The sequence below is a fragment of the Chionomys nivalis genome, chromosome 4 (assembly GCF_950005125.1).
Source record: "Chionomys nivalis chromosome 4, mChiNiv1.1, whole genome shotgun sequence".
NCBI classification, from domain to species: Eukaryota; Metazoa; Chordata; class Mammalia; order Rodentia; family Cricetidae; genus Chionomys; species Chionomys nivalis.
In genome coordinates this window covers 74,180,285-74,438,823 of record NC_080089.1, presented here as the reverse complement: position 1 = coordinate 74,438,823, position 258,539 = coordinate 74,180,285, and the positions used below count along the sequence as shown (strand labels likewise).

General features: G+C 42.6%; 3 protein-coding genes across 6 annotated transcripts; 1 reads left to right on the top strand and 2 right to left on the bottom strand.

The window, feature by feature from the left end:
- Nucleotides 1–7,898: 7,898 nt before the first annotated feature.
- Myo5c (myosin VC) lies at nt 7,899–86,080 on the bottom strand. Of its 2 annotated transcripts, XM_057767867.1 has the most exons (41): nt 85,996–86,080; nt 78,469–78,579; nt 74,632–74,797; nt 72,902–73,046; nt 69,918–70,074; nt 68,357–68,500; nt 67,253–67,334; nt 65,839–65,946; nt 62,258–62,364; nt 60,183–60,448; nt 53,717–53,798; nt 52,911–53,051; nt 50,516–50,641; nt 49,545–49,628; nt 46,857–46,991; nt 46,264–46,361; nt 45,016–45,102; nt 43,567–43,678; nt 42,851–43,062; nt 40,664–40,829; nt 40,258–40,404; nt 39,184–39,348; nt 37,972–38,065; nt 36,631–36,694; nt 33,763–33,943; nt 30,188–30,281; nt 29,344–29,407; nt 28,741–28,821; nt 26,537–26,717; nt 25,644–25,737; nt 25,127–25,190; nt 24,232–24,382; nt 23,150–23,237; nt 21,265–21,363; nt 19,033–19,187; nt 17,148–17,237; nt 16,265–16,415; nt 14,761–15,043; nt 11,806–11,980; nt 11,309–11,389; nt 7,899–9,477 (listed from the first exon to the last, which is right to left on the bottom strand). In XM_057767867.1, exons 1-41 carry the CDS (start codon nt 86,020–86,022, stop codon nt 9,325–9,327), a joined length of 5,211 nt encoding a protein of 1,736 aa, XP_057623850.1. In that variant the 5' UTR covers nt 86,023–86,080; the 3' UTR covers nt 7,899–9,324. The 2 variants fall into 2 exon arrangements, with proteins under 2 accessions (XP_057623850.1, XP_057623851.1); XM_057767868.1 differs by lacking the exon at nt 21,265–21,363.
- A 7,707-nt stretch (nt 86,081–93,787) lies between these two features.
- Nucleotides 93,788–254,334, bottom strand: Myo5a (myosin VA). Of its 3 annotated transcripts, XM_057768937.1 has the most exons (41): nt 253,873–254,334; nt 212,808–212,918; nt 204,509–204,680; nt 202,450–202,594; nt 195,933–196,089; nt 184,231–184,374; nt 179,263–179,344; nt 178,642–178,749; nt 175,465–175,571; nt 171,859–172,124; nt 171,043–171,124; nt 167,881–168,021; nt 166,302–166,427; nt 164,041–164,124; nt 158,728–158,889; nt 157,776–157,873; nt 155,234–155,320; nt 155,040–155,148; nt 151,429–151,640; nt 150,662–150,818; nt 147,775–148,014; nt 145,134–145,382; nt 141,494–141,587; nt 138,989–139,137; nt 137,435–137,548; nt 135,551–135,694; nt 135,287–135,340; nt 133,629–133,856; nt 127,981–128,081; nt 124,979–125,059; nt 123,353–123,551; nt 120,873–120,947; nt 119,336–119,429; nt 114,219–114,365; nt 111,237–111,391; nt 105,969–106,058; nt 104,874–105,024; nt 103,588–103,870; nt 101,373–101,547; nt 99,549–99,629; nt 93,788–99,281 (listed from the first exon to the last, which is right to left on the bottom strand). In XM_057768937.1, exons 1-41 carry the CDS (start codon nt 253,897–253,899, stop codon nt 99,129–99,131), a joined length of 5,634 nt encoding a protein of 1,877 aa, XP_057624920.1. In that variant the 5' UTR covers nt 253,900–254,334; the 3' UTR covers nt 93,788–99,128. The 3 variants fall into 3 exon arrangements, with proteins under 3 accessions (XP_057624920.1, XP_057624918.1, XP_057624919.1); XM_057768935.1 differs by lacking the exon at nt 120,873–120,947 and having other exon boundaries at nt 253,873–254,332; XM_057768936.1 differs by lacking the exons at nt 120,873–120,947; nt 124,979–125,059 and having other exon boundaries at nt 253,873–254,330.
- On the top strand, nt 152,146–153,304 carry LOC130872617 (histone deacetylase 8-like). Its single transcript, XM_057766786.1, has 2 exons — nt 152,146–152,154; nt 152,906–153,304. The coding sequence occupies exons 1-2, from the start codon at nt 152,146–152,148 to the stop codon at nt 153,302–153,304; spliced, it is 408 nt and encodes a 135-aa protein (XP_057622769.1).
- Nucleotides 254,335–258,539: the final 4,205 nt, after the last annotated feature.

Here is a 258,539-nt window from a genome sequence, read left to right as displayed (position 1 = left end):
TCAAATGTCCAGAAAGAGGGGAAGGTAGGATTTGGACCCAGCGGTTTGACTCGCCAACAGGCTCTGGGCTTAGGCCTTCTTCCTTTTCCTCTGTGACCTTTAGGTTGGGAAGGAAGATCAAGTTTGAGAATTCTGGATGGAACAGTGCCAAAGCAGTCTTCGATGTTGTCCTTCCTTCAGTCTGGGGCCTTCTCATCCCGAGAAGGAATTTATGTTAATTTTATAAATTATATTAATGATATTGCTATCTTTTAGGCAAGATTCTGGAAGCCTTCATTTTCTTATCTGGAAAACCTGTTTCCTAGCTTCTACATCCCAGGCTTTTATGAGCATTAGATACTGTGGAGGAAACTCTAGGCGACTTCTCAATATGTGACTAACAGCCCCCTTCTCCTCCTTCAGTACAGGGTATCCACCGTCCATATTTATTCTCCCTGTCTCTGTGTCTGTCTGTCTCTTTCTTTGTCTCTCTCTGTAGCCCTGGCTGTCCTGGAACTCGCTCTGTAGAGTAGGCTGGTCCAGACATATTGCTCTACCTCCTTCTGCCTCTCGAGTGCTGGGATTGAACATGTGTACTGCCATGCTCAGCAGTAGTTTAGAGTTTAATAGAACACAGGCATATAGAAATAGCTCAGTTAAAGCTAGCTTATTAAATGGGTGTATAAAAAAAGACTACGTAAGTGTACGTGTATAGAGAGTGAGGGGCCGGGGTGATGGCTCAGTGGTTAAGAACACTTGATGTTTTGCCAAAGGACCCAGGTTCGATTCCCAACACCCATATGGCAGCTTACAACCATCTGTAATGCCAGTTCTAAGGAACCCAATGCCCTATCCTGTCTTCACTGACCTCAGTTATGCCCCGTGGTGCACAGACATACATGCAGGCAAATCTCCAATACACATAAAATAAACACACCTCTTTAAATTAAAAATTTATAGATTTGTTTATTTTTATTTTATGTAGATGAGTGGTTTGTCTACATGTATGTCTGTAACCCACGCATGTGCAGCAGTCACCCCTGTTGGATCTGGAGATGGTAAATTACCACATGTTACCAGATGAGGGCTCTAGTGAGCCACAGCTTTGTGTGCAGCCTAGTGGATCTTCTGAGACCGGGACTGATTCCTAGGGCTGAGAACATTTATGGTGGTGATCTGAAGCCTGGAAATAGACACCTTTGGCAAGAACAAGATTCGATGCGCTTTGGAAAAAGAAGTCAGGATTTCTGTTCAGTTTTTCCCCGGGCCAGCATGCCTGAGCTCAGGAGCACTGGAGTTTAGTTTTGCTCTCTGTTTAGGCTGGGCAAGATCAGCCAAGCTGTCCAAGCAGTTAAGACAGGAAGCTTATATAGGTCCCCCGGGATTGTTTATCTACCAGAATTTCTTCTAGCTTACTGGCTTGCTAGGCAGACTAGGAGGGGACAGAAGCAGAAACCATCAGCGCCAGGAATAACAGCTTGTTAGTGTGCTGGAGACCTAGCTAGCACCTCATATGACCCTCGCAGAGCCGTAGGGTGCAAATCTGTTAGCATTCCTACTTCACAGGTGGGAAAATAGACCTCTGGGGGTGGGTGACAACTGGTGTCCCCACTACCTCGGACAGCAAGCAAGCCAGGACCCTAGGCAGACATCAGAGCTACACCGGCTTCCAGGAGCTTGGGGACACAGCCTATGACCCTACTCTAGGTAACTCGACTGTCACACGTGGGCTTGCGTTAGAACAAAATGGACCAGCAATGGCACTCACAATCTCGGCACACGTGGAACAGTAGCTGAGCTGCTGAGATTTCTTGAACACAGGCCTTAGGGCCCTTTGCTTGAAGCATTTGTCACAGGAGCCGAACACGTTAACCAGGAAGGTCTGATCGCACATCTTGTCGGAGATGAGGCTGAAGGACAGAAGAAATGAGCAGGGTGTGGGGATGTAGCGAGTGCTTCTGGGAACCCAAGCCTCTTCCTCAAGCCGCCTCACAGCGAGTGCGGTCTGCACCTCCGGGCAGAGCTCACAGTGAGTGCCGGCCTCTGGTTTACCGCAACATGCAGCTCATTTGATCAAGCAGAAAGTCAGACAGCCGTGCACACTGCTCACAGGTTGTTTGGGCAGCTTGCTCACACCTGACAACTGATCTTTGGAGCACAGTGAAAACATTGGGGTGCATAATACGGTTAATTTCTTAACATTATCTTTTTGTTTTTCATTTCTTATACATTTTTGTTGGTGTGTATATGCACATACTCTCATGTGACATGGCACAAAAGATGAAGGTCAGAGGACAACTCGAAGGAGTCGGGATAGATTTCAGGTCGTTAGGCTTGATGGCAGACATCCCTGATCGCTGAACAATCTTGCCAACTCTTTCTTATTTTTTAATATAAGGCTTCTTGGAGCCCAGGTTGGCCTTGAACTTGCTAAGTATCAGAGGATAACCTTGAACTTCTTAATCCTCTTTCCTCTGACTCCGGAATGTTGGGGTTACAGGTATGCACCATTACCCCTGGTTTATAAGGTGCTAAGCGTGTAACCCAGGGCTTCGTGGGAGCTAGGCAAGCACCCCCCCCCCCCCCCCGGTGAGCATCTTCATCTTGGAGAACCATTTGAAATTTTCACAAATGTTCCTCCCCTTGGTGTAAGATTTTGGACTAAAGGCAAGAGTCAGAAAATGGGCCTGAGCCAGAGGGAGGCCATTTGTGTGGTGTTGGCTTCCTTCAAAGTGGGCATTTATATTTGTTAAATGTGGCAGCCAAACACTCAGAGACCCAACCCGTGACTGCATGAACAGCCCGGCTTGGAAGTGGGAGGATGGAGGCTTTGGAAAACAAATCCACCAGGGGGGCCTATAGACCTGGGTTCCAGGCTGCCCAGGTTCTGGTCTCTTGTGAAGACCCGTCAGTAGACATGACTCCCTTGACATTTTGTTCACTGATATATCAAATAAACATCTTTAAACCAACTTTTGTAGGGTTGGCACAGTACTCATAAGAGACAGTACATGAAGGGACTCGGCTCAAGGAAGGAAGCTGTGAGCCTTTCAAAACCATTCTGACCTGAGGGTGGCAGCACTGGCAGGAGCAGTGACATCCTTAGAGGGAAGAGAAGAGCCAGAGGGGCTGTGGCCAGACACGGAGACTAACTAAGATGCCGGGGTAGCCTTGGACAGAGAATAGGGATGAGGAGGAACTGGGCTGGAAGGGGAGATGGCTAGGGTAAGGCCTCCGTTTCCTTTGGGAGGTTGTGGAGATGGAGGACTGGGAGGTCACAGGGAAGGGTGTAGGCAGCTCAGTCCTGCTGATCGATAGCTGTCCCAAAGAAATTACCCATGAGTATCTTATGGGGACACTGGACTGAACACACCAACAAAGGGGAGTTTGAGAGAGCTGTGTTTTGGATAGAGGTGACACTGGGGATATTTGGGAGGGAGAGTACCGTACAGAGTCACCACAGGGAGGGAAACCGAGAACTGTGGAGTTGGGCAAGGGTGTGGCCAACATAACTTGAAAATGGGGTGACAAGGGGGTAGAAGGCAAACCCTTAGGGACAGAGATCACAAGGGACCAGATACTGACAGCCACAAGCGGGCTTAGCTGACACCGCCCACTGCCTCTTCCCAGGAAGGCAGACATCCTGTGGTAGCCAAGTGAACAGAATGGTTTCAGTCAGAGAGAGAGGCTGAGCCTGAATTGTAGCATGGCTCACAGAGCCACCAAAGTCAAGCACCGAGGTTTGTCACAAAGCGTGAGTCATAGAAAACAGAAGGGAACTGGGATGATGGCTCCGTCATTAAGTGCTTCCTGTGTGAGCATGAAGACTTCACTCTCATCCCCAGAATCCAAACAAAGAGCCAGTGTGGTGGTATACACACGCTTGTGACCTCAGAGCCAGTGTGCTAACACACGCTTGGGACTTCAGAGCTGGGGAGGTGCTCACTGTCCAGTCAGCCTAGTCGAACGCCAGAGAGAGAGATCCTATTTCAAAAACAGATAGATGGTTTCTGAAAAAGGATGCCTAAGGATGTCCACATATATGCATATATATGTGTACCCATGAACATACATGAACACCCATGAACACACACACACACACACAGAGAACAGGCGCTTGGGGCTTGGAGAATGTCTCCTACTTCCCAGCCCAGCAGGGGCTCCTACCAGTCTCAAGGTCAAGCTGAGACTTCAGGTAATAACATTAGGAAGCAAAGTCACTTAAGAACATCATCCTGGGATTTGCTCACCCAGAAGTAGGTCAGGGAGAGAACTGCCGCCGGAGATGAGCCAGAGGAAGAGATTATGTTCTAAGGGGAAGTGACTCTCAAGGACTGAAAGCTGAGAGCGTCTGCAGGGAAAAAAGTCATATAGGAATAGGTGGGAGCGGGAAGTGGTTGTGGGATGATTTAGTCTAAATCCAAGTCAGAGGCGTTGTTTATAATGTTCATTATAAATGATTGGGATCAGAAGGACATGGAAACAACCACATCTCCGTCCTGTAATGGCAGGTCCTGGGCCCGTTCACACTTCCCATTCTCTTGCAGGGTCTTCCTAAGCACAAGCAGTTTAAACAATCGGGGTGTGCAAGAGCTGGCAAAATGACTTAGCAGACAGGTGGAGGCACCAAGCTTCACAGCCTGAGTTTGATTCCCAGAACCCACTCGGTGGAAGGAGAGAACTGACTCCCAAAAGCCGTCTTGTCCTCCACATGGGTGGCATGCTCATGTCCACACATGCACACACAAAATAAAAAGTAAATATCAGAAACAAATTGGGAGGGTAGGCTGGGGGTATAACTCCGTTGGTAGAGTGCTTGCCTAGTGCATGCAAGACGCAGAGTTCAATCCCCAGCACTACCAAAAAGTGCAGAACAAAAAGTCCTCTGCACTGAAAACATACATGTGTGTTTGAAGTAGCATTATTTTCAGGTAACTAATGCAAAGAATTCAAATGTCCACCAAGAGAAGAAGAGGCAAAGAAAACACGGTATGGCCGGGTGGTGGTGGAGCATGCCTTTAATCCCAGCACTTGGAAGGCAGAGACAGGCGGATCTCTGTGAGTTCGAGACTAGCCTGGTCTACAAGAGCTAGTTCCAGGACAGGCTCCAAAACTACAGAGAAACCCTGTCTCGAAAAATCAACAAAACAAAACAAAACAAAACAAAAAAATCCCACGGTTCCTGAGACAGTCATTGGCAGTAATAAAGGAGGCCCTGAACACTGTAAACATCTTGGTGTAAAAGAAGCTGGACAAGAAGTCCACATGAGACCATTACATGAGTGTCCAAGACACACAAGACTGTCAGAAGTCCATCTGTGGGTGATGGGACCATTACATGAGTGTCCAAGACACACAGGACCGTCAGAAGTTCATCTGTGGGTTATGGGAGTGGTGGTGAAGGGAGAAAGCCTTTGATAGCTCAGAGACTGTGGGATTGGGGGAACCGGGTTGCCTGGAGTTAAATTACAGCGAAGACAGCATTCACATCCTTGTACGCACATGAAAAGCCAACCAAACATTTTAAATGATGAATTTCATGTTGTGGGCATTACAAGCTCAACAAAAATTATTTTTAAAACGTGCAAGATATTTGTAGAGGTACTGCTCAAATAAGGCTAGTCAGGCAGGGCTCACGCAAAAATGTGTCACACAGAGTCATTTGTTAAAGAAAGACTAAAGCCACAATGTGACATTACTAGTTACACATGAGAAGTCCTAAAATTTACTATATTTAGTGTGTGTAGAGGTCAAAGGACAACTTTTGGTAGTCAGTTTCCTCCTTTTACCATGTGGGTCCTGAATATCAAACCCTGGTTCTCAGGTTTGGTGGCAGGTGTCTTTACCTGCTGAGCCATCTTGCTGACTGGGTTAGAATACCTAAAATCCAAAAAAATTGATATACTGGGGCTGGAAAGAAGACTTGGTAGTTAAGAGGGCTTGGTGCTCTTCCAGAGGACTTAAGTCCTGTTCCCGACACCCATATAGGGGACAGATGCTGCAACTCCTGCCCCAGGGGATCTAATGTCCTCTTCTGGTCTCTGCAGGCAACTGCACTATTTCCCCACCATTGGGCAGATGCCTAATTAAAAATAAATCTAAAACAAAACCCTTGATACACAAAGTGTGAGCAAGGATGTAGGAACTTGCTTTCGTTGCCAGCAAGGATAATACAACTATTTTAGTGAACTGGCTGGTAGGACCTCTTGATGGTAAACAAACATTGTGTGCATGTGTGTTTGCGTGTGCATGCATGTGAGACCCGGCAATTCTACTCCTGGGTATATGTTCAACAGAAATGTATACTTATTTCCTAAGAAAGAGTAAGACTGTCATAACAGCTTTGCTCACAAATAGCCCCAAGCTGAAGAATCCGATGTTCACCAGGAGCGGACTGGATTCAAGCAACAGAATATAATAAACGGGGGCTAAGGCAGGAGCAGGTGCATCTCATAGACCCATGTGGTGGCCTATCTGTTCCATCACCTGCACTCGAGGGCTTTGATTGTTATACTACTGCAGCTGGACCAATTTTGAAAACCAATTAGATTATTTTAAAGATGCTTAATTTGTTACTGATGCCAACACTAATCTGCCTTTTAAAATCTCTTTTTGATTTTGAAATAAAGTCATGAAGGTTGTAGAAAACAGACTAGACATATACAGAGTAACCAGAACACAAACTCTCCTGGCTGGGCCCTCTCCACAGAGAAATCCCTGTGACCTTGGAGTCCAGACATTGCTGCGTAATACAAAGCTCAAGTTCCCCAAGGTGAATGAGTACGTACCTTACAGAGCAAGGATCGCCTGGGATGGTTGGCAGAAAGCGGGGAGGTTACTGCAGCACTGTGAAGGTTTGAGCCACTGGTCACCTAATCTCTTTATCCGACATTGCAGCTCAGGGACTGCTCCTCCCCATCTGCACACCCAGGTTCACTATGGGCCACTCACTAATGTACTCACACTCATGGGCCACTCACTAGCATGCACTCACACTCATGGGCCACTCACTAGCATGCACTCACTCATGGGCCACTCACTAGAATGCACTCACCTCGAGAACCCTCTGCCTCTCCACCTGGTTTGGACCCCTCTTAACTCCGCTAAATTCCTTCCTGGGCCCATTTCTCTGCTCCCTGCAGGAGACAGAATTGAATTCATTTGATCTTGTGAAACTTACCAACATCCCTAAGTCTTATCCTCAAACAAGGCCCCAAACTGACTTCTCCTACACTCGAACCCTTGCCATCTCCACGGGACTTTGCCAATTCAGTTGTCTCCCAGCACCCTAGCATTCTACATTTTTTTTTTTTTTTGGTTTTTCGAGACAGGGTTTCTCTGTGGTTTTGGAGCCTGTCCTGGAACTAGCTCTTGTAGACCAGGCTGGTCTCGAACTCACAGAGATCCGCCTGCCTCTGCCTCCCAAGTGCTGGGATTAAAGGCGTGCGCCACCACCGCCCGGCTCTACATTTTATATTTAGAATAAGATGGGGTCCAGTCCTCCTGGAACACGCAGGCCAGCGGAAAGCATGGCAAGGTTTCTGGTGTACCACCCAGGAAAATGCTAGAGAGTGGCTGAGAGCCCGAGGCTGAGAGCCAGAATGTGAGTGTGACTCCTCATGGGGCAGAGGGGGACAGGAGTGGGCACTAAGGTCACGCGAGAGGAGCAGAAACGCAGCCAGCTCCATTCTGCTTCCTCTCATTTGATAGCTAGGGAGTCCCAGACACAGCCAGCACTCATGACATATCCCGCCCTGTGTTTACTGATGTCAGGGGGCACACTGTGACTTGTAGGATCCTAACATCTTCCTGTTTAAAGGAAGGATACAGAACCGTGCAGTAAGAAGATATGTAATTTGCAGTGGTGGAAATAACTGCATGCGATTTGCTCGATAATTTACTTTATTAAAGCATTATCAAGTTCTATTTTCATCGCCGGGGTACTGTTTGAAAAGGCACCGCACATCAGTAGGATGGCACACATTTGTAGGTGGCTCTGCTTCATAATCACCCAGAGATGACCATGCACTCTGTGGTGTCACAGTCGCTGCCCGAGACCATCAGACGAAAGGGCGGTCAGGTGGCTTGAGGTGCATAGAAGCCTTGGGTCTCGGCTATGGGGCAGGGTGCCCATCAAAGGGCTGTATTCTGAAGGGAAGGGAAATAGTTTGGGGAAAAGAGTACCTGGTTCTCACGAAACGATGGGAAATTAGATTTCTCAAAAGGGAGAGCCTGCCCAAATCTTCAGCTTCTTCCATGAAGATATTTAAAAAGCATATTAGAATACCGATTAAAGAAAAGAACCCAGAGGTTGCATGCAAATGCTTGTGTGCAAATGAATGTGTGCACATGTGTACATGCGGTACTGGGGTCAAAACCAGGGCCAACTGCTCTATCACAGAGCTCTGACCCCACAACTAAATCTAGTTTTTAAAAAAGTAATTGTATTTAAAAAATTAAATGGGATTATAAAAATTATGTTGGCAGGATGGTGACCATACAGTTACTGACACAGGTCTTTCATCCCAGCACTTGGGAAGCAGAGGTAGGTGGATCTCAGTGAGTTCAAGGCCAACCTGGTCTACAGAGCGAGTTCCAGGACAGCCAGGGATGGTATACAGAAAAACCCTGTCTTGAAACCACAACCCTTAATGTTGGTTGGTACATTTAAAAAAAAATTTAGAGATCATTAATGGCATAAAAGTAGCCTTGCTAGTAAATTTGTTTTAAATAGATATATACATGAAACACTCTTTTTTTTCTTCTGAGATGGATTCTTACTCTGTAACCCAGGATGACACTGAACTCGAGGTAATCCTCCTGTCTCATCCTCCTGAGTACCAGGATTATAGGTGTGTGCTACCATGCCCATCTCTCAGACTCTCTTAAACATTAGATCGCTTAAAGTGAAGAGTTTTCTAATCCAGGGTCTCTTTGGTAAGAAGAGCTAACGAGCCTTTCCTGCCAGCAGTGATGGGGCAAGAAGACTTTGTTCCAGTGGCCAAGGGTGATTCTTTCCTGGAAGGTGTAGGCATGGGACTCGCCTGTGGCTTCATAAATATCTCTTGACTTCAAGGGAACCTGAGAAACCTGGGGAGCCCCCAGATTTCACTCATGTATATGCAGGTGGGGGTAGGTCTCCACCACAAAGTGGAGTAAAGAAAGGCATTGGGAACAAAACTGAGTCTTCAGGAGTTGTAGCAATAGCCACCGAGATCAGAAGCGAGAGCCTTTCCCAGCCCAGTCGACTGCATGACATCTCGGAAGATAGGTGAGGTGTGGGCTTTCCTCCTTAAACTGCAGTCCATTCCAGGCTCCAGGGGACCGTGTCCATCTCTTCTCCTGCTACAGTCTCCGGAGAAAGCCGAGCTTGAAGCTGCTGGGGATCTGGGTCATCTCCAGGGCATGCGGAGAAGCCGTGAAAGGAAAGGTGACTTGAAAAAGATACTTGGTGTCCAGCATCAGCTGGGAAGAGTCACCCCGGTTATTCAGAAGAGCCTGTAGTCAGAACCAAGGGGAGGGAGTCAGAATGGGTGCATTCTGGTTCACCACTACTCGGAGGTCAAGAGCCCGGGAAATTCAACAGTTCTGCCTCCTCCAGAGAGCTCACACAATCAGAAGAGAAGGCAGCCCAGGGTGGTTGAGTCCACAGCTCCAGGGAGACAAGCCTATTAGAATCTCCTGTCCACCCAGCTTCCGGGAAGTCACTCATTGTCACACTCCAAAAGCCATTCCTCACAGGACAGGCTGACTGGAACTGTTCTTAGCCTTTTTTAAAAAATTACATTTATTTGCACGTGTGCGTGCATGTGTGTGTGTGTGTGTGTGTGTGTCTCGATTACAGAATAACTTGGGGAAGGAAGTCTGATCTCTCCTACCGTAAAGATTTGGGGATCAAATTCAGGTCTTTAGTCTTGGCAGCAAGCACCTTTGCGTGCTGAGCCATTTGGTTGGTCCATTTTATTCTTCTGTATTTATGTATATACCAAGGTTTAATTCTAAGCTCAGACATGACTGGATCTCAAGTTTTACATTTTTAAAAATTCATTTACATCTTTATTATTTGAAAAGTTCTTTGGTGTCAGGATTGCTTTCTACTCTTTAAATTTTTAAAATTTCTGGGAGCATTGGCCCATGCCTTTAGCCAGAGGCGGTTGGGTCTCTGTGAGTTTGAGGCCAGCTTGGTCTACAGAATGAGACAGCCAGGGCTACACAGAGAAACCCTGACTTGAGATAAACAAATAAATGAATTTTTAAAAATTAAAAGTTTATATGATTATATATGTGTCTACGTGTGTATGCCCCATGTGTGCAGTGCCCACAGAGGCCAAAAGGGGGCATCAGATTCCCTGGAACTGGAGTTCCAGGCAATTATGAGACTCACGACATGGGTGCTGGGAACTGAACTTGTGTCCTTGGTAAGAGCGGCAAGTGCTCGTCCTGATCCAGCACTCTAGCCTTCTGCTACACTGATAACCATGAGGACTCCAAAGGGCTTGTACATGTGGGTATAACTAGTGATGTTTACCATAGTAGCAATTAAAATAGTATTTAATATTAATAAATCCATTAAATTGAACATAACATTTTTGTTGAAACACAGTTAAAATTTCAGAATGAAAAACAAAACCAAAAAAAGAAACACAGTAAGAAGCGGAAAGTTTTCTGTTCTGTGGACCTCTTAACGTCTGAGCTGGTGGGAGACGAGTGTGCAACGCCTGCTTCTGTATTCAGTGACCAAGTTGGTCTGGATGAAGTACGAGGAAACGCTAACTCCTATAGGCACAGCTCTGAAAAAAGCAAGGGTTTTGCAGACTCCTAAAAGGGTTTACAGGATCCCTAAGATTCCCCTACTTCACCGGGAGAGAAACTTTGGGGATGGTCATAGAAAAGTGGGTCTGCAGGTCTGTTTCCACCGGGCTCTGCTCATTGGCACTAGTTCTCAAAACAAGCTGATAGGTGAGGGGCGCCAGGGGTAAAGGTGCTTGCTGCCAAGCCTGACAACCTGAGTTCAACCCCAGGAACCCACAGACGGATGAAGATAACTGTTGCCTTTAATTTGCCCTCTGACCTCTATTCACACATTGTGGGATGCATGCACACACGCTGTGGCATATTTGTACACACACACAATGATCTTTTTTTTTTTCTGGGTCCTGGTTTATGTTTCCATTCTCATCAGGATGGGATCGAGTCAAAAGCCACCAGCTGGGGTTCCACATGCTTGACAACCATGTTTTAATACTGGACCACATCATTTTACCCGAATATCAGTGTCTTATAGAGTGTAACAGGGTCAGGTTAACCTGGGCGCCCATAAGAAGCTCACCTGTACTTTGCGAACGAAGGATGGAGCAACTCTTTTCTCAAAGTCATCTATAGGTGTGTATGAATTAAGGATCTTTATGATCTGTGAACATTACAGAACATGGAATCAGACCGAGGAAAAGAGCAAACAGTTCTGGACAGTTAGGAACCCTCAAGAAACACAGGTGGTTCTTTTAGACTATAATTTGTCTCTGGAGCCATGTTCTGTCTATTCCAAGAGAACAGGAAACAACACAAGCAGAATACAGAGTGCACAGAGACCAACCACAGTCAGATGGCAGCGAGGGACTCTCCCCTTCCAGCCTCCCAGCTCCCACTCGGATTAGTGCACAAGGAAAGAGCACACACACATTTATGCCGTGAAGCCTGCAATCACTACCCGCCAAATAGTTAGCAGGTGACTTAGGGTCAGGTGCTACACAGCCAGCTATGGCGGGAAATGCCTCAGAATCTCTCCTTCAAGGTCCAGAGAGAAGCTGGAGTAGCCCGTCCACTCACCTGCACAGCAGACAGGCAGGTGCAGCACTCCGAGATCTCCTTGGCATCGCTGTCTGTGGTCTTCTTGACCTGGAGCAGCCAGGCTGCCTGAGAGAGGGGCTCCAGCGTCTCCTTGGCTGAACTGTTCTGCAAGTTCTTATCTTTAAGCCATTCTTCTAAGTAGCTGATGTTGCACCTGGAGAAAGCCAGCAGACACTTGAGGACAGAGGGCTAAATCCCTCGGCATGGCCTAGAGGCTGCTAAGCTCACTGCATGCATGCTCAGCAGCCAAGTCCAGTGGTCACACTTATAACAGGAGGGGATGGACTGGGAGATGGCTCTCTAGATTGCCACCATCATCTGTACGACAGCTACGACATAATGGGGCAGCGTCCAGAGCCCTGTGTGGTGGGAAGACGCTGAGCACACCGCTTGGCATGGTGACGTTGACTCCATTCAGAGTTAGAGTTAAATATTTAGGTTGTTAAAAACGTAAGTATGTACATGTTGGTTCCCAGAGCAACCACTACAAAACAACACAATTAATAAATTACAAAGATACCAGAATATTCTAGGGACACTGAAAAGGCAGAAAAAGGGGAAGGAAGAAAAGAATACGGCAGGGGCCGGAGAGATGGCCAAGGATTCTGCTCTTGCAGAGTTCCCCATGCATGGTGGGAGTTCCCAGAATATTGGGAGGCTCACAACAATCTGTAACTCCAACTCCAGGGGCATCATTGCCTCTGACCTCTGTGGGCACTACACTTTCATACATGTACCTCAACACAGACACACACACATACATGTAATTAAAAAAAACAATAAAAATAAATTGTAAGGAAGAAAATAACACGGCAGATAGAACTAAATATTTAATTATATTAAATTAAGGTAGTCTAAATTTCCCAATTAAGGAGCACACATGCTCAGACTGGGTTAAAAAAAGAAAATATGACCAGGGCTAGAAAAACTGCTCAGCAGTTAAGAGTGATCACCACTCCTACAGAAAAATCCATGTTTGGTTTCCAGCATCCACACCAAGCAGCTCACAATTGCCTGTAACTCCAGCTCTAGAGAAGCTGCTCTCAGCTGTCCTAACACTGTGACATTTAATGCAATTCCTCATGTTGCAGTGACCCCATCATAAAGGTACTTTGTAACTGTGATTTTTCTATGGTTATGAATCATAATGTAAATATCTAATATGCAGGATATCTGATATGTGACTCAAAGGGTTGAGTCCACATATTGAGAACCACTACTCTAGAGGAATATGATGCCCTCTTCTGGCTTCTGTGGGTACTGCACTCACAGGTACATACACGCTCACCCCATAGATATAATTTAAAAACCAAGTCTTACAAACACCAAGACATTTGCGTGTGCTAACTACAAGAAACTCACCTCAAATATGATGTAGGCATGTTAAAAGAAATGGATATAAAAAGATATTTTCAGAAAATACTAATCAAATAAATAAAATAAATCTGGAGTGGCTTTAACCATTTTAAAGAAGACTTCAAAGAACAGAAAATTACCAGGAAAGGATATCATACCAGGACATTACATAATGACAGAGGGCCACTTCACCCAGATCTCTAGTGTTGTAAGCCATTCCCTTAGTCCCCAGGAATCACCATTCGAATTCCTGTTCCTAGGCATTTAACCAACAAAGCCTTATCTATGACCGCAATGGAATTAAACTAAAGCAACCGAAGGCAACCAGCAAGTGTAGAGTCACAGGTGTGCACAAGGCTTACGCGGTACTGGAAAGGAACCTGGGGCTTTGTATATGCCAGGCCACCACTAGACCAGCTCAGCCACATCCCCAGCCCCTCTGCCTCGTCTTTCGGTAGAAGCTTGTTCAGGCTCACAGCCATCTACCTACATGGGACATGGTAAGAGCTTTTCCCCTTTCTCAATGAAGAGTAAAATATCTGCAAAGGCTGGTCCCTTTGAGTACCCCTTTGTATCTAAAAACTACAATATGGCACCATGGGATTGTGTCCATGTGGTTTATGGGAAATCCAACTCCAACTTTCATGAGTGCTAAGAAGACATGATGGATTCTTTGCAGGTATTTCTCAGTATAAGAAACTTTGTCTCCTCCCTCAAATCACAGCACACACCTATGGTCACCTCCCCAGTCCCTCACAGCACACAGGTGTCAATCACCTCAACACACATACATATCTTTTTTTTTTTTGGATTTTCGAGACAGTGTTTCTCCGTAGCTTTTTGGTACACATACATATCTTAAACATCTCTTCTGCGCTGCGTGTTTCCTAATCACAGGCTCCATGGCGCCTCAATTTAAGATAGGATCTATGGTCCTTAAAACTGTGTTCTGTCTTCAAGATGAACTCCAAATGCTTTCACTGCATTTGGGACACTCCTGGTCCAGATCTGACCCACCTCTCCATGGCGGTCCTACCGGGTTCTGCCAAACAGACAGCTGCTGCTTACTCCAGGCAGAGCCAGACACAGACCACGCCTTTGCTTTCATCCATCTCGTGTTTGGAATGTTCCTCTTTCTCAACCTCGTCACTCAACACTCTTCTCTCCTGTTTCCTCAGTGCATCGATTTGTCCTCAGTCTCATTTATCCCTGAGCATCCCCCTACCACCTGCTTGTGAGCCTCTCAACATGGTGCCAGGCTCTCTACCTGACTGGGCTAGTCACCACTTAACAGGTGACTGGTGGAATAACCTTGGGAAATCAGAATCTACGACACAAATGCCGTTCTCACAGGCCAGAGCATCAAGTTGGTGGTATAATATGAGAGGGTTGGTGTGGAGCCACCAGCAAGTCAACCAATACTCAGGAGGCTCAGGGGCCTTGCACGTGTCCAAGGGACAGTAGTGAGGGTCCAGCACCAGTGAACTGGCCTTTGGGAGCATTCCTTCCTGCTGGCCTCTGTGGCCTGTGGGTTGTACCTGATTTGCATCCTTCGGGAGGTGTGGCACGGGACTTTACCTGATCTGCATCCCTTTCCTGCAAGAGCACATGTCCTTCCTCAGGAGGAGGCTGTTGAGGGTCACTGCCCCGATCAGGTAGAATAGCTGCTTCACCACCTGCCTCACGAGCTCGGGGTCCAGGCCGTTCTGACACATGGTGGTGTAGAAGTAGCTCAGCTGCTGCAGGACAGATGTCATGGTGTAGGCGTCTGTGTCATCAATACTGGAGGAGCGCTTCCGGAAACCAGTGGGCTTCAGACCGGAAATGCCCTGCAAGCTCTCATACTCCAGCATTCCTGGCACTGCGGGAAGGGTGGAAGGCTCTTTACATAGGGATCACATGAGGGTGCACATCCTTAACCGCATTATCTGTTATTTACAGCCAATGGCTATGGGTGTGATAGGGTACAGTGGTTAATCTTGGCTGTCAGCTCAATGAGATTTAGGAGACAAACTTCTGGGCCTGTCTGTGAGAGATTTTCTAGAATTTGGTAAATGGTGGTGGGAAAACCCACCCTAAGAGTAGTCAGTGGCATCACACACTGGGATCCTGAACCAAATAAAAGGGAGAGAGAAACCTGAGGCCCTGTTATCATCTCTATTTCCTCACTGTGGATGCAATACAGCCAGTTGTCTCATGGTCCAGCCAAGGACCACCTTCGCCTTGGTGGACTGTGTTCTCTTAAACTGTGAGCCAAAATAAACTTGTCCTTATGTTGCTTTTGGCATAGAAATAAACAAACAAACCAAAAAGTACTAATATTAAAAAAAGAAAGAACTGAGTATATTGGAATACCATAGTAAGCCAGGGCATGGGCCGTGGCTTACAGAATGGCAGGAGCATCTCCTGGAGGCTTGAAACAGTTTTTCCCTATGGGAAAGAGATCAGTAAGTAGCTCAGAGCCTGGAATCACCAAAGCCTGAAGTATTTACATTTTAGAAAGCTGAGTAAAGCACACACAAATGTGAGTGGGACCCAAGGACCTCAGAAATACTTGGTCCAGCCACACGAGAACCCAAAGCAGTGCATCAAATAAATAGTGTAAATTTTCTGCAGGGTTCCCCTTGTGAAAAGGCATCCTCACTCAAAGGAAATGGTCAACTGTGTGCTACTATACATGGAGTCACTTTAAACAAGCTAAGAATTAAAAGGTAGACACATGGTGATTATGTTTCTTAGTTTTCCAAGCTATGTTATTCATAATCACATATACCACACACAGAGTTTCTATTTTAAAGAGTCTCTTAGGCTGGGATTGTAGCTCACTTGATAGAATGTTTGCCTAATAAGCATGAAGTCTTGGTTTGATTCTCAGTACTAAGCAAAACCAAGCACAGTGGCACATACCTATAATCCCAGCACTCAGGAGATACAGGCAGAAGAATTATGAATTCAAGACCTGCCTTAACTTTCATTACATATCAAGCTCAAGACCAGCCTGGGTTACGGGAGACTGTCCCAAAGCAAACAAAGAGCTTCTATATTGCTGTAAGTACCTCTCAGCCATTCATTCTCTTCTTACCTATTATGGGCTGGATGTTGTTCTCCAATACGAGGATGAACTGATAGTAAATCCGAATAGCCACATCACTCAGAATCTGTCTGTATTCTGTAAGATCAAAATTGTTCAAGCAGTTCTTATTCTGCTGTGGGCTGTTATACTTCATGAATTCCTGAAAACAATTTGATATAAACATGAGAGCGCTGTAGACACTGATGGAAATGGAAATACTGCCCCTGCTAAGGATGCTATAGTCAACACCTAGGGTAGCTTTTACAGCTTGAAGCTGAAGGTCTGCTTTTAAATGAGTTCTTCAAGTTTATTTTATATGACAAAAAATAGCAATTTATTGTATAATCTCAGTCAGTGGCAGCTGTCATCACAGCACTGCCCCTGAAGCGGAGAGCTACAGAGGAAGACACTGCATGTGGAGAACAACATCCTAAATGCCACTTTGTTGTTCCAGTTCAGTGAAAAATGCCCCAGTGAGGCTTGAAGAACACCTTCATGACATCACTTCCTGGAAGCAGAGTTGGAGTGAAGAGGTCAATAATCAGAGTCCTCTAGAGAGAACAGTTAGCAAAATAAACCAGAGGTTCTATTTTGGGTCATCATGCTGAAACTCACAGCACGGCCCCATCAGGAGGAAACACCACCACCACACCTTCTATTGACTGGAAAAGCGAGGAAAGCAATGCTTCACACTGAACCCAAGGTCTGAACTCTCTGGAATCGCACCCATGCACATACAGGTGATACACGAACTAGCCTCCTGGGTGAAGAGGAGGCCGGCAAGCTAGCTGGCAGAGGCTGAGTGGAGTAGTGAGTTCCTAATGAAGGCCTCCTTGAGCCAGATTGTGAGGTGGTCCGGGAGGCCATCAGCAGGACAGACACGCATCCTTACCTCCTCCCCACTGTACTGCTTCAGGCAGTTGAGGAAGTGACAAGTGTTGGACAGCCAGAAGGACAGCATCTCCAAATCTTCCAGATGTTCCTTAGACAAGAGAAGACAATGAAGGCATGGAGGCACACACCTTTAATCCCAGCACTCGGGAGGCTGAGGCCTGTAGATCTCCAAGAATGAGGTCAGTCTGGGCTACACAGTAGAGCCCTGTCTCAATAAAAAAACAAAAACAAACATTAAAAACAAGCTTAGCTTGTAACCTCCAATCATCTGTGTGCCACACGCATGTGGGTCTCTACCCATAGAGTGGACAACCGTGGGTTGTCTAGCTGCCAGCCATTCTGATGAGCACAGCAAGGGAGGGACATTCAGCAGGCTGAGCAGAGCCACCCTTCAACCTGGAGGAGTCATTGCAGTAAGGTTAGGAGCACAGGAGTGCACTCCATCTTCTTCAACACACTGCATGGGAGTGGGGGAGGGGCACCGTACAGTCACTGACCTAATGAACACCTGGTCCTTCTTTTCTAGACCAGGAAAAACAACAACAATAGGTGTTCATACAAATAAAACACCCATATGCATAAAATAAAATTCTAAATGAAAACCTATTGTTGCTGTTTTTCCTGGTCTAGAAAAGAAGGACCAGGCGTTCATTAGGTCAGTGACTTTGTTTTATTTGCATGTGTGTCTATGCACCGTGTGCATGGAGGTCAAAAGAGGGCATTGGATCCCCTGGAAATGGAGTTATGGAGGGTTGTAACTACCATAGCTACCATATGGGGTCTGGGAATCAAACCCAGGTCCTCTGCAAGAGCCCTCAATGCTCTTAACCACTGAGCCATCTCTCCAGTGCCAATAATAATGTTTTAGGAAGGAGACTCATATGCTTGTCACCAGAGAGATGGATAATCTTTCAGTTTCCCATTTCCTTACTGCTACACTAGTGCGGCACACATCTCTCACTCATGAGGAGACGGAGGGGTGAGGCTGGGAGCACAGATCTCTCACTCATGAGGAGACGGAGGGGTGAGGCTGGGCACACAGATCTCTCACTCATGAGGAGACGGAGGGGTGAGGCTGGGAGTACAGATCTCTCACTCATGAGGAGACGGAGGGGTGAGGCTGGGCACACAGATCTCTCACACATGAGGGGATGGAGGGGTGAGGCTGGGCACACAGATCTCTCACTCATGAGGAGACGGAGGGGTGAGGCTGGGAGCACAGATCTCTCACACATGAGGGGATGGAGGGGTGAGGCTGGGCACACAGATCTCTCACTCATGAGGAGACGGAGGGGTGAGGCTGAGAGCACAGATCTCTCACACATGAGGGGATGGAGGGGTGAGGCTGGGCACACAGATCTCTCACTCATGAGGAGACGGAGGGGTGAGGCTGGGAGCACAGATCTCTCACACATGAGGGGATGGAGGGGTGAGACTGGGAGCACAGATTCCTCACACCTGAGGGTGTGGAGGGGTGAGGTGGGACCACAGATCCCTCACACCTGAGGAGATGGAGGAGTGAGGCTGGACACACAGATCCTTCACTCATGAGCGGATGGAGGGGTGAGGCTGGGCGCACAGATCCCTCATACATGAGGGGATAGAGGGGTGAGGCTGGGAGCACAGATCTCTCATACATGAGGGGACAGAGGGGTGAGGCTGGGAGCACAGATCTCTCACTCATGAGGGGATGGAGGGTGAGGCTGGTGGCTACCAAGTTGTAGCCTCTCCACGAGTCTTTGAGGCTCACTGGCAGAACCTTGGCCATTTGTCTTTCCTTAGTAGCTTTGTTACTTTGGGGAAAGGTCAGAGGCCAATAGTAGACAAAGACTGGATCACTTCCCAGAGCCCTTCCCAAATCAGACACTATGCTGAGATCTTACCTTAACCACATGCTTGATGCCATTAATGGCACTGTTCATGAGGGACTTGAGCATGTCAGCATCATTCAGGGAGTCTGCATACCGCACACACATGAACAGGATGTGAGCTGGCAGCCCGGGAATCATGTTCACTACCACGCCTCGGGGCTTCAGGTCTGTAGGGGAAAGAAACCCGCTCTCAACTGCTGGTGGGAGGGGGTGGCTCCCAGCTGCTGGTGAGCGCTCCTCCCATGATAGGAGGGGATAAGGTGGGACTCCTGGCCTTTCTGTGCTTGGGTAGAGCCTGAGAGCACAGTGTCTCTTCTCTCAATCTGAGAAACTCCAACTTTTACTTAGTGAAAGTACATGACCATCGCTCATCCCACACCTCATTGGTAAAGGGCTCACTCTCTGTTAAAAGGCCAGATGGGAGAAAGAATTTGTAATTTTCTCTGGCAAGGAGGCTCTAGATATTGAAACTCCAGCATAAGAAAGGAACCCAAGTCCCAGGTACCTCACCCCAATCGCTTTGGTAAGGATGGGAGCCATCTCAAGTCACAGGAAGCTGTCTCCAACAGAGACACTCACTAGTGACCAGCAGTACAGCAAAGGAGACAAGCTATCAAGCTAGTCTCAGGGTCAGAGACTTCAGAGAGGGTAGCACTTTAATCCCAGCACTCAGAAGGCAGAGGCAGGCAGATCTCTGTGAGTCAAGGTCAGCCTGGTCTACAGAGTGAATGCCAGGACAGGCTCCAAAGCTATACAGAGAAACCCTATCTCGAAAAACAAAAACAAAAAAAGAGATGCCAGAGAGGGGCTGGAGAGAGGCTCAGAGGTTAAGAGCACTGGATGCTCTTGCAGAGGATCCGGTTCAACTCCCAGCATTCATGTGGTGGCTCACAACCATCTATTAACTCCTGTCCACAGGAGCTGACGTCCTTTTCTGTTGTCCATGAACACCAAGAATGTTCATGGTGCACATACATACATACATACATGCATGCATGCAAGTAGACACTCATACACATTAAATAAATGATTAGTCTTTTAAAGAGAGAGATGTCAGAGAGGCAGAGCAGGGATGAAGAGAGAAACCTTGTAGGGAAGCTTATGACAGGAAAACAGGAGCTTCCAGTGGCCGAGTTAAGATAACTACAGAGAAGACGTCCCTTGGTGTTAACACAGGTAGGGCTGTGTTAGGGTTTGAATCTTAAAAGTTTACACTTTGAACACTTGTTTCCCAGCTAGTGGTGCTATCTGGGGAGGCTGTTACCTAGCCTGTAAAATTAGGTCATTAAGGGTGGGTCATCAAAGAAGGCCCCTGATCCCTGCCATTGTCTGTTTCCCGCAGTTGTGCTGTGAACAGGCTTCACCTCCACACTCTCTTACTACCATGAACTCAGCGAGCCCGCCATGCCAAGGTAAATCTTTCTTCCAGTTGTTTCCAGCAGGCGTTTTGTTAGCAGTGATTGAAAAGCAATCAACAGCCTGATGCTCTTGTTCTGTTTCTGTCTCTCTCTCTTTCTGTATGTGTGTGTGTGTGTGTGTGTGTGTGCGTGTGCACGTGCGCACACGCACACACAGTCATTGCGAAGCAGAGGAATCAAGGCAGCATCTTTTTCTTGAAAGGTCTTGGGGAAGATGGAGAGATGGCACTGCAGTCAAGAGCATATACTTCTTTTTCAGAAGAGCAGAGTTTTACTCCCAGTACCCACACTGGACAGCCAACAATTCCCTGTAACTCAGTCCTTTGACATGCAACATGAGTGTCCCACCACTGAACACATTGGCTTTGTATGATGACATTTCCTATGTAGTTCAGGCTGGTCTGGGACTCACAGTATTTCTGCCTTTCTGCCCGTAAGTGCTGGGATTACAGGCATGCCCCATCAGGCCCAGGAGTTATATCTTCCATTCTGAACCTATGATTAGACTTGGGAGGAGGTTGGGGCAATGGTTCTCAGCTGAGGACTGTTTTGGTTCCCCAGAGGACACTGTGAGTGAACTCTGGATCTTGACACCAGCTTCTAGAATAGGCAGAAGCTAGTGATATGGTGCTGTAGTTCATAGTGCATAGCCTCTTCTCTCAATCAAGGACCACCTGGTCAGCACTGAAGCTGGGAAGCTTCAAGCAAGGGAAGAAAGCATGAAGGAAGAGAGAGATAAAGAAGAGCCCTCGTCCAGGACTTTGGAGCTGACTGATATTCAAGTTCTCAAAGAGAAAGCATGACCCAGAGATATGGGTTTGACTACCAAGAATGAGGTTTTGAATGATCTTGGCCTCATCTTCTTTCTTGTATTCCAGCATTCCAAGGTACTCCTTGGGTCCTGAGGGCAGGTGCACTTCATTGGCTGTAGACAAAGGCAAATTGTCAGCTACATACATGAAAGCCACACTCTCTGGTTCATAGTGAGGATATTGTCCAAGTCTACCCTGGTCATGAACCGCTACAGCTTGCAGCTCTTGTGGGGCTGTTGGATGCCCTATAGGGATTTCTGTCTGTGAGTATGGCCACTGCCGAAAAGACAAAGATGTACTTGAATGAATCCCAGAGTGCCTCATTCGTCTCCAGTATGGCGGGGAAGGAGAGAAACCCAAGACACTGCCCTGATAATATCTATAGGGAAGGTACAAGACTCAGGAAACAAAATGCTGAGATATACATCTTGACCATAGGGGTGGGGCTGCACTTTCCTATAGCTCCTGTGAGAAATAACCACATACTTAAGGGTAACAATGTTAGGTTGCTAAGTTGGGGTAATGTGTTACATTATAATGGGTAACTCATATAGGCATAAAGGAGTCCTGACTTAGATGTGTTGAGCTGAAAGGAAGTAGTGAAAGAGACAAAATGGATCTAGGACTTAAGAAAAGAAGTGACAATTAGGTATGAGGTTTGGTAGACATTATATAGAGAATGTAGCTCATTATTTTATTCATCTACTCCTTTTTATCTATCATCATCCATCCTCCATTCATAAATACATCCACCCATCATCCACTGTTATCTACCCATTCACCTGCCATCCATCCTTCCACCCATCATCCACTGTCACCTACCCATTCACCTGTCATCCATCCTTCCACCCATCATCCACTGTCATCTACCCATTCACCTGCCATCCATCCATCCACCCATCATCCACTGTCACCTACCCATTCATCTGCCATCCATCCATCCATCCATCCATCCATCCATCCACCAATTACCCATCTGTTATCTACCCATCCATCCATCCATCCATCCATCCATCCACCAATTCTAATAGTAGAGACATAAAGGACAGGACATCTAGACCTGTCCCTTGTTTCCAGAGGCAGATTGGCACATAACATCTCTTACTGGCTGGGCAGTGGTGGCGCACACCTTTAGTCCCAGCACTTGGGAGGCAGTGGCAGGTGGATCTCTGAGTTTGGAGCCAACCAGGTCTACATAGAGAGTTCCAGGACAGCCAGGACTATATAGAGAAACCCTGTCTTGAAAACAAAAACAAAACAAACATCTATTACTGAAGAGGAAAGAGCCTGAAGATATTGCAAACTTAAGATAAAAGTGTAGTACGTAGGAATAAAGGAGGTCTTCAAAAGAATGAGCACAGCAAAAGAAAGGTGGCTATAGGTACAGCCTGTGCAAGCAAAGATGGGAAAGAGAAGACCATGAAGAAGGAAAGTATGAAGAACGTGGCAAGAGGGGAAGACTGGCATGGACATGGGCTCCAAAGCTAAGGGAAGAAAGGTAGTGGTCCTTCCCTCAGGCCTCTGGGGACAGGCTGCAAATGCCACTCAGCTGAGGTCAGGATGTCTTGTCTGTCTTCTCTGTTTCTCTCTATGGCCTTCAAAATTATTAATTGGATACTCACTCACAATTTCATCTTGACAAAGAGGAGCTAACAGAGGAAGGGGATAACGTATTTGTTTTAGGGGGTTCCTTGAAACAACAGGAGTGTTCTTGCTGTCTGGTACAATGAGCTTCTTTATACCCTTAAAGACTCTTTAGCCTAGCCCTAGGCCCTAAACCTGAGCAGTTGAGCATCATTCCCTTAGGCTCTGCATACTTTGAACATGGTCATGATCACACACCTCAGAACACAGTGCCTTCCCCGAAAGCTGCAAAGAATAAGGCCATACCCCTCCTACCTTTTTCAATTGTCTTGGTTAAAGTCTTGACTTGATCCTGTAGCTTTTTAATGACTCTGTCCTTCATGTCTAACTCTTCCTCAAGATCCTTCAGAAACCCAGAAAACAAGGAATTTTCTCAGAAGCATCTCCTTTGACTTTGATTTTGTTAATGCCTTTATGGATCTGTAGTTCACATTCCATAAAATTCACTCGCACACATGATTTGCACAGCGGCTGCTTTCCATATTATATAGTTCCTGATATTTTCAAGGCTCCTCTAGTGAACACTACATCTGGGCTGGATCACACCTGATGCTCAGAGCTCAATCCCCAATATCACACGGTGGATTCTGCATGTTGTGTTCACACACACACACACACACACACACACACACTGTCCTAGTCAGTTTAGTTTTTTGCTAATGTACCATGATCTAGAATCACTGGGAGGAGCAAACCTCAATTCAGACAATGTCCCCACCAAGTTGGCCTGTGGAGAATTTTCTTGATTAATGATTGCTGTTGAAGGACCCACCTTCAGACCTTTCAGTCTGTCCAATACAGACTGAAAATTAGAGCTGGGGAAATGGGATCTTTGAATGTCAGAAGAGGGCACCAGAGAGACTTCTGAGGTTTGGACAGGGCTTTCCCTTTCCTTCTGGGTGAAGAGGTGGCCTTGCCCAGGCTGTTTGGCTTAAACACTAGGAGGGTCCTAGGTGCCCAGAAACATCTCTCACAAAGGGCAGAGAGCCTTCCAGTTCTTCTAAAAGTGACTACCTGTTATTTTTTTCCTTTCTCTTATGACTGGGTCTCGTATATGGCAAGCTGTTCTCAAACTCCCTTCAAGGACGACCTTTAGCTCCTCATGCTCCTGGGATTACAGGCGCTCACTACCATGTCCGGACTGTGCAGTGCTGCAGACAGCATGTGCTCCACCGCTGAGTTTTATCATCACACAACCACCAGTCTTTAGATAAGGACCCAGAGTGCCCTCACAGAAGGCCTTTCGGTCTACAGCTGTTATCCTTATTTGACAGGTGGACACTTAGTTCCCTGCTCAGCAACACCGCCACACAGAGCCAACCATCCATACTCCTTACCCTGTTTTCCAAAGACAGTTGAGAGGCCTCCTGTTGGAGAATATGCTTGGCTTCCCCTTCAGCTTCTGGTTGCTTCTCCAGGAACTCAATGGCCTCCTGCAGTTCTTGGATCTTATCAATGGGCCCCTCATTTCCTTTGATTTCCACTGTTCTGAGGAAGGGACAAGATGCTCTGGGCATCGTGTGACCACCCTAGTGTTGATAACTGCACAGATGGAAGTGCTCCTGCCAGTTCCCACCAGAACACTCACTTGCCCTGTGCCCCCAGTTCCCACCAGAACACTCACTTGCCCTGTGCCCCCCAGTTTCTACCAGAACACTCACTTGCCCTGTGCCCCAAGTTCCCACCAGAGCACTCAATTGTCCTGTATCCCCAGTTCTCACCAAAACACTCAATTGCACTGCTCCCCCAGTTCCCACCAGAACACTCACTTGCCCTGTGCCCCTAGTTCCCAACAGAACACTCACTTGCCCTGCTGCCCAGTTCCCACCAGAACACTCACTTGCCTTGCACTCCCAGTTCCCACCGGAACACTCACTTGCCCTGTGCCCCTAGTTCCCAACAGAACACTCACTTGCCCTGCTGCCCAGTTCCCACCAGAACACTCACTTGCCTTGCACTCCCAGTTCCCACCAGAACACTCACTTGCCCTGCACCCCCAGTTCCCACCAGAACACTCACTTGCCCTGCACCCCCAGTTCCCACCAGAGCACTCACTTGCCTTGCACTCCCAGTTCCCACCAGAGCACTCACTTGCCCTGCATGCTCAGTTCCCACCAGAACACTCACTTGCCCTGCTGCCCAGTTCCCACCAGAACACTCACTTGCCCTGCTGCCCAGTTCCCACCAGAACACTCACTTGCCCTGCTGCCCAGTTCCCACCAGAACACTTACTTGCCCCACACTCCTTCCTCGTCTCTGGCTCGACTTAGGTGACTGAACGACTCTTCTGGTTTTCCTATCATGAGAAACCTGTCACTGCTGTGGTCAGCCAAGCCACTGAGGTCTAATTCGGGGTCGCCATTATTTTCCCAGATCTAAGGCTCTAATCCATATCTATTCAGAAATTATTAGGTTTAGTTTGGTCTGAACAAGATTTAGTTTGTTTGCTTGCTTTGTAAAGCATTACTTAAGAATGACATTTGATATGAATCTAGATTTCTAGATTCTCTTTAAAAATAGTGATAGCAGAACCAGGGGCTACATTCCCATTGTGCCAGATGCCCATGGAACTTGAAGGAAGCTGCCCCTTTAATACCATACTTTCTTGCCCTCCAGGCAGCTATCCTTTTACCCCTGTGCTTCCTGCCTGTCCCTGGAGACCACAGCTTAATGCCCCCAATGCCGTGGCTTCCCATGAATTTCCTGGATGCTGGTATCTCTAAGAGTAGGACCAGGATGGTTCTGTTACCTTCCATCTTCTCAGTCTGCTCCTTCAGGCGGGACTCAAGATCCTGCTTCTGCCTCTCCAGCTCTGAAATCTGCTGCTTGAAGTCTGGGATCATCTTCAGAGAACAGTTAACAACTATTAGAATAGTCAGTGTTTGAGTCTGGACTTACTCTCCATAATGAACATTCATCCGTCTCCCGTTCGGCTTGTAGAAGACACAGCTGTGTAAAAGGTCAGCTGAGGCACTGGATTTGCTGACATTCTATCCCCTCCTCTAAAGACGTATACAGTGGTCTCCAAAAATCCCCGCATGCTCAGAGAGCGCAGTTCGCACACGACTGCCACTGTGGGAAGGGAGATTGCCCTGTGCTGAACTGTGCCCATGCCTAGAATACCATCTCAGCCTGGAACAGGACACACTATCTCAGAACATCCTGTAGCTGGGATTGTCCAGGGCTCTCCATAAGCACCTCTCCTTTGGTGTGTACCTTTGTATGTCCATCCCTTCACCCACAGCCAGGTACAAACAGTTTGTTCTCTAAGTTTATACAGACACCCAGGCCGCTGAAGCCCAAACATATCTTTTTTTTTAAAAAATATTTATTTATTTATTATGTATACAATATTCTGTCTGTGTGTATACCTGCTGGCCAGAAGAGGGCACTAGACCCCATTACAGATGGTTGTGAGCCACCATGTGGTTGCTGGGAATTGAACTCAGGACCTTTGGTAGAGCAGGCAATGCTCTTAACCTCTGAGCCATCTCTCCAGCCCCCCAAACATATCTTAAAAGCACCATGTGTTTCTGTATCTTGAAAGCATTCTGTGTGGGGGTGGGGTGGGGGTGAGAGAGAGAGAGAGAGAGAGAGAGAGAGAGAGAGAGAGAGCGCCTGTAGATCTGTGGCAAGGCCTACCATGTTTTCTGATGTCAGCCTGGTGACTTCGTGACGGATACTTTCATTGATGCCTGTCTCTTCTCGGAAGAGTTTCTGCAGGTGGTTGATCTCTTGGCTCAGGTGCACTACTTTGAAGTTCAGACCTTCAATCTCTTTTTCATAGCAATCCTTCTGAGACTGGAAATGGCTTTCCAGAACACTGTTAAAAGAAGGGGAGAGGAATGAGCCCATGGTCTCCACATTGCTGGGCTGACCACAGAGGGGACATCGTGCTATAGTTGAGAAAGCTAGGGTCAGCATTTCCCTTTCAGGACTAAAGCTGACAATGCATTCACAGAAACAGGGAGGGAATTAGGAGCTGAAACCAAAGGACCCTGGTCACTGTTAGAAAACAGTGTGTGTGGTTAACATGCAGTTTATGACAAAGGCATTTCATTTTAGAAGTAATTCAGTTATGGTTTTACAGTTAATAGTTTGAAACCTCTGTTCTGCGTGATACAGCTATGATGATGTGTTATATACACTTGTGAGGGTTCCCTGAGTGTACAACATGAGGGGGACCCTGCTGTGTCACCAGGCTGTCATAGGAGCTGGTGGCAGTAGGAAGTCCACACATGACAGTGGAGGTATAAATGAGGACTCCTCTGCTCTTTCTCTTTCTCTCTTTCACTCTCTCTCTCTCCTTTGGGTCCCTCTATGTAGCTTTGGGTGTCCTGAAACTCCATATCTAGATCAGACTGGCCTTGAACTCACAGAGATCCAACTGCCTCTGCCTCCCGATTAAAGGCATGTACCATCATGCCCAGTGAGAAATCTATTTTCAACTCAGTTTGCTGTGGACCTAAAACTTCTACAAGACAATGAAGTTTATTAATTTAAAGAAGCGCAAAAACTTCCTCAGTCCAACCACACCACAGTAGCTGCTTATATAATGTAACTATGTCTTGCTTTTACTTTTTTTTTTTTTTTTTTTGGTTTTTCGAGACAGGGTTTCTTTGTGGCTTTTTTTTGGAGCCTGTCCTGGAACTAGCTCTGTAGACCAGGCTGGTCTCGAACTCACAGAGATCCGCCTACCTCTGCCTCCCGAGTGCTGGGATTAAAGGCGTGCGCCACCATCGCCCGGCTTCTTGCTCTACTTTTAAAGCATTCATGCATTTTTACTTTATGTGTGTTTGCCTGCATGTATGCATACATGTATACCATGGGTGTGCATTGCCTGTGGAGAGCAGAAGAGGGCATCAGATCCCTTGGGACTAGAGTTATAGACATTTGTAAGCTACCAAGTGGTTGCTGGGAATCTAGTGGACCTGGGCCCTTGGCAAGAGCAGTCAATGTTCTTAACTGCTGACCCATCTCTCCAGTACAGATTTTATTTGTTTTTTTGAGATAGGGTCTCTAGCCCGGGCCAGTCCCAAACATCTTTGGTAGTTAACAATGACCTTGGAGTTCTCCATCATCTTGATTTCCAAGTGCTGGGGTTACAGAAGAGCCCATCACACCCCATTTATTCAGTGCAAGGGATGGAAATAGAGTTGTTTTCTTTTTGGGGGGGGGACATGGTTTGAAACAAGGTTTCTCTGTGTAGCTTTGGAGACTATTCTGGAACTCTCTCTGTAGACCAGGCTGGTCTCAGACTCATAGAGATCCAGCTGCCTCTGCCTCCCAAGTGCTGGGATTAAAGGTGTGCACCATCACTGCCTGGCTGGAAACCAGAGTTTTATGCAGGCCAGGCAAGCACTCCACTGATTGAGCTACATCCCCAACCCTGTAACCAGTTTTGAGGAAACAGGTTACAGGTTTTCTCACTAGGTCTCCTCTTACTAGGCAAATGGCTGAATTCTCAGAGAAGTCTTTCTAGGGGCTATTAGATAATTTTACCATAAGAATATACTTCACGCCGGGCGATGGTGGCGCACGCCTTTAATCCCAGCACTTGGGAGGCAGAGGCAGGCGGATCTCTGTGAGTTCGAGACCAGCCTGGTCTACAGAGCTAGTTCCAGGACAGGCTCCAAAAAAAAGCCACAGAGAAACCCTGTCTCGAAAAACCAAAAAAAAAAAAAAAAAAAAAAAAAAAAAAAAAAAAAAAAAGAATATACTTCGCATGTCAAATCTAGGTGAGATGAACTTCCCAACATTGTACTGTCTCTGGAAAAAAATAAAACAAAAACCAAAAACCAAAACCAAACAAACAAAAAAACCAGAACCCCAAGGGAATACCTCACCGAGTTGCCTTTTTGAGTCCTTCATAGGCAAACCAAAGTTCTCCATCCTCATTTAAGTGTTCCAGATCCTCCACAGAGAGCCTGGGAAATAAAACAAAGAAGGCACAAATGTCCAGCCTCCTTACTTACGGGTCACACGGTTTGTGTGTGTGTCATTCCTACAGTACGGCTCACCTTGCTTTCTAAAAGATTGTGTGTATGTGTGCATGCATGTATGTCTGTGTTCAGGAGCTGGTAGAGACCAGAAGAGGGCATCACATCCTCCATGGAGTTGGAGTTTCTGCTGGTACTAGGAACCGATCCCTGGTCCTCTGCAGGAGCAACAAGCACTCTTAACTTCCAACCCCAGTTTTATTTTTTTTGAGGCAGGGTTTTTCACTGGCCTGGTGCTCACTGATTGAACTAGACTATCTGGTCAGTAAGCCCTCTGGTCAGGGATCCTCTGTCTCTGCTGCCCCAGTGGTTGGTCATAAGCATGTAAGGCCATGCTTAGCTCCCCCCCCCCTTTTTAAAGAAAAGCATAGGTTGTAGGGATCAAACTTACACGCTACCACTTCACTCAGTGTAAATGCTTGTAAATGTCTGAAGACGTAAGACTGATACCTGCTTCTCACGTCTTCTATGTCATAGCTCTCCAGAAGCTGTTTGGTGACCTCTGACATCCGTTCTGGAAGGAAAGGGGGAGCAGCATAAATCAAAGTCGAGCATAGCTTTCTTCCCTGGGGTCTCTCCAGAATGGTTTCTTTTTTTTTTTTTATTTTTATTCTTTTTTAATTAAAATTTCCAACTGCTCCCCGTTTCCCATTTCCCTCCCCTCCTCCCACACATTGCCCCCTCCCCCCCACTCCCCTCCCCCATCCCCACTCCTCTTCTCCTCCCCCCAGTCCATTCCCCCTCCCTCTCGATACTGAAGAGCAGTCCAAATTCCCTGCCCTACAGGGAGAGATGGCTCAGTGGTTAAGAGCATTGCCTGCTCTTCCAAAGGTCCGGAGTTCAATTCCCGGCAACCACATGGTGGCTCACAACCATCTGTAAAGAGGTCTGGTGCCCTCTTCTGGCCAGAATGGTTTCTTACAATCTGCAGCTGAATAACCAAATAGTTGGCTACCAACACACAAACCACTGTCTTGGGTATCCAACTAGCAAGGTGTCCAGACTACCCACTAACCAGCCCATGAGCCACTACTTCTCACCAACCCACTAACCAGTCCATGCTCTTGTACCTCTCACCTACCCACTAACCAGCCCACGTCTCCAGGACTTCTTTCCTACTCACTAACTAGCCCATGCCCCAGTACCTTTTACCTACCCACAAACCAGCCCACGCCCCAGTACTTCTTACCTACCCACTAACCAGCCTACGACCCAGTACTTCTTACCTACCCACTAACCAGCCCATGACCCAGTACTTCTTACCTACCCACAAACCAGCCCACGCCCCTGGTACCTCTCATCTCCCGTTTCTGTGACTGCACGTGTTTTTCCACATCTATCTTCTGTGCCTGCAGCAGCTCTATCTCCTTCTCAAACTCAGAGATGGTCTAAATCAGAGCCATGAACAAACCAAGGGCAAAGAAAACAGTCGTTACACTTTCTATCAGACAAGGACACAGATTTGTCACAGAGCACATGGAGCCCAGCGGCCGCCATGCCGTTTCCTAGCTGGAACCGTATCCAGCTCTCACAGCCTCACAGCTTGCCCTGAAGCAGCTCAACTGCTCAAAATGCTGCTGTTTTCCACATTGACTTGGGGGCAGAAATTAGCTTCCCCACTGCAAAGGAAGAAAACATTTACAAGTTTGCCATGAGGTGGGTGAGGGGCAAGCTAAGGTGGACCAGGTACTAGAACCTAAACAGTAAGCCTGAAGAGGTGGGGATGGGGGAAGACAAAGCTGACTTCCTTCCAAGGAAGCTTTCCTCTTCAGCTAGGCTGAGAGAGGGAGCAACTGTGGAGGCTAGGCACCCTGGGAGGGCCTCTTGGGGAGAGTTTCCTACAAGCATTTCTGCTGGTCAAAAGGTTGCACCCACTGCTGTTCACACTACAAGCTCAGCTCAAGGAAGTCCATGGGTTTGTGTGTTGTTACTGTTTGTTTTTGTTTTGTTTTATTTATTTATTTATTATTATTATTTTTTGTAGCTTAGCAGATAGAAACATTCTCAGGGATAGCAGAAGTGAAAAGCCCTCCTGGAATACTCTGGTCCTGAGTATTGATAGACCCCAGCTCCTGACTCCACAGAGGAAGGGGATCAAACATAGACTCCTAACGGTCCTAACTGTCCTTGAGGTGAGTAAAAGCTGAGCCCCTGTTGGATAGAAAAATGAATCTACCCTGAATCATGTGACATGTTCTGGATCATGTGCCTGGAAGCCGTAACCGTCCAGTCTGAAGCCTTGGCTCCTTTGTGATTCGTTGCATATTTCAGATAACGTTCGCATTCACTTTTAATCTTCAGACACACAGAGCTTGTCAGTGATGGCTAAGATCTTTGTAAGCCAGACCTTAAGAGGCATCAGAAGTGAGTGACATCTACTGGCATCTCACTCCAAGTGCAGGCTCACAATTCCTCCAATTTAAGGTTAACGTGGAGAGATGGCTCAGAGGTCAAAAGCACTGGCCACTCTCCCAAAGGACCTGAGTTTAATTCTCAGCACCCACATGGCAGCTCACAACTGTCTGTAACTCCAGTTCCAGGGGATCCAATGCCCCTCAGGCAAGAACACCAATGCACATACAATAAAAATTAATAAATCATTTTTTAAGAAAGGATTAGCCAGTTGGTATGACACGCAACAGACACAGAATCGACTTCCTGGAACGGACAAGTCAAAGGAATATGATCACGTGATCCAGTCTCCCCAAGTCTTCCACATCACAACAACAGGAGGCCAGTTGACAAGGGAGCCAGTAGAGCACTGGTTAGCACAGAGTGCTTATAGGAAAGGTGGACAGTTTTCCTGGAACGCAGACCGACAGTTCTGAAGGGGGAAGCTCTTACAGAGCACACACGGTTGTTCACAGCCACACAGAACATCTGCAGAGCTTTCTAACATGTGTTTTACATGTTTAGTGGAAGCTCAACAGCTTTCTGACTTCACAATGAAATGCTTTGCATTTGAGAACAGGCTGCAGCCACGCATGGCTTTAGGTCCATTCCCTGGAAAGCAAGGATACTCTTCCTGCACTCTGCATCTGCCAGAGGTCTGCATTCTAAAACAATACATGCACTGAAGGATCAGATGGATGCTACCACTAGCACCTGGGAGGCTGAGGCAGCAGCATCCTGAGTTCACGGACAGCCAGGGTGACATATTGAGAACTCGTTTCAAGATAAACAAATCCTCAAGTCTGTAGGGATGCATAGGATTACGATTTCCAGTAAGGACTCATTGTCCATGCACAGTTCAAACCTTACTTATTGTTCTTTTAAATTTATTTTTCTCAAGAACTTTTTATTAAATTTCTATGAATATTTATATATTTTATAAAATATGATAATGCTGGTATTTTATTTATTTTTTCAAAACTTTTTAAAGATTTATTTGTTATATATACAGTATTCTGCCTGCATACCAGAAGAGGGCATCATATCTCATTACAGATGGTTGTGAGCCACTAGGTGGTTGCTGGGAACTGAACTTGGGACCTCTGGAAGAGCAGCCAGAGCCCTTACCCTCTGAGCCATCTCTCCAACCCAGCTCTGGTATTTTAACGCTTGCTTAAGCAATGAAAATATTTTTCTATGTGATTTTTCCTGCTCTACTTGTAAATTTCATTTTTTTAAACTTTTATTATAGATTGACAAAGTATAATCACATATGTTTGTGGGTGACAAAGTAAGGTTATGATTTATGAATGCAATGTGGAAAATCAAATCAAGATAGCAAACACACAACTCTCTCAAAAACCTGCTATTTTTGCAGTTGAGAATGTTGAAATTTATTCTCTTAACAATTTAAAATGTGTAATACTTCATCATTAACTGTATTCACTGCTCTGGAATGGATTTCTGGAGACAGGGTCTCATAGTCTAGTCTGGCCTCTAGCTCCTGCGCCCTGAGGAGGGCTTGAGCTTCCTCCTGGCTCTCCTGCCTCCATCTCCCCAGTGCTGGGATTACAGGAGTGCACAATACACCTGAATTCTACTGACTGGGTGGCCTCTCCAGGCATGGACCATCACTCGTGAATTTTCTGATAAAGTGGAAGATTATAACAATTTCACTTCAGTACAGGTATTCTTAAGTTGATAACATGATAAGTGATAAGGGTTTTCCGGAATTTATAATTTAAATTGGAAATATTCTTTTATTCAATCTGTTTAAATAACTGTATAATTACAACCTGGCAATGTTAGAAGCTATCAGAAACATGAAATACAGTTTCAGACAGCGCAGTGTCTTGGACTTGAACTTGGGGGGACAGAGCACTGAGGTGCTGTGTGCTGTCAGTCTGTACGGCTACACCTGCTGTTTGATGTCTTGGGAACACAGAGATGCTCTGGCTGGGCTAGCAGCTGCTAGGGCCACACTCAACCTGCATCTGCCCTTTTCTATTTCACCCTCTCAGCTGCTCTGAGAAGCAAGCACCCCGCTGTGACTCTGATCCTCACTTCCCCAAAGGATGTTCCCAAGCATCCTAAGCAAGCAGAGGCTACAGGGGGCACCTCCTGTATGGTGGGCACACCTTACTTAGCTAAAGGACTGGATCCTTGCTGCTGCCCCTGCCACCCAGGAATCCAGGATAACCTGACTACCAGCATATAGTACTGACCACTCGTCAAACACATAGCAAGGAACCTCCTCATTCTGCCTGAATCCATACAAAGGTCCCCTCATATACACAATGCTTCATTTGAGTTCTCTTCAAAATCCCTACCATGCTGATAATGGTATTATTAAATATCTTACCAAAAAGAACAGCCCACCTGAGCTGTCCCCAAACTGAACCCCAAATCTGAGACCTTTCCGCTATCTCTGTGCAGATCAAGAGCATTACCAGAGGACCTAAAAGCCATCACACCTACCTTTGCTTGCTTGGTCAGACGAGCCACCTCCCCTTTCAGGCTGTCAGAGGTGACCTGGCCCTCCTCCAGCTGATGATGGAGCTGCGTCCTCTCGTCCTTGAGGGCTTTAATTTCTTCTCTCAGAGACGCTATCTGTTTCTCATAGGCCTGTGTTTTCAGCTCAAAACTTTTTTCAAGAAGTCTAAACAGCAAAAAAAAAAAAAAAAAGAAAAGAAAAGATAAACTTAGATTTGTTTTTATAGTCTTTGAACAAAATATACAATATTCTGAAAATATAGAGAGGAGACACCTCCATGCCAAAGGAGGAGACAGGGTTGTCGTGACCTATGCCGCCCTTGTAGTAGCCCATGGTCCTGTGTTTTAGCATGTACCCTGTTCTCATAGTCTGAAACAAATGCTTTAGAGCTCCTGGTGTGAGAAACTCTCTCAAGATCACAGGGAACACAGGACGGAGAGGCTAGACTTCAAGTCACACTGGGTGCTGGGGCACTGTGATCTCAAAGTCATCCCTGGGTTCCACGCTGTCCTCTGAATGGGGTGCCCATCCCTCAGCAAAGACCTGGCATATTCTGCCAAGTTCTAGTCCTTTCCCAGGACCCCCCAGGGGTCTTATTTAGTCCTCAACAAATATGGCTTAGCACCCCAAATTTCCAAAACTGAACAAGAAATGCTAAAATCCAAAACTGCACCACTAGTGTGCTAATGAAAGGTTTCCACCTCTGAAATTATTTAAGATTTGGGACTATGGAAGGAGGGGTGCTCTCTTGGTGAAGTCTGTGTCGATGGAAAATTTTGAAAGCAAAACCATTCTGGTCACAAGCTTCTCAAGTAAGAACAAAAGCAGAGGCCATAATACAGGCCATCTCTGTATTCAGGGGTCTTGGTTTCTGAGAAATTTGAAAATTATTTATTTTACTTGTGTGTGTGTGTGTGTGTAAGCAGGTGTCTGCATGTCTGTGATTGCATGCACAGTGTGTACCCTGATGTTTGCACCTTTGCACATGGAGGCCAGAAGAGGGCATCACGCCCCTCAGAGCTGGAAATGTAGGTGTCTTGGGACACCCAGCCTATATGAGTGCTGAGCTTCGAACTCTGGTTGTTCAGCAAGCACTCTTAACTATTGATCCATCTGTCCAGCCCATTTAAAAGAATTTCGAATATATTTCAGCAAAGCCAAGTGCTCCAAAGTGTGTTGAAACCCAATTCCTTGTAAACGGATCACTGAGTTCAACAGGCGACAACGAACTAAGAAAACCACAGAAAGGAGTCATGTGACCTAGACCAGCTTTGTCTAGTCCACAGAGTCCAGTCGGAACTAAGGCAGCCCCAAGAGCTCTGTTAACTTCCTGCAGCCCTCAGGCTGGTGGGATGCTGCGAAACCTTGCACCCAGAGCCTCCCACCAGGAGCTTCCCACCTGGAGCCTCCCACTGCTGGGATGTCAACCCACACCCTTTTTTTTTTTTTTTTTTTTTTTTTTTTTTTGATTTTCCAAGACAGGGTTTCTCTGTAGCTTTTGGTTCCTGTCCTGGAACTACCTCTTGTAGACCAGGCTGGCCTCGAACTCATAGAGATCCACCTGCCTCTGCCTCTCGAGTGCTGGGATTAAAGGCGTGCGCCACCACCGCCCGGCTCAACCCACACTCTTGACCGATTTACTGTGTTAGCACCAAGGAAAAGACTCTGAGGAAGTCTTTGTGGCTTCCTCAAAGTCTGGCTCCACAAAGATTTTTATCTCCTTTTGTAGATATTAATAAATCTTTAAACTTTGTAACACCTCCCCCCCACCAAAAAACAAACCCAATCCACTACAGTATTCTCAAGAGACCAGAAAACAAACAAAAAAGAAAACCCTGGAGCCTGGGGTACAACGAACCTCAGACCTACAGCCTGAACCTGCTGGGTCTGTAATAGTATGTGCCTCTGAGGGCTGTGACAGGGCCAAGCATGCACAGGTAGATGACCAGGGACCAAATGGAGCTGCAAGGAGGGCTAAGAGTGTTGCTCACTTGACAGGCCAGCACAGCCCCGTCCAGGCAGACAGCAGGGAGCTCAGCTGTGCAGCTGGCTCCTCAGCCTTTGGGAGTCTCCTTACCCACCTCCTTACCGAGGCCATGGTTTTCGGCTAACTGCACGGCAAAGTAGAACCTCATCCCAGGCTTCCCTGAGATTTTGTCTCCCAAGGAACATGACAAGAATATTCCACATCTCCCATCATTCCATCATGCCCCCCACTTAGATCTAGAAACTACTGACTCCATCAGAGAAGGGGGATCCAGACTGGAATCTCTGGGAGTTAGCAGATGGTTTATAACTGAGACAGGAAGAGGGCTGGTCCAACCCAGGGTCATGGGGACCAGTGAGGGTCCATCAGCAGGAAGAGTATCAACAACCCTGGACCATGGGCATCATTAGAGGCGGTACACTATAGAACTGCGCCCTTGAGACTAAAATCCTCACCCTGCATACCTGGATCTGGATTATGCTAGCTACAAGCTGAGAAGCAAAACAGAAAACAGAGCAGATGGGGATGTAGCTGTGGGCACCCTAGGTTCCATTCCCTGCAATGCAGAAACCAGCAGTGCTGGTGCACAGCTGTAATCACAGCACTGGGGAGGGAGAGGCAAGAGGATCAGAGGTTCAAAGACATCCTTGGCTAATGGAGGAGGTTCGAGGACCAAGCCAGAAAAGGAGGAAGGGAGGGAGGGAGGGAGGGAGGGAGGGAGGGAGGGAGGGAGGGAGGGAGGGAGGGAGGGAGGGAAGGAAGGAAGGAAGGAAGGAAGGAAGGAAGGAAGGAAGGAAGGAAGGAAGGAAGGAAGGGGAGGCTAGCTGAGTGAGCGGGTGCTGGCTTTGAGGCCAGGGTCTCTTACAGTCTTTGCTGTTCCTCTTTTTGCACGTCATCAAACAGCTGCCTGGTGAGCTTGTCCATTTGTTCTGTGGACAGAGAACACTCTGAAACAAATCCGCCATGACAACGTCTGAATTATCTCCCACTTCCCAATCGCCGTGGAGGGTTCATTCAGCTGGGACGTAAGGAGACACGTGCACCCTTCATAACTAGATATGTAGGCGAGGGGGCTGTGAAACAGCAGTTCTATTAAAAGTATCCATCCAAACAGGCAATTTTCTCACTACATTTCTTAGAACTTCAATATTCCTGTGGCAACCTTCACAGCAAGAAGTTATAAAACCCCTGAAGCCGTGTAATAAAAAGAGTGCAGGGGGTGCTCCTTGCTCAGGCTCCAGATGACTTCTCAACCTCTCTGCTCCTCACTGACTCTGTGGGCTCCAAGGCCCGGGCCACCGTCAGGGTGCACCTTCTTGCTGGAACCCCAGCTGTCTCACACCCTAGGCCTGGTGCCCTTTAGTCCACACGCTGGGCAGAATGTGTGCAAGGTCCCTTAGGCCACTCACAAGGTGCCTACACTTATATACACTCACATGTTCACAGACACTCTTAAATACATGCTCATCCATACATCTCCATACACACACTCATGAATACTCTTTCATACACACACTCTTACACACACATCCACTCACACTCATACACACTCATACATTCATGGATATTCTTAAACATACGCACTCTAACACCCCAAACTATACACTCATATTTGTACACACTCAACACTCTTACCACACATGTGTCACCACACTTACATTCATACACTATTACACACTCTTACACACTTACACATGTTCATATTCTCACACTTCCCCACACTCATACAGCACTGTACACTCTAAATGCATACATACTCCACACACTTACACACTCATGAACACCCATAAACTCTGATGGGGAATCTTTGCCAACCAATTATCTTTAAGAGGTGGGACCAAGTTAGGGTGTGGCTTTCTGGGACCCAGAGAAAAAGGGCGTGTGCAGCCCAGGTGCCCTCTCTCTGTGTGGTTCCCTCGCAGCACAGCTGAGCTTGGACTTCTTGCTCCTGTTTCGTGAGTCTTCCCCTTATAATAAATAAAAATATAATTGGTTTATCTTTTAGCTAGCCTGGTTGTTTCCTGACTCGAGTTAACTTGAACAAAACTCTTGCACATGCACTCTCTCACAAGCGTGTACACATACTTTTTTACTCACACGTTTCTGCACGCTATTATACTCTCATCCATTCATACTCTTACTTATCCCCTTGATGTGTGATGGCCGGCTACACCCACACTGCTGAGTGACGCCCAGTGCTGGCTACCTTTCAGCTCCTCGGTCTTCTCTTGCAGCGTCAGCTCTGCTTGTTCTTTCTGCAACTCCAGCTCTGCATTGTGCTTCTGCAGCTTCGACAACCTCTAGTGAAAGGAAGGGACATGAGGAGACCTTGGTGAAGTCTCTGCCACTGGCCCTTGTGACGAGCCCTGTGCTCTTCAATCACATGCTCTTGCTCAGCTTAGGCCAGAGTAACAACCGCACCAGCCACAGAATCAGACACCGCTCCCACCCACCTCCCCAGCCATGACTGACAGCTGACACCTGGGAGAAAAGCCCAAGGCCAAGGACTGTCTCAGGCCTCTCCTGAGCTCTGGGTACCCGGGGCAGCTTATTAGTTAACTGTGGTAATAGCTGCTTAGGTCAGAACACACACTGGCTTCCCATTTTCACACTGCTGTGGTGTAGAAAGCAGGGAAGCAGGGCAGAATCCGTTACTTCAGCTTCTCTTGACGAGAGAGGCCTGCGGGGCTGGAAGTGTAGACCCAGTGATGGTGATGGCCATGACGGGCAGAGCCAGAAAGGGCAGCAGCAGCATTGTGGGCACCCCGAGTACTAGGTCACAGGCAGGGCAAAGGGAAGCCCCCAGGGTGCCTATGGCTACGAATGTGGGAACTTCAAGCCTTTGGAAGGCACAGGAAAATGGGCGGTAATGAAAGAGACTTTGTTAGAATATGCTAGATTCACCTTCTCATGACTCTGTGGGGCCCACGGTGGGCACTGACTAAATTATTTCTCTGGAAAACGTTACCCTTAAATCTTTTTCTAGCCTCCCTTTGTCATTTCTATTTTAAATACAAGGAAGCTAAAGTTCAGAGGGTCGGTGACTTGGCCAAGCTGCACTTTAGCCAGCAGCAAAGTCAAGATTCGAATCTAGGATGTTGGGATTTCTCACTCGACCACAGTGATAAACTCTTTCCCAGGTTCTGCAGCACAGGTCAGAGACAGGTGCCTCCAGGGCCCATGCAGGTGGACAAGAAGAAGGAAGCAGTCAGCAGTGTCCCTTGGGCCTTGTGTCCACTTGTAAAGGACGGCAGGGAGAGCAGCTGGTCCCTTCCCTAAGCACACGATTCCCCCCAGAGTCCAGGCCGCTGGGCTCCCTCTGTCAGGGCTGTGAAGTCCCTGCGTTATTGCCACAGGCAACATTTGCCTCCCTCTGCAGAGACGGGAGTGTGGACTCCCCACGTGGGACCCTTCTGACCTCCTCCACTGTGTCCCTGTATCTCCTGCCCTTCTCTTCATAGCTGTGTCGGTGGGTGGCCGCTCGTTCTAGCTCTGCTTCCAGCTTCTGAATCTTTTCCAGGTCACCAGCCCGCAGAGCAGCCAGGCTGGTCAGTTTCTCCACCAGCCCATGGTTCTCTCTGCTCTGAAGAAAGACTCAGGCGTCAGGGGTTTGTTCAGAGCGAAGCAGCCGCTGCATTCATGCCTCACACAGCATCTATCTACCACAGCTGCATTTCCCACAAGTGACATTTGTTAGCCTCTTCCCACAGAACTGAGTGAGGTGGAGTCTTTCTGAGCTGGTGATGCGTGTCATGGGCGGTCCATCTGCTTCTGGGACTCCACAACAATTTTAATACTAGAGGCTAAATTGTGTTTACCTCAAAAATCATATGCTGTGCCGGGCGGTGGTGGCGCACGCCTTTAATCCCAGCACTCGGGAGGCAGAGGCAGGCGGATCTCTGTGAGTTCGAGACCAGCCTGGTCTACAAGAGCTAGTTCCAGGACAGGAACCAAAAAGCTACCGAGAAACCCTGTCTCGAAAATCAAAAAAAAAAAAAAAAAAAAAAAAATCATATGCTGTGCTTTCATCCATCGACCTGAGGTAGGACTATTTGATAAAAAAAGGACTTCTAAAGAGGGAATTTGGGCATCTCTGGCGACCATGGGGTGCGCAACACAGACGGCGCACTCCACGGGTCAGAAAAGACGGGCGGGCAGTAGAGGGCTGGGGAGGTGGCTCCAAGATTAAAATGCTTGCCTCCAAAGTTAAAGTGCTAGGGTTTGGGTTCCCAGAATCCGTAAAAATAATGTCAGGTGGTCATGGGGGCCTGCTTGTGACTCTAGTCTTAGAAGGTAGAAACAGGGGATTCCCAAAGAAAATTGGCTAGTCGGTACCACTGGCCATGCAGGCAAGCTCTGGGTTTGACTGACAGCCCTTGCTTCAAAAAGAATAAGGCAGAGAGTGATCAAACATACACACACGTACATTTACACACATGAACATGCACATGCATACACACATGTGCACACGCATACACACACACACACTTACCTGATCCTCCAGTTTCTTCTGCAAACGCTGGACCCTGTAAGTCAGTTGAATATTGAGCACGAACCTGCGGATGTTCTGGAATCTACGCCGGGCCAGCCATGCCCGCGCGTACTTCTGAAGGATCACAGCCTTGTGCTCCTGCAGCAACTGGAGAGGGAACCTTGTAAGATGTCAGCCAGAACTCCTGTTTCTCTCTCTCCAGGTCCATCATTACCCGAAGAGTCAGCTCAGGACATCCACAGTGCAGGGCAGGAGTCTCCCATCACTGACCCACTGAGCCCTTCACCCCAGACTTCTGAAGCAACCCCTCAGGCAACCCCTCAGGGCAGTGTGGATGCCTCTCTCACTGGAACCCTTGCACTGAGGAAGGAACAGTGAGGAACAGCAGCCTGAGTCTACTCCGTACCTTCCGGTACTGCCTCCTGGCTAGGAAGCCACGGGTGTAGGCCTGGATGGTGATGGTGGCCACGCGGATCAGCTGGTACAGATTGCGGACCAGGTACCCTCGGCAATGCTTCTGGAGGATGATGGCTGCCCAGGCCTCCTTCAAAGCGGTGGCAGTGATGGCCTTCCTTGGGTGAAGAGATGGCAATGTGAGTGGGTGGCCAGAGTTTCACCCTTCACCGTGAACCACGAGTGTGGGCAGCACCTTTCAGTGAGGGAAGTCTCAGGTATGTCTGTACCATTAAGTGGCTTATCCTGATGCAACTTCAGGCCTGCCTGTGCCTACCCTGACCTCAGTGTGGGTCACTCGGTCATGGAGGAACCACATGGGATCTCCTCAAGCCAGTTAATCTACAGGCATGGTGTGGGAGGTCCTTCTGTCTGTGTGTTGTGTTTATTGGTTAATGAAGAAAGAACTGCTTGGAGCCTATGGCAGGGAAGAACAGAACTAGGCGAGGAAAACTAGCCTGTATGCTGGGAGAAAGAAGGGCGGAGTTAGAGAGATGCCATGAAGCTGCTGCCAGAGTCAGACATGCCAAAACTTTGCAGGTAAGCCACTGTCACATGGAAATACACAGATTAATGGAGATGGGTTAAGTTAATCTGTAAGAGTTAGCTAATAGGAAGCTAGAGCTAATGGGCCAAGCAGTGATTTAAATAATACAGTTTCCGTGTGATTATTTCAGGGTTAAGTGGCCAAGAACCAACAAGCAGCCTCCTCTAACACAGGCACACACGTACACATGTGCACAGCTCACATCCAGACTATGAGGATGACAGTGTCCTGAAACCCCACTTGCTCATGCACCCATTCGTGAAGAGCTGGGTTGGGAGTTGCCGATCTGGAGCTGGCAGACTACAACAAAGGGTCACATCTGCTGAGACCATCAAGGCTCGGTGGACACACCTGTGGCTGCTCTACACACACTGCTGACAGCAGCTGCTGTAGTCGTAGCTGCCCTTCAGTGAGTCCTCCTAGAGTTCATAGGTGGACACCTGGTCCTAGTTGTGATGTAAGGGGTGGCCCGGCAGAAGGTAGGTCACTGGAGATGGGGCCTCTGAATGGCTCACTATGAGTCAGAGCTAAGGGGAGTAAGTTTTTATCCCTTTTATTTTGGAATTTATTTTGTTTCTGTGTATGTGCGTTTGAGTGTGATACAGATGCACAGGTGTGTGGCCATGCCCAGATGTTCCCATATGGATAACTTAATTGTTATTCTCTGAAGGAAATACCATCTCTCCAGCTCTTATTTATGGAAAGACAGGGTGTTGCTATAAAATCTTGAATGGCCTTGTACTCATAATGCAGCCGAGTCTGGCCTCAAACCCACAGCATTCTCCTGACTCAGTGTCTTGAGTGCTGGGATTATGGGGACACAGCACCACACTTAATAGAGGGGGTTTATATAGAGGGAGCTCCATGAACTTGGCCCCTTTCCCACGTGGTTCTTTCTGTCTACTTTCTCTGTCGCACTGTGTCACAGCAATGGAGGCCATTATCAGAAGCCAAAACCAATTTGTACTCCAAAATTATAAGCTGAACAACCCTTAAGGTATCAAGCCTCAGGCCCTTTCTTACAGCACTTTCCTGTCTTGCCACCATGCACTTGGCCGCCTGAGAGCACCGTATTTAATAAAATGATGGGCATTTTAATTTGGTTTGATCTGACTTAATTGGATTTCTTTGTGCCAGCAGAGCCACCTGTCTAAGGATTTTTTTCCTAACTGGCTCTGTAGAGGAAAGTTTGTTAACATCAGCTTAAAGGTCTGGAGGTGAACACAGCCTCTTCCCTTCAGAACGTATAAGCCCATGGAGGAGGATTTGGGAATGGCCAAGAAATGTAAGTAAAACAACTATGAGATAATCCCTATATTAGATCATATGAAAAAGAACCGTCATTCTGCCTGGGAAGAGATAGCACACAGGACAGGTCCTTCTCCTATCCAGGCTCATGGTCACTGGTGGGGACCCCCCCCATACCTGTGTCCAAGGAGCAAGAGAAAGGTTCCTGTCCTCAGCTGCCCCTCCTCCTGGGCACATCAGCAGCGACTGCCCTATGGTCTAGCTGCTCTCTATGGATCCAGCACGCCCCATTGTTGACCTGGAAGTAATTGGTATGACCCAGTGCCACCTTCCTTATCCTCTTACCTCACTGTTTGCTGACCCCGGAAATACTGCTGGATTGTCAGGGCGGCTTGTCTTTCTCGGAGAAACTTCCTCCTCTGCAGCCAGCCCCGCACATGCTTTTGAATCACAATACAACTCTGCCTCAGTTTATCCAAGCGGAGTTTCTCTAAATAAGCCACTTGTCCCGCTCTGAAAAAAATTTTGGTTCTACCAAACTGGTACTGGTTAGAATCCTGGAAGAGAAGAAAGATATTTGACACTGAGGGAGTCCAAAGGCTTTCAAACCATTGGTATGGCTTTGGCACAAGGCAGAAAAACCAGAATCACAATCTAGAAACTTCTACTTTGAGGTACATATTGTTTTCTGTCTTGGCTTTGGGTTCACGACCTATCCCATTTCCTGGCTGTCATGGCCTGCCATCTCTTTTCCACCCTAACTCATCACCTCCGCAATAACCTCAAGTCACACGGAGCGACACTAACATTCTGCTTTGTTACTGCCTCATCTGACCATGTCCTGTGACCCAGGTCCATGGAGGATGATATTGGATCATGAGAGAATGAGGCAGAGGGAGATGGCAGTGAAACCCAGTGTTTGGATCCCTAAAGGCAATGTCCACTGTTAAGGGATCTTGCCATGGTGAGCATGGCCGCTGCTGTCTTACTAGCATGTGAAGGGACACATTTAAGAGGCACGCTGTTGGAAAGAGCCCGAGATCCCAGCAGGCAAGACCGACCTGGATGAACCTGTGCAAAGCTACCTTGCACACCTCCTTCTTATCGCCGAGGGACAGCTCCTGCTGGGTCATAAGGATGCCGTAGCGGCTGTAGAACTCAAGGTATGTCCACCTGCAAAATCAGAGAGAACTGGGCAGGCGTAGCATGGAGGAGGCTCTTCATGCAGTGGACTGTGTTGCCCCCCCACCACCACCACGGGGAAGGTGGTAGAGCCTGCTCTGGTGACCCTCCTGTGTCAATGCCAAAAGCTCCCAGCCGGTGCACTTTCTATATGAACGGATTCAACCAACCCTCTGGCCCTCCTGCCCTCCTCAGCTCCTGTCCTGACGAGGAAACTGGGACCATCACCAGCACCTGAGACGGGGTCCTGGGTGCTTCTGAGATACCTACAGCACCTTTGCTACAGTTTGAGCATTACATGTTTCCCAAAGGCTCGGGTATGGAAGACTAGGTCCTTAACACATTGTTTGGAGGTGAGGCTCTGGAAAGAGATTGGATCCTGAGAGTTCTAGCCTGAATAATGAATTAACCCACAGACGTAGTCTATTGGAGGGCATGGAAACCAGAAAGGACATGGGACTAATTTGGAGGAAGTAACTCACTCTGGGCACAGCTTTGTCCCTGACCCCCTCTTGTCCCTCTCTCTGCCTCCTGTCTAGAGTGAGGTGAGCCACTGGGGTCCACATGTGCCCCTTGCCGTGATGCTGTGCCCAGAAACAATAAAGGCGAAGGGCCTTTGAAACCACAAGCCAAAATAACCCCGCCTCCCTTATCTCCTGGGGCATTCTGTCACAGTGACGAAAGAGGGGGATGTCTCCCCGGCCTTCCTCCAGGAAGGTGCACCTGACACTATCCCCTCTGTTCTCAGCAAACACCTGAATGAGGGTAACTGGTAGGCCCAAAGTGCACCCCCAAAAATGCAGGGCCTCTGAGAGTGTCTTAGGGTGTCATTCAGATGACAGCCTAGGCCAGCTCAGCCTGGACTATGATTGGGTAAAGAGAAGAGCCGCTATTGAGTAAACAAAAACCTAAACAGCCTTCCTCAGAAATCTTGTGAAGCAGGTTTCTCTTTGTCAGGAAAAAGCCATTGCTTCCTTTATCTGTTCTCTACAGGCAACCAACTCTGGCAAAGGGCATCCAGGTCCTGTTTAACCCAAACAAGTCTGCCACAGGTCAAAGTCCCCACCCTAATCCTTAGGCTAGACCCATGCTAACCCCAGGCTATACCCACCACACCCCACCTCCCCTGTACCTCTCCTCTACCTGCCTCCATAAAATTGACAGGGCTTTTCCCACTGTCCTGTTTTACACACACACACACACACACACACACACACACACACGCACGCATACACACCACACGCCAGTTTGATTCCCCAGATAAACTTTCTACCAATGGTATGGTCCCGTTTGATGGCTTAGCTGTGCTCTTGCTCACAACAACCTACCTGGAAGGGTAACTCTGGGCGCTGATGCGAATTGTTTCCAAAACACCACAGGCTCGCAGCTGCTGGACGATTCGTTTGGAGTCAAACCTTGAAGCAATTTTACAATGGGTTCAGGCCTTACAGCCACTGAACATCCCAGAACACGTGCGGCTGGGAGGCCTGGACTTCAGGATCCTGGACAGCAGGGTCCAGCCCGGTTGCCCCTTCACCCTCAACTCACCCACAGAGTGCAAGGCACACTGCAGATCGACAGAAATATCTACAGAATGTTCTGGAACAGCCTTGATGTGAAATAGTCTAGAAGCTGGGGATGTAGGTAGGTGTGGGAAGGAGCTCTGACTGAGGGAGGTGGGGGGGAGGCCACCTTGTGGGGGAAACTCCTGGATTGAACTTCAGTGACAACCAGGTGAAAAGAGATGCATGCATAGAATGGAGGAATGCCCTTTACAAAACACCCTACAGTGGCTTACTTAGGACGTAGGGCTAACATTGTTGGGACCCACGGATGCTCTTAGCACTTCCACTGACAGCCCACTCTAAGGGCTCCTCTTTTAGCTCCTGATCTACAGTCATTGGTTAGGGGCTCTTACTCCAGGACCCCTAAGAACACATCTGATGTCTCATGCTACATATCAGGGTGCCTCTGACTCTCACCCCACTCCTTCACATGCACAGATGCCCCCTTATACAAGCAGAGGGGTGTGGGTCCCAGTGTCTGATGAGACAATGATTTCAAACTCAGCCCCTTTGCTCAGGCCTGGAGTTTAGGTGGTTTAACCAGAGAGGTCCCGCTAGCATATATATAAAAGGCAACACTGTTTGAATCATTAAAGAACTCAGAAACAGTGTAAAGTCCATGAGGGATCTCAGCAAATTCCAAAATCACGGTCATTTGAGTGTGAAAAGATTGCCTCAGGCTCAGGTCTTTGAACACTTGGTTCCCAGCTGTAGCCTGTGTGGGAAGGTCATGGAATCTTTACAAGAGGGAACTTGGCGAGGGAGCTCGTGGGTGGGGGAGTACTTAGAGAGCTTATAGCTTTGGCCCATTTCCAGTTGCTCTCTCTGCTCCCAGCGTGTGAATAGAGCCATGAGATCTCATCTTCTTGCTCTGGCTGTCTGCTGCCATGCCTCCTTCACTGTTGGGGAGTCTCCCTGGGGAACCCTTAGCTCAAATGAACTCTTCCTTCCTTAAGCTGCCATTGGTCATGGTAGGATGCTGCTTTTGCAGGGCTTGATGAGAATACTTACTCAAAGGGCAACTTGCCATCATTCGGCTTGATGCACCGGACATAGTGGGGTGTGGTGGCATTGAGGGTCTCCATGAGCAAGGACAGAGAGCTGCGGAACTAGGGAGCAGGACCAGAGGTCAGAGGTCGCTCTGGGATGATTTAATACTTAGATCAAGACAAATGAAGCTGATGAGTGAGAGGTCATTTTAGGGCTGGAGAGATGGCTCAGTAGTTAAGAGCACTTGAGGCTCTATTGGAAGACTCGAGTTTTGTTCCCAGCAGCCCCATTGGGTGGTTCACAGATGCCTGTAACTCTAACTCCACAGGACCTAACATCCTGTTCTGGCTTCTGTGAGTACCTGGGTACACTGCCCTCCCCGCAATACACCCTGACCAGGTTCACTGCAGCAGAGAACTAATGAACCTTATGACCATGTACAGGCTGGGAAGGGCACTGGGATGCGCTGAATTGGAGTTGGGAGTTTTACAGATGGATTGTAAGAAGCCTGGTGTCGGCGGCCAGACCTGGACTGTGGGTCCCACAGGTGTCTTGACTCCCCAGAGTCTGGCCTACTGGCAACCAGTTCCCACCTCGTTCCCACTCCCGTGTACCTTGCTCCCTACTGTGGTCCGGAAGTGCTTGCTGTTTGGCTTGACGACCTGCTTTGCAGATTTAACTGTGATCATTGCCCCAAAGGGAGAAGACGCAACAGGGGTTTCTTGGAAAAAGGTGGCGCAGAGATGAAACTGTTAAGGAACGGAGAGGGATTTAATGTCCCCAAGTGTTGAATAACAGTCCTCACCAGCACTGACCAAATTCACAACCATAACGGCCATCTAAATGAGAGGGTCCAGAGTGATAGCCCCAGCTACCTCCATAGCCAGGGCTCCATTGACTAGGCAGAGCCTCCTTGCTGGTGACACCCATGGCTCCCTTCCTGGGACTGGGAGAGAGGGGCAGCTGTGCAAGTGTCTGCACGCATGCACTACTGCAGCTGACAGAAGAGACATCTACTCTCCCCACTGAGCTCCTTGGCTCAGCTAGACTCTTTTCTCAACCCATTCACCCTCCCTGCAGACCCAAACCCTACCCCAGAATCAAAGCTATGTCACTGTCTTCCAGCCACACCCTGCTTACAATGCTGAACCCACACCCCTACATCCATGTTTATATGTAGATGTGTTCTTATGTGTTCTTATTGTGTATTTATGTGTGTGACGGTGCATGTATGCAAGAATAGACATGCGTATGGAAGCCAAAGGACAACCTTAGGCTTGGAGCTTACCCAAATCGTGATATGGGAGGACCAGAAAACCCATTTCCATCTCCGCTGGGGTTACATACCTGTGTGTACCCCTGTCCCCGGCTGTTTGTACATGGGTTCTGGGGGCTCAGGCTCAGGTTCTCATTCTTGCATGGCAAGCACTTACCGAGTTAGCTCCTCAGACCCTTTTATGTTTTGAGGCAGGGTCTAACTACATAACCCAAGCTGACCTAGACCTTGTTATTAATGTATAGCCCAGGCTGTCCTTTGTCCTGCCTCTGTTCTCTTCTCTATTTGCTCCTCTTTTGAGGAGTCCACAGTCTGCTGTGCATCCCCACCTGTTAGCTCAGGAGACAGAGCCACTGCGTGTCTACAAGGCTTCTTCTAGACAAGACCTGGGGTAAGCCTGGGGCTGAGTAAATAACCCGCAAATTAAGACTAATTCTGTCACAAGATGCGGTGCCAACACTGAATGCACTTCTGGGAGACACTCTGATGAGTGTGGCCGTCCCCAGCTAGCATTTGTTTATGATCACCAGCACAAGTACCTGGGCTCATTTAGGAAACTGTCAAAAGCCTCGAGCATTTTAAACAGTGTATTGGATCTTCTAGAAGAGGGAAATAAATATAGATCACATTATTAGAAATCAAAGGCCTATCTATGAAATACCTTCTACTCAACATTTTATAAGGAAATGTTTGAGGGGGAAGAAATGGCCGCAGTCATTCATATGGAGATAGTGTTCATCACACAGAGCAGTGGGTTTAAGGACCAACTGCCCAGGCCACACTTCCTTCTGCCATCTCCACACTTGGTTTCATTTTCTTTCTTTTGGTGTGTGTGTGTGTGTGTGTGTGTGTGTGTGTGTGTCTGATGTTGGGTGCATTCTTCAGTCATCCTTTGGCTTATATTTTGGGACAAGATCTCTCTCTGAACCGGGAACTTACCAACTTGGCTATTCTGGCTGGTCAGCTAGCTCCAGAGATCTGCCTGTCTGCCTCCCGAGTGCTGGAAGCGGCTTTTCTAACATGGGTGCTGAGGATCAAACCTAAGTCCTCATGCTTGTGATGCAGACATTTTACTGACTTGTTTTGGTTTTCTTTGAATGCTGTGGGTACCTCACACTGCTTGTTTTTGTGCTAAGAGATATGGCTTCCTCTAGACTATGGAAGCTCCTGGAAATACTTGTTCATCAGGCACATTCACTGCCCTGTGCCCAGAAGTGAGAATGGGGCCTTACCCTTCCCTTTGTGTAAATGAAGGAGTCAAATGTGAGGTGTGCTTTCCCAAGCTGCTGTGTTTGTGGTTTTCCTTCTGTCATCTGCATGATGACCACATGTATATAATCTACAATGCTTTCAGATACAAAATGTGTAGAGGCCGGGTTAATACAGGTCATATCCCTACATGGTATGGCAGTCAAAATTCTGAGCGATCTGGCAAGGCACAATTTGCACCTTCCACACAGAAGGTGATCACCTAGTCTTTGATAGTGAGACAACCTGATGCCATCCATAGCAAGTGGTCAGGACATGCTAATGTCATTCTTCTCCTATTGTAATTTAGGAGGTCACCTAGGGAAGAAGTGTTTTTCAGTCTACATGACAGAGCAGGCATAGTTGTGGACGTGATCTAAGTCATTCTCCCTGCTACCTAGGAAAAAGAATGCTAATGAACTTCCCCCTCAGTTTACCTTTTGATATTAAAGCTGTTTGGATAATAAATGCGGGTGATCTTCAGGTTTTGAATGAACCCTGAGACTCCCTCCTGTTATTGCCGTGTGAACTGTGCCTCAATTATTCCCATACCTCCACTCTGGTATGAGAAATAATTTAGGTCTGGGCTGGTCCCGGGCCCTGATAAAAATGGACTTTACCTCCAGCTCTAAAACACATAAAAGGTGGTATGTGTATATTCAGCCATGAAAAAAAAAATGAAATAAAAACCAGCTGTAAGCAGCTGTGACCCAGCAGTCCCTCTCTCTCCAATCCCACCCCTTCTCGAATCAGCGACTCCTCTGGGGTCCCTGCTGACCTTGCTTGCTCTGAGGATTTCAACCAGCATGTCATAGACAGTGTCTCTGTTCTTCTCCAGGAAGCCTTCACACTGGTACTCCACCTGTGGAGAGAGAGGCCGGTCACCCCAGAGGCCAGCATGTGCTGTAGCATTGAGCTACACTCCAGGCCCCCTTTGTGTGTGTGTGTGTGTGTGTGTGTGTGTGTGTGCACGCACGCACACATGTGTGTTATAAGCAGCACATATATCCAGAAATGAGCTCAATCTGGACTATGGAAGGATTTCTAGTGGTTAGACAAAAGCCAGCAGTCCTCAGGGATTCGTGAAACATGTTCTGTCCCCTAACAGGAGCAATTTCCCTTGCTTCTGACAGAAGGGACACATGGCTCCATCTATCTATGGCAGCTGTCAGCATGTCAAGGCTCACGTTAGCCTCCAGGCTCCTTCGGTCTCTACTCACAAGTACTTGTAATTCCATGCTAGCATCCTGACCCTTCCCCCTTCATCCCACACCCCCAGGCCTGCTCCAGCTCGTGGGCTTCCCTCCCCCAGCTATTCTCTGCTATCCTGTCTCTTGTTCTCTTGCTGTTGTTCTCTTGTTATCTCCACCACTCTCTCCAGCTATTCTCCCTTCTCTTGATGTTATCCCGGGCCATGTCCTGTCTGTTCCTTTCACTCTCTGCTATGGACTCTGCCAGATACCCCTGAGCCCCAGAGATCAATCTGTCACTAATTCCCCAAGGATGATGGAATTACAGCTATGTGTCACATGAGTGATATTTTATTTCCTTCCTTCCTTCCTTCCTTCCTTCCTTCCTTCCTTCCTTCCTTCCTTCCTTCCTCTTATACAAAGGGTTCAGGAGGAGGTTGAACTTGTAGGGTGAACTTGTAGGGCAAGCACCTTACTAACTTATCTCCCCAGTTTCTGTCAGTGGAATCCAGCCACACCAGAGAAGTCCTGTCCTGGACACGCGCACTGGTCTCTGTACCTTGTCAGCGAAGTGCTGGATGATGAAGGATGTGTTTGACATTCTAGGCTTTTCGAATAAAGAGTTCTTGTTGACAAAATTGTTGTACAGCTTTTGAAGCCAGTTTTCATCGGTTCCATGAGGTAACTGGAAGAGAAGGCAAAGACAAATTCTAGTAAAGAAACGAGATGAAAAATGCCTAGCGGGAGGAAAGCGGCTGATGGGAGGGGGCTGTCTGCTGCCTCAGGGAGCCCCTCCAAGGCAGAGGCCCTTCTTCCTCTGAGCAGCTCTAAGTATTCATCTGCCTTTGACCTTAATCTTTATAGATATCTATCTTTTATTATGGACAGATAATAATTGTGGTAATATATGAAATATTTATTGCAATATTTAAATGGCTATGCCAGTGTCCCTTTAGACGGGAAACGGTCATGGCATGACTTGTGCAATGCAGAGTCGGCAATATTTTATTCCTCTTCTCACAGAAGCCTCACAGCTCAAGTCTGACTCCACTCTGAGTGACAGGAAAGACAGCACCAGGTGTATGTCTTCCCTACGCCATCTCAAGGAAAATAGATTTTGGTTTTTCTGCCTCCCAGAACCAAGATTCAGCTAAGCTCCTTGAAAAATCTGTTTTTAATGCTGGCATTTAAACACTACTGGGTAAATTAAACCCAAACAGAGTGAATTCAATACCCTATTGTGTCTCAATGACTTCCAGGTCACCTTAGGAAACACTTCAGTACTTACAAATACTCAGAGTCTACCTTGGCCTTATACCCTAGAACATTCCAGAACACTGGCAGGAAGCATGCAAGAGCTGGTGCACAGTACTGGGGAAAATGTTCAGGAAGAGTCATGAAACCAAGTATTCCAGGAAGGAACCACCAAGAAGTCCTCACTACTGTGTATAAAAATGACAACATGAGGGATCCAAGGTATGGTTGAGGTGAGGGTTTTTAATGGTAGATCTGAGGGGGAGTACAGCCAGAGGCAACTGGAGGAGTCCAGAGCAGGGAGAGAGAGTCAACTGAACACAGTCAGCAGACTGAACTGGGCCATGAGAGGAGAGAGAGAGAGAGGAGAGAGAGAGAGAGAGAGAGAGAGAGAGAGAGAGAGAGAGAGAGAGAGAGAGAGAGAGGAGAGAGAGAGGAGAGAGAGAGAGAAGAGAGGAGAGAAAAGGGGGGGAGAGGAGAGAGAGAGAGAGAGAGAGAGAGAGAGAGAGAGAGAGAGAGAGAGAGAGAGAGAGAGAGGAGAGGACCAAGTGAGGGGGCCAAAAGAGGGCATGGCCAAAATGGCAGGGTTATGTGGGAACGAGAAGCTGAGGGGAAGGGCAGCACATGAGCTGAAGAAGTTTAGGGAAGAGGACAGGAGGAGACAGCTGTGAGGAACCACAGGTACTGAGGGAGCCTGGAGGCCAGGGTGTGGATTGGCACACTGACAGGTACCACAGTTAGCCATTTTTTTTGGACCCAGCATATTGCATCATTATTTTTAAGCCAATAAATCTTTGGGGAGAAATGGCTGCTCAAGTGTCATAAGTAAGCCCCATTCACACTCTCCTGGGGATTATCTGTTCTTGGGGCACACGCTGGGCTGGCCCACCTTTAGGTTGCTCCTCCCCAAGGGGGAAAATAACAAGACGACTCCTAGAGATTCTCTGGAATCAGATGGTGTTGACTTTGGCTCCCTCTCCCAGCGACTCATGAGAACCAGGAAGAAGGAAGCTTTGTCGTTGTCGCTGTCCTTAGCAGTTAGCACAGGGTGGATCAGTCACTGCCTGCCCGTACATCTGTCTGGATGCCTGCTTGCTGGGTGTTGCCCTACAGATTGTGTGTGAGACCCTGGTAGGTGTTGAACTCAGGAAAAATGGTAACCGAGATGCTTATTTATGACGTCAAAGCAGACTCTGCTCTCCCTTAGTCCCTACTCACTAGTACCTGTGACAGGGTCACCCTCAACCTCTCCAGCTCCTGAGCTTCACTGCCTTTCCCCCAGTAGCTTTCTCCTATATAACCCAGACATTTTTGTTGCGTGCCCTGCCTCTCGGTCCTTGGCTCCTTCTTCACCCCACTCTCTCTTCTTTTCTCCTCTCTTGACCCCACTACCTCTCCTCCCATGGCCCAGTTCAGTCTGGACCCTTCCAGATGCCTCTGGCGGTTCTCTCTGTCACATTTACAATAAACTTCTCCACCATGTCTAGGAGGGTCATGTTCTCATTGATTTTAATTCACACTCAAGCACACTCAAGCATGAGCTAAGGGGGGCGAGGTCCTAGGCCTCAGGATTCCGGGTCTACATCAGTATCTCAGAGTTACCATCCGACCGAATGGGTAAGATGTCCTGACTTTACAGATATGGCTCCAAGAAGCCCGCTGTGTGGTGTGTGCGTGAAGCCAGCTACTTTGAAAGTTACCAAGCATTCTTCATCCAGCAACTCCAAAATGCCCATTTTTGCTTCAATGAGGTCAATAACAGGTTGATTGTCATAGAAGTCTATCAGAGTCCAAGGGATGTCTTCCTTCATGTACTCTTCTTGCTCAAGTTTAAAGACGTGCTGGAGATCCCAAAGATAAATCGAAATTAAATATCATCAAAGAGTGTATATGAAGGGCAGGATCAAGCCTGAGAGACGCAGAGAAGATCTGACTTGTGGTCAGGAAGACCCTGGAACACGGGCCGGCCCCTTCCCAGGGATAGAGTCATTGAGCCTCTCTCATGAGTCTGACTGTCACACAGAAACCAGCCTGAGTGGACTCACCACTCCTGGTGTTTCAGGAGTGAAACATGGACCACCATGTGTCTCCACCACCAACACAGCTCCCTGAGTCCTTTTTGCTGTGGCTGTGGGCCACTGGGGCTCTCTGGGGACAGAACCAGCCTCCTTAGTCTGGAGCAGCTCAGCCAGGGCAAGGTAGCCATGGAGCACACTGGCTATGCAGTCAGTGTGCAAATCCTAAAGTAGCATCCAGGGTGTCAAGTCGGCTTCCCTGGGACCTGGCTAGGTTCCTCCTGGAGGATGAAGGAACCAGGTGACAGATGGGGAGGAAAACTTCACAAGCTGGCTCAACAAAGAAGCTGAGGATGGATGGATAGGATTGCAGTTTCAAGATGCAGCCACAAAGTGGCACAGGAACTCCCTGTATAACTCATCCATCTGGCCACCCATGCATGCATCAGAACTGCCCCTCGCTGGCCCCGGGAAGCCAAAGCGCTACCTACCAGGTTAAACTGCTGCTGTAGCTTTTCATTAGCGTAATTGATGCAGAACTGTTCAAAGCTGTTGACATCAAAGGTCTCAAAACTGAAACACAGTTGGTTGAACAAATTAAAAAGAAAGCAGGCACCGGACCTAGATGTTCATTAGAGTTTAGTAGTCTAACGATTCCGAACGTTAAACTTAGCAGTTTAACGATAGCTTTAAGACGCTATGCTGTCGGCAAGTTTAAACTACTTCAAAGCGGCTGGTCCCAAATAAAATGGCAGCCAGTTGACGACTACCCTTTCCCCACCCTGGTTGTTCCCTGGAAGGAATCTGACTGTACATGATTCACCTTCCCCAAGCCAGGCATCACAGTAGGCCTGTCAAGTCTGTCACACTTGACGTATTGTCTAATCCATACACCAGGGGCGTCAGCATTATGGACCTTGCTCTACAGAATGGGAAATCACTCAGGCAGTGATGCCTGAGCTTCCAGTAGGAGGACACTTCTCTAACCATCCATCCAGGGGACAGGCAGGACAATCCTTCCTTCCCAAGGCTGTCTTTCAGAGTTCCTGGAACAAAACTCGGAGGTCACTTAACAACCCAGCCCAGCAGGAGGTCACACACACATCCCCCCCCCTTGTTTTTAGGCTTTAATGGCTGTCTCCAGGGTTACCTGGGAGTTGTAAACTCAAGAGCCTGGAGCTGCCAGGCAGGAGGCAGCAATGGGGACTGGCTGGTTACTGCCCAGCAGTGAGCCAGCCCCTCAGGTCCTGTGATAGACAGGATTGTCTTAGGAACAGCCTCTCTTAGCTCTTGCCAGCTGTGGCCACGCCTGAATCCAGGCCATTGAGCTGATCCCAAGAGGCTGCAGCAGCGGACACTTGGCTATGGTGTACACTAAGTCCTCCCCCTGGCCAGGTGAGCGCCCTGCTGAGAGGAAGCCTGAAGAGACGCCCACCTTTGCCTGCCCTGCCTCCCTTTGCTCTCACCCTGCCTCAGCGGGAGGATGTTACATGTGAGGGTCAGAGTACAAGGGGCTGCAGCAAATGGTGCTGAAAAGGCAGCTTGAGTCCCTATCCTCCACCCTCCTTGCCCTCTGCGACACACACAGACACACAGAGACATACACACAGACACACACACAGACACACACAGACACACACACAGACACACACAGATACATACACAGACACACACACAGACACACACAGATACTACACAGACACACACAGATACATACACAGACACACATAGAGACATACACAGACACACACACAGACACACAGAGATATACACACAGACAAACACACACAGACACACAGATACATAATGGCACAGACACACAGACAAACACACACACAGAAGCATAACAGCACAGACAGACATACACACACATAGACACACACAGACCACAGATACATCCCCGCACAGACACCCCCTCACACACACACACCTTTATTCCTCACAGAAGTCACCCTGACTCCTTCCTCGCCTCCTTCACCGGTAAAATGAGGTTGCAGAAGGCAAGGACCTTTCATTACACTGTGCCTGCAAGAACTCATTTGTTAGATAAAAGTATAAAATAAGGGGCTAGGAAGATGGCTTCGCAGGTAACACCGTGTACTGTCCTTGCAGGGGAACAGAGTTCAGCCCCCAGTACCCATGTTGGGTGGCTCACAACTGCCTGTTAGCTCCATGCCCGGGGACCTGATGCCCCCTTCTGGACTCTATGGCCATCATCACTCATACTTGCACCAACCTACATCTAGATACACACACATGCATAATTATAAAAAGAAAATAAATCTTTATAAAAATGAAGAATTGTACTCCTAAAGTAAAAAGTCTTATTTTTAATGACAAGTTCAAGAGAATACAACAATCACTTTCCACCTCAATGTAAGAATTTTGAATCAGGCTACTAATTCTTTCCAATTATCTTCAATTTTTTTTCTGGTTACTCATATGTTTCTCGGGATATGATGGTGTAAATAATTTACTAGCCTTTCCCAGCAGCGTATTACTGTTTTCACACTGCTGCTTTGTTTTAACTGTGAGCCATGAGTAGCCACTGAAGATCTACATTAAACAGTAAATCCCCTTAGTAACAGGCATAGGAACAGCTGGCTTTCTACCTGGGTGAAAGTTCAAGGACAGAGCACTGTCCCTTGTCCCTCCACTCTTTTTCTCTGTGGGCAGCAGCAGGAGTGTGAAGGCCCAGGCCCTTCCCTTTAGGTGGAGAAGAGCCCCCAGTTGGTGGAAACCACAATGCCTTTCATGGGACCAATCTTCCAGTGTTCCTCCAAGAAGTTAGGTGTGGTCCTGGGAGAGTGACAGAAACTGGGACCTGAGCAGCCAGCTGCTTGCTAGCAACAGGAAAGCTCCTTGGGTCCCTCTGCAGCAGTTCCCACCCTGCTTCCTATAAGCACCTTTGGCAGGGGCTGGACCCAATATTCAGAAAAGCAGGATGGGGCAGAGAGAAGGATGAGACCAAACTCCAAAGTGGCCCAAACATCATGTTGTTTGAAGAAGGGGTGGGGCGATTGCAGTAGGGGTGGAGTGACTGAAGAAGGGGTGGGGTGATTGAAGTAGGGGTGGAGTGACTGAAGAAGGGGTGGAGTGACTGAAGAAGGGGTGGAGTGACTGAAGAAGGGGTTGGGTGAGCCAGAGCTCTTATCACCCAGGGAAGGACAGGAATGTAGGTGTGTGAGGGCAGGAGACAGGAGGCCAGGCAGACTGGGAGGATGCCAGCCTGCCCTAACCTGCATTTCCCTGGGGTGTTGCAGAAGTATACATGACTCTGCAACTCGTTGGCCTCTAGGGGATGGAAGTAGACCACACCCTCCTGCCAAAGGGCCTAACCATGAACAGTTTAATTTTCCAAGCCTTGGTTGTTACATCTCTAAAGTAGGGGTGTGGTGTGGTAGGTCTTTCTGTACACTGTGAATATATGTTGCTCTCATTGGTTGATAATTAAAGCTGCTTTGACCTATGATAAGGCAGGATAGAGCCAAGTGGGAAGTCCAAGCAGAGATACAGGAGAAGAAGATGGAACCTGGGAGACACCATCCAGTCACCAAGATAGCAACATGCCAGCAGATTGGTAACACCACAGCAATATGGCAATACTTAGATAAATTGAAATGGGTTAAAAGTAAGAGCTAGCTAATAATAAGCCTGAGCCATCAGTCAAACATTTATAATTAATATTAAGCCTCTGAGTGATTATTTGGAAATGACTGTGGGACTGGACAGGATGAAAAGACTCCCATTACAAATGGTGTACCAATGTGAGGCTCTCGAATTACCATGGGGCCCAAGAAAGCTTACAAAAGGATTCTAGAACACATAACAGAGCCAAAACAGCTTTCTAGTTGTGCCTCTATTGCAGGCTGTGGTACAGAGATGCCATGGCATGTAGACTTGAGGATAGCATGGCGGATTCTCACCACGGTACACAGAGGTGTCTCTGGGCTGTGCAGCATGCAGTGTGGTGGATTTAGATTTTGCTCATATGGTCAAAAAAAGCTAAAAGATATGCAGTAAAAGAGGTCCAGATGTTAAAACTTCTAAACAGGTTCCAGTGTGTTTTACAATGTGCATAGGCTTAAGAAAGAAAGAAAATGGGTATAGGAAATTATCAAAATAAATAGTTTTAAAAAATAAAATAAAGTCTTTGAAGAGACAACAAAAATAATATAAAAAAGTCACATAAAGATGGCAAATATACAGGGAGTCTGGATCCTATAAATTATTATGTTGATTTTGAATTTTTTTATGGCTGATAGGCAAGAGACAGCTACTGAGAGTCATGGGATTAAAAGAGAGACTAATAAAATATACCATACTAAATATTTTTAAAACTCCTTAACTTTAAAACAGAAGTTTAAAAATTTATCTATGAAAAGGAACTTAAAAGATGCACTGCTATGGAGAAGTGGTTTGGCTTTTGTTTCCACAGAAAACAAGAAGGTGTGGACTTGTTCCAGGGTAAGAAGGACCAAATTTTATCAAGGGTGACCTCTAGAACCTTGACAGATAATATCTATCAACAAAGATTATAACTGGTCTCCCCAGGACTTGGCCATTACATCAAATTTTCTTAGGGTCCCCATAAGATTATTAGCATCCCCAGTCAACAGAAAGTAGTCTAGAGAACTACACCCAAATTCCCAAAATATTGCTTATAAATATTTATTTTCATTTAGGAGGGGTTGGTTATAAATTGTTACTGGTCACAGTCAATCCCTTTCTAAAGAAGAAAGGAGGATATGATATAGAAATTATGGGGGAAAGGATAGATTATTATGATAAAAGGGGGATAGATTATTGAATCTACTTTAATCTAAAAAACAACTGTTAATCTCAAAATACTTTACATTGGTATGGATTTTGGTTTATTGAAATAAATTTAAGGTCAATTTTATTATACTGTTTGTATATCTCTACTCTTATTTAAGGTATGTTTATTCAGGTCATTTAAAATGTAATATATAATTAAAAATACAGATTCATAGTTTGTCACCTATAATAGTCAAACTTATAGTCATATAGTTAGTTTTTTTTAGATCTAGAAAGATCTATTTCAATCAGATAGGTAATCTTCAAACACTTCAAAGGCCTACATAACATGGCATTTAAAATGTTTTAAGAACTTAGGCTTTTCTCAACAATGAGACATATCTGCTCCTAGCAGCACTAATTACTTCAAAGAGTAATTCATTATGGGAATTGAAGAAACTCATTACTGAGTTTGCCTTCAATGTGGCAAGGCTGGCCATTTGGGCAAGAAACTTGCTTGGACTGCTTGACAATATGCTCTATAAACTGGACATGCAGGACACAAAGGAAAATTATGGCTAAACTTTGCCAAAATAAGGCCAGATGGTCTTGCAGTTCCCTGTTTCACAGAAGAAACAGCCAGACATGCTGCAGGATACTGAGGAAAGCGACTGACAAACTCTGCCAATATAGATGGGAGAGTCCTTCAAATTTCTTGATTCACAAAAATCTGCCAGATACACTAGGCCTGTAGACTGAAGATGGATGCCCCAACATTGCAGAAGAACTTTAAATGACTGTCCAGGCAGTCAGTTGCTTCTGTCATTTCTAGAATTTTGAAAGTTGCTTGCTTGCACTTCCTATTTACTCAGGTAGTATTATATCCTTCTGAGGTCTTTTATGGCATTGAAGACTAGATAGAGTTTTCCTTAGTTATAATAAAACATAAATTCAATATCAAACTTTAGACTCACAAAGATAAAATAGATGATAGAGTATTTTCCTTAATTTTGACAAATACAAATAGACTAAATATTATATCTATAATTCTTGCTTGATAACTGTTTTGTTATATGTGATTTTACTATGTTAAAGTTAAAAATCTTCCTTTTTGATTAGACAGAAAAGGGGAAATGCTATGGGATATCTTTCTGTACACTGTGAATATGTGTTGCTCTCATTGGTTGATTAATAAAGATGCTTTGGGCCGGGCGGTGGTGGCGCACGCTTTTAATCCCAGCACTCAGGAGGCAGAGGCAGGCAGAGCTCTGTGAGTTCGAGGCCAGCCTGGTATACAAGAGCTAGTTCCAGGATCGGAACCAAAAAAGCTACAGAGAAACCCTGTCTCGAAAATTAAAAAAAAAAAAAGATGCTTTGAACTATGGCAAGGCAAAATAGAGCCAGGGAGGAAATCCAAGCAGAGATACAGGAGAAGAGCAGAGTCTGGAGATTCCATCCAGCCACCAAAGGAACGGCATGCTAGCAGACCAGTAATGCCATTGTCACGTGGTACTACTTAAAGTAATAGAAATGGGTTAATTTAGATGTAAGAGCTAGCTAATAATAAGCCTGAGTCATCGGGCAAACATTTATAATTAATATTAAGCCTCTGAGTGATTATTTGGAAACAACTGTGGGACCAGGCAGGACAAAAAGTCTCTGATTACAGAGGTGCTTCCAAGTGACTTGAGAAACCACTTATCACAGGAACTGTTGCCCAGTGAGGTTTGCTGGCCATTATTACTTTAGCATTTATTGTATGTGTATGTATGTACTCATCCATGTGCACACAGGGAGGGCAGAAGTTGATATTAGGAATCTTCCTCTAAAGCTCGCAGCCTTTTTTTTTCTTTTTTTGAGGCAGGGTCTTTATCCCATCAGCTCAGCTATGCTGGCCTTCCTCTGCCTTCCCCAGGCTCCACTGAGCCTGGCCTTTTACATGGGCCTTGGGATCGGAATGCATGTTTGTACAGCAAGCATTTTATCCGTTGAGAAAGCTCCCTAGCCCTTGTTTGTAATTTATTTAATGAACTCTACAGAAAGGACACCATGACCCAAGAGCTGTACTCATCTCTACATGCAACACAGAAAAAAAAATCATCTTCAAATCATGCAAAACAAGTGGAACGAAACAACCTAAAAATAACGGGCATTTGACATTTAAATGAGGAAAGGCAGACACACAGAAGAGAATCTTACCCATAAATGTCCAAAACACCAATAAAAGTGTGCTGCTTGCCTGAGAAGTGCAGTGCCTGGTTGATTCTCTCTACGATGAAGTCGAACAGGTGAGCGTAGATCTTTTTGGCCAGTGCATCCCTGGCATTGATGGCCTGAGGCCTGGTCATGGGCTTTACCACCGTCTCCGAGGCAGTCACGATTTTCCTATTGCATAGCCACTGAGCCACTTTGCCAGTCTCCAGGCCCAAGAGCTCACAGAACACCTTCAGGTGACTGTCATCCTCCTTCAAGAAGCAAACACAAGCCCCATCAGAGCAACCCAGCCATGCAAAGTGAACACTGCCTCATCTAGCCAAGGCCCCTGCACGAGAAGAGGAGCTGTGGGAGATATCCATGCCTTGTGAGTGACAGCAGGCCCCGAATAGGGCAGGAGGCTGTGCAGACTCTCCTGCTGCGGTGATGCCTGAAGACCTGGCTGCTTCACCTGCAGAGACACAGCTGTCCCCTCCCTTCTCCAGCCACACTCTGGTCCGCAGAGGATTGTGTACCAACCCAACACCACCTAATGTAGCCAGGATTCCCCTAGGAGATCTGCCCTGGAAGGTGCCTAGACATTTTCACCAGATGGACCTGGTGGGAGGTCCTAGCCTGAGCTAGCTTCTCAGCTGACACCAGGGCTGGTGGAGGATTCTCCTGATACACAAAATGACTTTTTCTCTTGAGTCTGGACATGAGAGAGGCCTTCTGGCCTGCAGACAGGGGCCAGGGGATGCTATTTACCGTTAGCCAGCATGCACTGCCCCCAGCTCTTGTCACTTGGGTAGGGAATGTGATTCCATGTGACTGAACACCACCCTTCCTCCCAAGGTGGGCAGTAACTCACATAGAGACTGCCCTTTAAATGCTCAGAAAGTGGAAAAAAAAATTCTAAGCCCCAAACGGTCCTTCTACCTCCTCATCACTCCTCGCCCACATCCTTCCGACTGCTACCACACCAACACAACACTTCCTTCCGGCCTTGCCTGACCTCATCTCTGGGTAAGGGATTGGCAGAGCCCTTGTCTAAGAAGAGACCAAACCCTTGATGTAAAAAGACTCTGTTAGAAGGGCTGCTGGGGAGGAGAGGTACAGAGGCAGCAGCCTGCTGACTTAGGAGGAGATAAACGAGTTTGTATGTGTGTACATAAAAGCCAGGACCAATAGTTATAAGACTCAGCGTTTCCAAAGTCTTAACTGGGGCTGGAGAGAAGGTGCAGTGATTAAGAGCACTGGTCGCTCTTCCAGGGAATCCAGTCTGAACCCCAACACCCACAGGACAACTCAGAACTGTCTGCAACTCTAGTTCCAGGGGATCTGACACCCTAGTGGCCTCCTGGGGCACCAAGCATGCATGGGGTGCACAGACACACATGCAGGCAAAGCACTCGTACACATAAAATAAAAATAAATAAACCCTTTGTTTGTTTAAGTCTTAGAATTCTTCTCTAAGATCCTGCCTCCATGGTAAACCCGGTGCGACAGAGCTCAGTGTGGCCATGTTTGTTGGGTGGGAACCATGTTTGCTCTATGGGAGCCATAACCACATTATATTCAGCTCTTCCAATATCCCAGTCATTTAGGACTGGAAAACTCTGTGAGGTCTGGACACTGGTGGAGGGAGGGACAGTGTATGTGAGAGGTGAAGGAGGGACAGAAGTACATCTGGATCATCTGGTCACCGAGAGAATGGGAGAGTCGTAAGGAGGAGGGAAACCCATTGCCTAGCCTCAGCCTAGGGTAGCTTCCCTACTCTCTCCACATCACCCCTCCCGTGAGGTCAGGGCTTCTTGTTTGGTTGATGCTGTTTCACATAGCTTATATCCTGACACATGGTAGGCTTCACAGATGGTTGTGGAATAAAAGAACACATTGAGTGCGCACGCACGCACTGCGCCAAGGGAGTAAGATAACCCCTGAAAAGCTTTCTTCCTCCTTCCTGCTAAACCAGTCTGCCTAGCAGGTCCGACCACGGCTGGTGCTCATCCATGAAGGCAAACGAACGCTGTGCCACTGACCTTCACACCCAGGAAGGGCAAAGTGAACATGACTCTTACACTGACTGAAGACCTCTCGTTGCTCATGGTGGTGACCTGCACATTACCCAGATGTAGGATGGCAGCGAGAATCTTGAAAACATCCATCTGAAAATCTTCCTTGAACCCTGAAAGCAATCATTTCCCCTGTCAGGTCACTGCCATTCTTCTATGCCCACAATACAGCACCTGGATTCTTCCCAGACACCCCAGTTCTGGTCCAAGAGCTGAGACAGGGGTGTGAAGTGGGCTGGTCATGGAGCAGGGGTGTGAAGTGGGCTGGTCATGGGGCAGGGGTGTGAAGTGGGCATAGAGACAAGCTGTTCCCAGTTCCTCCCCTATATTCAAATGCTGTAGCCAGTGGGGCTTCCTCTCTCCTGGGAATGCAATGTATTTCTGTGGCTGAGGGTAGAGTTCAGCTGGAAGAGTGTTTTTGCCTAGCATGCAGGGGGCCTGGGCTTGGTTCCCAGCATCACATAGACCAGATGTGGTGGAACAGTCCTGTAATTCAGGGGGTAGAGACAGGAGGCTTAGAAGTTCAAGACCACCCTACATAGCAAGTCTGAGGCCAGACTGGGTTACTAGAGACCCCATCTCAAAGAAAGACAACAAACCTCAGAACAAAACAGCAATGAAAATAAAACCAACTCCTATCTAAGGAGCTGTTTAAGTCAGGTTCCAAGGAGACTAGACTTTGGTGTATTTTATACATTTAATTTAAAAGATTTGCTTTTTTTTTTTTTTTTTTTTTGGTTTTTCGAGACAGGGTTTCTCTGTGGCTTTGGAGCCTGTCCTGGAACTAGCTCTGTAGACCAGGCTGGTCTCGAACTCACAGAGATCCGCCTGCCTCTGCCTCCCGAGTGCTGGGATTAAAGGCGTGCGCCACCATCGCCCGGCAAAAGATTTGCTTTTCTCTTTGCTCATGAATTCCCAGAATCCTCCTTAAGGTGAAACAATGGAAGGATTCCATTTGCCCCCAGTCCCCATAGACCAATCACTGTGGATCAAGGCAAAGGGCTCTTGTCTCTGGCTGGGTCTGCTTAAGAGAGAGCTTTAGAAGGAGATAAAGGAGGAGGAGGAAGGACAGGAAGAGGAACAGGAGAAGGAGGGGAAAGAGAAGCAAAGTTTGGTGGAGGATGCTCTGTGCATGGCTGTGTGACCTCACAGAGGTTTCTGTTCCTGGCCTGGCGCTGAGTTTCCCTTAGTCTCCTTCCAGGCTCATAGAACAACACTAAGTCTGGACAGGTAGATGCAAGGAACAGTTCTGCCACTCTTCCTACATCCCTGCTGTCCGTGGTGGTTTCCCAGACCTCATCCACATTCTCTGTGTTGGTCCTTTTAGACATGAACTCTCACTTTCTGGTCCTGTCTTGACATTGCCATATAACATCCCTGGGATCCTGACTGATTCATGTGGATATACATAGGGGGAACTGGCTCATTTCTTGGTGCCGAAAATAAACCAAGCCAGCTGCTAGGAGGATCATGTGTCTAGCTGCCAGTAGTAGAGTGGGCTGTGCTGGTCAGGATGCAGCCATGCGTGTTTGTGGCAATCTGTGAGCATGGGGAGATGCTGGGGCCCTCCCATCACTGTCCAAGACCCTGGTCCATGCCGGGGAGAGAGCAGAATGGAGACCAGCACCATCCCTGCTACCCGGCAGAACACTAGGCTGAATGCCAGAGAAGAGCAGCTGATGCCACCTAAGCTTTCTGTGGAAGAAACCTGGGGGTCTGGATCATCAAGGAGGTCAGATTCCTAAACAATCTCAAGACCCAGCAAATCTTCTCTACTTCGTCACCCAGGTGCAGAACGAGGCTATGAGTTGGCCCATCCTAAATCCACCCCATCTATGATCTGCTGGAGCTTGTGAAGGGACAGGTCGGGCAGACCCAAAGCTCCAGGATCTCCATGACACAGGACAACAACAGGAAATCTAAGAGGAGTCCCCGTGAGGGCCCAGTATCGATGGTGACGCAGAAACCAAAGGCCTCGAACCAGACCAATGATTCTTTGCAATGAACACTTGCAAGTAAAAGATTTATGAACTAAGGTGTATGGTGTGTGACTGACTCATTACACATTACAGCTGCATGAAGAGAATTTTCCTTTCTCTCTCTCTCTCTCTCTTTCTTTTCTCTTTCTTTTTTTCTTTTTTTCTTTCTTTCTTTCTTTCTTTCTTTCTTTCTTTCTTTCTTTCTTTCTTTCTTTCTTTCTTTTTCTGAGACAGGGTTTCTCTGTGCCCTGGCTGTCCTGGAACTAGCCTCGAACTCACAGAGATCCACCTGCCTCTGCTGGGATTAAAGTCATGCACCACCACTGCTCCCCCTCTTTATATTCGCCTAAATTTTATTTTGTTTTATTCTGAGGGGAGACTTCAGGGGCAGAGGGCAGATATGAAGAGACAGGGAGATGAATGGACCAAGATGCATGATGTGAAAGACACAAAGAATAAATAAAAAGAAAGTAAAATATACAAAAATTCTCTGCTTCAAAGATGAATGATACCAGACCATAAATACACAGAGGATTTCTGCTCACTGGGTCTGGGATTTGAATGACAGGTGAGCCTGGAAAACCTGCATGTGGTTGATGTGACAGATGAAGCATAAATGGCTGAGAAAAGCAGAGGAAATGACAGAGCCTGGAGCACACTGCTGGCATTTTGTCATCTTTAACCAAATCTCTTTGACCAGGCCTTTCAGAGACAAAAACGTGCAGCCTCACTAGCACGGCCAGTGAAGGAACTGTAAACCTCAGTAAGTCAGGATCTTTGCCGAGACAAAGTCACTCCAACATCAGACACCAGGGAGTGAGTGTGCCAGGTCCCGTCCCTGGAGCCTGAAGTGTGGGCTTGTTGCAGAGACCAAGGGCCACAACAACAGCCAGGGCAAGGATCTCTGCAGGAAAGGGAGGGAGGGTCTGCAGAATGGCAGAAATGGCGGCCACTATCTATATCTATATCTGTATGTTTGACAAGGCAGTGCCCAAGCAGTTTGAGGACAGAGCAACCAGTAGGCAGCAGCCCTGAGTAGCAAGCTTATTGGAAACAGCAGATTCCATCCCAGTCACTGGCGGAGGCTTTCGACGATGCCTCACAGTCCAGTGGTGGCCCTGGCCATTAGCAGCCCTAACAGGTGACAGATTAATGTTCTTCGCTTCTCTGTACAATGTTGGGAACCATGTCTATGACTCTAGGCCAATGTGCAGGGCTGGCAGTGGATAGAAGCAAGCCAGTGTCCCCCGACCATGTTCTTTCTTTTGAAATTTTATTTATTTTATGTGTGTGAGTGTTGGCCTCCATGGATGGAAGGGCACTCATATTTTTGGTTGTGAGCCTAGCCTTTAATGGCTGAGCCACCTCTCCAGTCCGGAAGTGCACTCTTGAGTGCCTTGCATCCTCAGAGTTCAGAAGGCAAATCTCATTCCTTGGAACTGGAGTTAGAGGTGGTTGTGAGCTGCCAACTGGGTGCTAGGAAGCAAACCTGGGTCTTCTGGAGGTGCAACCAGTGCTCTTAACCACTGAGCCATCTCTCCAGCTCCCCAGCTGTGTTCTTACATGCCCTGAGAGTGTGTACTTCTCGGCCAGCATGAAGTTCCTTACCCAGTAGTGTGAAGGTCTTCTGAGTCTCCACCATGTCTGCTCTGTCATTCACACCTTCAATGACAGTGTTCCCTCCCATTCCTGTGTAGTTGAACTCTTCGGCACTCCCTGGGACAGAAAAGGACAATTAATTCTACCCACAACTCAGAATTCTGGACATACATGGCTATCGGAAATAAGGAAAGGTCAGGCATGGTGGCTTTCCCCCACTTCGCAGAGCTAAGTCCAAGGCTGGCCTGGGCTACATCATAAAATCCTGTCTGAGAGAGGGAGAAAGATGGGAGTGGGGAGAAGGAAGGGACAGGAAAGGAAGTTCATACTTAATGGGCACTATCAAGCACTTTACGAGTCTGTTGTAAAAAACAGAAGCCGAGAATCAGGAAGATGAAGGCCTCATTCAGGGTCCCGCATTTCCAGCAAGGCAGGGGTATAAAAGCGGGGCCAAGTGTAAAACCCTTGTTTTAATCCCTAACTCTCCTGCTTCCATCTCTCCTGGGATTATAGACATATATATACCAGTCTGCTATAAGCTGGGGATTGGACCTGGGGCTCCATGCATGCTCGGAGGGCACTCGACTGAGAAACACTGGGTGCTCCTCCAGAGGACCCAGACTCAATTCCCAGCACCCATATGGCAGCTTACACCTGTCTGTAACTCCAGTTCCAAGGCTTCTGACAGCCTCAAGCAGACATACATGCAAACCACCAATGCACATTAAATAAAAAATAAATTATTAAAAAATAATATTATATATATCCTGAACCTTTTCTCTTTTCATTCTTCCTTTCCTTTTTTGGAGGGGTGGAGAAATATTTTATTATGTAGTCCTAGGTAGCCTATAAATTGCTATGTAGACCAGGTTAGTCTTGAACGTGTAGTAATCCTCCTGCCTCTGCTTTTTGAATGTTGAGACTATCAATGTATGGTGTCACATTTCCTTCCTTCCTTCCTTCCTTCCTTCCTTCCTTCCTTCCTTCCTTCCTTCCTTCCTTCCTTCCTCCCTCCCTCCCTCCCTCCCTCCCTCCCTCCCTTCCCTCCCCTCCCCACCCCTCCCCTCCCCTCCCTTCCCTTCCCTTTTGGTTCTTCCTTCCTTTCTTTCTTTTTTTTGTTTGTTTTTCGAGACAGGTTTTTTTTTTGTGTGTGTGTGTGTAGTCCTGGCTGTTCTGGAACTCACTATGAAGATCAGGTTGGCCTTGAACACACAGAGATCAGCCTGCCTCTGCCTCCCGAGTGCTGGGATTAAAGGCTTGTGCCACCACCGCCTGGCCCAACTGATTTTCTTAATACATTCATTTCAGCCCTAAAGCCCACCCTATGTTTGTAGAGAAAATGGTTTTTTAAGTTGTGTGCTAATAAACTAAGAATTTAAATGCCTTCAGAGATGAACCCTTTCTTCCGCCACCCGCCACATACTTAGCTTAAGATGCGCAAACTCCGGCTGCTGCGCACATGCACAGAGCTGATAGAAGATGTGGTAATTCCGTTCATTTTCTGCCTGCAAAAGAGAGAAGAGGTCCTGGATGTACTAACCCCGTAACTGACAAAAAATGCCAGGAAGGGTCCCAAATGCACCAACCCCTTCACTGCTGAAAACGCCAGGGAAGGTTCCAAATGCACCAACTCTTTAATTGACAAAAAAACAAAAAACAAACAAACAAAAAAAACCCACCAGGGAAGGTTCGGAATGCACCAATCCCTTAACTGACAAAAACGCCAGGGTTTTCACTTGTGGCCCCTAGATGCCAGGCTGGCTGGCTGATTCCCTGGGGATGGACACGGTTTCCTACGGCCAGCTCACAGCTGGCAGTCACTGAGTAAGAACTGGGGGCATGATCTTCAAGCTGATGGTCTGGAAAACATGGTTAAATGAAAATACCCCATGCTAAGGAACAGTGTGATTTTTATGAGCAGAAACTTCTGAGATGCCATTGGGCTGCTCAAGCTTCCTGTTGCTCTGGCCGATGTGTTTAAGAAGTTTCTCCATTTTACTCATAGAAAAGCCTTTCTCCCTCCCTGTCCCCACTTACAGCTCTAATCCTCTCTCTCACTAACAGCAAAGCCAGGCTGGCAGCTCTGCCTGCTTCAGTGTTTGTATTCGAGAAAGATACTCTTGCCTTTGAACTTTAAGGGTTTTCTTTTTTTCTCAAGTTTAAAAAAAAACCAGCACCTTTATTCTCAATTCTACAACTCACGAGATTCTATCTATGTATCAACGTTGCTTTTAAGAAAAAGAACAAGTTGGGCAGTGGCACACTCCTTTAATTCTCAGCACTTGCGAGGCAGAGGCAGGGGAATCTCTATGAGTTTAAGTCCAGACTGCTCTACAGAGCAAGTTCCAGGACAGCCAGGGCTGTACGGAGAAACCCTGTCTTGAAAACAAGAGAACAGATCAAGAACCCAAAGGGTAAAGGTACCAAACTTGTGTTTTCAGGTCGCACGTTTCACTGCTTGTCTGAGTCTATGCACGTAAGCAGTGTTTTTAGCTGGGAACAGGGGACTTAATACTTTTATTCTTACCTGAAAGACAACTCTGGACTTCTCCAGGAGGTATGTTCTCATGTTGGCACCAATGATCTGACTTCTCTCATCAAAGCTGATTTCCGTGTATTTCCCGAACCGACTGCTGTTGTCATTGCGGGTAGTCTTGGCATTTCCGACCGCCTAGAACAAGGGGTTCTAATTACAGGAGTGCTAATCACTGACAATCCTATCTCAAGCACGGAGACTGGTCAGGTTGTGGAGGGACCAGGGGCTGGGGAAGTCTGGAGGAATACGGATTCTGGGCTTCACCGTCCTGCGGTCCATTTCCACTTTCCATAGATGTCCATAAACGTTAGCTTCTTTCTCCATGTCTTCCTCTACTTGTGATATGGGAACTAATTGCTGTTGTGGACTGAATGTTTCCTCCCACATCCACATGATTCCTTGAAAAATTACTTTGTGTATGTGTGTGTGCACATGCACACACATGTGTGGAAGTCAGAGGACGTTCTCTACCATGTGCGTCCCGAGACTGAACTCATACATCTGCTGTGTACCTACTGTGAGTCAGGGGCTTGGTCAGCAAGAGGGAACTAGCTGATGTGGTCCCACCTTCATGGAGCTTCTAGTCTGGTGGGGATACAAACCTTAAATAGCTCTACAGTCATTCGCTGGGCAGTTCACAGGACCCTTCCTCTGGCCTGCCTTCCTGTTGCTGTTATAGATGGTGACTGATGTCTCCACGTGCCAGTCTGTGCCTCTAGCTGTGCACCTAAGGCTCGCTCAGTTCCCTCTCTCTCTCTCTCTAGGTAAGGTTCTTTCATTGAAAGACATGCTTCTATTAGCACAGAACCCTGATCTTAAAGGCCAGGCCTTACTTATTTCCATTATGTTGGATACTGCCCCACAATGGCTTAAACGAAGCAGGCAGTGGAAGTCCCTGAAGGTTCTGATTTGGAAGATAGGGAAGAGGGCTCTGGGAGGGTCGGGGGGTCACAGGTCGCATTGCCAGGGCCATTCTCTGCAATCCTGTTCTCACTTTGTAAGGTATACAGCGTTGGCCTTGGGGTCCCTTCCCCGTGCAATCTAGGTCTCTCTTCTCTCACAGGGCGGTCTGCTCATCCTGAGGTGCTCTGTGTGACTTTGCCCCACTGGAGAAGGGAGCAAGAGTCTGAACGTAGCTAGCATATGCCCAGGTGTAAGCCGTCAGGACTCTATGACCAACTTTAGACTTCCAAAGCGCAAACAGTTCCCTCCCAAGACTCTAGACGGAATAACAACCGCGTGAGAATGGATGGCTTGGCTGCTGACTGGAGGGCACTCAGAGCGCTGTGACCGGGGAGTGCCCCGGGATGTCAGCACGTGCTTGGGGTCTTCGGATCTGCTGACTCAATGCCCAGTGCTGCAGGCAGAGAGCACCTTGGCAGTCACCACTCTGCCTCACCTCCTCCACCCTTACCACAGAATCCGTATTCTGCTCCTTGCACACTCACTTCTTTGGTCTTTAGAGGCAGGGAGTTATATCAGTAAGCACAGCTCACTACAGAGCTACCCCCTACCCGAGCCTCCAGCCCTTAGTAACTCCTGCAGTGCCCACCTCAGTAATGGGGTTGGACGCCAGGACTTTGTCCTCCACGTGGGCGTTGCTGCTGGATTTACTGACAGTGGCAAAGTACCTCATGGCATAGCGGGCAGACACAGTCTTCCCAGCTCCCGACTCCCCACTCACGATTATGGATTGGTTTCTGTTGTTCCTAAAACCAACACACGAGAGATGCACTGAGATATGCTGAGAAACATTAATCTTTCTCTATTAAGAAGGCGGTATAGTTTAAGGCCAGTCTGGGCAACACAGCAAGATCTGTCTCTGAAAAAGAAGAGAGTAGGGGTGGAGACGGAGCTCAGCCAGGACTGCACTTGCCTAGCATGCAGGAAGCCCTGGGTTTGACCCTCAGCTCCCTATAAACCAGGGCAGGGTGCCATACTGAGGAAGCAGGAGCAGGAGAATTTCAAGTTCAAGGTCACCTTCAGCTATATAGGATGTTAGCGGCCAACCTGGGCTACAGGAGGTCTTGTCTCAAATAAAAGAAAACAGATAACAACAAAAACAAATCAATGCAAAATGAAAGGCCCTATCTGTCTGCCTGTCTACCTAATTTAGAAAAAGGTCTGGCAAACTGGAAGACAGGGAACTGTCTCACAGATTTAAATATTTAATGAACTTCCTTTTTCTTATATGTGGTCACAGAGAGCACCCACTGTTTCCTGGTATGTCCCTTGTCCCTTTGTCTTGAGGTCCCCAAGACCAAGGCCAAGTTCAGCAATCACTCGAAGGATAAGGCTAGGGTCCACGACACCAAAGAACTCAGGGAGGAGCCATGGTGTGAAGTAGGAAACCAGGGATAGACTTCCCAGAAGCTGTCCCACATTGGGCCACAATTGCCACATTCCTGCCTCGGGGAATGGATTTCCTGGGACCTGTGAAGTTCTGTTTACCTGGAACCCACCCATCAGGGGTTCTGTACTTCCCTGAGGACTGGGAGTTCAGTCTTCTAGGAGGAAAGCCGGTTCTCAGTATAGAACACGCTGCTTCTATAAAGCGTAAGCTTAGGTATAGAGAGCCATGTTTATATGAGGAAGAGTGAGCTGTCCCGAAATTAGCCAGGCTCAGACCAGCTTTCCAAGGGGCTCTAAGGACAGCTCTCTCAATCCCTGTTAGCAATTCCTACACATCCTACTGACATTATTTTAAGAACAATGACTCAAAATATATTTGGGGACATATGTGTTCTATAATCCTACACACTGTTATATAATGTAGATATTTTAAAAATAATACCTTGAGCTTTCAAGCCACAGGACTATGGTGGTATAACGCCGCGTGGTGTTAGCACCGCTTCTGTGGTAGACACTGGGTGGACTCCTGACATACATTCTCAGTTTCGCGTCACAAAAGGCATAATTATCCGTTTTACAGTTGTGTGAGACGGGAACTCAGGCCTCACAGGCGTTGACCTGGGGCATACTACACACACACCCTGTGGTGACATTAGAGTCCCTGGTCATTTCATTCCAAAAGAGAGGGGAGACTCTGGAAAGGTGCCAGACCTGTGTCTCTCAGGAAAGACAGGGCTGTGTCCAGCACCAAGCCAGTGTACCATGAACCTGCTTTATCTTAATTTGTTCCTGTGACACAGATTCAAGCTGTAATCTGGCACGGCCCTGCAGTTTCCTTGACCTCACTCTGTTGATGGCCAGACTGTAACCTCAGATGTTGGTCATGTGACTGGATTTCAGGGGCTTCTGGGAGGCCTTCGGCAGCCAGAAAGTTCCAGAGGCAGGGTGTGCTGTGGTTGGAAGCAACCTTGGTGTAGCACAGACTTCCATCCTTTCCTCCTTCCTGGGAACATGACCCCATTGTTAGAGGCTGAGCTACTGCCTAGTGAAAGGGTTTGCCAGCCTTCTCAGCCATGTGTGTATGCCCCATGAGCAGTGTTGCTCTGTGGGGCTCTGTCTCCTGGAGGACAATCCCGCCTCTTGATCCATGTGACTTAGAATAAGGAGGAGATGGCCAGGTACTAGATGGGCCCTGTTGTTAAGGGTCTCACTCAAGGGACAGGGGAGCTGGGGATCATTCAGTCTCTGATGATTTGAAAGAGGTGAAATTTAGCCTTAGATGGTCCACCAGGCTTCCCTGTGGGAGAGAAACATGACTTGTTGATGTCATGGCTTCCTTTGTCAGAAGCCTACTAGTGAGCCTGGTCCAGGAACGAGGACCATGCAGCTGCTATACCTGGAATTACGTGGTGCACAGTGAAGCCCACACCCCAGCTTCTAAAGCTAAACGGGGGCAACGACAACAGCACAATGGACTGCGCAGGAGTGTGGCAAACCTAAGGTCACTACGGGTGGAAATTCTGTAAAGTGTTTGACAAAGTCAGGAGGGTATTTTTATTCTCCAGTATCCTATAGTCAAGGGCAATAGAACCACACAAAGACAGTCATGGGAATCAAGAATATCTGGGCCCAAATCCCAGCTCTGCCTTTAACCCACCCAGAGGTAGACAGCATTCCAGGGCCAGGGGGAATCTGGCAGGCGGTCCCAAGGGTATGAAGATGATGCTGGAAATGTGAACCTGGTGTTCTTGTTACAGGAGGATTTATGTAAATGTTCAGTAGCAAAATCAGAATTCTGCAGGGTTATGAAAAGCAAAGTGATGAAATCAGGCTAAAAGTCAAGCCTGTGGCTCAAACCTGTGCCTATCTGGCAATGAATTCTGCCTCCTTAAGTAGATAAAAACCAAACCATAAACCATTAGTACCTTACAGTGCAGAGTCAGTTAGTCCTCCTCCGGCCAAACAGGCTGCAGGGAAACTGGGAGCCTGGACATGTTACCACCAAAGAATAAAACCAGAAAGTCCCTAGACAGGCCAGCCACCCTGTGATTGTCACCTGCTGTTCATTATAGGCATCTATCCAACAAAGCACCCCACCCCCAGCCTCACAGTCTCACTATGAGGGATGAGCCAATGCAGGGGATTCTGGGAGAGCTGAGGAAGGCCAGCCTGGAAGCACACTACCTGGCCATCTGCTTGTAGGCCTCCTCCGCGACAGCAAAGATGTGTGGGTCCATGTCACCCATGTTCTGTCCACTGTAGGCATGGATGATGGCATCCCCATATATTGGCAGCTGCTTGTAAGGATTCATGGCCACCAAGATGATTCCTGAGGAAAGAGGCACGGTCACCAGACTCTCACGGGGTTTACCCCATCTGCTCCTTGGTGGGAGACCCTGCTTGAATACACTTCTTTGTATGTCCGTCTCTTGATGCTTATGCAAACAGGCTATGAAACATAGTCAGGATGGTGGGCTTTTGCTTTTGGTGTCCTGCCCCATCCGCTGCTGTCCTCCCAGAAGTCAGTGGGTCAGAAACTTAACCCCTCTTCCCATGTGAGTAGCATCTGGAGATGGTCTTCAGAGAATCGTTAACATCATGAGGTCCCGAGGATGGGGACCCACAGCAGTCTCGATGGGCGAGATGCTGGAGTGTGCACACCTGCTCTGTCTCACACTGGGACACCCTCACCAGGTGCTCATAGGTGTTGGAAACCATGCTACTGGGCATTACAGCTCCAGAGCCATGAGCCAAACTTCTGCTTTCTGTAGGTAACCAGTCTCAGATACTCTATTTTTTTGTTTGTTTGTTTTGGTTTTGGTTTTTCGAGACAGGGTTTCTCTGTAGCTTTGGAGCCTGTCCTGGAACTCCCTTTGTAGACCAGGCTGGTCTCGAACTCACAGAGATCCGCCTGCCTCTGCCTCCCGAGTGCTGGGATTAAAGGCGTGCGCCACCACGGCCCGGCTCAGATACTCTATTATAGCAACAGAAAACAAAGACACCGTCCCCCTGGATGCCTTCCTGAAGGCCCGTCCTGCCACTTACTAAAGCCTTTGCTCGACCTGGGTCAGGTCACTGAATGCTCTGAATTTTGGTCACCTGACAGTCACTGCAGTTCGTTTTTTAGCTCTTTGCTCTTTGGGGGTCTCCCACCCAGCTCCCAGATATATACACAGAGACTTACTATTACTTACAAATGCCTGGCTTTAGCTTGGATTATTTTTAGCCAGCTTTTCTTAATTTAAATTATCCCATACATCATTTGCCCCTGGGCTTTACCTTTCTTTGTTCTATATACGTTTCTTTCCTTCTTACTTTGTGGCTGGCTATGTAGCTGTGTGGCCCCTGGGTCCTCCTGTTCTCGCTCCTCCCTCTTCTTTCCTCTCCTCCTATTTATCCTCTCTGCCTGGCAGCCCTGCCTAGCCCTCTTCTGCCTTGCTGTTGGCCATTCAGTTCTTTATTAGACCAATCAGGTGTTTTAGACAGGCAAAATAACAGTTTTACAGAGTTAAACAAATGCAATATAAAAGAATGCAACACATCTTTGCATTATTAAACAAATGTTCCACAGCATAAAAGAATGTAAAACATCTTTAACTAATATTTCACAAGTCACCTTCATCTATGGTCTGTTCTGATGGCTGAATGGGGTGACACATGGGAGATGAACTGTGTTTTTGCAATTCCCAATATAAATGCAATAATAACAATGTCCCAGCCTGTAATAAATGTGTGGGATCTGGTGAGAGACTCAAACACAAGCCCATGGTGTTTGCTTTCCTCATAGCCCATCTCTGTTCCCACGAGAGAGTCTCCCCACACAAATGCCTCTTTTCATACACACTCTGCATAAACACGGCAGCCAGCTTGCCTGGGACGCTCAGATAGCAGACCGCCGGGTTCAGACTCCTTACCGCTGTAGGTGTAGATGAGCTTAGATTCTGCAAAGCGGATTCTGAGGTTATGCAGCACTGCCGGCTCGTGGAGGTAGCTGAGGGCTGTGAGGTCATTCTCACCCACAAGGATGTCTGGGTTCCTAAGCGGAGGCAGTGACCCCGGGTCAACAGGGTAATCCAGCTCCTGTGAACAAAGACAGATCTAAACTCTTTGAAACAGAGGACCTTGGGTGCTTCCACTAGACAGTCTCCTTTCTCCTTCCAGCTCCCACAGAGGCGTTTCTCACACTAAAGCAACAACAACCAAACCAAAACAACATCCCACAACTTTTTAAGAGGTTATTATAGTTTGTGGAATTTAGGTGTTGTAGTGTTGAGCTTTAATGCTTTCTTTATTGGTGGCTGCTTTTAGGCCAACAATGGTCTGAGGGCTTTGATGTTTATTCGCTAATAAAAGGTTATTTCCATTCCTGAAGAGCCGTCCCTCTTGCGGCTAAAATTTAAGCTTACATTTTGGTTGTAGGTTCTTATGGTAAACTTAAAGCTGAACTGAATTCTTTATCCCCAAGCTCGGCAGGCTTTTCACCTCTACGCAGGACTCGCCCCACTGTTTTGCTACACAGATGGGTGCATTCTTTGTACTGCTCTTAAGTAGCTTGTTTGTTTTAGGGGTTCCTAGCTGGAGTTCTCTTAGTTAGGGGTTTTCTAGTTAACTCATTATGCAAAAGGTACAAGGTTTAATCTTTGCTTATTTTTACTTTTAATTGATCTTTTATGGGGGGTATATTGGGGGTGAATGTTTTGCCTGCTTGTGTGTATATGCATGACATTTATACAATGTCTGCAGAAGTCACAAGAGGGGGTTGGGTCCCCTGGAACTGGAGTTACAAATGGTTGTGAGCTGTCAATGTCAACCCGGGTCCTCTGTAAGAGCAGCAGGCGCTCTTGAGTTGTGGGAGCTGGAGAGGTGACTCAGTAGTTAAGGTCTCACTAGGTAATCCAAGCTGATCTCAAACCCTCTTATTCTCCTGCCTCAGCACTGCTGGAATTACAAGTGAGTGTCACCACACCTGTCTTAGAAATGTTTAGTAGAGGAGAAAGCAGATAACCCTCGTAGTTGACTCTGGGCAATGAAAAACTGCGACCAAAGTAAGGACTGTGTCTTAGAGCAAGTCTGACTGTGTGTCGTCTTAGAGCAAGTCTGACTGTGTGCCATACAGCAAGTCACCCCCCTCACCTGACTTCCCGCCTCTGTGAAGGGGTCCTCAGGGCTGAAGAGGCTGTAATGAAGGTGGATGAGAAGCCAATGAGCAGGTATCCAGCGGCCCCCACCCTGTGTCCACCACAGGGGCCATGGGAATGCACAATGAGAAAGATGCTGTCTCTGAGAAAGCCCAGGCTAAGGTGCCTCGTGGCTTTGAAGCTACCAAACGTCTCCTCAGTTGGCACACTGGGGGACGAGAAGTGTCTGAAGGAGGCCTTGTACGGGGCAGTCGGTGCCAGGGCTATCCCTGTCATCCTCAACTGTGGGTGAATGACCTCCCCAGTCTGGCCCTTCTTTCGTAGGAGCTAAGCCTTGAGTTCTCCAAGGCATCTGCTGAGCAGAGGAAGAGGATGTTGGGTCCCTCATGGCATCCAGACTGTGAAAGACTGGACTCCCCCTCAGGAATAACAGCCTCCCAATGCCTCCACTCCTGTTTTACTATTGGGGGATGCTCAGGCCAGAGAGGGGAAGGGCGTGGAGGCAGGCTAGCCATTCCCAAGCTTCCACTCTTGACGCCTGGTCCTGGACCAGCTGTGCCCTGGTAAATGCTAGGCCTTCATTCCTGGTGCTCAGTAGATGCTTCAGTCCCGCCTGCTGAGGAGGGCATGGCTGGCCAGGTGAACACTGAACAAGACAGGCTGGGAAGACAGTCACACTCCCTCAGCACCTCACGTCATCCACTGGGCTTGACCCTGTGTGTCTGTCAATTGTGCACCAGGAGCGAAGCTAGGGAAAGTTCAGGACACCGAACTTGAGTCCTTGGGCCAGATCCAGCTGACCCTCATCAAGGTCTCTGTGTAGTCAGCCCTGCCAGCACACGCCCTAATCCTTACATGCTGTGTTTGAGAACAATATCAACATGAGACCCTAACATGGAGTCTGTAGTTTCCGTGCTTCGATTTTTCTGTTTTAATGTGACAATCTCATTTTGAGATCAGCTGTAACATGGTGGGGGGGGGGGAGGGATCTATTTCTGGGGGAGGAGAAAACAGGAGATTGTCAAGTAGAGGCAGAGGTGACATTCTCTACACAAAGCCATCTTTGTCTTCAGGTATAAAGAAGGGTTAAGGTAAGAGGTGCTGGCTGCTTGCCATTCTCTCTGCCTCCCTGGCCAGGGGCCCTGGAGCTCGCTAATGCACAGACAGCTGCCGTCCCAAGGCTTCCCTCCCTGGGCCCAGCCACCTGTTCATGCCCAGTCGGCTGCCGGAGGTACTTAGAAGCCCTTGCAGCACTCAAGAAGAGCTACAGGGAGCCACTGAGTGGGACCTCTGCAGAGCACACCCCGACTGTGCGCTCTTATCTGTGTGTGCACACAAGGACGGTCCCTGGCCTTCAGGGCCTGCAGCTGTGCTCTTATCCTTCTGCACACACAGGGACCGTCCCTGGGCAGCACCCTGACTGTGCTCTTTTATCCCTACACACACACAAGGACAGTCTGGCCTTCAGGGCCTGAGGCAGCAACAGATGTCAGCTCCTTTCCTCTGTGTGGAAATTAAGGGGTTTAGACTCAGCAAGCAGTATGCCTGACCCCAGAGCATGACCCTTCCATCTCTGCAACTTCTGAGATCTCCGGAAATGCCTGTTATCCAGGACCAGATGCCTGAAGGAGCATGGGGTGTCTCTATGCATATTTTGTAAATTCCAGTATTTAATGTTTATAGGCAAATCCCAAACTACCACCCCTGATCCAACCGAGCACAAATGGTTGGTCCAGCTCTGCATCTAACACTTGAGTCTAAAAGCACAAAGTTGGGGCTGGAGAGATGGTTCAGTGGTTAAGAGCACTGACTGTTCCTCCAGAGGACCGGGTTCAATTCCCAGTACCCACATGGCAGCTTGCAGCTGTCTGTAACTCCAGTTCCAGAGAATCTGACATCGTTATACCAATGAGCATGAAATAAAGTTAAATTTAAAAAAAAAAAAAGCACAAAGTCAGCTTTGGCTGTGAACCCAGAGGGGTGACTTCTTAAAGCTGATACAAAATCTTCAGTAGCTGTACCATCAAAAGACTGGAGTGGCCCCTGGCAGTAACTCCACGGAAGCACATCCCACCGGAGTCTTGGCTGAAGTCTGAGCTGCCTTTTTCCCCACCATTGCAGACTCTGTCTCTGTACCATCCGCACAGCCTCCCGACCCTTACACTGTCTGTGCACCCTAGACTGACTTCCTAGCTCACCACTCTCCTCCCACACTTCCTACCTCTCCCCGAGATCTAGCTCCCTCTTGCCACTTGGATTGTGCCTTGGGGTCAAACTACTTCCCTCCAAGTCCCTTGCCTGTCCGTCTCTACTGAGTGAGACCCACGAACCGAAATGGCTGATGGGTTTCAGTAAACACGCTGAGCACTCTGAACACAGCAGAGACACGGATCTGTGACTGTCACGGAGCCCCTTGTAGATGGGCTGTTGGTGCGGGGCAGCAGGAGGGCACAGGAGGGCATCAGGAGGGCACAGGAGGGCATCAGGAGATCCTCAGCACGAGCTGGCCTCCCTGGATGTGGGGCTGCTGTGTCTTATTCTCCTTTGCCTGCACTGTCCCTCTGGGCTCTGTCCCCGAGTCACTCTGTATCGTGAGCAGAAGAGACCCCTCACCGTTCCATCCTCTAGCAGGAGTCGGAGGACTCGGTCACCAGCTCTGTAGTTCTTTGCGATTTCAGCCGACTTCCACACTTCTTCAGGATCAGGGATCCAAACCCTGTTGTACTGACCACAGGATGAGACAGGTTTAACCTCGATATTTGAGAACCCCAAACATGAACCATTAGATCCCCATTTATTCTGTCAACTGGGTCAATCCCCACATTAAGAAGACAGTCGGGGCTAGGGGATAGTCCGTGGGTAAAGTGCTTGCCATGATAACACACGGACCTGGTCAATCCCCAGCACCCCTGTGAGAAGCCAGGTGAGGTGTTTATAATTGAGGTCCATCAGTCTGCCATCCTAGTCAGTCGGTGAGCTCTGGTTCCTCCCAGTGAGACCCTGTCTCAATAAACAAGGTGATGGCTCCCAAGGAATGACAGGTAGACCTCTGACCTCTATACGGTGAGCACGTGCATGTGCACACACACACATACACACACACGCGCGCACACACACACACACACCTTCTCCTCAGAATACTTTCACCTCCTTTTTTGCTGTGAGGAGATAAATTCTAGGGTATCTACGATGCACAGCCAGGCTTACCGACCTGGTTTTGTAGGCGGCAGAACTCCAGAGCTTCATAAATACACCATGAAACTATAAGCTTGGGGGGGAGGGGGTGCGGGGACGACATCTTAGAGTTCCCTAGCTGAAGCTGGGAACTTTCTACAAGACTCGGACAGAGGAGTTTGTCATCTACCAATAGACTACTTATTTAATTTCTTGTACCCCCTCTTTTTACCCATAAAATGGTACAAAATCCACTCCACAGGGGTGCTAAGTAAGTATATGTACTGGAAAGCATTTGGGGGCTGGATATGTGGCTCAGTGGTAGAGTGCTTGCCTAGCATGAACGAAGCCTGGGTTCCATTCTCAGTACTGAATAAACAAGACATGAATAAACAACACTCAGGAGGTGAAAAGGGGGAAAAATGAGGAATTTAGGGTCATTTCTGGCTACATCGTGAGATCAAGGCCAGCCTGGGATACATGAGGCCTTGTTCCTAAAACAAAACAAGCAAGTAAATGAACTTTGTAAAATACTAAGGAAGATTGTTACAGCAGCAATATCTCGGACTGTTCTTATTTAGAGACAGGGTCTCAGCATGTTTCCCAGGCTGGCCTGAAACTGATAATCCTCCTGCCTCAGTCTTCTGGGGCAAGGATTACAGGCAGGACCACCACATTTGGCTATTGCTCAGATACCAGTGGTTTACATAACAGTAGCCAAGGATTCCCACCTCAGGAAAGGCAGAAGCCCAACTATTCCACTTGCTCTCTTCCCAGTAGGCTACTGGTGCGCTTGTCTCAGCTGCTGAGCGAATCCTACTGCATTACTGAACTGTGACATACAGAATTTGTGCATCAAAGTCTTGGTCCCTGATGTGACTGTTTGAAGACTGGAGCCTTAGAGGGTAAATGAAATCCTAAAGGAAGCCCTGATCTGATGGGACTGTAGGAATAGTGCCCCTATAAGAAGAGACAGAACAGGGCTGGCAAGATGGCTCAGCGGATAAAGGTGTTTCCCACCAGGCCTAACAACCTGAGTTTGATCCCCGGGATCCATGTGATAAAAGGAGGGAACCGAGTCTGAAATTTTCTTCTGATTTGCACGTATGCACCATAGCACGCATGTACCCCCAACAGTTAACTGAATGCAATATGGAGGGGGGAGAGAATGAATGAATGAATATGGGAATTGAGGACTACCCCAGAAACCATCAGGCAATGACCCAGCCCTGTAAGAGCCTGAAAGGAGCCTTGTGTACACATGGGCACGCCTCTTAGATATACCCACACCCACCCCACACACCTTTGTCACCATGACCACACATTTCCTACCTCAGATTGGCTCTTAGAGATGCTTTTTATAACCCAATAAACCACAAATTATTAAAGTACAATACCCCAACATATCAAGAATTGGCCATTATAAAACCTCAAGCCGTAAGTATCCTTGGAATGTTCCACTGCAAGGGTCTGCCAGAATCAGAGTTCCAGATGGTTTACTTCAGATGCTGTGGGAGGTGGGAGACAGTCGGGGTGTTCAGATGGGAGACCTGCTGAAGGATGAGGTCCCCGCGGTTTGAACTTCTAGAGGAGCTGCTGTGTGATCACTGTGCTGGCCAATTCTTTCATTTTACTAACTTGCCAACTCAAACCCAGACAGCCCAAGAGCACACCAGAAAGAACCTTAAAAGACCAACAGCAGGGCCTATGACTCCTGCCTGGACCTGTCTAATTAAATGGGTGTGGCCCTGAGGGTGACCCTGACAAGCTGTCCATCTGACTGTCCCACACTCTCTTAGTGACTTCTGGATTCATTTCCAGCTACGTCTCACTTGGTAGCAGGCAGCATTAAAATGCACATGACTACCTTCCTCTTCTTTGCCATACCGTGGTGTCCCAGGTAACCATACCTACTGGTCCTAGCGTCCCTATCAACACACTGTCTGAGGCCTAGAATCCTGCGCCGGAAACCCAGCCTGCTAAGCAAACACTATAGTTTACTCAGTCCCACAGACCATCTACCGTCCCTCCTTCCTCACATTCCTCTACCCACAAGGCAACGCTGTAAAGCACACTGGAGTGAAGTGAAGCATTTGGATAAACACGCACAAGCTGTGCAAACAGAGTGATCGGCTCTCACATGACTCCTGTGAGCTTCTGGCCTATGAGGCAGAGGGCTCCATCCTAGAATGGCCAGCCAAGCTTGCTGTGGGAACGAGAACCAAAAGGCTGCCTGTGGGCCTCTGGTGGGCTTTCTTACCAAGGGGCCTTGAGAATGAAGAGAAACCAGGACCAGAGAGATCGAGGAAGCAATATGGGCTCAAGAATATGCCAGGTCTTCCCATGTCCCAAGCTCAGGTGAGACACCTGGGAGGGGTCTTCTGGCATTTACCACGCAGGTAGCCGGAAGAATGACATGGGATGTGTAGTGACAGGGGCCATCCCATGCCTGTACTTCCTGGACTGGAATCTCCATGCTCAGGGCCCTGAAGCAAACAGATGATGTCATACTTCCTTTCTCTTCCTCCTCTCTCTCTTTGTGGCCCCTCCCTGGAGTCTCCTTCCCTCCATGTGACTACTCACAGGTGGGACGATGGTAGATGAATTTGACTTTCTAGACTAAATGAGAAACGGGAAGACTGAAAAGTCAAGCTGCTTTTGGAGAGTCCCAGCTACTTTCTCAATGGCCCCAGCACCTGCATCTTTGAGACTACAGTAAAGATCTTCTTGTTTTGTTTTGAGACAGGGTTTCTCTGTGTCACTTTGGCTGTACTGAAACTCACTCTGTAGACCAGGCTGGCCTCAATCTCATAGAGATTCACCTGCCTCTGCCTCCCGAGTGCGGGGATTAAAGGTGTGCTCACCACCACCCGGTCTCAGTCACATGATCTTATTGCATCTCTAGCACCTTCAGATACCAGACCTCAACATCCTTGGCAGCTCACATAGAGCAAGTGCTGCCATTGCTTGTCCCTCTGAGCACCCTTGCTCTTCAGCTGGAACTCAGAACTGTGGCGCCTCTGCCTGTCCCTGTCCAACACTCCCTAGGTGCTCTGAAGCCGAATGTTTAAGCAGCCCAGCACTCACCAGCCACGGACAACCGTCAGCATCCACCATCAGCATCTACCATCAGGTGAGCACACACAGACACCCTCGTCAGTATCAGCATCCATAGTAACCACAGCAAAAGGAAAAAGTGAAAGTCGTCCTCAAGATTTTGACCAACAGCCGGGGAGCCACTCTGCTAGCCCACTCCTCTACCATGTCTACAATGTCTGCAGTCACAACAAACCACCAGCACTTTCTAGAACACTCAGATCTCCCCTGACTCCCTGCCTGTCCTGATATTCCTCCCACCTCTAACCCCAGCCATGCACACCTATGAGCAGACAAACACACAGAGTCCCTAGTTGCGGACCCTTCCTTGGTCCCTCCCAACAGGTTTGACTGAAGCCTTTCAAAAGCTTCCGCCTCCTCAGCCAGCACCCAAGTGCCACCTGTGTATCACCTTGCCTTTGTGCTTGGGACCCTACAGCATGTGGCCTGCTTCACAAATGACTGGTCAAGAAAAATTCGAATGCCTCGCAGGTCCACCGTACCAGAAAAGAATGAAAGTCGGCACTTGGCTTGTTGACCCTTTCTCATTTTTAATGTTTTGAACTACTCACAGATCGGACAATGGTGGGTGAACTAACTGAAGGAGAAGAAGAAGGATGTTGGAACGGCCAAATGGGAATGTCACTAGCATGAGCATCGACCATGTATGAGACAGGGACCTGGACTGTGAGTTTTAGGTACTTCCCCTGACCTTGCTCCCTGGGTTCCAGTCGACTGTGAAAATACCCATGAGCTCCTCATGTATCTACAGCCACCCTGCCCTGGTGTTTGCAATCTCTCTTGTGAGTTCTTCACACACAGTCAAGACAAGCACACAACCAAATGATCGTACCTTTCTGGGGAAAGCACAGGCCAGCTCTGCCAAAAACCTAGCAGCAGGGGAGGTCAGATCTCAGAGCCCACAGGCTCCTGGCTGAGCAGCTGGTATAAGACAACAGCACCGTGAGGGTGGACACACTGAGGGTCAGCAGGGGAGGGACTGGCTGGAGAAGGCTCTGGAACAGCTCTCGGTTACTGCCTTTCTCAGCAGTGGTGGCTCCCTAGAGATGTTCTCCTTCCCCGGCATACCTCCCCACCTTCTGATCCTGGGCCGCAGCATCCCCACTCCTCACTGCGGTGTGTGCAATGGCTACTGTCTTCACTTCTGTGCATTGTGCTCACTCACGGCCCTTCCCCTCAGCCAAGTGAGAATCCCTTTCTTCCTATGGGTTCACTGGAAGACAACGCCATGGTCCTATGGGAGTGACATCTGAAAACCTTCCTCAGGGCCTTCCCCCTGATGTCTCTGGAGGCAGCAGAACTAATCTCCCAGTCTTAAGTCATTTGCTTACAAACTATCTGCATTTGTTGCTGCAGCATGTATAGGGTTTTGGGCTCTCATTCTTTGTTCCATGCTGCTGTGAATTCCCAGGCAGCATCCTTGTGCTTCTCTGTCCTTCATCGTGTGGGCGGGATTTTGTGACTAGCTTTTCTCTGTCTTGATGGATATTGGGGTTAGTTCCATATAGTTATTATAGAGAACAATAAGACAAATTAGCATGTGTGGGCAGGTAGCTAGACAACATGGACTTCCCAGGAGTCCTCTGTATGGGAAAAAGCTTAGGTTCCTTGGAGATGGTAAGGGTGGGGCCCAGGTCAGAGCATAGAGAGCCATTAGGATCTGACTCTGTCAGGTCTGTGTAACTAAGGAAACTTCCTTGATCTGAGCCACACAGAATGGGGTCTGAAGGTTTAACACATAGATAGTTTTCTTCAGATTATTTCAGATAGAGAGAAGGTTCTGAGAATGATGTCTGGTACTTAGAAACATTCCACTTTATCATGCAAGATAAAAATAACCATCCTGCCCATGGCTGTTGCTGTAAACAGAAACACCCACTCCTGAATGTGTGCACAGAGTCTGTATTTAGAGTGTACTCACCGCACCCTGGTCTTTACAAGCTAATGGTCAGCAGAGAGGACACATAGTTGGACATATTGACAGTGGACAGGGTGCTGGATGGAGGGCTGGCTGCGGGCGTCTCAGAGTCTGCCCAGATGGAATCTGAAGGGTGTGCTGAGCCAGTGGCGAACATGTAGGCCACGCTGGGAAGGATAGACAACATGCCTGGCAGAGCATAAGCCAGCTAGGAGCGGGAGAAGGGGTGGGGTAGAAGGGGAGGCTGGTAGAGGATGCAGAGGCAGGTCCTTGAGATAGGGTTGGGATCTAAGGTGACAAATGCTTCATGAAGGTTATAAGTAGGGATTCGTCAGACCAGTTTTCTCAAAGGGATTTCAAGTGATACTGCTTAGAATATTTCTCAGGCATGCTGCTGTGGGAGGTGGGTCATTTTACACCTCTTGCACCATGGCCTCTCTCGGGAACCCCTCTCCCTCTGGGAACCTCTCTTCTTGGGACCGCCCAGCCCTCCTGCATTCTCTGTGATGGTTCTTCCATTGGCAGCCAGCGGCTGCTTCTCTCTTGGAACTCAGGCAGTCCTCTGTCCTGGCCTTGGCCCTCTTGCAGTGGGGTGCTCCTGTCTTGGTTTCAGTGGCCACACCCGGGAGAGGGCACCCCAGTCCCTGACTAAGCCCACTCCCTAGAGACATCCCGGCTGTGCACCCTCCACTCAGTCCCCTGGAGTCCTCTCCCTGCTTCAACACCCTTGCTGGTTTAAAAAAAGAAAAAAGTGCTTCCTGACTTCTCACAGAAACACTTCCTTCTCCTAATGGCTCTAATGCCACCCACACACACCCTGCTCTCAGTCACACAGATGCCAGTGTCCATGTCATCCTTGGTGTGTCCCTTGTCTAAATATTCCCTGGGCAGTTCCTCCTTGTCTGTCTCCACCCCTCATGTCCAGGACTGCAGATCCATCGGGATCCCTGAAAGGCTGGGCCCCTTATGAGGCAGCTCTTCTAGCCTCCTAAGCCCCCACCTTTGTTGAGCGGGCCTTCTGCCTCAGTTTGGCCTCCCCCTGTACTCCCAAGGCCTCAGCAAATTCCCATTTGACGTTTCTCACTTCAGAGAACCAGGGATATAAAGCAAGCACCTGTCTCAAAAACAGGGTGGAGCCTGGAGGCCACACCTTTAATCTCAGAACTCCGGAGGCAGAGGCAGGCAAAACTCGGTGAGTTTGAAGCCAACCTGATCTACGTAGTGATTTCCAGGCTAGCTGGAGAGACCCAGCGAGACACTGTCTCAACAACAAAACCCAAACCGAAAATCAAACCATAACCCCCGCCCCACGGCCACCCTCCGCTAAATTAAGTTCACGTGTGTGGGAAAATGTTCCAACAGAATCCACACTAGTTCTGTCTTAAAGGGCTCTAAATGTCCCCTACGACAGTGTAGCAGGATCAGTTTCGTGGCTGTTCAATTTTTACACAAGCTTTCCTGGCCGCGAGTGAAGCTCTTAAGCCCTGGAAGTTTCCCAGAGTGCTCTCAGTGCTCAGTGCCAATCCTGTCGGAGGTGCTCTCTGAGCTAAGCACCTTAGAGGGGATAGTGAGTGCCTGACAGCACTCGTGTGCTCAGACCAGGCAGCTCCAGGGGGAATCCCCCTAGGAACCTCGCCGCCCAGGGAAGCGCACCCAGCATTCTAGAAAGCAAGGCCAATCTTGCTGAAATTCTCCAGGCTCCGGAGGCCTGGAAGGTTACAGAAGCCTGTCGTGCTGGATCGAAGCTCCACACCAGTGCGGAACCCAGATTCCATCAGTGGCAGGAGGAAGGGTCCAGGTGGTACGTGGGAACAGCGGCCCCCCATTGGGTGTGCCCACCCGCAAGGCGCCCGGCCGAGCTCGCAGCTGGTCCCGGCCTCTGCCCCTCCACGCGTCCGGGCAGGTGCACAGGTGCGTCCCCGCGCCCCTACCTGCGCGTAGAGCTCAGCCACCGCCATGGGCCTCCGCGCTGCTGCTGCAGGGGACCGTGCGCGCCCAGTCAGTCAGCGCCGGGCCATCTTGTCAAGTTTTCCCAAGGGCAACGGCTCCCTTTCCTCTAGGGTTTGGGCTCGGGGAGTGAGGAGTGGTGGCGGGGGTGGGGGGTGGGGGACAGCAGCGGGATTGGTGCTCACGGTCAGGCCCGCGCTGCTATTGGCCCGGCCCAGGTAACAGGTGAAAGAAACCTCCAGGGGTCCCGCCCAAGTTCCTGCTCCCTTCCTGTAGCGGGCAGAGAAACGAAATGCTTACACAGAAAACCCCTAAGAATCAGTGAGTTAACAGAACTTCTAAACTGAGAAAGGGGTGGGATTAAAACAAAAAGAAAAGAAGGAAGGAAGGAAGGAAAGAAGGAAGGAAGGAAGGAAGGAAGGAAGGAAGGAAGGAAGGAAGGAAGGAAGGAAGGAAGGGACAGGTCGTTGTCCTGCGAACTTTTTATACGCAATAGAAAATAAGATAAAAGATCAAGGAAAATGCACCATGAGATTACGATTATGGCAATAAAAACCTCGTTTGACCTTTAAGGAGAGCATGCTTTCATCTCTCTTAAAGGGCACACAAGGAGGGCTGAGTAAGTATGGGCACGCTATTTGGACAGATGGGGTTAATTTAACATTGGAAAGGTGTTGGTTCCACCCAATTTAACACCTGAGCCCAGTACACTGGTCTATTGACTTTACTTTTATATTTTATATGGGCTAGGTCCGTGGATAGCTAAGACTATTTTCACGACTAAGGGTAAAGAGCTCTGCTGTCCTTTCTCGGCGGCAGTGCACTTTCTCTTCTTCTTTATCTAAAGCTGGTGTCTCACTGAGATCTGGGGTTCACTGAGTAGGTTAAGTTGGCTGGTGGCCCTGGGGATCCTACTTGTTCCTGCATCCCTGGGTTTACAACATCTTCACATCTGGCTTTTAAAATGTGGGTTCTGGGGATTGAACTCAGGTCCTCAGGCTTGCGGTGCAAACACTTTATAGACTGAGCCATTGCCCCAGTTCTTTCCTACCACATATTCATAGGTATTCATAGGCACAACAAAGCTACAGCATTAAAACTCATATAAGAATGGACATGTGAGGGCTGGAGAGATGGCTCAGAGGTTAAGAGCATTGCCTGCTCTTCCAAAGGTCCTGAGTTCAATTCCCAGCAACCACATGGTGGCTCACAACCATCTGTAATGGGGTCTGGTGCCCTCTTCTGGCCTGCAGGCATACACAAAGACAGAATAATGTATACATAACAAATAAATAAATATTAAAAAAAAAAAGAATGTTCATGTGAATGATGGAGCCTAATGGCGTCCATTCACAGCGTCCCACATCGGCAGACATAGGAAAGAAAGCAGATCCATGGAAAACGCCGAATAAAAACAACATACAGATTCACGGTTAGAAATTATAAATAACCATCAGTGTAGGAGATGATGGTAATTCTAGCACTAAGGAGACTGAGGCAGGGGAGTCCGAGCTTGAGGCCAACCCAGTTGTGTTTTGTTCTTATTTGTTATGGTGTGTGGGAATAAAGATTTTTAAATAGGATAGTTTACTAATTTATGAATGGATATATATTGGGGATTGAGGACACACTAGGCTGCCCACTCTGTCCTCAAACTTGAAATTCTCCTGCCTCAGCCTTTCAAATATTTGAGGTTGCAGGTACATACCTATAGTGAATAGAATTGGCCCCCATAATCTCACAGTGGCACTACTAGGAGGTGTGGCTTTGTTAGTGGGCATGGCCTTGTTGGGGGAAGTGTGTCACTGTGGGGGGTGAGCATTGAGGTTTCCTATTCTTGGGGTACCACTCAGAGAGATAGCCGACTTCTTGTGATCTGTAAGACATAGCGCTCCCAGCTCCTGCATCACATCTGCCCTCACACGGCCAAGCAGCCATGCTCCCTGTCATGATGATAATGGCCTGGACTCTGAAACTGTAATTGAGTCACCCCAATTAAATGCTTCATTTATGAGTTGCTGTGGTCATGATGTCTCTTCATAGTAATAGAAACTCTAAGACAATAGCACAGAACCTGGTGGTTGATTTTTATTTTTTAAACATTCAACTATGTTTTCACTGCTGGGATAAGCCCCACTTGGCTGGGGTATGTGGTCCTCACTATTTGTTGCTGGTTTGGTGTGTGGGTTTTGTTAGGGGTTCTGTGACTGTCCTTGTAAGGGGTGCGGCAGCCTTTCCTGTGGTGTGTTTGACCTCTAGAGTCCGGAAGTGTTTGTGTCTATTTTATCAGTCTGTGAAATGTTTGTATTATTTCTTCTGGAAATATTTGATGAAACTTGATGTGCAGCCCCTAGATAATTCTTTATAGTGTCCTTATTCACCTCTTTACTTTCTTTACTTGGAAATCAATTCTGATTCCCTAGGTCTTAGGATTTTCATACTTTGTCTTCCTGGGAATTTGTCCACTTTATCTACTTTGCTGGAACAGACCTGTAGGTGGCGCTCTGCTCCACTCCTGATTCCAGATGAGGCCCTGAGGGGGCAAAGCCTAAGGTTGCCTGTTCACCCTCGGATCCTGTTCAGCATTGGGGCCTGAGTCTCCACACTCCAAGATTCTCATTTGCCTCCTCTCATCCTGGCTCTGCTGAGGAAGACGCTCCCTCTTTCATTCCTGGTTTTGGTAATTTACAACATTTCTCTTACTGTTTAGTCAACTTGATTAAAATTTTGTCAGTTGTGTTTATATACGCTCATTAGTTTTCTCTATAAAACTTTGCCTCTTCCTTACCAGTTCCTTCATTCTGTTTGCCTTGGGTTTGGTTTGCTCTTTCCCAGCAGGTTCTAAGGTGAATGAACATGTTATGTTATTGACTTGAGGCATGCTTCTTTTCTAATAAACCATTTAAAGCTGTCAGTTTTGGAGCAGTGAGGTGACTCCGTGGGTGAGGAACTCGCCACCAAGCCTGATGGCTAGAGCACCATCCCTGAAACCTCGCTGAGGCATGTTCTCTCTCTCTCTCTCTCTCTCTCTCTCTCTCTCTCTCTCTCCCTCCCTCCCTCCCTCCCTCCCTCCACTCTCTTCCCTCTCCCTCTCTCATAAATAATAATAATCTTTCTTTAAAAAATCATTTTGTGTGTATAGGTATTTTGCCTGCACATATATCTGTGCACCATTTATGTCCCTGGTACCCATGGAGGTCAGAAGAGGCTGTTGGATCCCCAGGAAATGGAGTTACAAATAGTTGTGAGCTGCCATGTGGGTGCTGGGAATTGAACCAAGGTCTCTTAACTACCAAGCCTTCTCTCCAGCCCTAATCTTATTTCTTGAATAACTGTTTTAGTTATTCTGATAGGGATTCAAATTTATATGCTCCACGGAGGCGCTGTCTCAAAAATAAACAAAAAACTGAATAAAATTAGAAGAATCTTGAGAACCAAGTACGACAGATAGCTCACACCTGTAATCCCAGCACCTGGGAGGCAGAGGCAGGCGGATACCAAGTGCTACCATATTTTCTCTATTTGTTGGCATTTCACCGTATTTTTGTCTCACACTCTTTTTCTGTCAGTTGTGGTTCCAATGGAGTGCTTTTTCTTAAAAAAAAAAAACGGGGCCTCTCTATGTAGCCCTTGCTGTCCTGGAACTCACTATGTAGACCAGGCTGCCCTTGAACTCACGGAGATCCACCTGCCTCTGCCTGTAACGGAGCATTTTAATATGTGTTGGTTTTACACTCTACAACAACTATCTAAATGAGGAGATTTGAATGGAAGAACGAATTACCTTGGCTCACAGGGTCAGTGGTTTCCACCTGCAGTTGATTGGCTCTGTTGCCCAAGAGGAGGCTGAACATCTCAGGGAAGCAGGAGCATGGGTAGGCGGAGCAAGCATCTTACCTCAGCGTGGGCAGGAAGCAGAAAGAGAGGGTGCAATTCGAACAATCGCACCCCTGTTGCGCTATTTCTTTAGCTAGGCCCCTGCCTCCTAAGGTTCCTCCCACTTCTTCTGGGAGCCCTGCTGAGGCTCAAGCCTGTAACAGAGGAGACGTTGTCTGCTCAGTGAGGTGGGCACCTGCAAGGGCAGATTCTTGTTAGAATACACCTTCAAAATGTCCTTTATTTTTAGATAAAACTTTGTGGTACGGGCTAACCAAGCTCAGACACATTCCCCCAGGCACATCCAACCTGCGATTAAGTTAGTTACAAAAAATGTAATGTATAATTTTATGATTTTGTGTTGGACTACATTTCAGCTCTCCTGGCAGGATACCGGTTGGACATGCCTGCTTCTTAATCTTAAACGGAGCATGCTCAGAGAAGTGTAGTCCTTAACTGAGCATGCTCAGGGATGGGCGGAGCCCTACATGAGAAAGGGCTTTGCAATACAGTCTTGATGCGTCCATCCTCAGAGAGGGTCCAGCCTTGGAAGTGAACGCTGCTTACTGGCTTGCTCAGTCTTCTATATAGTACCCAGGACCACTAGCCCAGGGGAGGCATGGTCCATAGTGAGCTGGGCCCTCCCACATCAATTATCAAGAAATAAAAAAAGCACCACTGCCTTGCCCACAGGCCAATCTGTTAGGGGCATTTTCTCTATTAAGACTCTCTCTTCCAAAGTGACTCTAGCCAGCAATACAGCAACTGGAAAAGTAGTTAATACAATAATATATACCACTCATCAAAATTTAGCATGTTTTCTTTCCTTCCTTTCTTCATCCATCCCTCTTTTATTTCTGTTTGTCTATTTTCTTTTTTCCTTTCTTTTCATTTTGTTTTGTGTTTTTCAAGATAGTTTCTCTGTGCAGTCCTGGCCTGTCCTGGAACTCACTTTGTAGACCAGGCTGGCCTCAAACTCAGATATCCACCTGCCTCTGCCTCCAGAGTGCTGGGATTAAAGGTGTGTGCCACCACTGCCCAATTCAGAAGGCCTGTTTTTTGTTTGTTTGGTTTTTAAAAAATTATTGTCACCAGTTTCCACAGGCAGGGGGTTCATAGAGCTCTTGATGCTGCCCGGCCAGAAGTATAACTCTTACAGTCTACTGTTGAGAAATATTTAGTGTTAAGAATGACTTGGCTTTGCATGGATAAGGTGGTCCGTCTTACTTCTTATCTCCTAATTCCTTCTCCACCCCTTTGCCTTTGTCTCTTCTGTTTGCCTGAGGCTGTGGGTGGGGAGATGGCTAAATCAGTAAAATGTCTTGTAGCTCAAGTAAGTGGACCCAAGTTCAGATCCCAGGACCCACATACACACTGATCCCAGGAGCTCACTGGGCAGCCAAACTATATGAATGAATAAATTCCTCCTCTCTCCTAAAGAAGGTAAGATGTGATTGAAGGAGACACCTGATGTTGTCCTCTGGCCTCTACCACACAGGCTTCTCTTCACACGGAGTCCCATCTTTATACAGTGTTTGCCAACCTAGCTCAGGCAATTCAACTTAGAATCCTGACTTTAACAACCAGGGGTGTATGTAAAAGAGGGCCTAGATCTTTACAAGTTCCTGGGCTAGAACCTGAATCTTCGCTATCACCCTCCTCTCCCCTCCCTTCCCCTCCTCTCCCCTCTCCTCCCCCCCCTCTGTTTTCCCAATAGGTTAACATGAGTTGAATTCTCACATTCATTAAAGTTTCTTGGTAATATAGACTTAGTAATACAGAATTCCATAACTTTACTATTTCTGAGATGAACTTGGTATTTTGTTTCCTCAGTGGTAACTTTGCTGATGTTTCAAAATACATTTGCTTACCACATACATAGTAAGCTCATACATACATACATAGCTCATGAGTAATTCATGCTCTCCTTATGGGTCTCAGCGCACTCATTCACCCCACCACCACCCTTTCCCCTAGTGCTGGGATGGAATCCCAGGCCTTCTGCACCGAGTGACATAACAAGTGCTGTTTTCCACACAAACTACACTCTCTACTGATCATGTAGCCCTGGCTAAACTCGGACTTGCTGCTCTCCTGCCTCAGGCCTCTGGAATATCTTAATCCTTGTTCCAGCCCCACTCCCTTCATTGGTCCCCAGGTCAGGGTGCCTCAGGACTTGAGTTCTCGTCTGACCCTCACCTCGCCTGTTTTCTTTGAACTCCAATGCCTGGTCCACCCAGAGAGGTTGGCATCATGCTAGAAGCTCACAAGGTAGGTTTCTATGTTTCTCCCACAATGCCCCTGCTATGGTTTCAGCAGCACAGCAGACTGTGCTGAGGGGACAACTGCATGGATTCCCAGGTCTTGCTCTGGGTGGTCAATGCCATGTCAGAATCCTCCAACCGCACAGCGCTGTACTTGCCCATTTCTATATGCTCAGTGGTAAGGTCATAAGCCCAGCAGCCCCAAGCTTTGAGGAAGGAAGCATACCTCCCGGGCCACATGTGGCCACTGCTCCCTTTTCTCCTGCGAGCAGATGCTATCACTTCTGGTTAGCTGTTTCCCATCCTTGCCTTGGCCCCACACTGCATTCACACTCACCCAGTTTCTGTGGTGACTCAAGGGTCAGTGCTGGGGTGTGGCTCAGGCTGGCTAGGCTCTATTCCCCTAGGCACAGTTAAGAATGGATGCAGAGTCAGGTGGTGGTGGCAAATACCTTTAATCCCAGAATTTGGGAGGCAGAAGCAGGCAGATCTCTGTGAGTTTGAGGCCAGCCTGGTCTACAGATGGAGTTCCAGGACAGCCAGGGTTACAGAGTGAAACCCTGTCTTAAAAATAAACAAACAAACAAACAACAACAACAACAAAAAACCAGAATTCAAACTGGTCAATGAGACTCCATTCTGACATGTTGCTGATAATGCTAACAAAGAGGCTTCTGGGAGCTCTGTCACCACTTGGAGAGACCCTGGCTAAGAATGAAGCCAAAATAAAGGAAAGTAATGTGTTTATCCCCAAGGTCAATGACTGGGCACCTAGATACATTCCAGCTCATTTATGTCAGGAAATGGATTCCCTTTGGGGTCAAGCTAGTTTGACTTCTATCCTGTATCCCTGAAAAGAATTCTAATGATCATAAAATACCATAGTGAGATGGTTTCACTTTGGAGAGAAAACCTTGATTGAGTTCTGAACTATTTAGAAAGAGAAACTGTTAGCACATGTCAACTTTTCATGTTTTCTTAACTCTTGAGGTACACAGAGCATGGTTTCTCCTGTGCTAGCGGATGAGTACGGTCCCTCTGCTGCATGCCTAGGGCCTGCTTGGCGCTCCCGACAGGAAAGTCCTCGCTAAAGGACCAACTTACTGCGATGTGACGGCGATGTGATGGGGATACCATCTGTTGTAGAACTTACTACTCATGCTTTCATATCGTGACTAAAGACAAGAACGAGCCAGTCACAGACTGTTCTCTCTCCAATGGAGTAGTCCACACACTCCCTTTGATTTCCATCCTACTCTGTGTATCTGTCTCTTCTACTCTATTAAAAGCTGAACTTTTAACACAAATCTTGTTTAGACTTTTGAAAACTCCATATCCATTCCCAAATGCCTAGGCTCTATTTTTCTGTCAGAGGATTCAAGGAAACTCAGGCATGCCTTTCCCTTGAAGAAAAGAGGCCACTGTTCCTCAGCTGGTTGATCTGCTCATGTGGTCTGGCAGTTCATACATCACTGTTTTCTAGTATAGACTCACCGACCTTTCCATTTCTAAGACCCTTTGAGATTCTCATTTGAAGAGATTATACATTTATTAATCTTCAGAATAACAGTTTGTTTTGTTGTTTTAAAATGTGAAGTGGATTTATAGACATGGACAAAACTTCTTTATATCCTTATCTTTATTTCAACATTTTTCTACAGCAGCTAGGAGAATACAGAGCTAACGACAGATACATACTAAGTACAACATTAGACAACTACAAATTCAGAGCAGAAAATGTCATTCTGATATTGTTTTGGCTTTCCTTTTAGCATTAGGTGATATCCAGTGAAAAACTCATGTTTCCAAGGCTTTGTTGATATGAGGTGAATTGTTAACATTCTAGAAGCTTTCCTGTGAGACTCTCTGGAGAGGCTTGGTAACGCCTCTCACTTTTCAGCATTTCTGCTTCCTCACCTAATCACTTTGCAGAGATTAACTGTGTAGATCAAGAAAATTCTTTCTCCAGATTTAAGGAAAAAACAGATTTGAAAACTGCAATGTCCCATTTCACTGTATTTCAAAGGCAGGTCCATTTCACAATAAGTTATAAACAGTTAAAATAAAAACGCAGTATGTTAAATATTGTCATGAATACTGCTGGAACAATTTAAACTTTCCAAGAACACAAGAAAATCAATACTACTTCAGAAATCCACAAAGGAACATAATTAGGGATTATAAACCACAACACATATCCACATTTAAAGGAAAAAATCACTGTTTGCAGGAAAAATAATGGCTCATGTGACTTAGGCTAAGATTTTATAGCACATAATAACAGCAAGTTATTGAAACTATGACTCTGGAAAATACACAGGAATGCATTAATTTTCCAAACATTAAATTATATATGACAATTTCAACCTTCAAAAGCAAACCCAAAACTTTCTCAACTATTCCAAGCAATATGACAATGCCAAGGATATGTTAATTGTTTACAGATATGAGTATAATCTATCCATTACATTAAGCTAATGAACATTTTCAGCTAGACCAAATTATAAAATAAAAAAATGTATAAAATGCATTTGGGAGATGTTTGACATGGCATCTTTCGGTTTTTGACCTATCGAGACCCCACGGATACTCTGACGTCTGTCCTGCTTCCTCCACGCGTGATCGTTTCCTTACTGTCGTGAGGAGCTGCACTAGCCCAGAAACACTCTGAAAGCTAACATTTTATTGGTTGCTTCATAAATTCCAATCTCTGTTTGGAAATGACAGGTGGCAGGAGATGCAGGAAGGAGAGAAAGGAATCAGTGGTAGGAAGCCACATCCAATCCAAATCCTCACAAAACCTCAAGAAACATGGCAAGATATCCCTCACTGAGGACAAGTTCTGGGGAACTTAAGGCAGCTCTAATAGGGACGGGGCAAGGGTTAAGGCGGCCCTCACAGCACAGTCTGAGAACAGTTATAAAGCACTAGCACAATGCTTGCGGCCTCCAGCACGCATGCCCACAGCACAGCTCCAGCGTCTCCTGGCAGCGTGCTGGGGGCACTTCCAAGCTTACAGTGACTTGCCAATGGTGGACAGCCCCAGGGAGGGAAGTCCTAAGCGTCCTGGGCTCCCCTAGACAGCAGACTGAAACTACAGGAGAGTTCTCTGTAGGCTGTGCCACTTAGTCAGGGGCTCTCCCAGGGAAACCTCAGGGTTGTGGAGAGTGGCCTGCCTTGTCTCTTCACATCTGAGGTTTTTACTGCTGCCTGCCCTCTTAGTTTGGACAGTCTCTAGTTTGAGAGCCCATACCCTGTCAAGTAGCACTGAGTATGTCAAAGGGCAAGCCTTGTCACAGTTGGCGCTACAAGTACTGTGCACCGGCCTCCACAGAAGCAAGCTGGTGCCCATCATTTGTCTCTTCCCATGTACCAGTAGAGAAGAAAAGGGCCCTCACTAGCCTAGGGCACCCCAGCAGCTGGAGGACAGTGCCACCCTAGGCAAGTCACTGAGCACATCGTTGTCCCGAATTGTCCCTCACATTGACTGTGGGAGCTGTCTCCTGTCGACGCTGTGAGGGAGTGAGGTAAGAGAGAAGAGTGCTGGCATGAAGCACATGCATATGGGTTCTAGCACACATGGACATTCGCTCTTTAACCCTCGACAAGACCTCCTGAAACCTCTCAGCTGGCGGCTGCGGGTGTGAGAGAAGGAACTCTGTGGAGCTCTCAGGATGGCAGTAGCTCCTCTTTCCTAGAATTGTCAGAAAAGTAATTTCTCACAACAATCAAGACACTGCTTTTCACAGCCTCCTGTATACACTCTGAAAGAATATGTGTATTGCACATGCTTGCTCACCCGTTAGGAGTCTACCTACTGAAATGAATCAGTAACAAAGCAAGTCCTCTAAACTGACTTCTATCACTTGGCTTTGGATTACAGTTCTGTATATTTGCTTTCAAAGCAGTGGCGGGTCACGAGGAATGTTCAAAGCTTCTAAAGGAACCATCAACTTGTCCTTTCTGCATCTTGTTTCATGCTTATCTTTCCTGCTTTGGAGTTACTTAAAGGCAGACTCAAGCCTTGGGCTAAGAAAAGCTGCAGGAAGGGAGAGGAAACTGCTTCTTCTCACCTTGGATCCCACGGGTGTAAGCTGCACGTGCAGCAGGGAAAGTGGGTGGTTCTGGCAGGGGCTACCAAGAGAAGAGGTGCTGTGCTGTTGTGCCTTCCAAGAGCTCCTTCTTTGGAGTCCAAGTGTGTCACAGAGGAATGATGGAAAAGCCAATTAGTGATAATGATAAGGAGTACAGAAACGAGAACAGAAAGGTGTGTGCACAGACACCAAAAGGTAAGTCCCATGCATGTCAGCCAGGGCCACAGAAAACCATCTGGCTGGTAAATTAGACCGAGGGAAGAAGCAGGAAAGTGTGACAGGCAGAGGAAAAGCTGGGTGTGTGTCTGAAGCTAGGTGAGGGTACAGAATGGAGGTTACCCTACCTAGTCGGCAGAAACCTGGTGCTTCCTTAACGAAGTGCACACAGTCACTTACCAGGTTTTGAGGTTCCCTGGTTATAAAGTATTCTTCTGAGGACTAAAAGCCTCCAGACAAACAAGAGGCGTTACTTCAGATCCCCATCTGGGGTTCTGAAGCAGCTTCAAAGAGCTGGAGCCTGGAATCATAGAAACTCTGAGCCATTATCACTGAAACAGGAGAAACTGCAGAGTAGGAATAGCTATGGAGCAGGAGTTTCAGTTCTTGACAGCAGAGAAAAAGTGCCAGAAACTGTAGGACACAATGTCTGCAGTAAGGAAAAAAAAGGGCTCCAGGGACAGCGGTAGCACGATCTTGAAGACAAAACTCAGGGTGTACAACAGTCGCGTCCTACACAGGATTAAGCTGGGAGCAGGGTGTGGGAGGACTGCCAGGGCTGAGGGAAGACAGCCTACACAGGGCTCTGTCTGCTGAGCAGCTCTTCCACCTGCCACCCCCTAGCTGTATGACACACGGCACGAATGAAGCTGCTTTAAGCATTAACTGCTCACTGAAATATAGAAAACCCACAAAAATTGAATCTGGTTGAATTAGTGTTTTAGGTTCTGCAAGTAAATAAATGTACTAGAACTGATGAAGGGCTGAGACTGCAGCTCAGTGACAGAGGACTTATTTAACATACATGGGGCCCTGGGTTCAATAAAATCCTTCAAATGACAAAGCAGTTCATCATGTAACAAAAATCACTAAACGACGTGACTTTCAAATAACACAAATACATTAGGATTTTCCTAAAGTACCTAAATGATGTACGTTAAGAAAAAGTTGTGGCTACATAAACTTGTTACTTACTGTGTTAACCCAGGGAACCGACAGGCACTAAACACTGGTCTTTACAACAGGATGGACTGAGTAACTGTGGCCCCTTGCCCTAGGAACCAAGCATGAGGGAACTGTAAATGGGGAAGTGGCTGGAACAACCAGTTACCCAACCCTCTTATTTTATAAACAAGGACATTCAGGCTCCAGTAAGATAATGGACAATAACTGCTGTTTAATACAGTATTTATCATTGACTTGAAACTGTTTAGTTCTCATCAATAATATTGCACATATTTAAATGTCATTTTTATCGACCATCTTACAGTTAAACTATATAAATTGATGATGTAACTAAGAACCAGAGGAATAAAAGCTAAGAATTTGTTCTTACATAACTCAAAGGATTTATTATATAAGACTTCCAGGAAAAAAAAATGGAGACTATGTTTAATTAGACTTTCATAATGAAGGTTTACAGAATCTAGGTCTTACTGAACCAAATCCTCTATAAAATTTAATAATCTTATATTTCTTACATAAATCTTCTTACTGTATTTATAACATGATGTTTTTTAAAGTATTTAGTGATATCTGAAAACATTTATAGAGGATGCAACACCTATACCCCCTGAATTATAATGATTTATTATATGTCTTTTTTGAATAACTTATAGGATAATCAAAGTTTCAAGATCTGAATCATAAATATTCTGATAGTCCTTTCAAGATAGTGACTGAGGCTAACACTTAATAAATTAAAAATAGGACCAGTTAATGTTGAATATATGCATGGCAAGAATAAGATTTGGGAACTAAAAATAAGTAATTTTACAGAACACTATACCATGATATGATATCCACACAGGTAAAATTAATTTGCATATCAATAATTGCATATGCAATCCTGATCAGCCAGGACATCCCAGCCACTCTAACACTATCTAAACATCAAACATCTTGTCCTATCACTACACAACTTCCAGTGTCTGCTCCTTGTGCACATGAACCTGTGGATAATTGTATATAACCCTGTTAAAACTGATCTGGTTGAATTGTAAACAGTGAAGAAAGAGAAGCTGGTTGTGCAGTGCCTAATAAGACTATCATCAGGAGACAGTACGTAGCAGTAATTTAAGATGCTTGGTAAGCTACAGTACAAAAAGCAACTATGCTACCTAGCAAGCCAGCATCTTTACTATCGCTGTACCATAATGACACAAACAAGGAAGTTACTTAGGCAATTACTTTACATATTGCCAGTTTATTTTTTGATCCAGTTTGACAATATCAACATGATTGGCTCCTAAGCTGATATGTATTCAGTAGTGATTTCTCTTTCAGTTCTTTGTTTGTGCCTTGCTAACAACAGTTCATCCGTATGGAATTGTATTTTTCTATGTCACTTAAATGCAGCACTAAAGGTTTAAAACAAACGCTGTCAGCGGAAGACACACACCTTATACCCTTCTTCTCATTCCTCCCTGACATCATCCATCTGTATGCAAACTCAACTGGTGAAGAATGAACGTTGCTTTAAAGGTAACACGGGACAAGGTGTCTCCTCCCAAGTGAAAGGATTCTAGGGAAATTTCCAGTTAATAACATCTTCTTTTAGAGATAATCAGTACTTTTTCTTTAAAAATGTATTTTCAGTAGCTCAATGGAAACAACTGTTCTTATTCAGAGGAGAAATGCGTTCTCTATGTTTGCCTGGACAGCACTTCAGACCCGTGCAATGAAGCCCAAGCCTAGGCTGGCTGGGATCTGGATGGTTTCTAGGGCCAGGGAGGATGGGTTAAAGGGAAATGTGACAGGAAAGATGTGTTTAGCATCCATGAGCAGCTGTGGAGAATCTTTCCTGTCTCGTAACCGCATCTAAGATTAAGAAAAAGGACAAGCAGGGTGTTAGTCCTTCCAATTTGTAAGATACTTTTCTACCAAAATTTCCATTAAAAAAACTTTAATAAAAATGTTAATCTTTGCTTAAAAATATTTATTGACTATAATCTTATATAAAAAGTCAATGTCCTGCAAAATAAGTAAAATGGAAAAGTAAAGATAAGAACACATTATCCCTCCAAAACATGGTAAATACTCCACTGGAGTGAGCCTGGGGTGAAACAGAAAGAACAAGCCCCTTACCTGTATAGTGCGGATGAATGAGACAGAGACCCTTTCTTCAAACTCATTAACAGGGGTGTACAGGTTCAACACCTTGACGATCTGGAGAGATAAAGGATAAAGCTTTTGGCATATTTCACAAACAGGCTGGTTCTTCATGATCTAATGAGTGGGAAGGACCTCTTAGTTTTGACTGGGGTGGGCTGGAGAGGGAAGGAGACATGTGTGCACGCGTGTGTGCGCACACAGATATAGATATATAATCATATCTCAAATGCAGCCTGAGCTGGACTTGAGTTTGTTATCCTCTTGTATCAGCTTCCAGGTGCTGGGATCAGAGACTGTACCACCATGCTGGCCTCACTTTCAAGTTGTTATTTAAAGCTGTGCTAACACACTAGTCATCACAGCCACATGTGGTTATTTACATTTAAATTAGTTAAACAGAAGGTTAAGTACAGGGCAATGCTGACCTATAGGCAAAGTGTATGGTAAGCACCAGAGACATGGAATAAGAGGCAGGAATAGCGACCAGTCTGGACTCAGGAATTAGGCATTCAGAAGCAAGGGTTAGAGCTGTGAAGAGAAGAACTGTTCACTAAAATCTGCCATGTAAATCAAAGAGATAACTGGATTCTAGGTCTACCTAATGCTTGGGGCATATACTAAAGTTGAAACATTTAAGTTCCAGAGCACATTCTTTAAAAGCTGGAGGAAAGGAAACATGTATAAACTGGGTTTCCTCACTGTTCCTTTACTTTCCATACTTGGCAGAAATGGGGAAGGTCTCAAGACTACCACCAGTCCCGCAGATTTCCACTTCTATGATAGCTTACAGCAGGAGCTTCTGTAAACATGAGTCTGACACTAAGAAGTTACAGACAGTGGTTCTGACTGTCTTCCCTGAGAACAGTGAATTACACTGGCCACAGCTGCAGTGCTCAGCACCGGGAAGACAAAGATTCAGTGCAGGAAACACCAGGCAAAGAGAACAGCAGGCTCTCTGGATGCCTTCTTCCAGCTGTTGCTGTTTCCTCTGACAACCTTCCTATCCTGTGCCCGTCCTTAAGGTCAATGCTGTGGAGCACCACTGCTCAGAAAAAGGCTGTCATCTCCCCCAGTGCTTCTTGTAAAGCAGAAGAGCAGTGTCTGCTAGAGGCTTCATGACAGGTGTCAGCTTCATGTATTTCTGTTTCCCTACTGAACTATAAGCTCATGAAGGTGGAGATTTTTCATTCTTAAGTGAAGTATTTTCCCCTACAAGTATGATACTGTGTGGTGGGAATTAATCACTTGAAGAACTGAGAGTAAGAAATGCTTTGAGCATGTGTGTGCACATGTGGGCAGTGCAGAACACGCATATGGAGGTCAGAGGGAGACCCTTGGGAGCTGGCTCTCTCCTACCATGTGGGTTTCAGGGATCAAGCTCAGGTCATTAGACTTGATAGTAAGTGCCTTTACTACCTGAGCCACATTACTGGCCCCAAATAGAAAAATATAAAGATCTATTAATTATTAAATAACATAGAAATAACTTCATGAATTGGAGCTCCACAGAATATATGCCCCACAGGACATCATTTTATTCCAGGCTGTCTCTCAAGGCTGAGAATATCACACAGAGTACTAGGTACCCACTCTTTGCCAAATATTCTGTAGATGACTATTAGTAGTATTGAAATGTATTAATTGATAATAAAATCTCCTCTCTTCCAGATTTACAGTTATGTATCTTCTTGTCAAAGGAGGACGTCAGTGCAGAGAGGAGAGCAACGGCCAGGTCTGCCTTCTCTGAATTCCTCTGTGACGGCTGCTATGGTGTGCCACCTTAGGAGGCTGTAGTACCTGGGCAGTGGTCAGAGCATTGCACATGGAGCAGATGGCTTCAGCATCATCATCGGTTTTCTTTTTCACTTGCAAAAGTTGAGCAGCCTGAATGAGAGGTTCCAGAGTCTCTTTGGCCCCACTGTTCATTAGATTCTTGTCACGTAGCCATTCTTCCAACTGACTGACATTGTACCTACGCCAAAAATAAAAAGAGAAAGTGTAATAAAGAATAAAAGAGAAAATGCAAATTTTCTGAATGCTGTCATAAGTGTCTTAATTTTGTGTATGTAGCCTTGTCAGTTAAAATGACAGGTAGTATTTTTGTTCAATTTTCTAAAATCTAATCATCTGTGCTTTAACATTTATCATTATAAAGTCATGAGGCTTATAATTGTAATTATGTAAGACTGAATGACAAGAGACTGCAACTCTTTATTGGAGATGGAAACAAAGTCATCAGAGGAAAAGTTATTAGACTTGCTAATAAACAAAACTGAATATAGCATATGACTCTGCACTTACTAAACAGCTGACTAGAATGGACTTTCTGGCTTCTCCTGCAATTTCAGACATAGGTTCCCTTTGCAGGATAAATCTCTCAATTCTTCATGCACTCTGCCTTACTTAAGACTCCAAATTGATTGGCTGAATAACCAGATACCCAATATATGCTTTGGATTCAAGCTTCTCTAAGAAAGGGCCTTGACAATGGGAACAGTGGCCTGAGAAAGCCTAGAGATAGGAGAAGAAAAGGGGAAGAAAGCCCTTGGGAAGAGATGGATTCCAAACTGGAGAGATAAGGAAATTACCCAGACGCTAGGGTTTAGATGCCCAGCTATCTAATGGCAGATTTCAAACTACAGTTAAGGCAGACTGACACACAGTCAGAATTCAGGCAGAAGGAGGCATTATGATATTAAGATGAGTGACTTCAGTTGGGTGTGATAGCACGTCTGTAATCTTGGCACTTGGGAGGTAGAGGCAAGAAAATGAGGAGTTCAAAGTTATCATTGACTACACTGTGAGTTTGAGATCAGCCTGGCTACACGAGGCCCTGTCATTTGAAAAAGAATGCACAGCTTCATGAAAAGTTAGAATCCCTGAATGGAGGTCATACCTTAAAGTTAATGTGGAGAAGAGCGGTCAATATAGAACACTAAAGTTTGCTACTAGTAACTGTAGATGGATTTTGTAGAAAACCCCCTTTCTCTTTCTTGGTGAACATACCGGCTGCACCAGAATAACTATTTGCCTCCTCCATTCAGTTATGTTACAACAATGAGACAATGATGAGCAGCGGTTATAAAATTTAGTTGCTGCTGGGCATGGGTGGTGCGTGCCTGCATTCCTGGCTGAAGCAGGGTTGTGAGTTCCAAACCAGTTGGGTCACACGGTGAGACCTTTTCTCTAACACAAAAAAGAAATTATAATTTAAAAATAGAGTTTTTCTTCAAATTCAACTGTTAGTATATTATCTCTTTGGATCTATTACTTTTCTTCAACTTAAACCTTTTTTAATTAATTGTTTTTAAGTGTGTGAGTGTGGCTGGATATATGTACATGTACACACTATGCACAGAGTCCTGAAGAAGGAGTTGCATCTCCTAGAACTGGAATTACAGATAGTTATGAATCACCACATAGGTGCTGGGAACTTTACCTGGGTCCTATGCAAGAGCAGTAAGTGCTCTTAACCACTGAGCCATATCTCCAGCCCGTATTGGACCTATTCTCATTCATATTCCTAATATGGAAAGATATTTATTTGTTTATTTATTTATTTATTTATTTATTTATTTATTTTTGGTTTTTTTCGAGGCAGGGTTTCTCTGTAGCTTTGGTGCCCGTCCCAGAACTAGCTCTTGTAGACCAGGCTGGCCTCAAACTCACAGAGATCCGCCTGCCTCTGCCTCCCGAGTGCTGGGATTAAAGGCGTTTGCCACCACCGCCCGGCTGGAAAGATATTTCTAAGAGCAACCACCAAATACTATAAAGTTTCATTTTCCCTAATATTTCCTTACTGTACAGTGAAAACAAATAAAAAAGAGAAAACAAAAGTCTGTTGTTGTTGTGCCTTTTGTACACACAAGATGGCTTAACAGAGAACTGGCTCTATGCCAGTCGTTCTCACAGGCTTGGCCGTGTGGCACCAAAACTGGGTACACTGCTTGGAAACAAGTCATCAGCCCTCAAGAGGCAAGCAGGGCAGTGGCACCTGTTGGTGTTTGCTCACCTGATTTGCATGCCTTTGCTCCAAGAGCACATGTCCTTGCGCAGGAGGAGGTTGTTTAGGGTGATGGCGCCCACAATGTAGAACATCTGCTTGACCACCTGCTTGATTAGCTCTGGGTCCATGCCATGCTGACACATGACTGAATGGAAGGAGTTGAGCTGACGTAGGATGGAGTCCAGCGTGTAGGTACCCTCGTCTGCGATACTGGAGGTTCGCTTTCTGAGTCCTGTGGGCTTCACCCCAGATACACCCTGAATTGTTTCATGCTCTAGCATGCCTGAGACTGTAGAAATATTTCAATTATTAAGAGGATTCAGAGGGAGGTGAACATGTATACGCCCCCCCCACATACTCTGTAGGAAATGATGTGAGAATGAAGGTGGTGGGAGGAGGAACGGCCCAAGAATACACCTTGTGGATTTAAACTTTAATGAAGTAGTAAGCTTTTCACAGTATTAAGTAACCTTACTGCTGTATTTTCTAAAAGAAGCAGCAGCTTTTGGGACTGCACTGGCATGTGGTATCTGAGAAGTTTTTGAGAGTGGTTAAATAAGTGTTCTTTGTATTTGATCTCAGACATTAAAAAACTACAAATCCAAACAACACCAAGAACAAAACAATAACAAGAAGACAGAAAGAAAGGTGTGACCTTGGGAAGCAGTCTTGGAGAATAAGACCTGTTAGAGCCGGTGGTGTGGGGGATTGGAGAGCTGAGCTCCCACCTGATCCTCACAACTGCAGTGAGACTTTGGAACGCCTTGATTTCTCCAGACTTAGTCTCTGTTCCTGTGCCTCTCTCTCTGTGTCTGGTTTATGCCTCCTTAGAAAGCTTCTAACAGTCGACTCTGAGATGTCCCACTTTGAGATGCCCGTCTCCCTTACCTGGGAGGCCCTTGAAAGTAATCACCATACCTTGGTTGTTTTTATTTATTCCCTTGTGCTAAACTCAGCTCCCCACAAACCCTATACCAAAACCATTTGTGAAAACCCATCCCAGCCTCCTCGGTTTCCCCCAGGAGGCTCTGTGCAGTAGTGCCACTGTAGTTAGAAGTCCAAAGTCTTTTTGACAACTGGACACAAGGACAAAGTCTATTGCTAGAAATAAGGCACGCTAAGTCTTCAGAGAGAAGACTTAAACACAGATTCTGGTGTTTCCGTCATGTGGAGACAGGGATTTCTGTTGTACCTACTATTTTATGTTTTCCACAGGAATACATGCCTGACACATGTCCCACTGGCCTCACTTGTTGGTGAGCACACATGATGCTCAGGAACACTGGTCTTACCTATCATCGGCTGAAGGATGTTCTCTAACACTCTCACAAGCTGCTGGTAGATCTGAATGGCCAAGTCGCTTAGCACTTGCCGATATTCGGCAAGATCAAAATTGGTGAGGCAGTGTTCATTCTGGCGAGATGTGTTGTGTTTCATGAAGCCCTGGAATCAACACAGTGTTAGGGGTGCACAGGAAGCCGGTGCCTCTGTCACCTCACTGATTCTAAGTGTCTCTCTGTTCATCTCACTGTCTCCAAGTGCCTCTGTCCATCTCACTCTGCAATTTGCTCAGCACCTTCACGCCCAGTGCCAGGATATTCATTTTCAATACTATTGTTTATGTTTTTACTCTGGTCATCAACCTCCTCCACTTAAAATTTTGAATAATAAATGATCTTGACAATCTATACTTAAGATGGGGGATTTAATTTAAGAAAAAAGAAACATACTTTAACCAGTATTTTTCTGGATTAGAAAATAAATGAACTTTGTCATTTTCATCTAACTTGTGGAACCTATACAATGATTTCAATTAGATCTTAGAAAAGTCTTTCAGTAGCACTGGTGTAAAAGGAGAATTCCCCAGATGGTCAGCACTTCTTCCAGACACTTTGCATGGAAGCACACTGCTCAGCAGCCCTGCCTAACGATGGAGCTGGTTCCTGAATGACACTGCATCCAGGACCTCCTTCACAACCTTTCTCAGGATTCTGTTCTCTCAGCCCCACCTTCTGGGGTGTCCTGCTTGTCTCCAAAAAGCCTGTCATTTTGTATGACAGTCCTTTGCTCCGGGTGCTAGAGATTGCTACTGACTAAGCTTCTCTGCCTGCCATATGTCTCCAAGTTATGTAGATGCAGAGTCACAGCTCTGGTAATTACTCATTTGACTGATGCTTGATTTGTTTTTGCCATGCTTTCTCAAATGCTAGGAAGGAAGAAACTACATCATTGCTCAGCTCACCAGAAGACAGCAAGAATCAATGAAGCAGTACAAGTCACTTGCTTAGGAGTTTGAAAATTAACATGATTCAAATGTTTTTTAAACTTTCCCTTTAAAAGGTCAGAGAAAGTACAGCACGCTGTTTTTACCACCATGGTTTTCTTACCTCTTCTCCACTATACTGCTTCAAACAGTGCAAAAATCGGCATGTGTTAGAGAGCCAGAAGGAGACAGTTTCAAAATCATCACCTCTTTTCTGAAAGAGAGAATAAGTCTAAATTTTCCTATCCTTAGGAAAAAGGTAGGCAGACACAGAAGGCCCGCTTCTTTCACGAACCATCATAAAATACCACACCAGTAAAGCACACGTTAGTTCACACCATTGTCAGCAGAATCCAAACAAGTCCCCTGGTAACAAACGTTACTGTTCTTGTCTTCAGACAAGTATTCCCACTCAGCTAACTTAGCTGCCTCTTTGTGCAGAAAAAGGTTGAGTTCACAGTGAACTCAGACTGACTCACATTGTTGGGATTAATGAAAGAAATCAGAAAGAGCTAGAGGCACAAAGGATATAGTAAGTTCTATAATGACGAACATGAAAAAGAGCTTGCCACCCTCAAATGAAGTTTGGATTAAAACTTTTGTCACAATGAATTTTGTGGGCAGTGAACCAGAGATGGAGGAAGTCCCACACTGAGTAGACAGGGGAGCTGGCTGGCTCTTAACCATCATGGGAGGAGTACAGGGAGAAACAAAGTCTCATGCTTCAAAGAGACGCTGGCACTGGAAGTGTTTCTCAAAGGTCAAAGAGTAGGCACAGTGCAGATGGCTACAAGTTTGTGAATGAACCTTTAATACTAGTTCAGACACAGAAAGTTAAAGAATCATCAATGTTTACCTAATTTTTGCATAAGAAACATTAAAATAGTTACCTGGGGTAGATGCCTAGCATTAAATACCTATGGTTTTATCTTAGAAGTTCTTTTTTAGAAATGGTATGGGAGCCGCGAGGTGGTGGCGCACGCCTTTAATCCCAGCACTGGGGAGGCAAAGGCAGGCGGATCTCTGTGAGTTTGAGGCCAGCCTGGTCCACAAGAGCTAGTTCCAGGACAGGCTCCAAAGCTACAGAGAAACCCTGTCCCGAAAAACCAAATAAATAAATAAATAAATAAATAAATAAATAAATAAATAAATAAATAAATAGTGTGGGGGCTGGGTCTGTAAAGTGTTTAGAGAATAAGCATGAGGACCTGAGATTGATCCCCAGTGTGCACAGAAGACTGGGGGTAGTAACTTGTAGTCCCAGTACTGGGGAAGCAGATGGGAGACTTCCTGAGGCATACTCTAGTCAGCCTAGCCCAACCAGTGAGTCCCAGGTCCCAGTGAGAAGCCCTGTCTCAAAAAACAAGGTAGGTGGTACTCCTGGGGAACATTGGAGGTTGTTTACTGGCTGCCATGGAGAACTGTGCTCAAGTGGACGCATGCGTGCACACACACATACACACACGTTTATACACACACACACAAAGATATATTAGTATCTATGTATCCTCCCCCTACCTTTTCTCTACCTACCTATCTATCTTTGGTTTAATGTGGCCTAATCCGGCCTCAGATTCACTATATAGCTGACACTAGCCTTCAATCCTGACCCTCCTACCTCTATCACCCAAATATGCCACCATACCTGGTTTAAAATGATACATATTTCTTACTGGTACATCAGAGCACAGCCTAGATTTCTAGAAACTATAGAACATTTGTCTTTGATCCTGGTTGTCACTTTATATAGTACAAGTGTATCTAGAACAGGTTATGCTATGAGGAATGGTTAATTTCTTACAGGATCATTTCTTTTAGATAATAAAATTTACATCCTTAAATATGCATAAAACACATTAAAAACCTTAAGATTTGGAGAATATTATTCTGAAATGACTTTAAGAAAGAAATCCTAGAATATATTTTGTATTTTTTAGCCAAATTTAGTATTTCTAGCTGAAACAGCAGAACTGAGTTCAGGCCTCTACTTTGAAAAAACCTAGCTTTAAGAACATTGCTAGAATTATATCCAGGCGGTGGTGGCACACACCTTTAACCCCAGCACTCAGGAGGCAGAGGCAGGTAGATCTCTGAGAATTCAAGGCCAATCTGGTCTACAAAAGAAGTTCCAGGACCGCCAGAATTGTCATACAGAGAAACTCCATCACAAACCCCTCTAAAAAAAGAATATTGCCAGAATTAAATAAAATGTTATGATATTTCCACACACAGACAATCATCATGTGGCTTGCATACAGGTTTGACTAAGAACTTTAACTCTTCCACAGACGTGGATTCTATCTACTCCCATGGTGGTGCGGGCTGAGCTGGCAGAGAACATCTGTGTAGACGGGAAGGCAACATGAGTCAAGGCTATTCCATAGGACAGAGTCACTGGCGCCTTTGCTGGTGACTGAATACGTCTAGCTGCAAAGTCTCTTAAGGGCCTAACAGAAATCCTGTAATTGTACCCACATTACCAGTACCCTTAGCATCATCAGAAAGCAAAACCAAGCAAACAAACAAAAACAACCAGACAAAAGGAGAAGGTGATTAAAGAGAGGGCTTCATGAACAAACAAATTAACTCCACTAAAACAGCTTCTTGTCATATGAACAAGATGGGTCTGCTCCGTCCTGTTAAAGTAAAACACTCTGTGCTATTTAAAAATACACGTTTTAGGGACCTTAAATCATTTAAAACCAATTGCACTTCTCTACTAGTTATCTCAAAATAATATTTTGATAATGAGTAAACTGTACACCAAAATTAGATATTGAATTAATGTCATTATGACTTACAAAGAAAATTAGACAAGCTCAGAATTATTCTCAGTTTTCTTTTCTACTTATTAGCTAAAATTATCTGTGAGCTAAAAACTGTATAGATTATCAATATGCTTTAGAGCCTGTGTCAAAACACTGCTAAGATCAAACTAGGGATGCAGGGATGCAGGTCAAACACACTTGAGGCAATACACATTAAAGCAGAATGCCAAGACTGTTATTATGCTGTGGTAAATACTCTCCTAAAATCATTAGCTAATGTGGTATGATGATTAGTCAAACTAGATGAATGTATCTTACGATTAGGTTGAGAAAGGGGGAAAAGTTTTAAAAATGTATATGAGTTGACTTAAGAAATAGTAAACACATAGTCTGCTTGGCATCAATATGCCCCAAATTAAATGAGTTATATTTAGAAAACCATCATGAATTTTAAAGAAGAGTCTTTAGAAACCCCACACTTTGGTAATCACTGTGGAAGAGATGACAAAGAATAACTTTGCTACAGAAGTGGGGAAGCAGCACTTGTCAGAGGCCACAGTGCTGGGAGCTGGAAGGCATGGGGAGCTGCTGTGGAATGGTGCAGTGTTAGGAAGGAGGATGAGACAGTCACAGAGGGACTGTGGTGATGGCTGAACAGCAGAGTCAGTATACATTAACACTTATAAAGAGTAAGACGTCAAGCCGGGCGGTGGTGGCGCACGCCTTTAATCCCAGCACTTGGGAGGCAGAGGCAGGCGGATCTCTGTGAGTTCGAGACCAGCCTGGTCTACAAGACAGGCTCCAAAACCACAGAGAAACTCTGTCTCGAAAAAAACAAAAAACAACAACAACAAAAAAAACAAAAAAAAAGAGTAAGACGTCAAAGTTTATATTCTGCATACTTTACACTTTTTTTGTTTTCTTTTTTCCCTTTTATTGAAAATGGATTCCCCCTCTCATAATATATTCTGATTATGGTTCCCTCCCTCGAGTCCTCCTAGTTCCTCCCCACCTCATCTCTCATCCAGATCCCAGCCCATTCTGTCTCTTATTAGAAAACAGATTCCTAAGGAATAATAATAAAATAAGATAAAAAAAAAACCCAAAACACATTGGAATTAGACAAAACAAACAAAAGAAAAAGAGCCTAAGAGAAAGCACAAGAAACAAAGTTATTCACTCGTTCGAACACTCAGGAATCCCATGAAACACTAAAGTAGAAGCCATAATATGTTCTCAGAGGACCTGATGCAGGCCCTGTAAATGCTGTCTCAGTCTCTGAGTTCATAAGAGCTTTGTCATGTTAAATTAGAGGGCCTTGTTTTTTTTTTTTTTTTTTTCTTTTTGTGTGTGTGTCCGTCCAACATCCTCTCTGGCTCTTATACTCTTTCTGATTCCTCTTCTGCAGGGTTCCCTGAGCCCTGAGGGGAGGGATTTTATAAAAATTTAAAAGGCCAATTTAGATGCAAGAGATCTTCATCATTGATACTCTGTTAAGCTGAATAATCAGAAGGCAAGGTGCCTGGATCACATTTTCATTCCTCACAGAAATACTGAGCTAAAAGTAAGTATGTCTCTCTGGAGTCACTAGGAGGATTACATAAGGTAAGTAGTGGCCACTAAGTTAACAGGCTGCTCCTCCATTGTTAATGCTACTGTCTTTCCCAAGCCTTTTTGTCTCTGACCAGCATCTCCATGTTGTCTTCACAGGGATTGTAGGTAACAAGACAGTTTGTGGGATGAATTGGAGAACAGGGGAATAGAAGTTGAAAGAAAAAAAATTAATGTCATAGCAGTCATCTTTTTTATTATAATAAACTACATATTACTGAACTTGATATTTATCTCAACATCAGCATCATATTCTACATATATGGACCATATATTAACATGCATGTATATAATTGGTTTCCACTAAACATTTGAACATTTTATTTATTTATCATTGAGTCAGGGTTTTACAGTGTAGACTTGACTGGCCTGGAATTTGCTTTGTAAGGGCAGGCTAACCTTGAAGTCATAGGGATCCTCAAGATGTATGCCACCATGCCTGTGTTCAGTTAAACATTTTAAATTTGTTTTCAATAAAATCTAAAGCAGACTATTGCTGTCACTTTGCTCCACAATTAAAATGCAATAAATGTCAAGTTCATCTTGATTACTGTCCAATCTGAATCTGTTCTGAAAGAAGGCATATAAACTGTCATATTTACCACAGATCCCCAGCTAGTGGTAGCTTTTGAGAGGCTGTGGCATCCTTAGAAAATAAGGGTTAGGTGGAGCAAAGGGGCAGCCTTGACAATTATAGTCCAACCCCTTTTCTGAATTAGTCTTTGCTTAGTATTCCTCTGTGATGGGCTGAGACCTCCTTAAGCTGAGACCTCCTTAAGACTCAGGTCCCTCAAAATTATCGTTCCTTATTTTAAGTGTCCCTGTCAGGTATTGGGTCACAGTGATGAGAAAGTAGCTAGCCCAGAAAGTTATATAGATGGTTTCCTACAATAGCAGTTTGTGGTTAAGACTGAAAAGGGTTTGTAATTAGCAACTGTACCAAGTCTAAAAGAGAAACAGTGCACAGACTGTCATCATTAACAACCATGAGAACTGTGGAACGTGGAACTGACCTTCAAGACTTTTTTGATGCTGTTAATTGTTGATGTCAGCAATGATCTTACTTTCTGATCATCGTTCAGGTAATCAGCATGTCGCACACACATAAACAAGATATATGCTGGTAACCCTGGAATCAAATTGACAGCCACACCACGTGGCTTCAATTCTGAATAAAGAAAAAGGAGAAAAAAAAATTATGTAACCCTGGGAGTCTTTGTAAGGAATATTTTGTGGGAGAGAAAAGCATAGTTGAGTAAGAGCTCAATCATTCAGGGCAAGTCATCAACACCCCAAACCCAGTATTTTAACAGCTCATTAGTGAAATTATTGACTATGGGCACATATCTATATGCAGTTCATATATCCTGCCCCAACTTTCCCCTTGAAGTCCAGTCTTGTTTTCAACTTCTTCCTGCCGGCTCTGCTCAGGCACATCAAGTCAAGCCTTTCCCAAGCCAAGTTCTCCATTCCTCATGGTATCTGCTCTCTATGGACCTCTCCCCATCTTCAGCTTCTCAGGTCACAAACCTCACCATTTTTAAAATTTCTTACTTTTCTCACACCATCTACCCAATTTATTAATCTTGCTAGTATGCCCTAAAAAATACAGCTAGAATCTATCTACTTCTACTAGCTACTTTGCAGTTGAGGGCATTATCACCTCTTTTAGGGCTGCTGGAATAAATTCACCCCCTATTCTCAGATCATTTCCAAGTATCTACAGCTATTTACTTGAGAAAATGCATGTTAGATCATGTCCCTTTTGTTCTGAGAATTCTTCAAAGAGCTTCTTGCTCACTTACAAAATTCCAAACCTGAGTTGTGCTCCACACTACCTAGCCCCGTTCTTCCCCATGCTCAGCTCACTCTGCTCCAAACAACCCTCCTTGCTGTCTGCCGCACATTCAGTGACTCCCACCCAGGACTCATGTCTCTGATGTTCTTTCCTCAGAAGCACAACTTGTTCCTTATTCTGTTTAGCCACTGTGCACAGAATACCCCATCGAAGAGTGTTTAATGACAATCTTATATGGAACTGTACACTCACTATTTAGTCTTTACTCTCTATTCTTTGTACCCTTTAATCCACCAGCCCCTGAAACGTTTCTGCTAAATGAAGATCACGTGGAAGCTGAAGCACTGCTGAGCCTATACATAGGACTAAGCTGAGCACCACGAAGCTGAGGAGTGCTACGTTAGTGTGACTGTCAACTCCACTGCTGTCAACATGGTAGCTGGGAGGAGAGAAATGCAAAGGCTGAAGATTTCAGTTCACTGCTACGCAGGGGTTCATGCATCCGTTCCTTATTTTACTCCTTCATAATTCTTCTTAGAGGCTCACCCTCAAAGCTGTATGCCCCTCCCAAATGCCTCTTCCATTCCCTTTTCAACGCTCCCATCTTTTCCGTACTTTGCTGGATCTTTTTCCTTAATTATATTTTTTCTTCCATATTATTGAATTGTACTAAATACAGTAATTCATAAACATTTCTAGGGAATGAAAACAAGAATTTAAAAACTTAAATGACTTACAACAGTGGCATCCAACTGTGGTTACACCTGGGAATCCCTGAGACGTTTCCAGAATAGTACTAGTAAACACTTTTCCATAGAGATTTCAATTTACTTAATTTGGGGTGGGGGCTATCAATACTTTTTAAGAGCTTCTTAAGTGGGCTGAGAATATGGCTCAGTATCTGTCTACTATTCATGTGGCTCTGGGTTTGATTCCCCTCCCCCCTCAAACACAATCCCCACATGCTGTTTGTAGTGGAAATACAGAGAGGCCTTAGTACTTGGGAGGAAGAGACTGGAGTACTGTGAATTCTAGGTTAGCTTTGGCTACATATCAAGTTTTAGGTCAGCCTGGGCTATATACAATGAGATCTTGTCTCAAAACCAAACCAAACCAAACCAAAATTCCTGAGTGATCTTAACATGAAGCCGGAACTGAGAGGCTTACAGTTGGATCCTAGACACAGGCTCTCCCACTCTGATAGTTAATTCTCAGTAAGGATTCTACCACAGCACTACAGTGCAGGATGAAATGATGACCCAGAAAAATCCAGAGCTGGACCTGTCAGTGGCTTACATCTATGGCTTTCGTTGGTCAGAAAGCTTAAACTGGATGATAACTCCTGGGAGTTTAAGGTAAGCATGGCTACAATGGGACCACTGCCTCCAAAAAGAAATTTTAGAGCTTATTTTTTTAAAACATTTATTTGTTTTGTGTGTGCTGTGTGAGGTCCTATGACACAATGATTGTGGAAGTCAAAGGACAGCTTTCAGGACTCCGCCTTCTCCTTCCACCATAGATGAAGGGACTCTGGCCAGCTCGAGCATGGCAGGCATGGCTCTGGCAGGCCTTGCCATTACCCCATTCCCTCTGCCTTGCTAAAAAAAACCCGTTAGATTACACTCCTAAAGCTACCCACCAAGGTCTGTTGCCTTATTTGGCTACTTCCTCCTTCGGAGGCTGACCACCAAGGTCTAGCTATCAAAGTATTGAAGCCCAACAATCAAAAGCCCACTTTGGCTCACCTAATTAACATGCCCAATAAACACCTCAACTTAACACAGGGTTTCCTCTTTTATCGTTATAAACCGCCATTTTCCTATGTGCAACATCTGTCTCCCCTTTATCCCTTTGGGACAAAGATCCCTTCCCTCTCTTCCCTGTTCCCTTTTCTCCCTCGTCCTCTATCTCCCATTTGTCTCTTATTCCCTGCGCTCTCTCACTCTGGGGCAAATAAAGCTCCTTTGTGCTGAGACCTTGGTCTTAAAGCTCCTGAGTGATACCAGTCTTTTACAGTGGGGGTCCTGGGAACCAGACCCAACCATCAGACTTGACAGCAATCACCATTACCCACTGAGTCACCTTGCCAGTCAAGAAAATAATTTTAAAGACTATCAAATCAGTTTCAAACCCAGTGACTAGCCTTTCCAGCACTGGCCTGGCTGGAAGGAATCTTACCCACATAGAAAACACTTGCCTAGAATCAGGTTCTTCACAAGCTTCTGTTCATCCTCCCTTTTGTACTCCAGCATTCCTTGGAAATCCTTCTCTTTCCGGGGAATATTGACTGGCCGGATAGGCTCATCAATGATCTGTCCTGGAGAGATGTTCTCCATCTGACCCACTTCAGGAGAAACAAAGCGAGGAGAGAGATTTTGTCAGGTACAACGGCTGAGAAGGCTCCATGCTCTTGTAAAATAAAGTGAACTCTGCAAGAACTGAAGCTCCTTATCGCTGTCATTTAGTCCCCCTCCCCCCTTAAAATATTTTTTTCTGCTGAAACTGTGTAAATAGCAATATTAAAGGATAATTCTACTCCAGCAGCCACAGAGGCTGATATACAAGTAGTAATACGAAAATGCTACCCAGAAACTGGCAAGGGTTTTGTTTGTTTTGTATCAGGTTTACTTTACAATAAGATCAAGTATCCACAGCACAACAAAAAAGTCCCCAGCATATGCAATTTAGCAGATTTGCTAATGAATCTTTACCAACCAAAATAGTTAAACATAGTCAAGCTCTTGCTTGCAGAATGGAAAAACAAGGTGGGAATGGCAGAACATGTCTGTAATCCCAGCACTTGGGAAAGAGTCAGGTGGATCAAGCATACTGGGCCAGCCTCAGCTATATAGCCAGTTTGAGGTCAGCCTCAGCTACATGAGATCCTGTCTCAAAAGCAAGCAAACAAACAAACAAATCTCTCACACAGAAGAGAAACATTCTAAAGGGACAGTAGAGCACATGTTTGTTCTAAGAATCCAATATTTAGTCATTTAAAGCAAGAGCGTTTATTTAAAATTTACCATTATCTCGAATTCAAACCACATCAAGATAGTTGATAAGACAGTGTTTATTAGCACAAACTGATGTAAAAATGCCTAAAATCAGGTTTTTAAGGGTCTCCCTCATAAGGCTAACCTTTCTTCTGCTTATTTCAGTCATGTGCGAACAGATGATGTCTCTTTGGAGAGCTACACAATAGGACACCACCCGGGAAGCAGAAACCAGGCCTTCCCCAGACACTGAACCTACAGATATCTTCTTGAACAGATATCCCTTTGAGAAATAACTCTGCGTGAAAAATGTATTTCATTGCTTATGAATTGCCCAGCCTGAGCAGCACAGACAGACTGAGTCAGCAATCACTTAGCCTGGGGCTGCAATACAGACCGGCATTCTTCTGGAACCTGCAGCAATCTCTAGTTTCATGTTCTAGATTCTTACAGACCCAAAGGAAAAGGAGAGCCATTCAAAAGCGTCTCTAAAAAATTGCCTTTTCTCTCAAAAGTACCACAAAGATCTTAATCTCAGATTTAATCCTGTTGTCAGACAATTCCTTACAAGTAGAAAATTCTGGTAATAAAGCAGGGAAATCAGAAAGTTGAGGTTCTAGACCTACTACCCAACAGGCAGGGTATCAGGTATGTCACTGTAGTTTCGAGGATTTTGTTTCTCTTGTATCAAAAGTTATTGGTTTCTAGAATACTTTCAGGTCTTTTTTTTTTTTTAATTTTTATGAAAGCCAAGATGTAACACCCACTCCTGAATTGAAACAGAGCACCATGTAGATCAGATTTTAAAAAGACTCTCTACTTAGCTGTATAATTTCTGCTACAAATTATACATGTTGGCATTTTTTTTAAAGTTTGCTTTTAAAAAAAATGTCCTTAATTAAATATAGCCCACAGGAGAGGCAGAAGTCTTGCCATTTTAAATTAAAGCAAAAGATTTAAATATGTCTGAACACATTTAAAGAAAGACAAATAACTTTTGATTATTAGAAGGGCGTTGCTGCACAAAGACTCTGGTATAAAACACATGTGGAGAGGAAGAGAGAAGTGTCAGAAGAGCTTGTTATGTAGTATCTATTTCATTTTAGCCTCTAGATATAAATCATTTAACTCAAAATATAAACTTCATTAAGAATAAATAAGTCTTTTCTTGTTTAACCCATGAGCTGCTAACACAAATGTTAATTTTTGCTTGGCTTTCAGGATAGTTTAACTGAAAAGTTAAGATAACTAATTGACAATGGCCAAAAATGAATAGCATTTTGGAATATTTTAACTTCTCTCTTCAATTACATTTCAAAGGTTGAGTTTACCTTACTTTTAAAGAAAAGTGATTTAAAATGTGAAATAACAATGGCTTTTATATTTATTCACATTCACTAACGTTGGCAAAGAGCCTCTAGTTTACTGACCTCTCAGGTCAATACCCTTAAAACAGTATTTTAAGAGCAAATACTCTGCTGTCTTAGCATAATGTCTAGTTCAGTGAAGATGGTTCTCTGAAAAAAAAAATCCTAGACTTTTCAAGTATTGCCAATGAACATTATAGCTCATATGTATATGGTATGGGACAATGGTCTGTATTATGTCAATGATATTTTAAATAAATGCTGATTGGCCAGTAGCCAGGCAGGAAGTATAGGTGGGACAACCAGTCAGGAAGTAGAGGTGGGTCAATGAGAACAGGAGAATTCTGGGAAGAAGGAAATCCTAGTCGGCAGTCCTGACCCAGCCACAGAAGAAACAAGATGTGACTGCCTCACCAAATAAGGTACTGAGCCACATGGCTAACATAGACAAGAATAATGAGCTAATATAAGTTATAAGAGTTAATAAGAAGCCTGAGCTAATGGGCCAATCAGTTTATAATTAATGTAGACCTCTGTGTGATTTATTTGGCACTTAACAATTGTGGAAACTGGGCAGGACAAAAACCCTAGACAATCCCAGTACTTGGGAGGCAGAGGCAGGCGGATCTCTGTGAGTTCGAGGCCAGCCTGGTCTAGAAGAGCTAGTTCCAGGACAGGAACCAAAAAGCTACAGAGAAACCCTGTCTCGGGGGGTATAGACCTGGAGTTTCAGATGATTTTCTTCTTATATTTGTATGTATGGTATGTGTGCATGTTCATGTGTATATTCATGCACCTGGATGCACATGTATGTATGTGGAGGCCTAAGGTTACATTGGGCATCTATTTCTACCTGATGCACTGAGGTGGGGTCTTTTCCTGAACCCAAAGCTTGTTGTTTCAGCTTGTCTAGCTAGTAAGCTTGTTCTGCAGATTCCTTGTTTCTGTCTCTTTAAAACTAGGACTACAGGCAACTGCCATGCCTGACAACCTTTTATGCAGGTTTTGGGGATCCAGTCCTCATAGTTTTATGGAAAGTGCTTTACATGCACAGGTATCTTCCCCAACTGCTACAGTTTCAAAAGTTTTTTTTTTTTTTTATTGTTGTTTTGTTTTTAAGAGACAGAGTTTCTCTGTCTAACAGCCCTGGCTATCCTAGAACTTGCTCTGTAGACCAGGCTGGCCTTGAACTCACAGAGATCCACCTGCCTCTGCCTCCCAAGTGCAGCTAGTTTCAAAGCCTGGCTAGTTTCAAAGTAATATATGAATTATGTGTAATACTAAAGGTCTTTAGGAAATACATGGCTATAAAGTAATCTTTCTGACATCTAAACAAACATTTCAATATCAGCATTAAAGAGAGCAATACCCTCTTCAAAGTTAGCACCCATGGTACTATGCTCTGTCATAGATCAGACATTGTGCTCCTTGTAACTATAAGAAATAAGAGGTGATTTCCATGCTCAGAATGTTCTTGGTCTACCATAGAAATGAGTAATTCAAACAGAAAAACTGCTAAAAATATGACAATGAAAAACCACAGAAAGTATAAACTAAACAGGCAGGGTCATGTGGTCTATGGTGGGATCAGGATGCTTCTGATGATATGCCATGTGCCTTTCATCCCAAAGAATGAGCAGGGCTTGGCCAGGACACCAGCAGTCGGACAGAACAGTTATAATATAGTGTGATGGAGTGAGAAAAAGCAAACACAGAGTTCACTGGGATAGATTCTCTTGAATATCTCAAGTGGTGGGGACTCTACCCTTTTTGTCATATGAGGATCATAAAGATGACAACTAGAGAATATGATAGATGTTAGGATGAACATATCACTGGTGACTAAAATGGTAAGAGCTCGCAAAGATTTAAAGATTTAAAGGGAATTTCACCTTTGAAATTCTGTCTCTAAAATGCCTTGAGCAGTGATATGGGTTCAGAATGGACTGAGCATCTGTTTTTGGTCTTTACACCTAGGCCTCCAGCACCTGCAACTGTGTACAGCATCTAAGAAGCATTCAATAAAACTTACTTAATGGACAAACTAAGCCATAAGACAAGACTAGTATGTTTATATTGAGTTTTTTTCTCAAGGAGCTTATCTATTTCATATAGAAATAATTATATTTTTAAAATTATATTTCTTTATAATTATAATTCCTATTTCCTGATTCACTTTCTTCCTTCTATTAGATCATGAGCTCTTTAAGAACAGACTCTAGCACATTCCTTTTGTAGCTCTGGTGCTAACAAGCAGGTGTGTGTAGCATTTACCATTACTATTGTTGATGTGTCACCCACATTACCATACTCAGCTCTTACAAACCACGTTCGATAGATAACATCATCATTCCCAGTGAGAATGTGAGAAAACTGAGTCACAGAGAGGTTCAGCAATTTGCAAATATTCTGAGACTAGGAAATAGAAGAGACAGGATCTGAATCAGGAAGTCGTCTCTAGAACCCTTGCTCCTAAGCGCATGCTATACTGACTAGGGCAGTATCTGACATATCAGATGTTTGTCAGATGTCTGCTGAATGAATTTTCTCCCTTCGTAACTTACTGTTATATTACCATGAAAATTATCCCCACATGTAGAAGTAGAAATTTCCACTCCACAGAGGTAAGGATTGTTAAAAGTCATCTTGGTTATTTCTCTAAAAATTCATCTGAGGGAGATTAAGACTAGCAAGAGGAGCCGGGTGATGGTGGCGCACGCCTTTAATCCCAGCACTCGGGAGGCAGAGGCAGGTGGATCTCTGTGAGTTTGAGACCAGCCTGGTCTACAGAGCTAGTTCCAGGACAGGAACCAAAAGCTACGGAGAAACCCTTTCTCGAAAAACCAAAACCAAAACCAAAACCAAAACCAAAAAAAAAAAAAAAAAAAAAAAAAAAAAAAGACTAGCAAGAGGAAATAAAATTTGGGAAATACTGTAAAAATTTGTTTAAGTACCTTCAAGTTCACCAATTTTTTTGGCGAAGACTTTCAGTTGTTTTTTCAGTTTCCGGACAGTTTTATCCTGTTTTTCAAGTTGTTCCATCAAATCCTAAGATCAAAATGAGAATTTTATCAGAACGATCAAAACAGGCTTGGTACAGGCACAAAGGGAGCACAAACACAATCACGGCAACACACTGTTAGTTTCACATAAAAGCTGCAGAAGAGCTCACTGGTGGAGCCACCACCTGGCTCAAACTGGCAGACAAGGGAGGTGCAGCTACAGTGCGGCAACTGAAACACAACTGCTCTAAGTTCCTTTACAGCGTGATGGAAGTCTGCCAGCAGATGCCTACGGGCAACAACTCACAGATACATTGGCACTTTTGAAGGGGGACTGAGCAAAATTGAGTCTTGATGAGTGCACAAAAGTTCTGTGGGAGATTTGAGGATGGCAGCACTTATGCGAAGCTGACACTCCATGTGTAAAGCACTGTTAGCATTTACCAGCTATAAACTTAGCCTTAACGCTTAAGAAACATGAAGAAGCTTGGGGAAACTAAAAGTAAGCCAAGTCAGATGTTGTGGCACATACCTTTTGTACCAGCACTCAGGAGGCAATAGTGGGTGGATTTCTGAATTCAAGGCTAACTAGAGTTATAGAGCAACACTGTCTCAAAAACCAAACCAAACAACAAAAAATTAAGGAAAATGATAAAGAACCTTCGCTACATGGCATTAAGGTGCATGATTATAACTCAAGTACCTGGAATTCTGAGAGAGAATTCAAGGCCAGCCTGGGTTATGAAGTGAGTGTCTTTCTCTGGGGGGAAAAAGCTGCCTCAGGATGGTTGCCCACACCTTTAATCCGAGCATTTGGGAGGCAGAGGCAGGTGGATCTCTGTGAGTGTGAGGCCAGCCTGGGCTACAGAATGAGTTCCAGGACAATCAGGGCTACAACACAGAAAATCTGTCTCAAAAAAACAAACAAATGGAAAAAAAAATAAACACCTAACTTTGCATGCCTAACGCAAAAAAATGAGAGAAAGAAAACCTGAACATGTAAAGCAAAGGTAAGACATCTGTGACTACTGGCTCTAATTAGTAAAGAATTCTCTCAAAGGACAGGCAGTTATAAACTCAGCAACTAGGAGGGAAGTAGACAGCACCAGACTAGGAAAGCATGAATCAGTGGTGATGGCTGGTGCTTGTCACTAAGTTATAGAGAAGAACAACACTCGAAACACTGGCTTGTGCAAGAGTAGACTTGGAGTGCATTACTGACTCAAAGGGAACAGCTAACATTTCCAGTGCTGGGTTATGCTTCCATCACACTGTAAGCCTGGGGTTAACAACAAACCAAACACACAGTGGACACAGGACACTGAAAGAGATGCCACACTGGCTAAAGAGAGTTGTGGAGGTTGAGGGAAGAGACTTTGTGAGGATTTTTGAAGAGACCTCCTGGGCAGCGGCAGGCAGCAGTGTGCTCTTCAGTTAGAGAAGGCTAGAAGTAGCAGAAGACAACGGAAAAGCACTGCGGTTTACATACAATCATCCTTTTGTAAAGTGAAATCCGATATGATTGATACTTCTTAGGGTCATCTGCATATAATTCCTCAAAATACTGAAAAAACAGGTACAATGGATATTTGTTTCTTGAGTCTTTGAGGGAATGCTACCTCTCAGAAAAATTAACTTAAAAAACCTTAAAACACAGGTAATGAAACTATATCTCCTTTTAATTTGCCACCTACCATTATCATGTTCTTTTTTTTTTTAGTATAGCTGAGTTTCATATTTACAGATCTATTTTGCATGACCACTGGAAACAGGTGGCCAGAATGTTGTCATTCAGCAAGTCAATACAACAGGAGACTGTGGTACCCAGAGAAGACTGAAATTCTAGTCCCCAACCCTTTACTCCTCCCTTATTTGTGACTCTCCCAACCCTGCTCAGTAACCAGCAGAGCAGCAAGGGCAAGGAACGCAACAAAATAAAGAAAGGCAGAAGTGCTGTTAGCACCCCACTGCCATCTGGAACTGGTGGGACTGGTGAGAGGCAGCATGAGGGAGGCCTGGGCACTGGAGGAGAGCGAAAGCCATTCCTATATGTATTGGCATATTATGAGTATGTGTGTGGGGTGGCATGCAAGGCAAAACTTCAGAAGCACCAAGCTCAGATATACTGTTGCCTTAATATTCTGCTCAAGTACATCCTTAAAAAATGCATAATTAAGACTAAGAAACTCTAAGTAGCCTGAGAGAGCCTTGAGTTTGATAATATTTTTTTTAAATATTTATTTATATATTTATTATGTATATAGTGTTCTTCCTCCATATATGTCCACACGCCAGAAGAGGGCACCAGATCTCGTTACAGATGGTTGTGAGCCACCATGTGGTTGCTGGGAATTGAACTCAGGACCTCTGGAAGAGCAGCCAGTGCTCTTAACCTCTGAGCCATCGCTTCAGCCCCCGAGTTTGATAATATTCTTTGAATTAGCAGTCAGTGTAATGGTACAAGCAGGTGATCTGCAAAGGGTAGCCTAAAACTAATTAGAGTCTTCTATTTAGAGTATAGGGCTTGATCATTTCTACACTGGGCACAAAATTTGCCAAGAATATAAGGGCAACACTTGATTAACGTAGTGAACAAACTGAGAATCTACTACCAGAAACAAACCCATTTCACAGAACATCTAACATTTTAAGACAATGATTCAGAAGCAAAGAGTCTGTACACTGATCAATCAATATTATTCCATACATTTGTCAATTCGTAATCATCAAAAGCATTGTTAGTTATTTAAGCGACAGAGTAAAACACAACTTTTAAAGAACACTTTGTGACTCAGTAGATTTCCCCATTGAGTAATAGGTTCAGTCATGCTGAAAGAGCTCAGACATCATCCTCACCCCCTGCCCCACATTCCTACCATGGAGCTTCATACATAAGACAGACTGGAAAGAAATTACTCTGATTTTTTCCTAATCTAGATAAAACATGGGTGAACATATGGTAGCAGAGACCTATCTATGTTGTCAGTTATCACCGATGGGAATTAGACCTTCAACGAAACTGAAACACTTTTAGTATAGATCTTAAGAGGTATTTTTCTTGTCACTAAAGAACAGATTTTATGTAAAAGATGTAATTATGATCTTTCAATGACTTTTTATGCAATAAATATATCTGTAAAATTTACACAGACTTAAAAATTTCAGATATATAATCAAGGTTATAATGTGATGGAGAGAGAAATACTGTAGAAAATAATTTTTTTCATGGCAAAATTTTTTTTTAAAGGAATAAGAAAAAAGGAGAAGTCTTGGAGTCCATTTCAGCATTCAGAATCTGGTAAGGGGAAAGGCAAAAATGCCCTCTTTATTACTGTACAAGTTCTGCTTAAAAGAATAAAGTGTGGAGCCAGGCGGTGGTGGCGCACGCCTTTAATCCCAGCACTTGGGAGGCAGAGGCAGGTGAATCTCTCTGAGTTCGAGACTAGCCTGGTCTACAAGAGCTAGTTCCAGGACAGGCTCCAAAGCCACAGAGAAACCCTGTCTCGAAAAACCAAAAAAAATAAAAAAAATAAAAAAAATAAAGTGTGCCAAGCTCAATACTAGTCCCTCCATCCTGTTTTAGAAGCTCCACCCATAGCCCATGCTTAGTTCAACCAAGATCCTTCCTTGGCTTGTCTGCTAGACAGGCTGGATGGCATCCTCACTGGATGCTTGGGATCAAAGGAAAATAATTTGTAGCCATGTCTTTCTGGTATTCAAAGCCTAGCAAGTAGCCAGGAGACTTTCTTCCAAACACTGCAAGTTAGGTCTGAGAGGGCTCAACTGTCCAATAGACTGTTGTGAGAAACAGCTGGGTGCAATTTCATTATTTTGATTCATTTCTATCAACACATTCATATATTCCTTTTTGTCTCTATTAGAGACAGAAGAGTGTCATTCCCAACAAGGAAAAGCTGTGCTTGTCCAAAAAGAACATACAGCAGACTGGGACACTGCTACTCTCCTTACCAGGTTTTCATTGGTCAGCCGTGTGATCTCATGCTGCAGGCTGGCTTCAATGCGGGCCTCAGGGGGCAGCTGCAGATTCTGGGCCAGTAGCTGCTGTTGCCGGTTGTTTTCTTCCTTTAGGCTCTGGATTTCCCCACGGAGGGCCTCGGCCTCATTCTCATGGCTCCTCTTCTGCGACTGTAGCTGGGATTCCAAGAGCCTGCAGAGAGGCCACACAAGTTTGTAGAGGACAGGACACCCCTAAAGGGTGTGAAGCTACATGTTCCTTTGCAAGAATAAGAAAAGCAGATACTCTCTAGCATCTGTGCACCTCCTGACTCCAGTAATGTCATGAAACTCAAATGCCAGAAATGGGAATCGATGTGTCACATCTGCATCTTTGAATTGTATGAAGTTCTCCTCTAAGTTGGCAAAGACAGCATCATTGCCATAAATAAATAGACAGATAGATAGATAAATAAATAGTTGCATTGTAAAAGGCAAGGTTATACATTCCCAATCTAATGAAAAAGACCTTTAAAAAGGCACAGTCATTGATTTCAGGCAAAGGTGGAACCAGGATCATGTTTTTAATATTGTCCATTTATCCAAGACAGGCTGGTGCACTACTTGGAGATTCATAGATTTATCCAAATGGAATCTAGTAGTTCTGTAATTGTGTGTGTGTGTGTGTGTGTGTGTGTGTAGACAGAACTGTCATCTCTCTCCCCATGAGATTACATATCTAACAGAATCCTAACAAGATATTGCTTTTGGACAAAGTTATAGCCAAGCAGTAACTAACTTGAAGAGAAAGACATTTAATCCCGATTTCCTTTGTTATCAACTGCTGAATAAAATTTACTGATGCTATTGTGAGCAAACTATTAACAGCAGACTAAAATACCTTAGGAAATTTCAAGAAAGCTAACCAACAGCACGGCAGTTAATACTGATGGTTACGGTTAGAACAAAGCAGAACAAGCATAGCCCATTTAACAGTATAAGGATTTAAAATTATAATCATGATAATGGAATTTTTGTGAGATTTTTAAGACACAGACAGCATTAGGGCAGATAAATGTGTTAGAGAAAGACACAGTGAATTCTATTTTTTTTCCTGGAAGTAAATTGCTAATCTCAGATGGTTATCCTTATTTGGCTTTGAATCTCATAATAACAGAGAATGTTGAATCAGGTACTTGACAACACTTTTAGGCAGCATCACAATAATGAGAAAGTGGCCATATTTGTTATAGGAATGTGTATCCCAGATTGACATTTATTACAGATACGTTACTGTCCAGGTAACAAGTATTAGTGGCCATGCTCCAATAACTGCTTCAGTTTGAAGTCTGTTTTCCTCAAATCCTAGAGAGATTCACAATTTTTAGATCTTCATTCCTGACAGCACTGTGGCATACATGAAGAAATTTGTATTCACCTATAATCAACGTTAGCCTTAACAGTATCTGTTAGTAGAGACAATTTTAAAGTAGGTATTTGGCTGCAGAGTCTAAGTTTTATTGAGACTAATTGTCTCAGGAAGATAGTAAATGCACAAGACACACAGTAGTCAAAGTTGTAAGTCACTGTTAGTAAGAAAAACAAGTTAATAACATTCCATTCTGAGGAGACAGATATAACCTGTTGGCTTGTTTTAACCCTTCATAAACCAGCCAGAGCTCTCCATCCTCATTCAACTCCTGGTAATCCATAGTAGATGATCTTCCATGTAAAAGAACACAATGCAAAACACAAAGGGACACAGGATGGAAATGAGATGATGGTGGTCAAGAAAAGCACATGATATTTCAGTATTTACTAAGTGGATAGGACATTTTTAGTAATTACAAATGACTTTACATTATCACAAATTACTTTGGTTAATTAAAAAATGGGTAAGAAGTCGTATCACAAATAAATGAAAAAAATGAAATGACTAGAAGATGAGACATTCAATTTCTAATGTTTTATGAGGCTAGCTATATGATCTTACACATCAAGCATTTCATTAAGGCTAACCATAACACATGCATAAAATGAAAACTCTAGGTATATCTTCATGTGATAATTTTCATAATCTATTTCAAAATGAAATTTTCAGTTATCTTTAAAAAAAAACATTTATTTATTTGTTATGTATACAATATTCTGTCTGTGTGTATGCCTGCAGGCCAGAAGAGGGCACCAGACCCCATTACAGATGGTTGTGAGCCACCATGTGGTTGCTGGGAATTGAACTCAGGACCTTTGGAAGAGCAGACAATGCTCTTAACCACTGAGCCATCTCTCCAGCCCGCCCTTCAGTTATCCTTTTTTTTTTTTTTTTTTTTTTTTGGTTTTTTGAGACAGGGTTTCTCTGTGGCTTTGGAGCCTGTCCTGGAACTTGCTCTGTAGACCAGGCTGGTCTCGAACTCACAGAGATCCGCCTGCCTCTGCCTCCCGAGTGCTGGGATTAAAGGCATGTGCCACCATCGCCCGGCGCCTTCAGTTATCTTGATATAAATTTATTTCAGCATAATCTGGTTCCCCATGTAAACGTTTATAAAAATTATTGTACAAATAACATAAGAATGTATCCAAAGTTCTCAGCTTTTGATATCATTTTAAATTTTGGGTAAAATTAAATTTAAGATCTGGAGAAACTGCCTTTATATCAGAGGTTTATCTATCTTCTCTTATTAAAATCTGTAGTTTATAGACAACATTTAGTTGGTAACATTTTTCCTACCAAGGGTGTAAATAATATATTTTGAGGATGTGTTACACGTCAGATGCTGTTCTTCATTCTTTCACTACCTCATCCGTTCTTCCCATCACCCATGTTGAATTAACAGCTGGTAAGAAGCATTTGAGTCCAGTGCCATGTGATTTCAGAGGCCAGGATCTTAATCTTGATACACTTTTGTTGCTATGTTTACAACATGAATCTGAGTGAATTCTGTTTTCAATCTACCATTTCTCTGTCTCTAAAGTTAGCTATTTTTGAGGTTTCGATTATTTTATTGTATTCTTATGACTTCAAAATTTTTATCTCAGGCCACGTGTCTTGATTATAGATCTATTATATATAACCCTATTGCCTAGTAGAATTTCTCTCCCTGAATTCCTTCTTGTCTGCTAAAATTCAGTGAGTGTAAATCCACTCATCACTCCATCCTGGTCTCATAATCATGAAATGGCATCAGCACATCCATCTGAGTTCCCATAGCAGAAACTGCAAGCTTCCCTAAACCCTCTCACACACCCAACATTCCACAGGGTTTACTGACCTCATCTTCACGCATATCTTTCCAAATTTCCCCACTTCTTTCAATCCTAACTGTCATCAACCAATCTTGAGTCACCATGCTCAGTCACTGGACTACAGCAAAGCCTCTTAACTGGTTTTGTGCTTTCAATCTTGTTCCATTACAATTATTCTTCTACTTAAAATACTTCAATTCTTTCTAATATCTTTAGACTAAAACGCAAACATTCTCAGTCCTTTATCTAAGGAGCCTATCACCTCTGTGGGAAGGGATGGCATTTACTTGTCTTCTGCTGTATCCCACAATGTAACATAGTGCTGGCATGAGGTAGAAACATTCCTGACCTAGTGACTGAATAGCTGAGTGGATTGCATAGACAGTATATACTCTTACTATAACAAGATATTCTGTTTTGTTTTGAGACAGGGTTTTTCTCTGTAGCCTTGGCTGTCCTGGAACTCACTATGTAGAACTCACTATGTAGAACGGGCTGACCTTGAATTTACAGAGATCCACCTGCCTCTTCTTCCTGAGTTCTAGGATTAAAGACATGTGCCACCACAGCCAGGCTAATAAGACATTCTTAAATATAAAAGATCACAACTAATTCATAAATTAAATTTACATTTAACTAAATACCTTTGAAAAGGTACCTTTGTACTGTTGCCAATAAATAAAGAAGTAATTTATGTTTTGTAAGGCATATATATTTAATTTGTGGGTATTTATGCAAGCCAATCCTGGAACTGTGATCAAGATACCTAGGAGACTCCAGAACTGTCTTTCACCACTGGTCATGCTCTCTCAAAATGATCCAGTGTGTAATTTTTTCTGTTTAGAGTACAATGATATTAAATCTCTGTTCAGAAATGAGGTTGGCAGTAACGCTGACAATTGTAGGTATGAGTCTTCATCCTCCCATTCTCAAAGTTGTGGCACCCTTCTAGAGCTATATGGCTACCACTGATGGAATTCTAGGCACACACATCTTAACTTCTCTTCACACTATATTTCAGTTATTGAACACTGTAGTTGTCTCTACAAACCTTCAAATAACCATCTTGAGCAACACCCTTACTAGAAAAGGATCTACCCAGGACAGTCCAAACTGAGAAATAGGTTTTCTTCTTCAGGCAGCTTAAGGTCAAGGCCCTTGATATAAACATATCTTCTCATAATGTGAATAACATTTCCTTTGACACCAATCATCAACAATTATTTGATATTATGAAAGGGATGTTAAGTTGATTTACATCAGAAACCTTAGGTTCTTCTTGAAGATTGGCTGATGTCTAATAAAGCAATGAATTAGCACACTGACTTCCTGAACAAGAGGCTGATTTGAAGACTCAGATTAATACAGTTAAACCAAGGTGGATGAAAGGATCAACTTACCTGTTTGTTTCTTTCAAACCAATATATGCTTGTGCTATTTCACCTTTGTCTTTCATTTTCTGTACATCTTCCAAAAGTATTGTGGAATCTGTCATTGTATTCTGAAGGGAGAAATGACACAAATCCACATGAAGGCTCAACTCCACAACTGTGGATCACATATAACATATTCTTTTCATTTCAGGGCTTAGTGGGTAAGGGCACTTGTCACTTAGCCCGATAACCTGAGTTCAATCTCTAGAATCCACATGGTGGAAATAATCTACTTCCATAAGTTATCAACTGACATTCATGTGTATGCTTATACAGACACATGCAACTCTTTCTCTTTTTTGTGCACGTGTGTGCATGTAACACCCCCAAAACTCTAAATCAAATTACTAATTTATTGCCTCTAAAGAATAACAACTTTAGCACACTAAAAGAGTCATTCTCTTTGTCTAAAAACATGTCTGATCTTTCAATCAATGTTTGCTCTAAGCTAGGTGTGGTGGCTCATGCCCAGGCTGTCCTTAAACTTTCTAGGTATCTGAGGATGACCTTGAACTTCTGGTCTTTTTGCCATATCTTCCTCAGTGCTGGGATCATTGGTATGCACCACTGAGCCAGCACAGTTTATGGAGTGTTACAGATCAAACCCAGAGTTCTGTATGTGTTAGGTAAGCATTTAACCAGTTGAACTACATTCTGGTCCCAAATAAACATTTCTTTAGCTTTATTTTATAAAGAGTATATATTTGCTAATTTAATTTTTCTCTTTCCCTGAAAAATCTATTTCATATTCTCATATTTATTTAAGCTCTATAAATAAAATTCACAATGGCTCAAGTTTTTATATCAAATAATGATACACTATACTTGACTATCTTAGGACTTTTCTGGAGTGTTTTAAAAATTCTGATAAATTAGGTCACTTGATCTATTCGGCTAGTATGAAGACAAGGAAAGATGAGTGACTCCATTTGCTGATGTCCTGGGGAACAAGTAGCTGCTTCTTTCTTAATTCTGCCTGTCTTGGCTAGAATATGGTATTTGGGAGACGGACTCAGATTTACACTTTAGCACTGAGAAGTTTTTGACTCAGTGTTCTGTGTGTTTCCCACATGCAACGGCTCTAAGTTCTGAGAAGGTTGTACCATACATGAAGCAGCCACTATTGCTCAAAAGCAGAAACCAAGAGAGTCGAGAGATTCAACTCTGCACCTTCACAGGAGCTACTTTTCATTCTAGCCATGGGCGTTGCCCTTAGGGAGGGAAAAGTAGCAGTAAAGAATTCATGCTCAGCTCTTCCATTTCTCCTCAACCTTGTTAGATTTGGTACGATGTGTGCCCAGAAGAACTGTCTCTAAGTTAAGGGTTTTTCCTCCCCAACTTGTGCATGACACCAGAATTACAGCAGAGAGTCACAGAGATGACTGTGAATTAGAAGTCCTGGAGATCCATCTGACATCCAGATCAGAAGCTACTACAACCACAGTTTCTCCTAGTGACTTCATATAGGAAGAAGTCAAACAGGAAATTAGTAAGTAAAAAGGAAGCGGGGCATGGCAGCTTATAACGGTACTCAGAACACTCAGGAAGTGGAGGCAGGATAACCAGGAGTTCAAAGACATCCTCAACGATACAGTGAGTTTGAGGCTAACGTAGGCTATATGAGATCCTAAGGCAAAAAGGCAGAGAGGGCTGGAGAGATGTATCAGCACTTAAGAGTGTTTGATTCTCAATCATGAGGACCTGAGCTCAGATCTCAGCACCCGTGTAATAAGCTAGACATTCCACACATGTCTGTTACCCAAGTTCTGAGGGGATGGAGCCAGGGCATTGCTTGGCTTATTGGCTTCTAGCCTCAGTGAGGAAATGAAAGCTCCAGGTTAGAGAGAATCACTACCTCAGAGGAATAATGGAGAATGATAGAAGAGGACACACAATGCCTATTCTGGCATTCATTTCCACATAATCACACAGACACAAATAATAAACAAATAAATCTTAAAAAACAACATAAAACAGACCTGGTCACAAAGCATGAACTACATAAATTGAAGAGACCTGCAAGTCAATGTTAGGATTAAACAGAAGTACTTATTAAATATTAAAAATATATACAATTACCTTGTCATCCTGAAAAATCACATGTTGGTAAGCACAAAAATGTAGAAAACAATAAATCTTTAGCTTCATGAATTGATACTTTCACTGAATTAACAATAGTTAATTTAAAAGCTGTGAGTTGTTTCTTGTAAAACTAACTGTAATGTATTAGCATTCACAAAACTGTCATAAGGCTGACATTAATGTATGTGTAGGAGATAGGAGTTCCTTTTTTTTTCCTTTTAACTTTTTATTTTTCGAGACTGGGTTTCTCTGTGTAGCCTTGACTGTTCTGAAACTCGCTCTGTAGACCAGAACTAACAGGTCTCGAACTCACAAAGATCTACCTGCCTCTGCCTCCCTAATGCTGCGATTAAAGGTGCCACCACCACCTGGCCGGAACTCCTATTATTAATGCTTAACTTCTTCTCTGAGTCGTTTTGTTTTAAAATATTCCTGGCTGTAAAATGCTTGGGGTATGAAAGACTGATTCTGCTGTTGATTTATCTGGGTGAGATTTCATACTAGGTCTTTGAGGAATTCAAGTAGTGGCCTTTGGGAGGCTAATTGTCCAGGGAAAGTCTCTCAGAGCTCTTTAGAGGTAGAACAGACAAACAAGAGCTGGCTGGGATGACTCACACTCTAGCTCACTGTGTGCTGTTCACCATTGGCTTAATAGTAAGAAATTGAGGAACACAGAATTACAAAAGGCATTGGGTGTCTGGAAGGTTTCAGTATACTGCATACTCCTCCAGAACAGCCAAGGTGTGTTACAGGAAGACTGGGAGCTGAGCAAGCAAGGACTGTGTAGAGATAGAGCCAGCCCATTATCACAGAACAGTTGTCACATGAACTATGTGAACTAAATAAGATGGCAGGTATGTTACCAAATTATGTGCTCTATTAGTGAGGTTGTATTTATGACCTTTGCTTCGTTTTTATTTTCCAATCTTTTAATTTCCACTAAAGTTTCTTATGAGACTATCTAATGTACTCCACAATATATATAGTATATATAATATATATATATTTATTATATATATACTCTCCCACACAATTATCTATAAATTTAAAAAGAAAAAGAGAGACTATCCATTTGCTGAGAGAGGAGAGAATACTGATTTAGTCTTTGTCCAGGAGGCATACAGGGCTTTCTTTCTCAAGGCTAGTCTGTTCAAGCCTTGGAACCAGATGAGACTGAGCCAAGAAAGATAACAGTATAGAACGCTTTCTGTTTACTCCATGAACACAGCCCTTCCTACCTTCTCCCTATTAAAGGGAACTCCTGAATGATATGGGATTCGCTCTGTATGCTGTGAATATGTTTTATTACCATTGATTAATAAAAGAAGCTGCTTTAGTCTATGGCAGGACAGAATAGAGCTAGGCAGAAAAACTAAAGAGAAAGAAGGTAGAGTTAGGGAGATGCCACGTAGCTGCCAAAGGAGAAAAATGCCAGAACCTTACTGGTAGACCACAGCCTTGTAGTGATACACAGAATAATAGAAATGGGTTAATTTAAGATGTAAGAGCTATCTAGAAATATGTCTAAGCCATTGACCAAACAGTGTTATAATTAATATAGTTTTTGTGTGATTATTTGGGTCTAAGCATCTGGGAAAGGAGCACACAGTCTCTGTTTACACCTGGGAGTGTAATTTCCATGAACTGATTTCATTTCTAACCATTTTGTTACATTTCTACTTAAGCAGACCAATTTTAACAAGTAATTTTAGCTAGACTTAATGCTTCTTTGTACCAAAATAATTTGTATATTATTATATTTAATGTATTTTACTTTAGTTCAGAATATACTGAAGCAGGATTACAACAAAAGTAATTTTTTAAAAACATCATTTTGCCGTGAGTATTAACATTAGAACAGCAGGTGGTAATTAATATTCAAGGTGTCAGCTAACTATAAGGAAAACTCTCTGACGGGAAACTTCATTAGACCAGGTCACAAGGCTAGAGATTCCGGAATATCTTTTGCTTCGATCTATAACTTCATAATCACTACTGCAAATTTCCCTATCCATATCATATCCTATCAAATCAAATCATAGTATATCATAGTATGCTCATCTCATGAATACATCCTAATCTTCTGGGCATTTTCATCTCTCGTCAAGATGACCCCTCCTGAAGTTGTATTGTCTAACTGATATTAATAATGTTAGCTTTTACAGAGTTTTGATGAATAAACATGAATACAAAAAATACTACACAGTCAAGGCCTATGAACTTCTCCCTAGGAGATGTTTTAGACTTCAGCTCAGGGTGATGATTATGAAAACAGATGAATTTGCCCCAGCTGTCAGGAAAGCTGAGTTTTATCAGCTGATATAAAACTTCAAAGTAGCTTTAGATTAAACCAGATGCCTTGCTAATGGTTTTTAAGATAAATTATTCCCAGAAAAGCAATCTTATTTACAAGGACATATAGCCAACTGTCTTATTTGTTGAGCCAGGATCAAAAGTGCAAAGCAACCTAATGGCTGCACATGCTCTATTTGCTGGGTCTGACTGATAAACTGGAACAATAATTAATTACAGCTTTTGTTCAGAAACACCATGGGAAGAGAAGTTCTGGCTGGTCAGGGCTACAAAAAATAATTTACTTTATAGCCCTGAGAAAGAGTTACAAGTTTTCTCTTGTATGGTCTAAAGTTACACATGGGACAGTAAATATATTTTAAGATTTAAAATGCTTTTAGTGTCCTATACCTTGGAGAGTGGCTATTGAACTGATATTAAAAGACTTATGGTAATCCTGAGCCTGAACCAAAGAAATGACAACACACCTCTATCTTCTAAACAGGGCACTCTCTGAGAAAGCCTGGCTTTTACTATTACTGATCACAGATTGTTAGTTCAAAATGTTTATACACACAGAAGTGTGGGTTACAGTACATAATTACCTTATTTTCTTAGGCTCCTCAGTAGTTTAAGGTTTATAACTCCTTTATAAGACTACCTCTCTAGATAGATAACAAAATGACTGATTCTTCCTTTGCTGCTGCAAGTTACAGTCCACCAATTAAGGAGCTGACTAAGAAAAAATGCCCCTTCCTTGCTCTGTGACAAGCTGTTTAGCTTTATTGAGTGTGAGTTGTCGAGATGACTCTGTTTTTATCATCTACTTGAGAAATGGATTATGATTTTCAAATATAACTCCTGTAGTGCTTGAAAGATTTTGTTGGGTATATATAGCTATGGAGAACAAACAAAGAGGAACATCATAAGAGGAACAACAGCATGAGAGAGAGAATTAAAAAAAGGAAACCATCAAGTGAATCGAGTGTCTTTTTTCCCTAAATCCTTCAGATAAAAAAGTCTTAGTGTACTGCTGACACCATGGATTTCTTTCAAATCCTGGGTAATCTAGGAGCTGGCTCTCTTTAGACTGTGATATTCTTTGTGGGAAACTAAACTTTGAAAGACACCTAGGAACCCAGTGGCATTTTGCAACTACTCTTAAGTGTTTGTTTCATTACAAACTGGAAGAAATGAAAACCAGTCACCATGCTTCGTACTCAACATATATGCATGCTTACCTTGGGTTGGATGGCTTCTTTCTGGCTCACCAGCTGAGACCGCAAGATGAGAACTTCTTCCTTTCGAACATCAAGCTCCTCACTCACAGAGGTCAGCTGTTCCATGAGGACACGGTAGGCAGGAGCACCTGGTGCAGTCACTTCTGGGGCACTCTTCTCACTGAGGGCTTTGCGTAACTCGTTCAGCTCATTTTTCAGTTTTTTGTTTTCTGACTCCAGTTCTTGACGCTGAATGAAAAGATAGACAAGTTTACTATGGTGGTTTGAATAAAAATGGCCCCACAGGCTCATAGGGACTGCTACTATTGGGAGGTGTGGTTGTGCTGGAGTAGGAATGGCCTTGTTAGAGGAAGTATGTCAACGGGGTGGGCTTTGAGGTCTCAGATACTCAAGTATAATCAGTGTGTCATAATCTTTTTCTGTTGTCTTCACATCTGGATGTAGAACTCTCAGCTACCTCTCCAGAACCATGTATGCCTACACGTCACCATCCTTCCCACCATGATGACAATGGACCAAACCTCTGAACTGTAAGCTAGCTCCAATTAAATGTTTTCCTTTATAAGAGTAGTCATTGTCATGGTGTCTCTTCACAGCAATAAAAACCCCAACTAAGACATTTACTGCTGTCATTTTCATCTTTACATCGGAAACTAAACCCCTAAGTGATAGAATAATTCTAATAGAAAGGACATCAATCTCCACTCTTAGGAAAGGTCCCCCAGATTAGGTAAGTGTGACATTAGTGGGACCGAGCAATGTAAATTATAGTTTGTATCACCAACTCCAATTTCAGAAGCAAATTTACTCCGACCTGCTCAGGGAATACTCTGAGATGAAGACTGCTGAATCCTAAACCTGGAAAACCCAGGTTTTGTTTGCAGGTAAATGTAAAACTATGCAGATAAAGGGTAAAACCAAGCATACAAATTGGTCAGGGTATTCCCAATGACTGAAATTCTCAGTAGTGCTCTCTTTGAATCCTGGTAATCAGTTTTGCATTGCTCATTTCTGGGACAGAATCAAGACAATGTCTTTACTTTGATACTGAGGCTCTGACACAATGTGCCCCAAACTTTAACATGCATCACAGCCAGTTGGAGTTCCTGTTGAAACACATATTTCTAAACCCCAATTACAGGATCCTGACTTTATGTCTAATGGCGTGAGGTCCGAGAATTCTGTACTTCCAACAAGGAACCTTCCATCAAGGCAGTATTGATTATGTTAATATAGGGCCAGACTTTGGGAACCACTCACCAAAGCTGTGTCAATCTGGGCTTTCTTTACTCATACTACAGAAAACACTTTCATTTACCTATGTTTATGTGAGGCAGGGATGTTTTAGAGAGCAGACTGCTACCCTATGCTTTTAGTCTGCCCCTCAGCCTCAGATTTTTATGGTGGAGAAGAGAGGGAGCTTGACTCTAGAGTTCATAATCTTTACTACTGTAGCTTGCAGGGCTGCTACCTCCTGTTCAGAGTGAAGTCCTACTTAGATGAAATGGTTTGTAAAATGAAAGAACAGAGGCTAGAAGTAGTGCCCAGATAAGATTTAGCTAGATTTAGCTAAGGATGTTCTCAGAGGAAAAGACAAATTCTTAGCAGCTCTCTTGTCAAAACAAGTATTCAAAGTCTTGGGATGAAATTTTCAATACCTTGAGGGACTCATATTCCAGTTCTGCACCTCTAATTGGTGGTCTTTCTTCTTCCTGGGGAGAAAAATAAAGTAAAAGCTTTTGTATTTTAATTGTCAAATTTTGACTATTAGAACACTTAGCTGTGTACAAAAAGCAGTGACGTGTCAAAGCCTTCACAGCTTCAGCGAGTGCTGCATAGCTAAGGAACTCAGGGGCTACAGAAAGACACAGGACAACCTGCCTGGGCTGCCCGCGGCCCTGGAACAGGCTATTGCTGCTCACCTTTGCCTTGCTGCGGAACATCTGCTCTTCCTTTCGGTCCAGCTCATCCTGCATTATTTGCTTCTCCTGTTCCAGCTCTGTGACACGCTTCTGGAGCTTAAGGAACAGTGACATGTCTAGAGGCACCTTCTTCTCACTTGGCTCCTAAAACCCAGAGATCATAAGAATCAAGTAAAAGACAGAGGACTCACAAGCCAAAGTGAAAACAGTTCAGTAGTAAAACAGTCAGACTCACAGAAGAAATGTAGAACAAAACAAAAAACATGTTCATCCTAGCTAATAATTATAGAAACGTGAGTTAAACGATCCTGAGGCATTACTTCTCTCTTACCTGACTGGCAGATAACCCAAAGGCGGCATTTCAAAGTTAATAATGTCCTATATTAGCAACTGTGTCTCATACTATATTGGTGGAATATATAAATAAGCCTGTGGAAAGCTGTGTGCGTTTATTAAAATGTAGGTGTATATCCGTATACACCCAAGCAAATCTGATTAAGAATTAAGTCTACACAGCTGGGGGACGACTCAACAAGCAAAGGCGCTTGCTCTAATTGTTTTCCAGTTATCTGTCTAATTGTAGAGCAAGGTGAACCCCCAGTTTAGTCATTGTCTTCCTGATGGGCAATGAGATAGTTTCTAATTTCTAAAATACACATCTAAGAACATAATATCTGAAGATAACACTTGGAAGTCTGGTGGACTGAGGTAACTTCTACTTACATCAACGACTACAATCATTCCTGGGACAATAGTGACTGCTATAACTCAACAAAAAGTTTTCATCTCAGTTGATTGCCCAAAGGTGGCGTTTCAATGCTGTTTTAAATTTTATTCTTTGGCTTTTCATAAGGTTAAATGGTACATGTATGGAGGTCACAGAACAACTTGTAGGAATTGGTTCTCTTCTTCCAGAATAGGTTCTGGGGCTTGAAGTCAGGGCATTTAGGCTATACATTAAGTACCTTACCCAATGAGCTATTGTGTTGGCCCACCAAAAACACCTACAAATACTCAAATATTTCATTCAAATATCTTAATATCTGTTCATTTATTAGTGATGCATATATTCTTGAAACTTTAACTTTCAAAAACTGCAACAGAATCCTCCATTCTATAAACGATCATAGATAGTACTTCACTCTTGATATTTAAAATGTTATTAACTGAAAATCATCCCTTTGGGCTTTGAATGGACATTTAAAAGGGAATCATATTAAAATAGGATGGGGTAATTTTCAGTTATCAGTTAATTTTGTCACCCAAGCCTTTACTGAATAAGTGAAACTTTGATATTGACCTTAAAAATAATAGTAGTCTCACAACTGATGAAAAGATAATAGAATTAATTAATAAAATTACCACCACTGGTTTGAATTTAATTTTGAAATTATCCTACAACAGCTGAGAAAGTTGTGGTGGCCCTTTTCCCAGGATGGAAACTGTGAGGAAGCTCAGGAATAAAGCAGGACTCCAAGAGCCTATAGAATCAGGAAAAAGCAATCCTTTCAAACCAACACACAGCAGCCCCACAGATGCTGTGAGAGCTCCAGGGCAAGTGCAGCCAACAGCTGAGTTGCTGCAGAAACTGCTTGCGCGCAACCGTGATGGAGACAGCTGTAACTACTGCTACAAAACTTAACACTGCAAGTGTAATGTGGGACTCGGGATGCTGCTCAGTGACAGAGCAAATGCTTGTCACATATAAAGTTCTTGGTTCAATTCTACCACCAAAACAAACAAAAAATTAGTATATACATTGCAAAACCATGTACAATAGGTATGTATACATACAACTGATTAAGAATATATAAGCCAGTTATCAGAAATGTTGCCTATCAAAAGAACCATGTACATCTTACTTTTAGTGACAGAAAAATGTACCTCTGTCCTTGGTGCAATGTCTTCAGTTTCTGCAAATTCAGAGCTGAAGGTATATTCAGACTCATTACTGCTGTGGGTAGAGTCTGTTCTCTTGTGTCCTGGCTTAGGCACATTCTGTGAGGTAAATAACCCAAATACAATTCATTTAACATAATAGAACTATACACACTGGAAACAGCATCCACAATGTCTTCATTGCAGTCTCTACTCAGTAATTTGCAAAGATGGTCAAATGTTCAAGGGTTTTAACCAAATTCTTATAAGGGGGTGATCTCCCCAATGAGAAAGGCTTGGTAAGAACTGTTATGAAACCAAAGGGCCAAATGCAGATCACCTGTGACTATTAGCAGAGTCCCCAGGGTCTCATGTAGAACAGTTTAACTTTGAACTCACTATGTAGCTAATGATGACTTAGAATTTCTGATCCTCCTGCCTCTACCTCCTGAGGACTGGATTACAGGCATGAGCTACCACACCCTATTTATGAGTTCTGAGAATGGTACACAGGCCTTTAGAACCATGCTAAGCAAGGGCTCTATCAATAGGGCTTCTTCAAGGCTCTTTGTTTTTTGTTTGTTTTTTTAAAGTTTTGAGTTACTCAGTTCAAGCAATGCTTTTAGTGTTGTGATAAAATAAAAGTTACCAGAAAATTCGTAAAATACACTGAATGACAGACATAACCATCCATTACATGGTAATAAAGTATAAGTGGTTAAAAAATAAGTAGGAGTTAAATATGTGACTGTAATTTCTGTCACTTTTACACATGACACAACCTTGTGGAATGAGCAGTGAGAATAAGACAGGTAAGTAGATAGATGATTGCAGAATTCACTGAAGATCCCTCAATCATGACCATGATGATTCAGGGGATCTGGGTGATACTTTTAGGGCACAAGATACCATATCAGTCAGTGTTCAGAAAACTCGGAGGGAATGAAAATGTGGAGTGGGCCAGCCAACTGTACCTAAGGCACAGAGGGGACTCAAAGGAGCCTTATAGCCCCATCTCTAAGTATCTGATTTTATTGAAGTACTTTTGGATAAACGGCATCACTTTTGGGATTGCTTTACATAATATAATCTATGAAGTGGGGAAGGTAGTGGATAGGAGAGAAAACAGAGATACTTTGACTATTTGGGAACTGGGTGATAGATATAAGTAGCATATTGAAATGCATCCTATGTTTCTTTTATATATGACTTACATGACTAAATATTCTCATCTTAAAAAAGTAAAGGAGAATGGAGGCTGGAGAGATGGCTCAAAGGTTAAGATCATTGGCTGCTCTTCCAGAGGTCCTGAGTTCAATTCCCAGCAACCACATGGTGGGTCACAGCCATCTATGGTGGGATGTGGTGCCTTCTTCTGGCATGCAGGCAGAACACTGTATACTTAATAAATAAATAAATTTTAAAAATAAAAAGCAGACGCCAGGTATGAAGGACCATGCCTGTAATCTTCAGGAGGTAGAAAATTGAAGAATCATTGAGTCTAAGGCTAGCCTGGGTTACATAGAAAGACTCTTTAAAAAAAAGAAGTGTTAGACTCACCAGCATCAGGGTCATCTCTTCCTTGAGGTCATCATAACGCTCCTCTAGACGACTAAACTCATTCAGAAGGTTCTGATACCTCAGCCTTTCATCATTTAGGTCAAGCTCCAGCTGTTTTGTCTCTTCTACTAACTTTTTCTCCATAGTTTCTGAAATAAATAAGAGAATATAGAGGATCAAGGCCTGGGAAAAAGGTGACAGGTGACATGTCAGGCCACATCCCAAAAGAAACAGATGAGGAAGCTAGGCCTTCCAGCAGAAGTCAAAGAATAACAGAAGCAACTCAGGGGCTAAAAGCAAAAGCCACTGGGAAGGGCACCTGGTCACAAATGAGATTAAGAAATCAGTTTTTAAAAAAATAGCTGTCCTTTGTTCCAAAGATAATAGCAATTCCATTATTATTTATCATCTAGATTCCAGCATCACACCTTTTACTCAACTAAGAATTAAATATTGCCTAGGAATCTGCTTCTATATTATAATAAACTTTTTTTAGAACTAAACAGAACAAAAACACCCCCTCCCTGCAAAACTGGAAGGGGGATATGTATACAAACGCGACTCTACAGAATTCAAGAATGTAAATAGGCTTGCTGACTTCCGGTTTCTCTTAGTGGAACTGAACTTCTAGCCCTGGGAGAGCAGTCTGTGAGTGCAGGAAAAGAAAGAAGCATGACCCCAACTAAATCACTTATGCTTATACATGACAACTCTCATCTATGGGCTCTCCATGAACTATAGCTCTGGTCCCACTAGTTCCTAGTTCATGCACTGGTTACAACACGTTCCTCTTTGTTTGCTGTTTGAGATAGTCTTGCTATGTAGCCCTGCCTAACCTGGCATTAGAACTATGCAGTCCATCCTGCTTCAATTTCCTCACTGCTGGGATTATGGGTGTACAACACTACACCCAGATTACAAGAAATTCTGGATAAACTTCCACAACATGCGAGTCTAGTAAGCAATAACAATATATATATATATATATATATATATATATATATATATATATATACTATTTTCTTTTGTCCCTTTTAACATTTTATTCTGGCTTCTTTTGTCACCTTATTTTTTCATTAAGGTTTTTAATCCCAGGATGTCCTCTTGTTCCTCTACATCCTCTTTAATTGGAGGGAAGAAATTATGTGAGGGAAAGTACAGAGGGCTCTATCACCATGGTCTTAAGGGGAAACTTCCAGTTCATCCCTTGCTATCACTCTAATCTTTACTCTGGATGACTTTCAGAATGCCTTCATTTGTTACTGTGATTAAACACTGACTAAAACCTACTTGGAGAGGAAAGGGTTTTATTTAGCTTACAAGTTACAGTCCATCTTTGAAACAAACCAGGACAAGAGCTCAAGCAGGAACTTAGAGGTAGGAACTGAAGCAGAAACATTGGGTGAATGTTGCTTACTGGCTTGCTTAAGGGCTCACATTTGGCTCCCTTTGTTTACACAGCCCACATCCATCACTAGGGATGGTGCCACCCACAGTGGGCTGGGCCCACCTACATCAGTTAGCAATCAAGAGAATGCTCCATGCCCATAGGCCAATCTGATGGGTTCCTTTTATTTATAACCATTTTAATCAACCCTACAATCAATAAATAGAGGAAATGTACATATTTACTTAGTTCTTTATTTTAAAAATTACTTCTCATTTTTAGTTTGGTAGCAAGGAGAATTGAACTTAAGAGGATGACACTCATTATTTTAGTAAAATATAAATAAAAATTAAGTGATCAGAAAGGATCAGAAAGACAAACAGTATATGTTCTCAATCAATAAAGATGCTTTAAAAAAAACTGACCTGATAGAAAAGAGTATTAAAAAAATGGTCACTGGGCACTGGGAAAGCCAGGAGAAAAGTTGTATAAAGGTTCCAAAGTACCGCTGAGCAGGAGAGTGGGAAGGTTCCCCACAAGTACAAATGACAAATTTTGAGAAGATGAAATACCTTGATTTGATCATTATACATACACATGTACCAAATTATTGTACTGTTCCTACAAATATTTCCAATCACATCAGTTTGAAAATATGCAAAGAGCTAAGTGTGAAGGCACATCTGAGAGGGTGAAGCAGGTAGACCTCAGATTCAAAGCCAGTCTGGACTCAAAGAAACAAATGCATGTATATATGTGTGTGTTTGTATAAAAGAACACATAAACTATCTACCCACAAATTATCTCAAGAATTCTTATTAAATCAGTAAGAATCCTACAAATTAAAACTCATACACATAAATTTTTAAGAGCTACATATTATATTATCGAATAACTTTATATTAGTACATAGAGCCAGCCCAGAGATCAACTTTATAAATTCATTAATTTTAGTAAAATATTTGAGAGTCTTGTTGTAAATGTAGATGACAGCCAAAACTTTAAAAAAAAACTCAGCTCTAAGTAATACTGTGTAACTGGTAACATAATATCAAACTTACAAAACTTAGGTTTGAAATTGGTTGTTGTATGCTAGGCTAAACCCACATAAACCTTACCTGTCATCTCCTTAGCCTGCTCCACAATGAGGTGATTGAGGGTCTCCTTTTCCTGTTTGAGCAAAGTGTTTTCTTCCTTCAAAGTAGACACCAGCTATAAAATGAAACGCCAAACTGAGATTCTGGTTGTAATAGACCGAGAAGTCCCACAACAGTCTCTGTGTCTCTGTGCCTCCTGTCTTCACTTAGTTACATCCTGTCACCTGTCACACTTGTCTCAAATTCATTCTCTCTAGAGACATTTCTTAAAAACCATCTCCATTACAGACCTTTTCTCTGAGCTGTTGAAAAGCTCTATATTTGCCTCTTTACCATCCTTATGAATGGTTTGTTATTTGTTTTCTCCCATAGACTAGACATATCCTGGAGGAACAGGATGGTGATGGTGTTTGTTTTACTCTGTATGATGGACACTTAGCATCTGACTAGCATCTAGAAAACATCTGTTCCCAGAATAGTGATACCACCTTGTTCTATTTTGATTCTGTTGCTGTGGTAAAGGAAAGGGTTTATTTCATCTTACATGTCCAGATCACTGTCCATCATCAGGGGGAGCTAAGGCAGGAGTTTGAAGAAGAAACCTGAATTAAGTTTGCTCCTAGGCTCATGCTCAGCTGTCTTTCTTACAGAGCCCAGGCCCACATGCCTAGGGAGTATACCAATTACAGTGGGCTGGGCCTTCCCACATCAATTAGCAATGGAGAAAACACCCCACAGACATGCCCAAGAAAATTTTGCTAGGGGCAATTCTTTGAAATCCCATCTTTTCAGTGTGTCAAGTTGACAACTAAGATTAGCCATCAAACACCTTCTCATTGTACCAACAGAACACTACAATTCAAAATGGGCAGATTAAAGAAATTGAAGATATCAGTCTTTAAAAAAAATATGTGTATATGTAAGTGCATGCCGTGTGTGTGTGTGTGTTTGTGTGTGTGTGTGTGTGTGTGTGTGTGTGTATCCGCAGCCAGAAGAGAGTACTGGACCCCACAGAGCTGGAATCACAAATGTATAGGCTACAAACTAAACTCTGGTCCTCTGGAATGGCAAAAGACAAACTTAACAGCCCAGACATCTCTCTGAACCCATAAATTCTTTTAAAAATAAAATCTTTTTCATTTATTCTGAGAATTTCACATATGTACACAATGAATTTTCACCATATTCACACCCTGCTAGTCTTACTGGATCCCATTCCTAACAATTTTCTTCCAACTTCATGTTCTCTCCTTTTTATAAATATGGGTGCACTTAGTCAATTCACAGGACTGTGTGTTGGAGAATATTTCTTTAGCCAAGCAAAGGTGTGTTACATTTGTTTATGCTGTGGAATACTACTTTAACTGTGTAAAGTGTGTTACATTTGTTTAATTATGGAAAGATGTGGTGCCTTTGTTTCACCTTGACTGTCTGTGTGAAAGCATCTTAGCTTTAGGAATTCACTAAAGGCTTTCTGATACTCTCTTTTATATCTTTTTAGGAAGAATTTTCTATGTGATAACTTCAAAGAATTTTTTAAGAACTGACCTTTTTTAAAATTTCATGCTTAAATAAATACTGACCTTAGATAAATACTGATGTATTTATTTCCTTATAATAGCATGCTTTAAAAAATTATGGAAATGGGGCCAGGCATGGTGACACATGCCTAAAATCTGAGCACCTAGGAGGCAGAGACAGTCAGATCTCTATGAGTTTGAGGCGGGCTTGGTCTAACAGTAAATTCAGGCCAGCTAGGGCTACGTAGTAAGACCTTGTCTCAAGAGAAATTAGTTAGTAGGTATTAAAGTATATATTTTACTACAATTAAACAAAAGCAAAGGTGGAACCCTTTATTTGTCCCTCACAGAGTATCTTCTCTGTGCTTTTAATCATTATCTGTCACTTTAACTGATATATCAATCAGGTCTAGTGATAGAGCCTAGCCTGGTGAAGCTGTAAGATGTTCAGGCTTTTGCCCAAATGACTCCATTATCTTTGGGGAACCGACCCGAAAGAAAAAGACACCTTTGTCAGGCCTGAACACAGAGAGAAAAGATTCAGTGGTCTCACAGCTGCTTGAGTCAGCTTTATTTAGGACCTTTTCTTATCATTCTACTTGGGCTGGCATCCACCACTTTTTACCACAATTTGGGACAGCAGAGAAACCAATGTTTGGGCTATAGGAGCCCTGAAGTTTGACTGTTTGGATCTTCTTATCAGTCTATCTTGGACCTTGCCTTCCTTTTTGAGAGGGTAATGAGGTTTTAAGAGAATGAATCTCCAGCAAAACACACACACACAGAAAGAAAGAAAGAAAAAAAAAAGCCATCTTCCCAGAAGAATCTTGAAAGCTTTCAGAGACTGAGGAAGAATCTTAAATGCTCAAGGGTATCCTTTAAAATGCATATTTGAATTATGCAAGAACAAAGTTGCCATGACAAAGGATACTGCACAGTGGCACTGCATTTTCTATGTACAGAGTGGATCTCACTCAGATGCAGGAGGAATTCTATGGACTATGAGTACCATGAATGATGGGGTAGCAGTTGTACTGGCTACACAATTTTGCCTGCAGTTCAGCTAAACTCTTTCTGAAAAGAATGAGTACCCGTTCAGAATCCAGCACAGAAGAAACAAGTGAGGATCATTCAGTTGCAGGTGACAATTCACCCGTTTTCCTCTAGAGAAGGTGATCCTTGTGGACTCATTCAAATCAATTACTACCTCTCAGGAAGCCAGTTGTAAGGGTCTTTTAGAAATGTTTAAATACACTTCGTTGCCACTTCTTAGAAGCCCTGCATTTTCCCATGCCCAACAAGTTTTAATGTAAGTTAAATTCATAGCATGGAAGCATGGATGAGACTGAACATTTGGGAATTTCATCTGCTCAGCAGCTCCTGTCTAGATTTTTCCAACTTGGACTTAACATAGTTTAACACAGGTATACATGGGAATTCCTACTATAAATTCAGGTACTAACAGTTCTCTGTTTGATCTGCCTGAGAATCACAGCATCCCTTACCAAGAATAAGGAGTCTGCATCTCATGAAGTCCACACTGAAAAAGTCTGTAATAAATGTTATGATGTGACTGTCTTTTCTTAACATCCTTAAATTCACTGTTAATATCTGGAGATGGGACCTCAGGGAGACAACTGGGTAATAAAAACTGTGCCCTTATGAATAGGATAACCTGTTTATGGATTAATGTATTACTGAGGGAATGGTTTTGCTATAAAAGTTGCACACTTGTTCTTCTTTGCCATGTGATCCCTGATATAGATGTAATCATAAAATCGTCACCAGATGCTGGTACCACACTCTTGGACTTCTTAGCCTCCAGAAATATGGCTATATAAGCCTCTAATCTTTATAAATTACCTAATCTGAGGCATCTTGTTACAGCAACGGGTAACTATAACAGTACATAGACATCAATTTCATTGGGTTTTGTTTCTGTTTTCACTAGTTTTTACCTCAAGACTACAGCCTACTTGTTGATTATGGGGCAGAGATGTTTGGGAAACATTAGCATAAACTATAAACCATTGACATTTGTGTTATGTCTTTGATTAAAATTAATATAGTGTCTTTGAACCAGGCCAGGACGACAGCATTTACTCTGCAAGGGGCACAGGGATAAGAATGCTGTTTTGTACCTGCTCAGTTTCTTGTTTGTATTTATCTGCTCGTTCTTCAATGGATTTTTTCTCTGATCGAGTTTGTTCCAGGTCTTTGCGGAGTTTGGCAATTTCTTCCTGCAGACTAAGGACCCGCCCAGTGGCAACCTTAGCTTCCTCCTCACTTAACTGAAGACGTTCTACATCATTTCGTAGTTTTTCAGTCTCAGAGTTGTATACTCCTTCCAGATTGGTCAGTTTCTCCATGAGGCATTTGTAGTCTTTATTCTTTAAATACAAATGTAAGTAACAATAAGTAAATACTTATAATATGAATGACCAAATATATGCAGTAAGAAAACCATAGTGATTAGTCAGATTCTTCCAGGCTTTGGTTAATTACATTCTTTTAGGATTTTCCTTTTGTTTTGAGACTGGGTCTTACTATTTAGTACAACTGCTCTAGAACTTGTGTAACTCAAAAGCCTAGAACTCATGATCCTCTGTCTCAGATTTATAGGCATGCACAACCAAGTCCAGCTATGAATTCCTTTTTACCGAGACAGGGTCTTATATGCAGCCTTCGCTGGCCTGTAACTCACTATGGAGACCAGGCTAGTTTCAAACTCATAGAGAGCCACCTGCCTCTATCTCTGCCTCTGCGGTGCTGAGATTAAAGGCATGTTATACCATTCTTATAAATTCTTATGACATCATTACAGCACTGAGATAGGATCTGGTCAAATTTGCTATACAAAAATGATCATAATATACCCTGCATAGAAAAATGACATTAAGCTAGGTGTGGTGGTACACTCCTTTAATCCTAGCAATTAGTAGGCAGAGACAGCTGGATCTCTGTGAGTTCAAAGCTGGCCTGATCTAAAGAGTAAGTTCCAGGATAACCAGAGCTAAAATAGTGAGAACCTGTCGCAAACAACAACAACAAAGAGCCCCCCAAACCCACAAAACACAAAACAACTCAACAATATTGAGCATCAGAACCAGGACATAGTAACAACACATTTCCTTAGTGCAAGTAGAAAATGATATGGCATTAGTTCCTACCTGCTCAGCACTTTTCATAATCTAAACAATGGCTTCTTCATCATACAAATGAATAACAGCACACAGCAATTAATTCTGATTTATATGATATGCAACATAAATATGATTTTCTCATAATCATAGAGTTTCTCAGTAAATTCTTATGTTTGTAATTTTTAAAAAAGATTTATTTATGTCCTTTTTGTCTGTATATACATTTGCACACCAGAAGGGGGCATTGGGACCCATGGGACTATTGCTATAGATGGTTATGAGCCACCATGTAGGTGCTGGGAATTGAACTCAGAGGACTTCTGGAATACAGCTGGTGCTCTTAACAGCTGATATATATATATATATATATATATCCTTCCAGTCCCACAGTTTCCTAGTTTTTAGTCTAGAAATAAGGGAAGGAGATGAAGAGATGGCTTGCTGGTTAAGGGCACTGGCTGCTCTTTCAGATCTGGTTCAATTTCCAGCACCCACACGGGGGCTCACAACTATCTGTAACTCCAGTTTCAGGGAATCTGACCTTCTGGCCTTCTTACACAGTGTACAGACAAACATGCAGACAAAATACCAATACACATAAAGTTAAAATAAGTAATAATAATTAATTCAAAACAAGGGACTGGATGGATACTTGTTGTTTGAAACTACCTTCGAATAATATTAAAAATCATGTATTAAACCTAAGTGTGAGAACACAAACCTGTAATTTCATCTACCTGTTGGGCAGAAGTAGGACTACAACTTTAAGGCCAGCCTGTTTTATTCAACAAGTTCTCTCTTTGAAAAAAAAAAGACTGTGGAGATATGTATACATATACACAATATTGTACTTATTGTATCTATTTGCTGTTTCTGAGACATAATCTCACACTGTACCCTAGGGTAGTCTTGACTTTGAGGCAGTTCTCCCGTCTCAGCTTCCTGCATATCTGTAATACAGATTTAAGCCACTACATTTATCTTAAGGCTTGAGATTTTTAGCTCAGTGACAGTATCTGTCTACCACAGGTCAGAACTTGGGGCTAATACAAAAAATAAGCTTATGTGCAAGGGAGAAGATGAATAAGAATGATAAAGTAGACTAAAAATCTTAAAATTCCTCTCATTTTATAAACCTTTCTGATGAATCCTACTTCATTTTGACCCATCTCTCCTTGCTATCTTTTTTGTTTTGCTTTGTTTTGGTTTTGGTTTTTTTTGAGACAGGGTTTCTCTGTAGCTTCCCTTCTTTATGTCTTACATATTCTTAATTACCTTTAGATCATTTGCATGTACTAAAATAACACTTAGTAACTACTGCTAAGCAAGAGCACTTTCTCTCTGCAAGTAGACTGTGGGCCCCTCAGAAGCCTGTACATCCTCCTGCTTCTCTGACCACTGCTGTGCCCAACAGCTGTCAGAGAAGACACACATACAAATGAGAGGCAGGGGAGGAAGAATTCTGCAAAGTATAAATTATAATATGGCTCATGATCACACAGTTTTGGAGTAGGGTGTTTTAAAAAATAAGTCCCTGTCTGTTCTTTTTCTTCAGGGTCAGTCCAGAAGAAAGGCCACTAAAAGCAACCCTGTGGGTCTCCAGCTGTGCTCTAGCTTTAGGGCCTCTTTAAAAACACACCTGCTCATCCACTTTGCGCTGCAGCTGCATAATCTTGTTTTCCATGCCAATATGGAGCTTCTTGTAGCGTTCCACAGAGCGAGCCTCAATTTTCAGTTTCTTCAGCTCACGCTTGGCCATCATCCGCCGGAAACAGCACTGAAGGTAGATGATGGCTTGCATGGTTCTCTTATAATGTGTACGAGCCAGCCAGCCACGAACACGTTTCTGAATGATGACTGCTTTATGCTCACGAAGTATCTGCAGGAAAAGGGAGATAACCTGAGTCTCTAGACTAGACTCAAAAGTTTAACTCTATGCTCCTATGTATGTCAAACTGAGAATCCATACTTAGAGAGGACAAAATATTGAAACAACAGCGGTTTTATGTGGATTATTTATCACAGGAATCTAAAGGTATATCATTTAATATATATATATACATATTTCTCAAATCATCTTTCAATGTCCACTTTTCTAGTTACATTTTATTATACATACACACAACTATAAACAATACATGGAATTGAAAGCAGTTTAAATAAAAAATACCAGATTGCAAAAAGGAAAAATTCTACAAAGAACACAAAAAAATGCATCAGTTCCTTACTGGTGTAGGATTTCTGCTTGTAAAAGGCCTTATAAAACTAAGAATCAGGTACTTTATGAACTACGTGCTATTAAAATAAAAAGATTGTCCCATTACACTGCTTCACTATGCACTGGGCCTGGACTTGAGGTCATGGGCACGGCCAGTAAGCTGGCTGAGAAGCTGACACCTGAGTTAGAGAATGGTCATTGATGACTTACTGACCCCACTCCTGAAACTCAGAAGGTGACTTCTTTTTGTTTGTTTGAAACAGCATCTTTCTGGGTAGCTCTGGTTAGCCTAGAATTCATTATGTAGAGAGGCTGGCATTGGACCCATGAAGGTCCACCTGCTTCTGCCAGTTGAGTGCTGGGATTAAAGGCATGTGCCACCTGCCTCAGCTTAATGTTGATGCTCTTGTCTGCCACATTTGAGGTGTATCATTCTAGTATGATTTCCTCCTGTTGTTGTTTCCAATGCAGCCGTAATCTGTTATGAATGTCAAGGTAAAGGCACAAACTTTAAAAGGAAAGCTAAACACACGGAAATGTAAAAGAAAGTAATCTTACTTTTACTTTTTTAAAGTCATGACAGTTTCTTAAACTTTTATACAACTTAGAAGAAAGGGGTTGCCTTATGAGAAAGATTTCTTGTCACTGAAGACCATTAAGCAGAGACAATGTGAACAATTTTTAGAAAAGTTTTTCCCCTGGAAGCCACAAGACGGAAAGAATCAAGTCCTCTAAGTCCTCTGACACCTGCACTCACACAATGGCACACATGTACGCACACACACACAAAACCAAGTACATGCTTTAAAACAGAGTCATGAGTGATCTGTGATCTACAGAGGACAGTAATGATTCTAAGATAGAAACAGTACTTATCAGGACAAAAGTGTGGCTTAGTAGAAGATGCATGGTTAGTATGGTTAGTATGCATGGTTAGCCTTGAAATCAACCCCAGTGCCTCATGCCAAAAAAAAAAAAGATTATTTGTTGGGCTTGTAAGATGGCTTAGTGGGTAAGAATTGTTTGCCACACAAACATGAGGACCTAAGTATGAATTCCCAGAACCCACATGAAAAGCTGAGATGGAGCCGGGCGGTGGTGGTGCACGCCTTTAATCCCAGCACTCGGGAGGCAGAGGCAGGCGGATCTCTGTGAGTTCGAAACCAGCCTGGTCTACAAGAGCTAGTTCCAGGACAGGCTCCAAAACCACAGAGAAACCCTCGAAAAACCAAAAAAGAAAAAAGAAAAGCTGAGATGGATACATGCCGCTATAGTCCTAGCACTGAGAGGTGGAGATGAGTTGATCTTGCGAGTTTACTGGCTTCACGTTCAGTGAGAGATTCTGTATCAAGGTAATAAGTAAGACAACCGAAATCCTGTTCTGGTCTCAACATAGGTATGTATAACTTGCATACCCACACAATGACAAGCCTGCAAAACACACAAACATGCATGCACGTACACACATGCACACATAGAGTATCAAAAATGTATCATATTCCAGTTAATGTAATTTTAACTACACAGATATTATAGTTATTTCCTTTTCACCATGATAAATTCTCCTAAGCTTTTCTTATTCTGTCCACGTGTCATATATTTAACCTATTTGTGTAGTTTACCTCTCTGTAGCTGTCTACATACTGTCCTAATCCTTGGAACTTGTAGTTGTGATTTTATTTGGAAAACAGGTGTGACTAGGTTAAGGCTCTTGAGATGGGGATATTATCCTGGATTATAAAGGTGGGACTTAAATACTATCATAATTTAAAAACTACCTTTAAAAAACCAATTATTTGTGGGAGCATATGTGGGAGTTGACTCTTTCCTTCCACAGTGTGAATTCTGGGGATCTAACCAGCGCCATGATTTTTAGTAAGGGATAAATGATACAAAGATAGAGCAGAGATGAGAGTAATGTGACCTGAATATAGGCACAGGAGTGTAAGCCACCACAGGAAGGGACACGGAATATATTCTGTCTTTGGGCTTTTGGAGAATGTAGTACTGCTGATACCTTGATTACAGCCCAGTGGTTTTGGAATTTTGGCCTCCAGAAAGCTGAGAAAATAAGTCCTATTGTATTTAGCAACCAAATTGGTGGTTTCTATTTCACTTTACTTTTTTAATTTTACAAATTTTCAAACAAATGGAAATAGGAAGTATATTTTCTATTGTCTTGTTAACAAGTATATCTAATTACTCAATACTAGCATACTTTTCAATTGTGTTGTATCCACATGGCTTTTGTATAGACAGAAAATATGATTACTGGAATGTACGAACAAACTTGAAAACAGCACCTTACCTTGCGATATCTATTTCTTGCCAAATAGCCTCTTAAATAAGACTGAAGAACAATAGTGGCAGCTCGTCGAATCTTGTACTTCCTGCGAACCACATACATGCGCCAGTACTTTTGAATGGTGGTTGCTGACTTGGTTCTGCGTAGGAACTTAGCATAGCTGGTCAAAGAAAATAGTGGTGTATTGTCAGTCATCAAGACTGCAAAACATCAATGTCAATGTCTTAGGTATCCTAAGCAGACCTCACTGTTGTTTGTTCTAATATTCATGACAAATAAGCATTTACATTTACTTACACATGTTCAGCAATGTGTAGCTTCTGAAGTACTTTTTCATTGAGGTTTCCCTAATTTTGAAAAGCAGGATGTCCCATATTGTCACATAAACTTCATAAAGACTTCATAAAATTAAAACTGTTTGTATATTTATACTGAAATATAACTATTTGCTAGGACTTTTCTGTTAATTGCTCCTCAATAGAGTCAGATTAATGTTTCATATTCATAGTTATTTTAATTTACATACACTTTCTTCAACTTCCATGTTTTAGCAAAAGAGATACAAATTCTAAGTTGGTAGCAATTCAAATCTGAATTATCCCAAGTCTACATGAAATTCTATTTTTTTTTAATTGTCTCGTAAGTTAGTTTGTTGTGCTTTGAAATTAATAACGAGTGAGATGCTAACTTGTCAGGCAGGGTAGTCATTCAGATTCGTCCTGAATGGACCATGAATTAGCCGAGGTCCATGAGGCCATAAGGAGACCTACCATCGAGCCTGATAGCCCCGCACATATCTCTGCACTGTGATGGCTGCCCTCTGCATGCACAAATATTTCTTCCTTAGCAGCCACCCACGGATGGTCTTCTGGATCCGGATGCAGGCAGCCCTCAGTTTGTCAGCCCTCAATTTTTCTAGATAGGCAACTTGACCAGCACGGAAAAAGATCTTTGTCTTACCAAACTGATATTTGTCTTTGTCCTATTTTAGAGAGAAAAATATAAACAGAAACACTGATTTTATAAAACATATTAAAGATGGGGAAAATCTAGAAGCAGAATTAGTAAAAGAATGAATCTTTTATCTAAAACCTGGGTTATATCTCAATGAACTAACAGAACCAGATTTTTTTTTTTATCCTATTTAAGTTGTGTAAATAGAAAGGATTGTAGAGAAAATGGTAGCCTAAGAGTTATTTTCCAGAATTATTCTACCTGGAATTAATATCTGAGCCCAAAACTGGCAGTGGGTTCTATGCAGCTATTATCTGCTTGTTTGAATTTTAAACATCTTAAGGAAATGGAGGTGCTCCCTTTGACTGACCGCTGTAAGATTACATCAGGCAGCATAATCCAGGAGCAGCTGAAGAAACAAACAAACCAGTGTGAAGAATAAGGCAGGAAGAAAGCACACAAAATAAAAAAGTTAAAAAAAAAAACAAAAACAAAAACAAACCACCAGCCAATCCCTCCAAATCCCTGTGCTCATGTTAAGGGTATGCATCTAAATAGTTACCATGTGACTTCAACAGTGTCTAAAAACAAATACAACCTCATAAATGTGTTAAAAATCATCTACAGATTGACAATTTCTTTTATTAATATTGTATTGGCTTTTATGCATAAGCAGAGCTGTAGACAGAGATATTCATGTGATTCACCTCAAATGTAAGCATGCAAATCATTAACCATTTTCATATCAAAAGAACAGCGCAAATTACATATAATAATCACTACTGTGTTGGAATTCTAAGCAAAAATAGAGAAACTCAATTTTTGTTGTAAGCACATATATATCCCTTTAAACATGAAGTTAAAAAATTAGAGACTGTAACATATATCTGAAAAGTCTAAAATTATTTACTAACATTTGCATGGAAACCCTAACTAGGTCCTCTCCCACTGTCCATCTTATCTTAGCTACTACCTCTGCCTCCACTGGATCCAGGCCTTGAGTGGTCTGGGTGAGGAGGCAGGTGCATGATTGTCTCAGCTTTTTGTTCCACATTCCCATCTGAACTCAAATTAGAAAAGAGTTGGGCCAAACTCAAAAAACAAACAAAAACACCCAAGAAATATTAAAAAGCATTACATCCTTAGGGAGGGATGGGATCCTTAGTTCTCTCAAAGGGGGAAAATTATTAAAGAAGTATTACATTTAATTAATAGATAGTAATTATGACTACTTCATAGTAAGGCACAAGTAAAATTAATTTTTAAACATCTTTTCATAAATCTCAAACTCAGCCCCCGGTTTATATTTATAGTCCCGAGTATGTCAGTATTTGTGACTCTCTCGTCAAGATCCCCAAACGGGCCAGTATGGTCCACTCTCTGATCGAAGCATATGCCCTGCACAAACAAATGAGGATAGTGAAGCCCAAAGTGGCCTCCATGGAGGATATGGCCACCTTCCACACTGATGCCTATCTGCAACATCTCCAGAAGGTCAGCCAAGAAGGTGATGAGGACCATCCGGACTCCATAGAATACGGACTAGGTTATGACTGCCCAGCCACAGAAGGAATATTTGACTATGCGGCCGCTGTAGGAGGAGCTACAATCACAGCTGCCCAGTGCCTGATTGACGGGAAGTGTAAAATAGCGATTAACTGGTCTGGAGGGTGGCATCACGCAAAGAAGTAAGGAAATGCCTTTCTGCCTTCTTACTCTTTCCCTGGTCAATCTCTCAGTTAGATAAACTTGTACACTCAAGGGAAAATAAATAAATAAATAAATAAATAAATAAATAAATAAATAAATAAATAAATCTCAAACTCATCAAGACTCAGGTTAGAGATTTTCTATGTGTCCTGTGAGGGCCTGGGGAACTATTAAATATACAAATTATAAGGGATTTAGTTCAGTGGTAAAGCATTTTCCTAGTATATGCAAAGTCCTGGGTTGTATCACTAGGACAGAAAAAAAATAAATGTGGGGGAAAGGGTGTTAAATTGTTTGGTCCGTCCCAGACCTACTGAATCAGAAATTCTAGGGGCGGAGGCCAGCAATCTGTATCAGGCAAGCCCTCCAAGCGACTACACAAAATAGTTTGAGAGTTTCTTTGACTGTCATGGAACTGTCTATAGCACCATCATCTAGCTATATAATTCTCTACTGTCTCATACACAGCTTTTACCCTGTAAAAGGCCACCTTACTGTTTCCTTTTAAAAAAATGTTTTATGTGTATCCATGGCTTGCTTGCACAGAATGCCCACTACATGCATGGTTAGTGTCTGTGGAGTCTAAAAGAAGGTGCTGCATCCCTTGGAACTTGAAGAACGATTGTGAGCTACCATGTGGGTGCTGGAAACAAAACCTAGGTCTTCTGCAGAAACAGCAAGTGCTTTAACTGCAGAGCCATCTCTCCAGCCCTAAAGATTTATTTTTCATGTGTCTCTATGAGTGTATGTTGTATGTGTGCAGCGCCCACTTAAGTAAGAAGGGGGCGTGGGTCTCCTGGAGCTGGAGTTACAGTTGCAAGCCAGCAATGTGGGTGCTGGGAACTGAACATGATCTTATGCCACAGCAGCAGGAGCTCTTAAGCATTTCTCCAGCCACTTCAGCAAATCTTGGGTTTTTTCCCCCTACTTTTTAATAGCTTATTTCATTTTAACCAAACATACGTATTCTTCAGATCCTGACTCAAATCCCACACCTCATGTAATTATTCTTCTCACAATTGGGTATGATTTTGCCTTCCTTTAATATCTGCCTGCTTCCTCTGTACTTTTGTCATTTTTTAAATATTAAGATTTTTAGTAATATATATGTATACATATACATATATACATATATGCATGCATGCATACATGTGTGTCTCTGTGAATGAAAATGTAAGCATCCAAGAAGACAGAGGTGCTGGCTCCTTTGGGAACTAGAGTTACAGTTGGGTGTGGGCCACCCTACATGGGTCTGGAGTCTAGTATGCACTCTTCTACTGAGCCAAATCTCGAGCCCTCACTCAATATTTGAGGTAGAAATAATTATTTGCATGCTCATCTTTAAAATGCATTTTTAATCATCTTTAAAATAAAAATGGGCTCTTTTCCTTAATTATATCTGGTATTGCCCATAACTAAATACTAAGAACATTTTTGTTGACAACGATCAAACTATCTAAAAGGGCTGTGTCTCAAGTCTAAGTTCAACCTTTTTCAAAACAGTTTTCTGGTGTTGGCTATCAGCATCCACATTACTTCTAGCATAGTAAATACAGTGAGTCTCACTTGAACTCTATGTCAGGTGTTTTCCTACTTAAGCAACCCAATAATGTGGGTTATGATATTTAACGTTAAGTTTGCAGGGCTTTTACAGTTCAGAATGATAAAGCCTCTGGATAATACCTTTCAGAAACAATTAAGTAAAAATCATTCTCACCAATATCAGTTTCTCTAATACATTCTTGCATGTTTGTTTTCTATCTCCCAGCACATCTTTCTGCTTCATTAGGACCCGATACCGGCTGAAAAACTCTTGATAAGTCCACCTAGAACAGAAGCCCATAACAGCTTAAAGATTCAAGCAAGAACTGCTTCCACAAAGCTCCCTTAGATTGAAGACTGTGGGCTCACCGTGAGGGAAAACCTGCTGCACTGATTCGGATGGTCTCCAGGACACCACATGCTCTCAGTTGCTGCACTGCCCTCTTCTCATCAAATCTGCATGGAGAATCAAAAGCTGTTAGCCCACAAAGACCCAGGCTGTCAAGGGTTAAATTCTTCTGTCAAAAGGCAAGTAGATAAACTAGAAAAGAAAGCATTCAAAATCTGGAACAGTGACCAAAATGAAAAACTCCATGAAAGAGTAGAGAAGAAACATTTTGCAGTAAAAATAAAGAGCTGTAGATAGTTCCTCTGGTTCATATACTAGAGTGTCATAAGAAAGTCCACAGAGCAGACTAAAAAGAAAGAAGACAGAATTTTCTCTCACTTTGCCCATCCTGTAATGAGTGTGCAATTATGGCTTAGCCTGACTGAAAATCCTCTCATTTCATTAGCTCAGTACATAGACCACCCCTGGGGTAAAGATTGAGGAAACTGAAACACAAATTAAACATGCCCCATTCCGTTATTTAAAAAACTAACTACATAGAGGCAGGCAGATCTCTGTGAGTTTGAGGACAGCCTGGTTTAAAGAGTGAGTTTCAGGATAGCCAAAACCACACAAAGAAACCCTGTCTCGGTAAACAAAAACAAAGAAACAAAAAAAAAACCCCAAAAGCAACAACTTCATTTTTCTACAAGCCACTTACTGTGAACATACAAAACAATGGTAGTAGTAAAGCAATAAAAATGTATTTATTCATTATATTTCACATTTATTTTATCCTAAGCATGATGGTTTGAATGAGAATGGCCTCCATAGGCTCATATATTTGAAGACTTGATCCCCATTTAGTAGAAATGCCTAGGAAGGATTAGGAGGTGTGTGACTTTGTTGGTGAAGGTATCACTGGGGTTTCAAAACCTCTTCCCATTCCCAGCTAGCTTTCCCTGTCTCTCTCTGTCTTATGCTTGTTGATCAAAATGTAAGCTCTTAGCATTGGTTCAGCAAGACCATCCAGACATTCACTCATACACTGTAGAATAAGAGCTGCAACTTTGAGTCTATATAGTTAGTCTTTTATTTATTTATTTGTTTGCTTGCTCATTCATTCATTCATGGATTTTTTTTTTTTTTTCGAGACAGGGATTCTCTGCAGCTTTGAAGCCTGTCCTGGAACTCCCCCTGCAGACCAGGCTGGTCTCAAACTCACAGAGCTCTGCCTGCCTCTGCCTCCAGAGTGCTGGGATTAAAGGTGTGTGCCACCACCATCAGGTGTCTTTTTATTTTTTTAATCTACCTATTTACTTTTATTTTATATGCATATATATATAATGTTTAGCTGAATGTAGATCTGTACAACTCTTGAATATCTGGTGCTCAGAGGACAAAAGAGGGTGTCAAATGACTTAAAATATGGTTGGGAACTGTCATATGGGTGCTGGGAGTCAAACCCAGGTACCTTGGAAGGGCAGTACTCTTAACAGTTGAGTCATCTCTATAGCCTCATGGCTGGTATTTCAAAAATACATTTAAAAAGTCTTATTTCGCATGATATTTCTGCTATTTATGGGGTAAAATACGATATTTCAATAAATATGCACAATGATGAAATCATACACTTGATCCTTAGCCCATAAATTCTTCTAGACTTATGTCATCGTAAGGAGATACAGAAATTTTTGGCAAAAATACTTGAAAAAAATTGCTATCTGAAATAGGAGGGGCTTCAAGAAGAGTAACAGGGAGGGACTGAAGGGAAGAAAGTGATACAATTGTGTTTTATTAAAGCATTTTTTTTAAAAAAATAATAGCTGTAACAACCTAAATGATTTAAATAGATTATGGATCATCTGTAACATCAGATACTCTGCAGTCATTCAATCAATAATGCAGCTTTTTAAATACTAATCTAGGAACTGTCCACAATCTATGATATTAGGAGTGGAGTTGAAATACCAATTATAACCTGAGACCCTACCTTGTTAATCTCAGTGTCTCTGTCTCTGTCTCTGTCTCTCTCTCTCTCTCTCTCTCTCTCACACACACACACACAGGGAAAGAGGGAATGCTAACTCATTCAGCACATGTGACAATTTACACTACTTACCTCTCTACTACCTTCCTGAAAACCATCTCAATAACATACATGTGTTACTTTTAAAGTTAGAGAAATATCTATATTTTGAAATCATCTCCAGAAAGATTCATTTTTACCTCTGACTTGGTATGTGAAGTAGGATGAGATTTTGATATGTTCTCTGGCTCCAACAGAAAAGAGCAGTAGGTAGGCCTTGGCAAAAGAAGCATTCATTCAGCCAGCCCTGCTTTTAACTAATATAAAAATTAACAAAAAGCCCATAAATATCTCCAACAGAGATAAAGTCAAAACAGAATCAGAAATAACTGGTTGGCCTCAAATTTTCAAATCCTTAGAGAGTTAACTGTTAATTTGTTTTCATGTTCCCAAAAGGAAACAAAACCTGAGAACTTGATCGAATAGTAGATTCCCTTATACAAGACATGAAGATTTTCCCTAGAAATCTTTCTCCTCACTTCAGTTTGACTTACGTGAATGGAAACTTGAAATCATTAGGCTTAATGCAGCGCACATAGTGAGGAGTCGTGGCGTTGAGGGTTTCCATAAGCAGGTGAAGGGAGTTTCGAAACTGCATGAAAAAGATTTTTAAAATTAGAGTTTTGCTTGAGGCCAACGTCAATTCTCCTCCTTTGACATAAATAGAGGTGATTTTGCAAACTATAAAGTCATCTTCACAGGGGGCAGTTATTAAACAAGAGTTCTAGGGCTTTTGTTTACATTTGTCTGAACTCTACATGTTCTAAATATGCATGTACCTTTCTTCTACTCCTTTCTCTGTAGCTTCCTGTTGTGAGCTCCACTATAATGTGACTTATATAAGGCATGAACTCTGCTCAAAAAAGCTGCAGATTTCTTAATATTATATAAAAAGTAAGCAGAGAACAGGCAGAAGGACAAACAGAAAGAAAGCATCATTAAGGACATGGGCCAAGACTGGAGGCTGTGGACCCACATCAGGCCCTGTTCCTGTCTACAAGGCCGCAGAGGAACAACACACTAATGCTGACCAGTGTTCGACCTCCCTTCCAAAGCCCCTCCCCCATGTACAGACACCAAGCATGTGTGGGATGTTTCCCACTACACATAGGGATATGGATAGCGAGGGATATTTTCCATTATCCACAGGAAGAAGAGGGGACTTTCTTGCACTGAAAAAGCTGATGGATGCTCTGTAAGAATATAGAACTGAGACAACCAATAACAAAACAAAGATAGCAGTGGTCTGAGACATGATATGTACTAGAGGAACTGAGACATAGAAAATTATTTTTGGAAAGGCTGATGAGTGTGGAGTGGGTAAAATCTAACTAGACAGTATTGTTTGCACAGCAGAAACACTGACCTTTCTTCAGCTGAAGAACCTGTCCACAAGGTTGTGGAAGCTGAAGGGAAGGAGGCTGTAGCAGCAGCTGCTGAACTCACCTGGTGTCCCACTGTTTTCTTGTGTTCCTTGGCCATCTGGCCAGGTCGGCCCTTAGTAGGCTTTACAGGCACTCGGGTGAGAGGAGTGCGCCCTGAAGAGGTGGCGGAGGTAGGACTGATGGCCTTCTCATCATCTTGAAATAGTTCTGGTAGCATCTTAAACTAAGTTAAAAATAGTAAAAGAAAATTGTACTCTAGAACCAAGTGCAACACAGCTAAAATCCCAGCTCTTGGGAGACAGAGAGAGGAGGCTCATGAGTTCCAGGCCAGACTTATCAAGTAAGTGACTTCAAGGCCAAACAAGACACTATCTAAAAGACTAAACCAATACAACAAAAATTCATACCCTAAACCGTAAATGGAAAATAAGCCTATGTAGAAGACACATTACAGATACTTCTAATAAACATTTATGGTTGTATATAGTTATAGTCAGACTCACAGAAATAATTTCTGTGTTAGGAGCAAAAAAAATATAAGAGAAGGGAAATATAAATGTCACAAATATATGCTGGAAAAAACAATTCTATAAAGAAACTCAATTATGTATAGACTTGAAGATCTAACTAATCCCAAAGGAAATGTCAGTTAAACATACAAATGGTTTTGAATATAATTATGAGAAAATATTAACCAAAAGATTAAGTTTATTACCTCAGTTCTACAAGGGGGTTTATGTAGCAGAAACAAAGGACTAGGCCAGGTCTGCGGGTGGCTGGAGTTGTAAGCACTAACTCAGAACACCCAAGGGTTTCAGCAGAAAGGTGCTATGAACAAGCTTTTACTACTGGAGGGCAAAAATTAATGAATTAATAATTTTAAGAAAATAATTTGAATTGTATAACAAAGGAGAAAACCTTGTTATTATCCTATGTGTATTTATATTTGATTTTAAGAAATTTAAAACTTTAGTGCAATTACCATACTCATTTGTTTTTTGAGACGGGGATCTCACTATGTTACCACAAGAACTAGCTCTGTAGATCAGGCTGATCTCAAACTCAGAGATCTGCCTGTCTCTGCTTCACCTTTAATAAGTGAGTGGATACCAGTCAATGTAGTTGGATGGAAATTTCTGAAACGAAGGAGACCTGAAACTAGTCTACAGCAACATCGTGCTATATGGACACATCTTTCTAACACTGTTTTATTTTATATAAATAAAATTAATCATTTGCATAATTCAAGTCACGCTTGTAACCACCAATTATTTACTAATCTCAGATTATCTAGGAAAATTTTTTTCTATGAGATAGATCACTTTCACTGAAAAACAAGGTCATGTGTCTGTAGTTTTATGACTTAGGAGGTAAATGGAGGTGGTTCAGAGTTCAAAGCCAGCCTCAACTTCCCATCTACATGCTTTGAGGACAGCCTGGACTAAATGATGTCCTGTCTTAACAGGCAAACAATAGCAAACTCAAAGCTGGGGGGATGACTCAATTGGTAAAGTGCTTGTCTTGCTGAATTTGAACTCCACCAGCTACATAAAAAGTTGGACAAGGTGGTACACGGCTGTAATCCCAATAGTGAGGAGAAAACAGGAGAATCCCTGGGGTTCACTGGTCACCTCACTCTATCTTTACTGCTGAGCTCCAAGTCAATGAAAGACAATGTCTCAAAAGAAGACAGTGTTCCTAAGGACAGCTTGATATTGTCCTCCTTCCTTCACACACATACTCATACACTTGAACATGAGTGTCCCCGTGTGTGTGTGTACACATGTGCACACATGTGCACTAACAGTATACACTTAGAATTATTGCATCAGAAACTGTTCTATAATGTATTCTTCAGAGACTGTTTTTCTTGGATTTTGTTTCTGGTGCCTCTTCTGGCTGCCTCTGTTAACTGGAACATCTGGTTTCAGCTCTAGGAGTTTTTATCTACATGCTCTTTCCAAGTCTCATTGCTTTAAAAGGCACCAAGTTCTGAAGCCCACAGCATTTCTACACCTCTCTGCCTTTCCCTGTGACCTGCTTCATTCCTCACTTCCCATATGACAATTCTACCTGGCTATCTCTAATTGACAATTTAATCAAAACATATCTAAAGTAGACACAAATGGATTTTACATCGTTCTTATCACCAAAACTTCAGTTCAAAGCACATAGTACAAATATCAGCAAAGCCGGGCGGTGGTGGCGCACGCCTTTAATCCCAGCACTCGGGAGGCAGAGGCAGGAGGATCTCTGTGAGTTTGAGACCAGCCTGGTCTACAAGAGCTAGTCCAGGACAGGCTCCAAAGCCACAGAGAAACCCTGTCTCGAAAAACCAAAAAAAAAAAAAAAAAAAAAAAACCAAAAACAAATATCAGCAAAATGATCCTTCCAAGAGAACAGACTGGGGCACAGGAGAACACTTCCTACGTAAAACCCCAGCAGCACAAACACTAAGGACATCATTGAATAAATGGGACCTCCTGAGACTGAGAAGCTTCTGTAAAGCAAAGGACACTGTCACTAAGACAGAAAGGCAACCCACTGACTGGGAGAAGATCTTCACCAACCCCGCAACTGACAAAGGTCTGATATCCAAAATATACAAAGAACTCAAGAAATTAGACCGTAAAAGGTTAATCAATCCAATTATAAAATGGGGCACTGAGCTGAACAGAGACTTTTCAACAGAAGAAGTTCAAATGGCCAAAAGTCACTTAAGATCATGCTCAACTTCCTTAGCAATCAGGGAAATGCAAATCAAGACAACATTAAGATACCATCTTACACCGGTCAGAATGGCTAAAATCAAAAACACCAATGATAGCCTCTGCTGAGGAGGTTGTGGAGAAAGGGGCACTCTCATCCATTGCTGGTGGGAATGCAAACTTGTGCAACCACTTTGGAAAGCAGTGTGGCGGTTTCTCAGGAAAGTCGGGTTCAACCTACCTCTTGACCCAGCAATACCACTATTGGGAATATACCCAAGAGATGCCCAAACATACAACAAAAGTATATGCTCAACTATGTTCATAGCAGCATTGTTTGTAATTGCCAGAACCTGGAAACAACCTAGATGTCCTTCAATGGAAGAATGGATGAAGAAAGTATGGAATATATACATATTAGAGTACTACTCAGCAGTAAAAAACAATGACTTCTTGAATTTTGCATACAAATGGACGGAAATTGAAAACACTATCCTGAGTGAGGTAAGCCAGACCCAAAAAGAGGAACATGGGATGTACTCACTCATATTTGGTTTCTAGCCATAAATAAAGGACATTGAGACTATAATTCGTGACTCTAGAGAAGCTAAATAAGAAGGTGAACCCAAAGAAAAACATATAAGCATCCCCCTGAATATTAACCTTCATCAGGCGATGAAAGAAGACAGAGACAGAGACCAACATTGGAGCACTGGACTGAAGTCTCACGATCCAAAGGAGGAACAGAAGGAGAGTGAGCACGAGCAAGGAACTCAGGACTGCGAGGGGTGCACCCACACACTGAGGCAATGGGGATGTTCTATCGGGAACTCACCAAGGCCAGCTGGCCGGGGACTGAAAAAGCATGGGACAAAACCGGTCTCGCTGAACATAATGGACAATGAGGACTACTGAGAACTGAAGAACAATGGCAATGGGTTCTTGATCCTATTGCATGTAATGGCTTTGTGGGAGCCCAGGTAGTTTGGATGCTCACCTTAATAGACCTGGATGGAGGTGGGTGGTCCTTGGACCTCCCACAGGGCAGAGAAACCTGCTTGCTCTTTGGGCTGAGGAGGAAGGAAGACTTGATTGGGGGAGGGGGAGGGAATGGGAGGTGGTGGCGGGGAAGAGGCAGAAATCTTTAATAATTAAATTAATTAATTAATAAAAAAAATCAGCAAGAAAAATAAAAAAAAATAAAAAAAAAATAAAAAAAATAAAAAACAAATAAAAAAAAAAAAAAAAAGAGAACAGACTGGTATTGTAGTACACCTCTTTATACCAGGTTCAGAGAGAAAATAAAGTTCAGGTCTCTTGGTTGAAATGCTACAAAGACTGGGAATAGGAAAGACCTTCGAACTTACATGAAAATCATGAACTATCCCACTTCAACTGCAACAATAATATATAGACTGGCTCTTCTCAATGACTCTTTGAATATGCTGCTACCCTCTGATGATTAAGGACCCACGAGCCAAACAGGAAATTAAGAATAAAGAAAGAGTTGATTATGGGTACATCTAGAATGAGAACCCATGTTTTATTTAAGCTAAATTATTTTGACAAAGTATTAACAACAGAATGTCATGCTTACATTATAGATTAAAGTGACAAAGACCTTTGAATCACACTTAATGACTGCTACTGTAAAAAAGTTTGCCTTGAACATCAATCTTATAAGTTAAGAAAGCATTAATACTCAACACTTGTTAAGGGTTTAAAAAAAATCTGATTTTTCCATGAATATCTGACTCATCTCTGAGGGTTAAAACTAGGATTTGGTCTTAATGTGATCTTTATATTATTAACATAATTGACTATAAAAAGTTATTATTTAAAAAATAAGAATCCTATTATTTATGTACTATTTCACAGATGTTAAGAGGATTCTCTTAAAATAGGCGAGAAAAACAAAAGTGCCATCAGTAATCTATAAGGTCCACTTGAACACTTTTACTTTTGAAGTGAGTATTGCAGCATCAAGTGACTGACTTCCTGGTTTGCTCCCTTAGGCTGACTGTGTGCCCCCTCCCATCCTTTCCAGAAAAAGGTCAGCAGGTGGTGGTACAGACCAACTTAACTAATCATACTTCTTTGCCATCTGGAATATTTTTTTTCCTAGTTAAAGAGGCGACTCTAGTATTTGTTCTAATGAAAAAATAATTGAAACACTTTGGGTCACATCTGAAATTATAGCCATCATGACCTAGAGTCGATCTCCACTTAGATGGAGTGTAATAGGCCACATTTATAACAAATCCCTTCAAAATGATGAAGCAGAAAAATCCTCTTCTCTAAGTTCCGCACAATGGCACAGGAGAGTAAAGCTACTGTGGAAGAGTGGTTAGAAGCAAGTTCTAAGCAAGACAGCATGAGCTTAACCTAACTTGGGAACTTACCAGTCCTAAGTACCTACAACTCACCTTCTCATCTGTAAAGGAGAGTAATGTAATAGAATCTCACTGTAAGAATCACATGTGTCAACATTTGAAAGGTACTCAGTACAGGACCAGACACATATTAAGTAAGTGTTATATATTTGATAAATTAAAATTTTGATTAAAATTTGTTAGAAAATCATTATTAATATTAAAAGACTGATGCTAAAGCAATTAACATTTTATAGAACATATCCTGATAAGAATAAGTCTATCCATGGTTACCTTGCTTGACTTAAGGACATTAATTTGTTCTTCAAAAACAGTGTCTTTATTCTTTTCAAGAAAGCCTTCACACTGGTACTCCACCTGAAATCACATGAAAAAAATCTCCTTAACTGATAACACTTTTCATCATCAACAAAAGCATATTTATTTGCCTGCGCTCTACGACTAGCTCTCAGCAAGTGGTATTATCCGTCTTTTGTAAGAGATCAGTACCATTCCTAGGGAAAGTATGGTAATTCACTACTGCAAACCTGATAAGATATGCACAAAGGACTCCAAGCACTATTAGAGAGCTTCCTACACATCCATGCTTATTGCTGCATTATTCATAACAGCTAAAAAATGGAACCAGTCTTAATGTCCATCAACAGATGAGTGGATAAAGAAAATGTGGTACACACACACACACAAAATGGAATTTTATTCAGCCACAATAAAAAATAAAATGTCATGAAATCATGATATTTGTAGGAAAACTGATAGAACTGAAAATTGTTATGTTAAATGAAGTAGGTCAAACCCAGAAAGATGAACATTTCAAGTCTTCTCTCATATGTAGATACTAGACTTCAATGTGTATTGTATGTGTGCATGTACATGGATATGAATGTAGGTCGTAAAACTAGAAAAGGGAGCATAACAGGAAAAAAGAGCTCTCAGTGGGGAAAATAAAAGACAATGGAACCAATGTGACCTGAAGGCAGAACTGTAGCCATGGGATATGGAATGTGATCACAGGAGGAGGCAGAAACAGTGGAAAGGGCTAGAGGAGGGGAACAATTAAGAACAAAGTATTTAAGAAAAAAGGATAAAATGAAACCCATAGCACACACCAATACTTTCAGCAACTATTAGGTAGAAGCACGAAGATTAGGAATTCGAGGTTGGCCTCAGCTACACAGTAAGTTTAAGACCAGCATTAGCTACACAGACCTTGTCTCAAAATACAAAAATCCATTATCCTATATGTTAACTTTTTAAAATAAAAAACAAAAATAGCAGAATAAAAAAAGAAATATGTAATTCTGGTAAAAGTGTACAAATACCAATTTCCTAGATAAGAGTGGCAGTGACTACTATAAATGATCAAAATGATCTGTCAGTTCATGGGTAAGCAGACTTGTAAGCTGCTCTCCCCCATGGAAAACAGAACATTTTCCAGGCTGACTCAGCATATTTTCTAAGCTAGACCACCACCTGCATCAAGCAGAAGTGGTCCTTGGAGGCAGTGGTTCTCAAACTGTGGGTCACAACCCCTTTGGGGGTCAAAGTACTCTCCCACAGGGGTCACCTAAGACCATTAGAAAACAGATAATTCATAATACAATTCATAACAGTAACAAAATTACAGTTATGAAGTAGCAACGAAAACAGTTTTACAGTTGGGGACTCCACAACATGAGGAACTGTATTAAAGGGTCATAGCAGATTGAGGATCATTGCTCTGAAGAGAGAAAAGATTAAGAGGAGAGAGTATGGGAAGAGCCAGCATCAGGGAGAAGATGGGCAAATATTGTATAATCTGGTAAAGCGGGACTATCTGAGAATTAATTCCTTTTCTTTGAAAACCACACAGCTTCAATCATCTGCACTCAAGGGGCTCTACCGCCTGTACTCCTTAGATCACCCTCGTCATTCAAAGGTTTCAGGTCAGGACTAGACAATCAGAAAACTCTTCATAAAGAGGCCTCCAAAATCTCACAACACTGCCTATCCCACAACTTCCTTGAAATGCAAACGAGTCACAGGATCTCTGACTGCTCAGTGAACTGTAGAGCTTATGAAGAACATATCACCATGCTTTCATAGAATTTTTCATGTATTTAGAGATGTAGTATGTATACAGACCATTCTAATTATCAGAAAATTTTAATAAAGCCATCTAGACCCTACATTACATAATCATTAATATCTCCATACTTAAACACCTTAAGTGGGCTTAAAAATCATAAACATATCTCATGTTAGCTCAAGCCAGAAATCAGGTTTGACTGCTAAATGAGTTACAAAAACACTTGTGGTTCTCAGTTTCTTGAATTTCAAAATAACAGGCAAAAGACTTTTGACCCATATTTATTTAATATATAATCCAAATGAAGTTAAAGAAAGAAAAAACCAAGAACCCAGTACTGTTGCTTTTCCTGAAATGACCTTAAAGAAAGCAAGCACTGCGAAGGAAAAACAATACTTGACTACTGATTTTTATTATAATTTAACATAAAGTATTAAAAAGGAAAAAAGACAAAAGGTTTCCTTACTTTGTCAGCAAAATGTTTGATGATGAAAGCCTTGTTTGACATCCGAGGCTTCTCAAAGAGAGCACATTTGTTCAAATGTGTGTTGTACAGTTTTTGGGCCCATGTATCATCTGTGCCTTTAGGCATCTTGGGGAGAAAAAAGAAAGAGAAATGACTGAGCACTAAGGGTCTTCTGCTATATCAGCAACAAGAGGCCAGTTCCTATGTTCAACTTAAGAGCTCATTTTCCCTTCTCTCAGCACAAGTGAGCCACCAACGAAGGCATGGCTGAGCCCTTCATTGGGCTGATGCAGCACATCTGAGTGAGCATTTGCCTATACCAGGAGTCATCAAATCAATATTTAATGCATTAACACAATAAAGGCTTTACAAGTTAAAAATGAAATACAACTATTAGGCATACTTTTTTGTTTTGTTTTGTTAAATGGAGGTAACATTTATACACAGTGAAATATTAACTTAATCCAGAAAGGTATGAATTGGTAGTCTTTTCTTGTCATTTCTAGAAACTTTATTATTTTTTTTTCCTGTTTTTAAGACATGTATTGAATGGGCTCATTCCATATACTCCTTGCATTTTCCCTTCTTACTTAGGTTGTTATTAACTTTTTGTTATGACAACTGTCATATTCCTCTTATACATATATACATTTATATATTTACAAGTATACTTATAGGCTAAACTCTTATGTCAAAAGGCATACACATTTATGATTCTACTTTCCTCTAAAATATGTTGCATGAATTCTTGCCTTTCATCAAATATATACATGTAATATTAAGTTAGTTTCAACAAAAGAAAGGTACCAAATTTAAAGTAACTTCAGGATATCATTTTTGCTTTGCTTTCATATTTTTAATCTCAAGTAAGAAAGAATATTTTTCTACCACATGCATGCCTTTGTAAAAAGCACAGTTTTTAATTTATTACTATTGTGTGTTTGAGGGCAAGTTCAAGCCATAGCCTTACATTGTTGGATCTGGGGATCAAACTCAGGTTGTCAGATCTATCTGGCAAGCATTTTCCCACTGAGTCATCTCATCTATCATATAGTCTATCTATCTATCTCATCAGCCATACATCTATTTTAAACACACTAAGTATGGCTTCATATGAGGGTCAACACATGATAGGCTGTGGTTTATTGTAGATAAACTAAAGGAAAAAAGATTAAGAAAAAAGATAGATTCACCTAAGGTCATTCAGTAATAAAGTGAAGGATCCAGTGACTTTCTAACATGCTACATCTATAAATGTTAAAGACTATTTATTTATGTCAGTAGCAAAGACAACTAGCCAATATTCAAAACTTATAGCTTTTTAGAACTATAATTCAAAATAATTTTTGTGCAATTTCTTGCAATATATACTACTGCTAATAAAAACATCAAAGATTTACGAATTTAAAAGAATCTTTGGGGTCTAGTGTCTAGTGTTTCTTCAGAATGGAAGTGTAACCCCTGACTTGTCACAACAGTATCTCATGTTAAACTGAAGAGTCTCTGCTTGCACGTTGTTGCCGTGTAGCTTGATGCACCTATCCTGACAGGCTTAAGTACTCCAGAAAATCATAATCACCTTACACTCCTCATCCAGCAAATCTAGAATTCCCAGTTTAGATTCTATAAGATTGATACAAGGCTGATTATCATAAAAATCTATGAGTGTCCATGGAATTTGTTCCTTCATGTATTCCTCCTGTTCCAACTTGAAGACATGCTGAAATAAAGAGAAAACAAAAGTCACTACCATAAAGAACATAACCAAGAAGCATGTGTCTACAGAATACCAAGGAAACCCACATAATGAGGTAGCTCATGGCTTCCAGCAACAACAGCATCGTGGAGAAGCGTGACTGAAATCATGTACAGAAAACCTCAGCTGTAAGTATTCATCACGAACAAATAAATCTAATCATGTAATTTTTTTTTAATTTTTGTTTTGTTTGGGACAGGGTCTCAATATGTAGACCAGGTTAGCCTGAGACTCTCTATGAAGCCCAGGCCAGCTTTGAATTTGTACTCTGGCTAAGGCTCCCAACTGTTGGGATTACAGGCTTGTATCACCACACTACACCTATAACTGATTTGGATAGCAGATAAATACAATAGTCCTTGTGATTTTTTTAAATGCACATTTCCAAAACTGTGTAACTTTTTCCTGAACTTATTGCACAGAAATGCTAAATGAGCACAGAAATGCCTCAGTTGGCATTGGTCAGCTATGCAGAATGAATGCTTTCCAGGTTACTGAACAGCCAGGTAGTGATTTCACTGCAAAAAATAATTTTGCCAAGTTGCTGTGTTTAGAAGTATAGGTGCCTCAGAATTAGATGACAGTTGTCCTTGAATATCTACCTTGATTTTCTCAGACAGGGAATCTAGGGCTCACATTTCTGGAATGTACACTGAATACTGCAAGCAGCTACAAGCACTACCAATGCGCTGTACCTCTGCTAAAGGCTCCAGGCACCATGGAGCCTTTACTTCTTATCTCCACCCACTCTTTAATCAGCTTAGCTACTGAGCCTATATATACCATGTGTCAGCCACTGCGTGTGGTCAACAACACAGACATGGATGCTGCACTTGTGAATGGGGAGAGAACTGGAGAAATCAAATAGTCACAAAGAATTACACATGCTAAATTACACAATAAAATTACAAATGCTAATGATGTTACAAAGGAGAATAACAAATATCCTCACCTAGTTTGGAGATGGGTGTTCGGGTAGGCTTCCCTGGGGAAAAGCTTGTGATGAAGTTCTGAATATAAACAGAAGCTAACTGATCTAGGGCGGCAGAATAATCAAACCACCACCTCTGCTTCAGCCAAGTTGGCTGACAACACAGCTTCCACTTTTTACAGATGCTAATGACCACTACTGCATTTTAAATATTTCTTTATTTATTTCCTCTGGATCCTTTGGCTCACTCTTTCTTGCCATTTTTTTTTCTAGAAAAAGTAGCTTTTTGTGGATGTGATCTAAAAATACTTATTTTCTAGGACCCCTAATTTTTAGAACTCAAAGGTGACACAGAGATTTTTGACTCTCTCTCTCTCTTCCCCACTCTATTTTACACTTATGACAATATCATCTTAGCTTATTTGTAGTAACGATCCTTGGTCTAAAAGATGTATGTATGTATGTATGTATGTATGTATGTATGTATGTATGTATTAAGTATGTATGTATGTATATATATATAATTCAAATTAACAAATTTCTTCTGTTTTTTTATTACTGTTAATAAAGTGGTAAACAGGGTACCATTAAGAACTAAGGATTTGGGACTGGAGACATGGCTCAGTGTTTAAGAGCACTTGTTGCTCTTGAAGAGGAGCTGGGTTCAGTTCCCAGAACTCACAGATAGTTTACAACTATCCATAACTGGTGAAAAACTGGTCCTGTTATTTATGGAAAACCTTAGCATTTTTAAGATCTCTTCTACATTATTTCACTGCAACAAACAGCTTTACTTGCTAAACAAAGGTGGTTTGTTTACCAAAGTACTTGTAATATTCGACAATGTCATATACTTAAAAACTTCAGTCCCAAATGTACAAAACCCCAATCTGTCTCTATGCAAAAAATTTTATTCTTTGCTACTTATTAATACTTATTTCATATTTTTTAAAGATTTATTTATTTATTATGCATACAACATTCTGTCTCCATGTATGCCCGCACACCAGAAGAGAGCACCAGATTTCATTACAAGTGGTTGTGAGCCACCATGTGGTTGCTGGGAATTGAACTCAGGACCTCTGAGAGAGCAGCCAGTGCTCTTAACCTCTGAGCCATCTCTCCAGCCCCCTTATTTCATATTTTAAAAGATTATGTTCATCAGCTTTTTTTGACTTCTCAATTTGAAACTTTATTTTGTCTTTGTTTTCTCCATTTATTGGTCCTTACTCAGCAATATATACATACTGCTGAATACATAGATATGAAAAAGTTTCCATATCATAGAAAATAAAATTTGAAAACAAGTAGCTTTTAAACATAACACAGTATTCTATCACAGTTGAAACTTTTCTTCTTAATGACTCAACAAGACCTAAAAAGGAACCATGTCATTTCTAACTTTACCAATATAAATTTGTTCTCTCTGAAAATAAAAAGGATGTTTTTCAAGCACATTTTCTGTTTTACACTGTTATGATAATTTATATACAGATTATTTTGAGAGAAATTTATCATTCATTTCAGACAAAAATAAAACATTTTGTTTGAAGTGGGTGGTGAGGTGGTGGCAAGTCAGTACTTAAATGTACCCAGTGCTCAGAATGCAGAGGCAGGAGGTTAGCCAATAAGGGCCACTTCCAAAATATGCCCCTTGCCGTTGCCTCAGTGAAGAATTTTCCCCACTGAAGAGAGAATTTGTAAAATTCTGACATCTTGGTAACACAGTAAATGGTGGTTAATGTAGTTATAACTCCACATATTGTTGGCTTCCAAACAGCACATAGAAGGACTCAATGTTAGTGCCTGCCCAACTTACAACTCTCATTCAGATTATCTGCCCAAATGCTCATTATTCTAGATAGGTGATAACTGACAAACTTTTTATAATGTTACATCAATTTGTAATGCTCAGTTCCTTGGTAGTTTCACTATTCTAAACCCATAATAATTATAGTTCAGGAGTTTATTTCACAGACCAAGCTTCTAACAAAGACTAAGAATTCAAAAGAAAAATCTATAGCAAAATTTTATTCAAGAAAGAAAATTCTTACCATGTTGAATTGTTGCTGCAGTTTTTCATTTGCATAATTTATGCAAAACTGTTCAAAACTATTTATCTCAAAAGTTTCAAATCTGTAACACCAAAAAAGTAAGGTAGGAAGGAAAGAAAAAGAATAAATAGCTTTTAAAAATATTGAAAATAAGCATACTTGGAAGAGGAAATGAGAAGCTCCTTAACACTATCAAATCTTCTTTACATATCAGATAAAGGTTGCTGCTAAGACACAACATGATGGGCACTGGCTGAGACAAAGCTTCCCTTGTATGGCCCTGCCTATGGATGTGCAGCTTTGGGTGTTTGAGGCTCATTCACCCTCCAGTACAGAACAGCAGAACTATGCTAAGGCCACAGTTCCTCTCAGTTTATACTATCAAAATTTCTATCCCCAGAGACAGGAGATAGAAATAGTAAAGCTATAGGTGCTTCTGTAAAACTGAATCAGAGGGTGAAAAATTAGCTGCCAAAAAAAGTTTCAACAATTACAGAAGTGTAACCAGAGAAGGCAACTAGAAATGAAATTATATTTTCAGAAAATAATTAATCATTCAAGAGTCTGAAATCAATTAACTCTACCTATTAGATTAGTAAGTAGGACTGGAGTTGAGCTAATTGTTGTTTAAGCAGGGCTTAATTATTTTTTAGCATCATTATATTTCCATCATCAAAGACACTTCTGAATGATCATAAGTAGGATTTCCTTTCTTCTCCAGTAGAAAACAAAATTAAATAGTGTGCAGAGTTACAAAACACTCCCGAAAAACAACTGCTTTCCAGCAGGGTAGGGCAATAAGCCAAATGCACTCACCCATAAATATCCAGCACGCCAATGAAAGAGTGCTGCTTGACAGCAGAATGGAGAGCCTGATTGACGTGATCCACAATCCAGCTAAAGAGTTTTGCATAGATATGCTTTGCTAAAGCATCTCGGGCATTTGTGGCCTGCAGCTTGGAGATGGGCTTGATATATGTCTCTGTGGCAGTAGCCAGCTTTCGGTGGCAGAGCCAGTGACACATCTCTTCATAATCCACACCCATGAGGTCACAGAAGATGATAAGTGGCTCATGCTTGGGCTGCCAAAAGAGAATGTGTTATTGCCTATGGCACGATCAATCAAAGAATAAGTCCTGAAAAAGGAAGTAACAAAATTTAGCAAAATTTCTGTCATATGGACATCAGCATCACTCATCTTCCATCAGCAAGATAATAAGAAGCATTCATAAGCCAGCATATAAATGTCACTTTGCAATCTCCTGTAGGGCTCATTTGGGAAAAAAAAGTTCTATGAAGAACTTTCTTGGTTCTTCATAGATTTTTCTGTATCTCTTAGGACATAATCAATCACTCAGTCAGAAATCTGTCAGCTAGTTAATGAATCTGAGCTAGTAAACAAAAACAAGCATGGCCCCTGTGACGGTTTGAGTGAGAATGTCCCCCAGTAGCTCATATTTCAGTAACTGGACACCAATTGCTGGGGCTGTTTGGAAAGGATTGGCCGTGTGGTCTTCTTGAAGGAGGTTTACCACTGGGAACAGGTTTGAGGTTTCAAAAGTGTATACCACTCCCAGTGTCTCTGTCTCTACCTTGCGGTTGTGGTTCAAGATATAAGATCTCAGCCTTAGAGCCATGCCTGCCTGCTTGCTGATCATGTTCCTAACTATGATGGTCATGGACTCACTCTATGAACTAAATTAGCTTGTTCATGGTGTCTTAATACAGCAACAGAAAAGTAACTAAGACAGTCTCAGGGGAAGTAGATATAATGACTGAAGTGTAAAACAATATAAAGAGGAAGACACTGTGCTGAGAGTCCACACAAGAGGAGTTTGCTCTATCCAGCAAGGCAGGAGACAATTACCTTAGATCATAGATTAGGATGAGAAAGAATAGCAGCAGAAACTGCTTGGTTAAGAAGAGGAATATTGTCTAAGTTGAGGGGAACATGAGGAGAAAAAATTTCTGTAGTAGGAGGGAAACTAGCAAGAGGAGGAACTGAAGCTAAGTAAAGCAGAAATGTGTAAAATGAAGTTATAAAAACCATGGCTGACCTTTATCCTCAGGCCATCAAAGGTTTGAAGTAGACAGTCTGATGTCATTTGAAGAACTTTTAGATTAGAATTCTTTAATTATTAACAGAATTCTGAATCCCTTACATGTCTTCTGTGGACCTTATGTGAATGGATGTTTGATAAATACTTGTTTAATACACATTAGTGTGTTTTATTTTCCCCTATCTTCCATATGCATCAAGTGCATTTGGCAACATTTCTGGAGAATGGGCAGGGTATATATTATCTCTCATTGAAAAATGAGGAAATGAGATCCAAAGGGTCAAACAGCTTGACAACAATCACATGGCTAGTATATATCAGCACTGCCATTAAAACCTGAATTTCCTGATGCCCTCAATGGACCCTTCCCAGGCAAGCAACCCTTCCCTAAAAGTAATCACTTCAGATACAAATCAGTATTTTGACTAACAATAACTACTGGTCTTGAAAGAGTGATATGTGCTACATGGATTAACTTTGAAAGACCACATATTCAATTTATATTAGTGTCCAGAATAGGTCACTCTACAGAGGCAACAATTCAAGGCAGTTTGAGTTGATGAGATAGGGGCACAAGTTGACAATAGGTAAGGGGTCCAGGCTTAATTTTGAAAGTATTTTAAACCCATTGTGGCTATGGTTACATATATCTATGAGAATACTCACAATCATGTATTGTCAGTGGTAAATAGATTGTATCTCAATAAAGCTGGTTTTCGGGGAAAAAAACCAAACAACTGTTGATAGGTATGACTATGCATACCTGTAATCCCAGCACTTAGCAGAATGAGGCAGGAGGATTGTCACAAGTTTGAGGCCAGCCTGAGTCACAAGGCACCCTGCCAAAGTAAGGAAGGAAGGAAGGAAGGGAGGGAGGGAGGGAGGGAGGGAGGGAGGGAGGGAGGGAGGGAGGGAGGAAGGAAGGAAGGAAGGAAGGGAGGGAGGGAGGGAGGAAGGAAGGAGCAAGGCAAGGCAAAAGACAAAAGGCAGGGAGTGAGGAAAGGGGGGAGGGAGAGAGAGAGAGAGAGAGAGAGAGAGAGAGAGAGAGAGAGAGAGAGAGAGAGAGAGAGAGAAAGGAAGGGCAGGTGGGCAGGTTAATATTTCCTTAAAAGAAAATAGGGGTTTAAACCAGAGCCATCATTTTCTCCTTTAAAAAAAATAGTAGGGCTAGGGAGATGATTCAGTGGGCAAAAGTCACACAGCTGTGGACAAAAGTTTCTCTCCGGTCTGGTCTCGCAGCCATTCAGTTCCAAGAAACACACTGAGGCTCATATTAATTATAAACTGTTTGGCCTATTAGCTCAGGCTTATTACTAAATAGCTCTTACAACTTAAATTAACCCATAGTTCTTGTCTATGTTTAGATATGACTAGGTACCTTTTCTCAGTAAGGCATTCTCTTGCTTCCTCTGCATCTGGCTGGTGAATGCTTCTCTGTCTTTCCTCTTCCCAGAATTCTCTTAGTCTGGTTGTCCTGCCTATACTTCCTGCCTGGCTACTGACCAATAAATGTTTTATTAAACCAATAAAAGTGACAAATCTTTAAAGTGTACAAGAGCATTATCCCATAGCACACAGCCTGATTAACTAAATCCAATCTCTGGGACCCAGGTAAAATCTGGATGTGGTGGCAATTATCTGAAATCCCAGTACTCTATGATGAACTGTAAAGCAAAGGCAGGAGAACTGGCCAAAGGCTTCCATCCTAGAGTATGAGTAACAGGTAGAAACAAAAGATACCTTGCCTCAATGGTGAGAAAGGTGAGAACCAACTCCCAAAGTTGTCTTTGGATTCCACATGTGTCTGGCACATACATGCCAGTACATATATGCACGCATGCACACACACACATTTGGATTCCACATGCATGTGGCACATATATGCCAATACACACATGCACGTGTGCGTGCACACACACACACATACACAGTGGGGCTGGAGAGATAGCTCAGCAGTTTAAACTGCTTGCTACACAATTCTCAAGATTGGAGTTTGGGTTCCAGAACCCGAGTAGCAAGCTAATCATGCAACTCTAGGTTTTAGTGATCCAATGTCCTCTTCTGCTCTACATACACACACAAAGTTGTTGTATACCTGTGTGCTTATGCATGTGCACAAATATACAAAATAAATAAAATAATAAATAAATTTAAAAAAATGAAACCCACTGTAGGTCTATGGAGATGGCTCAGTAGGTAAAGTGCAAGTATGACTAATAGAACCATGTTCAAAAAGCCCCACATGGGGCATGCCACAAATACATTACTTACCTAGCATGTGCAAAGCCCTAGGTTCTATCCCCAGCAGTAAAACAAAACTAACGGACAGCCTGCCATCATGTTAAGCTTGTTGTGAACTTACAGGTATTGTGCAGCTGTCTGAATCTCGAGATGCAAATCCAACATTGCCTAAGTGAAGGATGCCAGCAAGTATTCGAAAAATTCCCATTTGGTAAGATTCACTTATTCCTGGAATATAGCAAATAAACAAGTGATTTATGGCAGAATAGCAAAACAGTAATTATAAGAGAATATTTTAACTCTAGTATTAATTCTTAAATATTGCCAGATGTGCATATCATATACATAGTCACAAAAGCAATACCTTTGACTTTGCTGACAATAATAAACTAGGCAGATTCACATTGTGGGTTATGGAGTATGCCTGATTTGGTCTTATATCCTGGCACTGAAATCAACCTGCCACCTCCACAGACAGAAAACTTCATCCATCTATGCTTTGGTTTTCTTATTTGAGATAAGGAGATAATTCTTCAAAGAGTGCTTGTAACATTAAATGAGATAATTCACAGAGTATACCTGGGACACATTAGGTATTATTACTAATTAGGTGGCATTACTGTCACATCTTAGATATATAAGTATTTTATTAATATTATTGCTACTATTTATCCCTACTTAAAATGCGTATTGTATTTAAGGCTGATTTAAGTTGGATTATTAAAATACTTCAAGTATAGATTAATTAGAAATCAAAGAGATTCCAAGATCAGAAGTATTTTATAGTTTTATATTCATAGTTAATGAGTAAAAGTCCAAACACAGCTTTGGAATAGGACCTAAATGATATGATGAGATTAGAAAGCTGGATACTTTCTGGCTTTTACCAGATCTGGTTTCATTTTTTCAGTGAAGATAAGAAGTTCTAGAATATTAAACATAATTATATAAGTAAAAGTAGTAAAATTATTTTCAAAACATTTTTTCCATAAGGAGACTGAGATTAACATTATGATGAATGCTTTGCTATTTCCTATCTTCCTTCTTTTCTTCCTGTTCGTCCTTCCTTCCTTCCTTCCTTCCTTCCTTCCTTCCTTCCTTCCTTCCTTCCTTCCTTCCTTCCTCCTTCCCTCCCTCCCCCCCTTCCTCCCTCCCTTCCTCCTCCCTCCCCTCCCTCCCCCCCTCCCTTCCTTCCTTTTTAGGCTTTTCTGAGACAGGATTTCTCTTTGTAGCCCTAGCTATCCTGAAACTCACCCTGTAGACCAGGTGGCTGTGAACACAGAGATTCTTTAGCCTCTCTGCCTCTTGTGTGCTGGAATAAAGGGCATGCGCTACCACACCCAGCATTGAATTGGTCTTTTAAAATTCTTAAGGAGAGCAGTGTTCTCATAATGTGTTTGTGGAGCACTGGCAGGCCTTGCTAAAATGCACATTCTGAACCCACAGCTTTGTGAAGTGGTATGAGAGTCTTCATTTTTAGCAAGTCCCACAGTGGTTCAAGACCTAAGCTCCCTTGCTTGATGGTATGTCTCTAAATACCAAGTACAATAATTGAGTTACTTCTATTCTGAGGTTTTATAAAAATATGGGGGAAAAGGACACCTTTAAAAGTTGTATAGTTCATAGTATGAATTGATTCATATGTGGACTTAACACTTTCAAATCACAGAGAGAACAATGGCATCTGTTTCAAAAACACTAGAATAACAACACTATGTGCATGTATGAAATTCTCAAACAATCGAGACTTAAAAACTCTTTTATCAAAAAGCAACAACAAAAGGAAAACACTAAAATACATGTGTTCTGTCACCATGCCCTGAAAATAACAAGAGAAATAACAAAAGCAAAACTCTGCACTGGGCATTGTGACACATGCCCTCCATCCCAGTACTCAAGAGGCCAAGGCAAGAGGACCAAAAATCATAGACCAGGCTGAGCTACATGGTGAAAATCTATCTCCAAAAATTATCAACAAACAAAAACAAAAGAACAAAAATAAGCAAGCCCCCAAACAACCAACGAACAAAACCTACAAAATGTGAGTTTATATATATATATATATAAAACCCTCTCCGCACAGGGACAATGGAAAGCTTGGCCAAGATGATGGCCCCTCGGATGGCAGTGGCTACCTCCTTGGAGCACTTGACACCGAGACCTACGTGACCACTGTAGTTCCCAATAGCGAAGAAAGCCTTGAACCTGGTCCGCTGGCCTGCCCTAGTCTGCTTCTGCACGAGCATGATCTTCAGAACCTCATCCTTTAGGGAAGCTCCCAGGAAAAAGTCAATAATCTCAGATTCCTTAATGGGCAGGGAGAACAGGTAGATCTCCTCTAGGGACTTGATTTTCATGTCCTTATCCAGGCGGCCCAGCTTGGTGACGGGAATCCACTCCTTGTCTTCAGCTTTACTTCTGCGGCCTTAACCTAGGCCAAGGCCCCTCAGACCTCTACGACTGCTGAATCCTCCACAGAAACCGCCATGGCCTCCTAATCCTGCCCCCCCCCCCACCTCCCGCTGCACAGCGTCATTGGCTACTGGGGGAACAAGATTGGTGGCAAGCCCCACACTGTTCCTTGCAAAGTGACAGGCCGCTGTGGTTCTGTGCTGGTGCGTCTCATCCCTGCTCCCAGAGGCACTGGCATAGTCTCTGCTCCTGTGCCCAAGAAGCTGCTGCTGATGGCTGGCATTGATGACTGCTGCACATCAGCCAGGGGCTGCACTGCCACCCTGGGCAACTTTGCCAAGGCCACCTTTGATGCCATCTCTAAGACCTACAGCTACCTGACCCCCGACCTCTGGAAAGAGACTGTGTTCACCAAGTCTCCTTATCAGGAATTCACTGACCATCTTGTGAAAACCACACCAGAGTCTCTGTTCAGAGGACCCAGGCTCCAGCTGTGGCCACCACATAAGGGTTTTTATACAAGGAAAATAAAAGTGAATTAAGTCTGTTAAAAAAAAAAAACCCACTTCATTTAGTTTCAAACCCTAGATTTTTGTAAAAATTTAAGCTAAAAGTTAATCTTACCTCTCCTAATACTGAAATATGCTCTTAAAGTGCAATTCAAAATAATCTTCATTAAATTAACAAGGTTGAGCAACCGTTACCACTATCTAATCCTAAAGCTGTTCTAAGAAACCTCAGGCCCATTTGTCTGAACAAGTTCCATATATGTGACATCTCCCAGCACTGTTTATCAGTTAACATAAAGCCAAACCAATATTCCAAACAAAAGTTACTTGATTCAAAACAACCAGCACTTGTAAGTTAAAGAATGAAATGCCATTACCCAGCAGAGTGCAGGCCTGCCTGGTGTGCGCCATCTCCTTCGCATCATCCACTCCTTCAATCATAGGGCTGCCTCCTTGCTTCGTGTAATGAAAACTATCTGCATTTCCTGCAGTGAAGGAAGGTAAAGGTTTTTCTTTTATGAAGAGAGGCTTGGACTTCCACCCTTACACATATGCTGAATTAGAGGTAGTGACAGCACTGATATATATAGGATTTGGAGTCTGCCCAGTCTAAACTCACATACTAATATAAGATCCAAAACTAAAATGCTCACAGATTTTATGTTAATGGGTGAAATAAATTATATTTTTCTTTGGATTTAATTCCAAACAAAATGCTAGAATATGTTTCCTCAAACTCTTTCATGAAAGCAGTTTTCAAGCATGAATAAAAGAAGGGAGGTTAGAACGCTGAACCCCATCTACTCCTCACCTACCCTAACCCACTGCTACAGGCAATCCTGTCCCTGATGTGGCCACTCAACCCACCCACTCTAAAGCCATCTGTAGACCTTCAAGAATCTTTTCATTCATAAATATTTTAGTAAGAAGATTTTTTGACAAGCTTGAGAACTCAAAATTTCACAGAAAAGCATGCCCATCTAGTTTCACATCCGTACCTAATCGCAGCATTTTAAACTCAGGTAACTTCGCTGACGCACAGAGCTGATAGAAGATATGGTAGTTTCTCTCCTCTTCTGCCTTTGAAATAAGAAGAGCTTTCAATTGTGACATCTTAATATAAAAACCAGGAAAACCTACCATAACACATAATTTTAATATTTAACCATCTCAGCAATTCACCACATTTTCTAATACTGATTTAAATAATTAACCCTTATAATTTATGCTACATCTACAAAGGAGGAGCATGGCATAAAAACTGAAACCAGGCAGGGCAAACAGTGAGGCTTTATCTCTTGAAAAATAAAAATAAGTAAGAATAAAAATGTTAGTCATATTCAGTATAAAATACCAGGCAGCAGGACTTTTTTTTTTTTTTAAGGGTTTTTGGTGTTCTTAAACTCAAGGCTTCAAAACATGCTAGGCAAGTGTTCCCTACCACCGCACCGTATTTCAAGTCCATTTTAACTTTTTATTTTGAGATAGTCTCACTAAATGCCCTGTCTGGCTCTGTAGATCAGACAAGGTCTTGAACTTGTGAGTCTTCTGATTCAGTCTCTCAAGAGGCCTGCACCACTGTGTCTCACTTGGTAATGTTTTCTGAATTAGGGAATTTCTTGATAGATGGCCACATTATCATTAAACACTGGTGATTGGGGGGAAGCTAAAATGTTATTTTTTTGCAAAGCTCACCATTATTTTCTACTAATAACTTCTAGATTTGTGGTATTCCTAACACTTTGACTAAAAGGGAATAATCTCATCTTTGCCATACTTTAGAGATACTAATCTCTTATGACTGCAGTAAGTCCATAAATGTACTGTATTCTCTATATGTGTTTATATACTATATACTTTGAATTATGGAACATATATAGCATATTTTCTTATCAACAATAATTTGATAAAATAAAAAAATTATAATGTAAGGTCAATATTTAGTATTTCTTTAGTTTTTTTTTCTACATACACATCTAGAGAATAGTTGCAGAAGTTACTGCACATATGAAGCTGAATACTAAAATCCAATCAACATATTCTTAAATTTTGGAGTACATCCATCTGAATAAAGATTAATGTTAATAAAGTTAAGGGGAGGGGCTGGAGAGATGGCTCAGTGGTTAGGAGCACTGACTGCTCTTCCAGAGGACCCGGGTTCAATTCCCAGCACCCACATGGCAGCTCACAACTGTCTGAAGATCCAGTTGCAAGGGATCTGAAACCTTCACATCAATGCACATAAAATAAAAGTTAAATAAACCATAAAAAAAAATAAATAAAGTTAAGGGGAGTTCTGAAGCCTAAAGGGGTTATGACTACTGAAGGAACACAGGACACTGAACAAACATACCAATGACCACAAGCATGACTAGGCAAGAGATCAGATGATTCAGCACACAGAAACTAGAAAATCAGGTGGGCCTGCAGAAACGCTGTGGTCATCTTTGTACAGGATAGCTTATTTTGACTGTGATTCATTTGATAAAACAAACATTCTCAATATTCTATACTCCTGAAGACTGGGGAACTGCTAGACTTACTACCACACCTATAGATAAAGATTGAGCTTTGTCAAATTCTTTTTTTTTTTGGTTTTTCGAGACAGGGTTTCTCTGTGGTTTTGGAGGCTGTCCTGGTACTAGCTCTTGTAGACCAGGCTGGTCTCGAACTCACAGATATCCGCCTGTGTCAAATTCTTCATTAGGTAGTCTTACCACTGGTCAACTTACTGACCAAGGTCAATTTCCATCTCTCTTACGCTTGCTCACAGTCCCTATATATTTCTTTTTTAAAAAAAAAAATTTAGTTTATGTATATAGGTGTTTTGCCTACATGTCTGTTTGTGCACCACATGTGTGCAGTGTATGTAAAAGCTAGAGAAGAGTGCTGAATCTCCTGGGACTGGAGTTACAGACAGTTGTTAGACACCGATATAGGTAATGGGATTTGAATTCAGGTCCTCTCTTAACCTCTAAGCCATCTTTCCAGTCCCATATTCCTACATATTTCTACAAGGACTTAACCCATCTACGTTTCACTCATTCTTTCTTCTCACTATAGATTATTTTTTTAATGTGTGGAATAACACTGTTGTTTGTAACTTTAAAGGAGGGTGGTTACTGCCTTACTATACATATCAAGTATTTATTTATAAGTTTATGCATATCAAGTATTATAATTTAAGATTAAGTATTTAATCAGGCAAAGTCAGGGTTCCTGGCTTCCCCAAATCATGCCTCGGCATATACAAGACAATTTCAAAGCCAAAACAGACTTTGGCAACAGAAGACTAGATCCTGCTGTGCGGACTATTTCAACTTTACTGATGTGGCATCCAGCACACGGGTCACTGAAACTCTGGATCTCGGTATGATGTGTGCAGTGGGTCAGCAGGAGCCACATACTGACATTTTCTGATGATAATCTACATCCTCACGTGCCTACAATGTGAGAGTGTACACCTGCTAGTGCTGCAAGGGTGTAACACATGTCTTTCCATCAGAAAGGAACAACAATACAAGTGTCAACAAAAATTCTGTACGAATATTCAGCTGTGATTTGATGGCAGTTTACAGCTTGGCTATGGCAGTTTTCTTTTAGCTCTGACTGGCAGAACAGGGACTGGGCTGAAACATTAGGGTTAACAGGAGGAATGCCAGTCTGCAAAAGAGAGCTGGAAGCCCTTTTTTACTGGCTTCTTCTAAAGAGCATGTTCACAAGAAGCTCTGCCTATTTGAACTTGGAACTGGTATTATGTAAATCATCTATAATGGATCCAGGCCACATGGCCCAGTATTTGTTGGGTTCTTTCTTCAGCTCATTAGCCCACTTCCATTCCTTGGATACTTTTCCTTTCTTAATGAGCCATTTCTATTTCTAACCATGTGTCCCCCTGCAATCCTTTGCTCTAGGGTATAAGAGCCAGGAAATGGGTACCTCTGAACTCAGATGAGACTCAGCCCTCCTAAGTAGTTTTTCCTGATATTCTAGGCCTTGTCTGCCCTCCATGCCTAGCTTAAAAGGCCTGACTTTTCTGTCTTCCCTCTTTTTGGTGGCTGCTGGGATTTTGAGCCTTCCTCTATTGTTGTTTTACTTTCAAACTTTAGTAAAATTATCCTCAAGCATCTGAATGGATTTTTTAATTATTTTATTAAGACTAAGAACTCAAAGAAACCCCCCTCTCAATTTCCCTGTAACATCACTCTTCTCCTCAATGTTATATCCTAAGAATAAAAAAAAGAGTAAAGAGAACAGGGATATTGTGTTTTTCTTGAGCTGAGTTGAAATTCTTTGAAGACATAGATCAATGCTTTCTTTGTCAATTGGGAAATATAAGAGACAAGACTAAATAATGCCTTGTCTCAACTGAGCTTTTCAATAATATCTGTAAGAAAGTCAAAACCACTCACAAGACTCAGAAAGACAAACAACACACATTTTCTTTTACAAGTAGAATATAATTTAAACATAAATGCATAACGCACACATGAGACAACATGAGCACACAACATGAACGTACAATAGAGACTATGATGAGGAATAATATCTAAAGCAGGGGGTGAAAGTAAACAAAAGGTCGTGGAGTGGAGAAAGACAAAACATGCTTTCTTTCACATGCAGAATCTAGCTTTAAGATATATTCAGATAGATATGTATACATATATGTCTATGAACGAAATCAGGAAGACACTATGTGAGAGAGAAAGCAGATCAGCAAGAAAAAAAGGAGGGTACAAGAGTGGTACGGAGCAATTATATGTATATACACAGATGTCATAATGTGATGGGGGAGAGTCTTCTGTTTTGTGTTAATTTCATTGGTTAAATAAAGAGACTGCCTTGGCCCTTTAATAGGACAGAAAATTAGGTAGGTGGAGTAGACTGAACAGAATTCTGGGAGAAAGAAAGCCAAGTCAGGCAGTTGCCATGATTCTCCCACCTGACACAGACGCAGGTTAAGATCTTCCCTGGTAAGCTACCACTTCGTGGTGCTACACAGATTATTAGAAATGGCTTAAGCAAGATGTGAAAATTAGCCAGTAAGAGGCTAGAGCTAATGGGCCAGGCAGTGTTTAAAAGAATACAGTTTCCGTGTAATTATTTCGGGTAAAGCTAGCCGGTGGCCGGGAGCTGAGTGGTGGGAAGCGGCCCACAGCCCTCACTACAATAATGGAATCCATTATTTTGTACAGTAACTTAAAAAGTTAATAAAATATGAAACAATAAACCTAAATCAGTGCCCATTCTCAAGAACAATTAGTTTAAAGAAGTAGTCCTCTACCTCTGGCAAGAATCATTTTATATGTTTCTATCCAAGTGCCTTTTATAGTAATACTGTGAGACTAAGCTCAAGAGTACAGAGAAATGAGGTATATCATACTAGCAAACAAGGGCTCTATAATTGGTATAGTACGGCTTTTTCCTTGGGTGTAAAATGACCATTATCTTGGAAAGGAAATTATGTTAGCTCTCATAGCCATGGAAATGAATTCAACAGAACCCCAAAGACATACCTAGGTCTTAAGTAATAGTGAGGAAGCTGTAATATAGCCTAGTAGAAAAGGCAAGGTGAAGTCACAGGAGCTTCAGCTAGGATTGAAGCAATTACTTTCTGCTCTGTTCTCCCCCAGCGCAAATGATCTTGCGAGATGTTAGGATATGTAAAAAATGAAAGGTTAACTGAAAGGGAGGCTCTATGATGCAGTTTCCATGAGGTTGTCATCCATAATGGGATGGGACTTCATAGTGATACAGCTACTTTGGGGTCAATCATGTATATAAATAAGCCTAATAAATTAACTGATTCATCAAATTAAACTTCCATAAAATAGTTATTTTATTCTGTCTTTGGTGTTCTCTCTGGGTTGCTTGTTTCCCTCTCCCCAAGAAAACTTAACATAGCAATTATATAATAATCCAAAAATCAACACAAGTATTTGAATGTGTGTGCACATACACCTTACCTGGAATACCACTCTGGATTTCTCTAAAAGGTAAGTTCTCATATTGGCACCGATGATTCGATATCTCTTGTCAAAACCAATTTCAATATATTTCCCAAACCTGCTGCTATTATCATTCCTGGTTGTTTTAGCATTTCCAATTGACTAAGAAGCAAGAGAGAAAACAAGATTTTAGGAGGGGAATGTATATCATTTACAAATCTTATTCATAGAGAGAAGGAATAGAATATAATCCTTAGTTCTAACTGAGTCTTTTAATAAGAGAAACAATTCTGCCCTTGTAAACAGCATAAGGGTCTGCTTTGCTTTCCAACTACACAGGCAGATGCCAATAGTTTTTCCTGTCATTTCACAGAAATGAATTTCAGAAGTAGCAGGACTGATGCAACAGAGGTGAGATTTTCATGCAGCATCTCATCATTAGCCATCAAAAAGTCAGAAGACTAGCCGGGCAGTGGTGGCGCACGCCTTTAATCCCAGCACTCGGGAGGCAGAGGCAGGCGGATCTCTGTGAGTTCAAGGCCAGCCTGGTCTACAAGAGCTAGTTCCAGGACAGGAACCAAAAACTATGGAGAAACCCTGTCTCGAAAAAATCCAAAAAAAAAAAAAAAGTCAGAAGACTGTCTTATGTAAATGAAATCATTAAGACAAAGGAAAATTTCCCTGTAAATGCTGGTATAAAAGATATCTTTGGAACTAGACAGTTTTATCATCTCATCCTATAGCAACAGAGGTCAAATGAGACTGCTTATTAGCAGGGATTAGTATTACCCATTCTACTGATTGATAACATTTTGTGGCAGCATCTCATATATCCCAGACTGGCCATGAGCTCCTTATGAAGCTCAGGATGCTTTAAACTTCTTACTCTCCTGCTTCTACTTCCAAGTGTGTGTGTGTGGATGATAGGCATGTGTAAATGCAGCTGGCTTTCCTCACTCAATTTGAATGACATTTTCAGAAACCAAAAGTAAAAAACTAAGCTTTCCGATATATAATGTGAATATGTGTATGTGTACAAGTACACGTGTGCAGTTGTACTGTACATGTGGGAATAAAGCCCAGAGGTCAACATCAGGTGTTTTCCTTGACCACTGTCCACTTTATTTACCAAAGTAGGGTTTCTCACAGAACCCAAAGCTACCCAGCTTGCCCTAGGGACCCTGTCTCTACCTCCTAAGCACTAAGATTACAGACAGGTCACCAAACCCAGCTTTTTAATGCAGGTACTTAGGACCTAACGTCTGATTTGCATGCTTGCAGGGCATCCATGCACCACATCTCCAGATCCCAAATGTTTGTTGCTACTGTTTGAGGGGGGTGTTGTTTTGTTTTGTTTTGTTTTGTTTTTGAGACAGAGTTTCTCTGTGAACAGTCATAGCTGTCCTGGAACTAGCACTTGTAGACCAGGCTGGCCTCGAACTCACAGAGATCCACTTGCCTCTGCCTCCCAAGTGCTGGGATTAAAGGCGTGTGCCACCAATGCCCGGCTTTTTTGTTTGCTTGTTTTAAAGACATCTCATGCAGTCCAGGTTTATCCGGAAGTTGCTGTGTAGCTGAGGATGACCTTGAACTCTTGATCCTTCTGCCACTACCTGTAGAGTACTAGGACTACAGGCATGTGCACATAGCTTGGTTCATGTTAGGCAGTCATTCTTCCAACTGAGTGCCATCTCACCCCAGCATTGGTTTTGATGGCTTTATCTAACTTGTAAAATATCTTCAACCAAATACTGAAAATGTAACGTTCTACTAAATGTTATACATAACCGTAAATTCTTAATGACATATGTCTGCTTTGTAAGTTAATAGAAAGTGATATGCTTCTGTAAATTTCTCTTTTAAGGCAAAATAGAAACAAGCATTCACATAATATATATTATAATATATATATATATATATAATATATAATATATAAACTGAATTTCAGCAATGCAGGGTCTTCAGTGAGCAGTTCCTTTTCCAAACCCTTGTCCTCACAATGTGCTGTTAAAAGCAGTTTCCACATTAGACTCAAAGGACAGTACCTTAAAGAACTCCATTAAAAAGAGCATCTTCACCAACGACTATTGCAGTAGGGTCTTTGACCAATGATTTATCCAAGATTCTTGTCATTGAATGAGAGGTTTATTTTCTGAGGTTTTTTTTTTTTTAATACAACTTTGGGTATTAAATACAACCCCCCCACACACACAGACACACACCTCACAGTTTGTAATTTCTAAGTAAATGTCTGTTTAGTTAAATTATTATATATATATATATAACACTTAATAACTTTATTTCATGTAAGATTAATATTTTCCCTTGTACAAAGTTTGTTAGGACTAATGTATCAAACCCACAATGAAGAGATAGATGTGAGAATAGTAAAGAATGTTAAGAGACAGAACAAATATCAGGGATAAAAATAATAAGACCCTAGCCACAAGAGTCAGTATATTTGATCCTTTGACCAATCAAAGAAAATGTATCATCACTGTCTCAAACAGATGAAAGATAGTATAATTTGTATCAGCAATGAGGATACTATTAGAATTTGAATTAACATTTTTAATGCATTTTATAAAAAGAATAAGAATGATTGGAAACTCTCTTCCTAGTAAATTACAGAGGGATTAATATAGCTTAAAACAATTTAACTAAACAGACATTTACTCAGAAATTACAAACTGTGAGGTGTGTGTCTGTGTGTGTGGGGGGGTTGTATTTAATACCCAAAGTTGTATATATAAAAAAAAACCTCAGAAAATAAACCTCTCATTCAGTGACAAGAGTCTTGGATAAATCATTGGTCAAAGACCCTACTGCAATAGTCGTTGGTGAAGATGCTCTTTTTAATGGAGTTCTTTAAGGTACTGTCCTTTGAGTCTAATGTGGAAACTGCTTTTAACAGCACATTGTGAGGACAAGGGTTTGGAAAAGGAACTGCTCACTGAAGACCCTGCATTGCTGAAATTCAGTTTACAAATTATATTTCCCTGCCTTTGATCAGACTGTGAATGAAGCAGCCAAAGGTACCTATAGCTCTGGGGATCTTTTCCACTGTGGGAGCCTCACCATGGGGCCACAGGACTGCATCAGCCTCAGGGCTTTCTTTTTTTTTTTTTTTTTCTTTTTTTTTTTTATTCTTTTTTAATTAAAATTTCCAACTGCTCCCCGTTTCCCATTTCCCTCCCATCCTCCCACACATTGCCCCCTCCTCCCACTCCCCTCCCCCATCCCCACTCCTCTTCTCCTCCCCCCAGTCCATTCCCCCTCCCTCTCGATACTGAAGAGCAGTCCAAATTCCCTGCCCTACAGGAAGACCAAGGTCCTCCCACTTCCATCCAGGCCCAGGAAGGTGAGCATCAAAACAGGCTAAGCTCCCACAAAGCCAGTTCTGTTATTCTCAGAGTCCTAAAGTCTGTTTTGCCCACTGCCGAGGGAATGAAGGTGGTCATACCCAGAATCCTCATCCAATATGAGGCAATTCTGTTGTGATAGAGGATCAAAAAAAAAAAAAAATCCATGTACATTTTTTAACCTAAGTAGTATTTTATAGGGCAGTAGTGAAGCAGGTGTTCATAGTACTATAGATACTATGTCCATCTGCCGCAGGCTGAAGTCATCCAGGAAGGGCAGTGATGTGACTCTAGTTGTCTACGGCATGCAGGCTCATGAGATCTGAGAGGTGGCATCCATGGCATGAGAAAAACTTGGCATATCTTGTGAAGTCATTGATTTGTGAACTAAGTGCCTCAGAATATAGACACACTTTGTAAGTTTGTGACTGAAATGGGGCACCTGGGGCTGGAGAGGGGGCTGGAGGTTAAGAGAACTAGCTGCTTTTGCAGAGGACCTGGATTCAACTTCTAGCACCCACATTGAAAACTCCAGTTCCAGGGGATCAGATCTTGTCTTCTGGCCTCCAAGGAAAATGCATATACTTGGTACAAATATATACATTTATGGTAAATATCCATGCATGTAAAATAAAAATAAGTAAATCTTAAAATGTTTGAAGAACAAACCAGGATGCCTGCTCTATCAACCATAAGACTCTTTTGATAGGTGCTTCACATTCAAGATTAACTCCACAGTCCAGGAAGAATGCTTTTTAAAGCTCTCATATCCAGAGTATGTGGATATGACACTCTATTTTCTCACATTTTTGAGCCGTTTGACATCCCAGACAAATGGAAGTGCTGCAGTGTCCTCAAAAGATAATCAACTAGGCCGGGCGGTGGTGGCGCACGCCTTTAATCCCAGCACTCGGGAGGCAGAGGCAGGCGGATCTCTGTGAGTTCGAGACCAGCCTGGTCTACAAGAGCTAGTTCCAGGACAGGCTCCAAAACCACAGAGAAACCCTGTCTCGAAAAACCAAAAAAAAAAAAAAAAAAAAAAAAAAAAAAGATAATCAACTACTGACCACATAGAACACCAGAAAGATTGCAACAAGATCTTTAAAATTTTTAAATTCTTTTATATGGCTTCAGATTTATCTCCTTTTTAAATTATAGCTTTATGAAATGAACTATCATGGATACTAGTTGGAGAGCTACAAAGTATCAATGTAGATTGGTTTTCCCAGGGTGTTTTAGAGTAACTTTCTAAAGTGTTCCACAGGAGATAATTTTATGAACTGTTTAGTGATTAATTATTGGGTATGGTGCTATACTAAAAAAACAAAGACACACTGAAAAGAAAAAAAAAACTAAAATGTTCTTTTTCCAAACAGCATGAATCTGATCAGTGCTGCCCATATGTTCATGGATGTGACATCACCCACTAAAGCATGGACACTCTACCAGGAGACATGCCCATGAAGGAAACTGAGTCTCCATCTCTTGGCAGCCATCAACTACAAAGAGCAAGCACTTCAGTCAGGGTGGGGCTTCATGAAATTCCCCATCGTCCTTGCTGGGATTTTGACTTGCTCCACCTTGTACCAGCCTTCTGCAGGCAGCCACAGCTGCTGAAAGCTCAAGGCCCCTGCTGTGTCCAGAACACACCGCTTTATGGCAGCTCTCCCTATTCTTTGGCTCTTGCAATCTTTCTGCCCCCTCTTTTGTGATGTTCCTGAATATGTGGGGGAAGAAAGTAAACACAGATGTCCCATTTAGGGCTCAGTACTGCAGTCATTTATTTTCTGCACTCTGATCAACTGTGACTTAGTTCACCTTTCTTGACATCATAAAAAAAAACTTACTATTCCATACATCTTCCTGATGTTTTATTTAGAAAAGGAGATTAATAATAAAGACAGAATTTTCAGTTGAAAGGATATAGACTGTCAAAAAGTAGACACCTATAGCAAAAGTAGCACTATCAATGATATCAATGAGTGCTTACCAAGCCCTGCCTTATGTAATTTCATATCTGTATCTAAGGCAGTTGGAGGAATGTGGTCTACAGTTTCTATTACACAACCTGCATCTACTGGCCATTTCTCATACCAGGCTGACAACTTAATAAAACAATGTCACATACTGTGAGAAAAGGGTAGGTTAGGGCTAAAGCAGAACTTTTTGACTGTCAGTAAAACATTTAAACATAGAACAATAAATAAAAGATACAGCAAATAAAGTCAATTTGAAGGCTTGGGTGGCAGAGTATAATCTCTCTGAGAAGCACTACCACACCCAGAGAGATAGATGAGCTTATGAAAGTAAGAAGAGGAACATTGGGGATGGATAGTATAAGTGGCAGGAACAGGAAGATAGGAGGAAGCAGAAAAAGAACCTTTTTTTTTTGCTCATCTCAGCAAACAAGGTAAATTTCTCATAATTGCATTTTACTAAAAAGAGTATCTGATGTGGATTCCCCTCTGTATGCTGTGAATATCATTGGTTAATTTAAAAAAAAAACCTGCTTTTGACTTATACTAAGGCAGAACTTGGGGGGGTGGGGACTAAACTGAATGCTGGAAGGAAGAAGGTAGACTTTAGGAGAAGCCATGTAGCCCCACTGAAGACAGACACTGGGAACTTTGCCAGGTTAGCCACAACCACGTGGCGATATACAGATTACTAGAAATAGGTTAAATTAAGGTATAACTGTTAGCCAATAAGAAGCTAGAGCTAATGGGTCAAGCAGTGTTTTAAATAATATAGTTTCTGTGTTGTTGAAGGAGCTGTGGGCTGTGTTCCTGCCACCCAGCTCCCGGCCGCCTGGCTAGCTTATGCCCCGAAATAACAACACACAAACTGTATTCTTTTAAACACTGCCTAGCCCATTATATCTAGCCTCTTCTAGGCTAATTCTCATATCCCGATCAACCCATCTCTAATAAACTGTGTAGCACCAGTCTTACTGGGAAAGATTCAGCATGTCTGACCTGGCGGCTTGCTTCATCACGTCTGCCTCTGAGAGGAGCTGCCCTGCATCTGAGCTCACTTCCTCTTCCTCCCAGCATTCTGTTCTGTTTACTCCACCCACCTATGTTCTAACCTATGAGGCCAAGCAGTTTCTTTATTAATTAACCAATGACCTTCCTCCATCACTGTGTGATTATTTCGGAGCTGAACAGCCTTGTGCCCATTTTCAAATTAATGTCATTTTTACTAACAAAACTCAAATTTGTACTGAAAACCACTACAACAAAAGATACAGCTGTTTTTTGAAAGAGGTAGAAAACAGCCCTTGGCATATTCTTTTTTAAAAAAAAAAATTTATTTATTTATTTATTTATTATTTATACAGTATTCTGTCTGCTTGTATGCCTGCAGGCCAGAAGAGGGCACCAGACCTCATACAGATGGTTGTGAGCCACCACGTGGTTGCTGGGAATTGAACTCAGGACCTTTGGAAGAGCAGGCAGTGCTCTTAACCACTGAGCCATCTCTCCAGCCCCCTTGGCATATTCTAAAAAGGTCACTGGGATGTGTTGCAAGGAAGCTGCTTGTTTGTCCTGGCTGCCAGGCTAGCTTAGCCCTGAAATAACCACACAGAAACTCTATTAATTAAAACACTCTTGGCCCATTAGCTCTAGCTTCTTATTAGTTAACTCCTACATCTTTATTTAACTCGTTTCTATCAATCCATGTATCACCACAAGGTTTTGGCCTACCAGAAAAGTTTCAGCACGTCTACCTCTGGCCACCGATCCATGGAATCCCTCTGACTTTGCTTTCTTCCTCCCAGAATTCAGTTCTGTCTCTCCACCTACCTAAGTTCTGCCCTATCAGGCCAAGGCTGTTTCTTTATTCATTAACCAATACAAGCAACACACAGGAGACTCCCTCAGGGATGTATTCCCAAGACAAACTCAAATTCTAGTTTTGGATGATCCAGCCTAGTAGACATGGGATTTCCTAAAGCTATGACAATCAAGATTTTTTAATATTCTAAGATTAGGAACTAGGATGTCTTAGGACTCTGTCAAATACTAGAAATCTGTTGCACTGGGGAAAATGAATAAAAGCCCAAGCTAAGCACTGCTGTTTTTAACTCAAGTTAAAAACTGGCTCCACAAAATATATGGCTTCAATATTAACACCAGTAGCATCCACTACTATATACAGAGCTAAATACTTTCAAACTCTTAATTTTAAATTTTACTGCTTTCCTTTGGCACAGCTGATGGAGGTGGTTCTTGTATTTTATCTGTTGCTTTCATTGGTTAACTAATAAAGAAAACTGCCTTAGCCCATTTATAGGCCAGCCCTTAGGTGGGTGGAGTAAACAGACAGAATGCTGGGAGAAAGAAGCCGAGTCAGAGAGTCGCCATGATTCTCCCACTCCAGACAGACGCAGGTTAAGATCCTCCCTGGTAAGCCAGCTCGTGGGGCTACACAGAATATTAGAAATGGGTTAGATCAATATGTAAGAGCTAACCAATAAGAGACTAGAACTAATGGGCCAGGCAGTGTTCAAAAGAATACAGTTTCCGTGTAATTATTTCGGGGCATAAGCTAAGCCTTGCGGGTGGCTGGATGCCGGGGACGCAGCCCTGCCGCTCATATTACAACAGAGTGGCACCCAACGTGCTAATGAACTCCACGTAAAACCTGAGAGGGCTTAAAAAGGAGAAAGAGAGAGAATATAAGACAGCTTTTTGCTGTTTGTGGGTTGTGTGCGGCAAAGAAATTGTCCTGACTCAGCAACAGGAAAAAACTGGCTGTTTTAAAATGCCGACTTTCTGGGCTGTGCCGCCATCACGATCTCTGTCTGGCTCCTGCAGGAGACAGAGTCTTTAAATGGATCATTTGGAGTAAAGTGCTATGGCTTGCTTGATGGCAATGTGGACTGCTGTGTGCCTGGAACTGTGTGTGGCTCAGGGGCACCAAATGGCTCTGAGGCAGGAGCGGCTCAACTCCGCCATGTGGAACTCTGCTGGTCTCAGGCAGGAACTACCGTAATTACCATAATAACAGCGCAGTTAAGGTTTAGACTGGGCAGGACACAGGCAGTACCATAATACCTCTAAATGTTGCAACTTAGGTTTTTAAGAACTGCTTAATATTTTAAGAAATGCTCCTGAAAAAAAAAATTACAGATTCACAATAGAACTGATTCAGACACTGTTGGATGAATGTACGTAGGCTTGAGAGAGAGAAAAATATATATATAAAGAATAATGTTTTAAAAAAAGGGTAAAGTCTTTAAAGAGACAGAGTACAGATAGTTATAGATTAAAAGAAATAAAGAAAAATAAGCCACGTAAAAATGGAAAATTCACAGAGAGTCTGGATTCTTTGTATTATTGTGTTTTCTTTAAAATTTTTGACTGTAAAGGAGCTAAGTGCAGAGAGACATTTCATTATATGGGCTGCCAAGCTAAACCAGAATGGATACAAGGGTATTATGATTTCAGAATATGGGTCTAAGGATATGATGCTTTGGAGAGGGTCTTCTTTTGTTTTCACAGAGGATGCAACCCTGTGGATTTCTTCTATCCCAATATGGTATGATAGACCACGCCCTCCTGAAAGGTTGCTGTGAACACCTTCAGAAAATTACTTCACTCAACTGCCAACCGAGATGACCCTGACACACAGGTTACACCATGAAAGATCTGAATACAGCGCCCCCATTCAGCAGGAAGCAGTTTGGAGAGAAAAACTGCGCCCATGTTCCCAAATATGGTTTATAAATGTTCTTTTACATTTAAAGGGGGATATGATATAGATATGAATAATTTGCATTGGTGTGGATTTTAAGGTCAATTTTGTTATATGTATATGCATATTTCTAATCTTGATTAAGGTATTGTGATTGTATAGTTCATTTAAAAATGTAATGTATATAGGTTGTTAATGGATAATCATCAATAATTGTCAAGCTTTTAGTCATGTTATTAGATTTTCTAGATGTCCATAGATATATTTACGCTAGATAGGCATTCTTCATATCTTTCAAAGACTGCAGAATATGGCATTTAATATTTTAATAACTTAGGGCTTTTCATGATAATGAGATACGTCTGCTCCTGGCAGCACCAATCTACTTCAAGAGGAAGATGGGCATTGAAGAGGCTCCTTATGGAGTTTGATAGCCATTTGGGCAAGAAACTGCTCTTGCCTGGACTGTTGCATAAACTGGACACAGAGAACCCTCAGAGAGAGGACTACTGAACTTGCCTAAAGGTGAGATGGTCTTTTGGGGTTCCTGACTCATGAAAGAGTCTGTGAGACATTCTGCAGGACACAGCAAAAAGTGACTGAACTGTCTTTGGAATTTCCTGCTTGATGAAAATGTCTGCTGGATACTATGGGCCTGAAGGTTGAAGATGGATGCCCCAACAGTACAAAAGAACTTTGGGTGACTGTCCAGGCAGTGAGATGTCTCTGTCATTTCTAGAGTTTTGGATCTCTTGTTTGCTTAGGTAATATTATATCCTTCTGGAGTCTTTGATGGAGTTGAAGAATGGATAGATAGTTATAGTTTTCCTTAGTTATGATAAAATAGATATAAATATTATAACTGTAATACTTGCTTGATAACTGTTTTGCTATATGTAATCTTACTATGTTAAAGTGAAAGCCTTTCTTTTTTTGTTTAAACAGAAAAAGGGGAAATGATGGAGGTGGTTCTTGTATTTTATCTGTTGCTTTCATTGGTTAACTAATAAAGAAAACTGCCTTAGCCCATTTATAGGCCAGCCCTTAGGTGGGTGGAGTAAACAGACAGAATGCTGGGAGAAAGAAGCCGAGTCAGAGAGTCGCCATGATTCTCCCACTCCAGACAGACGCAGGTTAAGATCCTCCCTGGTAAGCCAGCTCGTGGGGCTACACAGAATATTAGAAATGGGTTAGATCAATATGTAAGAGCTAACCAATAAGAGACTAGAACTAATGGGCCAGGCAGTGTTCAAAAGAATACAGTTTCCGTGTAATTATTTCGGGGCATAAGCTAAGCCTTGCGGGCGGCTGGATGCCGGGGACGCAGCCCTGCCGCTCATATTACAACACACAGCCACCTGCTTCTTCATGCCCATGTTACAACAGACACCTCTTCCTCCTTCTTCCTGCAGCACACCTAGCTTTGGAGGTCTCTCGGCTTCCTCAGAATATCTTGTCTAGGTCATCTAGGAAGGGGAGTGCACTGCTCTAATGGGCAGCCATATAGACAGAGGTCACAGCATTCATTTTACAGACATTACACACAGCACTGCAAACCAGGCACAGTTACCTCTAGTCAGATTACTGCAAAAACCACTTCTACCAAGGCGCATCAGGTCAATTTTAGCTCCATCTGTATTTTGGGTGATAACGAGAACTTGACAGAGGAAAAAGACAGGGATAAAATCATACCCATGTGATTTTGACAGGAAGGATTTGTTTCTGCCTGTCCTGATTTCTCTCTACTTAATGAAATCTATTTTTCAATTTTCAGAGCCATAACTTTCTGGAGTTCTATTAACAAGCAATTCTCTTCATCTACAAATCTTTAAAGATAAAATTGTCATACATTTGGCTATCTTGTCTTTGGCACAGGCATTTCTACTTTGTATATGTCCTTGACTTTGCTTTGGTTTGGTTTTCTGAGGAGGGTCTCAGTCTGCTGCCCAGGCTGGCCTCCAGCTTATGGTGATCTTCTTCCCTTAAGCTTTCCTAATGCTGGGATAACAGTCATGAGCCATCATATCCAGAGAGTAGACCAGGCTGGCCTCAAACTCACAGAGACTCACCTGCCTCTGCCTCCTGAGTGCTGGGATTAAAAGCATGCACCACTACTGCCTGGCAACACTTTCCTTTTTTAAAAAAAGTAAAAGTGCTCATGTGATTAGGGTTTATGTCTATAATCTAGATTTCGGAAACAATTAAAATTAGTAGCTGAAGAGGTTGAACTAAGCATAAAAAATATAATGTGGGTAAAATGATAATAGAACTCACTCATGTTTGAGTGAGAGCAAACCCTGATTTGGAAGGAGTGTAAACAAGTACTCAGGACTGGGAGAAAATGAGTAACCTTACCCTCTGTACAAGGAACAATAGGTATGAAGAAGTACTGCCTAGTATTATAGGCAGAATTCTTTCTGAAAGTTCAAAGGAAGCATTATAGAGTAATGTGAATTCCTCTATACCTAGGGTTTACTTGAAATACCCACCTTGCAAAATTTTCACTTTTACTAGATCTCTTACTAAAATACAGGAAAGAATTTCCTTAGCTTTAGTGGCTGGAAACCTTAGACTTTCTGACATGACAATAACAATCAAGTTTTCAGCTCATTGCTTAACCAGAGACTATAGAACAAAGGTTGAGAATGTTGCTCTTACCTCCATGATGGGGTTGGAGGCCAAGACCTTTTCCTCAACATTGGCCTCACTGGCAGAACCACTTACAGTTGCAAAGTATCGCATGGCATACTTAGCTGAGACAGTCTTTCCTGCACCCGACTCTCCGCTTACAATGATGGATTGATTTCGTTCATCCCTATAAAACAAATAAGAGTGACTGCCAGTGCGTCTACTTCTGATCCTTTCTCCCCATGAGGCAGAGTGCACTTCTGCTAGTTCATATACACAACAATGTAGAAGCAAATATATTTATTTGAAACATAAAAACATATCTGAAACAAATAAATATATTTATTTGAAACAATATTAAGAAATATAGTATTTCATAATGACCACCTATACACAAGGACAGAAAAGAAGGGTATACCATTAGCTTAAAAGAATCATATAACCAAGGACAACTCTGTGTTAAAGGCATTCTAAATTTTCCATGTATCTCACAATATTTTGTTCATGGAGATTTTCACTGGAATTTATAATATTGTTGTCAGCTACCATAGAATAAAAGGGGAAGTCAGGCAGTGCTGACGCATGCCTTTAATCCCAGCACTCAGGAGACTGAGGCAGGCAAATCTCTGTGAGTTGGAGGACAGCCTGGTCTACAGAGCTAGTTCCAGGATAGGCGCCAAAGAGAAAAACCCTGTCTTGAAAAAAAAAAAAGAAAGAAAAAGAAAAGAATAAAAAAGGGAATACTGGATCCACAACAAAAGAATTTAGAAAAAGGTTCTTAATTAAAGCTGTTTATAATCATTTGAAATATTTCAAATTGTCTATCTGCTAATGATTTGTGAAGTAGAATCTCCCAAAAGCTCCTATTCCTACCAAGCACCTACAGAACCAGGTAAGAATTTACTTTGTTGGCTAATTTCATTTTAAAAAATGTCATCACACTCATGTCTGAAGAGACAGTAATAGAATACTATTTTTTTTTGCTGTTGTGTGAAGATGAAGCCTCAGTTGCAATGGAGACCCAGGATATTGGGGACGTGAGACCATGAGTCATTGATTAAGGAAAACTGCCAGAATGCCAGAATGAAGTGACCATGAATGAATACTTCATGCCACAATAAAGTATGCTGAAAGTATATAACTTATTTTATATTTTATAGGAGTTTGTAGTTAAGAAATTGCTTTGAATCTCAGATGAGACTTGGACTTAGAATTTTTAAACAGTGTTGGGACTGACAAATACTACAGAGACTTTAGGATTTGACTGATCGCACTTTACATTATGAGACAGCCATGAGCCAATGGGACAAGAAGTAAAGATTATGCTTTTAAAGTGCTATGTTTGGATGTCAAATTGATAATGGGTAATGCCATGATGTTTAAACTTGATTGTTAAATTGGTCAGATTTAGAATCACTGTGAAGGGATTATCTTAATTTGGTTAAATAAGTAAAAGTCTACCGTAAATGTGGCAATACAACTCCAGGGGCTGGGGTCCTAGGAGAAAATGAGCTGATCATCATTTATCTCTGTTTCCTGACTGATGCTGGCTGCCTCATTTCTTCTGCTGTGACTTTCTGCCATGAAGGACTTGACCCTTAACCTGTGAGCCGAAATAATTCCTTCATTCCTTAAATTGCTTTTGTCATGTACCTTGTTACAGCAACAATACAAGTAACTGATGCAGGGAGGAAAAATTTTTGGTTTTTTGTATTTTAGTCCACGTTCACTTGAGTCCGTTGTTTCTGGGCCATGGCGAATCACAGTACAGAACAAGTAAGCAAAAGCAAAGCTGCTCACCTCATGGCAGCCAGGAAACAGACAAAGCTGAGAAGGGGGAAGGGATGAGAGAAACCCTTAAAAGACATATTCCCAGTCCCCTATTTCCTCTAGCCAGGTTGTACTTCATAATAGTGTATTCAACTTGGAACTTAATAGATTAACTCACTGAAGAAATTAGTGCATTTATTATCCAGTTGTCTCTCAATAATAGTACCAAATCTTCAACACATAAACCTTGGGAGCTATTGTATACTAATATTATAACACATGGCATATACACAGGTGGTACCAAACCTAACTTAGGATGTACTGACTGAAAGTCACAAAGCATCCATATAAAATCATCCATGTAAGGTAGCATGCATTACACCAAGCCTATTATATAACTAGGATACTTGGCACCACATGGTAGTTGAGTCACTGGTGTTAACAGGAGAGATTTCATCACCCATAAGAGTCATTTCCCACTTAGCCAATGAACTTCAGAACACAAGAACATTCAGAAACCACATAACAAAATGAGAGAAAGGCCTGGTAATAAAGTCAGAAGTAATAAAAGCAGATGACATGTCTAAATGGATGGAAGAAGACTAAAGAGATGGTGCTTCACAATAATGAAAGGAAGAGCTTGAATTTGAATTCTACTTAATATTTTTCAAAGTGCTTCTGTACTTATCAGCCAAGATAATTTTAAATCCTGGAAGAATAAGGACAGACACTCTCTTGTCCTCTTTGGAGAAAACAACAGAGGAGTTAGTTTGCCCAAAGTTGGTGACTAAGTATGTCTAGACAGTGGATTGTTACAGCCTAACTCCAGAGGTATAGGGAGGTCTAGAGTAGGCTCCTTCTGCTTTTGCTTTGTCACTCCTTATCCTGGTCTGTCCTTCCCAAAAAAGAAGGAAAATGCCCATGCATTATCCTATCATACATAAGGACAACAAATACATTTCACAGAACATTATAACGGTCAAGCTAGACCATTTGTGAAACTGTTCCATCTTATAGTTGATTAAACGAAGATCCTGAGATTTAAATTCTATGGCTATTAGAATATGTATGTACTATGTAGAAGCAACTAGTACAGATATCTCTTTATGTTTTTAAAATTATTTCAAGGTTAATTTGACAGTATTAACTTTTTATTCATTCAAAACTATAAGTGAAACTTAGGAACATTGCTCTATGACTCAGAAAGGACAGGAAATATATAAGATTAAGATGATACCACACCACATGGCTTTAAGAAAACAAAACTAATTTTTGATGTTTTAATAGAATAACACTGTGATTTTGGTAAAGGAGAACAATCAGGGCCCAGTGAGATGGCTCAGAAGTCAAAGTCGGGTGGCTCAGTACTAAAACTGATTAATTGAACTCCATCCTTGAAATTCACATGGAAAGAGAACTGACTCCCGTAAGTTTTCCTCTGTGCTAACACACACACACACCACACATCACACCACACACTACACACAAATAAACAGCTTTAAGATGAGAAAAGACAAATAAGGATGTGAAGAAAGGAATACAAGAGAAACAAAGACCCCGAACTCACTCACCTTTTCTCCTCTAGAAGTCAACAAGCCCATTAAAGGAAGAGTCTGACAATATGGGCACTGCTCTCTAAGGAGCATGTTTAAAATGGAGATGGGGCATGATCATTTCTAACTAAAACCCCTACGACAGGGCTATCACGATGGCTCTACAGGAAAAGGCACTTGCACCAGGTCCTTTTCAGGCCTCCTGAGGTACTGCACCAACATGATACACATATATACATGCAGGTAAAATACTCATATATGTGGATTAAAAAAATAAACTAAGATGTAAACCCACCTCTTCACCCCTACCATGTACACATGATCCACTCTTCCTGTAACCTCTTCATCTCTAGAAAGGGAATTGCTCACCTTCTAGCTCTCAGAACAAATTCTTGTTATTATTCTGACTCCTGCTTCTCTTTTACCCTGTATCAGCCAGTTTTTTTCCAGTTCCAACTTAAAAATATATCTAGAATATATACCTATTTCTTCTCGCCATCCTCATTAATATTCTAAACTGAATTGTCATTTCTCACTCAGTTCACTGATTAACCTACCCCATCTCCTGAGTTTTACTCTAGCTTGCTCTGTTTTGTTATTGTAAAATTACTTTGTTGTGATTTCAAACTTGTAGAAAACTCTATGCACAGTAAAATGAATTCCTGCTTATGTTTGCCTCAGAGCCAGGAGCTGTCCACTTGCTCTGTTTCTCTATTTCTCTCAATCTAATACTTTCTGCATCATTTTGAGTGTGGATTGTAAACATGTATCTTCCTACCACCTTCACAATATGGTTCCTAAGAAGAGCTTTGTTCTTACCAATTTATAAGGACCAAAGTCAGGAAAGTTAACACTGCCATAATAACACTCTCATTTAATCAATCACCCTATTGATAGGTGACAAACATAAGCCTTATTTACCTTTATTCTTTACTAGGCTTTGTTTGTGGGGTGGAACTTTTATCTAGTTTGCTGCACATCATGTCCAGGACACTGGCTGGTTTTTGAATTGTGGTTATAAAATTTCTGTCAATAATGATGAATTGTATCTTTCCTAAAGATCTGAGGGGTTTGGACAAACAGTGCTGATGTGAAACACCAAGATTCACATCTGGGAAAGATGGCATGTTTATCTGGTAAGGAAAAAAAAAATAAGAAAAGATCCTCCAGCACTGATTCCTAACTAAGCCAAAGCAGACATACCCTGTTTGGTGACTGTAAATTTTGTGGATGCAAATTCGTTAATACAAGTGATAAATATCCTAACTAACTGAAGCATATTTTCAAAGTATCTATAAGAGAAAATTAGGCAAAGAAAAACAACAACCTTCAATTAAGAAATCATACTAATGACCGGGCGGTGGTGGCACCCCTCTTTAATCCCAGCACTCTGTGAGTTCGAGGCCAGCCTGGTCTATAAGAACTACCTCCAGGACATCTAAGTCTGCTAAACACAGAAACTCTGTCTCAGAAAAAAAGAAAGAAAGAAATCATACTGATTGACTCATGGGAAATATCATGTGGGATGAGGAGAATGCCAGGAAGCAAACTGAATCTGCTGACATTTGAGGGTTGCCACCACAATGATGAAAGAACCCTGCTTTCAGATTAAAGAACAGTACTGGGGTTGAGAATGGACTGAGCATATGCAACACTCTTGCTTTGATCCCTTGAGCCAAAGAAAGTATTTTCTGAAAAGTTGTATAATTTTTTAAGTATTAAAAATTCTTCAGAGATCAATTTTAGAGTCTAGCAACCCATGGGACCTCCTCTCTGACCAGTGGGTCTCAGGCTGTTCTGAGTGGTGTGGTGTCAGCATTGTACTGCAAAGCTCGAGAACTAGAAAAATCAAGTACTAGTAGACACTGTTCAGCTTAGAGGAAAAACGTACTGACAGATGGAATTTTCTCAACGTCAAGCTTTAAACGGGGGGGGGGGGGGGGGCGGTGGTGATGCGTGCCTTTAATCCCAGCAATTGGGAGGCAGAGGCAAGTGATCTCCGTGAGTTCAAGGCCAGCCTAATCTACAAGAGCTAGTTCCAGGACAGGCTCCAAAGCTACAGAGAAATGCTGTCTCAAAAAAAAAAAAAAAAAAAAGCTTTAAATTTTGGATAATCATTACCATTTTATAGAAGTATCAGGCATAATGTAGTATATTATATACTGCTAGTTCACTTAGCAATTTTATATTTAATATACTAATATTTTACTCAGATTAATTGAATTTTAAAAAATGATCTTCCTATTGATGAAACCTCAGAAAAATTATACAACTTCTCTGAGCCTCAGTTTTACCAATTGTAAAATGAAGTTTTAATTTAATAACAACACCAAACTCAAAAAGTTGTTGTGAAGATAATTTTGTTAGCAAACTGAAAGTAACTAACTAATCAATACCATGTAGGGAGACAGCAGACAGTTAACTTTAGCTCTTATTAGAAGTACTATTATTATTAAAACTTCTATGGGCTCTTAAATTGAAATAATTATAAAATTCTGTCACAGTTTGAACCCAAAATGTACACTGGTTTCAAAAGAGAAAATAAAGGCCTCTACAGTGTTAATTTCCTTTCTGTTTTATAAACTGCTTTGGGGGTTTCCCACTTCATATTTTACCAAGTTCCTCCTTGTAAGCAGGAGACATTAACGTCTTCTCTGCATTCACCCTTTCACATTACAGCACATCATTTATTATTCAGAGTATAATCTTATCTTGAATGTACCTTTATTTACCAGTCTCTGCCCTCAAACTGTTAGGGCTCTGTGGGTCATATGAGACACACTTTGCAGATGTTCTTTATACACACATAACTGATGTCATATTATAAATTTTTAATTGCTACATAGAGATAATTTATTTTTCTAGCTCATAGGTCTTTTAGTTCATCTGTTCCTTTTCTGAGAGACATTAGAGAAGTCACTTCTCACTATGGTTACTACTAAACTTTGACTCTCTCACCTATAAAACACAATACCTGTCCTTGCTTTGTCATAAGAGTATGATGAGATTCCAAAGGTAACTTAAAACCAAACTATATAATCTGTGTATTATTGTAAGATTTTAATATTTAATTAAATAGTTCAAACAATTAAGACAAATTGGTCAAAGCTACTTAGGCAGTAATTATTTTCAAGTTCTTATTTTCTTTAAACACCCATGACAGCAAAGAATAAATTATCTTATCTAACAAGAGCCATGAAATGATGAAAGAAGTTCCTACCAACCTTGCCATTTGCTTATAAGCCTCTTCAGCTACTGCAAAGATGTGAGGATCCATGTCACCCATGTTCTGGCCACTGTATGCATTAATAATATCTTCTCCATAAATAGGCAGCTGTTCATAGGGATTTATAGCTACTAGGACTATTCCTGGGAGTGGGGGGGGTGAGAAAGAAAATGAAATCAGTGATATCCCGGGCACATCAAGCTTGGTAAAGTGAAGCAACACAAAATCTTATTTCAATTCAGTTCATACTAAACTAATAAATTGCTCAAAGGTCAAAATATATCACAGTCATTGCCATTCTAAATTATTATACATAATCCTAACTAATCTGGACTAGATTGTTTAAAATAATGTGACCTGGATAGGGATGGGGCTCAGAAGCTGAGGACTTGTCAATCATTCAGAAACCTCTGGGTTTTATCTCCATGTGGAAAAAGAAAAATAACAGTGTTTTAAACAATTTAAATATTTTCGTATTTAGTTTTAAAAAACTGCAGGCTGAAGAGATGGCTCAGGGGTAAAGAGCACTTGCTGACCTTGCTGAGGATCTGAGTTCAGGTCCCAGCACCCATGTCAGGCAGCTCACAACTGCCTGTAACTCCAACTCCTGGGAATCAGACCTTCTAGACTTTGCAAGCACCAAAATGCATGGACACACACACACACGCTCATTTCTAGAGATTTATCCAATGAAATAATCAGAGATTCATTCAAAGGGTTTTCCTTTAGAAGAATCTCACACTGGTAGTCATACAGTGAAAACAGAAACCAACAAAACATATACTAGAATCACTGTGATTCTATATGAGCATTGTTCTGCACCACAGATTACTGAGTATTCTGAATTCTGAAGAATACTAAGTGTCATAGAAAGTGGAGATAGGTGAAGAATCACAAGTTCAAGGTTATCCTCAGCTACATAATGCATTCCAGAACAGTCTGGGCTATAGGAGATACTGTCTCAAAAGAAAAAAAAATCATGGAAAAATATGACATGTGCAAAAAAATAAATAAATAAATTGAAAGGCTGGTGAGAGGGCTCAGTAGTTAAGAGGGCTGCTTTTGCACAGGACCTGGGTTTGGTTTCCAGCACCACATGTGGTTCATCACCACCCATAACTCCAGTTCCAGGGCATCTAATACCCTCTTCTGACCTCCACAGGCACCTGATATGTTACACATGTGGTGTACATACCACATACAAACATGCAGACAAACACTCATACACATAAAATAAATCTTAAAATATAAATGGAAGAAAAACAAGGAAAAATATTTAAATAAGAGGGAGAAAGAAAGGTTATCATTAAGGATATGTAAGACAAATTCTCTTGAGAGGAAAAAGTGGCTGTGCCTGCTTAAATGGGCAATAGTGAAATCATAATAAACACGACATGGGCCAGCAAACCAATGAACACTCGGGAAGGAGTGAACACCTGGATCTGGACCTTAGAAGAGCTATGATTAGTAGGAGAGAGGGAAGATCATGAGGGAGAAGAGCCAGAGAAGTGGGAAGAAACAACTATGAACAAAATAGAGAAGAGAAAAACAAAGACAGATGGGGCTAGGAGAAGAACTGCAGTCATGCACAAATGTTCCAGCTTCACTTTGGAGAAAACCATCATGAGCTAGGCTGCTGGCTGATAGCACTGCAGGAAAGAGACACTCGTCACATGTCAGTCCTGGGTGTCTAAGTAAGGATAAAGGTAGCACAAACCTTCACCTGCACCAAATGCCAGTCTGTGAACACCTACTCTTCATGGAGTAGGTTTTTACGAGATGAAAAGAACTGGTGATTTCAGCATCTGACATGACTGGGAGGGGATGGTCCAAAAAACTGGACCTGTTCTTTTTAAGTTGAGTGAAACCATGTAAAGTCACAAGTAACTTTATTTGGCATGAACTGTAACCAGCTACTGGATACTGGCAAATCCTTCTGATAACTTCAAAGTGATTTTGTATGTATGAGAAATTCAACCAACTTGGCTTTCCCCATCTGCATTTCCATTACTACATACACCAAAGGAAAGCTTATAGCTCATCAGGAAAACACTTACCACAATATGTATAAATAAGTTTGGAATCGATAAATCGAACGCGGAGATTATGCAACACAGCAGGCTCATGAAGATAGCTGAGGGCTGTGAGATCATTTTCTCCAACAAGTATGTCAGGGTTCCGTAAGTGAGGCAGCTCCTTGGTCTTTGGATCTAGACGGTACTCCAAATCCTGAGGACAGAGATACAATATCTGCGTCAATAATGATGAACGTGAAACAGACCTATGCACTTGATTATTCCCTATTTCTGATTTGCCTCTTGGCTTTTAAATGTATTTATTTTCTATCATTTTTCTATTAACAGAGAAACTAGTAAAAATGGCAAACAATAAGGAGTGGTTTCTTTTCCAACAGACATATATCTGCACAAATAATTTAAAATTTTATTTTTATATTTAATTATGCATGTATGCATGTGTGTAGTGTGTGAGGGTGTATGCATGTACATGATGCAGTTGTCTAGACTAGACATTGGATTTCCTGGAATTGGAATTATAGGCATGAGCTGCCCAATGCAGGGAACCAATCTCTGGTCCTCTGGAAGAGCAATATATACTCTTACCCACTGAACCATCGCTCCAGCACCACTGTAAATGGTTTTTGTTAATATAGTGGAAGAAGTCAGAGTGTGGAGATTTTTTTTTTAAGGCAGAGATTCTCTGTAGCTTTGGAGCCTGTCCTGGAACTAGCTCTTATAGACCAGGTTGGCCTTGAAATCACAGAGATCCTCCTGCCTCTGCCTCCCGAGTGCTGGGATTAAAGGTGTCCACCACGACTGCTCAGCTGGAGTGTAAAGATTTTTTACCCAGAAAATTTCAACCTTTGGATGAGTTCTCATCTTCCTCTTCATTCTATGTATGGGAAAGGATATAAGAGGTCAAGAGCTTAGTTTTAAAGTCAGTCTGACCTGGGTTCAAAACCCAATACTGACACTTAACTTCTATGTAGCTGTGTGTGTTATTTAAACTAAGTTTTTCATTTGTAAGGTGGTTTAACAAAAAACAGCTCAAAAACTTTGGAAAAAAATTAAAGAAGCAATGCTTAGCACAATCTGAGAACTCCTAAGATTTCTTTTTTTTCTTTCTTTTTTTTAAAATATTTATTTATTTATTATGTATATAATATTCTTTCTGCGTGTATGCCTGAAGGCCAGAAGAGGGCACCAGACTTCATTACAGGTGGTTGTGAGTCACCATGTGGTTGCTGGGAATTGAACTCAGGACCTTTGGAAGAGCAGGCAATGCTCTTAACCGCTGAGCCATCTCTCCAGCCCCAACTCCTAAGATTTCTGAAGCCCTAAGGACCCCAAGAGTCCCCCGAAATTACGTGCCACATTGTATGTACATATTTGTACATACAAGACCTGAATGTGATCCCCACACAGAGAAATGAAAGCAACTCCTGAACCTGTCCTCTGACCTGTATATGTGCATCATGGCAAGAACACATATATATACACATACATGAATATGTACACTAAATGTCAAAATAAATGTAAGGAGTACTACGCATTATAAAATCATAGGTATATGGGACTTTTTGACAACACCAAGTATGAAAGCTGCCACTTTACTATATATTAAGGACAAATTGTATAGGCCAAGTGAAAAGAGGAAAAGATGGGTTCAATTATAGCGGAACATACTCGTTTGTTACTACTGAAGATGTACAGAGAAGTCAAATTTTAAATCAAGAGGAAATGGATTAGCATACAGGAAAGGCATGGAGCTTTGTGCCTTTCCCCTCTGTTAGCTGCTCCAGGGATGAGGTCCTTTTCTGTGGCTGACTGCTCACTGCACTGGCTCTGTCAGTCCCCCACTGTTTCCTCACTGCTCCTATCTGAGTACTTTCGATTCCCTTCACTACATTCTGCTTGCCTGACCACCTTTGATGGCATGTTTGGGGTCAGGAACCTCACTGATCTTTTTTGTTTATGTCTAGATAGTGTGACAATATGGACTGATATCACACCCTGGAGGATGTGGGGCTTTAGATATGCTCATGATCTTCATGGTTTGATAATACAATTCATCGTATAGTTCCAGAATAGCAGAAGGTCATCCAAGAATGTTTTTCTCAGTCTTCATAGAAGGATGGTACAATTATGTGGTCAGTATAGGAAAATAAAGTGGAACTGGGATATTAGAGAAGACACTAACAAGGCAAGAGTCATCTGTAACATATTTATAAAAATTCCCTCTTGGAATGGATATAATCTGCTTCTTTGAAATGACTAGTCATTATTAAATAAATGTGCACTCTAGTATTGCAAAGACCATGGGTTTTTTTCTATTGTATTCTAGGACCTAAACTACTGTATTTCCTAAAAAGGAAATTGGTCAGTTGCAGGGAGACTTTGTCTATTTTTCTCACTTGCATCCTGTTCTAAGAATTGTTCTTCCTCCTCTTTTTTTTTCTCTTTTTGTTTGTTTTTTGTTTTTGAAACACGAGATCTCATGTATCCCAGGCTCGCCCTAAGTAGTTCAGAATAACTTACAAACTTCTGATTCTCCACTCTATTTCCCAAGTACTGAGACGACAGTGTGCATGACTATATAGGGTTGATGACTTGCTTTTGTTAATTACACTGACTTCAGGCAAATCTATCTGATGCCTCTGAACCTAACAACCCACAGAGCTATGAACTGACATTAGAAAATATAGGCCAACAGGTCTAACAGAGCACCTAATACTATAAAACAGACAAATAATAAATGTTGGATACTGTAATTCTGTAGCTTGACATTCAGGGCTTCCTTAATCTGGTCTAATCCTCTACCAAGTCTCTTTGTCTCAGCTGTTTTCCTGAAATCCATATCCATAGTACCTTCTCTGAAACACAAACTTCACTATTTGTATTCTAAAACACTAATTACTCTCCATGTACTAGTGAAGATCAAGAGTTTTTATATTATTTTTATTATTAATTATGAAGACTTGGCCTTAGCTCAGGTTTTTTCCCAACTAGCTCTTATAACTTAACCTGTTTTTTATTAATCTTCATTCTGCCATGTGGTTCAATTACCTTTCCTCTGTACCTACCTGAATGACATAAAATCGTACCTCCAAACAACAATAACAAAACAAAATAAAATAGAAATAGTAATAGCCCTACTCGTAGCATTATTGTAAAGATTAAAATAATTGTCATGGGTTCAGTGATATACACCTTTAGTACCAGAAGAGGCAGAGAAAGGTGAATCTCAATGAGATCCAATCCGGCCTGGTTTGTAAAGAGAGTTCTGGGCCAGGCAGTGCTCAATTGTGAGACCTTGTCTTAAAAAAAATGAATTGTCTTTTGGGTTTTTTTTTTTTGGTCCAATAGCCAGGCAGGAAGTATAGGCGGGTCAACCAGACAGGAAGTAGAGATGGGGCAATGAGAACAGGAGAATTCTGAGAAGGAGGAAGCCCATTCTCCCCAGTCCTGCCCAGACCACCAGGATATGACCTGCACTGCTGAAAAAGGTACTGAGCCATGTGGCTAACATAGATAAGAATAATGGGTTAATGTAAAGCTACAAGAGCTAATAAGAAGTCTGAGCTAATGGGCCAGTTTATAATCTTATGGAGACCTCTGTGTGATTTTCTTTAGAGCTAAATGGATAAAGATACACAAAGAACCTGTCTCAAAAAGCCAAAAAGTAAAAATAAAAGAAATAGAGGTTAAAATAAAGCCACGTAAAGATGAAAATTACACAGAGAATCTTGATACTGTATGTCATTATGCTCTCTTTGAATTGTTTGAATGCTGAGGAAGGAGCAACAGCTCCTAAAAGATATTTGTTTATAAATGCTGCTGAATTAATCCAAGATAGGTATTTTGAAAATACCTTGACTTCAAAATTGAAGTCAAAAGGTATGTTACTTTGGAGAAGAGATTTTGCTTTTGTTTCCACAGGAAATGAGAGACTGTGGATTCATTCTGAGTTAAGAAAAATCAGGTTTGATCAAGGAAGACCACCTAAGAAATCTCCGGTAGGAACAGATGGCCCAGCTGTCAGAGTTCTACATCCAGAACAGATTCAAGATGCTGCCTGAGATGATCAAGCCTCATAGGATACTCCAGTTAGGACTTGATTATAACTCTAAATTTTTCTTTTTTTCTTTTTTTTTTTTTTTTTGGTTTTTCAAGACAGGGTTTCTCTGTGGTTTTGGAGCCTGTCCTGGAACTAGCTCTTGTAGACCAGGCTGGTTTTGAACTCACAGAGATTCACCTGCCTCTGCCTCCCAAGTGCTGGGATTAAAGGCATGCGCCACCACCGCCCGGCTACTCTAAATTTTCTTTAGGTCCCCATAAGATTATTAGCGCCCCCAACCAGCTGGAAGTAGCCTGAAATACTATGCCCACATTCCCAAAAACATGCACTATGGATATTTTCCTTTGTTTTTTTTAAAAAAGAGGGGAAAGTGGTGTGGGAGAATTGTCTATATTCGGTCAATCATGTTTTAAATAAATGCTGATTGGCCAGGCACGGAGTATAGGAGGTCAACTAGACAGGAAGTAGAGGTGGGGTGAGGAGAACAGGAGAATTCTGGGAAGGAGGAAGCCCATTTCTATCTGTCCTTCCCAGATCACCTAAGAAGCAGGACGTGACCTGCCCTGCTGAAAAAGGTACTGAGCTACATGGCTAACATAGATAAGAATAATGGGTTAAGATAAGCTACAAGAGCTAATAAGAAGCCTGAGCTAATGGGCCAATCAGTTTATCATTAATATAGACTCTCTATGTAATTTCTTTGGGGTTTACCGGCTGTGGGAACTGGGCAGGACAGAAACCCCAACTAGCAGGATCTCATGTTACATTTGTCCTTTTTTTTTTTTTTTTTTTTGAGGCAAGTTTCACATTTTTTTTAAAAATTTTTTTAAAGCAATCTTTTTTTTATTTTACATACCAATCCCAATTTCCTCTCCCTCCCCTCCTTTTGCTCCCCCCACATTTCCCCTACCCCACACCGCTTCCACTCCTCAGAGAAGGTGAGGCCTCCCATGGGGAGTCAACAAAGTCTGACACATCATTTGATGCAGGACCAAGGCCCTCCCCGCTGTATCTAGGCTGAGCAAAGTATCCCTCCACAGGGAATGGGCTCCAAAGAGCCAGATCATGAACTAGGGATAAATACTGGTTCTACTACCAGTTGCCCTACAAATTGCCCACACCACACAGCTGTCACCCACATTCAGAAGGCCTAGTTCAGTCTTACGCAGGTTCCCTAGCTGTCAGTCCAGAGTCAGTGAGCTCCCACTGGCTCTGGTCAGCTGTTTCTGTGAGTTTCCCCATCACTGTCTTGACCTTTTTGCTTATATTATCACTCCTCCCTCTCTACAACTGGACTCCAGGAGCTCAGCCCAGTGCTTAGCTGTGGATCTCTACATCTGCTTCTGTCAGCTATTAGATGAAGGTTCTATGACAATTAAGGCAGTCACCAATATGATTATGGGGGAAGGGCAGTTTAGGTATCCTCTCCACTAATGCTCATATTCTTAGCTTGGGTCATGCTTGTGGATTCCTGGGAATTTTCCTAGTGGAAGGTTTCTTGCTAACCCCATAATAGCTCCCTCTATCAAGGTATCTCTTCACTTGCTCTCCTTCTCTATTCTTCTCCCAACCTTCCCAATCCCTCACATATTCCTCCCCCCTCCCCTTTCTCTCCTTCACACTCCCTTTTACCCTACACCACTTGCTCTCAATTTACTTAGGAGATCTTCTCTATTTCCCCTTTCTGGGGGATCCATGTATATCTCTTAGAGTCCTCCTTGTTTCCTGTGAGTTAACCAAGACCCAGAAAGACAAACATAGTGTGTACTTACTCTTAAGTGCATATCAGACATAAAGCAAAGGATAACCAGCCTACAGGTCACAACCCCAGAGAAGCCAGGAAACAAGAAGGACCCTAAGAGATGAATTGCCTTAAAAGAGTTAGAATCATGCTTGATACTCAGTAAGTACTCAATGCATGGGTTAATCATTTGAAAAATAAACATACACTTTTTTTAACATTGCGGTGGTTTCAATGATAAATGTCCCCTTAGGATCAGGCATTTAAATACCTGGTGCCCAGTTGGTCACTGTGCTGGGAGGTGTGGAGATGTAGCCCTGCTGAAGGAATGCACTAGGATGGGCTTAGGGAGTATACATGTAGCCTTGCCGCAGTTCTAGTTTGATCCCTCTGCCTCATGCTTGTGGTAAAATATGTGATCTCAGCTTCTTGCTCCCACCACACCTGCCACTTGCTGCCATACTTTCCCAGCATAACAGACTTCTTATCCCTCTGGACTCTAAGTCCAAATAAACTCTTCTTCTGTAAGATGCTTCTGCTGTGGTGTTTTATCACAGCAGCAGAAAGGCCATTAATACAGAAGTTGAAACCAAAAAGCAGGCTGTCGCTGTGAAGACCAGACTACGTAGGGTTTTTGAAGGAATATGAAATCTTTGGAACTTCGTACTAGAAAAGGGCTAAATGCTGTAAATGGAGTTTAGCAGGTTGTTCTAGACAGTGATGCTGTCTCCCTGAGCCAGCCATTAAGCATCATTCCTCTGTGGTCACTGCTTAGTTCTTGTCTCCAAGTCCCTGCCTGGAGCTCCTACCTCAGCTTCCCTTGACAATGAATGTAAGCTGTAAGATGAAATAATACCTTTCCTCCTCAAATTAGTTTTAGTCATGGCATTTATCACAGCAACAGGGAAACAGGGTGGAAGTCTTGAGAATCCTGGTGCTGCCCTATTCTAATTCCTAATTATTTGGCGTTACATATAGTTATATCAAGTTCCCTGGCTAGATTATGGGTTTTCTTATTTTGTTTTAAATTTTTAAATTACACTTATTTATTAATGTATGGGAGGAGGCACACACAGGTACACATACATCTACCATGATACACAGGTGGAAGCCAGGGGACAAGTTTCTGGAACTGGTTTTCTCCTTCTATCATACAGATCCTCAGGATTAAACTCAGGTCATCAGGTTTTGTGGCAAGAATCTTTATCTCCTGAGCCATCTCATCATCCCTTGTTCTATGTATTAAAACAATACCTCATTATATAGACCAAGCTGGACTCAAACTTACAATTCTCCTGCCCCAGTCTCCTGTATGCTAGGAATACAGGAATGAGACACTGTACCTAACTTAAACTGAAAGTTCTTCTAAAGGTTTTATTATTTTAGTCATACACACACACACAAACACACACACACACACAATTTGATCATATTCCCCCTCCTATTCCCTTTTATTATCCCCTCCCTCTTCCACTGAGTCCTTTCTTCTTCCCAAGAAACTCCCTTCTACTTTCATGTCTATGGGGAGATAGGGGTCAGAAGTGGGTAGGGATAGAGCCCATTGCATCTGATTAGGGTTGTCTGCATGAACATGGGTTGGGGTTATTAACTCAAGGAAGAGCAACTTACCAGTGGCTGCACCACTGAGGAATATGACTCCCCATCCCTAGAAATCATTTACTACCTGTAACTCTTCAGGGAGGAGTGGGGACTCATAAGACCCTTCTCCATCCATGCTGCAATGCTAATGGGCCTAGTCCTATGTAGGCAGTCACAGCTGCTGTGAGCTTAAGGTGCAACAGCCATGCCATGTCAGGAAAACAGCATTTTGTAGAAACCCCACCCCCATCCTGACATCCTCCAGCTCCTATATTCATCCTCTCTCATCTTCTTTGAGCCTTGGAGAGGGTAATATAGATGCCCCCAAATAAGGTTGAGCACTTAACACTAGGACTATAAACTCTTTAAAAAAAATGAATGCCACAAAGTTCTGTTTAAGAAGAAGTGTGACATAGCCTGCCAAATGCACTGGACAGAATAAAAGCTTTGGAACAAAGATGAGTTCACTGACACAGACTACAGCCAGTCAGCAACAGGGCTGCTTGTAAGGTCTTCTGGTGACTACAAAATGCTTCATATACAACAGCTCCTTGGTAAATATTTCCCAAATATCAAATCTTAGACAGGCACTTAGTTATTATGAACTAAGTGCAATGCTTTCCTAAACATAAAATATGGATGCAGAGGTACCTCTTTAGTATTAAAATTAGAAATTAAGGCAAATTTTATAATCACAATAAATGTAGAAGCTAAAATGATGGTGTTTTAAAGCATGACTTGTTTTTACTGGCCTCTATGTAAAGTACAGAAAAAGTATCATTTTATCAAAATAGTAAATAACAGTATTAAAGTAATTCAATATTTGTGCTATAATTGGGATTAAGGAAATTATAGTAAGATTTTATCTTTCACCCTCCATCACTTCAGGCAAACACAAGAAATGAAGGCGAAGTTCTTACCTTCCCTTCCTCAAGGTGAAGTAGCAGCACTTTATCTCCAGGCTTATAATCTTTGAGCAACTCTGCTGACTTCCACACTTCCTCAGGATCAGGTATCCAAACTCTGGCAAACTAGAAGACAAAAAGGAAAGAAATTTAAGCTAGCAAATCAATCACTTAACAACCACATTTACAACATATATTATAACTTCACTTATAATTAATTTATAAAAAGGCATCTTAAGCAAGGTACGGTGGTGCATGTCTTCAGCTCAGTACTGGAAGGGGAAAGAAGATCAGAAATTCAAGGTCAGTCTTAGTTATACAGTAAGACCTGGGACCCTGTTTCAAAAAAAAAAACAAACAAAACAACAAAACAGAACTCTGAGCTATATGAAATTTGCCTTTTTTTGTTGTTGTTGTTATTTTGTTAGAGGCACCATTTCATTTACATAGTCCAGCCTGGTCTTGACCTCACAGTCCTTCTGCTTAGTTCTGCTGAGTACTGTGATTACAGGTATATACCATGCCTGCAATGACACTCACTTTTAAAATTAGAATAGAAAAGTAGGTTAGCCCCAGTACCACTACTGTTCCCAAATTATATAAATAATGTGCTCTGAAAAAATAACCAAAATTAAAACCTAGCTTTGCTTTATATAGTAAGTGTAATTTGGGGTAAAAATTTACATATAATGTCTATTTTCAAAGTTCTAGGATGGTAATTCGACAGCACAGTCATCTCTTTATGGTAGCATTCACAATCTAAATCTTTCATTGTGGTTTCCTCATCTGCAAAGCCTTGGTGACATCCCAGATACCTTTCAGGAACCATTCTAGTGGGGAGATAAGAAATAAGTGTGTCACAGGTAATTCACAGACTGCATATCCACAATTTTCTTTGAAAAAAATTATTGCTTATTTTAACAGTTGAAGAAAAACATTGTTATTTGAAATTTTGCATACAGTATTTTATAAAGATTGATAAGAATGGTATTTGACTAGCAATACATTTGGCTCAAGTAACCTCAATACCATGAGAGTGTATGATAATTACCACAAAATCCTAAAACTATAGCTTCAACTAGTTTTTCTCTAGACCTAAGTCAGACAGGTAATCTTGAGGAAAAGTACAAAATATTTTGATATTTAATATGTATATATGATAATGTAGAACAAGCTAGATCCAGTTGGCTGAGGAAGACATACTGATATCAGCCAGACTAAATCTCTTCTCTGGTCTGTACTTATATTCTCATTTATGTAAAATCATCTCCACATCAATCCTCCCTCCCTATCCATCTTTTCCCCTTACTCTCTCCTTTCCTGCCGCCCGCCATACGATCACTGACCTGCACGCTTAGTAGTTTCCAATCCCCTTTTACAGTTGGAAACAAGGTCGCACTAAAAAGGCTTTAACTTGCTATGTAGACCAGGCAGGCCTTGCTGCAGCCAACCAAGAAGCTAGAACTACAGGTATGCACCACCATGCTCAGCTAGACTTGAATGGTGTATGTGTGTATAGGCGCACATACATGTGCATGTAAGTGTAAGTGTGGAAGTCAAGGGTTGATGTTAGGTATCTTCCTCTATTGCTTTCCATCCTTTGCTTTGAGACATGGTCTCTAGCTGAACTGGGAGCTCCCCAAGTCATCAAAACTAAATGGCTAGCAAACTTTGGGGATCTGCCTGTCTTTGCCTTCATAGAGCTAGGATTATAGGCATGTACTAATGTTCTAGCTTTTTATGTAAGTTGTTGCAGATCCAAACTCAAGTCCTTACATGACAAGCATTTTACAAACTAAGCCATCTTGCTGGCCCTGGGTTTCATTGTCAATAGTGAACAAGACATAATCTACGTGGGTTTCGAGTTGAAATGACATCTGGATTTAGGTGTCTGCATGTAGAGCAGTTGTAGTGCAATGATATTCTAAGTACTGGCCACAAGTTCTGCAAACCTCTATCAACAACACTCCCTAGTAAAAAAGAGATGTAAATGATTTAGCAATAAATTTAAAGGTGAGGGGAAAGAGAACAAAAAAGCAGTAGGTGACTGAAAGCAGAGGAGATCTAAGACTCCAGAGAACTTAAAGAAAATGTCTCTGGGGGCTGGAGAGATAGCTCAGAGGTTAAGAGCATTGCCTGCTCTTCCAAAGGTCCTGAGTTCAATTCCCAGAAACCACATGGTGGCTCACAACCATCTGTAATGGGGTCTGGTGCCCACTTCTGGCCTGCAGGCATACACACAGACAGAATATTGTATACATAATAAATAAGTAAAGTCTGGTGTGTGTGTGGGTGTGTGTGTGTGTTTGTGTGTGTGTCCCTCTGGGGCATGAGCTGAGGAGAGAAATCATCACCAATGCCCCCACCTCTGAACCTGACACATTAATGACATTCTACATGGCTAATAGCAATTATGAAATGCCTGGGGTGAAATATTCAGGAACTGTTACTCTAAAATGTACACAATGGGCTTTCTAAAGAAAAGGAAAAACATTAAAGCAACTAGAAAATATTAGGAAAATGTTACACTTAATAATTATATATTTAATTTAAAAACTTTGAGATATACAAATAAGAGAAGATACATGTATGTATATGTATACATGTATTTATATTTATGTATACATGTGTATTTATTATATTTTTATATATGTTAAACAAAAGAATGATACAATGAATTCACATATAGCCATCATTTAGGTTCAGAAGTAATTGTATTGAACCCTTGAACAGAAGAGCTTCTTTGGCACTTTTTCCCCTTATCTTACTCCACTATTCTCTAGTTATGTCAGAGTTTGGGTCTGCCGTACCCTGAAGGGTTCTGCTGGGTTGCATGTCCACGTCTTTGCTTTAACTGTTTCCAACATTTAGATCACCATCCCTCTATTTCCAACCAGCAGAACACTATTTACCCCTGCTATCTGCCCTCCATGCCATCTTCTCCAAGAAGCCTTTCCTTACTTGTCATTTGGCACTTGGTTCTCAATGTCTCCTGTATCTCATCCAGCCTTCTATTAGGCTCCTTATCCCACTACTTGATTTATCCAAGTCCAGAGACTTCGAGCTCCTTGAAAGTAGGTCTGTCTTTTTCACCTTTGTCTCTCTGGAACTTTACACAAGACTGCCCTTAATAATCTCTCATGAACTCTGGTCATATGACTATTCTTGGCCTCAGATGATACACTTCCACAAGAGTACACAAAAGAATTACTGATCTCTCCCAACACTCTCAGAAATAGAGAAAGGTGCCTGAAGTGCTGGACCATGTAGGAAATGTTGAAATGACAGAACAGCCAGCAGAGGTTTGGCCCCACCCCAACTCTACCATGAAGCCCTCACTGAAAAGACAGAGAAATGACACTTCTACCACTATACTCGATCTCCCAGAACAGCAGAAGAACAAAAAAGATGGGGGTGAAGGAAAGCTAGCAGTCTAAAACAGGGCAAGGAGTCAGACTGAAATGTAAAGAATAGATTAGGGTGTGGGAACATGTGCATTTGGTGCAGGGTTATCAGTAAGAAAAGAAGTGATCTGGGCTCATCACAACTGAGTAGAGAAGATGATGAGCTAAACAGCAACAACCAACTCTGTCTAACGGAATTTATCACAGATCTGTAAAGAATGAAGCTATATTTATTGAGTATTTTCTGTATGCCTGGGGATTTTATATGAATAACCTTATCCAAATCATTACAATAGCCCCCATTATTAACCCATTTTAACACATACCAAGAGAGACCTTAAATATGGTTTAAAAAAATGGTGTTCAAATGTGTCTATGCCAAAAGGTACACAATCTTTCCACTCCAGATGTACCCCTTGTTAAAAAGTAAATTAATTTCTTCCCTCCAAATTACTCCTGTTAATATTATAATGGCAATAGTCATTAAAGTGATCTATGTGCTCAGGCAGAGTTTATGAGTATTTTATCCAAGATAACACGTAAAAAAAAAAAAAAATCAGCCTGACATCCACCCTGCAGTGCTCCACTAGCTAGGACCTCAAGATGAGGCTCTGCCAAGGAGTAACAACAACAATGAGAAGATGCTAAGGACTAAAACTTAAATAATTTCTGATTCACGAACTTCTCTAAATGAACAAATGATAGGGTTGATTTAAGATTATTTTTTATAATTCTTGAAATTATCTTGCTTGTACAATGAAATGTGCATAGTTTAAAAATAAGTCAGGCTTTCAGGATTAATGCAAGTGGTACTTTCAGCTCCCTGTGGTGCCCTGATAATCCAGCTACTACAGGTCTTGACCCTAAGTCATCCCCAGTTCAGAGATGAATGAAGCAGAAGGGCTTGGTGATAAGGCAGGTATCTGTGTCTCTAACTAAACTGCTTAGCAAGAATAAGTAAATAAGTTGAATCAAAGTTGGGAGTGTAGTTAAATTATAGAGTACTTACATAGAATGCAGGAAGTCCAAGTCTGAATGGAAAGCACCCATAAATGGGGTACAATAGTAACACAAGCATTAGTGGAGGCAAGACAGCAGAAGTGTAAGGTCATCTTCTGCTGTACAGTGAGTTTGAGGCCAGTCAGTCTGTGCTACATGTGACCCTGTCTCAAACACACACACACACACACACACACAAACACACACGCACGCACGCATATGCACACAAAAATGTGAACCAAAATTAAGTCAACTTCTCTTAAGTATTAGAATTTTAATTCTTCTAAATTTATGAGGAAAATGAGAACTATAAAATTAATGGAGTATTTTTTAATCATACTCAGGTAACAAAAGTAGGGATTTTATTTTTCTAGAATTTTAGTGTGAGATGGTAAAGGTTTGGAATGAATATTTTTAGAAACTGAAGTTCTTTAATATTCCTGTAAAGATTTTTTGGAACTATATCTCACTTTATAAGAATATCTTTAAGATAAACACCTAGAAAAATTATTATTTCTATCTACAATTAGTCAGTGGTATTGAAGATAAATTACAAAATTGTAAATAAGTAAATTAATCAACAACAGAGCAGGACTGCAACAAAGGGACCAATGCTGCTCATGGTCATCGTGAGGCTTGATTAGGAGAGCGGAAGTTCTGGCTGGAGAAGCCTTAGAGCGTGCTTCATGACTGCTGCCACTAAAGAAACCCTTCTTCAACAAAAAGCCTGAGAGAGTCAAAAATCATCCAACAAACAACAGAATCATGTTCAAATCCAGGTGAGCTCCACCTTCACAATGCTTAGGACACAACATGGACAATCTCAATGGACTGCTTTCTCCTAAGAACAAAGTCACCCAGGTAAACAGAAGAACTCACACCTTCCTATCATCTAACACTTGGCTCTCAACTTAGATAAAAATAGAAAATGGGGTTCAGGTTAAATATGTCTGGGCCTTAATACAGAGAAATCTTAAAACACGGTTGAGGACAGATACACCCAGGCTGAGATCACACTGTTTCTAAGGTCAGAGCGTGTTCCAGGTCCTTCGTGACACTACTTAAGATTGGGAGGCAGGCAGTAAGCACTAGCTTCTCTCACTAATATTAACAGTATGCTCTTTAGACTGCATTATTTTTGTTCCTTCTTTTTTTTTTTTACCTGATTTTTGACAAAGAATACTTTTGTTCTTATATAGTTCTAATATATCCTACCTACCCTCAGCTTAAATCTCTCTAGCTCAGACTTCGGGTTCACAAACTACCTAAATCTCCACTTATCTCAGAGGCATCTTAATTTTAAACAAGTCCAACAATAGAACAGCTCTGCCACCCCTGTTCAAGTATGTCCTTCCCATAGCACCCTCTGAGTAACAGAAGGGCACGTCTGCCAGCAAGTTACTGGCTCCTGGAGGAAACTGGTCCTTAGCATTGCCCTCTCCTTTACCTTCATCAATCAAGTCCTAGCAGTGATTCTTAGCTGTACTTAGAGGCCCCTGCATCTTCACAGTTAGTACTCTACCATTACCTTACCTGGTACTGGAAAAAAAAAAAACCTTTCTATAAGGCTTTCTTCCCCATTCTCTATTCAGCAGCCACAGTGATCTTTTTGAAATGGTAAAATCTGACCCTATCTCACCCTTGCTTAAAACCCTTTATAGGAATATAAAATATTCACATGTGCCCCCGGAGCCTTAGTTAGTTGGCACCTGCCTTCTGTTTTAGAGAAGCGGCCTCACCACGTGCCATTTCCTACTCACCTTATAGTATCAGCCCAACCAAGGACAATCTGCACTGACTTCCTTTAGCTGCCTGAGCACCCACACTACCTCAAGCTCTGAAGTCCCTGATTTGAGTTATGACTGTTTCTGTTTACCCTTCAGATCTCAAGCTCGAACACCTATTACTTAAGATCCTTCCCTGACCTCTAGACCTAAATTAGACCCGCAGTTACGTTATCTCACATGACCTTTTGCTTTAGTGTAAGCACCAAAAAGTCAGAAACTGAAATCTAATTTTGCTCAAAACTGATAGCCTGAGTTCAACATAGTGTCTGAGCTAGATAAGTGTTACTGTGTCAAGAAATGTTCTGTTTGTCAAACCAAAGGCATAATAACCCATCAGATGCATTCCCAGCGTGAAAACATAATGTGTATTTGAGAACTGAGTAGATAACAGCAGATCACTATGAGCATGGTTCTTAGCTGTACCTCTGACTCCATGACTTGACTATGTCTCTATGTTTCTCTCTTCTCTTCTGTTGTTGAGACCAGGTCTCATGTATCCTAGGCTGACTTTGAACTTGTTAGCTGAGGATGGCCTTGAACTTCTGTTCCTCCTACCTCCACTTTCCAGTTTCTGGGTTTATAGGTGTATGCTCCCATACCCAGTTTACGGTTGTAAGGATCAAATTCAGGGTTTCATACATGCTAAGAAAACATTCCAACAACTTAGATATACCCCCAGATCCTCTTCTATTCTTTAAACTTCTGTTTAACTTATAGCTTTATATATATATTTTTTTGTTGTGGAGGCCCAAAAATATGAGCCTAATTCCACGTTGACCAAAGGTCAGAGAGTTGGAACTTACCTCTATTCCTTCAAGGTTATGGTGTTTCTACCTCAAACAAAGCTCCCACCTAGATTTAGAGCAGAGAGTTCTACTCTCTCAAGGTTATTATCAACAGGTGTGGGTAATGGCCAGATCTTGTATTTCAGGAATAGAGGAGTAGATACATTTCTACCTCAAACAAAAGTCTAAGGATCCAACTAAGTTTCCAGTTCTCTTAAGGAGATAACACGGGATTCCACCCAGGGAGTGGTTTATCTACAGAATGTTTTGGTCTAGGGTGTGAGCATGACTTGTTTTGTCCTAGCAACAGAATATTCAACTATGGATGCAGCCTGTGACTTTCAACCAGTCTGTTCATTTCTTTGTATCATGTTAATGCAGTTTCTTTTTTATCTTACTACTACCTCTTGGGGTTGGGGTATTTTAATTTAATTGGAAATTAAACAAGGGGGATTTCAGTATTCACTGGAACTTCCTCCTGGTATTATTCTATTTTTTTCTGTTATTTTAAACATGCCTTCGTATTCTTTACTAATATTTCTAAATTCCCATGCCCCTACCCTGGCAAGAGGTTTTTGTTGAGGCTGGTCCACGACATTATGTTTTGTTTTATACTTAGATCCATTTTAAGATAGAATTTTACAAAGAAAAAAAAAATCCTCATTTTTAAATTTTATGTTTATGTTTTATGACCCCAGTAAGTCTTTGTGAGTCTCCTAAAATATCTACTTTTTATCAGTATGCTACCCTCACAGGCCCTCTCTGACTAGACCATGATCTTAGGACAGGATACCACTATCCTTCGGCATCACCCACACCTGGACTAGTGCTTAGCATAGTAAATGCGTACAAGATGTCTACTGTGTGAGTGAATTAATGAACTGAGGAATCATAGAATGTGGCAGTTTAAATGTAATTGCCCATATAATCTCATAGGGAGTGGCACTATTAGGAGGTGTGGCTTTGTTGGAGTGGCTATGACCTTGTTGGAGGAAGTGTGTTACTGTGGAAGCAGGCTTTGAGGTTTCACAAGCCATGTCCAGTGTCTCAGTTTACTTCCTGTTGCCTGCATATCAAGATGTAAACCTCTCGGCTCCTTCTCCAGTTCCATGTCTGCCTATATGCTGCCAAGTCCCACCAGGATGTTCAAGACTGAACCTCTGAACTTAAGGCACCCAATTAAATGTTTTCCTTTATAAGAGTTACCATGGACATGGTGTCTCTTCACAGCAATAGAAACCCTGAATAGAAACAAAGAATGCCATGGCAAGCAGAAAATCACTGAAGAAGTCATAGAAAAGAGTTAAAAATAATGTAGTTGATAACTAGAAGCACAAGTGAAAAAGCAGTAACCCAGCTGGCCATGCCTGAAACTACAAAGTTGGCACCCAAATGAAACATGTCATAATAGGAGGTTTCTTTGAAGATAAGCACAACATATCTAAACAAAAAGCCTCCGAGTTACTAAAATCCACTTATATTTATATCTTATGTGTTTCTCTGCCCATTACTTGGGTAGCTTACATAAACTTGTCTGTTTTCTGAGAGAATTTATGTACCCAATGCTGGCCTTCAACTTGCTATGTAGTCAAAAACGATCTTGACTTATGGATCCTTACACCCTGTCTCCCAAGTACTGATTTATGGGCATACACCAAAACATCTGGATTAGGCAGATGTAAGATTTAAGATTTGTTTTTTATTTTATGTATATGGGTATTTTATCTGCATGTATGTGCATCACATGCATATAGTTCCCACAAAGGCCGGAGGAGGGAATTAGATCTTCTAGAACTGGAGTAAAAGACAGTTGAGAGCTGCAATGCAGGTGTTGGGAATTGAGCATGGGTCCTCTGGAAGAGTTGCCAGTTTCTTAACCACTGAGCCATTTCTCTAGCCCCTTCACAGTTTAGGCTTTTGATCAGTAGAATCCCCACAAAATTTACTGGGACACACACTCTGACTCCTACTTTGTAGTATTGCTCTTTCAGCTGCATATCTAACAAATCAGGCTATATTGTAAGACTGTAATGTTCATGAGATACATTTCTATGTATACACAACTAGATATATCCTAGTCTCCAAAGAGTAGCTACCCCAGTCACACTTAAGGAAGATGAGAACCACAAAGTAGTGTTAGCCCCAGGCCAACTGTGGGCCTTGTCTGCATCGTGATGACGTTAATACAGTAGTTTAGAACTAAGACACAAAACTAATTTAAAATAAAGTTATAAACTTTTGACTCAGAAATTCCCAAAATCTGGAGTGCATTTTTCTTTCCCAAACTGATACTCCTTACATGTTAAAAGAAGTGGTTAACCTAAGAGAGACACTACATGGATTCCTCTCCCCCTCCACCCCCTGCAGGAAGGGGAACTAGACAAGATCTCCTTAGTAATTTGGCAATATGCAGGGTGGAGGAGAGTGGTAGGGGAGTGGGGAGGTGAGAAGGGGAACAGGGAGGAGAACACGAGGGATCAGGAAGATCAAGTTGGGTAAAGGATAGGGAGGAAGAGCAAGGAAAGAAATATCTTGAAAGAGGGAGTCATTGTGGGGTTAGCAAGAAACCAGGCACTAGGGGAACTCCCAGGAAACCACAAGGATGACCCCAGGCAAAAATCTAAGCAATAACAGAGAGGGTGCCTGAACTGGCCTTCCTCTGTAATCCCATTGATGACAACCTTAATTGTCATCATAGAACCTTCATCCAGTAACTGATAGAAGCAGATCAAGAGATTCACAGTTAAGCACTGGGCCGAACTCCTGCAGACTAATCATTAAGTGGGAGGAGCAATACTGCAAAGGAGCAAAGACCATGATGGGGAAACCCATAGAAATAGCTGACTAGAGCTAGTGGGAGTTCTCTGTCCCTGGACTGACAGCTGAGGAACCAACGTAAGACTAAACTAGGCCCTCTGAATGTGAGTGACAGTTATGAGGCATAGGCAGTCTGTGGGGCCACTAGCAGTGAAACCAGTATTTATCCCTAGTGCATGACGTGGCTCTTTGGAGCCCATTCCCTATGGAGGGGTACATTGTTCAGCCTAGATACTGGGGGAGGACCTTGATCCTGCTTCAAGTAATGAGACAGACTTTGTTGACTCCCCATGGGAGGCCTCAACCTCTCTGAGGAGTGGATGGGGGGTGGGATAGGGAGAAGGTAGGAGGAGTGGGAGGACAGGAGGGAGAGAGAAATGGGATTGGAATGTAAAATGAGGAGGAGGGAGAGAAAGAAGAAGAAAGAAGGAGGAAGAGGAGGAGGAGAAGGAGGAGGAGGAGGAGGAGGAGGAGGAGGGGAGGAGGAGGAGGAGGAGGAGGAGGAGGAGGAGGAGGAGAAGAAGAAGAAGAAGAAGAAGAAGAAGAAGAAGAAGAAGAAGAAGAAGAAGAAGAAGAAGAAGAAGAAGAAGAAGAAGAAGAAGAAGAAGAAGAAGAAGAAGAGGTTAAAGTACTAAAGATACCTGAGCTGAACAAGGCAAGTAGACAGGAGAATGACGATCATAACACAAAGATCAAAATCAGCTGCCAGTCTATTTTAGGTTGTAAAAATTTCACATTCAGGAACTAAGAACATCTGTTCTTGAGCAAGAGTTACACTAATTGTAAATGCTAAGAGTTTTCTGAAAGAAAAATGCAGCAAAAGCAAGCAGAGACCCTGAGAGAACTTGTGCCTCAGCTTTTCCTAGATGTAAAGCCAACAACATCCTGGCAAAAACTTGACCACACCCTGCTAGCAGCTAAAAATGGATTTCTCTGGAAGAATTTTACTAAACCTGTAATATTACCTGATTATCTCTCTATGCTTTTTTTACTTAGATCATTCATAAGTTTGTCTATTTTTTCCTAATTAGACTAAAATGAAGTGGCCTACTGTGGGGGCACATTTCTATATTTCCAGCATTTGGGATGGGGGAAGAATGAGAGTTGAAACCACTTTCTAAAATGTGGTGTGTTTGAGGTCAGTCTGATGTATGAGATCCCGTTTAGTTACGTTTACATTGCTATGTGAAGACCATGACCAAAAGCAGCTCGGAGAGGAAAGGATTTTTTGTTTTTGTTTTTGTTTTTTCGAGACAGGGTTTCTCTGTGGCTTTGGAGCCTGTCCTGGAACTAGCTCTTGTAGACCAGGCTGGTCTCAAACTCACAGAGATCTGCCTGCCTCTGCCTCCCGAGTGCTGGGATTAAAGGCGTGCGCCACCATCACCCAGCAGAGGAAAGGATTTATCTCACCTTACCTTTATAGTCCATCGTAAAAGAAGGTCTAGGGAGGAACTCAAGGCAGGAACTGAAGCAAGGCCATGGAGGAGTGTTGGTTACTGGCTTGCTCTCTATGTCTTGCTCTGTTGCTTTCTTAAACAACTAATTACAGGCATGCCACTATGCCTACCTAAACTTTTAAATTTTGCAAAATTATCATATCTTTTTGGTGTTTTGTTAAATTTGGAGACAATATCTCATAGTTGCACTCTGTAGTTCAGGCTGACCTGGAACTCAACTGTAGCCCAGGCTGGCCTTGAACTCACAGAAATCCTCTTGTCCCATCTTCCAATACTAGGATTATAAATGTATACAACTAATCCCAGCTTTAATGATACATTCTTCATAAAACTATTCTTAACACTTTATTAAAAATAAAAATAAAGTGTTATTTGTTTGCATATATGGGTGCATGTGGTCATGCACATGCTGTTAGATGTCATTCCTCGGGTACCATCCATCCTTTAATAAAGTTTACATTTTTAAAAAATTCTACTCATGTGTGTGTGTGTATCTGAATGTTTTGTCCATGTGTGTGGGTGTTTGCCTTTGTGTTAGCAGAGGCCAGGATAGGTTGTAGAAGTCTTGGACTGGAAGACAGGCATTTTCAGGATGTTGGGCTTGTTATAGAAGTGCTGACATCAGAACTCAAGTCCTTATGATTGAGCAGCAAGCACTCGACTGCTGAGCTATGCAACAACCAGACTAAGTTGGGTGTTGAGCAAGTCCCAGAGATCCATCCATCTCCATCTCTAAAGTACTGGGATTATAAAAGCATGCCACCATACCCATTTTTGTTTTGTCTGTTTTTTTTATATATGTTCTGAGGATTCAACACAACTCTCATGCTCACTGCAAGGCAAGGACTTACTGAGCCACCTCCTGGATCCACTCTAAATATTTTTTCATCTATAACTGAGATAGTTGGCTGCCCACTATGTAAAAAGTACTTGCTTTTATTTGACCTGTAATTACTTCTTTGATGCTTCAGAAGATGTCCTTAGGTTCCTATTTATACAGTAAATAAATCTATGTTGCTTCTTTGGGTACTTCATGCTTTTCTAAGTTTCTACCATGCACAAAGTTCTTTTTTCTAAGTTGAAAAGTCTAAATTTTTTACAGTGACTCATATCATCTTATTCTAAAATTTTATGAAATCTCAATTTTCTTTCAAGACAAAGCAATTCAACAGTATAGAATTTACAGATAAGGTTAAGAATATGGGCTTCGGAGTCAGACAGAACTAGTGGTTCCTATCCTTCCAAATACATATATAACCTTGAATAAATTTCCCAACCTCCTTTGTGCAATGCCTTCATCCATAAAGCCAGATATTAAGACTGGCATGCTGGCTCATGCCTATTATTCCAACATGGGAGGCTAAGATGAGAGAATCAAGATTTTCAGGCCACAACTGACTACACAGTAAGTTCCAGGCAAGCCTGAGCTATATAACAAGACCCTGCCTAAAAAATAAAATCAAACAAACCCCAGTTATGAAATACCTACCTCCAAGAGTTGCTACATAGACAAGTGAGATACACTTCTTTAAACCTATCGCCTAGCTTATACCAACCTAGATTTAAAAACCTCATTTTGCCTCTTCATTAAAATTTACCCTCCATATTCTATAATATGCAGATTCATTTTCTACCTCTGGTTTAATGCTTCATTGGGGTCTTCTCCCTTTCTTTGAACTCTGGATGTACCAGCCTTGTATGTTCCTAGAATACCTCCAATGCTATAATTTAAAAGTCACTCCTGTGTACTCTGCCAAGAACATATTCCTCTCATTTCCTAAAACTTTTTTATGGCCAGTTCCTTCTCAATATTTAGGTCATTTTTGATGTCTGCTTTAGAAGTTCTACCTGATTTGCTATGGACTTTTTTTATACTTCATATTTTTTATATTATTGTTATTTAACTGAAATTTTACATACCAATGCCAGTTCCTACTCCCTCTCCTCCTCCTGCTCCCTCTACTTTCCCATCCACCCACCCCCATCTACTCCTCAGAGAAGGTAGGGCTTCCCATGAGAAGTCAACAAAGTCTAGCACATCACTTTGAGGCAGAACCAAGGCCCTCCCCACTATGTCTAGGCTGAGCAAAGTATTCCCCCAAAGAGAATGGACTCCAAAAAGTCAGTTCAAGCAATAGGTATAAATCCTGGCCCCACAGCCAGTGGCGACACAGACTGTCTCAGCCATACAACATTCAGAGGGCCTAGTTTGGTGCTATAGACTCTTTTAAAACTTGGACTGCATGTTTTTTCAACTAGTCTGAAGCCTGAAAATACTGGAGAAAATACTGCAACTCCACAATCTAGTACCATGTTTACCTAGTAAACAATAAATACTGAAATGTGTGAAATGAAAATATTTAACAAGTGGTTAGCTGAAAAAAAACAGGTTAGAACCAGGATGTGAATGTCCTCAAATGGTTTTGTAGGCAAGCTGTCTATTTATACCCTGCAAATGGGCCAAAGTCATTTTAAAAAGAGCAATGAAAAAGATTATTTCTAATACTCTAGTTCTATCAGAAGTCTTTTATTCGTAATCAAAAGCACATCTTGTACAACTCTGACTCTCGCTCTGCTTCTTTGTATATTATTGTCACACATATTTTGCCTGGGACAGGACTTACATACTATACACATAATTGCTACACAATGTCATTTGTATTAGATGGGATTGCATGGAGTCACTGGGAGTAATATGAGATTCAAAACAAAAAGAAATTCAACTGGTATTGTCTCATCAACCAATGATGGGAGCTGGAGGGAGATTTCCACACTGGAAACAATCTGGAGTCACCATAAGCATAAAAATTCCACTGCTGCTCTGAAACAGAAGTGCTCCACTTTGGACTCCTTGATAACTTCTTTTTAATTTTGTGTGTAAATGTGCGTTCATGTATGAAAATGTGTATATGAATTCATGCACCGTGAGGGACAGAAGAGGACACTGAGCCCCCTGGAACTAGAGTTATAAAAGATTGTGAGACATCTGATGTGGGTACCAGGGCCAAACTCTGGTCCCATGCAAGAGGTATAAGCGTTTATCCTCTGAGCCATCTCTCCAGCCCCAAGGATGTCTGCTTGCTAAAATACCCCTGCCTCATTTTTAAGGCATCATTTAGCTGACTGTAGCTGGGGAAAGTAGAAATGAAAGTCAACTTAGGCTGTATATTTGGAAGATTGACTGAAGATTTTAAAGAAAAGATTAAAACTTCTAAATGGCAAAACACTTCCTAAGCAAAGTCAAAAAAGACACTAACCAAATATAAATGATTTTCTAAGACATATAAAGAATTCTTACAAATTACTAGAAGATAGTGAATAGGAAAAAAAGGCAAGTAAAAGAAGCATCACAAAAATAATTAAACACAGGAAAAGATAGATGTTTCCTTTCACTAACAAACAAATGCAAATACATGCAATCAATCAATGTGTGCTAATGGTACCGTAAATCCATTAATACACACAACTAATATGTATTAATTAAAAAGGATGCAATAAATTTTTATTGTAGTTGAAAATATTGCCGGGCGGTGGTGGCGCACTCCTTTAATCCCAGCACTTGGGAGGCAGAGACAGGCGGATCTCTGTGAGTTCGAGACCAGACTGGTCTACAAGAGCTAGTTCCAGGACAGGCTCCAAAACCACAGAGAAACCCTGTCTCGAAAAACCAAAAAAAAAAAAAAAAAAGTACAGATTTGATAACTTGTTCCAATTAAGTCAAAATCAGCATAAATACTGAAAAGGACTGTTAGAATTCTCATGGGAAAGGTATCAGTATAAGCTTAGGCATATTTTGTGTTTGTTAGAAGGATCAGAATGTTAGAATTATTGTGAATCAGTAGAATTAAAAAAGCAAAGCTCAGCAAAAACAAAGTTCATGCAGAATGATACTTGAGAGATTCTGGTATAATAAAGAGGAAGTAGCTGTACTGTTCTGATATTTTTTGACTACACACACAAAAAAAGAGCTTTCTGCACAAAAGACAGAGGCTAAGATCATATGCAGAAAAAAAAGGGGGAAGCTATCTGGGTCTGCTAGCACTGGGATTACAGGCAGGTGGAATTCTGAGCCATGGTTTATTTTTCCATAAGAAAAACAAGATTGCAGCCGGGCAGTGGTGGCGCACGCCTTTAATTCCAACACTCAGGAGGCAGAGGCAAGCGGATTACTGTGAGTTTGAGGCCAGCCTGGTCTACAAGATAGGCTCCAAAGCTAAGGTCTCGGAAAAACTAAAAAAGAAAAACAAGATTGCAACAAAGTTAATAAGGGAGGCTGACATCAGCCATCTGATTCTCGAAAAAAATGTCAAATACACATGCTCAAGAGAAATATTCTCTTTGAGATTGGGTCACTTCTATCACTGTGTCTACATCACTCGTCTCTCGCAACTCTTTTCTGTACTCCTTGGAGAACACTCTCTGGTATTCCCCCAAACAGACTCTCTAAACAGCATAAACACTACTTCTATTAGGGTTCAGGTTATAATGCAGTGATCGAACACTTGCACAGAGCTAGATTGTGCAACACCTTGGTTCTATCCTGAGCACAAAACACACAAACACCCACTAGTGTCTGAATTCATTATATTATATGTGTGCATATGTGGTGAAGGTCAGAAGACAATTTTCAGGAACTGATTCTCTTCCTCCAACAGCGGGTTCCAGGGATCAAACTCAGGTTATCAGGCTTGACAGCAAGTGCCTTTACCCACTTAAGCTATCTTTCCATCCACTGTGTTTAGAGTGTCCTTTTGAGGAAGGGATATATCAAACGGCCCTTACTAGCCCGTGAATTAGCCATATTTAGGTCAGGGTCTCCCTGATCCTGTCTATTTGACTTAGACCAATCCATCTTAGATAGATCATTTGGTTTCTCAGCAGGAGCCTGGATTGGGAAGTATATTACCGATAGAAGGGACCATGGGTAAACTCATCTAGTCACACATGATGATCATGGCGGTGGCGGCAATGGTGGTGATGGTAGCAATATCCTAATACAAGTTTTAGGAGTGAAGAATGGAAAAAGAGACATGTGGATAGTAATAGCAACTTGGCATCATAAAGTAAAGCATATAGCAGCCAGGACACCCAGACATTCTGAAAACTCCATTCTCAGCAGGCAAGATTCCGTCTCCACTCACTTTAATGTCATAATTTAGAAAGACATCTGTCTCATGCCTCTCTCTCTCTCTCTCTCTCTATATATATATATATATATATATATATATATATATATATAGTGCTATTTTTATTTTATTTTACTATACGGTATTGGGAAGGGAACCGGGATTTGCAAATGCTAGGCACATGCTCTAAAAACTGAAGTACATCCTTAGCTCATTTTATTTTAAGACATGGTCTCAACTAAGTTGCCCGGGTTAGCCTTGAACTTCTTATATAACTGAGCAGGCTTCAAATCTGTTATCCTTCTGCTTAGCCTTCCAATTATTTAGGACTAAGTATTTTTAACCAAGCAAAAACAAAATATTAAAAGAGATCATGGCAAGGATTGGAGGCTCATCTCTAAGCTAAACAAAATTGCCCCTTAGTTTTGGCTACATCTACACCTTGATCTTAACCCTAACTATGGATCTAGAACCTCTATTATTAGCCAAACAATGGTGGCGCACACCTTTAATCCCAGCACTCGGGAGGCAGAGGCAGGTGGATCTCTCTGAGTTCGAGGCCAGCCTGGTCTACAAGAGCTAGTCCCAGGACAGGCTCCAAAGCTACAGAGAAACCCTGTTTTGGGGGGGAAAAGAACCTCTATTATTTTATGATACAGTGATTTGGGAAGACAGTCTGGTTTACACAGCTGTCACACAGCAAGCACTCAGTAGCTGGTATTCTGAAAGGTTCCCTAAATCAGACAAAACTATGGGAGCCACTTTCTTTATCTCTTTTCAAATACAGTGGACCCTGAAACTGCTGAGCTCTGACATGAATAAGTGCACTCAGTACACTTTAGGACCTTTAAGAAAAATAATTAGATTCATTCACTAAATTACAAGTACAGACAAATTATTCTATGATACATGTACTGACTTGAACATTTTATAAGTGTGCCTTGATTTTCCACATTACATTTTCCGGGAAAGTATATTTGAATTCAAATGCAAACAACTAGAATTCAAGAGATTCTAGCTAGTTTAGCTTCTAACACACACGCACACACACTCAAGCAAGCACACACACACACTTTCTTCTGTTTTGTTTGTTTATTTGTTTGTTTTTGAGACAGGGTCTTCTGTGACCTCAGCTAACTTTCAATTCCTAACCTCTTCTTTCTTCCAAGTCCCAGGCACCATCTATCACATGAAGCTTCTTCATTCCTGCCTCAAGAAAATAAAAATGTGGGTTTATTCCAATAGCCAGAGAGAGTAGAGTGTTATTCAGGGAGAATTTTTTTACCCTTATGTTTCTTTTATTACCAGAACAAGAGGGGGACTTAATCTAGCTTTAAACCTGACCTCTGTTTTAGTCTTATTAGACTTCTGTTGATAAAAATATTCCAAGGTTACCATTATATGAGCTACTAAGGAATGAAGAATATAGAAGTGTACCTTATATGCCTAAATTAAGAAAAATAAACTTGGGAACAGAACAAAAATTTCAGGTATTCCTGAAATATTTTAAAACAAACGAACGATAGCATTTATTATTATCATAGCAGGTAATTTTTTTGAGATGGGATTTCACTATATTGCTTGGGCTTATCTGAAAGTTCTAGGCTCCAGTGACCTTCCCATATCAACCTGACGTGTAGCTAGACTACTGACATGATCCACTACACTACTCAGGCCCTGATTCCAGCACTTTTTTGTTGTTGCTATTTTGAGACAAGGTCTCTTTTTGTGGCCCTAGCTGTGCTGGAACTCACTATGGAGACAAGGCTGGCCTCAAACTTACAAATATTCACATGCTGCCGGGCGATGGTGGCGCACGCCTTTAATCCCAGCACTCGGGAGGCAGAGGCAGGTGGATCTCTGTGAGTTCGAGACCAGCCTGGTCTACAGAGCTAGTTCCAGGACAGGCTCCAAAGCCACAGAGAAACCCTGTCTCGAAAAACCAAAAAAAAAAAAAAAAAAAAAAAAACCCACAAATATTCACCTGCCTCTTCAGTGCTCAGATTAAAGGCATGTGCCACCATGCCCAGCCAGTATTGTCTTTTAAACTAAAACTTCTGTTCTTCCAGGTCATCACTTTTAAAAAAAGATAGGTTACTCTATATTTAATGTTTAGCCCAGAAATCATATTTGTGCAAGCAACATTAAACATACTCAGAAAGTTTATGTATATTTATATATGTAAAAATAATAGTCAAAGAAAAGAGGTCATCAATTTGAGAGGTAGTGAGAGGGGCACATGGGAGAAGTTGGAGGGAGGAAAGAGGGGAAGTGGTATAATTACATTTTAATTAATTTTTTTTAAAGATTTATTTATTTATTATGTATACAACATTCTGCCTCGATGTATGCCTGCACGCCAGAGGAGGGCGCCAGATTTCAGTACAGATGGCTGTGAGCCACCATGTGGTTGCTGGGAATTGAACTCAGGACCTCTGGAAGAGCAGCCAGTGCTCTTAAACTCTGAGCCGTCTCTCCAGCCCCTTAATTAATTTTTTTTTTTTTTTTGGTTTTTCGAGACAGGGTTTCTCTGTGGTTTTGGAGCCTGTCCTGGAACTAGCTCTTGTAGACCAGGCTGGTCTCGAACTCACAGAGATCCGCCTGCCTCTGCCTCCCAAGTGCTCCCTTAATTAATTTTTAAAAGCAGAAAAAAAGAATAAAATTGAAAGTCTTTACTCTTAAAAAAAAAAAAAGCAGTGTTGAATAATTACAGAGCTACTTTTCATAGCTATTTAGTACCTAGGTAATTACAAATGGCAGTCATTCTAATCAGTCCTGAACTGATATGGAAGCTTTTAAAAGTTTAAACTGTTCCTTCTATACTAATGATCTGCAAATGACAGAAAATAAAATCTTTAAAAGGAAACTAAAAGTGAAAAAAAGGTGATAATACTGATGTCAAATTGAATTTGAACAGAATAGAATATAATCAAAGTACTACTGGAACTAAGAGGACAATTGGACTCCAAGAAAGTTCAAGTTTTTGTCACATGAGCCTGTTTAAAAGAAGTCAGTTGATGTCTACATGCAGACTGTGATGAAGTCACGGGATACTGGGCTCTAGGATAACAAGGTCTCTGTTTAGAAAACCTTACCTAGTAGTACTGACACATGTTAAAAAAAAAACTCATCATAACCTTTAAATTTTCTTCTTTAGCTGTACTGTCACTGCTTATATGGCTATTAGCTGTACATCTTTCTTCTACAATAATAAAATTTTACATATCACAACTAGGAAGAGTTTTTTTTTTTTTTTGGTTTTTCGAGACAGGGTTTCTCTGTAGCTTTGGTGCCTGTCCTGGAACTAGCTCTTGTAGACCAGGCTGGCCTCGAACTCACAGAGATCCGCCTGCCTCTGCCTCCCGAGTGCTGGGATTAAAGGCGTGCGCCACCACCGCCCGGCTAGGAAGAGTTTTAAACGGGAGCGTCAGACACATGCCCAGATACACTCACTCATTTTCTCTCTCTTTTGGAAGAAAAAAAATAATTTCGAGAACCTGGCATAAAACTACCATTAGCCGTCACCATACACAAGTAATCATGAAGACATAGCTCAATGAAAATTTCCATGGTAGGTAAGCATGGTGATCAACACTATAACTCTAGCACCCTGTAGGCTGAGACAAGTGGACTGTGAGTTCGAAGCTAGAATGAGTCACATGACAACAAATCTCTTGAAGCAAAACAAAAAATTCCCACAGTAAACTGCTTCTTCATTTTTATGAGCTGCTTAAGTCACATTTGTCTTCTATGTTTTTCCTACTTGTTTCCAAATCAAAGTAATCTAATATATAGTACCTGAGCCACTTAGGAGTCAGCCCTGTATGAAACTGTGGGGTTGGGGTTGGCAAAACAAGGAGGAGAAGGCATCTCCTGCTTTCTATTTGCCAGGCCCAGGCCTTTGCTTGCTCACCTTCAAAGAGGCAGATAGATAGATAGATAGATAGATAGATAGATAGATAGATAGATAGATAGATAGATAGATAGATAGAATTTATGCCAAGTAACTTTCTCACTGTCATTACTCTCTTTTATAGATAGGGGAAAACATGTTTGTAACAGTCAAAGTGGTTTGGTCAGAATAGCATGGTCAGGTAAATCAGAAAATTAGCTGAAAAATTACCAAGAAAGTCTGGCCCTAGCTGGCTCATAGTTGTAATTCCACCACTTGGAAGACTGAGGCAAGATGATGGCCTTGAGTTTGAGACTTTCAGGCCAGCATGGCTATAAAATGAGACCCTGTCTTAAAAAGTAAAAGCAAAGACGAGAAGGATGGCTCAGTTAAATGTACTTGCAGCACTTACAAGGCAGCTACATCAGATGGCTCACACTGTCCATAACTCCAGTTCCAGGGAATGCATGCCCTCTGCCATCTGGAGGCACCTGACACAGGTGGTGGATGTAAACTCGGGCAGGCAATACACTCATAAAAGGGAATGAATAAATAATAAACACATCCTTCTTAAAAGTATGAACAAAATAAAAAGTCTAGACTGACTTTCATTCCCCAGCAATCATGCTTTATCTTCCTTATTCAGAGCACAGCTCAAATATTATCTTTTCAGAAAGCCCATCTTTTAAAATCAGTATCTTTATCTCCTTCACAATTATAAAGGAACTGGTCATATTAATAAATTCCAAAGGCAAGTCTTCTTTAGTTGAAAACAGAAACATTTTGCATATTATTTTCTTCAAAAAAAAAACCATTTAGGGAAATTCTTCAAAAAAAAAAAAAGAAGGAAAAGAAAAAAAAGAAGGAAAGGGAATGACAGGCAGAGGAAAATAAGGGTGATGTTACAAGAAGAGCTCTGAAATTTCTCCTCTCTTGCTTCACTAAACACTAAGCACAGACAATGCTAAAGGCCATGGATACACACCTAACCACCAGCAAGCCTGCTAAAGTCAGCATGTGCTTACAACTGAGGCTCTGTGGAAGATTCCACATGAAGACATCCTTTAAAATGGGATGTGGGAGAAGTAGATAGAATGCAAACATGGTGGCACACACCTTTAATTCCAAATTCAGGCAGATCGTAAGGCCAGCCTGATCTACAAAATGAGTTCCAGGCCAACTAGGGCTACATAGTGAGAACCTGTCTCCAAAAGAAAAACAAAAAAATGTGAACATGTGGGCTTGGGAGGAGGACTGGCCTTCCACAAGAAAGTGAGCTTTACTTATGTCACAAATGACTGGTCCTTTCCTGGTATACACTTTCATCTCAACAGTAAAAAGTAGAAGATGGGTCTGGAGAGATAGCTCACAGGTTAAGAACGAACATGTTACGTACTTGCAGAGGACCCCAGTTTAGCTTCCAGTACCCAAGGCAGCCTGTAACTGCAGCTTCAGGGGATTTGATGCCCTCTTCTGGCCTCTGAAGGCAATTGCATTACATGCACATTTCTACACACATATACACATAATTACATTTTTAAAATAAATCTTGAAGAAGTTTAGGAGACATCAGAGAACAGACATGTCACATATGTTTTTCTGGGGAATATATGAATTGGTGTGCCAAAACTATGACGTCCTGACTCACCTGCCCATTATCCATAAGCATCATTCTTGTCAGCTACAGGAACTAGTTACAAGTGCAGCGGAGCTCCCCCTTTGCTGTCCAAAGGGTCTCACTAACGAACAGTCGCTGAGATGATCTATCTGTGGAGAGCCCTCATGAGTAACTTTAAAAAGGTGTAAATGAGACATTGTCTTGTCCGTCTCAGCAAATGATAAAATTAAAGTAAGAGCAAATATTACCATGTTCATCTGACACACTTAATTTCTTACTCACACAAAGTTCTGAATTTTCCTACTCCTCTCCTCTTCCTGGTCTCTCTGCACTTCAAATTTTCATCGCCAAATAAATTTCCAAACAATTTAACTTCAACAGCAATCTAAAATTTAACAGGATTGTACTAAGTATGTAAAGGACACGTTCCCTATATACACCTTCCATAAGAAAGCCACTGAGTTTAAACACTTGTAAATGTGCAATGGCTGCCTTGCTGTTCCTCCTCTGGTCATTTGGATTCTTGTAACTCAAAATCCTGCAGCAGCTGTAAACTTGGATGTCCCAGGACCAGGCCTGGCTGGAAGCCTGGAGCACCTCCCCTCACTCATGCTTTAATTGAGGTCTTCTACCCACTCACTCTTACTCATACCCACTTTTCCCATATTACTGAAGCTTCAGTTCTTGCCTCTGTCATGTTCAGGTTTCTAGGCCTGAGGAAATTAACTCTTTACAAAGCTCTGTACAGTGGGAAGACTCTGAATATAACTAGAACAGCTAGAAATCACAATTAATACTGGATATTATATATCATATTAATAATGTTCAAGATGTTCAGAATATGACTAGAATTCATCTTTCACCTCCTGACATTTACCATACACCTGAACTGTTCTGTACACAAATAACACAGTCTCATTCACAAAGCCCTTACATTCTGTTTCTCTTGCAATGCAGGTAATTAAGCCCAGAGCATCTCGGGCTGCTAGGCAAGAGTTCTACCACTGAGTTACATCCCCAGCCCAAAACTGCTACATTTAAGACAGGAATGCTTTCTGCTAAAAGGATCATAAAAGCTTTAGTACTTTATACCACCATGAATGTATTTTTATATTTAACAAGAAATCTAGAGAAGGTTATCTCAGTCTAATAATATCATTAAGAATCTAGGCTCTGGAACTGAAAAAGATGGCTCAGAGGTTAAGAGCACTTGCTGCTCTTCCAGAGGACCTGGGATCAGTTCACAGCAGCTAACATCTGTGGCTCTAGATCCAGGGGATCCAATGTCCTCTCTTCTGCCCCCATGTGCACTGCATTCACACGGTGAACATATATACATGCAGGTAAAACACTCATACACATCAAATAAAAATAAATATTTTTTAGAAAAGAACCCAGGCTCTGGGGCTGATGAAACTGCACAGTGGGTAAAGGGGCTTGACAGGCAAGCTCTCCTGGTGGATAGAGAGAACTGGCTCAACAAGTTATCCTCTGACCTGCAGAGTCACTGCTTATCCTTGCAACTCTTACTGCCACAGTTCCAGCACACTGTACTCCACACTTTGGGATGGGAGAACAGACATGGATTTGGCTAATTCTACGGCTTGGTTCTGGAATGTCCCCCAGAGGTTCATGTGTTAAAGCCTGGTTTTCAGTGCTACTGGAAAGTAGTGGAACCTATAGGAAGAAGGTCTTAGACCACTCGGAGTACGCCCTGGAAGGAGACAGCAGGAATCCATTCCCTTCCTCTCTCTGGGGCTTCCCGCTGTCATGAAGAGAGTAGCACCTCTGCCACATGTCCACATGTTCCTGCTATCATGTGCTGCCATGCCAAAGGAAAAGAGACACGACAACTAAGCATGGACTGAAACCTCTACAACTGTCAGCAAAAAAATAAAACAAAAGCAAACAAACAACAAACAACAAACCTTTCTTCTTTTTAAACTGATTATAACAAGTATTCTATTACAGGAACAGAAAGTTAATTACTAATACATGTAATCATTTCTTTAGATCTTTGGGTTTTTTTTTTGTTGTTGTTGTTCCTAGAAATTAGGCTCAGAGCATATTTTCCAATACAACAACAACTAATAACAACAACAACAACAAACCCTACATGTCAAAATCTGAAAACTGTATGTTACATATTAATTTCATTCTATCATCTTTATAATAAAATGATTAAAGTCTTTGTACGTTATACATGATGGTTCAAGCCTGCAATCCCAACACTCAGAAGAGGCTGAAGTAGAAGTACTGTTGTGGGTTCAAAGCTAGCCTGAGCTACACAGAGTTCCAGGCTAGGCTGCGCTGCAGATTGACACCCTATATCAAAGTATATATAGACATACACATACCAAATAAAAACTCTTTTCCAATTTTCTCAAAAGTAGTATCTTAATGTTGATGATCACATAAAAATGATTTTTCTTCTCTCTCCTTGATTTTCCCTGACTGGCTGTGTCTAATCATATATCTTTTAAAAAAATTCTTATGAAATGCAAACTACATCAGTAGATTAGTTGAGAGGCAGCATGCAGCTGAGGAAAGCAGCAATGGGAAAGCACTGATCCTCTTCCTTTCTCATCCCTGCCTAGTATCTGTCACCCAATTAGACAGGTTATCTGTTTGCTAAATCAGCTGTGTTTAAAACTAAACAGTAAGACCTCTACAAAACAATAAAGTGGGGCATATTTAGATTCTGACAAGTCAAAGTCACACAGTAATCTCTGGAAAACTGTCACTAACAGCAGAGAGCAGCCATCCGAAGAAATAAGAATCACAGCACAGCCTAAATGATTCATGTGGAAATCGGAACCATTAGATAGGCCTTAAGACAAACCAATAGCTTAGCATGGTCTCAAGAGAACAATCTCCACCATTCTTTTTCTCCAGCCTCGTCAGGAGGGGAAAAAGCAACACAGGAAAAACATTCTAAATATTTTAATGAGGTGGTTATCCCATTAATTATGTTTCTTTGTCTGACAGGAATTAAGTGCCAGCTGCATCTGATGTCACTGCTCTTGAAATCTAAAGGACAGCAGCCACTAAGAGAGCTAGCTCACTGTTAACAGTGAAGGCTCACAGAAGCAGCTCCAGGGTTCTTGGCAAGACTCTGTATTCAGACCACATTTTGAATAAACTCAATCTATGAAAATTCAGACGTTAAAAAAATCAATAAGTAAGTCAAGAAAGAACACATGAGGTTTTGGCTTTTTATTTTTAGTTTGAGAAGGCATCCCAAACTGGCCTCAAACTCCTGGGCTTAAGTTATATTCCTGACTCAGTCTCCTAAGGAGCTAGAATGATAAACAGGCACATGTCACCATATCTGTTCAGAAGACAGGAAAGAGTTAACCTTAAAAAGAAAAGTATTTTAAGATGCAAGACTAATGTACAAAATGGCTCAATCACAATTGTGTCTTGTAGGGTTTTTTTCTTTGTGTGGTTTTGTTTTGAGGCAGGATGTTAGTTTAAAATCACCTTCCAATCCACTTCCTGAGTCCTGGGATTACAGGCATTTACCACCACAGCTGGGTTATGTAGTTTGTTTTCATATTTATTTAGTAACAACTGAGTTTTATGGATTCTGGTTTTATGGTACTGATTCCTATCACACACATAAATACTTTTTTTTTTTTTAAAGATGAGTAAAGTCTTACTCAGTAGCCCATGCTAACCTCAAACTGCAGCAATCTTCCTGCCTTGGTTTCTCAAGCACTGGGATTACAGGCATGAACCAATTAGCTACATCATTTATACTTTTCATGAACTCACATGAGCCTTTCCAATCTCAACCCAACCAGTTAAGTTCCATCACATGTTTTGTGCTCAGTGCTGTTTCTATTGAGACAGTGCCATGTGGTAGCCGAGACTGTCTTCCAACTCACTGTGTAGCGACTTATGGCCTCAAACTTGTGATCCTCATGAGTAAGCCTCCCACTGCTGTCCCAGATGCTTCTTAAACACACTCTAGTGGGGGCCCAGCTCCAAAAGACCAATTGGACTGGGATGACTGTACAGGTGGTAAGCGCCATGGCAACATTTGCTCCTCCACAGATCGGTCTGCTTTCTTGGGACTAAGACACTGCTCCTGATACACGCAGGAAATGTCAACCCCAGAAGGGATCATATCTCATCTAACAGAAATGGACATCTTTTACAAGACCAGGTCATTTAAGACCTCTGGCCAGTTTCCTAGACACATTTCAGCTGAAACTTGCTATAAGAAACTAATTATAACATTTGCAAACCAAGAGACTTACTGAAACACATTAATTATAAGACTCCTTTTCAGAGCTTAACTGATTTCACTATTGTTTCAGAGACTATTCCCCATGTTACTTCTCTGCTGTATTAGCCTCCCTTTTACCCAGTCAGTCTCTCCAAACTGAAAGGCAAGAGCAGAGCAGCCAGACTATCCTACATTAAAGACTGGTGCAGTTGTGTGACAGATCCTAGATGAATTGTTAGTCAGGGAGTCTCCTCGGCTAATATGCCTCTGTGGCAGATATATTAATATATCCCTTACACTTCACCCTGCATTATGGCTTCCAAAACACTGGAAAGGATCCTTTGTATGCTCAAGTTAGACTCTGACTTCTTCTGGCCACTCTAGCCATCTGTCATCTCGGTCATCTAGAGAATCTGCTTCTAGTAAGCTGTCAAGACTGGTACCCTGAGATTACAAATGTGTTACTAATACTTAAGAATTTATTCCTGAGAAGGTGAGATCCCTGTAGCCTGTGTTCTAAGCTCTAAGTAGACTAATTTCCTTGATGTTGATCTATCTTACCACCAACCAATTTCTATACCATTGTGATTACTGCAAAAATGGGACACTTTGTCGCCAGTCAACATCAATGAAAACCACAGCTCAGCTTCTACGGGAACACACAAAAGCTTTTTGTCTTCTTCAGTTCATGTGTGAACTTCAAGAAATTATAAGTACTTAATACAGGTTAAGTAATGTCTGTATCATTACACTGTGAAGCCATTAAAAACATTTTATAAGTCAGGCACAGTGGCTCACAACTGTAATCCTGGTACTCTGGGAGGCTGAAGCCAGACTGCTTTAAGTCTGAGGGCACCCTGGTCTACGCAGTAACAGAATCTCTCAAAGTCATAATATAGAAGAATGTATTGGCATGGGGAATATTCATAAAATACTATTTAAAGAAAGCAAATCATGCTTACAAAGTAGTACATATAAAATAAGCCATTTTTAAGATAGTATTTTTATGGATGATTGAAAATTTTATATATGGGCCCAATATATTTTGAATATATTCAGCCCCATTTCCCCCCAAAACTCCTCCTAGATCTAATCCCCCACCCCCGACCCCAGTAAGTCCCAACTTCAAGTCCTCTTTTTTTTTTTTTTTTTTTTTTTTTGTCTTGTTTTGTTTGCTTTGTTTTTTGAGACAGGGTTTCTCTGTGTAGCTTTGGAACTTGTCCTGGAACTTACTCTGTAGACTAGGCTGGCCTCAAACTCACAGAGATTCACCTGCCTCTGCCTCTCAAATGCTGGGATTAAAAGGTGTGTGCCACCACTGCCTGGCTACTTGTTTATTTTTATAAATCAGAGTCCTATTTGTGCTGCCCATATACTCACAGGTGTGGGACCATTAACTGAGCATGGTCAACCTACCAAGGGCTAAACCCTTAAACTGCCTCTTCCTCCCTCAGCAGCCCTCAACTGTTCCTCAGCAACAGTGGGGTTTTATGAGACCCTCCATGCTAGAATGCTGACAGCCACTGTGAGTCCATGGGTGCAGTGCTCGGTCATGTCTGGAAGATACTGCTTTACCCTGGTCCTCCCTAATCCCTGGCTCTTAAAATCTTCACACACACCCCTGTCTCTGGGGGAAGGGTATGTGATACAGGTACCTCATTTACGCCTGAATACAAACCAGTTTTCTCTAGAAAACATAAACAGAAATAGGTGACTAGAAGGGTTATACATCAAATATTAGAGCACTTGAAAACAGTAGGGCTGCGTGTAGTTTTTTCTGTATTTTCCTCCTTCACATTAAATATTTATTATATTTTTACTATTAAAAATATATATGTAACCAGGCAGTGGTGGCACATACCTGTAGTTGCAACACTCAAAAGGCAGAGTTCCAGGACAGGTTCCAAAGCTATAGAGAAACCCTGTCTCAATAAATAAATAAATAAATAAATAAATAAATAAATAAATAGTGTGTGTGTGTGTGTGTGTGTGAGAGAGAGAGAGAGAGAGAGAGAGAGAGAGAGAGAGAGAGAGAGAGAGAGAGAGAGTTAGTTTTGGCTCACTCGGGTCTCAAATTCCCTATGTAGATGGTAATAATCTTGAACTTTTGATCTTCTCGCTGCTGCCCCCCTCCCCCAAAAGTGCCAGGATTAGGGGTATGCAAAGCATACCCGGTTCACTGAGTGCTGAGGATCAAGCCCATGGCTCCATACATACTAGACAAGGACTCTGCCAACTGAGCTACGTACTGAGACCTTAAATATATTTTAAGAGAATGTCTTCCAAAGTAACTTTGCAAGTCATTTCCTTTACTATTTCAGACCTATTAATAGCAGAATAGACAATTCTCAATTATGTTTTAATATAAAGGAGGCACTTTTCTCAGTTGTCCTTAAAAATAGAAAAAGAATTACTAGGTCACTACCATGTACCAGGTCTCCTCACATATTCTATTAATAAAATGAAATGTTAAGAATATCCAGAGGCAGCTAGCATTGGACCTCATACTTATAATCCCAGCATTTGGAGGGTGAGGCAAGAAGATTCCTAAACGTCAAAGTTAATGTGGGCTGCAGTGTGATGGCCCGAGTTCAATCAGCAGAATCCAGTACCCATATGGCAGCTGGCCACCATCTGTACCTCCAGTTCTAGAGCACCCAACACCTTCACCTGATCTCCAAGGGCACCGGGCATATATGTGGTAACCAACCATCCATAATTCAGGCAAAACACTAGCACACATTTAAAAAAATGAGTGAATAAATAAATAAGTCTGAAAAGCTGGGCATTGTGGCACATGTGTTAGAAATACTAACGCTGGGCAGGTCCATGGGGGCTTGCTGGTCTGCCAGTAAAGTCCAATTGGTGAGTTCCAGACCCTGTCTCAAAAAACAAGGCTGGGCAATGGTGGTACACGACTTTAACCCTAGCACTCGGGAAGCAGAGGTTGGCAGATCTCTGTGAGTTCAAGGCCAGCCTGCTCTATAAAAGCTAGTTCCAGGCCAGGCACCTAAGCTACACAGAGAAACCCTGTCTCGAAAAACCAAAAAATTAAAATAAAATAAGGTGAACAGCTCCCAAGGAACAAGATATCCAAGGTTGTCCTCTAGCCTCCATATATATACAAACACACATTCACACAAAAACACATACATAGTCCTGACTTCCTTGCTCATGTTCTCCCTCATTCTGCTCCTTATTTGGACCTTAGGAGCTCAGTCCAGTGTTCCAATGTGGGTCTCTGTCTCTATCTCCATCCATCGCCAGATGAAGGTTCTATAGTGATATGCAAGATATTCATCAGTATGGCTATAGGATAGGGCCATTTCAGGCTCCCTCTCCTCAGCTGCCCAATGATCTAGGAGTGTGCCCACCCACTGAGACGGTGGGGCTGATCTAATGGGAGCTCACCAAAGCAAGCTGGACTTGGGACTGATGGAGCATGTGATCAAACCGGACTCTCTGAACATGTCGGACAAGAAGGGCTGACTGAGAAGCCAAAGACAATGGCACTGGGTTTTGATCCTACTACATGTACTGGCTTTGTGGGAGCCCAGTCTGTTTGGATGCTCACCTTCCTAGACCTGGATGGAGCAGGGAGGACCTTGGACTTCCAACCCTGACTGCTCTTTAGACTGGAGAGGGAGGGGGAGGGGAAGGGGGAGTGGGAGGGAAATGGGTGGAAATTTTTAAGTAAAAATAAAAAAAAAAAAACATACATACAAATAAAACAAAAAATAAAAAAAAACCTGAAGTACAGAAAGGGTAGGGGGGCTGGAGAGATGGCTCAGTGGTTAAGAGCATTGCCTGCCCTTCCAAAGGTCCTGAGTTCAATTCCCAGCAACCACATGGTGGCTCATAACCATCTGTAATGAGGTCTGGTGCCCTCTTCTGGCCTGCAGACATACAGACAGAATATTGTATACATAATAAATAAATAAATATTTTAAAAAAAAAGAAAGGGCAAGTAACTTGGTTAAAGGCCATATAAAAAGCTAATAGCAAAATGGGGGAGCAGCAGGGCTGGAGAGGGCTCAGCTGTTTAACAGGAGTGCTGGCTGCTACTGCAGAGGACCCTGAATTCATTCCCAGCACCCACATGGCAGCTATGGCTATTTATAACTGATACTCTCTTCTGACCTCCATAGGAACCAGATATGCTCGTAGTACACAGACATACATGCAGGCAAAACACTCACACACATAATAATTTTAAATAAAAAAGAAAGGATTAAAGGAAAAGAAGGGAGGGAGGAAGAAAGCAAAACCAGGATTCAGCCTTGTAGATGTGGTGTCCACGCCTTGGTTGCTATAATATGCTGCCACTCTTTCAGGGAAAAGGGATGAGTCACAGCAAAGGAAGAAAACACTCATAAGTTAGATTGTCTGGCTTGTGAGGATCACAGGCAAGTTTAAGAGTTACTTAGAAACACTAACGGAACAGGCAAAATCTTTCTTTTTGAAATAGAGTCTCACCTTGGAGCTCAGGCTGGCCTTTAACCTTATTCTATAGCTCAGGTGGGCCTGGAATTTGCAATCCTGCCCAGCTTCCTAAGCAAATGACATTACAGGCTTACTGCAACCAGGCCAGGCAAAGAATTTCTTTTAAAGGCTATCTGGACCACAACAAGGCCTCAGTAAATAGTAATCATTACTTAAAAAACTGTTTTGCCAGATCTGTGCATTTGTACAAGTCAAAATTTTTAGAAGAAAATAACTGAAACTAATAGAGTAAAAAACAAACAAAAATCCAGATGGTGGTGGCGCACGCTTTTAATCCCAGCATTCAGGAGGCAGAGGCAGGCGGATCTCTGTGAGACAAGCCTGGTCTACAGAGCAAGTTCCAGTTTTTCCTCTATTGCCAAAATTCTTCAAAGATTTAAGAAAGAAAAGGTGGTAAGTAATTTCTTTTTTTTAATAGCACTACAAAGAAAATAAACTGCACTTAGTGGTGCACACCTATGTAGCTGTGGACAGGCTCCACAGCTACACAGAGAAAAGAAGCCCTGTCTCCAAAAATGAAAACAAAAACAAAAAAATCAAGATTTTAGTACCCGAAGAAAAGTAAGGAAACTTCAAGGATGCTAAGGGTCACTTCAGTTTCTTGACCTTCATTTCCCTTTAGCTTTGTGGCTACCATTGAATTGATACTTAGTCCCACACAAGGAATGACCAGAAAGCCCCACAAGCTACAAAGACCCGAGTACGACAGCCAGTGTTAGGATGCGCACTGCATTCGGTGCTGCTGTGCAACAGCAGCTGACGCTCAAGAACCCTAAGGTATGACACACCTGAAAGCAACCTATCCTTATACTACTTCAGACAAATGTTAGAGTTTGCTATAATTAAAGACATGTTCTCTATAATGAGATGACAACATAATATCAGGTAGGTTTCAAGTTGAAATTTATGATTTACACTCAGCACAGAAGCTATGGTTTTTCTCTCTCTTAAAATCCTACTTCAATTTTTCCTCTATTGCCAAAATTCTTCAAAGATTTAAGAAAGAAAAGGTGATAAGTAATTTCTTTTTTTTTTTAATGGCACTACAAAGAAAATAAACTGCACTTAGTGGTGCACACCTTTAAGACAGAGGCAGGTGGCTCTCTGGGAGTTTGAGACCAGTCTGGTTTACACAGCAAGTTTCAATTCAGCCAGGGCTACAAAGCGAGATTCTACTTGTTTGCCTGCTTGTGTGTTTGTTATTAAAGAAAGGAAGGAAGGAGTTTAGGTTTCCAGAAGATTATTTTAAACAAGCGTATATATTTCTACTGAGAAGAATTTCTCAACACAAAATAAAGGCACTGAAGGTATCTTCCAGAAGTGGGGCATCCAGTCTCCCTGCCCTTGAGGTAATGTGCATACAAGGTGCTATTTTTAAAGATGAATGTAAATGTCCTACCCCATGTATAAATGCCAATTCTCACCAAGGAGACTTGGATTCTGGAATTTTCTAAAATTGATTTAACACATGAAAAGATTTACGTACAAAGCTGCTCAACAGAACAACTGACGTCTAACAGTGAAAAGGACTTGGAGTATAAAAATCATGATATCTCCAGATGTTAGAATACATATTAAACTTTTAATGCATATATAATGATATAAAAACTTAAAATACATAGTTTTTAAATCATTAGAAGTTATTAAAACACTTTAGAAATAATTGTTATTTATATAGATAGAAAGACTTAAAGAAGCAAATTGCAATGAGATTGTAACTCAGTACTTGCTCTATACAAAGCCCTACATATGATTTTTAGCATCACAAAAAAGTTCATCATGAAAATCTTATTGGTATTTAACTTTCACCCTTTAACTAAATTATCTACAGTGTATCTTTTTTCCTTTTTCTTTTCTTTTTTTTTTTTTTTTTTTTTTTTTTTGAGACAGAGTTTCTCTATGAAGCCCTGGCTGTCCTGAAACTCAATCTGTAGACCAGGCTGGTGGCCTAGAACTCAGAGATCCACCTGCCTCTGTCTCCCATGGGCTGGAATTAAAAGCTGCACTACCACTGCCTGACTACCTACAATGTCTTTTTTATTTATTTTTCTGTGGGGAGCAGAACAGTGCTGGAGATTGAGCTTGGGGACTGTGGCTTCACACATGGTGGGCAAACACCCTGTCCCTGAGCTCTATCTCCAGACCCTTATGACAGGGTCTCACCAGGTTGCCCTGCATGACTTGAACTGGCTTAGCTTGTCAAACAGCTGGTCCTAGCCCACCATTCTGGTTCATAGGTATTGAGTTCATGAAACATGTCCTGCTCTCAAGTCAACTAACTTTTACAAGTAATCTCTGCTTCTGTTTTTAACTATTTCTGCTCTTCCTCCTACCCTAATCTAAGTCTTAAGGTCTGGGCACTGGCTTCAGGTAGTGGTTTGTTTACCTTGGCCCCCACGGACATTTTGCAATGTCTGGAGATAGTACAGATTGTCATAAACAGAAGTAGAGGGTACTAGTAAACTAGTAGCTGAAAGTCATGAATTTGGCTAAATATCCTACAATGCAAAGAACTGACATTTGAGGGGAAAATATCCAATTTACTCTTAGTACAAAGGGTGAGAAATCCTGCTCTGGGACAGAAAACAAGATAGAAATAGGAGTACACTAAAATACAATTGTCATCTATCGTAAATCTAACTTTTTTCACTTGGAAAATAAGAAATATCCACTCAAATTATAGAAGACTTAATCCACAATTTGATCCAAATTCACATATGCTCTGATTTTATGGTAAACATCTGCAGTCCTAACCTAAGTAGTTTGTCTATGTTTTCCTTAGTCTCAACAGATAGAGACCAGTCCTGTATGAGAACAACATGTTTTCAAGTAAGGATGGTCTCTTACTATGTTAGAGAAAGCCGGAAAACTAAGAGTGAACTAGTCTAGGCTAAAGAGTTTGAAAACTAACCTAACACAAAAGTGCTTGTTCATGCACACAGAAAATGATTACGCAAACTCATAAAAATTACTTCCTATGATGTCAGATTCAGGGAGTGGTAAGAAAGGAAAGGTGCAGGGTTTGACCAAGTAAAGCACACACTGAGTGCTAAGGAATGATTCCTCCAATAGCAATATACCTTAGCTCATTACAGGGTGTATGTGTGCTCAGTTATAACTATCACTGAGCAGCAGGGACTTACAGATAACAGGGACATAAAGAAGATGGGGAGGGAGAACGGAAGACATACCACCATCAAAGATGAATTGGGCAATTTGGACAGGCAAAACAAAGAAATTAAGAAGTTGTATAACAGGGCCTCTACAAACAAAGTTCTGTTGGTAAGTGCCCGCCTAGCATGCACAAGGCCCTGAGTTTGGTCCCCAGCAGGGCACAAAGGGGCTGTGGTGGTGCACACTGTAAACCCAGCACTGGGAAGTAGAGGCAGGAGGATCAGAACTTCAAGGTCATTCTTGGCTACACAACAAATTTGAGGGCAGCCTGAGATCATGAGACCACATCTCAAAAGAAAGAGGGAGAAATTGTGCAAATATTATCACTGGGTGAAAATGAGGGAAGAGAATACTGTGCACAAGCAAGGCTACGAAGAAAGTAAGAGGAAATACGCAATGCTGAGGAAATACAGCAGAAAAAATTAGCAACATACAATTCACCAAGTCCTCGCAGACTGGGTAAAAGGTATGTTTTACACCTTCAGTTTCTGATATCTTATTACTAACTCTGCTTGTATAGATTTCCCATAGCTATATTTTCATAGATTATTTTTTAGGGGGAATATATTTAATATCTTGGTTAGGTTAAAAAACAAACTTTTCACTTCACTCAAAGATCAGAAATAGTAAGAACTTGATCACCATCATTTTTTGTGATCTATTCATAGATGACATTGATTGAGGACGGTTTGTCATTTTGTCTACTCAGCACTACTCCTTGTAAAGGAGAATGGCTCTCAGCCATCCCATAAGGTCATAATGAGACTACCAATCACAATGCCTGTCCTCCTTCAAGCCTCTGGGCAAGCATAAACTTGATCTCTCATGGTATTCTTCCCACACTTCCAACAGGGTGTTGTGAAAGGAACGGGCACATGACTCTAAGAAAAGGGCAGGAAGAACTTCTCTACCAGGCTCTCTTCCCCGAGGCCCAGAGCTGTGCAATCATGTGATCTGCAGGCTCTACGCTCTAGTCACAGTTGTCCTGAAGATGAAAACAATGTCAGACAGCACACGAGAGTCAGTGGCACACAGTCCCAAAGATATACTTGCGCTGCTAATCTTAAACTTTCAGGTCACACAAGTGAATAAAATTCCTTTCTTGTTTTGAAAAGGTTTTATTTCCAACTAAATGAACTCTACAGTGCTAGATGGCTCAGAGGTTAAGCTCTTGCAGGGGACCTAGGTTCAGCTCCTAGCACCTAAATCAGGTGGCTCACAATTACCTGTAACTCCAGTTCCAGGAGATACAATATCCTCTGACACCCAAGACTTGCACAAACTTTGTTCACATAAACTCATGCAGAGGTGTGTAGGCACACACACACACACACACAAACAAAAATGAATAAATAAACATTTAAATTAGTTCTAGTTGGCTAATTTCTTAACTCTGCCAAAGAAAGGTTTGGGGTTTGACAGTTTGGTATATTAGGAATACTATTCATGAGGAGGGCTGTGGAGACACACAACTTTAATCCCAGCCCTTGGGAGGCAAAGACAGGTTGATCTCTGTGGGCTCCACCTCTATAGGGCAGCCTGGTATACCGAGCAAGTTCTAGGAGAGCTAGAGCTATGCAGAGAAATCCTGTCTTGAAAAACCAAAAACAAAATTGAGAGAGAGAGAGAGAGAGAGAGAGAGAGAGAGAGAGAGAGAGAGAAGAAATACCATTCGTAGACTACCCAGACTCTAACTTAGAAACTACAACTAGGTTGATATCATAACTTGAGGTACTCCATTACATAAGCACAAATCTGTATGTTTACAATAGAATTCATTTAAAATGATACATATTTATTTCAAATTCTAATAAGCTAACAGCTACTAAAGTAAGATGTTACAAATTTCTACTATGTTTTTTAATTTTTTAGAGTTACTATCACATTTATCTACTTGTGTGAGTGTGTGCATGCACATGCCAGAGTACACATAGAAGTCAGGGTACGACTTGAGAGATTCAGTTCTCTGTTCTACTATGGAGATCTTGGGGATTGAGTTTAGGTTATAAGCTCAGTGACATGTGCCCTTAACAACCAAACCATGTTGCTGGCCAAATTCTAAATCTTGATATTTCCAGACCACCTGTATTTTTCAAGTTCTATCCCTCTCATATGCCTAGCTTCTTTTTTTTGTCTGACCATTCCATTCCGAAATTTCTCTAGTTTAGCTATACATTTGTCAAGAAACAAATCATAGCTGGGCATGGCAGCTCATATGTGTAATTTCAAAATTTAGGAGGAGGCTAAGGCAGGAGGACTCCCATGAATTTAAGGTCAGTCTAGGTGGATAAGTTCCAGAGTAGTCTGGGCTGTAGAGTAAGACCCTACATTAAGGGAAGGAAGGAAGGAAGGAAGGAAGGAAGGAAGGAAGGAAGGAAGGAAGGAAGGAAGGCAGGCAGGCAGGCAGGCAAAGTATGTTCCTCATTGGGCTTCTATTTTTCCTTTCTTTAAAAAGCTAAGATTTAAGCAACTGGTCCAGGAGTGGCAACTCTTAGAACACTTCTGTAATCTTTGAGCCCCTGGACAATACACGGGGCCTTCACAATTTAAGAGACATTGACAAATTTCTAGAGCAACTCATCATCTCTTTGCTTTAATCAAGCAATTTAGTAGTTATTTGATCAAGCAATTTGATCAAGCAATTATTCTGAGTAATTTTCCATTTGTAGTCCCTAGTTTCCAAGGTGGAGCTACCAGCATGCCCTTATCTTAGCTCCTCTCCTTCTTATCCTATATCTAATCCTTCGCAGAAACGTCTCTCAGGTTTATTTCCTTCTTTGAGCGCCTTTCTAAGCGTACCTCAGACTACCAGACCTCTGCAATTCACACACACTGCGTTCCCTGAAACAGCTCTCTTTTTGGTCTCCCTGGCTGCCAGTTCTCTCTATTACTCATCCTCTTCAACATGCCTTATTATATGTTTACTTATTTCATCGCATTCTTATAATTTGCTTTTCATTTTTTCTCAGATAGGATCTTGTTATATAGCTCAAGTCATCCTTGAACTTATGGTAAGTCCTTGCCTTCCAAGTGCTAGATTACAAAAGGGCATCACTAGCCAGGCGATGGTGGCGCACGCCTTTAATCCCAGCACTCAGGAGGCAGAGGCAGGCGGATCTCTGTGAGTTCGAGACCAGCCTGGTCTACAAGAGCTAGTTCCAGGACAGGCTCCAAAGCCACAGAGAAACCCTGTCTCGAAAAAACCAAAACCAAAAACAAACAAACAAACAAAAAAACCAAAAGGACATCACTATGCCTGGTCCATGTCATTCTTCTCTCTCTCTCTCTCTCTCTCTCTCTCTCTCTCTCTCTCTCTCTCTCTCTGTTGTTGTTGTTGTTCTTGTCTTTTTTTTGTGACAGGGTTTCTCTGTGTTGTAGCTCTGGCTGTCCTGGAATTCACTCTGTAGACCAGGTTGGCTTGAATTAACAGAGACCCACCTGCCTCTGCCTCCTGAATGCTGGGAATAAAGGTGTGCACCACCACCACCCCGCCATAATTTTCAATCTCTACCTCCTCCTATTTAAGTATTCATTCATTCATTTATTTAACAAATGAGAGCTGAACAAAATAGCATCTCAGAGGCTTATAGCACTACAACAATGTTAACATACATACAACTATAGTCAGATGGAAATGTACCCAGGTCACTGAGACACAGAAAAAAGAAGATGCAAGCAGTGGTTCAGAATTCTAACAGCTGGATGTTAAATGGAACCAGAATTGGTAAAGAAGTAAAATATATGATCCAAGGGAAAAGATGCAGAAGATCCGAACCTGAGGAACTAGAAGAGCACTGCCATTAACAAGACCAGCGACATCAGAAGAAAACGTCATAGAGGGAGCATGACTGAAGGATGCACTTGCCGAACTGCAAATCACAACACAGGATCAAAGAATGGATTTCAACCCCAGAATATTAGAATCTCCAGGAATGGTAGTTTGAGAGGACAATGCTATTGAATATCAAAATGAACTACACCAGAACACACACCCCTAAGTTACATGGCTTCAGTAGGTATATAAGAAAATGTGGAAAAGGCAAATATGGTAGCAAGTATGAAATCTACTGCCCTACAAGGCTGTTTCGCTTTAGGAAAGTTTTAATGGCTTTGGAGTTGCCGTCTGATTTTTTTTTCCTTTCTTAAAATACTTAGCATCTTCATATATCCCAGGGACTTTTACTCAAATAGCTTTAGGTACCTTTGTACATTCTAAAGTACCCATGTGGTATATAGGCTGATTAATACGCAATTAATTAAATTGCTGCAGGTGATCCTTCCAGGTCTCATTGATAAACTTAGTTCCACAATGCTGAACCTCTGAAGTTATTAAAAGCATCATTAGATGAGGTTGCCACACAGAAATCTATTGCCAAGTCACGACTAACAACTCTCTTCAGGGCAATAACATAACAACTGCCGGGTAGACCTAAAATCACAGTGAATATACCAAAACTACCAATCCGAGGAGCTTAAATTGGTGAATTGTACGGTACAGAGGAACTCAATAAAGCTGTATTTTAAAAAAACATTAAAAAGCTTCTTAGCAACACCTTCTGTGAAAAAAAAATCAACAAATATGTTTTAACCAAAATGTCAGCCTCAAGAAACATTACATCCAGGCACTAAGTTATTGCTCTTAAATATTTAAACTTCTAGAAATTTTTATGAAATGGAAACCCTGATAAATTGTGATGACAAAATCATTATCATTCTAACTTAAGAAAATAAATTGACCAGCAGTCCCATGCCCTTCACTGTAATAGGAACTGATCTGTATCACACATCAAAATCTGCCTTAAAGGTCTGATGACAACTTTTAAAGGGGCACTTTCATATTTAATCGCAAAGGCCAATACTGCAATCAGTAGAGTCTCTCCAGGCTTTGCCACAGCCTGGAGCACTTCCCATCCCCTACTAACACATCTGTCTGCTGTTGTTAAGGTAACAGTAGGTTATTTATGCCCTCAGAGAGTCAAAGTGGCTCAAGAATATAAGAAGCAGACTGTGAACTCTATGAGGGAAAGGGCTATGACTTGTCCACTGTTAGAAACTCTAAACATCAGGCAGAGTATCAGGATACTCAATAAATATCCCTGCCTGTCATTAAACTTTGGCCCACTCAGAGAATCGGCCCACAGATAACTATGGAACCAGGCTATTCCTGGGTATTTGTGACTTTAGGAGAAAGCCCCTTAAGTCCCAACCTCAGTTTCAGTGACTAAATTAGTCTGTATCTAGAAAGGCTAAAAGATTAATTATATTACCCATAAAGCTGTGATGGAAACTCAAAGCCTTCTCATTTAAAAATGGCAACACCTTTCCCAACTTTTTTCCTACAAATTATCTTCTGGGCACAAAAACAGATCCAGAAGTCCAACAACTTACCACCTTATTTCTACTTATCAGCCTACGATTAGCAGGTTCAGGATGGGACTGATGGCCAGGGCCTTGGAAGGGGCCAGACAGGAGAGAACAATGTAACTAAGCAATGTTTACAGACTGACAGCTCTTCACAGGCACATACCTGATACTTGTATCTACCCATACATTAATTGCAAGGATTAAATGAGATAATATTTGCAAACCACTTAAAAGTGTACTTATATAGTTAATAAGGTAACTCTCAATCAGTTTCCAGTGATAGTCACTCAGATCTTAGAGAGCTACCATGCCTAAAAAAATTAGGAGGTTTAGAGAAACATTCTAATGGTACACTTTTTTTTTTTTTTTTTTTTTTTTTTTTTTGATTTTTCGAGACAGGGTTTCTCCGTAGCTTTTTTGGGTTCCTGTCCTGGAACTAGCTCTTGTAGACCAGGCTGGCCTCGAACTCACAGAGATCCGCCTGCCTCTGCCTCCCGAGTGCTGGGATTAAAGGCGTGCGCCACCATCGCCCGGCTACACTTTTTAAATCTAGGACTAGAAAGAAAGAAGTACCAGGTTCATGCAAGCTCCTCATTTCATGGCTGGAAGAAATTAATCAGATAACGCATAATTGTAGAAAAAACGTTATACATTTAAAGCTTTCACAACTAGTATTAAATTTGGTTGTCAAGGCCGTGGCAGTTGTGTCCTCCTTTAATACCAGCTCTTAGGAGGCAGAAGCAGGCAGATCTATGAATTGAAGGCCAGCCTAGTACACGACCAAGTTCCAGGTCAGAGAAACAGAAAAACCCTGTCTCAAAAGAACAAAACAAAACAAAATGGTTCCTCACAACAGCTCCTAAGGGTTGCAGGACAAGTGTAATAAACTCTATTGACTTGTAAAAAACCTGAACCAGAGAGTCTGCCCAAGGTCACACAATTGGTGAAAACATCTAGACCAGGTGCAGGTATCTGGATGTCCCACCCAGACTTCTTTCCTGTAGGCTGCAACTTGGGCTCAGGGCTTACTGAAGTCGTGGGTGCAAGCAATGATTTCAAATGCTAAAGGAAAAGTCCAGAGAGCTGGGGTTATCTACAGCTGAGTGGTAATGGGTCTGCCTGTGGCGCTTGAGGCTCTACAATCTCCAGTGCTGGAGGGGAAGACAAAGACAGAGATAAGAAGAGAGGTTCTGGCACAGTCTTGAAAACGTGAACTGGAAAAGTTAAAGCAATTCCGTTCAATGGAATTGGAGCTAATTAATAATCAATTGCTGGCAAAACACCCATTGAAACCATAATAAAAGATACCACGATTGCATACACCACAACTGGCCAACACAGATTTTCTGAAGTCTCTCCAAAACACGCCATTCAGAGAGAGATTACCAGACTCAGAGAATATGGGCGTCGGTTTAAGACTGAAAAGACTGCCACTTCCCCTAAACGAAGACTAAAAGGGAAAGGTTCGCCGGAAAGGAGGGTGAGGACGCGGAGCTAACGAGGCTCTCGGGGATAACGCGCAGATAGCAAACTGCCAGCCACCGACGAGCCTGAGAATAAACTCGCCATCGCCTGGGCAGCATCTTCCCGAAGGCTCCGCACCCCAGGGCAATGGCAAGAACCCTGCGGCTAAAGGTGAAAGCGGACTGGCCCTTTCTGCAGAATCCGAAATCATCTCCCCGAGAGGCTGCCTGGCGCATACCGGCACAGGACGTTATTTTAAGAGCGCGGCCCCGGACAGCGGCCCGAGCATCTGCCCAAGAGCATCCCACCCGAAATGGGCCCAGGAGGCAGAGGAGGGAGGTGCAGCCGGGCAGGGAGGAGGCGCAGTCCCGCAGAACCCGTCCCGTGCTACAACCACCGACCCCCAGCGCGCGACCCCTCCCCAGGGCGCGGCCCCGCGCGCGGCGCGCGCGTTACCTTGGTGTAGAGCTCGGACGCGGCCATGGCGGGCCCAGCGCCGACGCCCCCCGCCTGGGCGGAGGCCGCAGCTCGCGTGGCGGCAGCCCGCGCGGGTGAATCGGTGGCAGCGGGCGGGGAGCAGGGGAAGGGCCAGGCAGGGCGGGCAGGGCGGGCCGCGCTGGAGGGCGGGCGGGCCCGGGCAGGGCGGGGCGGGGCTCGTCAGGCGCTCGCTAGCGGCGGGCGGGCGGCAGTCAGCCGGTCATCACCCCCGGGCTCGCCGCGTGAATCCGGCGCGCGTGCTCAGGGGTAACCGGGGGGCAACCGGGGAGCAGCCGGGGCCGCCTCGGTCTCCCCAGCCGCCCGCCCTCCACCGCCCTTGAGGTCTCTTCAGCGGCCTGGGGTCTTCAGCGTCCTCGGTTTCCTAAGCTGTTTCGCCTCCTCAGAGATCTCCCGAGAGGCCTGGTCTCCGCAGCCTCCTCGGTCTCCTCAGCGGCTCTCGATGCTGCCGCCGCCGCCGCTGCCGCCGCCGCCCTGTGCATTGTGGGAGCGGGAGGAGGCTGCGCTCGAGCGTGGCCGCGGCGACTGCTCCCCGCTCTCTCGGGCTCACGCTGCCTCCCATCGGCGGCGGGCACCGAGCATCATCAACCCACGCGGCTGACATCCCAAACCCTCCTTGGCGGAGCCCCCCGTGGCCGCGAACGTGGAACAGTGCGGGAGCGTCACCCGCGCCAGGGGCAGCGGTGGCAGGTGCTGTTGGAGTGTCCGCGCGGACCCGGGAGCATGAAGGCTGCTCCCCCCAGGCCCAGCTATTTCTAGGGAGAGGACTTAGGGTAGGGAAGGGTTCTTGGAAGGCATCTCTATAACCTGCAACTCCAGAAGAACCGTGCGGGCTGCAGGGCTGGGAAGCTGAGGCTTGCACTACCCGGAATTGGAGTTGAACGATACCCAGGATCAAGCTGAACTTGAGTCTGCAACAGGGTCGCTTGGTGATGGAAGAACATAAGACGGGCTCTAACACTCAGAAACTCTAATGAACCTGAAAACAAGATGGCCTTGGGGAGCAGTTGCCACCTTACACCTGTCTGTATGCTTGCATGAGTTCACCGACCTTTAAGAACAAGAACTCTGCTGACCTCTTAGGCTCGGTAGTACTACCTGAGGCTGATCTTGAAGTCACCAGGAAAAGGCAGCGGACTAAGGGAAACTCAAGTGCTTGCAACCTTGACTCAATCTACTCGGTGCTCTTACACAAGCACAGGAATGTGGTTCTTTCATCCCAACCTGCCATGTCTCTCCGCCCACACTTTCACACATACTTTTTTCACACATACTTTGTTGTAGGAGGCGGCTTGCTCATTCTGGCGGCTCAGACCCAAAATAACCGCACAGAACCTGTATTAAATAAATCACTGTTTGGCCTATTAGCTCTAGCTTCTTATTGGCTAGCTCTTACATCTTAATTTAACCAATTTCTATTAATCTGTGTATCCCCACCTGGCTGTGGCTTACCAGCTAAAGTTCCCAGTATCCGTCTCAGGTGGTGGATCTATGGCTTCTCTCTGACTCTGTCCTTCTTTGTCCCAGAATTCAGCCTAGCTTTCCCTGCCCACCTAAATTCTGCCTTGCTATAGGTCCAAAGCGGTTTCTTTATTAATTAATGGTAATCACAGCACACAGAGGGAACTCCCACATCACAATACTTGGAATAATCTTTCAAATTTTCAGCCTTTTTGGGTGCCCATCTTTCTTATTTCTTTTTTTTTTTTTTTCGAGACAGGGTTTCTCTGTGGCTTTGGAGCCTGTCCTGGAACTAGCTCTGTAGACCAGGCTGGTCTCGAACTCACAGAGATCCGCCTGCCTCTGCCTCCCGAGTGCTGGGATTAAAGGCGTGCGCCACCACCGCCCGGCTTCTTTCTTATTTCTTTAAACTGTAAGTGGTAGTCAGTGCCTGTCATGAGAACTGGGACCAAATTTAGTTTGTTTCCTTGGTTTTTAAGATGGGTCTCACTAAGTAGCCCAGGCTGGCTTTGAACTCTCCATCCTCCTGCCTCTTCGTTGCAAGTGCTGAGATTTTAGAAGTGTGATTCTGAGCCCAGTCCAATCGAGGTCTCTGGTGATGTTTTGTATATTCTATAACAAACAAAGCCTGCCTAAAGATCAGAGTGCAAAGCTAAGCCACTAGTTAGCCATAGAGGCCAGGCAGTGGTGGCTCACACTTTTAATCCCAGGTTGACTCAGGAGACAGAGACAGACAGATATCTGTGGGTTCAAGGTCACCCTGGTTACTTGAGATTGAATCTGTCTAAAAAAGAAACAGAGCTCACACAAAGGTGATCCTAGAACTTTGGGACCATGTGACTTTAATCCCAGCACTAGCAAGATGGAGACAGGAGTGGTGCAGCTGGGTGAAATGAGGAATACAAGGAAGGAGGAGACAGGAGCTCAGAGCAGTCTGAGGGAGGCAGTCGGGGATTCGGTCATAGATGCAACCTGAGGATTTGTAGAGACAGGATCACCCCTCCATTCTGAGCATTGGTAGAGGCAAGAACTCTAGTGGCTAGACGCTCTGCTTCTCTGATCCTTCAGCTTTCATCCCCTGATAGATGACTACGAGTTTTCTTAAGATCAATTAGAATTCATGCTACAAAGGTCAGTGCACAAGGCTGGCTCCATGCTTGTGTCTGAGCTTGAGGAATGACTATTTGAAGACTATTCACTAACAGGAAGACAGAGTGAGCCTTCAGTTCCTGTAACTCAGCCCTCTCCCCCATTTGCTCACAATCCCACACTTTCTTTCGAACACCAGGGAGAATGGCTACAGATTCCTGCACTGAAATCATGTCACTTTGATGGTTCTGGATTCCATCCTTTCATTGTGCAGCTGTGAAAAGAGACAAGATGCGCTTTTGACCAGCAGAACATAAAGCATAGAGTTAAGATTTGGGAGATTTAGCTCCTTTCTCTTATACTTTCTTCATGCTGTACAAGGTGCCTGTTTACCCTCCAGATGATACCAACCTGTCAGAACTGTTGGGAAATACTGAGTATGATGGAGGAAAGCTTATACACCCAAAACAAAACCCCAAGAGTTTTTATAAAAGTGATTTTTGAGATGAACAAAAAGAATATTGGAATGATAATTTTCAAGTACATGCATTCCACCACCCAGATGTTTGAGGTCATAGTAAGAGAATGGGGAGATGAGGAAGAGGAGCAAGGTTTCCTCTTCTGGTGGTGATGGGGGTAAAGTCTCTTTGTGGAGCTGGGACTGACCTGGATCCATCTTACTTCTCCCTCCTAAGTACTGGGAGTACTGGAATTACAGGTGCACGCTGCCATATACAGTTGGGAAATGGGTTTCTGACCACTAACCTCTTGCTTCATTCAGGAAAAGAACAGACTTCAAACAAATCCCAGGCAACTGGCAGTGGGCATTCTGATGGATGGACTCTTCTATCTTCTGCATATATATTCCAAAGCACTCTGTCATTAGTAATGTCTGAAAATCAGGAGTAAGGTCCACACTCCAGAAATAGGCATAAGGAATTGTAAATTTTGGTGTAAATTGATAACATTCTCAGCTATTACTTTATAAATTAACATTTTCTTGTGGGCTGTTTTCAAATGAAAACACTGTCCAAGTTTAAATGAAAAACAAACAAAACCAAAGCCTTTCCTCCAAAGTTCAGGCACCCCTTGACTTTCTCTTTTTGACTCAAGTGAGGCATGTCCTGACAAACTCATTAGAAATAAGAAATACTGTTAATTTGAAATCCTTTTAATGCACCTAACCCACTGAACAACAGCGGCATAGCTTAGCCTCACCTATCTTGAACCTGCTCAGAACGCTTGAATTAGCCTATTGTTTGGCAAAGTCATCTAACGCAAAGCGTAGCTAATGATAGTGGTGAATACCTTAGGTAATTTTTTGCATACTTGTCAAAAACTGTTGGCAGCTGTAGTATAGGCATCAGTCACTTACTTTGGTAATACCCTGGCTGACTGGGAGCTACGGCTTACAACTGCTCAACAATATAAAGCAGTATCTTACTGAATGGCACTAGGTTAAAAAAAAAAGAAGAAGAAGAATAAAATTCAAAAATTCAGGACTAGAGAGATGGCTCAGTGGTTAAAAGCACTGACTGCTAATTCAGTTCGTGTGAGTTCATGACTTAGCACCCACATGTTAGCTCACAACTGTCTCTGATTCTGGTTCTAGGAAATCTGATGCCCTCTTCTGACCTCCATGGATACCAGGCACACAGACATACAAGCAGGTAAAACATACATACACATAAAATAACTTCTTAGGATAAAACTGGGGTGGTAGCAAGTGTTACAGCACTTGCCTTGCATGTATGAGACCCTGGATTCCACTACAATACTACCAAAGAGAGGGACTGGGAGAGAGAAAAAGAGTACATTTTCTACTGAATATCTGCCACTTTCATACCAACATAAAGTCAAAAATTGAATATTGAAACATTCCAAGTCAGGGACTGTAGACAGACTTTTCTTTCCATCTACCAGTTGCCAAAACCCTGAAAAAGAGACTCAAAATTAATTATAAATGTTTGGCCAATAGCTCAGGCTTCTTACTAGCTAACTCTTACATTTAAATTAACCCATATTTCTTTTTTAATTGATTTTTATTGAGTTCTACAGTTTTCTCTGCTCCCCTCCCT

Excerpts from the sequence above, each read along its gene's own strand:
- Myo5c (XM_057767867.1), bottom strand. The coding sequence starts at position 86,022 with ATGGCGGTGGCTGAGCTCTACGCGCAG. Across the intron at positions 43,679-45,015 it reads GCCCAGAGTTACCCTTCCAG|GTGGACATACCTTGAGTTCT; the intron begins GTAGGTTGTTGT and ends CTGATTTTGCAG. Across the intron at positions 24,383-25,126 it reads GAGGAAGGAGTGTGGGGCAA|AACAGTGGAAATCAAAGGAA; the intron begins GTAAGTGTTCTG and ends TCCCTTCCTCAG.
- Myo5a (XM_057768937.1), bottom strand. The coding sequence starts at position 253,899 with ATGGCCGCGTCCGAGCTCTACACCAAG. Across the intron at positions 196,090-202,449 it reads GCTTATAAGCAAATGGCAAG|GGATGAACGAAATCAATCCA; the intron begins GTTGGTAGGAAC and ends TTTGTTTTATAG. Across the intron at positions 166,428-167,880 it reads TGCTGGATGAGGAGTGTAAG|ATGCCTAAAGGCACAGATGA; the intron begins GTGATTATGATT and ends TTTCTCCCCAAG.